General features: G+C 36.9%; 8 protein-coding genes and 3 long non-coding RNA genes across 13 annotated transcripts in view; 7 read left to right on the forward strand and 4 right to left on the reverse strand.

Annotated features, from left to right (window-relative positions):
- Nucleotides 1-4693, reverse strand: part of LOC127983367 (homeobox protein SIX4-like) — a 6518-nt gene extending 1825 nt beyond the window's left edge. The window contains exons 1-2 of the mRNA XM_052585548.1: nucleotides 3960-4693; nucleotides 1567-2204 (exon numbers count right to left, since the gene is read on the reverse strand). Of these exons, the coding sequence (XP_052441508.1) occupies nucleotides 1567-2204; nucleotides 3960-4693 (1372 nt within the window). The remainder of the gene's footprint in view (nucleotides 1-1566; nucleotides 2205-3959) is intronic.
- Nucleotides 4694-23268: 18575 nt separating this feature from the next.
- LOC127984422 (uncharacterized) lies at nucleotides 23269-27943 on the reverse strand. Its single transcript, XR_008160599.1, has 4 exons — nucleotides 27671-27943; nucleotides 27453-27571; nucleotides 23545-23625; nucleotides 23269-23459 (listed from the first exon to the last, which is right to left on the reverse strand). It is a non-coding gene; the product is annotated as an uncharacterized LOC127984422 (long non-coding RNA).
- LOC127984420 (uncharacterized) lies at nucleotides 25451-28068 on the forward strand. 2 transcript variants are annotated; one of them, XR_008160598.1, is made up of 5 exons: nucleotides 25451-25498; nucleotides 26080-26200; nucleotides 27107-27151; nucleotides 27424-27767; nucleotides 27927-28068. It is a non-coding gene; the product is annotated as an uncharacterized LOC127984420 (long non-coding RNA). The 2 variants fall into 2 exon arrangements; XR_008160597.1 differs by having other exon boundaries at nucleotides 27424-28068.
- Nucleotides 28069-32929: 4861 nt separating this feature from the next.
- Nucleotides 32930-51258, forward strand: prkchb (protein kinase C, eta, b). Its single transcript, XM_052587061.1, has 14 exons — nucleotides 32930-33523; nucleotides 37145-37208; nucleotides 37593-37749; nucleotides 37859-37893; nucleotides 38000-38079; nucleotides 38153-38282; nucleotides 38372-38502; nucleotides 38595-38741; nucleotides 40575-40748; nucleotides 43778-43932; nucleotides 47701-47839; nucleotides 47926-48114; nucleotides 49457-49603; nucleotides 50219-51258. The coding sequence occupies exons 1-14, from the start codon at nucleotides 33182-33184 to the stop codon at nucleotides 50363-50365; spliced, it is 2037 nt and encodes a 678-aa protein (XP_052443021.1). The 5' UTR covers nucleotides 32930-33181; the 3' UTR covers nucleotides 50366-51258.
- Nucleotides 51259-55719: 4461 nt separating this feature from the next.
- LOC127984423 (hypoxia-inducible factor 1-alpha) lies at nucleotides 55720-71468 on the forward strand. Its single transcript, XM_052587060.1, has 15 exons — nucleotides 55720-56091; nucleotides 61067-61257; nucleotides 62026-62171; nucleotides 62257-62341; nucleotides 62424-62533; nucleotides 62791-62993; nucleotides 64723-64829; nucleotides 66681-66828; nucleotides 66959-67215; nucleotides 68404-68630; nucleotides 68749-68871; nucleotides 68955-69286; nucleotides 69461-69551; nucleotides 69765-69882; nucleotides 70094-71468. Exons 1-15 carry the CDS (start codon nucleotides 56060-56062, stop codon nucleotides 70246-70248), a joined length of 2325 nt encoding a protein of 774 aa, XP_052443020.1. The 5' UTR covers nucleotides 55720-56059; the 3' UTR covers nucleotides 70249-71468.
- Nucleotides 71469-74094: 2626 nt separating this feature from the next.
- Nucleotides 74095-77269, forward strand: snapc1a (small nuclear RNA activating complex, polypeptide 1a). 2 transcript variants are annotated; one of them, XM_052587064.1, is made up of 11 exons: nucleotides 74095-74264; nucleotides 74345-74483; nucleotides 75070-75229; nucleotides 75347-75487; nucleotides 75567-75671; nucleotides 75786-75926; nucleotides 76024-76071; nucleotides 76385-76447; nucleotides 76676-76808; nucleotides 76927-76986; nucleotides 77076-77269. In XM_052587064.1, the coding sequence occupies exons 1-11, from the start codon at nucleotides 74255-74257 to the stop codon at nucleotides 77108-77110; spliced, it is 1035 nt and encodes a 344-aa protein (XP_052443024.1). In that variant the 5' UTR covers nucleotides 74095-74254; the 3' UTR covers nucleotides 77111-77269. The 2 variants fall into 2 exon arrangements, with proteins under 2 accessions (XP_052443024.1, XP_052443023.1); XM_052587063.1 differs by having other exon boundaries at nucleotides 74102-74264; nucleotides 75067-75229.
- Nucleotides 77270-78657: 1388 nt separating this feature from the next.
- On the forward strand, nucleotides 78658-89931 carry LOC127984425 (sphingosine-1-phosphate phosphatase 1). Its single transcript, XM_052587062.1, has 3 exons — nucleotides 78658-79606; nucleotides 83678-83767; nucleotides 87349-89931. The coding sequence occupies exons 1-3, from the start codon at nucleotides 78926-78928 to the stop codon at nucleotides 87898-87900; spliced, it is 1323 nt and encodes a 440-aa protein (XP_052443022.1). The 5' UTR covers nucleotides 78658-78925; the 3' UTR covers nucleotides 87901-89931.
- Nucleotides 89932-91490: 1559 nt separating this feature from the next.
- Nucleotides 91491-103990, forward strand: ppp2r5ea (protein phosphatase 2, regulatory subunit B', epsilon isoform a). The gene is made up of 14 exons (XM_052586314.1): nucleotides 91491-91984; nucleotides 97049-97209; nucleotides 97874-98070; nucleotides 98171-98272; nucleotides 99116-99208; nucleotides 99539-99669; nucleotides 99782-99841; nucleotides 100085-100193; nucleotides 100351-100404; nucleotides 100508-100558; nucleotides 100683-100802; nucleotides 101194-101321; nucleotides 102179-102280; nucleotides 102362-103990. Exons 2-14 carry the CDS (start codon nucleotides 97053-97055, stop codon nucleotides 102462-102464), a joined length of 1407 nt encoding a protein of 468 aa, XP_052442274.1. The 5' UTR covers nucleotides 91491-91984; nucleotides 97049-97052; the 3' UTR covers nucleotides 102465-103990.
- A 1576-nt stretch (nucleotides 103991-105566) lies between these two features.
- Nucleotides 105567-124186, reverse strand: rhoj (ras homolog family member J). The gene is made up of 5 exons (XM_052586315.1): nucleotides 123507-124186; nucleotides 113536-113594; nucleotides 108929-109093; nucleotides 108601-108696; nucleotides 105567-108151 (listed from the first exon to the last, which is right to left on the reverse strand). The coding sequence occupies exons 1-5, from the start codon at nucleotides 123718-123720 to the stop codon at nucleotides 108005-108007; spliced, it is 681 nt and encodes a 226-aa protein (XP_052442275.1). The 5' UTR covers nucleotides 123721-124186; the 3' UTR covers nucleotides 105567-108004.
- A 427-nt stretch (nucleotides 124187-124613) lies between these two features.
- On the forward strand, nucleotides 124614-200497 carry kcnh5a (potassium voltage-gated channel, subfamily H (eag-related), member 5a). Its single transcript, XM_052585677.1, has 12 exons — nucleotides 124614-125129; nucleotides 136367-136490; nucleotides 138706-138812; nucleotides 140534-140662; nucleotides 146047-146162; nucleotides 146948-147340; nucleotides 154117-154209; nucleotides 157327-157756; nucleotides 173957-174156; nucleotides 176431-176683; nucleotides 178752-178948; nucleotides 194444-200497. The coding sequence occupies exons 1-12, from the start codon at nucleotides 125057-125059 to the stop codon at nucleotides 195605-195607; spliced, it is 3279 nt and encodes a 1092-aa protein (XP_052441637.1). The 5' UTR covers nucleotides 124614-125056; the 3' UTR covers nucleotides 195608-200497.
- Nucleotides 200498-204764: 4267 nt separating this feature from the next.
- On the reverse strand, nucleotides 204765-208057 carry LOC127984405 (uncharacterized). The gene is made up of 2 exons (XR_008160588.1): nucleotides 207027-208057; nucleotides 204765-205011 (listed from the first exon to the last, which is right to left on the reverse strand). It is a non-coding gene; the product is annotated as an uncharacterized LOC127984405 (long non-coding RNA).
- Nucleotides 208058-234147: the final 26090 nt, after the last annotated feature.

The raw sequence follows: 234147 nt of genomic DNA on the forward strand, positions 1-234147 counted from the left end.
TGTTTATCCAAATAGGACTTCTTCATTGTTATCTCAAGAGGTTTGCTTCTGTCCCTCTCCGTTTCTTTTATTTCATTCTTTTGGTCAATATCTCTTTGTACCTCTCTTGCTTTCTTTTCTTCACAACTTTTCTCGTGAACTGTTAAATGAAACACCTTTTTCATTTTCTGTTTGCGGTTGGACTTGCTATGATTTCCTTGTAACTCTAGAATGTGGTTCTTGGCACATGTCTCTTGCAGTGACAGCTTTTGGCTTTCGGCCAGCCACTTTTCTTCCATTAGGCTTGCACAAATGTCTGATAAATAATCACAGTGCCCAAACCCCTTCGCCCCCACTTCATACTGGCTCACTTTCTGAAACTAGAACCAAGTTTTCTACAAGTCTTCTTTAGCTTCCCGCAGACATTGCTTGTGGGAGGGGGTTGTTGTATAGAGGGGGTCAGGATTATATTTTCTTTCCATCTGACTTATAAGGTTTACTCAGTCCTGTTTTGTCATTTGGACGACTATGCAGAAGAATAATCTGAAACCATATCTCACAAGTTTTGACTTCATAGACAAAGTGGTGCTGCAAGGAAATTTCTATTGTTTCTTTGTATTTGTGAGGCACTGGAGATCAAACTTTGTGTTTTTATGAAGACATGTTTTATTGAAATGCCTTGAAAATTATGGGCACAAGGAAACAGGGTTTTTGGCTAAACAATTTTAATAACATCTTTTTCTTGCTGGATCGTTTGGGCTCAACTGTTTTCCTTCTAAATCAAAAGTTCAGCCAGGGGTGGGTTTGTTTTTATGTGGCTCGTAAACTGCATATTAAAGGATAAAACAGACGAGAGAGAGAGGAGCAGAATGCAGCTAGCCTTGCTGTTATTGATGTGGCCATAAAATATTCATGGAAAGAACCATTAGTGAGTTGTTAGGGCCATGGAGGGGAGGTGGGGACCGTGTTGAGAGACTGTGTTTGGTATGATCCTCTAGCTAGTTGACCTGGACCCCCACATGCCTCTCACAACTTCACCCACAATGCACTCAACTGCCCGTGACCCACAAGGCTTTCTTGCAAAACCTCTGCTCTTTTGCACTGAGCTCTGCGGTCACTTTTGGCAAGCTTAACCACATAAATGTTCAGTGACAGTATTCTCCAAAGTGATGATGTAATTACTCTGGCTCTCATGAGCTCACTAGAAGTGCTCGGACTACTTTAGATATTGGTGTTATTGTATCTTCAAAAACATATGCTTGCGACAAAGAGGCTCAAACCAGCCATTTTGAACTGGAAGTGTAAGGAAAACATTATGAATATACCCAATTTACAGAAAGAAATAACCCAAAAATGAAAAAAAATGTGGTCAGTAATTACCCACTCTCATGTTGTTCCAAATCTGTAAGTTAAAGGCATCCAAAACAACACTAAACCCCAAAGACATGTATTACATACACAAAATATCTTTTCTTTTGTGTTCTGAAGAAGAAAGTAGTCATACAGGTTTGGAAGAACATGAAAGTTAGTGAATTCTGACAGACTTTTGGTGAACTGTCTCAATATATCTAATAAATGGCCTCCTACCGTGAGTGGATGATGTTGTGGATGGGGGCATCATTAAGGGAGGAAGCCCCATGGTGGTTTCACTTCCAGGGAGACTGACCACACTGTAACTGCTGAGATGAAGGCCTCCTGAGGTAGTGGATGGAGTGGAGGGGGCTGAAGCGAAGGAGACCACTGAAGAAATGACTCCATCTTCAGCATTGGAAACCAGAGTCTGCATGGCCTCCAGCTTTCCAGAGGCAGTTTCAGAAACCCCCATTGAGAACGGAGCATAAGACACAGAAGACCCACTTAACAGCCTCTCCTGACCGTGATGGGAGACCCTCTGGGGATCAAAGGTCAAGAAATGGCCACTCGTGGTGCCAAGTCCATTCAGGAGAGCATTGCTACTGTGTGACTGAACGTAGGCTCCACCGTTAATGTAGTGAGCATTCACATTCGCTAGATCGCCATTAAAATTCATTCCTCCAGCCACATGTGAAGGCATTTTGACATCTCCAATTTGTTGGATGACTGTGGTTCCTCCATCCAAGTAAACTGTAGGGGGGGCTGTTCCGTGTGTGACTAAACTAGAAGAGCCGCTAGAGAGGGGACGTGGTGACAAGTCCTCCTGGCCTTTACTGCACTCATCTTCTGTACTATGATTGCCATCTGACTCACTGAAAAAAAGAACAAGTTTAAAAAAAAAAATACAATAGGTTTATTTATTTATATGCTAAAATTATGTTTGGCATGAGAGCTTGCTTTTTTCTGCAAATCCATCAATTATTTGCAGTCTTATGAGTTTAGTTTGTGCATTTTGAATGGTTGCACTATGCTACATATTAATTGAAAAACTTTCACTAAATTTATTAACAGTAAATAATATTAAAATGTCCATAATCATTTGAAAATCTATCTGGTAAACTGGTAAACCCATGTCCTGTGAAAAAGAAGAAGAAGAAGAAAAAAAGAAGTAGGCCTAATTTTCCAATTGATTTCTCTATTTATTTGTTTCTCTCATAATCAGAAAATTAAAACTACTTCAGAATTTCACGGTAAAGAAAGTGTGAACTGAAGTATACCCCTAACTGCATTATCAGTAGCGTTATATGCACTTGTGTTGAAACACTTTAGTGAAAAAAGATTATAAACCAGCTTACCAACTTTAAAGCACATTGCAATAACAAATACTACTAAGTCGACCTCGTGCGCGCTTTTAAAAGCAGACCGCTAAAATTAAAATTATTTTCTGTAAATATCTCAGCCATCATTTCTAAAGTGGACCTCTTGCCCCCGGGGGTCAAAAATCAGATAAAAGGATCTGAGCTCTTGGAGGCATTTGGTCTCTTTACAGACTATGACAGCTGCGGGTGCATCGTTCAGAGTGACTCGAGCAGCCAAGCCACATCTAAACAAAGATCTTATTGACCCGACAAGCCGTTTGTCTTTTCTCGTCCAAAAACCTTCCATAAAGAGTTCATGGACATCTTCGTTCAAACAATGAGTAATTATCTTTGTCAGGGTTTGACAGTGAAACATCAAAGCAGCGCTTACTCTTTGACGCATACGGAAAGACTGACCTGCCTTATTTACAAGTCTCAAGATTTATTATTTATGATAAAAGCAGCATTTTGCGAGCATAAAGTTATTTCCACGGCAGTTTGAAACTCTGAACAATCTACAAGCAAAAGTTAACAAACACTTAGCTGCTTCTTATCTGCCTCAGATGCCTCAAGCTGCGAAGAGGATTTTGGTCAGGTCAGGAGATTGAGTGCAGATCTCTCTGACTGATTATCAGGGCGGGACAATGGCTTTAAAATCCAGAAACAAACATAGACAATGGCTATGGTAATGTAATGGCTGATCATATCTAAAGTAAACATAAGGTCTGTTGGGGTTGTATTTGAAAGCAGCAACATGTCTGTTAAAATGTTTGTCAGGTCTTTGTTTTGCTTCTCCAATTAATGTGGCCCTTTTAATTAAATGTGCCGATTTATGAAATGCATGTCTACATCATTAAAAGAGGCTTGAGCTGAACTAACAACTCAAAATGTGAAAAAGAAGGACTTTTAAACAATTCTTCAAATAGCGTTTTCTACTTAAAAATGTACTTTTTGTAAAAATTGTCTAGACTCATCTGAAAAATCCAGTGCGTAATGCACATTTTAAATTTTAAAGTACTATTAAGAAGCCCAAATGGCTTTAAATAAGAATAATAATATTTGATGAACCGAGAACCAGTGAAGAAGCCTCGTTTTTAAGAGTAATCGCGTCACGCTCTCCACGTTCTTCCAAACTGCACCTCACCGAAGCGCTCAAAGCTTCGTATTTCAAAACATTGGTGAAACGTGTCCTCCGTTCTCTCGCGCGCATTCCACAATAGCCTACGCTTTCCGCTCTCGATAAACGACTTAAATATAACTGCGGCTTACCTTTTTGACTGCGCCTCGGATGGATTTCTGTCTCTCTGCCTCCTGTTTTTGAACCAGTTGCTGACCTGCGTCAGAGAAAGTCCTGTCATTTTGGCCAGATTTCGTTTCTCGGCTGGGGATGGGTACCGGTTCCGCTTGTACATCTCCTTCAGCGCGTTCCTAGACCTCTCTTTGAAACAATACACGGTCTCCTCTCCGTCCCAGATAGTCCGAGGAAGCGGATATTTCCTGCGTAAGCGATACTTGTCCACGGCACCCAGCGGTCTGCCCCGCGCCTTCTCCGCTTCGATGTAGCGCGCCTTGTACCACATATCCTGCAGAGACGAGTGGTTTGGCTGACTGAAACTGTGGTTTTCCAGAATGCAGTAGAGCTCTTGGTAGCGCGCCTGGTGGAACGCGACTATCGCTTGCGCTTTCAGGATGCTCTCGTTCCCCCGCAGCAGGTCACTCTGCGGCAGTGACCAGAGGAATCTGGCCAGGCGCTCCACGTTCCCACCCTGCAGCAGCGCTTCGCAGACGCATGCGACCTGCTCGGGGGAGAAGGCCAGGGAAGCCGGTGAGCAGTCCAAAAGTTCGGCATTCTCCATCGGCATCTCCGCGGGGTCCAGCACTGACAGTTTGACACCCCCACGAGTCTCCCTCTTGATCTCATCGGCACTTATGACCTCGCTTGAGGAAGAAGACATTTTGAGCGCGTCCTGATAAGTCACTCCTCTGGGTTTCAGGCAGCACATCAGGCGATCGGGTTTCGCCCCTCCATCCAAGCACGATCAGGTATCTGGCCGAGTGTGTGGTGTGGATAAGATCTGGCGTCCCCCGTTCCACCACAAGTTTAACTCCACAGCCCACGTTGGAAAGGAGTCCAAACCCTGAGCGCATTTTGATTCGCCGCTCTGCCCCGGCGGGGAGGAGCGACTGGGATGTGTAGACAAATGTTTGCGCTGGGAACGTCCATCAAGCGTGCAGTGGGAACGCGGGTACCTGCGAAAGGTAATGCAGGCTTCACTACGTCCACACGTCCACAATACAGGCACGAGATTTCATATTTGCAGGTGTACAAAATAGTTTCTCTCCCTGTGTCATCACTCAAGAACATGCCTTCTTTTTTTCTACTTTTTAAAATTACTAATTATACCTATGGTAAATGATGAGATGATTGCATGACCATCACATCCCAGATGTTATTGACTAAGGCGCTATGTAAAATATAAAGGATTTACAGTTGATACGAAAGAGTAAAATTCATGTCATGAAGATTAAATGACATCTGAATTAGCAGATTGTCTTGTTTAGAGATATAAAGCATCCAGCTTTTACTAGCTTTCATCCATATGTTTAAAATACAAATATCATGAGCAGATGGGGAGGGTTGGGACATTTTCCATTTTGCTTGTCTATTTGCCACAGCCCTATAAGTAACTCAGACACACACACACACACAATGTAATGTTTTTACATTTTTAGCATTTTTTAATTTTTATATTTAACATTATTTTTCCAAAATACTTCAATTTATAGCAGATGCATATGGGAATAGTATATCAAAGTTTGAGATGTATATAGCAAAAAAAAAAAAAAAAAAAAAAAAAGAAGTTTCAGTGACTGGAACAAAATGTGCTGCAACAATTCTATTTGCCATTTCGACTGAGCTAATTCATTGCTTAATTTCATCATGTGTGTTTACATACATTTTTGGAGAGATTAACCATTGTTGTCTAGAACGCTTCACCTTCAACAAAGAAATAATCGCTAAATGCAAAGCTGTTTAGTCATCTATTGTTTTGCAGGTTGTAAAAGAAGCAGATTTCCTGAATCTCAAATGTAGCCCAGCGACTCTTCCAACTGTTTATGTCTGTCCATTTGTCACACAGGCACTGACAATCTGCCTCTTGATTGCACTCTTTTTTTCAGTTTGTCATGCTGTTTACTGGAAACCAAAGGTCTGAATGGGAGCCAGCAACCACAACAGCTGAGAGGAGGCCCCAGAAGCCTCTCACAAAAGCAGAGGGAAGTTTGACTTGATTGCATCCCTAAAATTAAACCCAGCACAAACAGAATACCTGGCAGCGGCTCTGGGCACAGCCCTGCATTCACATGCTCTTTGGTATGATGGTGGCATGTTGGTATGTAGGTATCAGACTTTATACTGGTTAGTGATTGTAGAAGCCCATGACTGTCCCGGGGGAAATGCAGTAAACGATGTCTCTCTTCAGGACTATCAGGAATGGACTATGTAATGATGAAAGCTGTCATGAAGCTGTGTTATTGTATGTTACAAAAATCAGGATAAGACCTCTATTATGCAATCTTGGGAGGAGTACACAGCTGTAAAATGGCCAAATTATTGTCTTTATCCCTTAGATTCACATGTTTAGATTAGGTGAAGTGTTGCCTGTTGTTCTGGGAATGGCTTTTGTTAGCAGATAAACGGTCTAAATTGCCTGTTAGAAACCATTAGTGACACTAAATTAGTGTTTGTTTTTGTTTTTGTCCTGCCTAATATTTTTAAGCATCATCATTCGCACTTTGTCCAAATTTGTTGTATGCAAACTTAAATTTTCCTAATTTCTTTTTAAAATTATATTATCTCTAATCAAGGTATGATGAAATGTTGTGATATTAAGCGTTTCATTACAATCAATCATTGTCACCAGAGCTGCACAAATGTGCACACTCCTAAATTTTTACATGATTTATGTTTTACATGCTTTTCAATGCTTTTGAACGCTCCTATTGTTAGTTTCTGGACACTGGCTTCTTGGGTGGCTTGTGAAGATTTTCCTGGTTGAATCCTTGTGTAAGAGCAGGATGATAAGTTTGTCATAGGGGGCTGGGTGTTGGAATTCAGCTGAGAATATCCTGCCAATTTAAATACTTAATATACCTTGAGCTTCAGCAGATGATCCAAAACACATGCAACCAAATCCATCACAAAGCTTCATTCAGTTGGCCAAAATACACCAACCAGAGAGAGACAGACAAAAGGAACACCCAAAATCTTTTCTCTAAAATGTTTGATCATTCATTAATTTGTTCATTCATTCATTCATTTTAATACATATTTGTATTGCAATTTTTACTTTATATTTATCATATATTTATTTACTTACATTGGTAATACTATTATTTTGTATATATATTTCTTATTATTGCATTTATTAATTTTATTCATTTTTTATATATATCAGATTGATCAAAATGTGTAGTTGGTTTATTTTATTTAATTTTTTTATTTATTATTTGCTTTCATTTAAATTATTTATACCAGACTAATCAAAATGTCCAAGCTCTTTAGGGGGTTTAGATAATTAGTTTCATCATCAGATTAATAACTTTTTATGTGCTTGATGTCAAGGTATAAAGAGTGGATCCCTATTTCTCTAAAATATGTTCACCACACGCTGTCTGTTTCATTGCTTGTGGCATCTCCACATGTGTGACACTAAGGCCATGAATGAATCCTTTGTGGCACTGCAACTGCACAGAAGCAACCCACCCCAACCTCTTTGCAACCTCCACCCTTCCCTCCATATGTTCCCAATACATCTAAACCTGTGGCCTGGGGGGTTCCCACTAAGCACCTGCCCCTGCCCAAGCTACAATGGGGGCTATTCTTCAGGAAGGATGGACAGTCTAACATTGACCACATGAGGGAGAGGGATAGGTGTCCTTTTATAGTTTTTCTGAAGGTGATGGCCTGTGAGAGAGCTGTCTGTGTGCATTTGTATGAGCGGGTGTTTGCCTATGTTCTTTGTGCATCTGTTTGTGCACGTCTTTTAGTTTCCCCCATGTCTGGTTTTACTAGTCTTTCAAAGGGGATTTTTTTTTCAGTTTGTTCGCACCACGCAGTGAGCTGTTATCTTTTAGATCAATGCAAGCTAAACGTAGGATAAAATGCCCTTGATTCGACTGTAATGCTGAGTTTAGAATGGAATGTAAGCAAAACGAGCCAGCGCAGGCATTTTTTATTTCTTCTGACAGAGGTTTGGCGCAGCATCTTCAGATATGCTTGTCTTTAAAAATGATCAATTTAACTTGCTTCACAGTTTGAACAGAGTTCAGCTTCCTCACTTCACTAGAAATGATTAAAGCTTCCTCACTTCACTTAAAAAGAACTGAGCGTCCTGATGGTTACGAAGGTTAAATGAGAATGCCATGGTCAACAGACACTTTGATATGGTCGTTGGATATTCACTAGTATAAGCTAGTTCACACAAAAGAAGGTAAGTTTTAATTATGTTTCTAATTTTATTATAGTAGGGAAGTCCACACCACAGTTAAGGTGAAAATGACGGAACAATATCGTTAAAATCAGGGTACATTTCCATGACAACACCACTAAAACAGAAAAATTCTCTTTTGCATTTTTGAAACATTTCATACAGATGATTACATTGTATGTACACAGTCCCCGTTTATGCATATTCATGAAAATGACAAAAGAATTACGCTGTATAATGCATGCCAGGCCAGTAGATGGCGATGTCACTTTCTAAAAGAAACAATACGCACCTGTGTACATACAAAGATCTATAGCGTGAACAGGTAATCAATTAGCATGACAATACCATTTTCACAAATTTGAATTTTCGTAGCTTACATGGAGACGGTAACAGTATCGGTTTGAAAAACGTTCACTTTACAACCTATTTTCAAAAGTTTGTGTCTTCAGGCTGCTTATAACACAGTTTGTCTTTTAAAGTTCTTGCCTTTGTTTAAGAACTATTTTTCCAGCTGATGAATAATAAAAACATTAAAAGGCCAATCAGAATTCACCCCACATTTCAATTGGCAGATGTCGTAATTGCACTCTCACTTATAATAAACAGAGCATTTTCACTTAGTTTTTGTGCATGCTAATATTGTTATTGTTACATTTTAGTTATTATATTACATTATCATGATGTATACGCTTATATAGTTGTCTTTTTGGTCATCGTTCTTGGTGTGAACATGCTTGAATTCTATGATTTTTGGCAATCCCATGGCCATAATGGTAGGGACACAGTTGCAATATCATTGGAACAATTTTTTTTTCAGCTGATAAACAATAAATACATTGACAGCCAATCAGAATCCAGCTCGAGCTTTTAAAGTGGCAGACTACAAAACTGCGGCACACTTATAATAAATAGAAAGATATTGTCCGTTATTACGGATGCTAATATAGTTATCATCCATGGTGTGAATGGGTTTAAGGGTGTGCGTGGTATGTGCATTAACACGATCATGTTTGCATTAGTGTGTGTGTCTCTGTGAGCTCAGGACCTGTTCAATGGGTAGTTCTGACAGACAAGGAAATAAACAGAAACTTGGAATGCCACAAGGGTAAACACACTCATTTAAGGTCAACGGAACCTGTCTCTCAGAGGCTTCCTTCACCTTTATCATGTTGTCAAGGTAATGATGACCACCGTGGCTGACAGATTGGTATCAAATATATTGCGTAGGCGCTTTGTAGGCGTTACATTTTCCACCACTTAAATGCATTTCTAAAGAAATAAGTGTCTTGTCAAATACTGCAGGAAACCTCTATCAGTAAATACCATCAGATTAATGTTCTTACCTCTAGGCCTTTGCGGCAGGCATACATGTGTTTAATCTAGTTGTCACTTTTTGCTGGAGGGTAAAAACTGCCTTCAGTCTTCTAAGAATGATTGACAGTGGAACAAATCATAGCCCTGAAGAATGTGCTTTTTGTTTTTTGTTTCAGTCATATTGCCTTTTAGGTTGTTGCAGCTAATCATCAACAGCTAATCTTGCACTCCGTATGTCAAGTTAAGAGCCTTGCTAACATTTGGCAAGGGTCCTGTCATCTGTCATCACTTATTGTCTCTTAATAAAGATAATTAAATGCAATTTCAACTGTCTTATCTGCAAACAGAAAGGTGTGAATTTAGAGGTCACACAAAAAGTACTGTTGTGAGTCAGTGAAAGGGAAAATCACCTAATCAGTCCTATAGTGTTCAGCCATATCAGATTCCACCAATGAATATGAACAGCCGCAGATAAGATGTTAAGATTATACCTGTGAACACTGTAATGATATATGACATAAATTCACTGTCTAATACAATGACGTAACTAATAGCAACAAATATAGCTAAAACGTTAACATGTCAAATATGTCACTTGTGTTTTGTTGGGTGTCATCTGTGATGACTGTGCAGTATTTTGTATTGCCAACAAAACTCCCATTCCCAGGCCTCTCTGTCCAGGGTGTGTCTTAACCTTGTGTACTGTCAACAACAGAGGAGGGTCACACACACACACACACACACACACACACACACACACACACACACATACTTACACTCAGACGTTTACGGCTGAAAAAATCAATACCCAAATACCGACCACAGTCTTACTTACATGACTTATAGCCAATTTTTTGCTCTACAGTGCTGTTTATTAATTAAATGTATTAATTATATATTAATTATATTATGTTATAGTTAATAGTATTTATTTTAAGTTATGCTTTCTCTGAATTGTTCTGGAAAAAAACATTAGTGAATGATATTATTATGAATAGTATTACTGCTTCTAGTAGTAATAAAGTAATAATAATAATAACGAAGAGAATTAATTAGATACTTCATTTTACATTTTTGATTAGATACTTTACTTCATGGTCATTGTTATTGGATATGTGAATAAATGTCAAGTTTGCTACCACTCACACACACACAAAAACAAAGTCTGTGCACATACAGCCTCACAATGGATAACAGCCACTCTGAGTTTTTTTATTATTATTATTTCTGAACAGTGTTGCTCAGTGAGGGAGCTTAAGCAGTGGACTTTGTCTTAGGGGTTGTTTGAAGATATAATGCTTTGCTGAAATCCAGTCTTTAAAAAATAAAAAAGATAAAGTGAACGAAGTGGAAGCAACAAAAGTGAATAGTTCAGTATATTGATGAGGGACGACCTGTCAATATTATTAACCATCTGATAACCTCACACAGTAGCTTTCTTTCTTGCCCCATCATTGTGGGAAATGGCTTGTTGTCTTATCTTATCAGCTGTTGACTATCTCATTCTCCCTGAGCTTGCAGGGTTTGCATAGGGGCTGCTGCGGAGCGCTTGCAGGTGTGAAGTCTGCTCCGTCAGGGTTTTAGCTCTTGGCATAGTTGGCTCCCTTCACTGAATTGTTGATATATCTCACCCTCTGGCATCTTTCCACCTTTCACAGGTATTTAATCCTCCATCTCCCCATCAAGCATGTAATTATCAGCCATTATTGTTAAAGAAATGCTTGAGAAAATGTGTTTTTCTTGGCTTCCGTCTTCTCACTTGGAGAAAAGAACTCAAATTTGAAATAATCCATGCCTCTCATTTTGCAAATGAGGTATTTGGTTGTTATGATGTGGGAAAAAGATGAATAAGATTATTTTAATCCTATTAAACAGGCACATCATCATAAATAGCTTTAAATAACGTCACATATCAGACTTGTATTTCAGGTTGATCTTTGAAGGGACGACAAACACATCTGTCTTAAATCCCTGTCCATCACATAATGATCAAACCCACATTAAAGGTAGATATGGATGAGTGCCTGCTCCCCATGAAGATGCGTACTCTTCACCTGTCTGCTACATGTTTACATAAGCAAAGCAGGCGTGCTGTTTGACAGAACCTCCTACGGTGATAATATTGACTAAAGGAGAGTTCTGCTTCATTTGACTTTTGGTACCATCTGTGAATTCAGCCATTGTTAACAACAAATCAGCAGCTGATGATTCATTTAAAGAGAATGTAGGCTATATCGTTTCATTTGAAGGTTTAGGGTTGGTAGATTAAAAAACAAATTTTTGTTTTTTTAAAGTAGTCTCCAATTTTCTTGTGACGTATCAATGTTGAAAACTGTTGCGCTGATTAATATTTTTGTGGGAACCATGATTTTTTTCAACTGTGGTTGGTTTGAACCATTTGAACCGTACCGTTAACAAAACGCGACGTGTAAACTCTGCTGATCACTGATTGGCCAAAGAGAATCATCACAACCTGCATCATTGAACTTGTGGCACAGGACACAAAAGACACACAGCACAGCCAGCGAAGATCGAACGCAACTGTTATGAACGAGCGCACCTTTTTTTTAACAAACAAAAAATGTTGTCTGTTGAGGAAGTAAAGACGTTCCTCTCGTTAACAGCAGGAGGGCGATATGAGTCTAGCAAGAGCTCGATGGGCAAATACGGAATTATAAAGTTTTTAAGGAGACACAGCAGTAGGGGTGGCACAACTAACGACATATGAATAATCCCACTCACTCTAAAACGATACTAAACTGCAGTGGAAATGCAAACCGAGCCGAGCCATGCCATATCATGTCATACTGAGCCATGATGAGCCGAGTTGTACCACGCAGTGGAAAAGCGACATTAGAAATGGCTTTATAATCCTTTCCAGACTGATACAACTATTGTGTTTCTCATCTGTTCGTAAATTTCTTTCAATCGCAGCATGATGTGTTGCTCTTTAAGCATGCTTCACTTTGTCAGACAGGTTCTATTTAAGTGATCTCTTGATTCAACAGGTCTGGCAGTGATCATGCCTTGGTATGGCTAGTGAAATTTAACTCAGCTTTCTAAAATAATGTGGTTAATCACAGTTCTTTCATGATTTAACAGGAGGGGGCAAATCATTTTTCACATTGTGTCAGGTAGGTTTGGACAGTGTTTTTCCCTTAAAGGAGTCCTATTATGCTTTTTCACTTTTTCAACTGTAGTTAGTCTGTAATTTTGCTGTTTAAGCATAAAAAGAGCTGCAAAGTTACAAAGCTCAAAGTCCACTTCAAAAATGAGATATTTTACTGAACAGAAATCACTTTTCAAAAATTAAAACGAATGACTCGTTTTCCAGGATTTGTGATGTCACAAATATCCACGAATGGGACGAGACTTGGTTGAGCTGCACTAGAGAAGGCAGCTAGTGTTATCACTATGTTGGAGAAACATGAAAACTGTTCTAGTACACCCCCAAAACAAAATCAAGACTTTGTAAAAGAGCATAATAGGACCCCTTTAGCAAACGAAATCATCAGTGTAACTGCTTATAAATATTTAGGGATATGGCTTGATGAGAAGTTGGCATTTGATGTTCATACTGATTGTTTGGTGAAAAAAAAAAAGAACTTTACACTTTATGTTGTTGTTGTTTACTGTAAAGGCATTGCGGGGTATGCTTCCAAAGTATATTACTAGTCTTTTATGCTTGCGTAGAAATAATTATTCAAATAGATCTTCAATTGGGATGAAATTATAAGTGCCTGCTATGTATTCAGAACATAGAAAATCAACTTTTTTGTACATTGCTCCTTGGTTGTTGAATGATTTTCAGATTAATATTCAATAAGAAGCAATTCCTTCTTTGAAAAAATAAAAAAATAAAATGATTCTTTAGCTCCGCCCACACGTCACGCCTCCAGCCGGTCGTGTTTTTCCGGGAAAAATCAGTACAGACTATCTTTCTCTTATAAATATAATAAAACTAAAGACTTTTTGGTGTTATGAAGGATGCAGTACTTCTCTATAGGTACTCAAGATTAACAGGAGATTGAGTGAAAATGAGCATTTCATCCCCCCCCCCCCCTTTAAAGAGCCAGTAAGATGAAAATTCTAAGCTTCCTATCACTGTTTTTAAGTCCTGTACAATAGGTTTAAATCCATCCAAGGTTAAAAAACATTGTCATTTTGTCAAAATATCATTTTAAAATTACCTCAATTCTCAGAGATCCCCAAACGGTTCCCGCAAAGCTGTTCAAAAGATTCAGTTTCCTTAAACCCCACCTTTCGGTAGAATACTGTGTTCTGATTGATTAACTGACATAGTTAGTTTTGATTGGTTGTTCCGCACACAACTTCATGGTAAACAATGCGTTAGCATCTTTTCATAATCTTCATAATCATACTTCGCGTTGTGATTCGGAGATGCTTGTTGGTCTAAATAAAGTTGGTAATGAGCCCTCTTTTATGGCCAAACGCTTTGTAAATCCCGCCTTGTACCGAGATTAGAAAAGCAGTCATGAGTGAAATTTTGTGAACACAACAAAAGGGATTTGTTGTACTGCTCTGGTATTGTGGTAAAAATGAATTTTAGCCATTGGTTCTTCTGATCTTCATTCTTTGGCAGTGAAAATAAAACAAACTTGCCTTTTACAATTAAAAACACACTGTCTCTTCGACGTGATGCTCTCACACCAACCAGAGCGTCTGTGTGGGGGGTGGGGCAGGTCAGAGTTCCGTTTCTCCCAACACGGTAGGCGGAGATTATTATGTAAAGTGTTCCTAGTGACGTACATAGAGATGGACAAAAGATTTGAAATCTATAACGACTCGTTTCAGCGATTCAGAGTCGACTCCTTACTTTAGAAGCCAATAACTTTATAAATCTTTATAAATCTTTTTGGTTTAATTATTTGCACATTGTTTACACTGATGGACAGCTACATCATACACTTTAATACAGGTAATTTTTGATTTCCCATCTGTGTGGCTCTTTAATTTATTCTCAAAGGTGGGTTGGGAGCTGGGTCGAGCTATGATGACTTTCACTTTGATATTTTATATAACCGACTGGCTGAGGCGAGCCTAAAAAGATGCTCAGGACAGTTGACGGGCCACTGTTGCCCATCGTCACAAAAGCTTATCTTTTTCACATGTTTTTACGCCTTACCGCTTGTCGATTTAAACATTAAAGCATCCAAACACAAGACGTGGAAAAGCTGAACAGAGTAGCTGGTTACTCGCGCGCTGTGTTCGGTGCGGAGAGAGAGACAGAGAGCTGCGTATCATGGACAGCGACACTGAACCGAGCTCTCTTCTGCAAAGAGAAAGGCGTCTCAAAACACTTGAACATTGAATTTGCTTATTTTTGTTCTTGTGCCGACAAATACATACAAAATATGTCAAAATATCCACCTTGGAAATTATGCTCGAAAAAAACGTCAGTTATTTCTTAAGTGAAAGTAAACAATTGAGGGAAAAAATGGGATGTGTATTATATTGGATGCATTCGTCGTCTCTTAAAGTGGCAGCGCCTAATTTAGCGACTGGCTGCTGTAATGTTAATCCAAGAAAATGAAAATGAAAATCTCTCACTGTTCTTTTCACTGAATTACTTTGTAGTTTTAACAGTCAAACCAAAAATTATTCAGACACCAGATATAATTTTTGATATATATAGCAAAACTGTAATAATGTGAGAAATGTTAAAGGTGTCTGAATAAATGTAGGTTTGATTGTATAATTTTTTTAAATTGTATAATTTTTACACCGAAGACTATCCAGTGCTATTTTACATTTAATTATTTGCTTTCTGTACCTTGACACCTACACACCTGAAAAAAACTTAAAAATTGGTGTAAAACAGGCGTTTAATCTAGATTAATTTCAAGATCACAGTGAGATTAATCTAGATTAAAAAAATTAATCTATGCCCACCACTAATATATATATATATATATATATATATATATATATATAATTGCAGAATGTAATGAATGGACCTTGTGGCTGTTTTTATGATTATTGTTTTGCTTTGTTTGTAATTCTGTTCTGTGTATTGTAACCTTTTAAATGTGAAACTCTTTATTTGTACTATCATCTTGGCCAGGACTCCCTGGAAAAAGAGAAAAAAAATTATTTTATTCTCAATGGGACATTTCTGGAAAAATAAAGATAAATAAATTGAATACTATTAATCATACTTTTGGAGTTACCCTGTTACATAAAACTAATTCATCCTACTATTTTAAGTGTTTGTACAAATTTTGCCTGAAACACCCACAAAAACACCAAGCCATAACTCTCCCATAACACCCTGACAGTGCCTTTGGCATGACTTGCATTTTCTTTAGAAAATATGCAAAGTTATTAGTTATTTTCACAATGCCATTTGGTATTGGTCATGTTGTGGAAATTAGAAAATGCACCTTTAAGATTTTTTTCTACAGGTGTATGTGCCATTTTTTGGGGTAAAAATAGTTGCTGCAGCATTTAACGGCTAATGCAGTCAACCCCAAATACATGACCGAACATGACTTACACAACAATGTGCTCAAAGAATTTCTCTTGTAAAGTCATTGTTCCTCATGCATTCTATTTTTTCCAACTATGTCCTCATGACAACCTTAATCTGGCCTGCTCATTTGTCTGTGATCAATATTAATCTCTAGAAGTATGAGAAATGGTCATCAGAGATCTGGGGACTGAGTGTGCTCTTGCCATTATTTGCCATTATCTCTGCTGTTACTACTTTAGCCTCTCTCATTCTCTCTCCCTCTCTCTCACACACTCTCTCTCTCACACACACACACACACACACACACACACACAAACACACACACACATTCACAGACTCACTCTTTACTTTACTTCGGCATGTTTTTTTGCTGTGAGGTTTTATAAGCCAGCTGCAGGAGACCTACATCGGCTCATCATAAATCACCCAGCATATTACAGTATGAATATGGAACTTGAACCGTGGATGTGGCCAGGCCAGCTGCCATTACTCAACTTTTTGTTTATTATAGAGGGACAACACTTGTCCTTCAAGCAGTCAAAAAGTAAAAAGTTTGTGCTTAGTTTAATATATATATATATATATATATATATATATATATATATATATATATATATATATATATATATATATATATATATATATATATTATTAACTTGCTTGTACCTCCTAAAATTAGAATCAACAGTACAACAGTGTTGACGTTTCCTATTGGAAGAGTCACATTTTTGTTTCTCTTTTACAACACTTATGCATGCACTACTGTTCAAACATTTTGGGTTGATAATATTAATGTAATATTAATAATAATATTAATAATATTATAACAATAATAAATATTAATAATAATAATTAATAACATGAATGCTACCTAAATTTACCTTTAATGTTACCTACCTAGCCTTTTTCAGAATTATTTGATGAATACAAGGTTGAAACTATAAAAATATATAAATTTTATCTGATATTTGGCAACAATATTACTAATACCTTAACTAAAATTTAAATTAAAACATACAATATAAGAAATATAAAAGAAAACCGTGTGATTCTGGAGACAGACCTTAGTTTCAGTAGTATTGTCAAAGTAATAATATCAGCATACTATCATCTCAAAGACATTGCAAGAATTAGATGTTTTATTCCCAGTCAAGACTTGGGGAAACTAGTTCATGCTTTTATCACCAGCATAATGGACTATTGTAATGGGCTCCTCACCGGCCTTCCCAAGAAAACAAAGGGAATCTGCTTTTAGCCATTTAGCTGCCCGCAGTTGGAAACATCTTCCAGAAGAGATCAGATGTGCTAAAACATTAGTCACATTCAAATGTAGACTCAAAACTCATCTGTTTAGCTGTTCATTTATTGAATGAGCACTGTGCGATGTCCGACCTGATTGCACTGTATTTTATGTATGTATAATCATTCTTTATTTTAACTATCTTAAATTCATTTTAAATCAAATTTTAAATCATCTTCAAATGTTTTATTTTCTTTGTTTTATTTAAGTTATTATTATTATTTTTTCTTTTATTTTATGTAAAGCACTTTGAATTACCATTGTATACAAAATGTGGATTATAAATAAACTTGCCTTGCCTTTTAATCAATTTAATGTTTTCTTCCTGAATAGATGCAAATGATAAAGGTAATCTAAATGTAAAATGTCAATCAGATCAGTTCAAATAATAATAGTCAATAGATGAGTCACTGCTGAAGATCAGGATTGATCCTCATAGTTTTGAGCCTACCTTAGAAGTGGAAAGCCATTATGTTTATATAGTCATATGCAATTTATTCACATTGATAAATGGTGCAAAATGTATCTAAGTGCTCTCTGACTCATATATTCTGATTTGCTGAGATCTGATTTTCGCAGCGTGAGTGAATGTTTTCCTAACACATATCTTGGCAGTAGGCACCATGCGGTGTATTAAGGGAGAAACAAAAAAAAAACACACAGGGGGATTGTGAGAGTTTGTGCAGTTCCTCAAACCCGAATTAAACCTCAAGCACTGACAGCCAGTGAGTAATTGAGAAAGAGAGGGAGAAAGAAAGAAAAAAGAAACAGCAAGCGATCTTGGTGTTGTTGCTGTTGGCATAGCATAAGAAACTGACTTCATCTCAGGGAAATGCAGATTTCTCTGCACTAACTGTCAATCAGGAAAACATTCCAAAGACATTTTCCCCTTTTGGGTTTAATTGGTGTGATACACAGATTTCCTGTTCATTTATTTTTACCAAGGAGCAGTTGTCGGGAAATCATCTGTCATCGTCAGAGGAAGAAGAGAAGGACAGCAGTGATGAGTGCTTAGTGCACACCCACCCTCTCTCCAAGCAGCATGATGACAAAACAGGAAGTTTAGCCTCCGTCCAGCCTCCTTATAGACCTTTGGGAATCTGAGTGGCTAGAAAAGGTCATGATTAATAATTTAATGTTTATTAGTTTAGCTAACGCCCTTGCTTCACTAACAGAGGGAGCCTCAAGTAGCTCAACTCTCTCTTTAGGACCCATAGGATATATAAGTCACATGATTAGACCATGTTTTCTTTCGTGAGGCTTCTTAATATTAACAAAACGCGATCTCAGTCTACTGGGTTGTAAATGTTCATAGAACATTGTGTATGGAGACGCCAAGTGTTGGAACAGAAATCATACAAATTTATTGCACCTTTTTTGCCTGTTCAGACCCTCTTTTCCTATTTTTGCCGACCATTGAGTAAAGTAACCTCAATGCTTTCATCCGTTTCCCTCTAGAATAAAGTCCCTTTCAGTTTTTTTTCCCTCCCAGCACTCAACACAGCTGGGAACTCCTAGATCAAGTTTCACACCAAAGCATCACAAGCTCAAAGCTACTGATTCTTAAAGAGTAGGTGTTCGCATTGACAGCAATTTGTCTTGAAAAAGCAACAGGAATTATTTATTTTTCGATGAGAGCCAGCTACCAGTGAAGTCAGTGATCATGTGATCTCCTTTTAGCCATTACTTGCTCTATATGATATGGCTTTGGTAACATTCAGTGATATAATAAAGAAAACTATCAGTAGAAAACCATGTCTGAAAGCCCCTCCTTTATAAATGCCCTCATAAAATATAATTGGTCCAATCTCCTGATCTGCATAACTGCATATTAAAAAACAATGTTTCATATTTTTTGATTTGCATGCCTGGAAACATCACATTATGCTAGGTTAGGGAACATTATTTATCTATATTATTTATAAGCCAGAGACAGTTATTTCAGTTGTACTGTCAGGTACCACGTTTAAGTTACAAAATCCAAGGTAGTTCCAGCACAGCTGCTGGGTTTTGAATTTGTCTTGATGTAAAGACGATTATTCTCTCCATCTACCAGTTGTCAAGTCAGTGCCTATAGGCACAGCAAACTTGAGTCGACATGCAGTCCTTTAGGATAAGGGTTTCATTCACCTTGTATGTCTCTGCCAAACATATCACATCACACTATGATTAATGTTTATATATATATATATATACATTTCACTGCCTCCACATAAATATTAAGCAGCACAACTGTTTCAACATTTATAATGATAACAAATGTTTATTGAGCAGCAAATCAGCATATTAGAATGATTTTTGAAGGATCGTGTGACAATGAAGATTTCATCACAAGAATAAATTATATTAAAAAATATTTTAAAAAGAAAACATTTTTAAAAAGTGATAATATTGCTGTATTTAACAATATTATTGTATTTTTATCAGATACATTTTCTTCTTTACTTTTTCTACAATTATTATGTTGGTTTTATACCCATATATGTATTGTCTTTATGTCAGCTCTCACTTTAAGTCCCTAATCTAAACTCAACATGGCCACATAAACAACAGCATACTCTTGTGTTGTGACACACATACACACACACAAACACACGTACACAGAGTGGTCTGAAAGCAGAGCTGTGTGAGGAATGTTGGGGGTGTTCAGGGGTGGGCAGAGGAGAAGATGATTGGTGTGGGCAGCTGAGATTTGTCCCCCAGCTGTAATGACAGATTACTCAGCAGGTGTGCCACTCATCCTTCACAGTGGAGCCAACACAGCTCTCAGATACTTTTCTGGTTCTGCATGCAGTATAAATAAAAAATACATATAGTGTCATGAAAAGGTTTTTGCCCCCTTCCGTTTTTTTGTTTTTTGTTTTTGATTTTTCATATTTGTTATATTTAAAAGATTCAGATCATCAAAACAATTTTACTATTACACTGACAAAGATAATGCAAGTAAATTAAAAAGGCAAGGCTTGGAACTTGAGAGTTCTGAGCCAAAAGCCATTGCTGACCAAAGAGAACACAAAGGCTCATCTCACATTTGCCAAAAAATATCTTGATTATCTTGATTAGTTGGACTTTTTGGAATGTGTATCCTGTTACATCTCCCGTAAAACCAACATAGCATTTCATAAAAAGATCATACCAACAGTTAAACATGGTGGTGGTAGTTTGATGGACTGCAGCTGTTTTGCAGCTTCAGGACCTGGGTGACTTGCCATAATTGATGGACCCATGAATTCTGCACTCTATCAGAAAATCCTGAAGGAGAGTGTCCGGCCATCAGTTTGTGACCTCAAGCTCACTTGGGCTATGCAGCAGGCCAGTGATCCAAAACACACCAACAAGTCCACCTCTGAATGCCTCAAGAAAATCTAAATTAAAGTTTTGGAGTGGCCAAGTCAAAGTCCAGACTTAAATCCAACTGAGATGCTGTGGCATGACCTTAAACAGTACATGCATGCTCAAACTCTCCAATGTGGCTAAATTAAAACAATTGTGACGTGAAAAAACTGTGACGTGAAAGACTCTCTTCCAGTTATAGTAAATGCTTGATTGCAGTTGTTGCTGCAAAGGGTGGCACAACCAGTTATTAGATTTAGCAATTACTTTTTCATATAGTGCCAGGCAGGTTTGGACAGCTTTTTTCTCTTAATAAATGAAAATATTATTTGAAAACTGCATTTTGTATTTACTTATATTTTTAGAATGTATTCATTTCAGATTTTTCTGTGACTTTTTCTGTGCATCATTACACCAGTAGGTGGTGACAAACTGAGTCACTGACTCAACTGATTCCTTCAGGAATTAAACGAGTCTAGCTCTGTCCCAAATAGCAATAAGAGCCTTAGTGGACATTAGTTTACATGTTTAAGACAATACTCTGATTAAAAATCTACCATATAAAAAGATTTTTGATTACCATAATCTTGCCTAAGTCATACTTGAATTAAACAAAAATCAAATTAAGACGTGGAGTATTCCTATTTTTTAAGTGCAGTATAGACATAAATCACACTTTTACCATCGTGTATTGTGACATTTTGTGTCCGGATACACACACGGCAGTGACAGTGACATCAAACAAAAGAAGATGGCTTCAACAACGCTGTCTGTAAGTGCACATGAATTGTGGGACAGGGCCTCTGTGTTTATCACTGAGTCGTTGAATCATTCATCTATTTATATTGCTCAGAGTCACTTTTTATTAATTCATTTTTTTTACAACTTTTGGTATGGGTGGAGCACAAATACAAAATGTAACTGACAAATATGAATCTAAATAGTAAGTCAATTCAAATCTGCAGAATCTCTGACTTGCGGCAACTAAGGTCACCTTAACCAAACTGTAAATCAGCCAAAAATCGAGCCTATATACAGTCAAGCACATTGATTGATCTTTCAAAAGCACAACAAATAATAGGTCAGTCAGTCTTTTTCTCATTTAGATGTGTGCCTGCATGAGACACAGTGACTATAATAAAGGAAAAACACTAGTTTATGTATTCATGCAGACCTGCATTTGTGTATATGTGTCTGGACTCTTTCCAGGCCCTCATATACCCATTACAGCCCTTCAGTCTGTCACACTTTCATTTGCTGGCTCTTTACAGCAGGGCGGGCTTGTGCCGCAGGGGGGACTCAGCCTTTGATAGTCTTTATGCAGAACACATGTGGGACAGAACCTGAAGCAGCCTTGCTGGGAAGGCCTGGCCATCAAAAGTCACTATCATGTTCATCACTTCCCATCAGTCACCTCAGCTCTTTCTTTTCAGTCACAACCTAAATTTCCCTCTCATGAATTGTATTTGATTTTTTTTTTTATGTGTTTGGAAAACAAACTTTTGTGGATTATACTGGCGGCTAGTGGTACTCTTGAGCTGTGAAACGCTAATTATCTCAGCGAGAGATCTGTATTCCCTCAGCACGGCATTCCAGCAGGACTCAGTCTCACTGCAGCGGGATTATGGGGATGAGTGGGAGGGAATGTCTCCACAATAGGATTAGATTGATTTGTATCTTCATTATGTCCCTAATGGAGCTTGAGAGAGTGTGTGCTAATGTGAGGCTGGCCTACGTACATACTCTCTTTGTTAGAGTAAGACGGCTTCTTATAGAGATGTTTCGACTCACAGTCAACGTAACACATTTTAAATTACTCTTGGATAAAGTATATGAATAGTTACCAACCAGTTGGGCTGTAAAAAGATCCTAAAAAGCTATTCAAACTAGATCTGTGCTATCCTCGAATCCTCTCTCCTCTAGCGCCCCCTGTGGAACAGATTGGTCATGGCAAGAGACCCTGTATTTATCCAATAACAAGACTCTGCTTGAGGGCTCAGATCAAGTTGCATCTAATGCTTTAGCAAGGACCTGCTGCTGAGTGACGTTGCTATTTGAAACAGCTAAGGTTTCAAGGTGCCTAACAAAGGAAATTATACAGAGGGAGACTTGGGAAATAAAAAGCGAGGGCAAATGTGGGGAGGGGCAAAAGAATATGAAAGACACTTGAGCCGAATGGATAGGGAGGTAAAATTATGGTGCATGAAATAGTCTGAAGAGTGGGTGGAAGAAGAATTGAATTTCATGAAGATTGTGGAAACTAAGAAAAATCAAGCATATTCATTTGACAATGGCAGTAATCCAATGTTAAATGTTTGTGGATTATATGGTTGTAAATATGGCTGAGTTGGTGTATGTTATACTATAAAGAATTAAATTAACATGATTCTGATTAATTTATGAAAATAATTCCTTTATATATAATTATACAAAAATCATATATATATATATATATATATATATATATATATATATGTGTGTGTGTGTGTGTGTGTGTGTGTGTGTGTGTGTGCGTGTGTGTGTGTTATATATTTAAATGTTAAATACTGTGTAATGATTTAAAAAAAAAACATAAATACCATTCATTTATGATTACTGATCAATGCTAAGCATAACAGTGTAAGATTCTGGTATTAAAAAACTTTCTTTCCCCTTTTCAACCATAATGTCCACCTACTCACACACACGCAGACACACTGTTTTTTTTTTCTGAGGCCCCTGTTGGTGTTTGGTTACATCGCTCTCCATTTTCTGGAAGGAATGACCACATCGGTTGCCTTGGGGATCAAACCAGGAAGGACAGCCGCCCGCAATGAGCTGGAAATAGCCTTGAATCTCTGACAGAGGAAAAAAACAACAACTTCTGAGCCAATCAATACGCTGATGGCCTCTCTAAGATAATCTCCTTTTAAGTTTTCTTACCTTCACGGCAGCATCTCGATCGTATGTGTTCAGTGTCCTCTGGCAGTAATTCCCTCACATCAGTCTGTGCTAGGAGATATGCTGGAACGAACACAGGAAGTATTAGTGTCATTTGAGGTCAAAGGTCAGTTGTTTGGCAGTTATATTGGTGTCTGGTTTGGATGAGGTGAACCCCCGGTTTCACATGAAGCATACAGGGTCTAATTCACCCTTAGGGGGTTTAATTCACCCTTTGTTTGATGCATTAGGTATTCTGATAAAAATGAGTAATAATTTTACCGCATTAAATAATCTTGGTTATTTTTTTTACTTATTTTTTTATATTTAAATTATTTATTTAGAAATTAGCAATTAACAATAGTATATTTTAATTGTAAATTAACATCAAATTTATTGTGAAATGTTACACTGTTTTTATAGTTCTTGTCTGGGAACTCTTGTTGTCTGGTAAAGCTAAAATATTCAACCCCACTTCCAAGAAAATACTTCTTAGATTTATTTAAACAATTAAACCCAGATTTCATATCCTGCTGAAGCTATTTCTTCTGTACTTTGTTTGCTTGTTGAGTCATAACCGAAGCATGTTTATTTCCCAAGAGACATAGGCCTACTTGCCTTATCCGTTGTCTATTTTCTTTTAATGCACTCACAAATCATTTTATTCATCATTTGTCACTAAAACACATTTGGACATCAAAAACTCTCTAGTATGAGATAACTGATATTCATCAAGTAAGAAAATAGATATTAGTTTCTCAAATAACAATACAAGCTTTTTTCCTAATATTTAATTACATTTTAAATAATGTTTATATTTAAATTAACGCTGAATTCTCAGATCACATTTAACACATGTCAGGATGTTTATTTGAGATTTTCAGCATGTATTTAAGCTGCTCTGGATGCTTTAATCCATGACTACTGACTAAACAAGTGCCAGCTAGTTGGTACTGTGAATCTCTTTGCTCTCTCAGTACAGTGCCAACTCCATTTACACCGTGCCATGCTGTTCTCGTCTTACTGCATCACCCTGTCAACATTTTCTTCCCCCTCTCTCCAAACTCTTTCAGTTGTCCTTCAGAAGGGCAGTATGGTAGCCCCTCTCTTCCCACATGTCAATGATAGTAAGCTCCAGAGGGCAATCCTTATGAATGCTCTAAACACATACTTCCTCAAACTTGGCAAGGGTCGAATCCCAAAAAAGCCATTGCTAAGCCTCTTACTCCCTTGCGAATGGTAGCCATACAGAATACCTGTCTGTCAACGAGACTAATAACATACATCCTCCAAGGAGAGGTTGTGATCGAGGTTCTTTGATTGTACATCCGCAATAGCCAATTGCCAATGACATTTCAGACACCGCCGACAAACTCATTGATTACATCTAAAAATCTTTACTATCATTTTCACAACTTTTCATTGCAACAAATAATAAAAAAATATAAATAAAAAAAGTGCTTTGGAGCTAAATTAAAGCATATTGACTGTACTTTGTACTTTGTCGAACCCAACAGAAGCCTATGGCCACAAGCTTTACAGTCCATTCTGCTGACTCTACATAAAGATGTCACCTAGCCAAAGCTAGCCCTTCTTCTAGTAGATAATGAAACATGGAGATGAATCAGCTCAGTTAGGTCAATGAAAAAGACGGAAAAGAAATCCAATGACCAAAGAGCCTTCAAAGTCAATTCCTTTGGGCCTTTGAAATAAGGGAGGGAAAAAAGACACTGGTTGGATAGTATGCAGTCATCAGAATTTATAATATGATTCATTTGCTGACTAACAGAAACAGAAAAATACTGAACATTGCAAATTCAGGAGCACAGAGGGCATTCTAACTTATTGTTCTCTCCACTCCCAGAATCCCTTATCCTTCTCTTTTTGCTTTTTCCTTATAACTCTGCCTGAAGAATCCTTCATCTGTGGTTCCTGTTTGAACGACGCACAGATAAAGGTAATCAGATGTAATGTCTCGTAAAGCACAGGGCACAACAACCAGCCTGTCCTGTGGAATTATTGCACAATAAGGTTGGCCTGACTATGCTTTGCCAGAAAGAGCAGGTGTTGTGCTGGTCCGGATCTGTCCAGTTAGAGGAGGACCACTGAGTCATTCCACCCCAGACTCACAAGACAGCTGCAGGGGACCTCGGACCCACTGTTGGCCCCACAGCTGTCACTGTTCCCTGGATAGAAAAAGAGCAACCCTGCTACCCTTAACCAACCACAGTGACACTGAAATGCAGTTTACCAATGACGCCATGAGAGAACTTAATATCCTTTATATCTGTGTTTTTTATACAAAAAAAAATATTTAATTATATTTTTTATGATATTATATTATTTAATATTTAAAAATGTCTTATATTTATATTATTTTAGGATAATTTTAATAAAACAGTTTATATATCTTTTGTTAGATTTATATAAAATATTATTTAAAAAATATACCAAATTACATGTTATTACTGTTATTAATTGGTATATATACATTTATTATATAAATAATTGTATAAAATTGTGAATTTCTCTCTCTAGTCATTGTTAGAGCGCTCTCAAAAGGAAGAGACCGCGAAGCCCCCTGCCGATTGTATGGGGTGGGTTCTGGATTCTCAACCCTCACATCCCCTCAGGGCCGTCGGGACCGCCATCAGCCCAGGTAATCCCTAATAGCTTAACTGCAGACCTGTCCCAAACTATCCAATAACAAACCCACCCCTACACTTCCATCTACCAAGCTTACCATATGCCACACAACTAGCCCATGTTGAGTAAACATCACTTAACCTGCTTTAAAGCTGATGAGCTAATTGAGTTTAATTACAGTCCCACTGTTATTGCAAGAATGCCTGGAGGGAAGGAATTTGTTCTAATTAAGAGGCTGCTGTTTGAGCTCCTGGCGTGTCATGAATTCCATGCTGGGATGAAGACCTGTACTTCACAGAGTTTTATAAATTTGATATCACTTCAGGACATTGCTGTCATTTAGAGGAATCAGAAATACCAGAAATGAGATATTTTTGTATGCACATTACTTTGGTTCATAAACTCAAATAATCACATCCAAGGAAGGAAATATAGCTTGCTGTGTTCATAGATGAAAATAACTAAAGGGATTGTTCACCCAAAAATGAGAATTCATCATTTACTCACCCTAAATGATAAATACACACTAGATATTTGTAACAACATGGTGAGTGAATGATGACATTTTTTTTTTTTTTGGATGAACTATCTGTTTATTGTGCTACAGTCAGAGTTAGAAAGCATTAAAAATATCAATAATGTCAAAATTAAAACATTTTTAAAATATTACAGTTGTCATAGACAATAGTTGTAACATATATCTCTAGAAATATATAAAAAATAAATGCATATCCAAAAATATACAATTAAAAACTTTTTGCCCTCTACAACAGTAAAGAAAGCTTTCGTCATGAACACAGTATGCATCATTTTTACTTTCATGCTTATCAATAATAGAAAAAAAGGCATAATCCATTCGAGCACTAATACTAAAGCATTCTGGAAAATGATTTTTTGTGTGTGTGTCTGTCATTTTCAGTGTGCACTGCCATTGATCCATATTGAAAGGCCATCTTCTAGTCATGTAAGTAAGTTTTGAAATAAATTTCTGATAAGAAATGTCCTTGTGGGTCGTGTTCATGTTTTTGCTTACGATTATTGAGCCAATGTCTGTATTTTTAATTTACTCTACATCTAATCTGAGAGACAATATTAAGTTTTGTTTAAAATTTAGGCAAATTTTTTTTTTGTTAAACTTAATTTATTTAAAAATGCATATATGCATTGGGTTTCAACACACAAGTCTATGTTTTTTTGACCCATTTCCACCACAAGTGTGTTATTGATGTCATTTAGGTCATTTTGAATGGCACTGAAACACAAACCAGGTCCAGATTGTCTGAGCTGCATGGTCCCGTGGCTGATAAGATCCCAAGGCGGCAGCTGGGCAGAGGCTGAGCTGTTCGCGAGGGTCCACCCGGCTCAGTTTACAGTGACAGCTGGCCTGCCAATGGTGGGGAAAAAGGGAGAGGCCAGGGCGTGAGGGCTGTTTCTGAATGGGACCGTGTAAGAGGACTACTTGTTGTCTAAGGCCGGGGATTACCTTTGCTGAGACCTGGAGTAAAATATCCCTGAGGGACGCTGTGCTGTGTTGTGAAAGCTTTAGGCTCATGGATGATACTTAGAGTGGGATTTGCCATGTAAATATGAAAATATGTGTATGGTCTCGAAAACAGAAAACAAAGTGAATTTTAAACAATATAACAATGCAAAAGAAATGCTGGGAGATTTAGGTTTTATATTTACTGACTCTGTCTTGCATCATATATTGTTTTCTTTCTCTTCCCGTCGATCTTCAGCTCTGGGAGAGGGAAAACGGGATGAAGCTTGAACCCTGAGCTCCGGGGCATCCGGTCAAGGCCTGGATACTAATACTCATGGCTTTCTGAGAGATTTCCTGAACCTGCTGGCCCACGCTGTGAATAAAGATGCGGAAAATTAGTCTTGTTTATATTGTTTATTTTTATTTATTTATTTGTATTTTTTGGATTATGTGTTCTCATTAGGTCTCAGAATAATATTAATTTTGGAGCAAGCTCGTAGATTATTTTAGACATGTCCCTCAACTGTAGGTCTCAGTCTTCCCAGAAATAGCCATTCACCCTCAGGCTTGCACTCCTGGCCAAATTTACTGACCACAAATCAACAGGCACCTTGCTTACCTGCCTTAATAGTGACTAATTTGTCACTGGAATGCACCTTTCCATGGGGTTCATAGTAAAAAGCTGTTACTTTGTGAAGTTGATATGTATCTTGAAACCTGGTAGTATAAATTGTGACTAAAGATGACAGTGATTAGATGTGTTTGTTTTCCCAGAGAATTTGGTTTTGCTGGATCAAAGGCGAACTGACCAGGTTTAAAGTTGGTTAGTGCATATACAGCAATACAAATCCACATAACTTTCGTATCGGGATTAGATTTTACAAGAAAATAATTTTAAGAATTAAATAATATACTTGCTCCTGCTCCTTTGCTAGTAATTCTGCTTGTCTGTGCACCAGTCACTATCTATCAGTTTGCGGTTTATTAGTATGGATTTTTCTGTTTCTTTCTACAGGTGTCGTTGTAACACCAATAGGTGGCGACCGAGTGAATCATTTGAATCATTAATTGAGTCGATTCGTTTAAAAACACTGATTCATTCAGGATTCAGGAATGCGCCACTCAGATATTCAGCAGTTCATCTGTGGCTTTGTTTGTAATCAGTATTGTGCTTAAAATGTGTTATTCAATATTAACTTTTAGTTCATTTAACTGTTTTGTTCACCATATTTTTAACGAGTGTGCACAGACATTTTGGTGTGGGCCACTTCCAGTTATTTCAACTGTACAAAAAAAGTATTTTGTGCTGCTTTATATTGCAAACAGGTATTTGTTATCGTAGTATTTTTAATCTATTTTTGTAATCTTTAGCTATTTTAATTAATTGGTTTGCAGCAACAACAAAAAAAAAAAGAAAAGAAAGAAAAGTTTTTCAGTTTACTGCACTTTGTTAGGCCTATATTTTAGTTATTTACTATGTTTCTGGTCACACTGCTCTTGCGATATTCAATACAGCAGTCCTGCTTGTCGTGAGATAATGTTTAATTAGCTATGGCATTAACTAACCTTATTATAAAGCATGTATTGTATATTTCACATATTAACTATGCAGTACTGCAGCAACCTGCAGTTCGATTAATAACAAACCAATGCAGAACACTAAACCAAGCTCCAACTCTCACTGCAAGGCCAGACTAAGATTAGCACTGCTTGTGGGATGGGGGATCCACTGGAAAGGCTTATTATTGAGACCCAGGTTTAGAAAATTACGTTTGGCTCTCTGGTGAGAATCAATTCAGCAGTGGCTGAAGCTTCATCCTCAGTCACAGCTGGGCTGAATTAGAGCTTAGTGGGCAAATGTTTCCCACGTGTTCCCCAGTCACAGGCATATGGCTTCATCTCACAAGCGTGGAAATTGTAGCTAACGGTAAAGACTTTAAAAAATAGGTCTGTCATCCTGCAGACCTTGCGTATCCCAAGCTTTACATTCCTGCAAAGAGTGTCCACATCAGTTATTATGGTAAATAATACGGAGGATTTGAGTTTTTCAGTTATACATTGTTCTAGGCTGTGTGCTAACACAGGATATAAAGCATACATTTAATCGAGTTAAACACTTGCTTTAGAAGTTGGATATTGATACTGAATTCACTACTAAAATACTGGTTTCCATTTCCAGCATACTTACTGTACGTGCATGTGTTTGTATGTGTGGGTCCTAAAAGCAGAAGTCCATAAGACATGAACCTCTTTCCTGGATTCTGCAAAATATATATACTGATTGAACAAAAAAATCTCATAATAATTTCAAATTTTCTGCCTCTCTCTCTCTCTCTCTCTCTCTCTCTCACACACACACACACACACACACACACACACACACACACACATACAGTACACTTGCACAGGCTTATTTGCCCTTGAAGGAATAACCGAAGAAATAGACGAAGCTTTTATTGGCCACTCTCAATCATCTGAATGAACAACAGGGAGCTTGGGTTACACGTGTCCGCATTATTTTCTAAATCGGATCCTTAACAAGCTGTTTTTCTCCCTTCAAAGATGAATTGTGGTGACCTTGTGAAGAGCTTATAGAAGAGGTCGATAACTTTAAAATGGGACCACTTTGTATTAGAAGCTCGCTATTAATGTGATATGCTGCGAGTCATTGCCTAAAGGTTGTGGTGTGACAGAAATTACTGTCATGCTGCTCAAACAAATTGAAGGTGGTGAGTGTAAGCAGCATTGTCCACATAAGAATGACATGCAGGGCTAATTACAGGCCTGTTGCAATAAAACGGACAGAGTGTTAACAATGCTACAAGTTTTTACATGTAGTATTAATTATTTCGGCCCACTAGACACACTCAGCTATCTTGTCAGTTATGTTGTAGACATGTAATTGTAATGTGCTGTCATTGTAGTTGAATGACAATTAAAGAAAAGAACAAAACATGCATGAGCGTCTGAACGGTCTGCACTTATGCCACTTAAGACACCTGTAGTTGATTCCTTAGATCAATATGCCCGGATGTGTATATGAAAGTGTTTGAGAGAGGCTTTTTAAATCTGCAGTGTCTATTTTTATGCGCGTGGTTATGGTGCACGTGTTCCCTGGGGTTCTTTATGGAGCATGATGAATGAGGTGCTATTCACAGTTTGAGGCCTAACTCGTTCAGCTGCCAATATAGAAACTCAGTAGCACCACTTGCTGACATTCACATTGCAGGGCTGTGATGGCAAAGCAGGTGTTGTGCTTTCATATTTTTTGTTTGTTAGTTTAATGTCATATCTTTCACACGGTCTTTTCCTCCAATGCATCAGCAGGTATTTTTCTGTGGTGTCTCTGAAAAAAATGACACTTCATAGCTTTCAAAATGTCATTAAGTTTGATTTATTTTTTCTTATTGATTTAAATGTTTGAAATTGCACTGTAAACACACATGCTTATTGAGCATTATATGATAAAAATGTCTAGTTTAGGTTCTAAGCACAATTTACATGTGCACATTTGAAGATTCGGTGTCATATTTTTAAACTGACGGCACTTCTTGAGCTGCAGTGACATCTAGTGCTCTTTGTGTATGGACTAGATCTATACATGCACCATCCACTGTTTGATAAACACATCAGCTATTGTTTCAGTAACCACAAGAGTAGTAATTTCACAAGGAGGGCTGGATGGTTGGGGAAGAGTTAGGGAGGTGGTTGCCAGACTGGGCCAGACCCACCCCACCCGGCCACCCTGTGGAGCTGGGCCTGCTGTAGTAATTGTTATAATTCTCTTGACAATTATTTTAAAAATGCAATAATAGCTGTGATTTGATAATGGCGACAATATAATTTTAAAAGGTCATATTTTGAAGATTGCTGGTAATCAAACAGTTGGTGGTCATCGACTTCCATACAACCACCAACTGTTTGATTACCAGCAATCTTCAAAATATCTAATTTTATGTTCAACATAAGAAAGCAACTTATAAAGGTTTGGAACAGCAAAAGGGTGAGTAAATGATGACAGAATTTTCATTTTTGGGCGAACTTTCCCTTTAAGATTCTGTGTCTTAATACAAGTCTGGCCAGCTAGCAGTTAACCAAAGTGTAATCAATTTATTTTTGTTTTGGATTTAGCTTAGACTAATCTACGTTTCTATGTAACCAAATTAAAGATTATTAGTCTTGTAACACTAGTCCGAAACATTTTATGAAACTATCCCCTAATGCATGATACCAATTCAGCGTTACGCAACACTGCCCTCTTGTGGACAACTGTACATAGCACTACTACTTTTGTTTTGTTGATGCTGAAATATTCGATGAAAACTTTAACTTAGAAAGACCTTAAGATTTGGCCTTGACAACTAACTAAAATAAATCAATTTAAGTTGAAGTAAATTAATTAAATTTTAAATAAGCATTAAAGAGATAAATAGAAATATTTAAACAAAAATAATAACATTAAAATGACAAAAGATAAATATAAACTCAAATTAAAATGAAATCTTAAAATACAAGCTTATTTAATATATATATATATATATATATATATATATATATATATATATATATATATATATATATATATATATATATATGGTCACAAGAAGTGGTCACACAAATTGAAAACACTTATATTTAGCAGTTCAAAGTAATAGTGCCTTTCTTCATAACAACCCTATTTCAATCAAATTATTGAATTATTGTCTTTCCCGTGCATCAGTTTGGTCTTGAAAATATATTACATACAATAATATACCTTTTAAAAATAGGCTACATAATAATATAGATTATTTATTATGCATGGCTGGTGGCAAAACAGGTGCTATGTTTTAATATTTTTTGTGGCATAATTTCTTTCTTTCACTTTCACATTTCCCCCCAGTTCTAGCGGACATCACACGATTTTCTCAGCTCTGTTATCTTGGGAGAGATAATCTCGGTGGAAATATCTCACACGCACAGTAATGCACCTGTTACATAGTTCGTGTTATGAAGCATCATAGCCTATTCGGTTTTGATTGACAGTATTTAAACTAGTAGCTGTGTACAGTAAAAGACAGAAAAAACATGCTGCAGTCTAGCCCTAATAGTGATTAATTCAATATGAATGGATTCCCATGTCTTCTGTTGGTAAGGGAAGGACAGAGTCAGGTGTGTCCAAGCACTGGCTTTGTCTTTGTTATGCTGGCATTGTCTGCATAGTTTCTGTACTAGATGACGGCACACACACGGAATGAGGCATGAAAGCTTGTCACAGTACTTCACACACATCAACAGAGAGAGAGACAGAATACGATTTCCTGCAGAGGACAGCTTAGCTCTCTGTGGTTTGCTCTTTTAGTTTTTAGCCTACTAAACTATGTTGAGAAAAGACTTGCTTTGTTTCTACGTTTCCTGGAACGTGTTGTTTTGTTCTTTATTATGAGTTCGTGTTAGCTAAACATTTTTTTATTAGTCTATATGACTGCATAGAAGGTTTTTACATTGAATATTAAATTCTGGAGCTCCAATATGAAATTCAACGGATATATGAGGCTTCGTATCAGGGAGGCGGTGGATTTAAAACCAACAACTTTTTCAACTCGTCACACTTTTCATAAGAAAACCGTCCTGGATCCTTATATCGTTGTTAAAGTTGATAATCTGAAAGTTGGACAGACCGCCACAAAAACGAAGACCAACAAACCGACCTTCAATGATGAATTCTGTCCATACATCACAAATGCCAAAGAGCTGGAACTGGCTGTTTTCCATAACACTCCTATAGGATACGACGATTTTGTCGCCAATTACACAATCCAGCTTGAGGAGTTGATAACGTCGTCCAACACAAGACAAACGTTTGAAGGATGGGTGAGTTTCTACTGTGTAGGCTACACAAACCGACTGCTTAGACTAGTAAAAAATAGACTGGTATAATTTTAAATCAGAATAGTAAGATTTAATATCCCTTGGCTAACTGCTAATTGGTCAAACTAATTTTTAAGAGACCGTCTTAAAGAGATAGTACACCCATTAATGACAGTTCTGCTGATCAGTTGACGGTAGCCATTGACTTCCATTGATTAGGGGGGAAACACTATGGAAGTCGATGGCTACGGTCAACTCTCGGGTTAGCAACATTCTTCAAAATAGCCTACCACATTTTGTGTTCAACAGAAGAAACAAACTTGTACATGATTGGAGCAACTTGAGGTTGAGAAATTTAAATGATGACAGAATTTACATTTTTGGACAACTATCCCATTGACGTAGTGGCTATTTAAGCAGCTGGCCAATAGATTAGAGGGCTTTTATAATAATTAATCTGAGGCGGAAATGTTGATATGATAAACAGTTGGTGATAATATGTTTGTGGTATATTGATTTATGCATTTATAATAACATAATTGTAAAGTGCAAAACAGCGAGCTAGGGTTAATCCCCCCAACTACCCTCACCCCAAATTTCACATCCTTTACTTTTGATATAAATACTTTGATATAGCTACAAAATACACAAAATACAAAGTAAGAGAGATGTGAAAAACAATTGGCCTCTTTTCTTTGCACTTTTAGTCTTTCCTGACTACAGGCATACCAGGGTTCTTGTAAAAAGGTCCTGTCGCTTTCATTTGTGCAATAACTATGCTCTGCTCAAAACCACATGTTGCACTCCACCATGCATCATGGAAACTTTCAAAGCGTTACATTCTCTTGCATCTATAGGGTTACCGGTGATGTGTGGTTTGATACACTCGTGTTGTGCTTTTCCTAATGCCCATGCGATAAAATCAGATCAAATGAGTCCTTGTGAAGGTTTTTTTTTAAGTCTCGAAATCTGATGGTGAAGGTGTTTGCGATTAATATGTTTCATGCTAAAACATGTTTAAAAATTACACATAACTATTTGAACATTAAGCACGATACCATTATTTTTAGTATTTTCTTTATGCCTCATTTGGATGGCTATTATAGTTTTATAATATTCCTCATGGTCACCGTTTCATTACAGACAGTTTCATCGGGGGCACGCACCTCTGGCCCTAAGTTATCTTCTGGTCTGTGTTAGTGATGAGAAGTTCAGATCATTTTACATACTAGTACCTTTGAGTCTCGCTCAGCCAAGTGAACAAATCTTATCTGACAAGTCTTCGGGTTTGAGATAACCTATGCAGTCTGAGCCAGAAAGAGAATTGATTAGTTCATCTCATGATTCTTCAGATTTTTCAAGTTGTTCTTTGATCACCCATGAGCTTTGACCAAAGACTGTATAAAATGACTTACCCTGGCAACATTCTTTTTTTAACCTTTTTTTTTTTTTTACTTTATGATTTTAAGTGTACTGCTTAATGTTTTAATGTTTGTATTGTTTAATAATAAAAAATAAAAAAAGACTGTATTAAAACCTTTTGTCAAGTGACGTGACAGCATTGGAAGGAGAAATTATTTTCCAAGTTTCCTTACAAACGTGTGCATATTCATTATTATTATACTGCATTGGTAACGCTTATTGGTCTGTCACGTTATGAGCGAATGACTTGAAAAAGCCGAAGAGTCAAGAGAGGAGCTAATCAATTCTCTTTCCGGCTCAGACTGCATTGACTGAAACAGGTGAACTAGACTAATTACAGTTCAGAACCTATAGAATTTTCGCATGCGTGACTGAACAAATCACTACCCGAGACAACTCGTTCTTCGGGAGTCAAATTAAAAATTCATTCAAAATTAAAGAACGACCCATAACTAGTCTGTGTTTGTTTATCAGTCTGGCTATAGTTAAGGTGATGAGTAGCCTGAAGTTGGGCTCAGGTGGTTGTGCTGTGGAATGTGTTTCCCATGCATTTATTCTTTTTTTGGCGCTCCCAATATCAAAACTGACCGGTTTTCCAAAAGGCTTCATTGAATAAACATGAGCACGTAGGTCTACTGCACATTAAAATATCAAAACGAGGCATGGGTGTTTTTATATCACTGTAATTAGTCTATAAAATTTTTGATGTAATTTTCATTTGATCTTGCATGTTATATGCCTGAAAAAGCAGCATTTGTGAGCTCAGTGCTTCTTTGTGTACAGCAGTTACTGGGGAAACCTCTGTTTCTCCTGCTTTAAAGTACCTCCTGCTGGCAGAGAATGAATTAGCATTTTCAGTAAATCTGATTTACGCAGCAAACCTATTTTGCTTGTTATGAAAAATAATTTACTCTAAAGGGACAACTTAGCTGTTGTTATTGATTCTATTTGGAAGTCTACCATAAGTGAAGTTAGGGCCACAAAAGGGTGCATGGGCAGTAATGTTTGTTTATGTTGTTGCTGTTGAAAGCATCTATAGGTTGCAGAAAATGTGCTGGTTATTTTGCAAATGTGGTTCTCTCACTCTGTTTGTGGGGCACCTGCTTCCAAACTCACATACCACCAGTGCAGACATGCTGCTCAACCAAACAAGCTGGATTCCTCTCTTCGCCCCTTATTACCTGTCCTGTGTTTTACATCTTACTTTCCCCACATGAATGAATTGCACTAGTTATCTGAACTTAAACTGACATTTTGTTATGATTTCCATTTTGTTGCGTGGTCTGAAGTGTAATTATAAAGCCAGCTGCCAAACGTATTTGCTGGTTTGTGGGTAAACCCCTGCTTTGGCTTCACAGCTATTTTTACATCTCTCATGGTGGTTTACTGGCAACCTACAGTAGTTATAGTGTTTTATTTTTATTTTTTTTATGTTTCTTATCAGATGATGGGTTGGTCTCTTTAAATGTTGTGTTTTTTAAATACTATTGAAGTGGTTGGGTCAATGTTTAAACCTTCCGATATCTCTGAAGCGCCTGTTGTGTTTGGTGGTGCATGCTGTGGACCTTACTCCCTGAACCAGCTCGTCCTGCTTTCCTCGTCTTGCCTCGTGTTACAGGAATTCCTCCCACATTGCAGGGCAAGCTAAATGATAATAAGTGAGAGAATGACTTAGATGGCAAGATAGAATGACTAAGACTGTCCTAGAAGATTAGTGTGACAAGCTAGAGATACTACTCTGATAATATGCTGCAGTTAAATATGGTTATGTCATGTTATGTTATACATGAAACCAAACAAGCGTTCACTCATAGTGATAAGAGCTCACATCATTTTTATTTTATGCTTAGTGATGACCACATCACAAAGTAGCCACATCCTGCACTCTAAAAACATTTTCATGAATCTAAATGTGTCAGCTTCACAGTAATGTCAGGGTCACCAGCTGAGGTCAAAAGTCTAGTGCTTTTTTTTTTTTTTTTTTAAATGTACATTTTTAATTTAAAATGTTAAATATTTATGTGTTCAGGCTAAAACTATATTTGTGATATAATTGCATTGTGAAATAAGCATTTTAAAATGTTTATTTATATTTTAAACATATATATACAATAATAATTGATATTTTATCATATTGTCAGCACCTAGAGTACTTTTAAAGAGCTTTTAAAGTGTTATCTCACTGAGTATCTCTTCTTCCAGGTGAAACTGGAACCCGAGGGGAGTGTGTATATCACCATCACTCTCACCGGCTCCTTTACAGATGGTTAGCTGTTTTTTGATAACTATAGATATTTTTATTTTATTCTCATTTTTTTAAACATATATGTTTATTATAATTATTATTGTATAAAAATAATTTATTTTCTGTGTAATTATGGTTATTTGATTTTAATATAATTATGCTGATTATGTGTTTCTGTCTGCTGTAAAGGTTTACTAATTAATTTACTAATTCATTAGAACATTTATGGTAGTCAGTTAAGCTATGAATGAAACCTGATGTGCCATTTTTCTTTTAGTTTGGTTAAGGGAATATTTGCTTCTATTTTTGTCTTTCAACATGATACACAAGCTCTCTTTTAAGTTAAAAGTGTTTCATTTTGTAAGAAATTTAATTGTGCTTAGTAAGTGTTGCCATGAATTTCAGAAGAAGCTGTGAATGGACTGAGACCTCATAAAAAGTTTACAAGAAAAAGGCAAAAAGCTTTGAAGAAAAGAAAGGTCCACCAAGTATATGGACATAAGTTTATGGCAACCTTCCTTCCCCAGCCTACTTTTTGCTGCCATTGCAAAAACTTCATCTGGTGAGACTTGCACTAAAAGCACACCTTCATGCTTATAAAACAATCAACAGATCAGACTCACATAATATGTGTTATGCCAAGCCATTAAAAGTATATAATCATTCCCCAGGGGTGTTATTGGAAAGCAAGGTTATCAGTGTCAAGGTAAGTGTGTTTACCAATATTAGTGGAATAATAATTTCCCCACGTGTTTTAACATACTTCATGCACGAGGATTAACAACATTCACTTTTATGCCTCATTATTCTAGTGTGTGCGTGTGTGGTTCACAAGAGGTGTCATGATTTGGTTGTTAGTGAATGTACACGTATGAAGAAAGATTCAAATGAGGTAAGAGTCAGTGTTTTTAAATGCATATTGTCTTGTGGATCAATTTCCCACATACATATTATTTTGTGTACAGGGCCAAAGACAGGGCTTTAGCATCAATCTACCACACCAGTTTAGAGAGCACAACTATAAAGTTCCCACATACTGTAACCACTGCGGATCATTACTTTACGGCCTGACTAAACAAGGACTCCATTGCTCTTGTAAGCACATATTTACTCGACTTGAAATGCATTGAAATACAATAGGGGCAAGATTGTTGTTGTCATCTGTGTGGTGTGTTTTCATCCAGGTTGCAAGATGAACATCCACAAACGCTGTGAACAGAATGTTGCACTTAACTGTGGGGTGAACAGTGCTGAACTTGCTAGCAAATTGTCAGAGATTGGATTGCTTGATACACTTCCTAAAAGAAAGTCTAAGGTAATGTCATAACAAATGTCTCAGAAAGACTCCTTTTTATCAGAGAATTTCTCCACATTTGTGTTTGCTTACATATCTGCTTACTTTTTCAGAGTTCTCTGCACATGACAGGAGTAAAGCATCAGAACTCCATTATAACCGTACAGCAAATGGTTAAAGAGTCAGAGGAAGATACTGTTAAAGTTGGCCTGGAAGACTTCAGTTTCTTGCAGGTTTTGGGGAAAGGCAGCTTTGGCAAGGTGAGACGTACTGGCAGGGCTGTTAACTCTCGTGCACTCAGAGTGAAACTCATGCAAATGCCACTGTTCTCACTCTCTGATGCAACATGATTATTTTCTCACACAGTTGAATGGCACCCTCAAATGAAAACAAGAGCAATTCAGTTAAGACTTTGATAATAAGATATTGGCAACCTCTCCCATGCATTTTTGTGCTTGTGCTCTGGCAGCATTAAAAGTTTTGTTTACAACATGCTTTTGTTGTGTTGAGCAGTGTAGCCAATCAAATATATAGTTGTTGTACACCACTGATTGGCCATTGCGTTTATATTAGTCAGAATTTACTCACCGCTCAAACTCTGGATTTGAGACTCCATTGTTCTGCATGCTCGCGCATCCTCTCATCTACTTTAAAAATTGCAATAATTGACATATTGCTAACCATAGCAACAGACAGTAGATAATATAATTCAGCAAATGTAAGCAATGTAAATGCAGACTAATAAATTCATTGAAAAATTATAAACAATTTTGGTCACACTTTATTTTAAGGTCCAGTTCTCGCCATTAACAAACCATTAACTATGACTTTTTGCCTTCATTAAAAGGGGTGCTTTTATGCTTTTTCCATTTTTCAACTTGAGTTAGTCTGTAATTTTGCTGTTTGAGCATAAAAAGAGCTGCAAAGTTACAAAGCTCAAAGTCCAATTCAAAAGAAGATATTTTATTTAACAGAAATCACTTTTCAAACTATACAACGAATGACTCGTTTGGACTACAATGCATATTTTTCGGGATTTGTGTTGTCACAAATATCGACGAATGGGACGAACCTTGGTTGAGCTGCACTAGAGAAGGCAGCAAGTGTTATCACTATGTTGGAGATACTTTCTTTCCCAAGACAGACGAATTTAGAGTGGTTACAATCATCGGATTTAAATCGTGCTCAAATTGACTTGATTTTGATGGAGTATATACACTGAAGCTCGCAGCGGGGGACTATGGTAAGGGGCATGACATTTCCCGACCAGGCGCTGAGTGCTGTCAATCACAACACACACTGGCCCAGCTAACCAATCACAGCACATTTTGTATTTCAGAAGGCAGGCCTACATTTGATGCAGAAACTATTCGAGCCGTTCATTCCAGACTGGGGAGAGAGGTGTTGTAATAATGTAAAATATGTGAAAAATTATGTTTTTCGAACAACATCGTATGAGAGCCTGTTCTAGTACACCCCCAAAGCAAAATCTAGACCTTGTAAAATAGCATAATAGGACCCCTTTAATTAATAGTTATTAATAGTTAGTAAGAAAGTTGTTAGGTTTAGGTATTAGGCAGAATTAGGGATGTAGAATATGGTCATGCAGAATATGTGCTTTATAAGCTCTAATAAACAGCTAATATGTTAATAATAGGCATGCTAATAAGCAACTAATTAATAGTGAGAATTGGTCCCTATACTAAAGTTTACCATTGACTTGTAAATCTTGAAATTTGCTCACTGTGCATTACTATTCTTGCTTTGGTGAAAAGTGATTTGTTTTGCAGCATTGTAACAGTAATTTGACAGATTTTTATGATAAAAACACAGTACCATTTATGCCATTTGATTCTTATCAAGTCTCACTATGTCAATTTCAGCACCAGTTCAGCTGTACACTCTTAAAAATAAATGTGATGGTTCCATGAAGAACCATCCATGGAACCTTTTTATAATGCAAAAGAGAAGAAAATTTTTCTGTGGCATTGCTGACAAAACCCCACTTTAAACCTGTATTTAATGCAAAAAATGTACTTGTAAAACAGACACTCACATTTAACCCACAGAAATCTATAATTGTATGTATGTAGGTGATGTTGGCTCGTCTAAAAAGTGACCACAGGGTGTTTGCTGTAAAAATGCTGAAGAAGGATGTCATACTGCAAGAAGATGATGTAGAAGCAACCATGATTGAGAAGAGAGTGCTGACTCTGGCTCACCAGCATCCATTTCTTACACAGCTCTACTACTGCTTTCAGACCGCGGTAAGAGGCCACAAATAGTTTCAAGGTGCTAATATTGAGCTCTGGACATTACAACTTCTGTGTACAGTGTATTGTGTTAATATGTAGGATTATTTTACAGGTGTGTTACCAATATTCTGAATTACTCATTTCATTGGGTTGCGTTTTAGGGTTAAAATTAATTGAACAGATAATGTATGAGCAGAAAATTACTACAGATTATTTTCTACAGATAGATTTTTTCTTATAGGGCACTTTAAACGTGATTCCTAATTATACAAGTTAATTCTTAGAAAGGCACATTCTTTGACAATAGAAGAATCTAGAATTGTGTCTCAAACAGCCTTCAGCTGAAACAGCCCGAGCAAATGCCGATCATATTAGGTTAGGGGTGAACACAATGCAGTGTTAGATGTGTTTACATATTATCGCGTAGGTAATCTGTAATGTGAGCCGAGATGAAATCACGCTAGACGTAGAGACTGATTTCTATTACGGTGATTTCCATGTTGACTGACAAACTGGGAAAAAGGTTTTGTTGAATGTAAACACTTCATGTCCTTCACTCAACCAGGAAACACAATGCTGTTTGACAAAAACCCCTTGGCATCATATCAACAAAATGTGTTTAAATTCCTGAAATGCCTCGGATTTTACCTATAGTGTACTGAAACCCGATTGCATTTTTCTTGAGAATGTTACCTGACGGTAAAAATCTGACAGCTGAATAGCAGTCAGTTCAGTAACAAAAAAGTTGCAGAAAGTGATGTCAGATGTTACTTATTAATTAATATATACACTGTAGTTTGTTTTAATTAAGATTCCTGCCTTTTCTGGAAGGGTAATTTAAAACAAAATCCTATCTTTTAAAAATAATCAAAATGAGTGATGACTATTGCGATATTAAATGTAAACAGTAGATGGAGCCTCTTGTTTGGAGCGACATTGTGCGGAACAGTATTCACTTCCTGCTGAGGAGAAGTAGCCTGTCTTTTGCAATAGCAGAGCAACTCAGTGAAAGTGTGGGAGGATACTAGCTAAAGGGAAGTGATGCAATCTTTCTGCTGACTTACACATTTTTATGCCTCTTGACCTCAAACACTCCAACACTGCATCTCTCTCCCTCTCTTTCTCTCTCCTTTTTTTCTTTCTCTTCTCAATTCTTCTTTTTTCCTTCATGTGTTCATGATGTTAATTAATGTATTATGGGTTTATACTTTGGTAATTAGTGGCTTGCAAGGTCTCTCTCTCTCTCTCTCTCTCTCTCTCTCTTTCACACACACACACACACACACACACACACACACACACACACACACTCATACATCTTTGTATGTGGTTTACAGGATTCTACACAGGCGTAATAGCTTTTTTACTGTACAAACTGTATTTTTATCCCCTTACACTAAACCTACCCTTCACACAAAACATACAAACTTACAAAAAAACATATAAACAAACAAACAAAAAAGCACACTGTTTTGTATGTTTTTTTTTAAGTGATTTGGTTTACCAGGACGCAGGAAGTGTTTGCATAAACCATGGTCACAGTCAGTGTAATACCTGTCATTATACACATTTTAAGAAATCATATAAATCTCTACACAGAGAATAATACTTCTGTTCAGCAAGGACATATTAAATTGATCAGAAGTAACAGTAAAGAGATTTGTTAAAGGACATTTTTTTTACTGTATCAAACAAATGGAAACTCAGTGAGAAAACAAAGACAAAATACTATTTAAAAAAAAAAAATCTTGAAATCTAGAATTTTTTGTAAGGCAGTGTAGTTTACATGATGTATTATATATATTTCAAATAAAATAGATACATACAGACATATGTACACTTCCATTCAAAAATTTGGGATCAGTAAGATATGTTTTTAATGGAGTTTCTTCTTCTCATTAAGGCTGTAAATATCTGATGAAAAATACAGAAAAAGAAATTTTGAAAAAATATTAATGCAATTTCTAATATTGTTTTCCTATTTAAATATACTTTAAAACATTATTTATTTCTGTGACACAGCACTGAATTTTCATCAGCATTATCACTCCAGTCTTCAGTCGTATGATCCTTCAGAAATGATTCTAATATCCTGATGTATTATTGGTTTGTGTTGTGCTGCTTAATATTTTTAGAACCAGTGATACTTTTTTCTTTGATTCCTTGATGAATACAATTTTTAAAAGCATTTATTCAAAATAGAAATATTTTCTTACAATATTAGTCTTTGCTATCACTTTTTATTCATTTAACACATTTTTAACACTTTTTATCCGTATAACACATATATTTTGAATAAACACTGTTCTTTTTCATTTTTTATTAATCAAAGAATCCTTAAAAAAGTATCACAGGTCCTAAGACAAATATTAAGCGCACAACTGTTTCCAACATTCATTTTAAATCAGCATATTAGAATGATTTCTGAAGGATCATTTGTGACCCTGGAGCACAAAAGCAGTCTTAAGTCGCTGGGGTATATTTTTAGCAATAGCCAAAAAACATTGCTAGTGTCAAAATTCAAAATTATTGATTTTTCTTTTATGTCGAAAATCCTGTCCTATCATAACAAACCATAACATAACAAAAATAATTTAATCAGCTTTCAGATGATGTGTAAATCTCAGTTTTGGAAAATTTAAGACTTAAGTTTTTGTGGTCCAGGGTCACATATGACATTTAAGACTGAAGTAATCATGATGAAAAACTCAGCTTTGCTTCACAGGAATACATTATATTTTAAAGTATATTAAAATAAATAAAAATAAGTATTTTTATACAGTCGCAACCATATTTCACAAAATAATTTTTTTCTTCTTTCTTTCTGTATTTTTGATCAAATAGAACATTAAAAACCTTACTATTCCCAAACTTTTAAATGGCAGTATTTTGTACTGCATCACTGTGTTTTAGTACACAAGAACACATACTGTAGTTAAAAATACTGGAAGGAGTACAATAATATATTCCCTTACTTTTATAAAATGTTTTTCCAAGTTATTTTTCCATGTGTATGCTAACCTGTTCTATTCATTTCTCAGGAGCGGTTATTCTTTGTCATGGAGTTTGTGAATGGTGGTGACCTCATGTTCCACATCCAGAAGTGCAGGCGTTTTGACGAGCCACGAGCACGGTTTTATGCTGCCGAGATCATTTCAGCTCTTATGTTCCTTCACTCCAAAGGCATCATTTACAGGTGAGGAATACTGAGGATTCTTTTTTAACATTGCACATTTCCTGTCATTACATTACTTTTGAGCTAGCTCTGGATGTAATAGTTTCCTCACTAGTTCAATGCTCAAAACATTTAATTCCCTAATTTAAAAAGAAAGTGTATTAGAAGTTCATAATGTTCATCTAAAAATACTGCAAATGTTCACACTCCAGTGCCACTGCCCTCAGTTATTTGCTTTGACATGCCTGTGAAATCTTGTCTGCGCATGTCCTAAAGCACTTAGTCAGATTTTACAGACAGTCTCCGCACCTGGCTAAGTCTTCCTTATCCATGGCGGGATAATGTGCCCTTCCTGGCTGTAATCACGTGACCTTTGCCTTCCTGAGTAAGCTTTCTGATCACCCCTGTAATAGAGCCAAGCCCAAATATAAACACATCTGACAAACTGCTTTCCCATTCAAATAAGGCTTGTGGCATTTACGAGCTTCCCTGCGGGACCTTTAGAGGAACGCTGGCTGAACCCCTGTCATCTATACAGTCGTATGGCCCCTTTTTATGGCCACTTTCACATTCCCTTTTGTTTTTGTTGGGCTTTAAAGCTAATTATTTTATGGTAATCATAACGCTTCTGTGAAGTGAAGCTTTAAGGGGGGAATGATAAAGAGTCTTGGGAAAGATGGCTGTGTAATAGTGCAAGAGGACTGTGGGGACATTTTTGAGTGAAGACCAGATCTGATATTACAGCCCTGCCCAGCATGCAATGGAGCTATAATTACATAAGCTGTTTACTCAGGGAGCATGAAGGAGGGAGAGAGAGAGAGTTTATCACATGATTTTGTTTGTTACGTAGTGCAATATAGTATGCACAGAGATATTCCAAATATATATTCAAATATTTTCATCATGGCCATTACAACATGATTTTACGGGACCACCTGTAACACAGCTTTTATAATCAGCAGCACACACCGATTCTTTGACCTCTGAGTCAAGCTGTTCCTCTCCTCTTTACCTTACTTACCCTCGATTCTATATTAGTGGCTGCTAATGCCATGTAATCTGGCTCTTCTCTAATCTGAGGACTGGACTATACCGGACAGTTCATGACTGAAACGAGGAGTGCATTAATGACTTTAGTGTTTTAGTCTCACTTCAGCAGGTTCTACACGGAGGCTTGAAGAAACTGCAAATGCAGAGTTTTTATTGATCTCTCAAACTGTTTCAGAGTTGCTAAGTAACATGTGCTTTCCAAAAGGGAATCAAAGAAGCTCTTTCTGTTGTTGGTTTGTTTTTTGTTTTTGTTTTTGTTTTTAAATGAAAGGTGTAGTTCACACTAAAATTCAAATTTGCTAAAAATGTACTCCTCTTTAGGCCTTCCAAGATGTACATGTAGATGAGTTTGTATCTTCATCTCAACAGATTTTGGGAAATCTAGCATAACTTGCTCATGAATGGATAGCCTCTGCAGTGAATGGGTGCCGTCAGAATGAGAGTTAAAAAACATCACAATACTAACTCAAGTCAATTAACATCTTGTGAAGTGAAAAGCTGTTATGTTTACAATAAACAAATGTTTTTTTAAGAGTCCTCCTGTATCTATAACATACACTGCTTTCTCCAGTGAAACCATTTGAATCCGGAATGAAATATGAAAAGATCAAGCACAGTCCAATTTTCTGAACAAATATGTTAGTGGATTTTTTTTTGTGAGAGGACAACAGGTTATGTACTTTTTCTCTGGAAGAAGTGTTATTATGGATTATGGGCTTGTAATTGAGCCAGACATTATTTAATGGACTGGAATTGTGTGAATTACTTGTGGATTATTGTAATGTTTTTATCAGCTGTTTTGACTTTCATTCTGATGGCACCCATTCACTATAGAGGATTTACTGGTGAGCAAATAATGTAAAGCTATACATTTCTCCTAATCCAATGAAGAAACAAACTCATCTAATTCTAGGATGGCCGGAGGTTGAGTAAATTAGTACATTTTCGTTTTTTGGTGAACTATTCCTTTCATTGATAAAATATATATATTTTTAAGTTATATTTATGGGCTTTTTCCTTTATTTGACAGAACAGTAGGGAGCAGACAGGGAAGCACTGGGTGAAGTGAGGGGGGTGGGATGGGAACCAAACTGTGAGCACACTAACCACAATGCTATCATCCCCAGAAAAGCATTTATTTTTTATTATAATAGCTGGTGCTTGAAGACTTTTGTTGCAACATTGCAAGAGACCTTACGTAGAGAAGAAAGTATGTGGTTACGTCACTGATGGTTGGGCAGAAGTGAGACTTGTCCATTTTTACAGGGCTTGAAATAGTTCTGCCAGCTCTCTGTGGTTGATGGCCAGGCTGGTGAGTCTGCCACGCTGTTACTTTTGCCTGCGCCAACTCTCCGACACTGCGAGCGTGACGCTCCGCATGTCTCTGTTCTTGTTCATTAGGCCTGAAATTACAGCAAGTTAAGATATCTTTTTAATTTTCTTGACATTATCCCTCTCTTCCATTTGTGACATTTACTTCATTCATAAAACAAGAATAACCTTTTTTACAAATTGTTTGAGATGAAACAAGAAGACACAAATATTTTAAAATATAATTTATTTAGCTGGATTTCCATCATCCTTCAGAAATCACCCTAATATGCTGATTTGCCATTCAAGAGACTTTTTTTATAATCAATGTTGAAAGCAAATGTGCTTCTTAATATGACCAAAACACAATGTATATTGATTTTCTTTCCAAGCTATGGTAATACCCTGAGTGAATGAAGTAGTGAGTGATGGAATCAGAGTGTTTGGTTTAAAATACTCTGTTCTTTGTTGTTTACTAGGTAATGTGGCACGCGCTTTTAACAGCATAGTAAAGAGGTCACCTCTCAGTGTCTCCTCTGTTAATTGTGTTCTACTGAAATCAGACCGAATTTCCTTGGGAAACTTTAACCACTACAGGCTGTTAGTCCAGTTTATGTTCCGTCACTGTCTTTTCCACGGGATCAGTATGCTTCTCCGTATCTGATGACAGGAGACTGAATCCTGCTTCTTGTGCTGATTACTCTTCACCCTTGTGCAAATGCTATGCAAGCATGCAAGCATTTGCACCACACGCTCATTTTGTCATTGTTTGTCAGACAGTACTATTTGAACTCTGTGAACCCCGTTTGTTATTTACCATGATGTGTTTGCAATATTCTGTTTACATTTTTGTGCTACTACCGGCTGTTCCACATGTTATTGATGACTTAATGCGTAGGCACACGAGTTGTAATACTGTACCTGCCATTCATAAAATTAAACAAATCTTTCAGTCCATTTATTCAACATTAATCAAATATTTTGGCTATTTGAAGTATTTAATAATTGATTTTAGCTACAATTAAGACTGTCATCTGCTGCATAGAATGCATTTTTACATGTTTAAATAAATTCAGAGTAATTACACAGATTAAATATGTATTTATGGATGAATAATAGTTGATTTTTTAAATAAATAAATAATAAAATATAATATATTTAATACCTGTACTCTTGTGTGTCCAAGGTGCAAGGAAAATATGTCAAATTATTATCAAATATTTTATTTGATGGGTACACCCAGTGTTATTTTATTCATATCATTGTAGTATTTCAAATTAGTTTTATATTATTATATTTCCAGTTTTCATTTCCATTTCAGTTTTTCGTTTCAGTAATCTTACTTTAGTTTGATTTAAAATAGTACATTTTGTAGAAATGTAAGATCACTTACTAAAAATGTCATTCTGTTTTGTTTTTCTATCAAAGGGACCTCAAACTGGACAACATTCTCCTAGACAGAGATGGCCACTGTAAACTGGCAGATTTTGGCATGTGCAAAGAGGATATACGTGAAGGCAAACTCACTAATACCTTCTGTGGGACTCCCGATTATATTGCACCTGAGGTGAGCATCACTAAAAGATCATTTAAAAGAAGATGGTGAGTGTGTTCTCTTCCTGTACAGCTTGTTTTATGTTGTGTCTCCCTCAGATCATCCTGGAGGAGCCGTATGGTGTTTCAGTGGACTGGTGGGCTCTGGGGGTGCTGCTTTACGAGATGCTGTCAGGTCATGCTCCATTTGAAGCAGAGACTGAGGACGAGCTGTTTGAGTGCATTCTCAAAGATGAGATCATTTATTCATCTTGGCTCAGCAACGAGGCAGAGGACATACTTAGAGGAGTGAGTCTAGATCTACAGTCAAAATATCAGACAGATTAAGCAAAGGTTGTTTACATGCACTTTAAAAGTTTAATTTGTTTAATCAGTCAGATTAAGACAGTTTGGCTCAACAAAATGTCTTAAAAAAGTAATTGCAGCTCGGCTTCATCCAGCATTGGATTTTAAAAGACAGAGGTATCTGTCATGTATTTAGCCTTATCATTTTATATCCTACATTATGTCTCCACAGAAATAAAATAATCTCCTCATCTTGTAGTCTATGACTACATGTCATTAACTGTGTGTGAAGCTGTATGGACCACGACTGTTTGGCAAAGTGCAAATGCAAAATTAAAATAAAACCAGAGCAATGAAGACTGCAGCTCAGCACAGACAAAAAAGACTTGTAGCTAGATTATAACTTCATATGTAAAACACTCACTGATGTCCCTTTAATGAAATCCATTGTTTTGCATAGCAAGTACATTTGTCTGACTTTTACTAGACAAACTGCTTTACTTTAACACTAAGGACACAACCCCAGTGTTTCGTTGGGAAATCTGTGACTTTCCTGGCAGTGACGTCTCATTTAACAACTCTCTTCCTCTTCTGTTTTGATCACTCATTGCCAAAACATTTAAATCAAAACTACTCAATGGTCTTCATGCCGAAACATGACTTTCTCAGCTTTTCTCACAAGAAAACAAACTCAAAACTAGCTTCATTTAAGAGCTCCAAGTGAACATGTTTCTTGGCTAATGCAGCCGAGAGTCTTTTCTGTGGGTTTTGGCCAACTGTTCCTATATAAGCACCAGTAAACATGAGACTAATCTGCTGCGGGGAGCAAACCCCGTGGGCTGCCGATTCATCCCTCCAAAGACCCAGGATGTCAGGATCACAGACTGTCCCTGTCCTTTGTGCGTCATTACATAAGCTCCATTGTGCCCCATGAAGGGTTAAAGAGCTGTGTCATGGTAGAAGGATTAACGTCACGTGACTGAGTAGAGGTCTTCTTGCATTAGAGGAGTGAAATCCCTAATAACTCTGGGAATGTTTCCAAGAGCTTAAGTCAGTGATCTGTGCAGTATTGTGGCCAGTAAACTTTCTAGACTATTGTGAAAGTGTAAAAAGGCAAAGTTGTATTTTCCCAGTGATTCTTAAAAAAATATCACTTCTCATTTCAAATTTCGTATTTGTCATGTTGTTAAAGGTACTCAGACTTATTGGAGTTAAAATATAGTCATATAGTTCTTGCATAAAAAAAAAACAGTTGACATTTATTTAAACGATACTTTAGTTCAAGTGCACTTTTCAAACACACTGCGTTCAGGATGATGAAGATGTCTGTTCACTCTCTACTCAGTTACTCAGCAGAGACCCAGCGTGTCGGCTGGGCTGCATGGATAGAGATGGAGGAGAAGAGGCCATCACCTCACACCCGTTCTTCGCAGGACTGGACTGGGAGAAGCTGAACAGACGAGAGATCACACCACCTTTCACTCCTCGAATAGTAAGCCTCCATCACCACTTCTGTTTTATACTGTGTGCATTGTGCGATATTTGTATTGTGCCATTTATGATTAATACTGATAGAGATTGTATTTATATTGAATATGCAGGACCTTTTTTTATTTACTGATTGCTTTTATATAATTTCATTTTAATTTACTGGATAAAATAATGTATTCTCATTCAACTACTACAATTAAACACAGTATAAATTACAATTAGTTCAATATTATTCATAACAATAGACTAAGTTATCTTTTATTATTAATATTAATGTTGTTATTGTTGTTGTTGTTGTAAATTTTATTATTTACTTTATTATTTATTATTACATTTTATTTAAGCAAACATTTAGGAATTTTTCATGTATTTCATATATATATATATATATATATATATATATATATATATATATATATATGTTTGTGTGTGTGTGTGTGTAGAAAATGTTAAATAAATTATATAACAAATAAATAAATGTATAAATAAAAAGTGAACTCTATTCTTTATAGATCCTCCAAATGGTGGCATTTATCAGTACACTGATAAACATAAAAGAACTGATAACTGATTAATTAAATATTGGTCCAAAATAATGTTTTGTTTTGTTTTGTAGGATTCTATTGAGGATGTGAAAAATTTTGACCCTGACTTCACTCAAGAGGAACCCTGTCTTACACCCATCGAGGACAGTTTCTTTCCTGTCCACCAGGACGATTTTAAAGACTTCACCTACACAGCTCCAGAGCTGCGACGGCACTAACATCAGCTGTGATTTATTTATGTTACATACATAGATTATATGTTACTTTCCCTAATGAACTCCTTCTAGCGAACTAGTGAACTTTTTGCCAAGTCTGTCAAGAAATATGGAAAAGATTCAGACTCGAAGAAAGCAATACAATATACTCCACAGGACCACCCAGACTAAAGGATTATTTGTAAAGACAATGACAGGAAGACAATAACAATCTCCTGAACTGATGCGTTTTGAAATGTTTTTATCTGCATAAATGTATACAAAGTCTGTCACATTTTTTACAAGCATATGTTGGCAAGTGCTTTGTCTTCCAGCTTTAGTAAGCATGGACACAAATTGATGTAACTTACATTGAGCTGTTATTACAGTGTAATGTGTTGTTAAGTTATGTGATGTGTTGTGTTGTAAAGTAATTCTAACTAAAGTCTAAATTATGAACTTGGAGAATCCTTTTGTAACAGGCTATAAGAGACAATTTCGGTTTACCTAAAGCACATGTGACAACACACATCACCTGTCCAGTTCATTGAATAATGAAAATTGGGACTTGTGGCGTGAGATAGAATCATAAAACTTTCATGAGAAAAGAAAAACAAAAAAACATATCCTTTACACCTCAAAGGACAAACAGAGCTGCGGTCATGTCACATTTCTCTGTAGATGTGGAAATCCTCCATGAATAATTTATTACCCTTGATTCATTTGTTGTTCTCACGAACTTACCCAGTATTTGAAGCAGCCTTTATACACTGATAGTACTCCATCAACTACTGCTGCACACTGTTAATGGGGTTAAGACGCTTTTATGAGCATAAAATATTTAACTTGAGGTCTTAGCCAGCTCACCTCTTAAGCTTAATCAGTTGGAATAAAAAACAGTCTTTTTTTATTTTCTATTGATTTGTTTTGTGCTTGAATTACATGTCTGGAAATTTGGTTGTAGTGCTTATTGTTTTCTATTCAAGCATTCTCTTGTTTTAAAAGTGGCATTACCCAATAAGGGTTTTTTACACACTTGCCCCAAACCAGTTGTAATCTCAGTTGGCATTTTTCTGGCAGACAATTAGCAGTAATAGAGAGATAAATAATGACAAAGTTGTTTTAGAGATGATGAAGAATGATCTGCTTATTTATTATCAAGTAACTGATTTTTGGTATTAGTAAAAAATACTTACACCTGATTCAGGGACTATTGTGGGTTTAATACACGTTAGAATCAATAGACAGAATTTGAGGCATAATACCAGGAAAAAAATGCTTTCTATTCATTTTCTTAAAACAGAAAGAAAAAATTCTTGGAGGCACTTAAAATATCATTTACTCATATTTTATAAAAGCATGTTAATTCCTCTTTTAAAACTGAGCAGAAAAGCTGTTCTATTAAATTGTATGATAATTGTAAGTTGTAAAATTGAACTAAAAACAACTTCACATAGAAAAGATGATTTCTGAAGACTAAAATCATGTTAACGTGCATATTTACTTCTTGCGGCTAAACTTGTGACATATTGATATTTTCACATTTACAGATTGGCCGCTTTTACTTGTAGTTTCTCACCATTACAGAATATTTTGATATTGTTTCCAGAAGAAGTTGATAAAATGATGAAATACTCTCCCTTCTGAATCCTCAGTGATGTTGTGTTCTCAGGTGCTCTGGTGATTTTCCCAGTTAGGTTTGTGGTGTTAAACTGCCAAAAACCAGCCATGTCTGGTTGGGAGGTGTCTTCATGACTCAAACCATTCATTGAGTCAGCACTGCTGAGAAGTTCATTGGGTTCCTTCAAAAATGTGCCAAAGGTGCTGCATTTATTTTAGCGGTTCAAATTCAAAAATAATGGTCTTGGCAAGCAAAGTAAGCACTTACTGGAATTGATGTGTTTCTGAGTCTCTTCTAATTATATTTAGGTGCTTTTCTGTATCCTACACTCTTCCAGGAGAGTTTGTCTGTTCACTTTTCCACCATCAGTAGTAGTGGTCACATTATTAACTATTAAAAAGAAACATTTTGGACCCAGTGGCTTGTTGGGAACATGTGAGTTTGGAGTTGAAATTAGCAGATGTCCTGCTCTGCGGTGCTCCATGGAAAAACACTCCTGATGAATCATGATATCAGCTGTGGACTCTTCAGTCCCAACTGGGAAAGAAATTATTCTTTTTGATTTGCTTGATCTCAGAGATGGACGTACTTTGATGATATTTTTAGAACAGGATGGTTCATATATGGCATTATATCATTCATTATTTCCTCAGTTTCCTCCCTTGCCATATTTGACTCAGACCCTGATAGTCTGTAATTTGGGTCTTGGGCTGCAAGCAACTGCCTATTTTTGGAGCCTTTAAAATCTTCCCTTTCATATCTGGATTAAGAACATTTATCATTCTTTATACAGTAAGGCTCTTGTATGACACCATAGCAAGTATATTGTACAAGTCTATTTCCTTAAACTTCTAACCTCCATGGAAGTCAACTGACTGACAGGGAACAACTGTTTTCTATTGTTTGGTTGCTGTTAGTTTCATCAGTCTGATTTTTTTTTTCTTCAAAGAACTTCTCCATGGATATTAACTATTTGTTTCCAGTCATGTGCTTTCCACTTTACAAATTTGTAAGTTTAATTTGTTTCAACCTTGTCCATCTATTTGGAGTTATATCTGTCAGTGGTCACCATGAGTCAATGACAATCACTGCCTCCACATCAGCAGAAACCTTAAATATGGCCTTGGCTGCATCTGACAGTTAACCCTAATGTTGCTGTATCCATTGGCACATGGCTTATAAACAACAGCTTACAACTTATAGGTTGTTTATTTTTTATAGAATACTGGAGCAATTTTATCTTGAAGAGAATTTTACTGATTTGTGGGTTAAATATGTGCATTTACATATGTGTATAAAAACCTACTGAAACCTGAATATATAATTTAGCTTTATGGTGCTGAAAAAAAAATATCTGTTAAGGGCAAACGAGGTCATACCAGCAGGAAGGAACAGAAAACCAATACTGCTGAAATTCTGCTGAAAATGTCAGCAACACCAGCCACTTCCCTATTCAACCATAAAATTGGCCAAAGTTAAGACACACTAAGACCAATAAATACAGTGCCCTCCAATAATATTGGCACGCTTAAATATGATCAAAGGCAGCTATGAAAATAAATCTGCATTGTTGATCTTTTTGATCTTTCAGTCCAAAAATGTACAAAATTCTAAGCCAGTACTGAAGTAAAACAATTGAAAGTGTGGTGAAAATCTCATTGTGAAATAAATGCTTTCTCTAGTTCATATTGGCCACAATTATTGGTACCAAATTACTGCAACATCCTTTTCCCATTAAAACAGTTCCTAGTTTTCTCCTATAATGCCTGATGAGTTTGGAGAACACTTGACAGGAGATCAGTGTTGTTACATCCTGTCTGCATCTGAGTTCATCCCAACCCCTCCACATAACAATCAGAGACCATTCCTTCATGCAAAATGGATCCTTCAAATTCACAGCTCCATGTTTGTGCTTCTTCTCTTCAGTTCACCCCTCTCATTTTCTATAGGGTTCAGGTCAGAGGACTGGGAAAGCCATGGAAAAAGCTTCAATTTGTGCTCAGTAACCCATTTTTTGTGTTGATTTGGATGTTTGTTTTGGATTATTGTCTTGATGGAAGATCAAACCACTGTCTATTATAAGATGCCTATGGTGTCAGGTTTAGAGTTTTACTTTGTTGGTATTTGATTGAATCCATGATGCCGTGTATCTGAACAAGATGTCCAGGACCTCCAGCAGAAAAACAGGCCCACAATATTATAGATCCAGCAGAATATTTAGCCGTGGGCAATGGGTACTTTTTATCCCTGTTTGTACTAAACCCATCTGGTCAGTATCGTCTGACCATAGAAGCCAGCACCACTAGTTCCAGTCGTGTTTGAAAACTGAATATGCTGGAGATTGTTTTTGGATGAGCAAGGATAATTTTTGGTGAAACTCTCCCGACCAACATGTGGTGATGTTGTTGATGTTGTTGTTTTTTTTTAAAGGTATCTGATGCCAAATTTCAACTAACCTCTACAGTTCTCCAGCTGTAGTCCTTGGAGAGTATTTGGCCATTCAAACTCTCTTCCTCATCGTGCATTAGAATGAAAAAGACACATGTCCTCTTCCAGGCAGATTTATAACATCTTTAGTTGATTGGAACTTATCTATTATTGTTCTGATGGTGGAAATGGGCATTTTCAATGCTTTAACTCTTTTTTACAGCCACTTTCTATTTTGTGAAGCTCAACAATCTTGTTCTACACATCAGAACTATATTATTTGGTTTTACTCCTTGTGATGGATGATTATCTGAATTTGCTCTTTGTGTTCCTCATATTTACAATCATATTGAACAGGAAGTCATGGCTTGCCAATTTCATGGTCCTAGTCACCCTGGTGTGCTAATTTTTTTTTTTTAAATATGAATGGTAATATACTTCAGAGATATTTTACTTATTACATTTTCTAGGGGTGCCAATAACTGTAGCCTATTAATTGGAGAAAACATTTATTTCATCATGAGATTTTCTCCACACTTTCAATTGTTTTACTTCAATGAAAGATGAGAATTTTTGTAAACAATTTTAAGTGAAAGATCAAATAAGATAAATAATGCAAATTTGTTTTCACAGCCGCCTTAGATTTTTAGACTAAATAAGTCTAAGGTTTACTGAGACGGTTTTTGATGATGGCTTGACAGAGTTTGATCTAACTTTTTTAAATAGGTAATTTTAAAGTGTTAAGTTTTTACACACTGCAGATAGACTACCATGGCCATTGCTTGGTGGTTGCAGAGTGTGTTGCTGGTTGGTTACCCGGATGTGGTTAAACAAATAGGGTTGTTTGATGGTTGGTATGGGGTTTTGGTGAGTTGCTAGGTTATTTTCACCGGCTGCTAAGAAGCTCTGGCTAGTTGCTAGGAGTTTGGGTGCTCTGGTTGCTGGTTGATTCTAGTGTGTTCTGGAAGGTTGCTAGTAAATGCTAAAGGTCTTCTTTCTGATTAGGAGTTGCTCTTGTTTGACAAGGTGGCTGGTGAAATTATTTTGTAAAATAATTGTCCTCAATTACCTAATCCTTATTATAATTTAAATAATACGAATAATGAAATAACAGGCTTTATATTTTTAACTCCAATTACTGGTACACAGTATTCACCAAATGAGAATAAAAAAGCTTAGATAATAAAGGATAGATGGTAGTGGGACAGGCAAGTAATTTGAATTGACTGCATCTGTAGTGAGATCAATAGTGCTGGTTACACCACACCGTGCTGTTTGGACTGGTTCGGTGAATGTCTTTTTTTGAGTGCGACACCGCTTTCTGTGTTCATATGACTATGCTCGCTCCCGTCAGCTCCTCGTGAGCGCGCGGGCCACAGAGAGAGTAGTATAGCGCAGAGCAGACTCGGTTAACTCTTTGTACCGACTAGAAGCTGCACCGACCCGTGCCGGACAAATGATCTGACCTTCAGCGAACCGGAGGCTTGATCTCTACCATTCAGACGTTTCAACACACCACACCGGACAAATATCGCATCGTTTTTAGCGCGTCTGCTCGTTTTTTTTCGTAAACACATTTTTATTTGTTAGCGAGAGGTGGCCACGTCCTTGATTTTTCTGGCCTCGCGGTTTGGAAAAACCTAACACATTCTGAGTGGTTTCACCCAGGAATGGATACTGGAGTTGTCACTGAAAAGAAAAGGTAGGGAGCCCAGGGTCTCTGTCAAAGAAGGTGGTCTGCGGAGCGGAATTTGTTATGTTTAGTTTAGTAATCAGGCCGAAAGATATTCCTCCACCGTCACACAAAACGTGTCGCCATTTTGTGCTGGATGGCTATCTAAACAACTAAGAGCAAGTTTAAAGCGCTCATGCCGGCTATTTGTCTCCAAATAACCATTAAATGTTATTTTTAAAAATTTAAAGACTCATATTTGTTGCTTTGTAACGCATTATTTGTGTTTTTTTGAGGTAACAGATTGTCTAGTCTCTGTCTGTGGAAGGAAGCTAACAAAACTACGTTAGCTGCATGCTCACTTAAACTTCCCCTGATTTATTACTTTAACGGTTATAAACAGTTTATAATAGTGTAGACATAATTAAGTTCTCATAAGAAGGTGTGAACACGGTGTTTATATAGGCACATATATTTGAGCGTGAATGTCAAATGCTTATATTAAACATAAATAAATGCTTTTTGTATACTGCTCAAACAGATGCAAGTCTATTACAACAGAGGAGAAAGTAAATGGCATAATCTCTGCTCAGTGGATACTAATTGTGTACTTTTTATTCTGATATTTTGCACTGTATTCGTTCCTGAATGTTTTATGCAGTTTATTTTCTAAGATAAAAAGAGCCATGAGCTGGTCATAGGGTCCCTTCTTTACCCCTCAGACCACTTGACCCCACAATTTACTTTAACTCAGCCAGTCTGGCATATTTTGTGGATAATGGACTGGAAGCAGGAATTCATTTTTGGATTTTGCTGACAGTGGGTTATTCTTTGTCAGACCTGTCATCAGTGTGGGCTCAGATGAGATGAGATGGAAATAAGTGTTGGTATTGCTAAGACTGAAAAATGTTGCCTGGTTTTTCTGTACTAGTGAATTTACAAGAAGGATTGCACAGGCATAAGATCCAGTGTGTCACCATTTAGGCCTGTATGTTAGCTACAGGTCATTTTGGCACATTTCGTTGTTGGAATTGCTGCTTAACCTATCATGTTTTTCTTGAATATTTTGTGAGTTCTCATTTGGGGTTGTGAACATGCAAAGTCTTGTGGAATTTGCAGGACAGTTGGCCTTTTGGATTTAGTAAAAGCACAAGAACTGGTGACACAGACCTGAAATAAAAACTTTTTGGATAGGATTTATTTAATAGTTTCTTAACTACTCTCTGATGGTAATTACATTTAAGCTTTTGGCGCAGAGACCTTTATCCAAAGAAGCTTACGCTGCATTGAAAGTGGACATGTTTATTAGTTTTAGCTTGTTCATTTCTATTGTTTGAGCTTCAGGGAAGCATGCAGAGGAAGTACCTTTCCAAGTTCTAAAGTTTAAAATGTTTTTAAAAATGGTTTGCTGTTTTAACAGATTTTTTAAATTTATTTAGTGTGTTCTTTGGTTGAATTGAATCCAAGGTCAGTTTTGACCCTGGACTATAATAATCCTACCTAGATTTTAATCTCATTTTTTATTTGTAGTTATACCAATACTGTGTGATAGGATTTCAGTTTAGAACCTGTTTAAAGTAAGTAATACCTTGTTTTCAGTGGCAATATTTTCCTCTGACATTATTTTGGTTGGCATCCAAGTTCAAGCTGCTACATGCTTTTTGCATCTCTTCTCTCAAGTCTTAATCACTCTAAGCATTGACGTCAAAGCAACTTCCTTCCCAGTCTTGTGGCAAAAACCTAAATGAGTTTGAATGCTGAAATGTGGCCCTCTTGTTATGTTTTCCTCTTTAGAGGTGTTATCATAAGCCTTGTGTCAAAAGGAAGTCTATTGATACTGTCATTGTGTTTCAGGGTCTTGCGTGTGTCCTATATGAATCCAGTTACATTGGGTATCATGTTGTGAAACAGGCCTACTTTTAGACCTGTGTCGATTTTAGTTATCAATATTATTGAGTTATAAATAGTCAACCAATTAATTTTTTAGTGGTTTAAAAGCCTTCTTAGGTGGAAGGATTAGACACTATGACAAATCTTACATCATGGCGTGAGTACTTCTGAATAACAAATATAACAGTATATCATAATGTTTGACTGTAATTATTCTCGAAATTAGCTGGAAAAATATTTAATGTTCAAAGTGTAAATAATGTGCAAATGTATTAACTTTGATATAAATATCAACCATTAGATAATTCGCTACATTTTGCCTTTGCGCATTATATATCATATATGCATATCAAGCAGTCAGCGCATGCAAAAATATATATCTTCAGTGTCGAATAATAGTCTGGGGTTTGCTTTTTGGCTTCCTCTCATCCCAATTGGATGCATTTATGTTTGTTAAATGCATTTTTGCATTTAAATGTAACAGATTGGAATAGAACCAAAGTGTTTTAAAAAGTTGGACTAATTTGTTACTTTTGATGCTTTCCTAAAATGCATCAATTTGTGGAAAGATGTTCAAAAACAGCGAGAGAAAAATAAACAAAAAAGTTAAATGCACCACCACTATAAATGTCACTAACATCTATGTAACAATACATTTAGATAAATGAATGGCCTCACAAATTCACACATGCACTGCCTTTTTTTTGTTATGAAACAATTTTCAACTAGACATTGCTGGCAAATTTCAAAAATTACAAAGAAACTGCAAGTAACACTTTTAATTAAAATTTAAATTTTGAAATTGAAAGACTGGAATAGAATAGTAGGGGAGTTGGAAAATGAGCCTATTTTCAAAAAAGTGGAGTGTTCCTGTAAGAATTTAAGTAAAAAGTTCCCCTTAGCTAAAGGGGCCTTCCAGCTACCCTGAATAGAGTCAATAATGTAGACATATATTATTGAGCAGTCCATATATGGAGCTTACATAAGATGACAATGTACCGGCATGCACAGACTCAAACAAGCTGAAATCCACAATGAAATGCGTGTGTTAACATTCCCTGTGCACAAGGGTTTTCCTCTCTTTCTGGCCAAATGATTTCCGCTTTGCTTCAGAAAATACTTTGATGGGGAGGGTGGGCGCATTTAGGACGCCGTCTGTCTGAAGATGCTGTTTTTTCCTGCTAGGGCACTAGGCTGTCTTAACCGTTTTCCCTTCTTTGTGTTGCTTTGGCGTTGGCGGTTGACACAATGCCTACTCATTGTTTCTCGTTGCTGCTTTGACCTTGGAGATCCTAGATGGGGAATATATAGATTTGTTGCCAGTTGCATGGAGATCTCATTGGTCATTTAAATTATGAAGGACGAAAGTATGTAGGCCTAAATCTGCATCACTTTGTGCATTAGTTGTGTGTTTGTATCTGTAGGTATTCAGTTTAATTCAGAAGCCATTTTTGATTCAGAATTTTTTTTAAAGCTTATTATAAATGCATTTATCTGCTTCCCCTAATGCGTTTTAGTATAGAAAAGAAAAATGACACTGCTGTTTATTGCAGTAAAATACATAATCATTAACGGAATCCAACTAACATGACATAAAAGTAACAGTCTGTCTGCGTTGTATAACTTTTTTTATCACCTCTAGGCCACATATGTAAATAAAGGAAAGAGAAATAAAACATCAACCAGGTGACATTATAGTTGTATGCATGCCAGAAAAATGGCACTGTTTTAACTTTGAGAAAAGTGGGAACGTTTCAATGCGTTGAAAGCATTATATTTCATAGGGAGCTGTTAACTGTATAAATAGTTTGAGACGAGTGGTGTTTACACTGTGTTATTGTTGCTTGGCCATTAATGGTTTATAATTGAAAATGGAAAGAGTTATTTTGCCTCTTTTGATGACAATGCACGTAGATGAACTAACACTACAATGAAGCTCTGATGGATCTTGACCCCCAGCTGCCCAAGATGCATTAGGAAATTTCATATTGTGTAACTGTAAATGTAACCGTCCAATGCAACACAATGTAACTGTCCAATGCAACATTAATTCTCAGATGCTTCTGAACAAATTTAACAGAAGAACACCTTTGACTCCCTCCACACGGACTGCTGTTTTTCAGACAATGACGTGTTTGCGCTTTTATTGCAAACGTTGTCTAAATCCAGTTCCTTGATGCTTCCATGTCTAGTTTCAAGCTTGTTTGAGGCTTAACATCTTCTGTCAGCTGACCTGATGAACGTATAAAAAGATGTGCGTTTTTGTTGAATTATCTTTTGAGGATTTCTGATGGTTTTTTAACGTTCTGCTTAAAGCCACTTCAAGATAGTTTTCTGTGAAATCCTAGAATTAGGAAAAGACAAGTTTATCAGCATTTTAATCCATTTCCCTGAAGTGTCAGCTTTTGTAAACAATGAGCATTTTTCCACATCGGTAAACCGTGAACAAACACCTGAAGGTGGTGGCTTTTGTTACAGAGGGCGCTTTACTTTGTTGCTCTTTGTTGCCAGGAGCTTTGCTTGTTTTTGCAGACCGCCGTTATTTCAGTGAACTGAAACATTTGTTAAATGTGTGGGAGTTGAACTTGGCAGTGCCAGAATAGGCAGCGGTCCCAAGGGCAATAGATAGGCTGCTTTAGAAATTATGATGAGGTAGAGGCTCATTTTAGCAAAAAGCTTTTTCATGATGACCTATTTATCGGGAAAGAGGCTTTTTTCTGCCCAAGAGCTGTTTATTGTCCAGATCCTGGCCTTGCTTGCTTGTAAGAACAGTTACGGTGCTTTATGGCTTGTTTGTGTAGTTTTGTTCCTTGTAGTGTGCCGAAAAGTTTATGTTGGGAAATCTGAAAACTGTCTAACACCACAACATTTATCACCGTTGGCTGGAATCCAAGGGTTGTAACTGTGTCTGTCACAGCATGTCTACACCCCTTTTACCAGCCAGTCAGATTGTAACTATCTTTCTGGCCTCTGACGTTGCATGTTTTGACGCAATTCAAATGAGAGATTTAAAGTATGTTGACCTTTCTGCTACCCTCAAGCACTAGCGCAGGAGGTCTCTCTTGTCAAACACCTAGTCAAAGTAACAAAACACGGTCCTTCCTTATCTTTTCAGGGTGAGCTCGGAGCGCAGGAAGGAGAAGTCCAGGGATGCAGCGCGATCTCGCAGGGGAAAGGAGTCTGAGGTGTTCTACGAGTTAGCACACCAGCTCCCCCTGCCACACAATGTCACCTCCCACCTGGACAAAGCCTCCATCATGAGGCTGACCATCAGCTATCTGCGCATGAGGAAGCTGCTCAGCTCTGGTCAGTACGCACACTTGAATATTTCCATCTACATATGCAAAATAGTTACATCTCATTCAAATGGGAATCAAAACATCGCCACCAGTAGATATAGTAAACATCATTCGTAAACACTGAGCTGATGAACGGAGGCAAAAATGTGCAATCTTTACTGTCACTAAAGCAGAATCCTCAAAGGGTGCATATTAGTACTAATATGTACTTTTTAGATACTCGTATGTACAGTACCATGGCTTCATAATTAACTGAAATTGCAATGGCTAAGTATGGTTATCAAATTGCAAAGTCTGTGATTTAATTAAGTTTTTGTTGACATGCAAGCAGCTCCTGATCCAATGTTTTCTTGGAACAGCTGTTTGCAGTAAATGCTGCTCCACTTGAACTCATCTCTACATCTGCTCTGACTTTGGGATGCTTATAACATGCATTTGAGACTTGAAATATGCAGTTATGAACTAACTGTTGTCAACAAAAGTAAAACTAGCTTTCCCTGCAGTTAAGACAGCTGTCAATATTAGTATTGTAATTTTACTTTTTTAAATAAAATACTTTTTTTATTAGTATTTACTTTACTAATATTACTTTTGGTACTAATATGTAGCTTATCTTTCCTTCAAGGTTGCATAATAATACTAGTATGTACTTTTTATGTAGTAATATGTACTGGCCTAGTGACAGGTATGTTTTCTGACAGTGTGGAAGAGGCTTAATGTGCTGCTATGACCATATGCTTAATAGATTGCTTAAGGATGTTGTTTGGCTTTGCAGATGAATCTGAGAAGGAGAATGAGGAGGAGAGTCAGCTGAACAGCTTTTATCTGAAGGCTCTGGAGGGTTTCCTCATGGTCCTGTCTGAAGATGGAGACATGGTTTATCTCTCTGAGAATGTCAGCAAGAGCATGGGCCTCTCACAGGTAGCTAAATGTTTCTCTTTTGGTCTTTGCTGTTTAGATGTAAAGCTTACGTTGTAGCTGACCATCTTTACCATATTTCTTTCAGTTTGATCTGACTGGTCACAGCATCTTTGAATTTTCACACCCATGTGACCATGAGGAGCTGAGAGAGATGCTGGTCTACAGGACAGGTAATTCACACATGCTACACTACAACATATTTCAGCAACAACAAAAAAAAAATAACAAATAATAAATTTTGTCCATGTTTAGGATCCAAAAAGACCAAGGAACAAAACACAGAGCGCAGCTTCTTCCTGCGCATGAAGTGCACACTCACTAGCAGAGGGCGCACTGTCAATATCAAGTCTGCCACGTGGAAGGTGAGATTTCTCAAACTATCACTATTTTTTTTGGTATCTACAGCCTATATAACATTTGTATTACCCTGATTTGTTGTTTTTAAATGGTTAATTCATTTTGTTGACAATGCATGTATACAGGAAATTTAACAAGGAAGAAGGAAATAAACTGGCTTGAGTCTTATTGTGCACAGAGCATCCTTATAGTAGTTTTTTATAACATACCTGCTATACAAAGAATTTGAGCAGACGTTTCCCCCTTGTCTCTCCTGTTAAAGGTTCTTCACTGCACTGGTCATGTGCGTGTGCAGGAGTGCGACGAGGGTTCGGGAGACTCTGGCTTTAAAGAGCCTCCTCTGACCTACCTTGTGCTCATCTGTGAGCCCATTCCTCATCCCTCGAACATCGAGGTGCCTTTGGACAGCAAGACCTTCCTTAGCCGCCACACTCTGGACATGAAGTTCTCCTACTGTGATGAAAGGTTAGCAGAAAGATGTAGGGATGTTCATTTCGGTTATTTTTCCTAACCGACGCTTGTTAACTGATTATTAATCGTTAACCGACAGGATTATTTTAATTTAGAATTGAATTAAATTAGAAAGGATAAGTGTCTGTGACCCGTTAATAATATTAACATTTGTTTCCCGGGAATTCATTTTACATGCGCAAAAAGCAGCAAACAACAGAACGTTGCACAAAAATTATTGTGAATGTACACAAATAAAGGCAAACCTTTTACAATTCCAATTATCTTTATAACTAAAAGGAGTGGTTGCTTCCACTGTTAGAGGGGAGAAAAGAAATTTAGTGACTGCATCAGCGCTGCATGCATGCACACTGTTAAGCATTGCTACCTTGACAATGCAGCCTGTTTATTATCATAACAAAATACACTCAGTCAAACATGGAAACAAAACTGCACACTGCTCAGTTTAAATATGTAGTAAAATCTGTGCAGTTAAGTGCTATCATCGTATCGCTGTGATGTTATGCAAAAGATTTTGGTCTACATGGATATTGGAACACGAGTAAAGTATATAATACATAATAATTTGGCATTCAGATACATTGTGGGGGGAACTAAAATAGCCTAGCTGTGTTTACAGTGTTTATTATGATGTTTGGAAACATTTCGCATTGCCATTAAGGCCTAATTCTGAAATAAATATTAAAACGCGACTTATGGTTTTTTTTCTCTCTAAAAAGACTTACACATAATAGATTAAAATAACATAAAAAATACAAGTTTTCAGTATAAAGCAGCGTAACTGACTTTTTATAACATAACTGAAAGATGAAAATGACTGATAGCGAATGAATCCGGAACCCTTGTACATTAAAATATACAAATGACCATTCCTCCTTTAATGTTAAAAATAACATGCATACACCAAACAGAAAAAAACAAATGATTATGTAGACAGATTGGCACATAGCTCCTTTTCTTTCTTCCTTTTGTTTTGTTGATGTGTAAATGGTTAGGCCTGCCCTACTTTATTTCCCTATTTTGTTTTGTTTTATGTATATGGGTTTGCCTTGATGGTATCTGTACCTAGCAATGAATACTGTGCGTGCCAACCAGTTGTTGACATTTCTTTGAATAAAAGCAATGCTGCAGAACGAGTTCAGTAGGCCAAAGCACAAAAGCCTGTTCTGTACTTTTACAAATGTTATTATCACCACCTAGTGGCAAAAGCCAGTAGTATTTTTAAGCCTTTTCTGAAGGCATAACTATGCAGATAAGGTTGTTTTTTTTCACTGCCCTTTTGTACATGTATGTTGTATGTAAATAATACAATATCTTGTTACTATCCCAGAGCTAAACTATAATATAAAAAAACTAAAACAAACAAACAAAAAATCTGAAATAAACACAATTGAAAGCTATATACTAATAATTAATAATTCTATAAAAAACTAAAACTAATAAAAATGGCTAAAGCAGACAACAGAATTACTAAAACCTTAAACTGAAATTAAAATAATAATAATTAAAAAAAATAGTCACCAGGAGTGACACAAGATTTTTCATTTTTTCATTTTAAGTTAAATATAATATTTGGTCTTATGATAACTAAAATGGGTTCAAGAACATAGAAGATTGAGACCACTGCATTTGACTTCTCACATCCAGATCATGTTGAAGTGGCAGTTGTTTCAGCATGTAGCTACACAATTGCAAACTCAAACCTCTCACTCTTTTTCCAAAGAATCACAGAGCTGATGGGATATGAGCCAGATGATCTGCTGAACAAGTCTGTGTATGAATACTATCATGCCCTGGATTCAGATCACCTTACCAAGACACATCACAACTGTGAGTACCTCGACAGAACGTATACCTTAAAGAGCTGTGAATCTTTGGGAACCATAGGGTTTTGATTCGATTCAAGAACGATTTTTGCTAATTCAGAACGATTCAATTCGAGACAATTCACAGTTAAATTTGATGTAATTCAGTTTACAATTAGATTCTACGTTCTTTAAGTGCAATAACAGGATTAATATAATGATTCTGCTAATTCTTTATATGCTTATAGTCGAGGGCAAATTATATAGGCAGCCCAAAGGCCCAAATTACAAAGAGTAGGGGTGTGCCTGAAGCCAAATACCTTATTCGAAAAAGCACGGATAATGGCTTCAAAAACAAATAACTAATAATTCTGCCTGAATATTCGGCTGAGGCCACAGCACAGTCTGGTGTTTGCTAGATTCACAGGTGAGACGGGGGATCAACACAACATTTTACACAAACCTGTAAATTCATGCAATAATGAGTGTGTGAAGTGAATGAATGTAAACTTTATGGATGAAAAAAAGTCCGCTATTCGAATTAAACACAGCATTGCTGTTGCCACTCCGTGCATCTCTCAGAAATCAGAGCTTAAACTTTAAACCTTATAGGCTATGTGATGATGCACGAATTAATGGTATAATCACAGTCTGATTGTCAATAAAACAGCCATGTTTCAGTCTCTCAAAAACCTAACCAGCTCTCTGTCAAGAGTTGGCTAATCATCAACTTAAATACAGATACATTTCCTCTTTTGCTGGTTTGCATGGCACACGCACATTTGAATTCATTCAGTCGTGTTCAGGTGATCACTAAATGTTTGTCATGAAATTATTTTTACTTGTATGATCAATTTATTTTTAGAAATTAGTAATTTTATATTTTTGAACTGAAAATAGGGCAAATAGTCAAAACATTTTTCCATAATTTCATTTATTTTTTTTCTTCATAGGCTACTTTTCCAAACCTGCAAATTAAGTCTACTTAAGTGAAATACTTTTTTAAACTGCGCAGGAACTGGTGAGCCAAAGGAAATGTTGTTGTTTTACATAAACCTCTAAAATTACAGTGCAGTAGCAAGTGTGTTAAATGAGTTCATGAATGAAATAGTAAGTTGCCTTTTTCCATGCATTTCCCGGAAATTACTTAAATCAATTTCCATATTTCCAAACTGCATAGGAACTTTTATTGTTTTAATTTAGATATTTAAATATTTATTTATTGGATCACGAAAGGTCCCCAAGCTGGGACTTGAACTCTCGTTGGCCGAAGCACAACCGCACTACATCTCGAAGCACTGCCTATACAAGGATATCAGCTATGACTGTTAGAAGATCTTTAAATATTATTTTGGTTAAACATCACATATTTGTTCAGTAATAACTAACTGCTTTTAACTGCTCAGGTAATGTCAATGTTATGACCGAAAGCCATTAACAATCTACTCTCAGAAAATGTGTCTGTGAGAGCTACAAATGGAGCGCAAGCCCAATCTTGTGACAGGTGGTGAATGGTGGAGCACATGAAGGAGAGATGTGAGGCACGAACAAGGCGCTGTTTAAGGTCTCCATTAATTTGTGCTTGTAGTAATTTAATGTCTATATATTTTAAAGCACTGAATGGCTATAGAAAACCCAATTCATTCGATTCTAAGCGTTCTAAATTGATTAATGTCCCAAATCAACCATTCTAAAATCCATGTTTCAAAATTGATGCATATGCATCATCAGGGTTTGTAATCGATGCATCGAGAAAATGAGTGATTCGTTACACCCCTATAACCTTATCATGGTAAAGGTTTCACTTTAACGTGCAAAACTGTTACAAAAGATGTCTTGTTGAATACTTCTGATTGGAGTGTGTTGTTTTTCCCAGTGTTCGCAAAGGGCCAGGCCACCACAGGCCAGTACCGCATGCTGGCTAAGAAAGGTGGTTTTGTGTGGGTGGAGACTCAGGCCACTGTTATCTACAATCCCAAGAATTCTCAGCCACAGTGCATTGTGTGCGTCAACTACGTTCTCAGGTACGGATCCAGATTACAGATCTTCAGTAGACCAGTGGATTTATAGAAGCAAAATATTGTGAGAAGTGCTTTGGTGTGGATACAATTGTGTCTGTGATCATAATTCAACTTACCATTCTGTCCCGTCCAGTGGCATTGTGGAGGGGGATGTTGTCCTGTCCTTGCAGCAGACCATGACCGAGCCCAAGGCTGAGGAGAAAGAGAACCAGGAGATGGAAGAGGAGGCCTCTGAGGTGGACATACTCAAACTCTTCAAGCCAGAAAGCCTCAAGTGTCCCGTGAAGAGCTCTGAACTTTACGAGAAGCTGAAAGAGGAGCCTGAGGCTCTCAATGTCTTGGCACCTTCTGCAGGAGACACCATCATCTCTCTGGACTTCAACAATTCAGGTGCTTCCTGAAGGATGGTAACATATTAAATGGAACAGATTAAGATTTGCTCACTGTGACCGTGACTTGGCAGCAAATGAAATGAGAGCTGACAGTCAGAGGTGGCATGAGCAAAGAGCATTATTCTCATTCTTATTATTCTCATCTTGTTTAATCATAGATGATATTCCTGCAACTTAAATGAATGCTTCCCCTCCACAGTGTTCATTTTTATTAGCGAAAAAGTGTAATTGTCAAAATAAAATGACATTTTTAACAGCAGCAAAGTTCAATAGCTGTGGCTGGTTGCGCAGCCCACCAGTAATGTAAAGCAACCAGAAGTTGAAGAAGAACATCTACTAGCGACTGACAGCTCATTCACTTCCATTCAAAAGTTTGGGGTTGGTAAGATTTTTGTCATGTTTATCCAAAAAATATATATCTTATGCTCACCAAGGCTGCATGCATTTATTCAAAAATAGAGTCAAATCAGTAATGTTGTGAAATATTGTTTCAATTTAGAATGGTTTAGTTTTCTATTTTAATATGTTTAAAAAGTAATTCATTTTTGTGATGATAAAGCTGAATTTCAGCAGCTCTTCCTCCAGTCCTTAGTGTCATATGATCCTTTAGAAATTATTTGAGTTTAGGTTTCTTTGTATATTAAGTTCAGATGAACAGCATTTATTTGAAATATAATCTTTAGTAACTTTTGTCACATTTGATCTATACAATGCATCCTTGCTAAATCCCTCAAAAAAGAAATTCTTACTGGCCCCAAAACTTTTGAGTGTACTCTTGTATAGACTTAAAACATATTCAAGGTATTCACTATTTCTTCTGTATATGGATTCATAATCTTTGTTTTAGATATAAAAATTATAAATATACTAGTGCTGTTATATGATTAGTCCTGATTAATCGCATCCAAAATTAAAGTTTTTGTTCACATAATGTATGTGTGTGTATTGTATTATGTATATATCAATACAAACACATGCATGTATACATTTAAGAAAAATATGTTATGTTTATATAAGATATATATTTATATATTTAATATAAATTATATGAATATAAATAAATACATGTAAATAATTTCAAAATATATGCTGTATTTATGTGTGTATTTATATATGAATAATAAATATACACACAATACCTTGATGTGCTATCAATGATAACTTAACAGAATTGAATTTCCTCCAGACTCTGATATGCAGCTGCTGAAGGAGGTGCCCCTCTACAATGACGTCATGCTGCCCTCCAGCAGCGAGAAGCTGCCCATCAGTCTGTCTCCTCTGACGCCCAGCGACTCCACCCCTGTTCTGACCAAATTAGACACCGGAGCGGAGGACTTCCCTTTCAGCTCTGCCTCTGATCGTGGTCCAGACTCTGCAAACACACCTTCCACATCTGGACTGGGCTCCCCGGGGGTAAAGACTCAATAAACACTTGCTTTTTTTAGCTGCTATTCTTAGTCATTTAAAAGGGTCGCTCGTTTTTAATGATTAATGAGATCCTGTGTGTCTTCAAGTGTGTGTTTTTTCTTAGCCCAACAGCCCCATGGATTACTGTTTCCAAGTAGACTCCGACATCAATTCTGAATTCAAACTGGACCTGGTTGAGAAACTGTTTGCTATTGATACTGAGGCAAAGACCCCTTTTAGCTCCCAGGTAACCTTTTTTCTGAAATATCTCTCTCTGTGGTCATTATTGCATTGCATAAACTTCACATGGCAAATATCTGTGACTTCTAGGCCATGGAGGATCTCGACCTAGAGATGCTGGCTCCATACATCCCAATGGATGATGACTTCCAGCTGCGCATTCCCTCTCCGCTGGATCCGCTCCCGTCTGGCCCTCACTCTGTGTCAACCATGAGCTCCCTGTTCCAGCCCTTGTCCTCCCCTGTGTCTCCAGCCTCTTCCTCCAGCAGCACAGTGAAACAGGAGCCGTCATCTCAGGCCCCTTCACCCCTGCACCTGCTGCAGGAGGTGTGCAATGCTCCTGTCTCACCCTTCAGTGGCAGTCGGGACGTTTCCCCTGCCCGGTCCCCCACCCCAAAGAGCAGCAATCAGCTCAACAACAGGTAAAGCTCTCACTGGCATGACTTCCTGCTGGCAGCCTCAGTATTAAACTGCAAGTAGATTACGATCAAACCAAAAACAGTCCTATCATGACCATAGAGCTGCGATTTGGATTTCTCTTAGATGTCACTACTAGTAGATTATCTGATTTTGTGTTCATTGCTCCAATTTTCCAGAGAGCTGTCTCCAAAGATGTTAGCTGTCCAGAACGCCCAGCGTAAGAGGAAGCTGGCGGAAGTGACATCACTTTCTGAGGCTGTTGGATTGGTCAGTATGGAAATAGATTTATTGCAAAGATTAAGTAATAGTGCATAAACTATGACCAAATTTATGTTAGTATTATACATAAATTTGTTTTGAAAACATGGCTCATTTAAAAAAATTAAAAATAAACCTTGAGAAACATCATGTAAAGTGATTCTTAAATATTTGTTTTCCTTGTAACTCTAAGACTAATGGCCACTCTCCAATTTCCTGCAGAGTGCTTTGCTTCAGAGTGTGGACAGTGCTATAGAGCCTGGAAAGAGGGCAAAGGTTTTAGAGCTTAAAGGATCAAGTGTGCTTGGAGGAAACAAAACCATTCTCATACTGCCCTCTGGTGAGTGACAAGACCATCATCACCACTATACCATATATTTCATCCATTTTTAAATGCAAACCATTGTTAGAAATGCAGGAAACCCAAATTAAAACTTCATTACTTAATTATTTTTTGTACTCTTTACCTGATGGCAACACCACTTGGCATTTTTTAGAGTTCTATTCTAAGCATGTGTAATTCAGTTAGTCTTTTCCCTCTGATTCTGCAGATGTGGCCAGTCGTCTGTTGTGCAGTTCTTTAGAGAGCAGCCATGGGCTGCCTCAGCTAACACGTTACGACTGCGAAGTCAACGCTCCTGTGCAGGACCGCCATCATCTGCTGCAGGGAGAGGAGCTCCTGCGTGCTCTGGACCAAGTCAACTGAGCTTTGCTTTGTTTAGCAATCCCGGACACTGCATCTCTCTCTCTCTCACCCCTTGACCCCCAGCCGCCCGCCCGCCTGTCCGATCCCTGAAATCTGCCTCCACTTGTCTGCTTTTATTCCAAGCCCTAATATTCTCTATAAACCCCAGTATTTAAAAAATGTACTAGATGACCTGCACCTTCCATTGATCTCACCTTTGAGCCCAGAGGGAGTCCATCCTCCATCCCAGTGCGTAGAGGGCCTGGAGACAGACGAGTGTAATGTAACTTAACAGTGGTATCAACCAGACAAGAGTTAAGAGCCTTAATGTGAAATGCACATTGACGCACAGATGCTGATGCGTATAATCTCCCACACTCCCTCTGGATTCCCAACTTTTATCTAAAAACCCTCCATTGTGTTTTATGCCCCTCCCCAAAGTGTGTGTATTGTAGCTACAGTCGCACAATAATCTATTTTCTTAAGACAGAATACCAGCAGTCCATGCAATATACGAAACCATTTTTACAAATATGTACCTTTAATGAAAGATTGAAACATTTATTTTTTCTCTTCTCTCTGCTGAGTTTTGTTGTGTAGCGGTGCACTCATAAGCTCAACATCTGTTCGATGTTTGTGCGTGTTGCTTTCTTATTTGCTTACATCACTTTTAAGTTTTCTTTTGAACATCACAGATGAATTGTAAAAGAGCCATCGATAGTAATGGAGATAAAAAAAATTGTGCAAAAAAGGGAATTCAAAATCATGCTGTGGTGTTCTCAAGATGGTTTTTGTCTGAAAGAGATTAAAACAGATTTATAGTTTAATTATGCAATAGATTTTATATTTTTAGTGGTCATTTTTGTCTGTTTAGTTCTCTTTGTGGTGCTTAGGGTAATTCATGCTTGTGCGATATCATAGCTGGTAACCATTTTCTTTTTCTGCTTCATGAGCAAAGATGATGTATCATTTACATCCCAGTTTTATAAGTATTTATAATGGCATTAGAACATGAATGCTTAGTTAAAGTAAGACAATACTTATTTTCATCATGCTTTCAAATGAATGTCAGCCTGTTGACAAAGTCCTGCAAGTATTTTATGACCTTTTATCCCATTTTTCAATATTCTTTAACGTTACAGTAATTCTCATTCATCTGCAGTCTCCAGTCTTCTCCTTTATTCTTAACACTAAATGTTTTGTTTATTGCATAATCAGTAAAAGACAATTGTGGACCAGAATTTTGTGTAGTATGGTTTAATTGACCTGAAACTTTATTTTTTTATCTGGATCTATTAAGTTATTCAGGAATACATTCAGTTGCATTTCAAACATAGTGACAATAGACTTCCATGGTGAACTTTCTTTTAATATCTGAATTAATGTTACAGGTTCAACTGTCTGGACATTGTAAAGAAAGGCTGAAATTGTTGGTGGAAAAGTTATTGGCAACGTAGTTTGGTGTAATTCTAATTAAAATTTCATTAAAAAATAAGGACTGAAGGAGCTTTGTTTTAAAATAAAAACTTGTTTGTTTTTTTATTGTGTTTTTTAAAAGAACGAAAAAGGTTTTATTTAATTATAAAATATAATTTTATAATGTTGTAAAAAATACAAATAAAAAAACACAGGAAACCCCAAGAAAAGCATTTATATTCATGACTTAAATATCATGAAATGTTTATTTAGAGTTGTCAGTCAATTTTGGTCATTGATGATATAAATGTTTTTCAAATACTCAAACTCAACATTAATATAGAGAATGCTTTTCTAAGACTTGTGTTTTAACTTGATTTTCATTTTTTTACGGTTCGTTTCAGTGAACCGGTTAAAAACACATTACACAAACACATTTAAGCACATTTTTTTTTAGAATATAATAATAAGGGTGGTTTCTTGCCTTTACACTGAATGACTTTCTGGCACAATTAATACATTCTGATCCGTGATTAATTCTATAGTTTTGCACCTTCAGCACCCAAAACAAACGTATGTTTGCTCAGTAGAACTATCCTGCTTATAACAAACCTAAAATAATTTTCATGCACAAATTGAAAGAAGGTTTGGAGATGGCCCTCTACCCCCTTTTTGGAGAAGAGCTGTGGTGGGAGGACAAGCTGAGTGAAGTTTTGGCTCTGTGTATAAAGGGATTTCGCTAAAAGGATGTTCTTGAGGTTTGTTATCAGTATTATTATTATTATTGTTAACAACTCATACTGAAAAAAAAATGGTTTACCTGTTTTTAAATTCCTGCTTGGAATTTAAGTTCACAAAACTTCTGTTCAGGATTCAGGGCTGGAACGAAATCATAATATAATATATAGACAGGTGCATCTAAAAAAATGAATATCGTACAGCTCTTTAAAAAAAAAAAACTTTATATTCTATATTCATTACATGTAAAGTAAAACATAAAAAAGTTTTAATTTTGCTGATTATGAAAGTCAGAAATCCATTATCAAAAAAGAATGTTTTCTAAAGTTCTTTATATGTTCATCTATGCACTCAATACTTGGTTGGGACTCCTTCAGCACAAACTCCAGCATCAGTGAGGTGTGGCATGGAAGCGATCAGCCTGTGGCTCTATGGAGGCACTATTGGGTCTTCAGCTCGCCTGGTTTTTTTTTTCTTTTTTTTTTTGGATCAACTGTTTCTCATCTTTCTCTTGAAAATACCCCATAAATTCTGTGCGGGGTTCAGGTCAGGCATGTTGGCTGGCCAATCAACCACAGAAATACCATGGTCAGCAAACCACTTGGAAGTGGTTTTGGCAGCTGCTAACTCCTGCTGGAAAAAGGAAATAAGCATCTCCATAAAGCTTGTCAGCAGAGTGAAGCATAAAGTGCTCCAAAATCTCCTGCTAGACGGCTGCATTGACTTTGGACTTGATAAAACACAATGGACCAACACCAGCAGACGTCACAGCACCCAAATCATCACAGACATCAGAAACTTCAAACTGGACTTCAAGCAGTTTGGATTCTGTGCATCTCCAGGCTTCCTCCTGAATCCAGACCTTTGATTTCCAAGTTAAATGCAAAATTTACTTTTATCTGAAAAGAGGACTTTGGACCACTGTGCAGCAGTCCAGTTCTTTTTATCCTTAGCTCATGTAAGATTCTTCTGACGTTGTTTCTGTTTCAGAAGTGGCTTGGCAGCCCTTTTCCTGAAGAAGTCTGAGTGTAGTGACTCTTAATGCACTGACTCCAGCTTCAGTTCACTCCTTGTGAAGCTCTCATAAGTGTTTGAATCTGCTTTGCTTGACAGTTTTCTCAAGCTTGCTGTCATCCATGTTGCTTGTGCACCTTTTCCTACCCAATTTGTTTCTTACAGTCAACTTTGCATTTAATATGCTTTGATACAGCACTCTGTGAACAGCCACCCCTTTTGGTAATGATCTTCTGTCAATGTCTTCTGGACCACTGCTAAATCAGTGGTTTTCCCCATTATTGTGGTTGCAAAGAACAAGAGATACCCGCAAGTTTTTACAAACTCAAAAGTAAATATTCTAATATTTTAAGATGACTTTCTAATTGACATGTAATGAATCTAGAATATATGAAAGTATCACTTTTTGTACTATTATATAATATATAGATTATAATACATATGCTGTTTTCTATTTCAGTGCTGACAACAGGTGGAACCTCCATACAAGCGCGCGCGCGCGCACACACACACACACACACATTTGCATTCATAAGCCTTCTGAACACACAATTTTATTTTCATTCACATCTTTATTTCATCAACTACTTCAATCTTCAACAGGCCTACAACAGTGAACATTTTAATTATCAGTATGCATAATGCAACACTGCTAATGTTTAATTCAATGAGTGTCTTTTTATACGAATGTTTTTATATAATATATTTTTGCAGATACAGTTTTTGGGCACGTTACACGCGCGCTCACGCACACAACACCTGCTAGTTCGTTTAATCACCACGCGCACCGGTGCACAGGCAATTAGCATTCAAGGTGCGATAGAGGACTGTAAACAGAAAAGATCGAGGCATCGATGTGATGTCGCGGAGTAAGTTACTGTAAATATTATTTCAGATATGGTTGCTTGACATCAGTGCTGTGCTCTCATGTGAGTGTGTTGTCGGATAGAGAAGCTGTGCGAATATTACGGGGCTCCGTTCAAAAGCGACTGTGAGGAGCTTCTGGGCCGCTTCCAGCAAACCGAGTCGGTTCGGTATGAGGCGTTTTCTGCTATCTGGAGGAAGATGGACTTCTCTAGTGTGTTTTAGTAAGTAACAGTTTTACAGGGTTGCACTACTACTGTAATAGTTGGGGGAATTTTAAAAGAGTTTATTGCTTATAAATAGGCTTTTCAGACGTGCAACTTTTCCCCCCCCTCCACAAAGGAGAATTTAGCATATAATAACTGAAACCAAAAAACCAAACCAAAAAAATGGTAATTCTGTCATCATTTACTAACCCTCACATCATTTCAAACCCGTATAGCTGTCTTTCTCCTGTTAAAACACAATTGAAGATATTTAGAAGAATTCTGGAATGTTGATCACTCATTTAAATAAAATAAAACACTGAGGTAGTTCTCAAAATATCTTTTTATGTTCCACAAAGGAAGGAAAGACATAAAGGTTTGGAACGACATGAGGGCGAGCTATAGTCAGTAAAACTAGATCAGGCTGATTCTGTCTGCAGTACTTGAGTTTAGTTACTCTTACCGATGTGGCATAAGTGAAGTCTCTTGTCACTGGAATATTTTGGGCAGCTTTTTTCATTTTTGGAGCTTGAAAGTCACAGTTCCCATTCAATTTAATATGAAAATTAGTATTTCAATCACTCTCATTTCTTTTTCCCAGCAGTGGAACTCAGTCTGACCATGAGAAGAGATCCTTCACACGGCTTACATTCACCATAGCCTACAGATACATTCTTCCCCCATACAGTTTCCAAATTCGGGTGGGAGGCCTGTATATGATCTATGGTTTTTACAATACACAGAGTATTTGGCCTAAGGAAAAGGTGATCCGTTTCTCTATTCTCACTCACTTTTCAATCAAGACCAATGATTCAGCTTTTCCCACAATCTGTTTCTAAATATGACAAACATAAAGTTGAGTATATATCTGATTTACTCAGATCAGGATTGCTCTGAAGGACTGGTATGATGTGAAGAAGCTTATTGCGGATGCAAAAAGTTGCCAGCATTTGGATGTTGTTTACGTCTTTAAAAGGCTTTTGTCATCTAAGGCCTTTTGTTTCACCGCCATGCCCCAAAAGGTCAGCAGACTGTGTTTTGAGGTGAAGGGCTATATCTTTCAAAAGCATGTAAAAGGCTCCTAATGTGACTGACTTGCAGCTGACCTTTGAATCAAGTGAACGCATCATTCAGCATAATGTGAATGAAGAGTTTCGGGACCACAAGAACAGAGTGGCCGAACTCGTTTCCACTGAAATGCTAGAAGTGAGTATTTACTATAGTGAAATGTATTACCTGTTTAAACGGTTCTCACTGCATAATGTCTCTTGAAATATAAATCATTTGAAATTTAATGGATGCATTTTTTTTTTTATGCAGGAGGTTGCAAATGTGCATGATCATTATGAGAGGCTGAAGAAATCATCAATGCCATCATCATCGGGAGTGACACTGCTTAACCTGACATATTTAGTTCAGAAATGTGCTTTTGAGTACCAACAGTGGCAGGACAAGATTGCAGTAAGTTGATGAACTGCAGTACTATGCATCGGCTCTTTCCAGTTTGTATGACTTTGTCTTACTAGTGTGCATTATTTATAATTACATTTGTGCTCAGGCTGAAAAAGAGAAAAACTCAAAGAAGGAACCCACTCAGAAATCGGAGGTGCGTTAAACCCCACCAGAAAAATATGAAACCTTGTTTCCACCATGGGATGAAAAAATAAAAACTGTGACTCTTTTCACAATTTTGAACTTTTTATCTCAGATTTGAACTTTTATCTAGCAATTTGGCCATTTTTTTTTATCAGAAAAAGTTTATATCCCACAGGTGCTTTTTTGTTTCTGGTACAGAATAAAAAAGACAACTATGACTTTGTTCCCCACTTGAAACAAGCTTTCATAGTAAAGGAATTTCATATGGTTATTAAATTTGTAGCATCTGAATTTAATAAAAACTACTGCCATTGTTTCTGCAGTCCTCCAGTAGAGCTGACATGCTTGCTGCCATCAAGTCCAAATCATATGGTCACGTGTCAAAGGTTTGAAATTTTCTTGCAACAAATGCTGCTATGCTTGTTGCTTAAGTTCTGTAAACATGGTTTACTTAGTGGGTTCAGTATTTATTGAAGATGGTACTTAAAGTAATTGCTCTGTTTAAGATCATTTTTAGGATGCAGATGTTTATCATCTGCATACATTTTATACCTATATACAGTTACCCCTTTTTTTTTTTTCCCCTTCACATGGCTTCGGGACATGGTGTTAAGGGAATTAAATCTAGGCGCCACAGACAAGTTGAGATGGTCACGTCAGGCTCTGGGATCGATCAAGCCCTGTTTGGTTCGAAAAGGAGACCCCCATCCCTCAGGACCAGAACCTGGCAAAACTTTGGCAAACCAAGTGAGAATTGGCTAAACCCCTCTTTTAGACATAAAGCAACTTTTGAGAGAATGCCAGTTCAAATTATGGGTCAGAGGTTGGTGCTGGTCTTATGTTGTTTCACTTTTGTCTTTAAAAGGCAAGCCAGAACAAACACAGGAATGGCTTCTGAGTGTGATGGAGGAAGACAAGAACGCATGTAAGTGTATAGTTCAATTAATCATAATAAAAAATGTTTATTACTACATAAATACTAAGATAAATAAAATATATATTTTTTCCTTTCAGTGAAACGTAAAGACATTAGAAGATTCAAATGGTGAAATAAATTATACAGCTCTGAACAGAATCATTAATTTGTGTCAGTTGACATTGCGTTATGTATTCCACAGTGCTTTATTTAATAATATGAGCCTGTGAATGTGAAAAGCATTGGTTATGTTTTGGTTTGGATAAAAATAAAATTAGATCCTCCAATCCTGCTTTTGGGTTTGTGGTTTGATTTCTGCTTTTAGGCTGTTACATTTTTCATATAGGGAATGCTTAGATTTGGGTTAAAAAAAAAATCCCCACATTTAGGTTAAGGGTTTTTATGTTTTCAATAAGCCATAGTGGTACATTGCACTTATTAAATGTTTGGCCAAAGCAATGTCTCCCTCTGGTGGAGAAATTTTGCAATGTCACTGCTTTTTATTTTCTTTTTTTGTAGAGCACTGATCCCACTCTTTCCCACAATAGCTACAACTATGACATAACCTATGATAGCCCCAAAGTTTAAATGAAGTCCTGTAGTGAGGGGAACCCCTTTCATCCGACCACAAAGCTGCCTCTGTGTCTTTCGGTGTGCTCCACATTGTCATAGCACTGTTGTAATCTCCATGAGAAAGCCCTGATTCCAGTCTTGATATAGTGTTCCTTTTTGTGGACTTTGTCACGTCTATCTAAATCCCATGAGATTCAGTTTTACCAATGTCATCCTATCCTCGACAACTGTGTATTCAAAAATGTTGGAAATTAAACAAATTCTGCATATAAATAATTTTTAGGTTATGTTGTCTTCCCCCCACATTTTACTGTCCCTTAAGTAATTTTCCTTTTATATTGATTTTCTGTCCATACATAAGTTACATGCTTTAAGATACTTGTGAAGTTTCAATTTTATACTGCTAGACATACGTTCAAATATAGAATGACGTATTAAGTGAGCCATGAAGTTGACGTCATATGTTTATCATTTTGATTTATGAAGGTTTTTTTCTTTTTCTTTTTTTTTTTTTTTTATTTTTATAAAATTGTGCAACATTTTTACAATAATCACCAAAATATTTTGTTTACCTTTTGGGGGCGCTCAACTGCTTACTCAACTGAAAACTCGCATAAATCTCGTGAGGTTTATCTTGAAAACATCAAACGTATGATTTAACTTGGTTATTTCCGAACATTTGTGCATTTTCTTTTCGCACAAACATAAATACGTAGCAATCCCTTTGAAATAATTTTTATTTATATAAATTCCCATCCACTACTTTAAAATGACTGTGATTGGGGAAGCCTAACCAGCGCGGAGAAAAGTAACAAGAACCACGTGAAATCGACATCAACAAGCTGCTTCAGACGTGTCCTGTATAATCATTTACACTTGAAAATAACATCAAAAACGCTAACAGCCATTGGATATATTATGCAGAGTAAGTAAGTTAACTAATTAAGCTTTATTTTTCAAACTCCTCATTCTCGATAAAGCGCTAAGCTCCGCCCATTTTCTGATCCTCTTGTTTCATGCTTGTTACTATAACGTTATTTCATAAGTGAATATTAACAAATATTCCCAGCAGACCATAGTTTAGAAAGAGTCGGACCTACTGTGCGTCACTGCCAGTGCGCGTCCCCGCCTTCAGCTACGTACATACTACCTCATCTGTCGCCCTTCCTTGCTTAATAACGGAAGGGTACTTCCTAGCTCCCGGTCAAACAGCCACTCTGTTTTACAACTGTCTCCTGTGCGTTGAAGACTCGAGGATTGTATAGCTATGCGCCGTGCAATATAACCAGCCATTGTTCAGTGCAGCTTTGCACGCGCTTGTTGACAGCCTCTCGAGCAGCGCGTGGGATACTGATTCAGCCCTTTCGCTTTCACCATGGCAAGTGACGCGCTCCACAGATTCGTCTGCCTTTGTCGGTACCTACAGGATCCTTGCCATGTCGCCAGATTCCAGCAATTTTGCGGCGTCCGCGGGACGTTCCCTAAAAAACAAGCCGAGTCTGGCGAGACGCTCGGGGTCAACGGTGCTTGCGTGGGGCAATGCGCGGCTGGTGGAGACTCAGCACACGGACTTCCGGGCCAAAGGCTGAGAAAGAGTTTGAATGCCGTTGAAAATGTTGAAGAGGACGAATGTCCCGCTCACAGACCCTCGGGGCAAGACACGAAGAGGGACTCCAAAGGCAAGGTGAAGCCGTTACGCAGGAACTCATTGACCGGTGATGTTGGTCAGGAGTTCATCATCGAGAACCGGTTTCTCTTCTATCTCTTCACCGTCGGTACCGAGCTGGGCAACGAGATGTTCTTCATTTTGTTCTTCCCCTTCTTGATGTGGAACGTCGACCCCTATGTGAGCCGGCAGCTGATCGTGGTGTGGGCCTGGGTGCTGTTCCTCGGGCAGTCCACCAAAGATCTGGTCCGCTGGACCCGTCCCGCCTCTCCCCCTGTGGTCAAAGTGGAGGTGTTCTACAACACGGAGTACAGCATGCCCTCCACACACGCCATGACCGGCACCGCGATGCCCTTCTCTCTGTTCCTGCTCACGTGCAGCCGGTGGCAGGTATGATGCACCCCTGAGCTGCTTCACACACAAAACCAATCGATAATCGTACACACGTGAGACAAGTGGACAGTGTTCCTTCTGTCTGTTTTTAGCAGTCTGTCTCTCCCTGAACTAACAAGCATCTGTTTTTATATTACGAGCTATGCATTAGCACTTATTGATTAGTATATTTTCAATTAGCCAGTTGCACTTATAATTTAACTATTAGTCACTGTTCAAAGAGTGAGAAGTAACAAAGTTAGTTGATGCCTTAACCTACATGAGCTACATTTGTTGCAGAGTTTATCAATCTATGTTAGATTTGTTGAAAATAGTTTACAACTGTTTATAGGGTTACACTTTATATTAAGGTACCCTTGTTACAGTGCAATTATACATTTAAGTATGGAGTGATATTATTTAACTACAGTACATGTACTTGCTATATGGTTAAGATTGGGTTACTTGCATGTAATTATGCATAATTTATTTTTTACCATTTATTGTCCTGGTCCCTTAAGTTATATTAATGAATACAACTACTAATAATGTATAAGAAAATACATTATTCAAATTTTGATCATTAACTAATGTAGTTAACAAATGGATCCTAATTGTAAAATTTTACAAAATTGAATTTTGTGGATCTGTCGATTATCATCAAGCTGTATTCCAGTTGCTACTGTATAACCTATTCCTGTTCGAGTACTCAATTAGACTCCTTTTTAGTTACTAGTATAGTTCAACTAAAATGTAATATTTGTAAGCAAACTAATATAATTTGATTAAATTATGTAGTAGCCATTCTTGTTTTTAAAAATATTTATATTTGCTCCTTTTTTGCCTTTATTATTATAGGACAGTATAGATGAGACCGGAAGCAAAGTGGGGGAGAGAGACGGGTACAGGATCAGGAAAGGTCCTTGAGTCAGGGTTCGAACTCGGGACACCCCTTAGCACAACAGTACTTTTAAGTTGGTGTGAAAAAAAAAGAAGCAATTTCAGTAACTAACTGAATGGTTACTTCAGTAGCGGAAAGGGCTATTATATGCTTTCAATTTTGCTGTACTAAATGAAGTAAGGGGTAGTATTGTAGAAAAAGATACAAGTCTAACATGTTAAGACATGCTGTGCTGTATTGGGCGTGCTGTATTCATTATGAACATCTGTCCTTATCAAAACAACCTTCCTTTAGCATTTCGGTTATTATGCAGAAGCAAGCTAATAACATCCTGATGCCCAGCCTTTGAGAGTTCATTGTTTACCTAGATGTTTCATTTATTCAAAGCAAATTTTCTTTACAAAGTTTTGCTCAAGAATGACAGAAATGCTACAAAAATGCACTGATGGTTAAATAATTTTGTTGTTTGTTAATTAGTTGTGAATTTGTCAGTTTAAGTACAGGGGGGTGGGATGAGGATGTGTTCTGGCATCATGCTTCACCTGCTCATAGCAGAAGAGTTGTTTAATGATCTCATTCATTGAAAATAAAGTGTAACAGAACTTTCTTCATTAGGACATTAAAACAAAGAAACAACAGAATACTTTACCTGAGTCAAGATCCCACTGATTACATCAACTACCCTTAAGATTTAAAAGGCAAGAATGTAAAGGATTTGTATTCTCTATATACATACAGTAAGTAAGTAATGTTGTTTAGCTATTTAAACAGTTCATAGATTAAGGTATCTTTAGTCTCTCCATTATGAAGCACTGTCTACTTGTATGCATATGTAATTAAACATAATATTTGAGGCTTATTCCTAATGCTTTGTTCTCAAAAACTTACTTGAAAGATGACTACGACTTGAGCATCAAAAAGTACTGTAGTAAGCTGTTTCTCTTTAGGGGAAGTGCTATGTTTTTAGTTTCTGTACTAATTCACTTCATTTGCCTGTACTGTGTGAAGTTCATCCAATTCAATGTTGACCTGTTAGAATGATTGCCCTTCCTTTAAAATTCCATACACTGATGCTCAAATATTGATTTTCAGATCTCAAATGTCATCTGTCCTCAGTAGTCTGTTGCATCCATTGGAAAAATAGTTTTACTTTTCCATGTTATTGTAGAACTAACTCATCTGGAAATCAAGGTTCCTAGTAAAAACATTCCCAGACAGGACATTAATCTCAATAAAAAGTATTTATTTTATTTTATTTTGTGTGCAAAATATATAGGATTTGTTGTTTAATCACTAATGGTTTATACAGTGCAGTGTATTCATAAATATGGATTTCTCTGCAGGTTTATCTGTATCATATGCTTGTTGGAGCCAAAAACTATTACTTTTGACAACAATTAGCATATAGTTAGAAGTTGTTGTATTGCTTATTATGATAACTGATACACCCAATTTGATACACCCATTATATAAAACAGGGATCTGATCTAGTTCTATAGAAAGCTTTTAGTGTTCGGTTTTTGACAGGTTCTCATAGAAAAACTGCTGAGAACAAATGAATAAGAAGTCAGTTCTAGTTCATTTTTTCCCTTGCAGTTTTTTTGTTTTGTTTTGAAGTCAGCAGAAACTGACCGTAATGTGCCATGTACCTGTTTAAGACTGAAAGTCTTATCCAGCTGTTTGTGTAGAAAACCGAACTCAGTCCCTATATTTTTTTTTTCTTGCTCTCATATCCTCTTTAATTTAGCAGGAAACTAGGAACAATAGCCTCAAACATATTTCCTCTTCTTTAACCATAGCTCTTTATAAAAAAAAAAAAAAGGAAAATGGAAAATTTGCATTAATGATTTATTTTGGAAGCTGCTGGCGAACCAGTGAGGTCAAGTCAGCTCAAATTTTTAACTTGCACACAGAGTCGTCAATGTAGATGGGATTGTGGGAGGTACTGGTATATTGCTCAGACTACTGGAGTGAATAAATACATGAGCACAGGAAAATTCAACTGAATGCCAAAAACGAACAGATCTGTTGTCTGAATGAGAAATCCAGAGGCATTTCTGCAGATCAGCAGCTACTTCGATCCACGACTCTTGCAGCTGCTCTTGGTCTGCCTCTTAAAGTATTAGAGTATGTTCAGGAATTCATCAAACATATGAATTTACATTAACAGCCTGGTGGTCTCAATCCTTGATGGACTCGTAAGGCATTTCTGGTCCACTCTGTCCTGATTCTGTTGCTTAACTTGTGGTTGATCATTATGTGAATTGTAAGTTGTTTGGTATGGTTTTGACCCCTGTTGTAAGCAGTTTGTTCAGCCTTCTCTTTGGCATGGAAAAAGTTTTGGGTTGGTAAGATTTTGAAATTATGCTCACCAACACTCTTTAAAATATAGGTGCTTCAAAAGGTTCTTCAAGCGAAGCCATAGAAGAACCACTTTTGGTTCCACAAAGAACCATTCAGTCAAAGGTTCTTTATAGAACCATCTTTCTTACCTTTTTGTAATCTGAAGAACCTTTCACCACAAAGAACCTTTTGTCAAACAGAACGGTTCTTCAGATGTTGAAGGTTCTTTAATGGAACCATTTAGACAAAAAGCAATGGCATCGTGAAGCACCTTGATTTTTAAGAGTGAAGGCTGCATTTGTTTTTTTGTTTTTAAAACAGTAGAAACTAATGTATTATTGTGAAGTATTACTACAGTTTAAATAGACTCATTCTTGATTTTATGTAATTTGCGGATGTCTAAGCTGAATTTTCAGCCTCATTACTCTACTCTAGCCTTCAGTGACGCATGATCTTTCAGAAATTATTCTAATATGATTATTTTCTGCTCAAGAGATTCATTAATGTTAAAAACAGCCGTGCTACTTAATATTTTCTTTCATCTTTGCTGAATTAAGGTATTTGTCTTTAAAACAACTTTTTGTTTTCAGTTTATTTTCCCTTGTAAATATGATTGTACAGAATTTAATAACATAATTGTATTTGTTATTTTAGTACATCAGGTTAAAAAAAATTATAACTTTTTTTTTAATGTAAAAATATCTATTTTACCAACAGTTTTCTTCATTTCTCTTTTATGGTGTTCGTTTTAGCTTATAACCCTGGTTTTGACTGATTTTAAGAATTGACTTTACTACCTATTGTACTCCAGGTCCTCACAAGTCTTTCCCTTCTGTGTTCAACAGTACCCGTTCATGTTTGGACTGAGCATCGCTCTGTTCTGGAGTGTCCTTGTGTGCATCAGCAGGATTTATATGGGCATGCACTCTGTCCTGGTGAGTAACATTCATCACATTTAATCATTCTTTCTCATTGCCTTTAACCAGTGCATCAACACCTTGAGGTGAGTAAATTATGACCGTTTTCGTTTGTGGATGTAAGAACCCATTAATAAGCTCAATCTTAAGTTTGTTGCACTAGTAGCTGTGTATAATGTTTATTCAGAGCATATTAATATGTTTTATGCAGTACAGGCACCTTCAGCTCTCCACAGCTTTCAGAGTTGAGGAACTGTATTTCTCACTTTGCAGCTTTGTGACTAAGGATTTTGGAGCAGTTCAAGAAAAAGTCTAATATATGCTGCTTTAGTCTTTTGCAACCCTCTCCTGTCAGTAAAGAAACAAACCAGTGAGAGACATCACAGCTGCCTCTGTATCCTCTGATCTTCTAATGCTCATCTGTTTTGCTTTTCCTCACAGAAGATCCCTGATTGGATAACTGCTTCCGCTGGGCTTGTATGAGCCAGTGGTGATCATTTACATTTTTATGTGTTGAGCAGACCGAGGCCGATATACAATTTGAAACACAAGCTGTGCATTAGTCATCAAGATTGACATGTTGTGTGTTAGTCATCAGTGCTGAAGGTTGCACATGAAGTAACAGTTACCGTTGACTTGTTATTTTTTTTGCAGAGGCTGTGTCTCTCTATCGGTTTAAATGCTGTTAGTGGGAGCAGACAGATTTAGAAAGCAGATGCTGGTTGCCTAGGTGATGGAAACCTTGTTAGTTTAAAGCTGTGCTCTCGATGAAGGTGGCTGAATCATCTTTGAGGAAATCTGCACACCCAATGATTTAGGTAGTCAAAGTGCTCTGTGTGAATGTCTGTGGACCAGGGCTCAATGTTGTATGGTCACTGGTCCTATCGGGCCAGTCCGCTTTCGCCACCATGTCTTAAGTGGTTCATTGACCACATGCATTTTTTTTTTAATGGATGTTATTGCAAATTGTGCAAATGTAAATATGTCAAGGTACAGTTATCCTGTCAAAATTGAGAGTGTATCTTGGAGACCGTTAAATTATTAACAAATCAGTCATTTGTGCGCTATTGTTTTTCAGCAAAAGTATGTTTATAAATGGCCGTCATAAAAATATTATAGCTCATGTCTAAAATGTTTAAAAACGGGCTGTCAATAAAAAAAAAAAAAAGTAAATTAATTTTAGTTGTTGGTGGTATACTCATGCAGAGGGAGGTCTTTGGTGATTGCATTATATCTCAGCATCTTTGTTTTTATGCAATTCCAAACCAATAATACTTTATCTTTAAAATACAAATTAAATATTTTAAATGAAACCTGAGATTTCTGTCCTTCTAGTGAAAGTCTTGCAACCAGAACTTTGACAGGTCAAAAGGTTCATATAACTCATTAAATATGATAAGCTCCGACTGTATGTGTTGCACAAGAACAAAACTCATCAGTTCTTGTGGAAGCTCAAAAATATGTTTGCCTGATAAGGGGGAGCCAATGAGGTTTATTAAACTATCCCTTTTTTAAGTCTACGTTTAAAATGTTATAGAGCGTGAATTCGGGTGAATTTAGACACGCTGGGAATTTTTTTTTTTCCAGTTATCCTGAATTAACCCTAAATAATAAAATATTTTATTATTAATATACTAAACGGTATGTTAGAAACTTGAAATTGAAAGTCCAAAAAATTTGCTAAAAATATTACTATTTGTGTGAATGTTGCCAAGGAATGTAAAAATCTGAAATCGAGGGAAGGACTAGAGCAGGTGTGCAGTGGGAATGTGTTAAAGAGACTTCTGGAAAGAGTCGGAGCACTTTGGCTTGCAGTACATGGAGCAGCGTGTGTACATGTATAAAATAGACATGGACCGGCCGAACAGGCTATACACATCTGTCAGATCTAACTGAAGAGACCGGCTTCTTGTCATGACTATGTGGATGGTTTATGATGAGGCATTTCCTACTGCAGACTCTGCAGGATTCTTTGACCTTTTACCTATTTTTAAGTGTATAAAAGCATGAGTGTATTTTATACAGACAATCAGATTGTAGTGTTCTCGTGAGATGTCCAAAGTCAGGCTCTAATCTTCTGTTAACCTTGTCCTTGAATGTGCCTCACACAAGATTAGATGACAAGGATCATTTACTGAACTGCCTCACGCCACTCCAGACGCGTGTGACTTACTTTCTTCAGTGGAACAATAAAACAGATGTGAAGAATATTCTAGCCACTCTATGATTCCTATATAATGAAACTGAGGCTGTCAAGCAAATATGAGGCACTCTAAAGGTGTCCACAAAGTGTTCCAAATGTGAAATTATATTACAGTTTAAAATAATTGTTTTTATATTTTAATGTAATTTTAAATGCAATTCCTTTTGTGTTGGCAAAGCTGAATTTCTAGCAGCCAATACTCAATTTTTCAGTGTCACACGATCCTCAAAAAACTTTATTTTTATTTTATTGAATGAAAACAATTCTTCTGCTTAATTGGGATGCAAACGAGATTTCCTGTAAATAATGAATGAATGATCAGTCTGTTCCTCACACAAAGCTATCGTATGACTTCAGATAGTCTGGAATACAACAGATGAGTTACATAGACCACTTTTGTGGTACCTTTGCATTATTTTTGAAGATTGTAAACCATTCGCTTTTATTGAAAAGAGTGAGCAGAAACTTCTTCACAAATTCACCTGTGTTCCATTGAAAAAAGGACATTATATGGGTTGGTAATGGTCATGAGTAATTTTTTTAAATATTTATTACATAAAGTTCTTAACAAATCAACATAAAATGTCCAAGAACTAAGTTTGAAGGAAGAATGTTACAAAACCAGTTCCTAATGTTCATCAAGGCTGCAGTGTTAGAAAAAGGTGAGCCGGAAGCTTAGACTTTGAACATCTGCTGTCTGTGAAATTTAACATAAATGGAGAGATCCCCTGAACAATATTTTTGTGCCACACACAAAGGCAGCTGAAGTATATGAAAACATACATTAATGACACCTCTTTATCAGGTCTATGTGCCATATTCTTCCAGCCTGTTCTCAGGTCAGTTCTGACATGGTAACCATGCCCTACATTAGTGGACTCACTGTACAGCTAATAAATGCATTGCAACGTTTTATTTCAGTGTGAATGTTTTTGTTATTTCTATACACAACTTGGCCCTGTTTCCATAATGACTCATACACTGTGAATACAGATCACTGATGCATGAACACCACCTTTCTTGTGCCAATCAACACCTGTTTTCAGTAAACTACATGTATTTGCCTGGCCAGTAGGGGATAAACCGATGAGAATTTAAATGCCAATTTGTCTGAAAACTGCTTGCTCCCAACCTTTAAGACTTTGGTTAATCTTTGAAACACAAATGAGGATATTCATTGAATATACTCTCTTCATTGAAAGTTGACAAACTTATGATGGTGGTATAAAATGAATCTATGTGAAACAAGAAGTTGCGGGACAGAAACTGTATCATTAAAAATGTCTTAATTTTGTATTTTGAAGGTCTTATGGGTTTGGAAATGACATGAAGGTACTCAATGATCACGGCATTCAGAATCTTTCAATCTAATAAGTTTGCTCCTTCATCTTCACAGGAGGTGATCACAGGCTTCCTCTACAGTGTGCTCATCCTGACGTTCCTTCAACCCATGCTGCATGACATCGACACGTTCTACCTGTCCCACAGCTACGCCCCTCTGGTTGTCCTGCTTGTGCATGTTGGCTTCAGCTTGGTGGCCTTCTCGCTGGACTCATGGAGCACCTCCCGTGGTGACACGGCCCAAGCGTTGGCCACAGCTGTTGGAGCTGCGTTGGCATCCCGCCTGAACCACCAAGTGGGTCTGCAGCCAGATCCCCCCGAAGAAGCTCTCCCGCTCACCCTGCCCCTGATCGACGGGGCCTTGCTGAGCCGCTCCATCTTGCGGCTCCTGGTAGGAGTGGCCGTGCTTCTAGCCGTCAGGGCTTCTATGAAGGCAGTGGCGATCCCGCTGGCCTGCAGGATCTTTGGCGTGCCTTCGGATGACGTGCGGCAGGCTAGACAACACGCACACGTGGAACTGGCGTACCGGTACATGGTCTACGGCACAGTGGCTTACTGCTGCGTTTTCCTGGTGCCACTTCTCTTTGGCTTCCTTGGCTTATCCTGAAGAAAATCTCTCCGTTCAGCCTTGCTATTATCCGGTTTTTATCCTAGCTTAACCTATACATTACCTGGACTAGTGAAGGTCTCCAGTTATAGTCAAAACCAACAAATATTTAGTTGCAAACACGTATGATGTTGATGATTTTGATAATTTCAACAGCTCCACTTCCATGCTAATTTATTTCACTTTTTTGTTTTTGTTTTGTTTACAGTTTTTATGGAACTGATAAATTTGAACAGGGTTTTTGTTGCCATCGGTGGGCTGTTTTTCTTGAAAGTGAGTGCGTGTGACGTCATGATCTTCAGAGGACCTGTTCTCTTGAACAGCAAGGTTTATAGCCATTCTCAAAAAGGTTTCCGATGTTTCCTACATTTGTCTTCAGTTATTTCCTTCAGCAGACTTACACCCACCCATCCTGGACCCTTGTGCTTTCTTTCACTCAACTAGATTTTGGCTCAGTCTGCGGTCCTTCCTGTGTGTTTTCATCTTTCTGAAGCAAACTAACCTGTGTGAACACCCTTGTCAGACATTTGTATCCTTGTCATGGTTTTCCCTCAAGGGCTCGTTCTCATAACATTTTGTAATTCTGTGTTCTTCCTAAGGCTTGTTTCTCTTCTCAGAGGGTCCACTCCAGATCAGTGCTGTGGCCCTAATGGTTCATTCAGTGGTTCAGGAACGACACTCTTAAATCTGAGAGGTGTAGAAAGTTGTTCTTATCTATAAACCGGTTGAGTTCACGCCTAACAATAAGCAGCAATGCATTGAGAGAATGAGGGGAGGGAACTTTCTGTCAGTATGAATGCTGTATACATGGGTTTCAGAGTAACACATCTTCAGGAAATTCAAGCCAGAAAAAGGCCGCTCTGAATATGAATGCAGCATATCTTTAACATTGTCTTTATCAATGTATTATTTATATGCGTCAGATATGTTTTTAAAAATGATTACAGAGGGTAAAATTTATGCAGCGAGTGAATAGCTCAAGTGTTTTTTTTTATATTTCTGTTTCTCATTTTTTTTTAAAGGGACAGTTCACCCAAAAATCGAAATTCAGAATTTACTTACCTTCATGTTTCAAACCTGTTTGTCTAAAAATAAAATGGATTTTAATTATACTGTTAAAGACAGTTAAAACTTTTTTTTATATAATCTTTGTGTATATCAGATTTGGAATGACATGAGGGTGAATAATTTTTTTTTTTTAAGAGAACAATCACTTTTTTTTAAAACCGTTAACTACATTTTAATAGTCTAATAAAGATGTGTTTAAATCTTTCTCCAGGAACTCACTCAGTGTGACTTTATTTAATGGAATGACTGAACTTCCTTGCTTTGTCCAATTGTCTGAATTCACTGTTCTTCAATTTTCTGATTGTCAGTATTAAGCTAGGTAGTTGATGTTGTATCTTTAAACTAGTACTCTGTTTTTGTTGGTGTGTTTAGGTTCACAAGGAAATGTTGTGAAGCCAGATCTCTGATAAACATTAATTGCTCAGAAACCCCAGTGCCTTGCATCCTTATTTTTCAGGGCAACTATATCCTCCAACTAGACACAAGACGCCACAGCTGTCTCTCTGTAAACCATTTTGATGGTGCAAATATTATCATGCATCTACAGTGTTTATTTGTTCATAGTTTATGCAATTGAAGGCTTTTCTTTTAACTTTTTTTCCACCTTACATGCATGTGTATTTACGGATTGGTTTAATGTACTAAAAGTGGAATTTATTAAATTTATCTGTGCACCAGTGTAAAGAAAGGAAACGGTTGTGCATATTCAGTTGTGCATATAGTAAATGTGCCATAACTGAATAAGCTGCTTTATTTGACAGTGCTCTGAGCTGAAGTGGCAGACGGCTGGATGGTGTTTTAGGGTTTCCTGCAAGGAAATGCATTATAAATGAAGCTTGTACAGCTTACCTGTGCTGAACTTTGAGCCTTTCATGGTCATCTAAACTCACACATGTAGTGTATCTGTAATGTTCTTGCCATTTTTCTGTTCTTATTACCGTGAATAAAAAAAAAAACTATGAATTACCACTGTATTTGTGTTCTTGTCCTGTGGAATTATTATTTTTTTATTAAAATGACTACATTACAAAGCGATCACTAGTGAGTATGACATTTTGTATTACAGCATTATGTTTGTAAAAATAACTTTGTTTACGACTAACTAAATGCTTGGCTTGCAGTGTTTCCTCTTATCAGTGCAAGTGTGTGCTCGTGATCTCTTGATCCAGCAAGATTCAGAGGCACACATACTCATTTCTCAATTTGTCAGCTCTTTGGACAAAGGTCTACTTTCTGCATGATGTAATGATTTTAACCCACTGTGTAAGTGCAAGAGGCCCTTGCTTATTTCCTACTATTCAGATTTTACCACACAAAAGCTAATTGTACATAACACATATTTCGGCTCTGTGTACTGCCTTATATTAGCTTAACTGTTTTTTTTTCTTCCCACATTCACTGCAGAATAAAAAAATCTATTCGGAGGATAGCTGACATAAAAGCTGGACATCAGTGTCTAGTAGTGGTACATGTTGTGCTTGCTCTAAAACTACTTTAAGTGACTCTTTCCCCAAATCTAAAAAAAAAATGTATGCAGTTTTATGACCTAACAATAATTTATGGACTACATGGAACATTTATACTTTTAAAACAGTAGTAGGCCTACCTGAATAAAATGATAAAAGACATTTTATTAGTCATTTCCCCGGGAATAATGTTGAACTGTGTTCGTATTTTATCAAACATATAATACTTGATCATCTCGCACTGAGAAGGAATCTTCGCTGAGAATGGCAGGAACAAAGATAAGGTACTCTATCGCCATCATGTGATTGAACATACAAAGTACACCGCGGAGAACAGTGGAATGGATTCTCCGTGAACTCTCAAGTACTGAAAATTGACACGTTAATGCACTTACATTGAAATGGTGTAGTTCACTGCAAAATCTTTTAAGAACTGATATTTATAGAAGATGATCTACAAAAGTCCTTAGTGATGCAATTTTGAATCAGTTACTCGAACCCGTACCCTTCCATATATATAATTTATGTTGAAATGTGTTATTTTTTATTTTTATCTGGTCAATTTTGATCAAGTAAAATGCACTGTGGCTTTAATAGCAGCAAAACTAGAGCACACTTATGCGCGCAGTGTAAATGCTCCGTACTAATCTGTTAACATGCCCGAAAAAAAAAACGCTGTTTACGCGTGGGGTGTGAACCCGAATAGGAAACGTTAGTGGAATCGTTCGTCTAGCAGTCTACAGCGTTAAAAAAAAGTTGAATTACTTTGTTGTAATGCGAGTCATTTGAGGGAAACAGAGCCGGCGGAGACCGAGCGGACCACAGCTAGGGTGACATTTCTAGCCACACGGGCTTTTCTGCTCCTTGTCTTCATCCAATCTCCATCTCAGACATTTACGCCGCAACCTACCACCATAGCTCATCGACATCAATGACGTTTTTACTTTCGAGGCGTGCCTAAACAGTTTTTGATTGACAGTCCACCGACCAATCCACGCGTTCGTTGTGCAGCGGGTAACCAATCATTGGCCTAACAGCATAAACCAGTGTGTCATCAAGCTAGGTTTAGCGGTCTGTTTTGAGCCAGGAAAAAATAGGCACACAGCACTAGCACAGTTTGCTAACATATATTTGTGATAACAGGTTAGCAATTAGTCGCCATTTGAGTGAGTTTAGCAGTAAGGAGAAGGACATTCTTACCTTAGTGACCAACTTCTGGGTATGTAGTCGGTCAGTAAATGTGTATGAATGTGGCTTTTGGTGAAGGCTGGGACGGCAGCTACAGGGATTAGCTGTACGGGGAGCTCCTGCTAGCTGTGCGATGCTGACATACCTTCAGACGGCTTGCTAATTATCTCATAACAGGAATTTTGGTGTGACTTCAGTCGGAAAAATCGTCACCATTCATACACGGACTGTTTTCCAAAGCCGAGACCGGTCTAAATAGTCCGCTAGTGAAGCGCTTGAGTTAGCTGGCTAGCTGGGTCGCCTGCAAGTACAAGGTTAGCTGCTTAAAACGAGCCACCTGGACCCGATAACCATAGAAAGAGGTAAGAAAATACAATTAAACACTGTGTTGCTAAGTTAATGGTGATTTTAGAGTGATATTTAACAAGGGTCCTGTTATTTAAAGCAGACTGACCAGCCAATTATTTATAACTAGAGAACTATGCACTCTATAAGATCAAAACCACTGAGGTCGATTTGTGTTTATTGGCAGTTAAACACGATGGTGCTTTGGTTAAAATCTTGTCGTTTGGTTTCTGACATATTTGCTGATTTGAGGTAACGTATTCGGAAACGCCTTCTTCATATCGGTATGGGATAATGCTGTGAAATGAGCCCCGGTAGTTCATTGTGCAGGGATGATTATTATATTTCCTTCATAAATGTTGAGCTATATTCTTAGGCTCCTGTGTAGGCAGTCTGATCAGCATTTAATGGGATGAGAACATCAACTCACTTTCCAAATCTGAGTACATGCTAATTATCAGTGTTGAGTATGTCACCTTCAGGTTTTCTTTGGCTTTTGCCGGCTTTACCAAGTCAACAGTCTTGTTTATTGGCCTAGTCTTTCAGGCTCTTGGGAATGCAATATACTCCACACCTGTTTTTTTTTTCCTCAGCAGCAGTCATGCGTTTCACAGACCGACAATTGAGACTTTTCAGGCACACTGATTTGAACTCTCCTGGTTTCCTGTCTGGCAGTGTTTATATTGAGACAGGACATACTTTTATCTGTCAAGGACATGCATTTCATCAGAAAGTGAAATGCAAGATCATACCAGTCACTTTTTGTTAAAACAAAAAAGTAGTTAAACCTTGGGCAACGAGAGTGACTTGCTGTCTGTAGTCTGCATAAAAATGTTTTGGATAAAGCATATTGGAGTATGTAGAAGGAAAGTTTGATGTCTTTATAAACTCAGATCCAGTGTTCGCTTGGTCAAAAACATTGTGTCAATGTAAAGAACAACCATCTGTATAGTGGTTGTAATTTGAGTTAGGTATTTTAATCAATGAGAGGAGTCAATTGTATGTTACAGGGCCCTTCCTTATAAAACAAACACGGACACAAGCTGTTGTCTCGCAGTATGTTCCTTTAATTCAAAGCTTGTGGTGTCTGAGATGCATTATTTAAAGTGGTTTCTTTTGGGCAAAAACATTTTGGCTACTCATGAAAGCGTTGGAAAAGCATTACGATACAGTCAGGTGTGTCGCAGCAGATTTTTAAACAGTTTGACTTTGAAACAAAATAGTATCTTCGCTAATGTAATTGCATGAATGATGCCTGTCAAAATTTAGTCAGTCCAGTGAGAACTGTTGAACTGTCATGTTTTATACTGCCTCTCTCCACTTTCTCTGACTTTGATGTGATTATCACTTTTTGTCTGCACTCGGTGGCATTTTTTTGTGTGTGTGTGTCGAGTCATGTTTTAATTCAACTTAGAACATAAAGTGGAAGAGAACTGCCTCTAGTTCCCTCAAAAAATAGGTGTATGTTTATGGTCAGGCATAGAAATATAGATTTTTTTTTTGTTTGTTTGACCCATCTAAACGAACTCCAAGAGAGAGGTTGCTAATTTTTAGGTTACAAAAACCCAGCAGGACACTTCAGGATATGTAAGCACATCAGTTTCTTTAGTGAATAAACCATCTAGAACAAGCTCTTTGCACTGCTGTTGTCTGGAGAAAAATATAATCAGCAGTGTCCATGTCCTGTTTGTGATGTAAGGGGGGTGTAATATTTTGGAGCTCTCTTGCCGCCTCTAAAACAAAAACGAATTCTGTATTTTGCCAGGGTGTTTTACTGGAGTTTGTGAGGACGTCAGGGTGTCCGTTTTTGAGCCGAAGCTTAACTAAATGTGGGTCATGTTGTACAGCAATGATCCTACACTCTTAAGTAAATGTATAACCGAACCGCTTCAATAGATGACATTTCACGCTTTAGAACAGGCAAGTCAAAGTCCGGACTGTCCAGTTGCTATTTTGTCGCCTGACATGGCTTGAGACATTTTACAGTTCAGTCTATGAAGAAGCTGAGCCTACATTTTATGTTCAGATAATGGACTTAAACATTATCACAGTCTTTCTCTTACCGATGTCTGCGAAAGGCCTTGTGTATGAAACCTTGAACGTCCAGTAAACAACTTGGTATCTTGAGCATTGATTTATAATACTGTTTGATGAATGGGGAATAAATCCTGGACTGTGGTTAAGTGTGCAGTGCTTTGTTTCTCAGCACTTTAAATCCCAGGCTCGTACTGGCAGGCCGTCTAGGGCCATATTAGAGCCACCATAATATAAACACATCTGCAGAATGGAAAAGCAGTGGGCTGTTCTTCAACGCTCACTTTTACATAAGGCTCTCGTGGTCTTAATTTCGTTTCTGTTTTGGTAAGGCATTCATAGGCTACATCTGGTTCATCATATGATCACTTAAAACTTATTAGTATCTAAAGTTGAGTTGATGTTCTGAATAATTTCAGATTAGTGACCTTTTATATTACCGTTTGGGTTGACATTAATGTTAAATGTAACTTACTTCACTTAAACGATGTGTTCTTGTTTTTAAATTCACAAGCAGCAGTAAGGATGGCAGAAACACTTCCCTACATGGCGTGGCTTTGCCTCCAAAGTCCTTTTATTTTATGACTGGTGTTATGGCAGCCTCACATTTATCCGCCTGATAACTGACAGTTACACTCAGTTGTGAAATTTATTAGCTAAGAGTGTTTATTAGGCGTAAGATCTTGCTTAATATCATGGCCTTTCGTTTTGGAGGCTGTTCCCTTTTGCTTTTTACATTACACAATTTTTATGTAGACGCCAAGGGCATTTGTCTTATTTAAAATGATTTAAGTCTACATTGGGTTGCACGAGTAGTGTTTGACTGCATGAAATGAATGCATTTAATTGTGTTATTGCACATTGAAAGTCTAATGTTTTTTAAGTAAACATTTTTAAGCTAAGCTATACCAAGTAATTTTTAAGTTAAGCTTCATCTAGTTTCCTACCAGTTGTTTTATTAGACTCGTGAAAATACTCAGTGGCAATTGCTTATCATAGCCACTGGATATGCCAAAAACCTGTTTTTATGCAATTAGTCATTTTATTTTGACAACTTTAAAGAAGGCAAATCTGGAGTTTCGCCCTAGGAAGGTGAGAAACGCCATCAATATCATGTCAGGGCAGAGCAGCAGATGAACCAGCGAACTTTCAACCTACCAGATAAGTAGACTTAAGGGAATATTTTGTCTTTATTACACAACTTTCAGACAAGTTGTCGTCTTCCTTGTCAGCAGATAAGAGGTTTTTAATTGGTAGATGTTTGCTTGTCATAGTTGGAGGACTCGGGTGATAATGATGTGAGTTGTCATAATGACAGCACTTGGATTTGCACAGCAACCATAACTGTGAGGTCTCTGTTAGCCAACGCCCCTTGCAGGAAGCCAGAAGAAAGCCAAAGGCCCTAGATCATTATCGTTGAGCAAGTAAAAATTCAGGTCGGTAATACAGTAATATATTGCACAGTCATTAAAATAAGTAAAAAGCCTTTGCATTGTAATGCATATGTTTCCATTGTAGCGATGATTAAAAAAGTGTTATTGGTTGGTAATTTTATTCTTAATAGTGTTAATATCTAATCCATTATGATAATTTATAAACGGATGATACACTAATTGCCCCCTTTTTTTCTGGTCTTCAGTTTGGTTTCTTTTTGGTAAGCTGGAGCTGAAATTGATGTGTATCCAAATGTAGGACACAGGGCAGAACAGAAGGTCACATCCATAGACCCCTGTAGATACTCTCTGGAGAACAAAGTATCTGCTCCTGCTGTGACATTAATCACCTTTCTGTTACTCTCATCCGGCTTCTACCATAGCAAAGTGTCAGGATGTTAACATTTTAGCTGAAAAGATGGTGGGTTGGGGGAAAAAAACTGTTCTTATTCAGGATGAATGGTTTTCATTACATTCTTCATTGCAGTCTTTTTAAGCATTTAAAAACATGGCATGGTAGAACCTGTGTAATTTTTTTTTTTTTTAGTTTTGGTATTGTTTTTTCTCCCTTGTTTTATGGTTTGGGTTTTGTTCTTGTTTAGTTTTTTATTGTTTATGATTTTTGTTTGTTTTTGTTCTTTGCGTGTTTATCTTTATTTCTTTTTTTGTTTTTGATATTTATTTTAATATTTATTTATTGGTTTATTTAGTGTTTTATTTTGTTTTGTTCAGTTTTGGTATTGTTTCTTCTTTTTTTTGCTTTTATGATTTGGGTTTTGTTCTTGTTTTTTGTTTTGCTTTTTTTAATGAATTTTGTTTGCTTTTATTGTTTCCATGTTTTTAATTTTGTATTGCTTTATTTTTGCTTGTTTTATGATTTGAGTTCATTTTTTTTGTGTGTGTAAATTTGTTTTGCTTTTGTTTTTGATATTTATTTGAATATTTTTTTTTCCTTTTTTGTTGTTGTTGTTGTTTATTTTTTGTCGCTTATCATTTTGTCCAACGTTACACACTACTCTTCATTCTAGTGGAGATATTACCTTGCTGAACACGTGAACAATGTAAGTCCCCACTCCTGCCACTCCTCCACTTCCTGTTCTGCCTGAGAGGAGTATTAAAGCCTCATCACTTCCTGTCCCATGCGTCCCATGGTAATCCCAGTGCATGGTATTCCTGTGGGTGTGTTTTTAGCCCTTATGTAAGGCTGAGAAGCCTCAGGGACACCAGCCTAAGTACAATTTAACCTGTAATGGCCCACCACTGTTTACAAACTTTGAATTTGAAAGGCCAAAGCAGGTAGAGTTTGAGGGCTTGAGTGCATGTCTGTCTTGATCATGACTGGATGAGGATTTTGATTCGTAACAGACTTTTCATCATGATGCCTTAAAATGCCTCCTCCAGGGAAGCTCATTTGCTTTTGTCATTTAGCTGCTCAGTAAATCCAAGCATCTAAATATGTCTTCACTGCCATTCACAACTCCTCTTCTGTTGCCTCATGGGATAGTTAACTGCCCATTGGATGCACACTTCAAAATCTCAGTGGTTTTCTGCACATTATCTCTGACTGTTCTGTTTTCCTCTTTCACTGTTGCCCATGAACTCTCTCTGGAACAGGGCTATGTCTTCAGCAGCCACCACAGCCCCGTCGGTGGACAAGGTGGACGGCTTCTCCAGGAAGTCTGTCAGGAAAACCAGGCAGAGGCGAGCACAGAGCTCGTCCCAGTTCAGATCTCAGGACAAGCCCATAGAGCTGGTGCAGCTGCCTCTGCTGAAAGGTAAGCTGTGTTTACGTGGTCAGAGGAAGTTAATGGTTTGTGATGGCAGAGTGTTTTGCTGGTTTTATTTGTCTGATAGAGCTGATATGGTTGGTTGTACTATAACAACAAAACAGCAAAGAGAAAAACTGAATGCAGACAAACTGTCGCTGTGTGACCAAATGAAAGAAAAGTCTCAATTTTCAAGATACGATTGTTCTGTTAAGTCTGTCATGCTTACCAAGGCTGTTATTTATTTGAAGATAACCACAGTAATATTGTGAAATAATATAAACAAAATTAAAGAACTGTTTTCTATTTATACACAAGTCGTTTAAAAAAAATATATTTATTTTAAAATTAAATTCCTCTGACAGAATCATTTTTTTGCATTATTACTTCAGTCATCCGTTACACATGATTCTTAAGAAATCCTTCTAATGTGCTTATTTGGTGCTCAAGAAACATTTCTTATTATCAGTGATGAAAAGTGTTGATTAATAATTTTGTTTAAACGGTGCTGCATTTTATCAGGATTCTTTGAGTAATAGAAAACATTGTAAATCAGTTGTTTTGAGACATAAAACTTAACAAACATCAATGTTTTCCTTAAAAAGTAAAACATTTGTGGAATCTTAGTATCCACGGATTATTTAGCATGAACTCTTTCTTTCTGTCTGTCAAGATGTTTCTGCGCAGGAGCAACCAGAGCTGTTTCTCAAGAAACTGCAGCAGTGCTGTACTCTGTTTGACTTCCTTGACACACTGTCTGACCTCAAAATGAAAGAGTATAAGCGGTCCACCCTCAATGAACTGGTGGACTATGTCACCCTCAGCAGGGGCTACCTGACTGAGCAGACCTACCCCGAGGTGGTCAAAATGGTGAGATTAGTAGCACACTATGTGACTGAAAAGTTTCTGTGGTTGTCTAATTTATATGCCTATATAATTCAGAGATACCTGAAGTGTTCATTTGTCACAGGTGTCATACAATATTTTTCGGACTCTACCGCCTAGTGACAGCAATGAGTTTGACCCAGAGGAAGATGAGCCCACGCTGGAGGCTTCATGGCCACACTTACAGGTATTGAGTCGCAGCCAGCAGCAAATAAATAGGAATTGAAGGGTTAGTTCACCCAAAAATTAACATTAATATAGATTTTTTTTTGTTGATTGATAATGAAAATCAAGAATAAGAATGAGGGTAGGCGGGTGCTTTTGTTCAACAGTCAAAAAGTAGTTCAATAAAGTGCAACCATCCATAATAAAACATGCATTACACGGCTCCGGGGGATGAATAAAGGCCTCCTGTAGTGAATCTGCCAACTGTCATATGCACGTTCACGAAAGACTTCCTTTCTGGCAAATGACGTAGGCATAGCGTAATGTGCGTGTGAGTCTCATTGAAACCAACATTTGTTTACAAGAGCAAAGGAAGCAAAAGTTTCCTTACTTAACCAAAGTAAAACCAGTGTCCTCCTTGCTTATATTGAAATCCTCCCACATATTTTGTTATAAATCCTCATTTTGTGCTTCTAATTCGTGACCGGAGTTTTGTTTTGTTCTCTCTCCATCGCGCTTCGTGTTCATCACTAATCACAGCGACGTGCTCTACGCATATGTCTTATGTCATCCACCCCTAACAGCATCCACCTATGACAGTTTGGAGAAGTGAGAAAAAGGTGTTTACATCATTTTAAATAGTTAAGTTTCTTACAAAAATGCATCGATACGCTACAGGAGGCCTTTATTCACATTGAAGGGTCAGGAAAACATGGACAAATTTTTGGGTGAACTAACCCTTTAATCACCTTTAATCAGAAAATCAAGCTATATGGGCTTTAAAAAATCTTAAGGTTGAAATAATTGTAAGGTTTCATTTCAAGGATAAGATGTCTGATCTCTCTCTTTTCCTTTTCCACTTAAGCTCATTTATGAGTTCTTCATTCGCTTCTTGGAAAGTCAGGAATTTCAGCCCAGCGTTGCCAAAAAATACATCGACCAGAAATTTGTATTACAGGTGAGTGACTTGTCTGTGCAGTGTTCTGACTTCTCATCCTAGTATCAATCAAATAAAGCTAGTATTGCCAGTAAAACAGCACAGATATAGCTGTCTGAATACTTAATTCTGATTGGTCAGTTGTGGCATTTTTCTGTCAAATATTTTTCAAATAATTACCTCTAAACTGTAATATTGAATTTTGTCAGTGATGACCAGTTCCATATTTTTTTATTTTTATTTTTTTATTTTTTATTTCAGTAGCTGTGTATTAAGAAAGGTAATATGTCTATTTTAGAGTTGGACACATTGCTAGTATGTTTAATACAACTCCTCTTGTGGATTTTCTAGCTCTTGGAGTTGTTTGATAGCGAGGATCCACGAGAGAGGGACTGCTTGAAGACAGTTCTGCACAGAATCTATGGAAAGTTCCTCGGCCTCAGGGCCTTCATCCGCAAACAAATCAACAACATTTTTCTTTGGTAAATAACTGTCAAGTGTTTTTGTTGCGAATATACTAGATGAAATATTGTTATTCTGATGTATCTTTTTTTTTTTTTCTCTCTACTCTCCTCTCCTCTCCTCCCCTGACAGTTTTGTATACGAGACCGAGCACTTCAGTGGCGTAGCTGAACTGCTGGAGATTTTGGGAAGGTAAGTCATATTTTAGGACCTATTCTTTGGTTGGCAGTGATGTGGAGAAATTGAAATCAGGAAATAAAGAGTTTGGAAAGACATGAAGGGTGACCCACAGAAGTCATATTCCTGTTTTATTTTACTCCACCCTGTCTCCTCAGCCCCGAGACATTTAGAAGTTTGTGTCTTCTGCATATTATCAGTTTTTTTTCATTGTTATCAGTGTCAGATCAGAAGTCTCACACATCTCTGGTTTTACAGCATCATCAATGGTTTTGCGCTTCCTCTCAAAGCTGAGCACAAGCAGTTCCTGGTGAAAGTGCTGCTGCCTCTGCACTCAGTGAAGAGCTTGTCTCTCTTCCATGCCCAGGTACAGACACTCCGCTGCTTGTTACTCGTACACATGTCTGTGCTTGCTCACTTACATTTCAGGGGCAGAAGAAACCTATTCCCTGTTTACATGCTTGTTTATGAATCTCAACATTTGAAATGCATGTATTTTAATCTGAAGTAATCTCTTTTTCTAGCTGGCCTATTGTATTGTACAGTTCCTAGAGAAAGATCCAACGTTAACAGAACCTGTAAGTGTTCATTGTCACTGTTATCTTCCTCATTCTTAATCAAGTTTCAGCTTGTTTCTAAAGCATTTTTACAAGTTGGATAATTTTTTTTTTTTTTTTGTAGGTTATCAGAGGCTTGTTGAAGTTTTGGCCAAAAACATGCAGTCAAAAAGAGGTGATGCCTTATTATTATTATTATTATTAATATTATCTAAAAAATTATCTTTTTTCAGGAGAAATGCTTTACACGCTTTTCCTAAATGTTTTTGTACCCTCGACCGCATTGTCTTCTTTTGTAGGTTATGTTTCTTGGAGAGTTGGAGGAGATTCTAGACGTGATCGAGCCGACTCAGTTTGTTAAGATCCAAGAGCTGCTCTTCAAACAGATTGCTAGATGTGTGTCCAGCCCCCATTTTCAGGTAAACACACCCCACCCTAAATCTTCCTCACAAAGCCTGTGATGTCTTGTAATAGCCAAGAAACTTAAAAATGAAGATTTTCGAAAAGCAAGTTCCCATCGCTGTACCATCACAGGTTCACAGAGGAACCATTCCCCTTATTTGATCGCATTACTAGTCCATTGTAAAGATCAGGAAGCATGTATGATCATTAATATCACAACATTTTGGGTATAAAATCTATTAAATATAAATCAAGAATAAGATCCATTGCTCAAGCTAAATCAACTATGCTTCCACTAATAGTTTTCAACTAAAGTTTTTAGGTTAAATCAGGTTCTGCAGTTTAAAATCCATATGTAGAACACTACTGATTTTACAATATTTAAAATGTAGGGTGATATTGTTTCAGGTGGCAGAACGAGCCTTGTACTACTGGAACAATGAGTATATCATGAGTCTGATTGAGGAGAACTCTAGTGTGATCCTGCCTATCATGTTTGCCAGCCTCTACAGGATCTCCAAAGAGCACTGGAACCCGTAAGTTTTATATTGTCATTTATTTATATGTATTATTTTAATTTGAAATAAAAACAATTCATATATACCATTCAAGATTTTTGTCAATAAGATTTTTTAAATCTTTATGCTCACAAAATCTGCATTTATTTGATCAAATGCAGTGAAAACAGCATCATTGTGAAATATTACTATACTACTACTAAAAGAATGTAATTTATTTCTGTGATGCAATGCTGAATTTTCAACATTATTACTCCAGTCACATGATCCTTCAGAAATCATACTAATATGCTGATTTAATCAGCATTTCTTCTTAACCTTAGTTAAACGAGGCAAGTCACTTAAGAACAAATTCTCATTTACAACAGCATGTAAATGTTCATTACAGCATGTAATGTTCATTTACAACAGCATGATCCTGGCAGGAGAATATGTCATATATATCTTAATTGTACACATACAGTTCACCAATACACACACAAAAATGTAAACATTATCACTGATGAAAACAGTTAAAAAAGGACCTTATACAAAAAAAGAAAATGTTTAAATACAGACTAGTGGCTCTAAATTTCTTTCTATAAATTCACCATTTGTAAACTGATGTTTAATGTTCATTTTTTTTAAATATCAATAGCATTTGTATTAAAACTATATTCACTGAATGTATATATAAAAAAAAAAACAAGAATCGAATCGAGAGCTTATCGAATTGGGACATCTGAATCTATACCCAGCCCTTTTAACCTTGATCAGAAGGTGTTCTCCATAATAAGCATGATCTAGTTGTAACTGATATTGAGTCTTTGCACACATTCCTGCTCTTTTGACAAAGTGGTTTGATGTTCATCGTGTTTGCTTTCCTCCACCATCAGGGCAATATCAGCTTTGATCTACAATGTGCTCAAAGCCTTCATGGAGATGAACAGCGCCTTGTTTGATGAACTCGCCGCCAATTACAAATCAGACAGGCAAAGGTAAGAATCAAACAATGCATTGTTATAAACTCCTACAGTTAACAGCGCGGCTCAGATAACTTCTACCTCTCTTTCCTTCAGGGAAAGGAAGAAGGACAAGGAGCGCGAGGACCTATGGAGGAAGCTGGAGGATCTGGAGCTCAGACGGGGCATCCAGAACAGTGATGGCGTCATTCCCACCTAACACGGACCTCGTCTCCGCCCTTCTGTGTGGTCCCAACCAATCCCTTTCTACTCTGCCACAGGGACCCCGTCCCCCTATTTGCTTCTCATCCTGCGTACTCTACCGCACACTCCCTCGTTCATTTCCTCCCTTTCAACAGCACTGTAAATAATCCTCTCCCTCTTTCCTGTATCATACTACTACACTGAAAGGAAGAAGAAAAAACATAAAATTTGAAGAGAGACTTGATGTGCACTCCTTGTTGTAAAAAAAAAATATATATGGTAAAATGATAATCAACTATGGTCAAAGGATATATTTTAAAAAAAACCTTTTCAGTTCAGAAATTGTTCAGCGTCTCCATGTCAGTATATTGTTCTCAAGGAAGGAATTGCCCTGGGACTTTGGGATCTGTACTCACCCTGCAATTAAAGATGTCTTATTTTTTTGGTCCCTTATGAAGAGCGACTTTTCCATCTAGACATAATTCGACTCCCCTGACTCAAGGGACGCAAACCAGAAACCCATGACGTGAATATAAGGAAAACAGGAGTGGAGAGGAAAAAAACAAACATTGAACAATCCTCTCTGTGGTTTGCATTTTTGTTCTTTTACAGGATGATCGGCCCAGTCCTTTACTGTACAGTGTGGACAGGTGTCCATAACTTAATGTGCGAGATGGGCCACAGTCGGCTACAGTGGTTACCTTCGCTCAATAAAGAGGACAAACCTCTCTGAGGACCTTTTATTTTTTTAACTTGTGAACCAGGTAATGATCTGGTCATAGTTTCATGCTGTCTGCTGTGGAGACTCTTGGGAATTCCAATGTGGAAATTCAGTAGTTACCAAGAGTACATCAAGCTCGGTTTCTCCGACACTAGCAGGGACTCGTGGAATTTCAGCGGCGCACCGTGTTCAGAGCTCATCCAGTGTTTTTAAAACCGTTAGGTGACATATTTTTCATAAGGAATATTCTGAACTGCTTTTCGTGAGCCTCCCAGATTTCCACTGCTCGGCTCTGTTCGTTTTGTTTTTAGGGTGGGTGGATGTCGTCTACACGACCGAGCTGAGCGAAACAAGGTTTTTCTTTCTTTTCATTGAGTGTTTGAAATGAAATCCTGCTTATGGTGGGGTTTTTAGGGCCTAACTCTGATCCGGTAGGTCATAATCTCTCTTCTGAAATACCAGCCGCCAGGGCAGGTTAGTAAAAAAACTAAAAAGCACTTTGAGTTATAGCTCATTAGTTGTTCTCCTGGGACTTCAGCCCCTTCTCTTCTCTTTTATTTGAAGTCTCAACAATCGTGGTTGTGGATTTTACATGTGAGGAGGATGTATTTTATTATATTTTATTTTTTTTGGCTTAATCACGTGTCTCTCTTTCTCTCTTCCTTGTTTTAACTCTCCCAAGCTCATAGTGTGCTTTATGATGGCCCAAGTTTGATATGTGTAAAAAAAAAATCAAAAGAAAGGGTTTGATGAATAGAATAAATCTAATTATTTTAAAAAGAAAGAGATATTAAATAAACCTGTTTTTCTTTTGTGGTAAACTTGGCTGCTTTGTTTTTAATTGCTTTTGTAGGTTTCAGTGTAATATATTTTTTTTTCACAACTACACCTGTATCAGTTTGATCTGATTAACCCATGAGGCTTAGTGTTATCTGTCTATTATTATTAGAGTATACAAGCATACAGTTTGATCTGAGAAAATAGGTTTAGATTAAATCAATAAAAGCATTAATGTGGAGTTTAAATCCAGTAGATGGCAGAAGGCGTATTCCAGATGAATGATACAGAGGAATTTATTTATTAAAGCAAGGAGAGTATGGTAGTTGGTAGTCTTGGTAATAATTAGACTTAAAGATTTGATATTTTATGTATTTTCTGTTGTCATTTACTCACCCTCATGTCATTCCAAACCTGACCGATATTTGGGGTAGTCAAACAGTTGATGGTAGGCATTAATTGTCATAGGATTTTTTTTTCCCCATACTATGAAAGTCAATGGCTACCGACCACTTTGATTACCCGAAACATCTTATTTAGTGTTAAAACAGAGAAAGAAAGAAATTCATACGGGTTTGAAATTACATTTTACGGTCAGTAAAATGTCAAAATCATGCTTGATTTTACAGAATCAAAATACAGAAACCGTACACCATGCATATGTAAGAAATCTTAAACTTAGGCATAGATTTGTTGGATGTGAGGGACCCATTTATAATTTTAATGCTTTCATCTTGCGCTTGTGGCTAAGCTCAGTCTGAAAATGCCAGTGATTTACATTAGGGTGACCAGATGCCCTGGTTTTTGGTGTCCTGTCTCAACGTTTTACAGCAAGTTTAAAATGGAAAAGAACACTGCAAGTCTGCAACAAGCGAACGCGTAGTGATTATTTTCACAAACAGAGGGCGCTGAAAGCTACGCTGATGATTACTTGCTTGGTCTCGCAGCTTCTTCAGCCTGGAGGAGAGCAGAGCACTATTATCATCATTTATCAAAAGAAACACTGTTATCGCTTTCAGAGTAGTCACATACTATTACTAGCTAGAACTAACTGTTCCCAGTGAATTTTAGTACTGTTTGTATGTAATGTATATTGGGGTAGGGCACTGTTTTGCACACAATTTTAAAAGGTTAACGTTACCAAAGCTTCACAAACATACCTGTTAAGTAGCCATGAAGACCAAAGATGTTCTTATTATGTGGAGATGTCAACTTCCGCACTTCAATTTGCTTCACAGAAGTAAGCTATTTTATTGAAATGTGTGAGATTTCCTATTCATTAGCTGCTATAGATTACTAGAAGTGGATTAAACGGTAAGACTATCTGCGCTACCAAGCAGTGTGTTTATGATTACAATAATACATTAAAATAATATTACAACAAGCACAACAGACTGTTTTGTACAGGTAAGATAACAGGACGTGGATGTCACCGGAACATTTCACCTTTTAGTTGCAAATAGCCTTAACATCATTGAAAAAGTATATAAATCCACAACGAACATTTAACGGCAAGCAATATAAGATGATAGGATGTTGCTTCACAAAAGCAAGTTTTTGTCATGACAGTGGACCGCAGGTATAAAACTTGAGTACTTCCAGGAAAGATTTCAAAAACGATTCTAAAGTTTTACCACAAGCTTTAATCACTCTGTGTATATTTACAACACATTTTTAGTTTTGGCATAAAGCTGTCATGTTTCTTAAGCATATAAATCAATACACGAAAGACTTAAAAATATTAGATATAAGTTTACAGTTCAAGTTATAGCTTTCAACCAGTGACTGAATACTGGTCTTCTCATTAGCATTACAGTATATAAACTATTGCATGGGACAATGCAAGGCACAGTGTCTTAAGTGCACTTAATTAAACTGAGTGAAAAAACAAACTATGCTACATTTAAAGGCAAGTGAATGACGGCTCATTCTTCGTCTCTGTGGAGCAGGCTTGATTCCTCTGCCAGAGGATGGTCTCTAGCACCTTGCGGGCTCCGATCCCTGAGGTCAAACTAAGGAACGACTGATGTGAAGAGCAATCAGAAGTAATCAGTACCAGTTCTGGTGTCCATAACATGGTGGTCTGAGAACTACAAGTACTCACAGGACATTGTTTGGTATGTGACTATGGAAGCTTAAACTGTTGGTTTACCTATACATTGTTCAACACATGTCCAATACAAAAATTTAAGGGTTACACATATTATTTTCCATATTATTTGACACTTGTACCAAAAACACAGTAGGGACTTTGAAAAGGCCACATATTTAGGGTGGGACTGCTGAGAGTCCATGATCAGCTGTGCAGTTTACAGCATGACCACACTACATGCCTGAGGAAAAAAAACAAGTCCGAAGGACAAAGCCATTTGTGTCTGAGCTGATCTTTAAAAGGGAAAATGAGGGGGCTGCTTCAGCCACAGGCAAAACTGAGCCGTTAGACAATGTATAAGCCTGGTCCAAAGTAAATACACTAGTACGTCAGCTGAAATAGAGAGTGATAGGGTGATATAATGTTTTTTTTTTTTCACAGAATCAGATCACTTAAGAGGACTGAGTGCCACTTAAAAAAAAATTATATATATATATATATATATATAATATATATATAAATGATAAGATCTTTTACATTTAATGTTTAAAATGTTAACTGTAAATCATCACAGTAATACAGTGCTGCAGGGATGATGTGTTTTTGTAGGCAAATGTTGAACAGTTTTTTTGTTTTAATGCCTCATATAAGGTCTGCGGTGGACACAAGCTCAAAATATTTTCCCATGTTATTCTACAACATGCAATACACCAACAATATCCCCTCGTGACATTTTTACAGCTTTTATTTGTCTTGTAAATGGTTTTGTTTCCAGATGGACCATTAAATGTGGAAATCCTGCAGAATTTAACCAATCGGATGTCGACTTTCCCTTTTTGTGAGCCTTATTCAGGTCCACAGTTTCATGAATGTGATGTCTGAGGCTGAGACTAGTAATGTTAACTTCGAGGTTATATTGCATTCAAAATTATTAAGTTTTTGAATGAATACATTGGTGATTGATTTCTTCATTTTATTTTAAGTGGCACATACACTCCTCTGTACTTTTAGTCCACCATCGGCTCATTTTTAATAGAGGAATTTTAAATGTGTGTAGGCAGAATCATTTGAGAAGACAAAATACAGGCCCCTTCAAAAATCATAATGTAATGCTTAGGAAAAATATAACAATTACAGCACCATTTTATGGCATCATTGTTCTACACCTACACTGTATAAAGGTCTGATGGCTCACAGAAATCTGACTAAGTAAACTTCAGGGCATCTCAGTTTGAAAACCCAAGGAAATATAAATGAATCATGGGATAATGTTGTCACGAGATACATTTCCCTTTATCCTAATTTCAGTCTCCACACAGTGTGCTTGATTGTCACTCTTTTTGATGAATAACATTATTTTATGTTTCTTTGACTGTCTAGTACCATAGCGGTTTATCAGTATTGTTAATTTTAAATGACCCAAAGATGCATTCCTCTCTCTTTTTGTGTCTGCTCTACCTCTATTGATAAGTTGGCCATCCCTTATTAACTAGCTCAAACTGATGAAGCACTGACTCTAGAAAGAGTGCAATATTGATTTGAGGTGACCGAGAGAAATCCAGCTTGTTCGGAGGAATGGATTTTCGTTTTTTCATAAACCTCGAGAAACCATATTATATATACATATATATATATATATATATATATATATATATATATATATATATAAAAATCCAATGGCTCAGAGCTGAATCTGAAATGTTGGATTGGAGATTGGCGATGTCGCGCCACGTTGGTTCAAGAAACCGCTGTCCCGTCTGAGACTTCTTTGGCTTGAGAAGCGGATCCTGTAAGGCAATGCGGGGGGGAAGTTTAGGCACTTGTTTTGGACAGTGTAGCTCTCCACAAGACATACAAACCGAGGGCAAAGGAAGGATGTACAGCAGACTGGAGGCGGGTTAGGGTCTGTTACTCTGCTCAAAGCTTTGAAGGAGAGTGGGTGTTCACAGTTGGAGATGTTTTATCCTCACATGATAGCACAACAGCCCCTGCAGGCCGCACAGCCCCGTTTTTGTTTCTTTGGGCTGAAGATTGTCAGGATGGCCTCATCAAATACTGTCTTTAGTCCCTTCTGAGTCAGTGCCGAACATTCCAGATAGCACTGGGCTCCAATCTGTGGACATCAATATACAATTTTGAAACAAAAAATGTAGGAAATTTAGTTCCATAGAACACAAAAGGAGAGGTCTATCAGAATGCAGAGCTGCTAGTTTCCATATGAAGAAAACTGATAGTGAGCACAGATTGTTTAGACTCTACAAAAGGAAATTGAAAATTCGCTGAAAATCTACCTTGGAAATCATGCTTGACAGTTGTGGTCAGCATTCATTCTCATTGAATGGAAAAGAGTAGCTCAAACACCCTTTTAAACATCTTTCTTTGTGTTCCACAGAAGAAAGTCAGTAATATGGGATGACATACTTGGAACAAAATGAGGATCAATCCTTTCAGTGCTGTGCAACAGTGGGGAAAGTTTAGGAATCATTCTTCTATTTTTTGAAGCCTGGATTTATAAAGAATAAAACAACTGAAAATTAAGCCAAACGTGTGAACATCCATCACCTCTCTGGCTAGTTTGAGGCCTTGCTCATAGGTCAGTGGCTTCTCCTTCATCTGGAGCAGACGTGCCAGTGTCTTTGGGTCATCTCGCAAGTCAATCTTAAATAGAAAAAACAATCCAATATTTTCCATAAATATTCATATTTTGACTTTGATCTGTTTGAGCTTCATCTGATAATAGGCAATAATAATAACTATTATTATTACTAACATTACTAATATTAATGCTTTATCTGATTATAAAATACAGCAACAATAAATTATTATGTATAGTTAATATTATTATTATTATGAAATCACATTTACTGTCTAAACCAAAAAGCTCCTGCACCTGTGTCCCGATGAGGATGTAGGGCACATGAGGCATGCAGGATTTGAGCTCAGGAACCCATTCCTCCTGCACATTGTGATAGGAAGCTGGATTCACGACAGAGAAGCAGATAAGAAAGACATCTGTGTTGGGGTAAGAGAGGGGCCGCAGCTGGTTGTAATCCTCCTATATGACGACAAGAAAAGTAAGGCCCACTTTAGACTCAATTCATGTCTCTTACAATTGAAATATGATGCAAAAGATCTTTTTGAAAAACTAAATATAAGTGAAAGAGTGCAGATGATTCATTTAAAGGTCAAAGATTCATTTAAAGCTTTTTTGTCTAACATACCCCCATCAGTTGTGCTCAGTTTACATAATTGGAGAAAAGTACACATTTGCAAATCAGCAGACTCTGAATTAACTAACAGACTTTGAATTAGATGTTCTCTAAAGTGTGCATATTCATTGTGATATAATAATAAAAATATGTCTTGGGATATATAGCTGTGGAAAGCACAGTTTGAGCTGTAATAAGAAATATTTTAATTGTTGATTAGTGTTATTTTCAGGTATTAAGATACTTCAACAACAGAGGCCAATTTGATTGTTCCTTTAATGAGACACGTTCGCTTGACAGTTCAGGAGGATATAATGGAGAAGTGTTCTCGAAAAATATCATTCAATTTAGAATCATGCTATACCATTCAAAAATGTGGGTTATATATATATATATATATATATATATATATATATATATATATATATATATATATATATATATATATTTAGACGATATGTGACCCTAGACCCCAAAACCAGTCATAAGTTGTTGTTTTTTTAAATGTATACATTTTTATATATCCTAAAAGCTGAATAAATTAGCTTTCCATTTATGTATGGTTTGTTAGGATAGGACAATATTTGGCAGGGATACAACAATTTGAAAATCTGGAATCGGAGGGTACAAAAAATGTAAAAAAATCAAATTATTGAGAAAATCGATAAGAAATTTATAAAACATCTTCATGGAATATGATATTATAATATTAAACAATAATAATAGTTAATGTTTCTTGAACACAAAATTAGCTTATTAGAATGATTTCCGAAGAATTTTACGATATCGTTTTTATGCCATTATTTCCTAAATAAATGCAGCCTTGGTGTGCATAGGAGACTTTTAAAAATGTTAAACATATACTGAGTCAATAAATGTAATGTTCTGGTAAAATTTTACATGTAGGGCATCATTATTATTCATGACTTTATTCTATCACTTATTATGAAACGCAAATGAACATAAATAATTAACATCAGGCCTTTAAAACGTCAGTGCCAAATGACAGCTCCGCACCAGCACTGGTATCTTGTAAAAGTCAGTTCTTCTTGAGTGCCATTGATCTCATAGTGAGCGATCAATAAAAGAGAAGGACCAGACATCACACAGATGCTTTTCTGTATCAGTGAACTGCTTATGGGTGCAGATGTACTGGATTATATAACTTTCATTTATACAGCAATGTGTGGCTCACTACATTAGTCTGTCTTTTCAATTCTGAAACGCAGCAGATATTCTTCATTACAGCTCATACTGTGCTTGCTACAGCTATATGTCCTAAGAAACATTTACATAATTCTATCAAGCTGAACAGTAATACACTTTAGCTTTATTACTTCAAGCAGAAACAGTCATAGAAACAAAAAAAAAAGTGAACCTCAATGCATAGTTAGTAAAAGTTGGTAAATATTTATTCTGTTATGCAAATCAGTACCCTATAGCGCTTTTCAGCAGTATGGTACAGTATCTGAGACATGCAATGTAAAATATGAATATAATGCATTTTTTTTTTTTGCATATAAAAGAATAGTTTATTTCCTCATAATTTATTCAAATGTATATACTGTTAGAAAATACATCTTGTTTAATGGATGCCACCCCACAGTGCAATGTCAGCAACTGCCAAAGTCCTTATAAGAGAATATTCCTCATGCAAATAAGAGAATTCCTTCTAAAAGCCAATACAACGGATGCTGGAAATGTTAAACTGATGAGTGGAAGTTACAGTAATGATCAATAATAAAAGAAAATAATTATGTGACTATTATTTTTTCCAACTGATTTAAGTTACGACACAAATATGTTGCAATATATTCTAGGATTAAAACATGAATAACTGGCACCCCATAAGAGGTGTATTACAGAGCCGGGTGATTATGTGATGCCTTTAGACACACAAGGAAAATAAACAGCTGGGCTTTGGTTCAGATGCATCTATATATCTTCAGGCTGTGTATGAATAGTCATGTGAGTTTCCTTTTGAACCACTTTAATAAGCCAAAATCAAAGTCATTATGGTGGGCTGACAGTGACAAAAACAACCCAGCCTGTGGTTTGTTGTAATTTCAATTCAGTGCTTGCAGCTTTATTTATAACATTATTCAAAACAGGCTGTGCAGTCTACCATTAAATGTGGCTGTGATGCAAAAGGAGTTTACATTCAGAGTGATCTGACGCATGTCCACAATGACATTTATTAATGTTTTTAAGAGTTTCAAATTCAATTGATGAAATCAGACTACAAATTGGACTACTGCCATGTTTACCACTGTGTGGCATCCCCTCTTCTTTTTATAACAGTCTGCAAACGTCTGGGGACTGAGGAGACAAGTTGCTCAAGTTTAGGAATAGGAATGTTGTCCCATTCTTGTCTTATATAGGCTTCTAGATCCTTCTTATACACAGCTATGGTGTAATTGATGCAGTCTGGCATTGTCATGTTGGAAAATGCAAGGTCTTCCCTAAAATAGACGACGTCTGGTTGGGAGCATATGTTGTTCTAGAACTTGGATATACCTATCAGCATTGATGGTGCCTTTCCAGATGTGTAAGCTGCCCATGCCACACACACTCATGTAACCACATACCATCAGAGATGCAAGCTTCTGAACGGAGCGCTGATAACAACTTGGGTTGTCCTTGTCCTCTTAAGTCCGGATGACATGGTGTCCCAGTTTTCCAAAAAGAATTTCAAATTTTGATTCGTCTGACCACAGAACAGTTTTCCACTTTGCCACCGTCCATTTTAAATGAGGTTTGACCCAGAGAAAACACATTGGATTCTGGATCATGTTTAGATATGGCTTCTTTTTTGACCTCTAGAGTTTTAGCTGGCAACAGTGAATGGCACGGTGGATTGTGTTCATGACAATGTTTTGGAAGTATTCCTGAGCCCATGTTGTGATTTCCATTACAGTATCATTCCTGTATGTGATGCAGTGCCATCTAAGGGCCCGAAGATCACGGGCATACAGTATGGGTTTCCGGCCTTGACCCTTTCGTACAGAGATTGTTCCAGATTCTCTGAATCTTTGGATGATATTATGCACTGTAGATGATGATAAATTCAAACTCTTTGCAATTTTTCTCTGAGAAACTCCTTTCTGATATTGCTCCACTATTTTTCACCACATAATTGGTGATCCTCTGCCCATCTTGACTTCTGAGAGACACTGCCACTCTGAGAGGCTCTTTTTATACCCAATCATGCTGCCAGTTGACCTAATAAGTTGCAAATTGGTCCTCCAGCTGTTCCTTATATGTACATTTAACTTTTCCAGCCTCTTATTGCTAACTGTCCCAACTTTTTTGGAATGTGTCCCTTACGAAAGGAAAATGTATTTACCAATATATTTCTTAAAATATATTGTGATATATTGGAAAAAATATATATATATAAGAATATATGCCTAATATATTACATGATATTTTCCAATATACTGCAATATATTTTTGTTTCATATGGGGTAGCTCTCATGAAATCCAAAATGAGCCAATATTTGGCATGACATTTAAAAATATCTCACTTTCAACATTTGATGTCATCTATATTCTATTGTGAATAAAATATAGGTTTATGAGATTTGTAAATTATTCCATTCGTTTTTTACTCACAATTTGTACAAGGTCCCAACTTTTTTGTAATTGGGTTTGCATTTAGTAGGGGAAAGACATTAAACAAGTGATACAAATTATTTTTGTGTTATGTCTGGTTTTATTCGGCTGTATATTCATTGGTATTTGGAAACAATAGTGAAATTGTAACAGAATTTTAATGCATTTGAGAGCAGTCAGACTTTTGGAGGATTTGTTATTGTGTGAATAAGGTTTAAAGTCGGCATGAAAAAAAAAAACTGAAATGCATTTTATTGTGAATGATTCAGCTATACATAATGTTTAATTTGTCAATTTTTTTTTACCTTGTATGTCGTAACTCGATCTTCCAGTAAAACATCAAACTGCTATCTGGTGACATTTGTTTGACTTTTCCAATATTTTTTTCTGCTTAAACCCACCCCTTTCTTACAGTATTGGTAATGTTCCTATTGTACAATAGTGTTCCTGTGGCTCAGTGGTAAAGCATTGCGTAAAAGGTGGCCAGTTTAATTCCGTGGGAATACACATACTGCCATTTAAGTTGCTTTGGATAAATGTGTCTGCTAAATCCATAAATGTAAATGCTATATATTGCAAGCTCTCACTTAAGTCTTGAATGTACATCACAGTATAGAAGGAAACATCCGCTTCTGTTATTGTGACTATATAGACTTCAGAAGCATTAACTCACTTGTCCAGCAGTATCGTACAGTCCCAGTAAGTGCTGCCTCCCAGATACTGTTACATTCACTGAAAAAAAATGAAAACAACAGCAAAAAAGGTTTGTTACATTCATTATGCATATCAAACAGAAATAATCCTGTGCTGAATATGCCTATAAAATGTGTGTTTGTCCAGCAGTGTTTCTGCTCCTGCTGTATCACATCCCTCTGATGTACTTCCAGAACTCTGGACCTGCTGTTTGGTTGTGGGTGGGAACGGAGGTTGATTTGGAACAGGACAGCTGTCAACAGCAAGGGGTGACCAGTTTTGGAAAACAGGGAGGGAAGAACGGAGTGTGTGCTTGCATACATATTTGATTCTGTATTGCGGGTGATGAGGGGGAGAGAACGGCTGTGTTGACACAACCAAAAGGAAAAAAACCCAAGACAAGTCAATCTTTAGTCATCAAGCGACACGCAATAAAAGACCACTGCTGAGAACAGGAGAACAGCTGGTCTCAACATTTCACAGAGGTTTCAAACAAACTGCAGATACTTAGTCCGCTGTGTGTCCACACTCTTTTCAAACTCAGTGCTCTGGTAGTGGTTTGATAAGACTGATTAAAGGAATGTGTCTGTGAGAAAAAAAGAGGCTGTTGTTTGAAAGGTTCTTCCTCACCAGATTCTTCAGTCCTCAAGCACCTTCTGAGACACCCTGAACTGAATTCAATCTTCTCAACTACATGATGGCCTGGAATATTGATGACTGGGACCATAAAAAGATTTTACCAAATATTTCATAACCCATCAACTGAACTGAGCCAGATACCCATGGATGCTTCCAAAATGACCAATAAACTTCCTGTCAGAACCAAAGCACTTCCTGCAAACTATAGATCTGGGATCCTTAATGAGCAGAAAAGCTTCTGGAAAAGGAGAAGACAGCCTCTCTAACATCCCTTGAAAATAAGCCCAGCAAAATGTTCGGACCAAATTCACCACAATATAATTGCAATAAAAATATGGCAATGCAATTGCATTTTGAGTACAGATGAATACCACTGATTATACAAATAATCTGATCTTTAAAATCTAGGCTCTCCAAGAGGGTTCACCTTTTATCCTGATACTTTCAATCTTCACAAATAACAAAAAAAGCACCATAAAAGACAAAAGGGTTCATACAAGTTGTGTGCAAGATTCCGGTCCACTGAGGTCATATTATAGCTATGTTTGAATATAATATGTGTCGACGAGCCAGTTGAAGGCTAGATTTTCATGGAACATGAAGTAATTTATTTTTATTCTCACCATCATATGATTTCAAAACGCTAAGAATATACCACAAGTCACATGGATCACTTTTATGATAATTTTATAGTGTTCTGTTGACTTTTTAAATATCTTTTTTGATAATATTTATTCAACAACAACATTTTAAACTATACTGAAAGCATAATTAGAATAGTTCTAGGTAGTCATAAAAATAAAACCCTAAAAGACACTGAAAACCCTAAAGCAGTTCTTACGCTAGCTTAACTGTTTCACTTGAGAAGCCATGATGTTTGTTTCATAAGTTATGATTGCAAAAAGGGTCTGTGTGGCCCTTTTAAAATTCAAATGAAATTTTCAGTCTAATCTCAATGCTAATTTTAACAATCATGTGCTCAACACTGGGGACAAGAGACAAATACAAAGCAGCAGCTCTAATGCCCCTAACTTAGCCTCGTGAAGGTACAGGGAGCCATTGAGGAGCCGCGTGAACTGTGGTGTGTTGCAGCTGTAGCTAACCAGCCAAGCGGTGTTATGATTAGATGTGCTTAGAAGTTCTTTCCCTGTAGACTATGAAGATGGACCAGAAACAGTGGCCTTGAGTCTGGGCTAAATAAGGAGTCTAATCTTTTCCTTTTATTGATTCTCTGACTCTTTATTTGCCTATAAATACAAAGCCACTAGTACAAAAAACAAGGCTGGGGTGATGTGAGGTGAAAGTTTGAGAGAAGTAGAGGAATTCAAGTCAGTAGGGATGGAGAAGGTTTGGGGGCTGTGAATCAGGCTCTCAGCTGTTCTCTCACGTCAGCTGCTTTTCCCAATGAGGCTCGAGCCTTCTGTAAACCCCAACCCCCATTCTGTGACCTGGACAGAAATCAATGTTGTGTTACAGTCTTACTCAGGCAAGCCTGACCCACTGTTGTGAAACATGATTTGGGGCATCAGAAGCCCACACACCCCTCCAGACCTCAACATTCTTCATTCCTCTTTTCTCTTTCACAGACTGGCCTGTGACATTAAGTCATCCAATACATCTGCATTCAGTGAGCTTTAGCCTATAAGAACAGTATAGCGAATTGTACAAATACTCATATGGCAATAGCAAGAGACTGCATATTTAATTTAGACACTTTCCATTCCATCACTAGGGCATTAAGTCTCAAGCGATAAGAAAGCATTTACTGTAGACGCTTTAACTGCTCTCTCACAATTTACACCCATTTTTCATGGGTGGACTATTATCCACCATCCATTCCCATAATATATTTTTTTAGCAATAAATATATTGGCATCTTAGATCTGGTACTAGTAACGGTGCATTGTTCACCATTCAGAGTGCAACTGTCATAACTGTTTAATTTCTGTAAATTGGCCAATGCCACCACTCAATTCAACCTTTACATCAACATGCCAAATATATACCAAATATATAGCTCAACCACTCCACTAATTATACATTTTCATTTAATTGCTTATTATGAAACTCTTTCTAGGTTTCTATAAGCCACTTCTCTTTAAGGTCTTACTCAAAAATATTTACATTTATTATATTACTTGAAGGGACAGTTCACCCAAAAATGGAAATTCTATCATAATTTACTCCCTCATGTTAGTACTATTATGTTTTGGACCTAGATTATCTAGAACAAATTCAAGTGAACTTTAGATGTAACGACTCATGTTTACCACAGGCTTTTTTATGTTTACCAGCAACTTTTACTCATAGTTCAAATGAAGGTTTACTTCCTTCAACCACTCCATTAGACACAACTTTTATTTATTTTTATTTATTGTTTCCACCAACCAACCACTAACCAAATCTGGCGTGTTGATACCACAAACCATCAAACCACATGCACAGGATAACAGGATATATAATAATATATAATTATTGTTCATATCATTGTTAATAAACCATCTAACTGATAGGCTATTGTTTTATTATAGCTCAGAATATTATTGCTCATGGTAATCTTTCAAAACCCTATGCTTTACAGATCTGCCAAATCAAGGAGAGATCAAATCAAATGGAAAATGTAGTGTTAAGATAATGAAAAAAAAAACAATTGGTGTTAAATTAGCGATCTGTGCTGATACAACACCAGCTGTGGTGAATGGAGCACTGCAGCACAAAGAGTTACCATTAGCTATGGCATAGATGAGTGTTTAACATTGAAAAGTGCTGTTCCCAGCCTGTCCTTATTACTTAAACGAACTAGCTTTTCAGCTGTAGGTATTTTAAAGAGAGGTCATATGTTGTTGTTTTGTTTTAATATCTTATTTGCAGTTTATAACGTAGATATGCTTAAATGAAAACAATCTGCAAAGTTGTTAATCCAAAAAACTGCAAGATAAATAAAGATATTGTCTCTCAAAAGAGAGAGTCGACTCAGAGTCGCCTTAAGGAGTCTTTTGCATGTTAACCGGTACACGTCACTGGGTAACACATTTGCATAATCTAAGCCTGCCCACGAAATACGAACAGAGTCTGACCTGCCCACAAACACTTCCGCTATTAGTGTGTTTACATCATGCTGAGAAGACGCTGTGTTCAAGGATACCACAGAAATACATTTCAAACCTTTTGTTGTGTGCCTGTCATTTTATCAAGGACTGCTCCTCTAATCTTGGCTTTTATCTTCATTGGCTTCTAATCTTCTTTATTTGGACTAACAAACTATCCGAACCACAGCCTGTAAGTACGATTTATATGTTTTGTGTACATTTTCAATTGAGTGCTCAAAATATACATTTTTTGTGCTAATATGTGATTAGGTTTCCAGGTAAGGCATATTATGCCGCATTTCCACTGAAATTACCCAGAACATTTGTACCAGGAACTTTTTTCCCCCCACACCTGTTGCTTTCTGCGTTTCCACCATGGTGTAAAGTACCGGGAAGATTAGGCAAATAGACTGGTGACGTAGGTCCGCGCGCGTTTCTCAATACAAAGTACGCTGATTTTGGACGTGCATCCTCGGTAGTTCAGACTCTGCTCAAAAATTCTGGAGTGTGATCTCCGTGACGACGCAAATTCGGTAATTCTGCAAACAGCAGTGTACTTGATAACATCAGTCAGCTCGCCTTGGCTACTGCAATTTTTCCCACTGTGCATTTACAATAAAACGAATTATGATATCAAATACCACTGCCTCCTTTCATTTTCATTTAAACATAATAATAGCTGCAGGAATGTACTTAGTTCAGGGATATGTGTATATATACAGCCATTACAATAAAACTAAATATTATATAAATGTATCTTTTTATTTTCATTTTAAATTATAGATAAATTTAATACAGACCAAAGATTACCTGTCAGATTTACCCAAAACTAATTATATTCTATGTTTAACCACTAAAGATACATCAGAGCCAGCTGCACATATCAGAGGTCTAGCCGAGGTGAGGCTGCTCTCGGCGGATACATGATTACTGAGCTCCTGCTGATCGCATGGAGCTCACGTCTCCGAAATCGGCGAAAAACATTTTTAAATAGGCGCTGTCTTTATAAATAAACCACAGATTCGAGTTTTAAACAACTACATTCTCGCCTGAAATACTTTTAAAATTACATTTCATGACACAATAACAGTAATATTTAGAAAATGATCCGAATAAATGGTGGTTGAAGTCCTAATGGTGCGTGAAGTCAACCAATCAGCATGTTTAGCGCCCAAGTCCCGCCCCCAAGAGTTTCGGAACTTTGAAAAAGTACTACCTCACCAGCAGGGACTTTCTTAGGAGCATTTTTTTACCCGGAACTTTAATTAGTTCCTGGTTCCCACGGTAGAAACACACCGAAGTCCCTGGTTCCTGGGTAAAGTTCATGCGGTGGAAACGCGGCTTTACTGTCTTATACTGAAGTAGATCTGATAATTCGCTGTTTACCCACTATTTCCTAAGAATGTGTCAATTAATGCAGACTGTCGTTGGCTCTAATTCCTTCATTTAAAAATAAAGAATGTAGTGTAGCTCACAGATTTGTGAAATTGCTATTTATTTTGCTGCACCGGCAGTTATAGGGTTAATGTGGGAGAAATGCGTGAGTTAGTTAAGGCTGGTGCACCTGTGATACAGCTGTTCTGCATTCTGATTAAAAGTTAAGACAGCGTCTTTTGTCTGTCATTCTTCAAACATTACAGTAATGTTAGACATATTTTGGTTTACAAACAATCCTTTCATCAGTGAGTCAAGTGAACACTTGGCTAACATACCAACCATTAAAGTGTTCACAGTTAAGCAGCTAAACTTTAGCTGTGGGCATGATTTGCTTGCATAAGTGTTTATGTATTTTATGTCATTATTATAAGAACGGCTGGAACACTATATTGTTTTATGTAAAGGTGCTTTGTCAATGGTAGCACTCGTTAACTGGCTCAAGGACTCCTCTCTGTGCCAATCACAACAGGCTTGGCTAGCTGACCAATCAGAGCAGAGTAGGCTTATGGAAGGGAGCGGTTTGCGCCAAACTAGCTTGGAATGAATCGTTTCCTAATCATGGGCAAATTACTCTAATATTAAATGTATATTCTGAGAAAATTACAATGATTTCTGACCATTGGCACATTACTCTAATATTAAATGTACATTCTGAGAAAATTAAAAAGTTTTCTGACCTTAGATGCATTTAAACCTGTTGTAGGGGACTCCAAAACAATATTAGGACACTTTAAAATATCATGTGACCTGTTCTTTAATATTGACCACGTGGTAATATCCACAATGTGGTATCACTGGTGGATTAGTTGGATTTGTTAGGAGTGTAGTGGGAGCCACACTAGACGATGACTCAACTCAAACGCTTAAACAGGCACTGTGTCATGGACTGGGAATGTCACTGGTTTGTTTTGGACAAGAAGATTCAGATCCTGTAGGATTTATGGATGGAAACCATAGTGTTGGGTTGAGCTCTAGTTCTCTAGATTGCAATCACAATGGTTCTAGTGAAAATAAATTTTAGTTCAATAACTCGTATTATATTTGGCCTTATTTACCTGAGTTATGTCTTGTAAAGTAGTCTGTATGTGTTACAGTTAGGGATGTAATGATTCACTTAACTCACAGTTCGATTCATGATCTTTTTTAACAAAAAAACACTTTGGATAAAAGGGTCTGCTAAATGACAAAATTTAACATAATGTAAATGTAAATAATAAAACTAAATTAAAATTTTAAAACAAGCCCCAAATCAAATAAAGGAACTCTCTTCATATAAACAAAATAAGGCTTTGTCTATGCTCTTTCCATTTAAAATTAGAGACAACAACTGCATTGTAATCGTGATCCAAACAAAGAGGCTGCAAACATGCAACATGAGCAGTTTTCAATCAAAATTAAATTGTAAATTTTCGAAATTTAAAGCTAAAACAGAATGGTTTGACTTCAGCTTTGCGAAATTATACATTAAAAATATCTGCATGAAACAGAAATAGCGGACAAGCTAAATGTGACGCAGATTCACTCTCTGCCAGCAGGTGGCGCTTAAAGATTTTCCTTGGTTACCACTGTAAACAAAGCAGCTCTGCACTTATGAACTTTAATATGCATTATATAGAGGCAAGATGAAAAGAAAAAAAATACCATCTAAACATTTCTAAAGGCGTTAAGTTCCCCTCAGACATACATTCATATAAACTAATTGAATCGCGATTTGTTTAGCATCTAAACTGATTTAAATCGTCACATATTTGAATCGATTTTCAGCCAGCTCACGGTTAATCCTTACATCCCTAGTTTACAATTAATATAAAATACTAGGTTGTTTAACAGACATAATCGGAAAAGTTAAATTATATGATATTAACTTTTCTAATGTACAGTACTAAAGTTCTGAGTCAGTAGTATTTTAGTCTATTAAACAACATAAATATATCTCCAAATAGCTGCTGCTTGGATTGCTCAGTTAACCATTTAACAATACATTTTGAAAAAAGCTGCTTGTTTATTAATTATATGTTCACTTATAATTCAATTACCATATTATCAGTGTTTCCTATGTTGCAAACTGTTCCATTACTGCTGAGGCATGAATGAATATCATGGTTTTCATTTAAGACCAATTCTAGTATAGCAACACAGTAAAGCTTTCAGTGGCCTACAATGGGAGCTCTGTGGTCTTTATCCTGCACATTAAGCCACTATGTAACAATTCGCTACTTTATTATGATGCTCTGTCAAGGCCTCTCTCCAGGGGCCTAATATGAATGTAAATGATTGATTGGCCCTGGAAGAATATTGTCTCTCTTCTCTCTCAATTTTTCATTCTGTACTACTGTCTTTCATGCCATGTACTGTAGATGACAGCAGTCAACCTCTAAATGGTGCTTATAGGCACTTCTAACTTTTACATAATTTGAATTTACATCTGTTTGCCAGCAAACCATTATTCTTTATGAGCACGGTTTCATTTCCTTAAAGGTGAAGTGTGTTGTTTATGCACAACTAATGTAACCAAAATCGATTGTAACAATTGAAACCGGTTTCCCAAACACTCTCACTGTTGGCTTCTGGTTAGGATTCTTAAAAGTTCTGTGGCAAACTTAAAGTTGTCTTGGCAGGACAAAGTATTTAAACATTAAAAATAAAATCATAAAACCACCACAAGGTTAAAGCCTGCTCAATCATGCTTCTAATTGTTTTTTTTTTTTTGGGGGGGGGGGGGGGGGGGGGGTTAATACCCAAAAAGTGCCTGCATTCAAACTTTTGTTCTGTGACATCATCCATTTAGTGTCCTTTGGATGGCCTCACTCATCAGCTTTATTCAACTGCAAGAGTTGAATCACACTCCCTGAAGATCTTTCCATCTCATTCAACTCCCAAGAGTTTAAAAGTTTTACTCACTCCTTGAATGACTTCAGTCTGTTCAGCCTGCACTGGCTGGAGAAAATTACAACACAGGATACTAATAATATCTCATAAAAAGGAAAAGAGCTTTACTTTCTGGCACAGCCCAGATACACATGCCTTATTTGATCATATGGCACATTAGAATGAAATGTGTAATAGAAAATCCGTTGACAATAATTGCTTTATGGTTCTTAAGCTATCAAAAACACTTTCACAAATGAAAGCCAAAAAGGGGGCTGAACTGATTTTTTTTTTTTTTTCAGTGGTTGAATTACTCAGTCATTGTGGTATCATAAATCATCTAAAGATGCTGAATAAGAGATCTTGCTTCAAAATGTAAACAGAGTAAATATGAAATGACAGCAACTCACTCCACTGCTTTTCAAACTTTTCCACCACTAATAACGTCAATGTAAAAGATCTGTTTTCCATTTGGAAGATTGCATTAGATTAGAATGATTGCAGACATCTACTTTTGAAGCACTTTTTAGATTAGTGTCATTCTGAATTTTTCATTTTAGAATTTTTTATAGTTAGGAAAACTTATAATAAGAGATCTTAGCTATCCAAAATCACATACTGTCTAGTAGGTGATATATTTGGTTTGAAAAATACTTTAATTTTGACTCTTAAAAGCTGTGTTTTTATATGGTTTGAATATGGGAGTTATGAATGAACGTATCATTCTCTATGTTGTTATTGTCACGTGACCTACCAGTGTCAGTTGCGTCCCTTCACTGCCACTTAAAAATCCTCTTCTGTGGCCTCATGGGAAAGTAAATTGTATCTGAGGATGTTATAAGTCGGGTACTTTTTGCCTCCTTTTCTCTCTTCAGATACACTGCTTTGTTCATGTAGCCTACTGTCTTTCACCTACAATAGTCATATGGACAAGGGCTTGTTTGTAATTTTTAAGTTCTTTTAAGAAGGTTCTTTATTTATATTTGTAAGGAAAGTGCCCTGCTGTTTACAGAGGATGCTGAAGCAGACCTGTCTGCCACTGTGTAATTAGGACTTGACCCTCATATGATTCTGGGAGCATGCATGTGTCATAGGGGGCTTTCCCCTGATGAGAAACCAAATCCTTTATGCATTCATAACCTACATATGCGTTTGAGTCAGAGAGAAAAAGAAAAAAACTTAATGGATGGCAACAAATTTGTAACCATAAGCCACCGTGGTCCTACAAAGCTATAATGCCTACAGTACAGTAGACTACTGACAACGCGTTGAGATCGCATTTGTTCCTGTGATCAACAGGTTGCGGCTCTCGCGAGCTCTGACTCTCACTGATGCGCAGCTTGTTGCTATTTACATTGTTTAACATTTACAACATAAACTGTCTTTTGACGTCCCTAGAACAGTAAGATAGCTTAATGGCCAACGACCTTAAAGCCGTTTTAAACACTTGTTACAGTATTTTTGTTCAACTATTGTTGAATAATAAAACTGACACAGATTCGGAAGCAAAGCTTTCGGTAGCCTACGTTATTGCTATGGTTACATATTTAGTCCAAGCAACAACCTCTGTTTACAAAGCGATTTAAATGTTGAAAACATTGATGGAATGTGCAGCTTATAATAGCGACACCCTTTTGAGATTCATTAAGTAGGCCTACAATATGTATATTTTATTAACCCTTATTTAGAGGGCTCTGATCCCTAAACTATAGCCTAATTCGTACTCTGTTTCTACTTTTTATTATGTCGGCCCTCAGTCCTCGCTCTGGCAGTTGATATCTCCTCTTTCAGGTGCTATTCTTGGGACCCCCTACCCGAGTGTAGTGGGGGGCGGTACACAAGGATTAGGTAGATACTGTAAACTGCACTTCATAAATAGGGAATTGTATTTCATGCTTTGAGATGGAAACCGTCTTACCTGCATAGTGATCGAAAACAGTTGGTAAATATTCCTCGGGAAAAGCATCGTTGGCGTAACTCATCAGCAAACAGGTTTTTCCCACAGCTCCATCGCCGACCACAACACATTTCAACATCTTTTTGGCCGAGGTGTCGAGAGGATCGCTGTTACTGCCTCCCTCCTCAACCGCTCCCGCTGCGTTCTGTCTACTTTTCGAGCTGAGAGTAGGCATGATAGTTGGACAAGTCCAGAAACTATATCCTCCACAGGTAATCAAGTATTCGGTCGACTAGAAATACCAGTTTTTAAGACGTCAGTCTTCGTCTGACCAGTTGAAACACGAGTTAGCGTGTCGTACGCGGCGCAGGCAAGTCCGTCTAGTAGGTGACCCACGCTTTAGCTCGCGCTTCCAAAACAATCCCTCGCCATCGACAGCAGTTTCAAGAAAACTCACTATAACTCCTACAACTTGCATTCCGATATTTTACATTTTCCTGATCCGACTACAAAACCGTTTCAAAAACAGTGGCTGGGACTCCGGTTTAATTCCTTCATACTCCGAACAGCTTTCCACATTCGCCCCTACGCGGCTACTCATCGTCAGTGTCAGGAAATCATTGGTTTCCTTGCGAATTCCATATTAGGCAGGAGTGGGCTGGGAACAATAGGGGCTCTGTCCACAGCCTCCTCAGACAGGGGACTCCAGCGGCACAGGAGGGGCGGGTAGGAGGACGTCCCAAATCTAACTGCGTTTCTTAAAATATGGCGCCACAGGGAATTGGCTGGAGGTGGATTTCCATTCATTCATTCATTCATTCATTCATTCATTCATTCATTCATTCATTCATTCATTCATTCATTCATTCATTCACTTTCTTTTTTATTAACTCTTCTGATTGATAATTCAATCATTTTATCTAGCCTGTTGTTTCTTTCATATTAATGTATCCAGTGTTCATTTATTCATATTTTCCCCGAAGGCTTTATTATGAAATACACTCAGGTTTAATCTGAAATGTGTTGAATAAACATAAAAAGTTTTATGAAGAAATATGAATACTGACGTGATCCTATCATATTGACGTAATTAGCTACAAGGACTCTGCATCCCGATGTAATCAAGATTGCGCATAAACCTTCCGTAAACTCATGGATTATAGCCCTATCCCTTAGTGAGTGACTTACTTGAACTGTTACATTAAATTTTTTTGCTCACATAAGATGACATCCCTATCATCTACAACAACTCTTGAGTATCCATGCAACTAATTTGCGCGCAAAAGGCACCATCTGTTGCATCTCCATGGCACCGGGCATCGCGCTCGAGATTCCTGTGCCAGTCAATTTTTATTGTTTCAGTTCGCCAGTGCGCAGGCGCAGAACAGGGGAGCGCAGAGCCTGCAGAACTGCGAGCGCTCCGTGGTACAAAGGACCCATACCAGCCAGGCACGGCGCAGCGTTACCATGATCTTCTCCATCCCACCGATAGATTCCCATCCCACCTGCATCACTTTAACGACCAGCTTCCAGCAAGTCCGTAAGCCTGACCGACGCTGCCCGGCCGCAGAATGCACGGGGGAAAAAGAGGACTGGTGGCACCACAGAACACTTTTTTGGAAAATATTGTCCGTCGCTCAAGTGGTAAGATGATCGCTTTCTTCAGATTGCAGTAGGCTATGACCCGATAAAGCAAAGGGGAAAGTATTATGATGTCTTAAGATGTTTAAATTCTCTCTCTTTTGCTTCTTTCTAACTTTAATAATGCGTAGAATTATGCGTAAAAGTGAAGCTCCCGAGTTTCTTTCCATAAAAATGGAAACCCACATTTCTTTTTACTAATCAAAGTAAGATTAAATATTTAGATCTGACGTGCCTCAAGTCATTTTTATAAAGTCTTCTTCATTGATTGCTAAATAAAACATTAAAACCGAGAGCTACAAAACTGAAAAAAAAAAACATCCGTGATCTAAACACGACCGTACCATTACCATAATAATAGTAATTCAAAACAGTTAACAAAACATCGCTCGATCGCTTCCCAAAACATTGCCTTTAATATTGCTAAACATTATCAGCATTAATGTAGTAATGCATCAGTGAGACTAGATTATTATATGGCATCAACAGCCTACACTTGGGATGAATCTTACGCGGGGAAATATTTATTTCCGTCAATTGACGCTTGTAAAAAATGCGTTTTTTTATTTTTTGCTTTAGAGCAACAAAAGCAACCATTTCCTCACATAACCCACCTCTTTGCTTACTTGAGTTAAACTTTAAACCAAACATTAAATCTGATAATTTATTGCGGTTTAACTGTTTTGTATATATATATATATATATATATATATATATATATATATATATATATATATATATATATATATATATATATATATTATATTATATTATTATTATTATTATTAGTAGTAGTAGTAGTAGTAGTAGCTAGTAGTAGCAGTAGCAATAGTAATATTATTAGTATTATTTGTATGAACCAAACAGTCAAAGAGGCTCTACAATCATCAGCTTATCTGCATGTTCAATTCTCAGTTGTTTGTATCCTTAAATTATTTTTGATCATAGCAAAAGTTAATTTAAAGGTGATGCAGTTTTTCTCGGCTGTTTTGCTATGGATCTTCTCAGTGTGGAATGCTTGTTGCCTGTGGCATGAATTGCAGAGTCATTTTGTGTCACATACAGTTTCCGTGTGAATCTGCCACAGGTTCTCTCTGAGTTTGTGTTAAAGGACCTCACCAGCAGAGGTCACACATGATTACTGCAACAAAAGCTGTTAATATCTCTTCACTCTATTTCACATAACACAAATGTAAAAGTTAAATACATAGATTTGGGTGTTTTTGTGTATACATTAAGACCAAACAGTTATTTCTATTGGACTGTGTGTGTGTGTGTTTTAATGTGGTACCCTCTCAGCTCATAATACCATGCCCTGACATTTGCCGTGGGCAGCTCTCTGACCTCCGAGGGTCTCTGAATCTTCCACACACTCTTTACTAAGTCTGACGCAGAGCTTGCTTCTTTTGAGAAGAAGGCTCCACATAATTTTTTATAAATCCTAATCACAGTCATTGTAGTAAAGAGATGCTGATATTTGTATTGCGTGAGCTCTTCTGTCACTGTGATCATTGTTCAATGTTTAAGCGAGTGAGTGAGTGGAGGCATTTCGAATTCTAGTGCAGATAAAGTTGTTCAGACCTCATATTGTTTCTGGTCATCCTCCCCTCATCACATTAGAAATTAAAATATGCTGACTGAATCTGAAGGGGCTGGATAATTGATTATTGCATTTAAATTTACATTTTTTCCCTTGTTGGCTTTTAAAATAACCAATTTACAAGGAAGTTCATGCATTCTGTGTTTGGATGAATGAACACTCTTACAGCCGTCAGTACAAGGCACAAGTCAAAGACAAAGTCAGGAAGAGTCAGTTTTGCCTGTCGAGAATAAAAATGAGAGGTTTCCTGTAATCAAAAGGCAAGGTTTGTGTCTTCTTCCTCACCACAGTTTCACCAAGGTACATTTAAAAATGTATCTAAAGCCTGTGCCGATATGCTGCCAATGAGCTGCCAGCTCCAGCTGAGGCTGCATGCTGATGGTGATGCAAATTTATATTTGGGAGTGAAAAATAGAGAACGTATTGATGATGAACATGCCAAAACTGTCCTTGTGGAACATTTTAGAGTTGTAGAGCTGATAATTAGTTACAATCTGATTATGCAGATACAATAAGCAAATAGTGTGCAGGTGGTAAATAAAGGATGGGAGAACTGTGTGATTTATGGGATAAATTGGAGAGAGTTAGGAATGATCTCAGTTGGATTCTAGAAGGGCAGTTGAGGCCTTTTTTGTTGTCTTTATGAAGTTAGTAGGATAGTAAGGTATCAAAAGAATATTTTCAGGAAGATGAGACATGGTTTGGTTTGACTTCAAAAAAAGAAAAGAAAAAAACACCACTAACTTCGTCATTTTAGTTGAAACCCCAAAAACACAATGCACTTGGCAGCAAAGTTAAACCGGGTGTAATAAGCCAAGCTATCAAAACTCTGAATTATTGTCAATTATGTAATAGCCAATAATTATCCAATCTCTGAGCATAATTCCAGCAAGAATTTAAATTGTTCAAGCAATTTGTTTTTCATATACCTCTTATATTGTCATACGCAGCATGTCCACCTCAAAATAATGAAGCCTTTCATGAGTGCAGCTGTCAAAATGATGTAGGTGTTTCTGAGGCTTTGTGTCTCTGTCCCTCATTTACAACCCAACACCTCTCTGTAGGTCTTCTGCTTTGTTTGCAGACAGCAGAGTTTGTTTGAGTTTTTCCAGCCCACTTAGGGGAATCGAAACAAACAGCTGGGGGGTAAACAAAGTCAACTTTCATAAAGCATTTTACCTTTACATATCATTGTTAGAACAGCAAAAGCACTGCACATTTCCGGCCAATTTTCTTATGTAAGTAGAGAAACAACTGGGCTGAGTTTTAATGTGCTGAAGAAGCTCTTTGTAGCTAGCTTGATGTTTGGCTAATCAATGACAGCAGGGTTCTCACTGCCTGGGAAATTAAATTATTTCAAAAGCTCTTTTTGATATTGAGGACAGCTATACTGTAACTGCATTTAAGTATGAGAGTTCTGAGTATAAAATTTATAAAGTAGAGTTTGTGTGGTAAAATGAAACTTTTGAAAGAAACACGCATCACAATAGCACAAATAGCATTAAGGAGATCATAAGACTAGTGCCAGAGGAACAAAAAAATAAAAATAAGAAGAAAGAAAAGCATGTGAGGAGATATGAATGCAGATTAGAAAGCCACTAATGTAATGAAAGTGCTATCTTACGTTCACCACAGTTTACGAGAACAGAGAGCTGGTTGTGTTTTGTGTTCACTATCAAAGGGAATTGGTATCTGTTATCTAAGATGAAAATAGTCTGTTTTTTTAACATGCTTAGGATCGTAATGGCCAACAGAAAACTGTTTTCACAAAGATCACAGGCATGAAGAATGGTGCACTCGGTGTAAATATAGGTTTATCTTAATAGGATCTGTTTCTTCTTCCACTTTCCCTGTAGTCATCCTTTCACCGAGAAGCAGGTGCACCAACATACTTCCACATAGACAGTGCAAAAACACATACAATGCAATAGCATCACATACACAGAAAAAAAATGAATGCATTATGTTAATGGTTCCAAAAATAGAATGTTTGTGCTTGTTCAATGTCATTACTTCTCACTGCAGCGACCGCCAGAAGTAACATGCAGATGAGTGCAGGAAAGACACTTCGTACCTCCTAATGGCACCAGACCTACTGAAGGGAGCGTTTACATTGGGGATTTGTTTGTAACAGGCTCCAGTTGCACCTCCATCTTCTTTTCTAACCTAGAAGATTTGTAGAACGTCTCTGACTTCCTCCTCAGAAAGTTTAGGCTTCTCTGGTCTTTCTGCTACATACAGCATTGCTGTGTTGTCAGTCCAGTCCAGTCTGCTGTTTTATAGATTTCCATGTATTTGTGGGTCTGTACCATCTCTGTGTTTTCATAGCTGTATGAAAATGTTTTGATTGCTGATGGAGACTACAGTGAATTAGCATGCATCTAAAACTAAAAAAGGTTAAAAAAAAAGGCCATTCCAAATATTGACCTGAGGAAGACAAAATGAGATTTACAATAACTGTTTAGAATATACCCAGTAAATTATATGGGGATTAAATATACTGAGAACCAAAAAAGCAGCATAAAGTATTATAAAATGCTCTATTTAAAAGCTATATAAAAATACTCATTTGCGGTCACTTCCAATTCGACTTTTTTTTTTCTCAACAAGATTTTAGTGATTATTTTTTATAATACTGTGAAATATAATTGCAATTTTAAACAACTGTTTTTAGTGTGAATATATATTGTAAAATGCCTGTAATGACATTGTTCCAGTCTTCAGTGTAACATGATCCTTAAAAAATTCTTACAATATGCGGATTAGATGCTCAAGAAACATTTACTTGTTGAAAGTTGTTCTGAAACCAGTTGTGCTGCTTAATATTTTTGTGGAAACTATAGAACTATTTTTCAGAAAATAGAAAGCTTTTGGACTATAAATGTCTTTACTGTCACTTTTAATAAATTTAAGGCATCTTTTCTGAAAAAAGTATAAATTAAAGGAAAAAAATAAAAATTGGTAAAGCAATGAAAGAGTCACGAGATTGGGGTTTCCTACCTGAATAGCCTTTGGACATGATCCAGCAAGGCAGCAAGATGTCAGCATGGCAAGATGTTTTCACAGCATTTAATAATAATAAAATTAGCAATTTTGAATCTGAAGCAAACCTTTGACAGTTTGGACAACTGTGTTTTATTAAAGGTGACATATTGGCCCTCAGGAAATCTCAAAGTTTGTTTGCCCCTGTCTGAACCTTCTCTATTGGAATTTCGAAATTGTGTGCTTGAGACTGAATCGACAACTATCCTCAAAGCTGTTTGCTTAAGGCAGGACCTTCAGCCGGAGATTGGCAGTGGTTATTTCCTAATGCACATGCTGTGGACATCTCTCCTCTTGCTGGAAGTAATGGAGTCAAATGCTGACACACACAAAGTGTCACGCAGTAATTGAATAGAGAATTATAGAGAGATAAAGAAAGACAGCGAGAGGCGATGGAGCCAGAGAAAAGGTCACAAATTGTCTGACAGCAGAGACTCCTCCGCACAGGGTTTAATAATCAGCGATTTATAAATCTACTTCTCTCTTTTGTCAAACCTGAAAATTTTGAATCGAATCATGGCCTGTCTCTCTGTGTTGCAAATGCAAAGGAATATAATTTTTTCCAGCCTTTTAAGAAATTTGAATGACTTTGAATACATAAAAACCATAGACTGTATAAAAACTTGGACATAGTGTCTGTGACGTCACCCATAGTTACCAAAGAGCGTTTTTGAAGCCAAAAGTGGGCGGAGCAGCCGTCGTCATCTTGGCAGCGCATCACCGAGCGTCACTTCTGGATAATCGAAAATGGGCAAAGAGGTGGGAGCTGGTCGCTGAAACCACGCCCACTTAGTTTGACAGCGGTAACAGCAGCTGCAATCCACCTGTGACTCAAGTGGCCGCGCCCTTAATTATTCAGATATTTAAGGCTTAATACAATTTTTTATCCCCCTCACGGTTGTCATGAAGGGCAAAATATGCTAAATAGACCAAAATAATTTTTTGACCCAGGCTGTAAACATGTTTTTCTGTTGTAAAGTTGGGGATTTTAAAGGGATAGTTCATCCAAAAGTGAAAATTATGACATTAATAACTCTCATGTCGTTTCCAAACCCGTAAGACCTCCGTTCATCTTCAGTACACATTTTAATCTATTTTAGATTTAGTCCGAGAGCTTTCTATCCCTCCATTAAAAGTGTGTGTACGGTGTACTGTCCATGGTTTAATAAAAACATCTTCACAGTAGTCCATGTGACATCAGAGGGTCAGCATCGATAATACATTTTGGTCCAAAAATAGCAAAAACTATGACTTAATTCAGCATTGTCTTCTCTTCCGTGTTTGTTGTGAGCGAGTTCAAAAAACTACAGTTTAGTGATATCCGGTTTGCGAACAAATCATTCGATGTAACCGGATCTTCCTGAACCAGTTCACCAAATTGAACTGAATCATTTGAAACGGTTCGCGTCTCGGTTCGAGAAATTCATTTATTCAAACAGTAATGCAAACTGCTGTGAAGAAAGAACTGAAGATGAACACATAGTCGAGCCAGATAACGAACAAAATATTGACTCATTCTTGAGTCAAGAACCGGTTGCATTGGTTTTCAGATCACCAGTAGTGATGGGAAGTTCGGTTCTTTTCCGCGAACCGTTTCTTCTGGAAAGTTCGATTCAATAAACCGGTAGAAAAAAACGGTTCACCGGTTCTTTTGCGCTCAAAGTAATGCCATCATTTGCGATGATTGCCCTTGATTCAAGCCTTCGGTTTACCTGGGCTCATAACATTAGCGCAGAATCAGTTCAGAATCAGTCACCAAAAGAATCAGTTCGGTTCAGGCGCTCTGTGTGACGATCTGCTTCACACTGAATCACACATGCGCAGTATCATCAGCTCCTTGGTTCTCGAATCAGACTCCGACAGAAACGGTTCTTTTGTTCGTTATCTGGCTCGGCTCAGTGTTCATCTTCAGTTCTCTCTTCACAGCAGTTCAGTCAGTGTACTGTTTGAGTAAATGAATTACTCCGGGATATTGGTTTGTTTTAACTCAGAGGGAGTGTCAGCCACGTTAAAAAAAGTTAACAGCTTAAGTCATTTGTGGATTAATGCGTATTGGAGACGTGAACCGTTTCAAACGATTCAGTTCGATTTGGTGAACTGGTTCAAGAAGATCCGGTTACATCGAGTGATTCGTTCGCAAACCAGATATCACTAAACTGCTGTGTTTTGAACTCACAACAGACCCGGAAGAGAAGACAATGTTGAATAAAGTCGTAGTTTTTGCTATTTTTGGACCAAAAATTATTTTCGATGCTTCAAAAATTTCTAACTGACCCTCTGATGTCACATGGACTACTTTGATGATGTTTTTATTACCTTTCTAACCATGGACAGTATACCGTACACACAGTTTCAATGGAGGGACAGAAAGCTCTCTGACTAAATTTAAAATATCTTAAACTGTGTTCCAAATATGAACGGAGGTCTTACAGGTTTGGAACGACACGAGGGTGAGTCAATAATGATATAATTTTCATATTTCGGTGAACTAACCCTTTAACATGGGGAGTCTATGGGATTGATTCCCATAGCGGCCAGTCGATGACTTACAGTTTAAGTCACTTCTGTATGGGCTTCTTGAGAGCAGGAGGTTTCCGACTGATAAAAACACAGGCAAGACCAATAATTCTCCCCCTGAATGTTTTCGCTACTAGCCTGAGAGAGTCGTCAGAACAAACAGATTTATATTGAACAATGTTGCTGACTTACAAGCTCCCATCATGCATTGCAGCATGGATAAAATGTTTGGATAGTGTATTGTTTTGGGCTTTGCTGTCTTTGACAATTTTTTGGGGAAACGGAACCCTCAATACATCATGTTGGCTTGATTTTTAACTTTCATAATTTCTTTAATAGTGCATTTTATTATGTTCCTTTGACGTGTTTTACAACATACAAAAAAGATGCAGCTATTTCATGGGTTTGTGTGAGTGGGAAAGTAAAGGGACAAGAAAGCAATGTGTATATATGTAAAGGTGTTCATGTGAGTGCTTATGTGAGATGTTTTTTCAGTAAACACGCTGCTGTGGAATTGAGGAGAGCAGCCTAGCAGCTGTCTGCTGGCCTCCCATGTGGGGTTGGCACGCACATCACTAAGTCTTTCATCGCTGTCAATATGCCTCTTATTCACCATTTACACAATAAGCTTTCGGCAGCATCCCATAATACACATGAAGTGCTGACGGACTGCCTTAGGCTTCACGTGGATCTGGAAGTGTGATCAATGTGCATGTTACAACCACTTGAGCTATTTAAAGTCTGCATCAGCTGACATGAGCTGCTCTTAAAAACAACAAGAGCAATTCAAGAGAGACACAGGTAAGCCCGAGTGTTAATTTGCCTCAAGTGAGATTATAAAGATTAAAGTCTTTCTAGTCTCAATATTCCATTGATTTTACATGCTGCCAGACAAAACAGCTGTGTCCTCTTCTGGCCTCTGAAATGGAAGCTCTTTTTGCCTTGAGGTGGATCTGCTGTCTGTGTATTGCTTTGCTTTATAAAGCAGGCTTTGAATTCTGAAAGGTGTTGCTAAAAAAATATTTTGAAGAATGTTTCACCAATTTTTGTTCATATAAGTTCTAAATTCTAAATAAATATTTTATCTCATTATTGCTGCTAGTGTTCTTTTAACTGAAATAAAAACATAACTGGGAAGAACTGCATTAAAATAAATTTTCATGGCCTAAACTGTAAATGCAAAAAAATAAAAAGGCCACAAATTACTGTTAAGTTTATATATACATATAGCTTAAAGCCTTTAAAACATGCCCACATGCTACTATTGAGAACAATACCATAAGACCGTGCTGGGAAATTTATTCATACACTTATGAAATTCTACCAGTTAATGAATTAACTTTGACAGGCCTTTAACAAATAAAAATCTGAAACGCTAAACCTAGTAATAACAGATTGAAAACTTGATGGAAAAGCAAAAATGTTTATGCTTTTGTGATCCAGCGTTATTTTAGGATCACTCATATACTAATAACTTTTATTAATGTTTTGAGATAGTTTTATTTTTCATATTTTCCATTTCCAATTAAATTTTAGTTTAGGTTGTATTAAAATATTGCGTTTTGGTTTATAAATATATGATTAGTCAGTATTTTAATGAGTTTTGCCTTTAATTTTTGTCTATAGTGTATAGTTTCAAATTTTTATTTCAGCTTAAGTTTTAATAATTTTAGTACAACAAATTACTATTTGTATATGTATATATCTGTGTATATAATTTATTATTTTAGTACAACAAATTACTATTTGTATATGTATTTATCTGTGTATATAATCTGTGTATGTAATTTTATTTCGGTTAAAACAAAACAAAATTGTTCAAGTAACATTTTATTCATATAGTTTTGGTTTTATTTTTATTTTTATTAACTGTAATAGCCCTGTTACAAGCAAACACAAAGCATGGAAATACAACCCTCCCCCCCATCACTATGTTGCTTTAGGTGCTCCATTAAAAATAATGAAAACTGAAGAAAAAATGAAATTTTTTCTATAATCGTATAGAAATATTTTTCTATAATCTATCTTCGTTCCTCGCATAGATTCTCCTGTATTGTGGTTATGCTGTGGATGTGACTGTACACAGTCCTACTCCACTCGCCTGAACTCTTTTTCCATATTAGTTATTAATGCTTGACTTCTTAGCAGAGACTTTATTAGTCTGAACGTGCTGTCTTGGCTAAGAATGCGATATATCATCAGTGACAGAGCATTGCATGATTATGATATCATCGAGCCCCGATCTTCGAACAGGATCTAGGTCTTTTGCATCCTCAGGGAGCACTTCCTCGCAATTGGCCCCTGATCCGAGGGCAGGGGCCATGGCATGGAGACCGCTGTAATGAGTCTCAACTCTCCTTCCTCAAGGGGACAAGACTTCACTTTATCCTTTACGCTTCTCCTTTCAGCCAGTCCTGTGGAGGCAAACTGAAAGAGGAGGAGGAGAAATAATGGAGACTATTCAATGAAGGGGAGAAGTGGCCACCTTTTTTAATGGTTGTGTCAAATGCCACATTGTCTCTCTCTCTCCCTTTCTCTTTCCTCAGGGGGGACTGCATGTGTCCAGAGAAAACTGGAGCTCTGTCGCATTATAAATGTGTGTGTGAGAGAGCAAAGATGATTCAGGTTGTGTAAGGTTTTGTATTGCCACAGACATTTCTGTAACAATTTGTGCCTTGATTTGTTTCCGGTGCTGTAATGTTCTCTTTGCCTTGCTATTTTTATACCTGCGTCGAGAGGCTGAAGTCAGCTGGCTTTAGCCTCACTTTAACACTAATGAAGACTAGAAAGGATGGCTTAATCTTTTTAATGGCAGGAAAAACGTTCAGGTCTTTAACCCACCTCCTATGGCTAGACCACTGTGTATCAATTACATTGATGTAAAGACTGCATTGGAATTTAATTTGTCAAATGGAAGAATGAACTTATTAAGGCAGTTTCCACAAATGGAGTACAAATTAGGGCTTGAAACTTGAGTCTTTTTTCTTTTCAACAAATTGCCACTGCAAGGGAAGTGTTTAACCTTTGGAAAAAAGGTATCTGATCATTTAAGATGATCAGACTAAATGCAATATGTGCTGTTTAATTTTATAGTTATATTATTATTTAATTCATTATTTTATTTTGCAGTCACACAAATTACAGAAACTAATGCAGTTTATTTGTAAGCATAAATAGTTGATTTGCAGATTTAGTCATGCACCACATATTGTTTTGTAGTTAGTATATTTAGCAAATGTATTGATAAATAAGATGTATATATACACTGCTGTTCAAAAGCTTGGGGCTATATATATATATGTTTTAATACTTTTATTCCGCAAAGGTGCATTGTATTAAAAGTAACAATATCAGCAAAGACTTTTATAATGTTACAAAATATTTAGATTCCAAATAAAAGTATCATGGTTTAACCTAACAGAAATATTAAGCAGCACAAAGTTTTCAACATATATAATAAAAAATAATGTTAGCAAATCAACATATGAGAATGATTTCTGAAGGACTCTAGAAAATTCTATTCATTTTATAAAAAAAGAATACATTTAATTTTAAAATAGGCTGAAATAGAAAAAAAAGTTATTTTAATTGCAATAATATTTCACAATGTTTCTTGATTTACTGTATTTTTTATCAAATAAACACAGCCAAGATTACTTAAAAAAAACTTACCAAACCTGAACTTTTGATGAATGGTGTGTATATATAAACAGAAGAGGAATGTCTTGACTTAGAAAATATTTTAATGTTGCTTGCAAACATTTCGAAAAGCATCAATGGAGAAAATGCTGTACTGGGTAATGTTACTATAGCATGTGATTGCCTCTCTTTCTTCCCTACAGCGGTTCTGTTTGTTCTCATAAATTATGCTTCTGAGAGCTTAGGCTTCCAAGAAAACATCTACATAAATGCCTATTTTAAGGTCTGATAAGCCAAAGAAAGTGTTTCTTTGATTCCATACTAGTGGGTTAAACTGATGTGCCAGACAATAATGTGAACACTAAATATGTACACTACTTATCATGAACATTTATGGTTATAATGAACATTTATGAAAGTGTTCTCTTATTTTTGATTGCAGAGACAAGTTTCTTGTTGGGGAACGCTCAAATCGTGGAGTGGCCTATAGTTTACAGTAATGACGGATTCTGCAAGCTGTCTGGATACCACAGGGCAGAGGTCATGCAGAAGAGCAGCACCTGCAGGTGAGTGGCTCTCCATCTGTCTTTTTCACCCTGTCCTCATTCAGTACTCAGGGACAGGCAGTGATGTGATTTAAATTTATATTAACAACTTTTCTGGCTAAGGCATGCAGGATCCAAAAACGCATTAGTGTGCATCATAACTAAATTACGTGTTTTCACAGAATTACATTATTTTGGATCTGAAAACGAAGCCTCACAAACATTTCCAGAGGGATTATGCTCAGATAACAGAAGCTGAATCTATTAAACTGATGCAATGCAGAATATGAAGTAGAGGAAGGACAGATTTTGATCGTTTAATTTTGTTTTCTATGTTTCTCAAGTGAGAACTGACCGCTATTCATTCAAGTTTCAACCATCAGACAAGTGAGGATGTTTCGCTAATGATTTGGTTAAGTGTTAGGGACAGAAGTGTCATTTTCTCACTCTGCTTGAGTTGGCAATGATGCTAAAGCACACTTCTCACATCAGTTCAGCTGTGTTGAGCCATAGTAGAATCTGCATGCGCTATTTAGCCAATCAGAAAGTGCATTTCTCCTGAGCCATCACTGAACACCTTGTTAGTGCTAAATGCGCTCAGTGAGGTGCCAGTCATTAGAGTAGAAACAGAAATACCAACTGCAGCGATTTGGCTCTACCTACATGCATTGATATGGATCTACCTACGGACTGTAATATGACTCCAGATTGATTCAGGCCTTTGTCAGGTAAAGCAATAAGGATGAGGATTTGATACTAAAAATCTCTGAGTAGCTTAGGGCCACAAAACTCAAATGCACCATAATTACCCAGTGTATTTTTAGTTTTATGGAAGTGATAGTAAGATGCAAAACAAATAAAATCTTTAAAAGGAAACTGGGGGATTTAACACAATGCTAAAGAGATTGCAAAGTCACCCAGTCCTAGTAATTTGCTAAAATTGCTACATTACAAGACTTACGTGTGGAGCATTGTCCTCCAGTGTCCACTTAAGAAAGAAATGGACAATAGATGAGAAAGATAGAGAAAGGAAAAAGTTTGAGAACTCTGTAACGTATAACCTCCTTTGGTTTTAACATGATTTGAAATGATGGAAAAAAGAGCTAAATTAAAGAAATATGAAAACACTTTAGTATAGGGACTAGTTGCTTATTATTAGTGTGCATAATACTAGCATATTGGCTCTTTGCTAGATATTCTGCATGACCATATTCTACATCTCAAATCCTGCCCAATACTTAAACATAACAAATACCTCACTAACTATTAATTAGCAGCAAATTAGGACTTTAGAATTAATGCAAAAGTTCTAGTTAATAGTTAGTTAATAGTGGGTATTGGACCTTAAAATAAAGTGTGACCAGAAAAAATAAAATAAAATAAAAAATAATAAATTATATATATATATATATATATATATATATATATATATATATATATATATATATATATATACCACATTTAGATTGTAATATTGTCATGAAATTGAAAAAATGGGAATATATACTGCATAAAAGGTCCACCTCACTCATCCTACGTCTTACCTCTTCCTTGTGTCTATTCTAAAATCTGCAGCTTAGTCATTATGTAATAAACATTTTTGTCTTTCATTTTTTTTAAATCAAATTTTTATTTTATAAAATGTTAAAGAATTTAATGAATATCTTGTCTGTTATCATTATTAAATTGTATTATCCAAAAGTCTGAAACCAATTTGTCATTTTTTTTTATATGATGCACGTTTATTTTCCAAATTTGTACAATGTGGTCTTAGACGTTTGAATCCCAGTGTCGCTACCTTATTTGCAAACATTTACGAGAACTTCAGTTGCTAAAAACACAAGAATATCTTGTCTTTTGCTGCTCTCCTAAACTGTTTCAAATGTGATATTTCCTTCCTTTTACATAACCTTAAGGGCAGAGCATATCGGAACTGTGGTTGAGTGTCTACTGTTTGTCCAGCCTCCGCATGTTAAATAGAGCGGCTGCAGTAACTGACAGCCCGTGTCATCAGCCACTCCCCCTTGTGCACACTCTGTGAATTAACTGACAGTGAAAGACAAGCTAGAGTTTGCTGGGCAGATGTGTGTGCCACACAGGTGTGCGCTCTCCTCTAACTCTCTTTTTCTGCTCTCTTTGTCTTGCTCATTTTCATCACCTGTTTCTCCCTTTTCCACCCACTTCTCTCACAACCTTTTTTGACTTTTCATCCTTTGTCTCTCTGTCCCCCCGGCAGTTTCATGTACGGCGAACTGACAGACAAGAAGACAATAGACAAAGTCAGACAGACCTTTGATAACTATGAGTCCAATTGCTTTGAAGTGCTGCTCTATAAGAAGAATAGTGAGTATTCCCAGCTACGATTGTTTAGCTGTGCCTGTTGCATCAAGCAGGAAAGTGAAAGTACAGAGATGCAATTGTGTCCATTTCCTGAAATTAATGAAAATGATTTTTAAAAACTGTTGTTCCATTTTTCTGTCTGATACACAGTTGAGGACAAATGTTTACATCCCCCTTTCAGAATCTGCAAAATGTTAATTATTTGACCGAAGTAAGAGGGGTCATTCAAAATGCATGTTGATTTTTATTAAGTAACCGGCCTGAATAAGATATTTCACATAAAATATGTTTGCATATAGTCCACAAGAGAAAATAATATTTGAATTCATAAAAATCAAATAGTTCGAATGTTTACATCCCCTTGATTCTTAATACTGTGTACTAACCTCAATGATCCACAGCTGTAATAAATATGTTATATTGTGTTGTTAATCAATATAAAACTGGTTAAAAAAATATAGACCCCTTTTTTATTGGTATTCAGAGAATATAGGCTTATTTGGAAACTTTTGTCTTTTAAATACAGTCACTGTATAAAGCAGCACATGCTCATTGAAAAGTGTGTCTGGTTGTAACATTAAAAATTCACTTATCCACTTCATTTGCAAACCGCATGACAGTCAATACAGCCAGCAGAAAGTGTCCGTTTTTATGACTCATTTAGACCATTGCGATCAACTTTTAAGTACCAATAAGAGCACAGAATCTGATGAGCGACAACAACTAAACACCATTTGCTCCTCACAAATCATCTTCATTTATTTCTATTTTCTTTTCAATACAAGCCATTATCAAAATTAACACTGAAGATTGTTTTCTTTGCTAGTCACTAATTCAATTCCGCATGTAAATGCAGCTCACCATCACAAAACGCATTACAGATTGATGATGGGAAATTCCAGACAGATCTTCTTATGTATGTCTTGGCTGTTCATACAGTCTGACGTTAATGACAATTAAGATCAACAGTGTGACAATACACTTTAATGAGTTAAAAACTGTTATTTCAGAAAGTCTGGAAAAACCTGTGTTCTGTTCCATTCAGTTGCACTCGGTTTAGCTGATGAGTCGTGTCTGTGTGTGTGTGCACACGCTCTCTTCTTATTCCCTTACTCTCCTTATCCAGATTCTGTTAACAGTCACGTAATTCATGATCATGTCTTATCATCGGCTACTCATTCCCATCCCAGAAAAATACCTTCTTTGATGAGTTATTTGATTATTTACACCTCAAGGCATCTTGCATTTCGGACACAATTGCATCCTGTCTGCTCTTGAATTTTTCTAATGCAGCTACTATAAAGATAAATCTCCTCATGTAGCCTCTGTAAGATAAAGCTGTACTGTTAAGCTCAGATGTAATGACCCATTAGGCACACGGGTTACACAGTATATTTATCATATGGGTGAAGCGAGAACCTTGGTCTCAGTGATCTTCCTGTCTCCCTCTTTTTTCTCAATTCCCATCTTTCTCCTGCAATCTTTATTCGCCACCATAATCTCATTATCATGTATTCTACTGCTCCCCTTCCTTTAACCTCTCTGTCACTTTCCCTTTCCCTCATCATTCTCATCTTTTTCATCCATGTCTTTTATCCTCCTGGTCATGACTTCTTTTGAATCCCTAATTCGCTTCTTTTTACGTACCATTTTTCATACTTTCCTTTCCTTTCCTTTCATCCCGCCCTCTCTCCTCTCTCGTTGTGTTCATCTGGTGCTGTCAGGAACCCCTGTGTGGCTCTACATGCAGGTGGCCCCCATCAGGAATGAGAACGACAAGGTGGTCCTGTTCCTCTGCACTTTTAAGGACATCACTGTCTTCAAGCAGCCCATTGAAGATGAGACCACCAGAGGTAAGAATTCTTGCGTGTTGCATTTATCAGCCTTGTGGTAAAAAATGAGATTAACTCACATACACACAAACTTGAATTACAGGTGCATTTTTTTATGTGGATATAGCGCATGTGAATAAATCCAATCAGATTTATTCATTAACAGAATAACTTTATACTGGGGATGCTTGTGTGTTGCAGCCTGCTTGGCCCAATAGCACATGCTAGTATACTGAGAGCGACAAGCTGTCACTTTATGTTGGAGAGTGTTGCTTATGGGCATCACTGCAGTTAGTCGTGGAGGTTACTTGTATAGACTATATGTGCATTTATGATTGATGGGCATTGTCAGATCCTACTTTTCCCACCATTTACTCTCCGTTTCTACTTTTCTCTCTCTCTCGTTCTCATATAAACCAGTGGCTATTTTCCTTGTCAGCTTGTGCCACTGCTAAACTGAAGCACTTGTCCTTTGACAGTGATCCTTGCCCACACCGGAGCTTTTTAAAGACACACACACACACACACACACACACACACACACACACACACACACACACACACACACACACACACATTTGAAATTTCCCCTCAGAGACTTGATGGCAGCTGCTGTCACTTTGTGGCATGGCACCTGTGCCCAACTGAGACTCTTGTCAGTGGGTGTGTGCTGAGCGACAGGAAGTGAGTTCAGGGAGTATCACTCTCTAGCAGATAAAACAGCCTATCAGATGGAAAGACTATCAGATGAACTGGTAGTTTTGAAATTAAACCATTCTGCATTTAGTGGCAGCTGTGGTAGCAAATGCTATTGAAGGTAAAGGTTTCAAAAGGTGGATTTTTACAACAGTGCCATAGAAAAAACATTTTTTAAACACTTTATTTTAGTGTCATTGTTACATGTTACATGTACTTACTATTATAATAACAAAAAATTATGCTTAATTTCATGCAAGTAACCCTAAGCCAAACCCTAATCCTAACCCTAACCATACAGAAAGTAATATTACTCAGCACTTAAATGTATAAATACACTGTAACAAGGACACCTTAAAATAAAGTGTAACTAATAGTTCTTAAAATAAGTAATATAAAAGTTTTGATAAGCATTTTGATAATCCAAAGAACCTTTTCTCACTAAAAACAACATTTTGTGGCTCTTAAAATAAAATAGTATGTTCTTCATGAAGAACCTTTAACATTCATGGAACCTTTTCACAAATGGTTCTTTATAGTGGAAAAACTTCTGTAGATTTGTAAAATGTTATTCGCACTAAAATGTTTCTTTTAAGAAATGTTAGCTGAAACGTTGTTGGGGGAACCAAAAATGATTCTTCTGTGGCATCACAGTGAAAACACCCTCTTAGAACCTTCACTTTTAGAAGTGCATGGATGTGAAAGGTTCTTCAAGGAACCGTTGATGCCAATAACGAACCCGAAATATAACTTTAGTGCTTGAATAGTTATCTCCATTCTTTGGCAGTTACAGTCACATGGTATTTGGTATGAAAATGTCAATGAAAACACAGCGATTTTCTCGCTGTTGAATAGCCAAAATTCTACTGGCTATACTTATCCATATAACTTTTGTTAAATATTTATGAATATAAAAAATTATGCATCACAGGTGCTCACATTTTGACATAGATGAGCCTTAGTAATGCCCGTGTTGAGAATATAAGCTGCTCATCGCCACACACTGAACCACAAACTTTCTTAAGCATCTATCAGGCATTCAAATCACTTACAGTGACTACTTTCTAAATGAAGGACTATTTGCCTCATCAAAATGTTAATCTATGCTTCTGACCCTTGATGCACTAATAAATATTAACAGCACAATCCGATTATTTATAGCTTGACAAGTCGCTTGAGCTTGTTGTTAGGTAAATATGATATCTGTTGTTCTAAAGGGGCATTTGTTAAACGTCACGCGCCAGGTGTGTATTCAGTATTGCTTCATGAATAGCTCCTTTGCATTTACTGATGAGAGAGTGCAGAATCAGGTATGGAATGCCTGCATTGAGATCTTTGAACTTTGACCTCAGCTGTATTGGCAATAAATTAGAAGATGTACTTTATAAGGTTCCTCCAGTAGTGAAAGTATGTATTTAAATCATGATTGATGACCTTACCCTGGAAAGAGAATGATGGGCTATACAGCATCTGCTATATGATTTAAGAGATTGTATAAGTGGGCTCTTTCCTAGGGTCGAAGAGTCAGTATCATGTAAGCATATTAAAATGATTTCTGAAGGTTCATGTGACACTGAAGACTGGAGTAATGGCTGCTGAAAATGCAGCTTTTTCATCACATGAATAAATTGCATTTTTAAACTATATTCAGTTAAACAAATGTATTTTAAATTGTAATACTATTTCACAATATTACTGTTTTTGATTAAAACAGTTTTATCGGACGGTTCCTTTTATACCAGGCTTTGGCTTCTACTATTGTTTTTAAGGTAAAGCATTGCATGCATTGTGCGTAGCTAGTGAAGCTTTTAATGTTATTTGCATCACAGGTATTTTGTAATTAGTTGTATAATCGAGATCTTCCCCAGAACTTCATTCCATGTGACTGCTGCCCCTGGGGAGAAGGTAGAGCTAAAAGCAAGAGTACAGTGTGTATGAGTGTGTGTGTGTGTGTGTGCGTCCATGTACGTTTCCACGTATGTGGCCTCAAAATCCCACTGGAATAGTGTTCCTGTCGGTAATGCCCTGCTCTGCACTGGTGGTCCAATGAAATATGCAAAGCATCTGCATAGAAATAATAAAGCACTGTAAGGCATAAGTGCTCCTAGTGGACAGAGGGTTACTTTGTGTTTACTGTGCATTAGTCCCCAGCAAGTATCTGTGCACACATTTAAACCACAGGTGAGTTTTTCAGTTCTTTCACTGAGGACCTCTGGCCTATCAGTGCGATCTCATTGATGGTGGCATACCCAGAGGGGAACAAACTTCAAATCATAGCAAATACGGAAGAAAAACGAGGAATGAATATTGGCTCCATGGCAACAGTGAAATCCTTTGAGATCCTTCCAGATCTTTCTGTACGCATCAGATAGTTACCTGGAGAGGATTTTCAGCTCATCAGGCGTATACTTTAGGACCTCTGCATTGACACCAGTGTAAATTGAGAGCTAGCCAGCAGAAGTTCAAAGGAATGTAGTTAGCAGCTTTCATAAAGGAAGAAGCTGTGGTTATGTATAGTCATATACTGGATTCAGAGGAATAATATCAGGAGTATCATTTTAATAATTTAATTTATTTTTTGGTCATGTCAATATCAGCACCTGCACTAAATTACAGATTTTTTTTTACAATTTTGTCTAATGTTTCAACTATTTAAAAAAAAAATAATTATTGTACAGACTATTTATTCATATATTAAGCTTTACAGGGTTAAAGAATGTGGCTTGAGCACAGTAGTGGAGCAATACTGTACAATCCCAATAGAAAGTGTGCAATTGTCACAGTAGTGTGCTGTATTCTCCACGGTCAGGCTCAGATCCAGCCCCGAAGATTATTTTATTCAGAATTTGTTTGTTCATCTGTATCAATACCTGATTTGCTTAATTCCTTTAGTGAACTGGGCGGCAAAATGATGCAAATGGCATGCGCAAATAAACACTTTTATCAGTGGGTGTGATCCTTAGTGAAATCTCCCCTTAGTCTGTTCCTTCACTGCTGCAGTCTGTTGCAGTCTTGCAGACATAGTTTGCCACTGTTCTGCCAGATGTGGTGCATTTGGGCAAACATATGCTCCATTGTAGCTTAGGTCTGATAGGGTTCTATGAGGCTGCAATGGCCAAACTGAGATTTCTCTGAGGCTTTCTTTGCCTTATGGCTGCTCAACACGGCTACCTAGAATCGTTTTGCCCTGTAGAAGGACTATATCTGGAAGACGCCTTAGGGGTCCAGTGCAGTGTTGTGACTATTTGCCCTAAAACAACCAGATGGCCTGCACCATCCATTGTTTTCTCATTTTCCTCCTTCTATCTGTTACATGGTTCTTGTTTGCTCTGTCATATTTTGTATCTTGCAGACTTGCATTTAAACTTTATCGATACTTCTGTCATAATCTTAAAAAAAGTAAGAGGAAATAGCTTTCTGTGTAAATTTATAGCCAATTTTATGACTTTGTCACTGACAAGATAACACTATAATATCTCAAATACCATAAACCATATGTTGACATGATTAAAAATGTTTGTACATAATTAAGTCAATTCACAGTATATTTGATTGTACAACTTTTGTCAACATGGCATAATAATGCTATAAACCTTAAACGGCCTTAGAAATTGCAATTTAAACAATTTTGCTTTGTGAACTATTTAAATTTTACATTTTACCATAAATGCTTAACTTGTATTGAGTGAGTTTAACTTGAAATGAACCCAGAAAGTTCCTTTACTTAAATGTAGCCAGTTGGCCTTTCTGACATAAAGCTGTCCACCGCTGAATGGGCTTGAACAGACCAGTGTGCTATTTTCATACATCCTACCAATAAGTGCACACGGCTGATTTCCCCTCCTTATCCCTTCACTGAGTTCATTGTTCTTGTGGCCATGCAGAAAGACTTCCCCTCTATGTCCCTGCTGTAATGAGAGAGAGTGGCTCCAACAGACCCAAATGTGCTCCAGTACTGTATTGTTGTGTTTGAACATTCATGAGATGTGACTTAAATGGGAGAGCTGCAATGTTATTAATGTTTTACACCTTTTCCCACACTGTAAGCTTTTGAAAACCTCCTCCCTGAGGGTAAAAAGAGAATGGATGAGATTACCAGAAAAAAAAAAAATAGCATTCACATTGGCACGTGCACATTGTACAATCACTTGGTGAAGATCTTACTTTGTAGGCTCAACTGACCCAACTGAGTTTAGGGTTATTGAGATCAAAAGAAAATCTTCCCATCTGTCTTTATTAATGAGATAGCAATGACTTCAAACGAGGCTCCCCGTTGGACGCAACATCTTCCTTCATGTCTCCACCATGTCTTAATGCTTTCATTTTAAAGTCATAAAGAAACATTATGCCTTTGCATAATGCCCTCAAGAGTTTATAATAGTTTCTGTTTTTACAAAGGAAGGAAGGAGTAGGCTGGAACATGTTGATGGCACAGACTTTATAAATGGGGCATGGGCACACAAAAATATGTGATTTTTTTGGAAGGAAGTGATGGGGAAGAACAGTTTTCACTAGTGTCAGCATTTGTAGGAGCCTCGGTGGAAATCAGCGTGGGCCATTGCTTTTTGGCTGAGGAGCGTGATGCCAGCAGTGCAACTAGTTCTGTGGAAAAGTGTGTTTGTGAGTAAAGTAAGTAGGAAGAAATGTAGAAAGGAGGCAAAGAAGTGTTTCCTGTTGCTAATACACCATTTTGTTGCTCTGTGTGGCAGGATGGACCAAGTTTGCCAGGCTGACCAGGGCATTAACCAATAGCCGGAGTACACTTCAGCAGCTCACACCTATGAACAAGACTGAGGTCAGCCACAAGCATTCACGACTGGCAGAGGTGAGCGTCACACACACACATTTTTGTTTTTGACCATACTTCTGACCTTCATATAAGCCTTTTTGCATTTTCACTAAATCTATATTCAGCTTTTTTTTCATTGCAAAGACCTTTGACTGGTCAGGTTTTGTAGCTGAGTCTTTTTGGGGTCATTTGGACCTCACTGTGAAGGCAAAACCTGATCCACACACATATATATGCACATATAAAAAGGTCAGCTGCCTTTGTCTTCAGTCCCACATGGAAGAAATAAAATTTGACTTCAATTCCAGACAAATGATAGTTGACTCAGCTGTCCAGTGACTGCTGACATAAGCTTTATGCCTCTAAAACTTTTCACTATATTATATTTTATGGTGCCCTTTCATGAAGTATATATTCCTTACAGTGCATCAGTTTTACAGGGCAATAGACCAGCTTAGACCAGGATGATTTGTCATGGTGGTCTTGTTGCGCTGCAATTTCATAATCAGTATTTCGTCTTAAAACAGTTAAAGCATCCTTAAAATCTCACTGTATTTTGTAAGATAAGATATTTTTAGAGAATACCAAGAACTATAAAGATTAATAATCGTTTACACCAGTGGACAATAATGTTCTGTATTTGAAGCAAATGCTGTATTTTTGTCGTCTATCGCTTTAAATGCTTGAGCTCTTTAAAGTCAAACATAAAGGGGGAATTCGGATTAGATGTGAGTGTTATATCATTCATTAGCTGGAAAAATCATTCTGAAAGTGATTCCAGCAATATTGTTTTAATTAACTGTATTTTCTGTCTTTCCAAGGCTCTTCAGCTGGGCTCGGACATCCTCCCTCAATATAAGCAAGAGGCTCCTAAAACTCCACCTCACATTATATTGCACTACTGCACCTTCAAGACCACTTGGGACTGGGTCATCCTCATCCTCACCTTCTACACGGCCATCATGGTGCCCTACAATGTGTCCTTTAAGACCAAACAGAACAACCTGGTGTGGTTGGTACTGGACAGCGTGGTGGATGTCATCTTCCTTGTGGATATTGTGTTGAACTTTCATACAACTTTTGTGGGACCTGGAGGAGAGGTCATATCTGACCCGAAGCTCATACGCATGAACTACTTGAAGACCTGGTTTGTCATAGACCTGCTCTCTTGCCTGCCCTATGACATCATTAATGCCTTTGAAAACGTGGATGAGGTAAGCACAGCGTTGAAGAAAGACATTTATTTGAACAATATCAATGTAGCTACAATGTGTATATATACTGAATAAAAGTACTGACCCCAAACTTTTAAAACATAGCATAGCATGAATATATATATATATATATATATATATATATATATATATATATATATATATATATATATATACATATATATATATATATATACATATATATATACATATATACATATATACATATATATATATATATATATATATATATATATATATATATATATATATATATATATGCTACGCTATGTTTAAAAAATTTGGGGTCAGTACTTTTATTCAATAAGAACACATTAAATTATTAAAAAGTGACAGTAAGGACATTTATTATGTTACAGAAGAGATCTGTTTCAAATGCATACATGCTGTTCTTTTGAACTTTCTAGTCTTTAAAATGTCAATATTTACACAGAAAGATGAAGCAGTACACCTGCTTTCAACATAGATAACAGTCAAAATAATTGTAATAAATGTTTGTTGATCTGCAAATCAGCATAGTCAAATGAATTCTGGAGGATCATTGTGACAGTGAAGACTGGAGAAATGACTGCTGGTAATTCAGCTTTACCATCACAGGAATACATTGCATTTTAAAAAATATCAAAACAGAAAACAGATATTTTTAATTTGAATAATATTTTAATATTGAATTAATATATTACTCTACTGGATTTTTGATTCCTGAGTGAACGACTCTTTTGAGCCAGTCCTTTTTAATGAATCGCAGATATAAATGAATCACTTGGAACAGTTTTTTATTTTTATTTTTTATTAATCTGACTTACTTGATTCTCTCAGTGGTATTTTATGAACAAATAAGGGAATTAATTACATTTGTTACCACAATACTCTTCTTTTCCCCCAAATATTTCTTCCTCAAAATTAAAAGAATCATTAATGGAACAGTTATTCAATCAGAATCTTTAAGAGGAATCTGAATCGTTGCCAGAATGGTTAAATTCCATCCCGAGCCATAGTTTACATCCTCTGATAAACAGACTTGTGATGAATAATGATGAATGATGTGGTCATCATGGTTTATCATTATAGATTTGCTTTTATTTGTTGGACTCTGCTGTCATAATGATTTAACTAAATACTTTCATTCCTTAAGTGATGATTTAACTGCAGAAGACTTTGAAACTATTTACTCTGTGCATTATTTCTTTAATCCAAATCACTGCCAAGCTAAAATCTTTTTGTTTACAGTTTATTTGATCAAATATAACATATCTGATTGTTCTCCAATGACCAATCATAGGCAAAAAGCACAAATCAATAAACCTTCATCTTCTTAAATTGTATTACTTTTGGTGTTATGTTTATGGAGTATTCCAATCAATTTTTCTGTACTCAGCTCTTGCATTATAATTGATCCTCCTCCATGTTTCTAAAGTTGGTGATTATTCATCTGTGCATCATGTTTGCAGTAATAACTGTTTGCACAGGATTTCTCCAGCATACATTTCCATCTGAGAAGAAGCGAATGCAGCTTGTGCTGTTGTCTTTGACTTGCACGAGTGGTGTTGCATGCACGTTTTTGTACACGTCAGGAATGCTTTATTTTTCTCGAGAGAAAGTAGCGGGATTGAGTGGTCTCTTTCCCTCCAACATTTCTTGAGGCTGAAAATCTGACGTGAAAACTATATCCATTATCGCCATCTCTTTCCATATCAGTGGCTGCCTCACGGTACTGGGCATTAGCCTAAATGGTCTCAGCCCAGCCAGACAGTTCAGTGATAAGTGGGCTGCGTGATTTCTGGAGTCTGTGTAGATGTGTGTTGAAGGAGAGGCTAGGATGGACTGAGATGGTTGTGTTCAGGGCAGGAATTAGTGGGGCGGGGGCCCTGGGCTTGAGGTTGTGTTTGGGACCTATACACATAACAAATGCCCTCAAACAGAACATCATTGTGGAGTAACACGAAATACACAAACATATGCTTTAGGTCAGCGGTTTTCAACTCCAGTCCTCGCACCCACCGTGCTCTGCATACTTTATATGTTTCTATTATTACATCAGACATTTGTTCTGTTTGACCATAAGTGTCCTGCGGAGTGGACATCACCAGATATTTACCATGATTCCAGTTCGAAGCGAGCGTGTATTCCATTCAAAGGGCATTAAGATAAGGATTTAAATTGGCTTTATTTACAGAGGTATATTATGTCACACTTCTCTAGTAAGTTATGTCTGTATGAGAAGACGCTGCAGGCAGCAGCACAGTGCAATTCCATGAATTAATTTTCCGAAGTGAAGTAAACTTCAACGGATTTCCCCTGCTCGGGGCGTAGGGAGCAGTGAACACTTTATAGGGATCATGTCAATTGAAACTCTGTTCATTCATGTAGCTCTCTTCTAACAAGCTGGTTGTCTGAATCAGGTGTGTAAGATAAGAGAAACATGCTAAATATGCAGAGCTGGGGGTGGGAGGGCAGGAATTGTATACCGCTGCTTTAGGTAAATAGTACAATTAATACGCAACATGTTTAGGCTATAGTCATGAGAGAGCATTCAAAACTCATCAGATGATCGCATAATTTAGTGGAACATTAATATAGTAATATAGAATCATCCTCTGTAAAGAAATGAGGTGTGAACATTTGAGAATGTATCATTATCTTTCTAAATGTGTGCTCTTTGGCTAAAGGCTTAAAAGAGCTGTTTAAAGTAGCCATGTGATAAACCAGCTGTGCAGACGCAATTCAATACATGTGTCATTATTCTATGTGAAATAATCATAAATACCAGTTTATGCTTTTTGATTGTGACCTCGAAAGTCGTAGTTGTAAGGCCGGGCATCAAGGTACCATACTGTACAAGCAAATCACATGTGATGTAAAGTCAAAGCTCACAATTTATGTGCTCACACTGTTCGTGTGAAATACATGAGTCGTGCAGACGATGACACTGTACATGGACGATATCCAGAAAAAAAGCATCATCTTAGCTTACTCCTCATTATAAATGATTTGAACATTTAGATATATTATACAATAAATAGGCCTATAATTAAAAGTCAGTCTAAAGTGGCATATGTCCGAACACTGTAATAATCATTAATTAAATGATTGAATGATGAATAGGTTAATGAAAATGTGAAATTTGTTTAACACAAAATACTTGTTCACTATGTAGGCCCTATATCAGCCATAAGAGATTATTATTATTATTTTTTATAAATGAAGGCTTATACCCAATGTCTCTCATCTCCTCTAAGAATATGTGCCGTTAAGTGTTAGATGCAGATGTCAGTCAGTTTTTACTTTCACTTTCTGTAGCTTAATGAATTGATTGGAGTTTAAAACTTCTTCATGGGCATAACGCTCATGCAGTTTGAACATTGTTTGTGTGGCATGCAATGGTTTGCTTTCATGGTTTAAAACTGAAATATTTATAATTTTGCTTCATAATTATCTTTATCACTAATTGCAAAATAATGGACAATGGTTCACATTGTGATAACATTATTTTATAAAAATATCTCCCTATTAAAAATTAAATAGTTAAAGTTCTATTTTCATGCAGGCACAGTGAGGGGGAAAAGCACTGAGTTTTGGGCAGTTGATGATTAAACTGTGCGATATCCTCACGAGGGGCAACCAAAATTTCTGACATGACAAAATCGAACGAAAATCGCATAGTGTATGCCCAGCTTAAGCTGTAGCCCGGCTGGCCTGTTTAGATCTTACGTGCGCAGTGGAAATGCAGATTATAATTTCTGAATTCTGACTGGCATATAACGAGCAAATTAAATAAATGTAAATTGGGCAAAGGTGGAGCCTCCTACAAGGGCAGGGCCCATGGGCTGCGGCCCACTCAAGCCTTGGTTGTGTGATATCAATTGTGTGTTAGACTTTTCCTTGTTTAGAGCTGCTTTGGTATATATTTGGCGCAGGAGGCAGTATTTGCCAAATGAGAAGGTTTCTGTGACTCAAAGTTTAATATAAACATAAAAGAAGATATATTGAGAAGTCACTTTTGTGTACTTCAAGTTCTTCTGGAGGATCAGTGGGAGATTTTACTTGCCAATATATATATTTTTTTTTATCTGTCTGAAGGATCTAATATAGAGAGCTGCATGGAAGTGATCATCCAAAAAAACTTTAAATGGGCACAGGCGTCCTAATGGCTGTAGGTTAAATTGGGCGACTGTGGACATTCAGAATGAAATATGATTCTGCTTTGAGCTTCTTTACATTATTAATCTCCATATGCATAGTATGATATATTCATCCAATAAAATAACTCTTCTGATTCCTATTGCTGCTGTAAGTTCACGGTTGCCCAGGCAACAGGCATCCTTTCCCATTGTGGTGATGTTGTTGGAATGCATTAGTCTCTGCATCACTGGAACACAATGAAGTCCCAAATCTGCAGTGTGCCCAGATCTCAATAAAGTGTTCCGGTGGCATGTGGGACCGTGTGCCACTGCTGTATCACTCCTGCTGTGGTTGAAATCTGCAAGTTCAGTTAAGGTTATGTCTCAAATAGATGGTCTGTATAGACGAAAAAGGAGAGAAGTAATGCTTGTTTGTGCAGCTACTTCATTTCTTTATACTAAGTGATCATTTTGTGATTAAACACAATTTATGTTGTATTTTTAGTTATATTAGATATATATATGTATATACTGTAGATATTGATATACATAATATAAAGTTTTTTTCATTTTCATAGAGCAATATACAGTAGCAATAAAAAATTAAAATCTATAAATTAATCTATAAACTTTAGAGAAACATTTATGAAACTTTATTAAGATGACTGACATCTTTAAGACAGCCGTAGATACTAATAAAGCTGTAGTACTAATAAAGAAGGAATCAGATATAGTTATAGAATTATGCATGTGTTTTTGGAATGTGCATACATGCCAATGTGCATGTTTATATTGTGCGTACTGTATATGTTTATCAGCAGAGAGTGTTTTTATGAAAGCTGATGGCCTCTGACACCGCTGCTGTTGAAATGTCACACTCAGCTGGCCCCCAGTGAATTGTCTCCCGAACCTGACACAAACCACAACCTTAGCAAGACACTTGTTGAGTTGGCAGGTGTTAATGACAGTGTGCAATGTGTTAGACCCCCACTGAGATCCGGAAACCAAGGGCATTTATCAAGATGACAGTGCAAATGATCAACACTAATAATAAGAATAATAATAAGAATCTTTATAAATTATAATATATAAAAATATTTTCATAATTTTAAATTGTTTTACTATACAATTATCAAACAGTTTTATTGTTATAAGCAACAATGCTGATTGTTAGATTTAAAATTGGCAAACAAATGATAAAAAAAAAAAAAAAAAAAAAAAGAAAATTATTTTGCAGTTTTTATGTACATTTGAAAGAAAAACAAACTGAAACATAGTGATGTCACAAAAAAAAAAAAAAGTTTGCTCCTTCTAAAATGCTCCAGTGTGAGAAATTGAATGGATTGATGTGCAGCTGTCAGATGTTTTTCTATGAACTGGAGACTGTTCTGTCTTTGTGTCCCCTGTGGGCCACATGTCCCTGTTTATTGGTTATTCTGGTCTCTTGACTTGTGTTGTGTAATACCTGCTCTTTCTGGCATGTAGTGATGGGATATATAAATACAAATTCTGTCTTCATTTAGTCCTTCACCTATCGTTCCAAACTTGTATTACTTTTTTTTTTTCCAAAATGAAATTATTAAGAAATCCTTTACCATACAGTTTCCCAATTTCACAGTGACCAAGGCAACTCGTATTGCTTATATGCCTATTGAATATATACATATTTAATAATTGTAAATGCGTATGGAATTTTGGTAACCAGTGCCCTATACCACCTGTACAAGGATATACTTTTCTTAATTCATATTTTTGTCTTTATTCCTTTTAAAATTAATACATTTAAATGAAAAATACATTTATTTGAGAATTACAATTGAATAAGATATTAAGACTTCATATCTTAAAGTTTTTTTCCCACCAGCAAATAGTAATTGCATAAACCTCAATAGAAAATGATTCAGTTTATTTATTACTATCTATAGTGTGGTTAAAAGATACTGTAGATGAATTAATGAAATATACATTCACTGAAAAGCTAAACTGCATGATATTAAGTATTAAGAATGAACACTTAAAAAATAAAAAAATAAATAAAAACAAACACAAAAACTGTAAACCTATATACTTAAAATATAAAAATAGAGTTTTAAAAAAACTCAACTAAAATCTTTTTCAAGATATGTTTTCTGCAAGACATATTGTGTGGTTGTGTTTGTTCCTCACTAAAAGCTATCTTGTTTTAAAATTATTTTTGAAAGCTTGAAAGCCATTTGGACACTGTATAGTTTTTGTTGTGTGTAAAACATCAATATGAATATACTGATGTATAGCTTTTGAATGAGTGATGACAGAGATTTCAAGTGAACTATTCCTTTAATCATTTCACACAGTCATTTCACACAGGTTTTTTTCTGGAAGTGCATATAAGGACATGTCAGATGTTGTTATAGAACACTGGTTGTATAACGCTTTTGTTTTTTGTTTTTAGCATCTTGATATGACATTCTTCCCGCATACATCTGCTGTTCCATTCAAACTAATTAGTTTGACGCGTTCAGTGTGATGCTGTTCAGATCTAATATCTGTAAATGGGTCTCTTGAATCCTAAAGTCCATCTCTGTGCTATTTATATGCATGCGCGAGCGTAGTTTGGCATGAAGTGAAACGTCTGCCTCTGTCTTTCTGACTTAGGATCCCATTGCAGACTCTTCTGCAGTGGGCCACTTGCCAGCTGCGGCCCACTCTCAACGAAATGCCACACGTGCGGAGGACTCGATGTTGCCTGTAAGTTCGCATAACTTTCTTGGGTTGTTTAAGGCTCTTCTGTCCCATTTTCTCATTTGTACAGCAGTTCAGTAACCTCTCTCCTATTCAATGTTGAGCGGAGATGCACTAATGGCTCTCTAATTTATGCTAATGTTACTCTGAATGCTGCACCCCTTAGTGTGTTTGTTTATCTAAAGTGTTTTTAGATGCGAGTCAATTCAAATTAGACTGCACAAGCTTCATTCCCCATACCCTGACACACACAGCCACACGCAGCATGTTTCACCAATTAATGTTTCTCTTTTCCATTATCCCATGATACAACTGTGGGGTCGTCACATCAAACTGAACATTTATGAGCACTCATAACCTCTGATGTTCACACCCGAAAGCTATTCATCTGTTTGGCCTCAAAGACAAAGACAAAAAAACTTTATGGTTTACTAAATGCTACATAAGCACAGCTGCAAATTAGATATAGGCCCTCAAAATGATAAATTACTTGGAAAAGTATCCATTAGGAGCTGCTTCGCCTGGGAGGTTGACTGTGTTGCCAAAATTAGCATGGCTTTTTTTTTTTTGCTAGTGTAATAAAAGCGTTAGGATTTCATGCAATATTGCAGAATGAACACATCTATTTTTACCTTCCTTCCTCCGTGTCAGTGTCTAGGGAAAATTGCTCCTTTCAGGAACATAAAGCATGTTTGAGAAATTAGCCTTTTGATTATGTGACGGCTGGAACAAAAAAGCAGAAATCCTCGGTGGAGCAAATGCTAATTAAACCTGTGAGGTGCACATCACGGACACTATTTATAAACAGTTCTGGGCTGACAGTCCAAAGCTGTTGAGGATGCAACAATTAGGTATACTTACTTCTCACCCCCTCATTTTCGCTCTACCAGCTTAAAAAGTGAATTCCATCAAGTGTCTGCACAGAAGGCATTATTCCATTTTGTCCTCCAGATAACCTCTCAGCTGTTCTCTATAAGATAAGAAACTTTCAGCTGTGAAACCTGCAGGTTGAATCACAGAAAATGCATTAAATAGGCTTTTTTTGTCTTAAATTCAATAAGAAATTGCTGATTTTTTAGTTTAGGTATTTCATTGATATTTATTTATGCTTAATTTCCTGTGTGGATGCATTATCAGCTGATATTAGAGCTTTGTTAATTTATTTGTATCAATTGTTATACTCATTTCCTCTAATTTTACAATTATTATCCAATGCTCATTTAAAGTCAGTGTTAAAAACACTAATGATTTTAATACTGTTAATTCAGTATTACTGATTTATAGTATTATACTTTTAATTCAGCTATTGATCATAATAAATGTTGAACATTAAAATTAAATTTTCAAATATCCATAAAAAAATAAATTAACTTTTTCATATTTCATCATTTAATTCTTTTTTAAATGCTTAATTTTTTTTTAAATTTAGGTACTATAATTTGGGAATTTAATGTTAGCAATTTGTCATTTTAAAAAGTATATTGTAAATGTATATTGGCTCATGCCACTTGTAGTGCACACATTTGGGTCATGTGATCTGATTCCGTTTCAGTTGGATATTGCATTTGTGTAGAAACGCCTTTTAGCAAGCAAACTCCAGCGATTAAACCTATTTAACTGTGAACTTAAGTGAACCCTTAGATTGTAGTATAACACCATATTAAGTCTACAGACCTCCCCCTACAATGCGTGCAGAAAATGTCTTCATATTCTTCATTTGCCTACCAATGAGTTAATGCTGTATTTGTGTACGTTAAGCAAACTTTTTACAAATATATGTTAATCAGAGTGGGCTTTTTCTTTAAAGACCTATAATCTGCATTGGCCTGAAGCTGACAAGTAATGTTTAAGCTTTTGTTTAAAGGGATAAAGTGCAAGCGTGGGCGTAGCTGAGTGAAAGCATCCTCTTTATTTTGCTTTCAGAGCCATAAAGACCACATTTATTCCACACTTTAATGATACAGTCTCCACAACATACAGTACATCCACACTATTAGCTGTAATCTTTCATAAACTCAAAAGAATTCGCCTGATCAATAAAACAACTTTGTTCACTCATGAGATCTTAGATTCTCTTTGGATATGGCGGATGGAGTGGTAGGATCAGTCGAGGAATCCCAGCTTTCCATCCTCTCCTCCTCTGACATGAAAGCTGTCAGATCAAAGTGGTTATAGGCTGAAAGACCAGGTCTCTGGAGCTATATGACACCCATCAACCTGGAATTATTCATGTTCAAGTGAACATAGATGATCTCACCTTGAAATCCACACCTGACTTTTTTTAAAAGTCATGAACTATGTTAACTAAGCCTTTCAAGTGCACCTTATCAATATAAGATGGCACATGCCAAGATGAATATGTCTTTATTTTTCTAAGCCTTTTCTTACCCTATTGTTTTCTTTCCAGCTCGTTTACATTGCACACAGAAAAGCATGTCACCAACCAACACTAGGCAATAATATGCTGCATGAAAGTAAAATGTAAAAAGTTATTCATTTATTTGTTTTGTCTGGATTTCTTTTAAAATACAGAAATGTATTTTGTATTTTTGATACAATGACTTGAATATAAAGAATATAAATAAATTCTAAATAAAAAAACTTTGATCTTTTCTTAGACATACTGTAAAGTGACAACTGATTTCAGTCTCATTAAAAACTCTCATTGAAAGATTCAGTTCTCCAAAATAAAATCTTATAATCTAGTTTTTGCAACAGTTTTTTGAAAATATTGTAAAAATATTGTTTTGTTAAGATATACGTTCACACCATAAAATGATAATGACAATATAGTTGCAATCATTTGTTGGAAGGTTTCCAACTGATAAATGATAAAAAAAAATAAAAAAAACATTAAATGAAATCACGCCATAGTAGAACTATAAAGGTGGAGCTGGGGAAGGTGAAGGGTTTCTGAAGCGTGCTGCAACTGCTACAGCAAGCTCTATCTGAGTATTTGAATATTGAGCAACAAGCTCCTTGGCTGCTGATCAGTTGTGCCATGAGAATTTTTATAGATTTTTTTCCCCATATATGTTTATAACATGATTTGTGATGGAGTTCAGCTGTAGTGTTAACATGTTGTTACCATCTCTGATGATACATTCTCTGTTTCTTCGCCAGGGTCTCAGCAGCCTGTTCAGCTCATTAAAAGTGGTGCGTTTACTCCGTCTGGGTCGAGTGGCACGCAAACTGGACCACTATCTGGAATATGGTGCTGCTGTGTTAGTTTTACTGGTGTGTGTCTTTGGCCTGGTGGCACATTGGCTGGCCTGCATCTGGTACAGCATTGGTGATTACGAGATCATCGATGAGGGCACCAACAACCTCAAGAGGGAGAGCTGGCTTTATCAGTTGGCTATCAGCATTGGCACACCATACCGCTACAATGCCAGTGGCTCTGGCCAGTGGGAAGGCGGTCCCAGTAAGCACACACTCTACATATCATCTCTCTATTTCACCATGACAAGTCTCACCACCATTGGCTTTGGGAACATTGCACCTACTACAGACGGGGAGAAGATCTTCTCGGTGGCCATGATGATGGTGGGCTGTAAGTATCACTAAATGGTTTCCTTGCTTTGTGGATGCTTTAATAGATAGATTGAGCTCTAGGTGGTTGGTAAATGTATGGAGATTAGGGAGGCACAATATATCCATGGCATTACTTTTGTTGACTGATATTAGTCTTTATATTGGTAGCGCTACTTAATATATATTTAAAGGAATAGTTCACCCCAAATTTTAAATATTTTAAAAATATACACACACTAAGGCCATTCAAGCTATAGATGAGTTTGTTTCTTCATCAGAACAGGAGAAATTTAGCATTACATAACTTGCTCACCAATGGAGTGAATGGGTGCCGTCAGAATGAGAGTCCAAACAGCTGGTAAAAACATTACAATAATTCATAAGTAATACACAGGAATGCAGTCCATCAATTAAAATCTTGTGAAGTGAAAAGCTGCGTGTTTGTAAGAAACAAATCCATCATTAAGACATTTTAGCTTCAAACCATTGCTTCTGGCTAAAATTTGAATCCTATATCCAGAATATTGCTTTTTGGGTGAACTATTCCTTTAATTTTATATATATATATATATATATATATATATATATATACATATATATATATATACATATATATATATATATATATATATATATATATATATATATATATATATATATATATATATATATATATATATAACTTGTTTTTGCAGTCATCTAACATAATCCTTTACAGTTTTTTTTTTTTCAACTTACATTTTCAAAACTTTGCCTCTTTTTTTCAAAGATTTCAAAACACACCAGTCCAAGAATTGCACACACAAAATGCGAAATGCCTCACATCTCTTGGAAAATGAATCACTGCATTCAAAACATTTGCAAACAAATGTTAATTCCTGTTTGATTTGTGTGTGTGTTACATAGAGAATTGTGTGTTGTGTTTTGTTAAACTGAAAACTGAGTCAAATGCGAAGAATTAGTGTATGGTTTGCAGATCTGGAGAGTGCTTCTAGTGTTTGACAGTTACGTTTCAGAAATTGTGACAAGTAAAGATTTTGTGTAAGCAGTTGAGAAAACTGTCAAACAGGGTTATATGTCTTTAGCAATAAATATATTATACATTATAATGAATGTAGTAATGCCAAAATTCACTTGTAGCATTTAAAATAATTGATTTACATTTCTATCTTTTTTTTTGTTGTTGTTGAAAAAATACTGTAGAAATTCGATGAATTTTCACATTATTATCATTATCATCCAAAATATGAAAAGAATTAGCAGCTTTTGGTATCGTCCAGAATTTTAATATCAGTGTATCCTTTATCGTTTAAGCTGAACTTCAAGGTAGGGAATGCACTTAAAATTGCATCAGAGTGTTTATTAAATTCTCACCAATCAGGGCATATCAGCAAACTTTAAGTGCTATATAAAAGCATTGCAGACACATTAATAGTATCACATAACATCACATAATGTAATATAAAACTATTTTCTGCCTTTGCAGGATTTCTGTTTAGAAAAACATTTGCATCATGTTCTAATAACACCTGCAATGCGCCTTTGAAAACATTATAAACTTGTGCTTTAAACCTCCTGAACCCATAATGTCACTGTTTGCTCTTCATCCCCTAATCACTTGCTGTTTCTCTGATGTTCAGAAGTACTGCAGCAGCCCAGGAGTAGTGCAGGTCAGCTTTTGAGTTACTGAACAGTTCCATCAGTAATCCTCTACAGATCCACAGGGCTAGCGATAGAATAAACTACAGTAAACTGTAAGCTGTTGGTTGAAACGTAAAGTGAGCCACCCAGGAGGCTGTAAAACAGTGTCAGTGAGTAAACTGGTAACAGTGGCACAGCTAAACACACAGTTTTGGAAGAGATAGAGATATATATAGGGCAATACATTGGTAAAATTTAAATAGCAGTTAGATTGTTGTACAAGGTGTAGTACAGTAATTTTGTGATGCTAAAATACTGCTTTATATTCTAGTTTAATATGCAGAGACTACTATGAGTCAGCCATTTGTAGGTCAACTTCGTGACGAGTATAAAAACACTGTGCTTTTCAAACAGTAGTGCAAAAAAAATTTTCTTATTTTTCTCTTGCTTTTCAGTAAAGTATCTAAACATCCTTACAAGATCCATCTATCCAAACCAAACCAGCATTTATTTATTTACTAATGTTCTTTAGATCAATTTTTTGTTCAGCTGGATTTCTGTTTATTTTACAGTGTGACACTTGTGACTCAATCAGTGGTGTGATTTTTCTTTTTCACACTTTCAATGAGTGCCACTAGTAGCACAGAAGTGACACACTTCAGCTTTCAAGTTTTAATTGGAAAGCTGACTAAAGGTAGTTTCATTTGGCATACTCCACCTTATTTCAGGTCAGTTTTAGTGGTAGTGAGTCGCAGTGCTGATCATTTCCTGATGTGGAGCAGCGCAGTGCTTGCCGTTGGTTTATTGCTTGGTTGTTCTGAATCGATTCTGTCACACTTCTCTCTGTCTGCACAAATGACAGCAGATGGAGAGAAAGTCTTGTGTTGCTTGTGGATTTATCTCACAGTGCTACAGTATGGTGCATTGTGTGGTATTCTGTTGTACTGCATTAGCCAAATCCAGCTAATACTAGATTATTATGAAGCAGACATTTAGAATTAATGAACCATATGAATTCATAAAGACGAGCTGATTTACACAAACCGAGTTCAATTGGCTGTTCTTAGAGTCATATGTGTGCTAATCACGGATCTGTGGATGTACTTTTTGTGTGGTGATGCTGAATCAGTGTTTAATGCATTGTATGAATGGGACTGGATTTATATTATCTGTGGAATTAGCATTAGGTTAATCACCATGTTAAAGCCAGCTGTGCTGTTTTAGTGAAACAGAGCTACAGTTTAGACTCTTGTTCTTCTTGCCGGTGCATAAATTTGCTTTGTACTTCTTTTTTTAAACATAAATCCTGGGCTTGTTAAGGTTCAGTGTATCTTTGTTGGATTGAGAGAGGAGAGAGAGCAGGTTCTGCTGCTTCTGGGGCCCTTAAAGAGACAGTTGATCCAGAAATAAAAAACTTAAGTGGAATATGAAATAAGATATTTTCAAGAAGCTTCACATATATATGTTATTTATAAGTTAATTATATAATATTGTTCTTACCAACCAGACATATATAAAACCTGTTTGATTTATATACTTTTTTTAGTATTTATTAATATTGTGAATTAGCCTTTTTAGTTTAAGTTTTAGTTATATTTAAAAATAATTCAACTTACATTTAATTTATTTTAATTTCAGATTTAGCTATTTTAGTACTTTAGCCAACACTGATTTTACTTTTATTTGCCAAGGCAACATTACTAATGTTTGTTTATATTTTGTACATTCATGTTTTTGATATCATATTTATACTTAATTTTATTTCAGATTCATTCTCATTTTTAGTTTTAGTGGACAATAACAATATACCTGAAAGAATCAGATCAAGCAGTTATTTAAAAAGAATTAGCTAAAAAGAAGCATTCATTTACTGGTCCAGTTCTCAGGTCGTTTTTCTCTCTTTAACTGTGCTTTGTGAAAAAGAGTGCTTTGTATTTCCAACATGATCCTTTCATGTCCCTAAGCAAAACATCAAATGGTTTTGGAACCACATGAGAATGAGAAAATTACAGGATTTTCATTTTTGGGAGAACTATTCCTGTAAGAGCTGCCTGGACTGATTAATAAAACATACATACACTTACATTACATAACAAATTGCCCACATTGTCCACATCTCCCTCTCTTTGTCTCGCTCATTCTCTTGAGTAGGGTGTAAGACAAATGCGAGGCTGTAGTTCAGAAGACTCCGAGCAACATCACATTTTAATACTGTCGAGGTTAAGACTTATAGTGTATGCTGAGTAAGGGAACTGATGCTCTGTGCATCAGGACTCCTCGGGGCCAAGCGGTCATGTGACCACAGTCTCATAGGGCTTGACTCTACCGATAAACCTTGTCCATTCTTTGGCAGTGACCAGAGTGCTGCTGCAGTACAGTTCAGTCAGCAGTAATGGTCTCACCCAAAGGGTTTTCCAAAGGTTTATGTGTTCCTGGTACACCGATATGATAGTTTCTTCATCTCATAGAGCTCGGCAGTAGCCGTAATGACCCTCCGCGGCTCGTTTTGAGCTATCTTTGAGCATCAACTGTTATAGGGGACTGTTACAGTCAGCACAGGGGAGACATTTTCCTTCAGTGAGGCACACATTATCAGAAGAACCAGATCTATGTCTAATGGAATCACATCTCATAAAGTGGCATTATAGTCTTCAAGTGTCTGTGCATTTTCTGCATGTCAACAAACAAAAGTTACATTACTTGTCTTGTTCAGTTTATGAGTATACATAAAGATTCAGAAATTTCAGTATGTTTGTAATTTGAATACAAGAAAGTGCTACATGTTTATTGTTCTTAAGTATTAAAGATAAAACAAACAAAAACTTTTATATATGAAATTTAGTTCAATAAAGAGTAAGACATTATGCTTTGGAAAGTAGTGAAGTAAGGTTTTCTGAAGAAAAACACTATAAAAAAACTATAGATACTTTTTTAATTTACTTGAGTTAAGTAAAAAATACTTCACTACTGTTCTCCTCTGTTTAAACCATACTACATTTTCATTCAATTGTAATTAGCATGCAGTTAAGTGTTAGAAAACATTTCATTCAGCTATTAAGTATATTATTGTTATTCCCATAGTAGTGTTATTTCCATAGTAAGTACTTTTTTTAAAAGTATGCTAAAGTGTACTTGTTTTGAGGGAATTTATAAGTAATAAAGACAGTAAGAGTTAGATTTGTAAGATTTGTTTCAACAGCTATAATTTCAAGGAGACTTACATCAGTCTATGACGGCTATGTTATTAGACATGTTGAATGTGTTGCGTATGACAAGACATCTGAAACACCCCGATGGGAAAGTCATTTCCACTCGCACTCCAGTCGCACAGTGTTGTTCTGGATGTCTTTTCTTCATGCTTCATATGTCGATAAGCAGCAGTATTCACAAAGAAATCTGATGTGTTAACTTGTTCAGTCAGTGCAATACACTGATGCATTCCTGCATTTGTGAAGTTATTGATCTGCCATCTCTGACTAAATACTGACTGTGCCTGAGCTCATGGCTGTCCAGATGCTGTTTTCACCATCTCTCCTTTTCATGTTCTTCATAATAGCATGTGATGTAATATAATTTCATGATAATAGCAGTGCTTTAAGTGATTCATTTTTTTAATCAAATAAATAAGCATTTCATAAATTATTATGGAATTAATTACAGTTTTTCTTTACATTTATTATGTAATTGTACAATAATATTAAGTTGTATTTATAGCCCTGCTCTCAGTGCACCTCAGGTATAGCAAAAGGCTCATTCTTCTATTTGAAGGACAGTCAAACCCGAAGATGTTGTATCCTGGTGTATAATTACTCTAATGAGTCTTCTCTCTCATATGCACACCTCTGACAATCATCTGCTGTTTTCTCTGCCAAGACATTTTGGGTTTGCACCTATTCAAATGTAAATCAAATCATTTTCCTCCTGCTCCAGTCTTGGGAAAGAGAAACTAGATCGCCCATAATGTCTTACAGCAAACAGGGACAGTGGCTGAAATATATTATGCAATGCATCATTATGTGCATCTTTTTAAGTAGGGGGTAGAAAGTGTCAGGAGTTTAAGGTCCAGAGGGTTTATTGATCTCCCAGTCCATTCAAATGACAGGTATACTGAACCTACAATCAATGCTGTACAGAACGGGTATAAATAGCTGAATTTGTTGTCAAACTGTGTCTAATTTAAGATCAGCATAATGCATGTATAACTGCATTAATTTGAGATAAATTCTCTGACACACAATTTTTTTGAGCTCTTGGTGTTTTGCCAGACACCTTTATTGGTCAATATTCCAGCATATTATCAAGCCTGACTCGCATTTGGCAGGAGACTCATAATTCCCTGGGTTAGGTCAGTTAATATTGTGAACTATTAAGGGTGTAGGCGTCAAGAGATTTCTTGCCTGTTTACTGCCTAATGGAGTTGGAAAATGTTTGCACTTAAACTGGGGTTGAAAATGAACACAAACCAGCATGCACTGCTGGGAGACAGATGTGGAAAATGTAAGTGATAGAGACTGTTGTGGTGCATCTCCAGCTTTAGGGCACTGAGTGCCTCTCTGAGGTGCTGTATTGACTGTAGCGATGTGGAGAGAGGAGGAGGTTACTTAATGCAGTAGGTGAAGGAGGGTTAGTTTCGGGAAGATAGACAACATGATGTAAATCCCTCTGTTGTTGTAAGCTTGGAGAGATCTCTGACCTCACTACTGAGAAGGAGAGAGAGTGCACTCTGATAAATGCATTCTGGAAATGTCAAGTGACCAAAATTAACTTTATGATTCTAAATGCCATTTTTTCTAATATAGTTTTTTATATATATATTTTTTCTTAAAATAGTAGCTGACAAAAATATGTACAAGGACAAGAATGAATATATATAGGGGCGTGCGATAATGACAAAAAGTGATATGTTGATATTTTATTTTGAATTTTGTTGATAACGATAATTAGACCATATTTTGCTAATTATTTTGTGCTGGTACTTGGACAGGTTTTAATACTGCCTTTAACGAACCGTCATGTTTTTATTTCCTTAGATTGAGCTATTTCAATCTACAAACACCGCGGGTCCCCTTACATGGAAATCACCACCATGTTTCTACAGTAGCCCTAAACGGACAAACTGCTCTACACAGCATGTTTCGTCTCTTTGTTGCTTTTGCGAATAAAACACTGACACAATGATGAACAAGTACATTAACATTTGCAATAACATTGATTTATTGAATAATTAAATAAATATAATTCCTTGATTTACCTTTGTAAAGAAATCTCATTGCTCTCTGCTGTCTTTACCGACGGCATCTTTAGTGTCGGCCACCATAGCTTCTCTAAAAGGAAGGATTGAGCGGGGGACTGAGCAGTTGGTTGCAACAAACTGCTAGATGCTGCTAAAAATTACACAGTGCACCTTTAAATATCTTCATATTCTGTGATGGTGGTTAGTTTTCAGGGCTAACAGAAATTAACTTTTCCAATACGTTTAAATCGATTTTTACCTTTATAAAGCCCAATTTTTTCTAACCTAATTAAATGTATGCATCATCTTTTGTGTCAAATTCTTAATTAAATTGAATCAATACATTTAAATAGTAAGACACTATAGGGCTGTTGCAGGTAATAGAAATACTGGAAATTATTTCGGGGAAAAGGGGAAAAAATTACTTAAAGTCACCTTGAAATCTAAATGGAAAATTCTTATTTTTTTATGGAATACTGTAGTGTTTATTGTACCTTCGTTGAATTCATTCTATTGTATACTTCATTCTTTTTTTTATTTTTTATTCATGTTCCCTTGTAATCTTTAATCATAAATGGTAACCTCCTCTCCCCCTCAAAACGATTCCTCTTCTCTTCTGGTTATGAGCTATGGCGCAAAGGCGGAGCTAGTGATGTGAGGGGTAAACGCTGGGATAAACAACAGGTGGAAAAACTGAAGCTGATACTTCCATTATAGAAATCAATGCATTGACAAAGTACTGATGCAAACTGAAGCAATGCCTTCATTCGCATTATGATTGGACATGAATGGTTATGACTGGATGTGAGTGGTCCATGCGATAAATCTCACCTCTTGTGTTTATGTGCATTCTGAGTTTGTGTATCAGTCTGAAAATGGGAGTTTTTAGTGAGCAATCAGCTTGGTAAAAATTTTAAGTAAAATTAACTAAAGTAAAATTAAATGTGTATGTATAATACTAGTCAGAAAAAAAATGCCACTCAGAATCAACTCTATATATTTCATTTCAGACACTTGTATTTACATAGACACTCACCGGCCACTTTATTAGTGTAAGTTGTGTGTACAAAAATGCCTTGTTGATGTCAAAGGTCAGAGGAGAATGGACAGACTGGTTAGAGATGATAGAAAGGCAACAGTAACTCAAATGACCACTTGTTACAACCAATGTATGCAGAATACCATATCTGAATGCACAACAGGTTGAACTCTGAAGTAGATGGGCTACAGCAGCAGAAGACCACACCGGGTGCTGCTACTCTCAGCTGAGAACAGGAAACGGAGGCTACAATTCACACAGGCTCACCAAAATTGGACGATAGAAGATTGTAAAAATATTGCCTGGTCTGATGAGTCTCAGTTTCTGCTGTGACATTCAGATGATAGGGTCAGAATTCGGTGTAAAGAACATGGATCATGGAAAAGCATGGATCCATCCTGCCTTGTCTCAATGGTTCAGGCTGGTGGTGGTGGTGTAATGGTGTGGGGGATATTTTCTTGGCACACTTTGGCCCCTTAGTACCAATTGAGAATGGTTTAAACACCACAGTCTACCTGAGTATTGTTGCTGACCTTCTCCATGTCTTTATGACTACAGTGTACCCATCTTCTGATGGCTACTTCCAGCAGGATAATGCACCATGTCACAAATCTGAGGAATGTTTCCAACACCTTGTTGAATCTATGCCATGAAGAATTAAGGCATTTCTGAAGGTAAACCGGTACTAGCAAGGTGTACCTTATAAAGTGGCCAGTGAGTGTATGTTTGAAATTTGGGTCACTTTGGAGTGTGGCATTAATTCAGGAGTCCAAGTTAATTTCTGACCCTGTTGTGGACCTTATAAATCTTCATCTTAAGTGACACATTACAGATTGACTGTGAATGTGGCACTCGCTCAAGAGCAAATCCCGGACATCTCCAGCAGGTTGACAGCACACAGGAGTCACAGGCTGCATGCTGCATGACAGCTGTGAAGAAATGTACCGTCAAACACCCTCTGCTTTTTTGACTCTAATATCATAGCCAGATGCCAACAACTTGCAGGGTAATGACCATAGTATGACTACGCAGTTGAGATTGTTGGTATTACTTATTACAATCTATAACTAATACTATTTAAGAACAAAATGTGTTTGTCCTGCTCTATAGTAATATTCAAAGAGCAGAGGTGAGATATTAAATGATATGGGAGAGAAGCACAACACAGGGAGAGAGAAATAGAGTGATGGACAGAAATGGTGTCTGCCTTCAGGCACTGTAGTAATTGCTGAAGCTGACCGCGTGTGTTAAGGCATCTATCCCTGTTGGGCTGATGCTGGAACTGAGCCGAGTTTATTCCTCCAAGCACTAGAGCATTACATTAACTTACAATTACAGGCTCATCTGGGTCATCGCCTCATAAGGGCTGAAAAATGACTGAATTGTATCAGAAAGATGGTTGGGATAATTCACTAAACACTTGCATCAATTTATTGGTGTATTTCAGCACAAAAACATGGATTTTATTCACTAACTACTCAAAGTCCGACTTAATTAGGCGGCAGTGTTACCCATGAGGTAATTTTTCATGCATGCATATATGTACAGTAAATCAATATCAGTCAAACCAATGAAATATTGCAGCATGGTGGGTTTTATCGCATTGTTTTTGCTGGAAGTTATGCTAGCATACACACATTTCCTTTTTTCAATATTTTGAAGTAATCTTGATAATTAACAGCTCCTTGTAATCTCTCGCCAACCCAACATTTGTAACTACAGTAAACAAAAGGAGCAATGTGTACAGTAATGGAACACCATCCTCCACTCATGATTGTGGCAGATTTATAAATGATCCTGTCATTCAGTCTTTCTCGTTTTGTTATGTGATTTGCATAATTCCTTTACGGAGCTACTGTATTCTTCACCTATAAAGTAAATAAAGCGTATATGACATTCATTTATTAACACAGAAATATGGAACTGAAAGTGACAAGCCTGTATGATGACCCGACTGTGAACGTGCATTAAATACGTAAGCTTAGTACATGGCTCAAAACTGTTATGTAATACAGAGAAATCATGTTTTCTTGGTTTTCTTTGTCCTTTGGGGAAAAATTATTATGTGATTCTAGCGATATTTATGTATGTATCTATATATATATATGACTTGTTCAAATCTCTGTTAACCTCTGCCTTCCGGGCGGACCTTTTGTCCCCCTCATACTGATCATTACTGCAGAAGTGTGAGGAACAACTCTATCTCCTCTTGAATAAATCATGCTCAGGGAGATCTCTGGATGATGACTCATCAATCTGAAAGAATGCTAATATAATCCTTGTTAGCAATGAGTCACGTTATTCAGACGTCTTTACCCATCACTAGATCAGCAGTCTTACATCTGTACATCTAGCGAAAGGAGTGCTGCACATTTCAATCAGTCACTCAGAGTTTTGCTTCCATGCTCACATAATGCCAAACAGTTTCTCAATGATGATTTTTAAACAGAAGTGGAAGTGAGTGAAATGTTGTAAAAAATCTCATCACATGCATCTTTTCTTTAAAGACAGCATGTTTTAATATCATTTTTTAAGAATTTGTTTGAATATCTTCATTAAGTGGGAGGGTTTGATCTGAGAGCGCTCTTTTTGCTCGCCCCTTGGTATTTCTTCTTTTAATTTCCATCTATGTCTGGTGGGGTTTTACAGATACATATAGTTGCACTATATAGTTGTATGGTGGTTATCTATATACAGATAGTGATCAAAGGAGCTCACTCAGCTGCATTAGTAATGTCAGAAGGCTTATTTCATAGTTCTTTCTTTCATTCGGCCTTGTGTATCGTGCTAGACGCAGCTTTAAATAAATGTAATGTTTGGCTTTCTGTACTTTTAAGGCCCTAAATAAGCCCTATAGAATAATATCGAATCAGTCAAGTCTTTTTCTTTCTTTCTTTTTTCTGAGATGGGGCATAGATTTATAGAGGTGTTTCAGGGAGCACAATTTTTGGAAGTTGCAGAACAGATAGAAACTACAATTAAGTAAACAGATTGGTTAGTAGGTAAGTAGATAGATACTGTAAATAGATAAACAGAAACATAGGTAGGTAGCTAGGTAGGTAGATACTAGAGATACGACGCCTTTTAGTAAAGTGATGCTTTTCTGATGCTTTTGATTGGTTTCGTTTGTTAGAAATTTAGCAAAGTAATCAAATCAGTAATCAGTTGCATTACTTTAGGGAGTGATGTGTCATCAAAAACACATTCACTTGTGCTAAAAAAAATATGAACATGGACTTTAGCTCTTTATATCTGAACATACAGTATACTGGACGTACAAGTCAACATAAATGTACACCACTGTAGCTGTATGAACGAATAGCATGTCAGCCATCATCTCTCCTCTATAGAACCCCTCTCATAGGAAGTAGCACTGAGGGATAAAACTAAAGACTACGCAAGAGGGTTCTGCTCAAATTGTGGATTTAATTGGTCTCCTTTGGTCAAAATGACATGCTCGTAACTGCCTAAAGTGCAGCACATGGCCCTATTACCATTGTGCCCCTGAGCAAAGTGCTTAACCCCAGGTTGCCCCAGAGGGACTGTCCCTGCTTTTGTTATACTTTCAATCCATTACTTCTGAAAAGAAAAAGCTTTTGAAGGACGACATGTTAAATTTGACCTATAATCTATGTCCATTAAGGTTACCCTAACATCATCAAATTAGTGTTAATCATTGATAGAGAGTGAAAATGTTTTCTTTTTAGCTGAGTTACTGTTTGATATATTGCTGTTGATTGTACTGAAGGAATATTTTACACAAAAATCTGAAAATGTGCATCCTCAGGCCATTTAAAAACACATAACTTGCTCACTAAATGGATCCTCTGGAGTGAATGGGTGTCGTCAGAATGAGAGAAAAATGTTAATGTAGATGCATGATAATTGACGCATTATTGTGATGTTTGTGTCATCTGTTTAGACTCTAGTTCACTCTCCTGCTATAGAACCATTGGAGAGCAAGTGATGTAATGCTGAATTTCTTAAATTTTTCATTTTTGGGCAAACTATTCCTTTAATACTTGATGGTGAAGCTCTGCCAGGAGCATACTAAACAAACAAACGATTTGCAAAAGTCAGAGAAATGCGTTGAGTTCTAAGAAACTAGAATGGTTAAACCAGTTATTTTAATGCTAATAAAGTTTATTCTTCATGAAGTTACAGTAAGATCTTGAATTTGATGTCAGTATGGTGACTGTGCAAACACCTGGCCTTCAGCATCTGCTCGCTGAGTTCAGTTCTACCTGATCAAGCTGAGCTAGAGGTGAGGTTCCCACAGCCTTCACACTTCTGAAGCAGACTATGCTGATGAAGGACATCACACCTTGTTCCTGTTCAGCACTTCAATAGAAAATAAGCAGAGGCCTTAAAAGCACACAATTGTGCACTAAAACATGATCTTTTGAATAAATTATATACTGTATTTAATTTTTAAGTGGCATACATAATCCATAATCTTTCACATGCAAAACACACTTTAAGTCACATTATTTGTGCCATGGTGGATGCTGGTAAATAGAATCTGAACAGCACTAGTGTTTAGATTTTATTTGTCCTAGTGCTAAATACTACATTGTGTTATATATCCAAATAGGATAGCCTCATTACCAACAGTAAATTACAGTCTCTCAATACATCACAGACAGCGCGCAGACAATGTTTTCCTGTGTGAAACTTTTGGCCAGAGGAGGAATTGAATAGCAAGCTTGACTACACAGTACATTTGCATTCCTCCACATGCGTCTCAGAGCTCACAGGCCCACTTCTCACGCGTAACAAAATCAAGTCGCTGTGGAGCTCTGGGACTCAGCCTTACATGTATTAAGTCATTGCCTTCCTAATCTTGTTAATATTGTCCTACATTGCTGCGCTTATTATTTTGGGATGTGTTCAACACAATTACGCGTGCAGGGCTTGTGTGGACTCTGCGGGGTTGCATCTCACGACTTCGTGCCACCGGGCAGCACAGCTCACTGGAGCAGCGCATGAGTCAGCCCTGTAAATATTTAATAAGAGCTTGGATATTGAGCAGTGGAGCTTTTACAAGGGATTCGCTTTGTAGTGCTGTCATCGCTCTTAATATCACTGTCACATCCTAGAGATCGTAACCTCTTCAATGCTGCGATGCAATGCATCATTCCTTTGATGCTCGGAGTAAAGGCGCTCTGAGGGATTGTTCTGAGACTTTTTGCAAAGCTGAGTGTAAAGATACAGATTAGAATGGATCAAAACTGTTGCTATTAACACCTGCCTGAACAGTCTGTTAATTTGACCCAGATGCCTTTGGGAATCGCTGTGCCTAGTGTAGATCCTTTACTGGGCTCGTTATTCAAAAAGACAGTAATTGTGATTCAACATTGAAAAAAAAAATCATGTTCTTACTCAGTATTTTTGACTTGCTGGCCATTGAAACATCCTTAAAGGAAAGTAGTTCACCCAAAAATGAACATTTACGGAAAACGTTCAGCAAACTTAAATTTTTAGGACTATTCCATTGAAAACAAGATATTTGGACTCGAATGACGTTAGGTCTGGTTTTCAAAGAAATCTAAAAATACTGATTGAGGTTAATGCTTATGCAAAATAGGAAAAATAAACTTATTTTAAAGGTGCCGTTAATATTTTATATCATAAGCTTTAGTATATTTTATCCTTCCTTTTGGTGAAGAGAATTAATTAAAAAGCAAGACACGTTTTTGTTTTTAAATTAAGCACACGTGATCCCTATCATTTAATATTTTCTTGTGAAGTACACATATGAATTTCATGTAAAGTACTTGAAGTACACCTGAAATCTGAGATATGCACTAAAATGTAAATATCTTTGTATAATGACCACTAAACTTGATATTTTATAAAAATTTTAGGTACTTTATTTAAAAAGTTTAATTTTTTAAATTGCCATTTATTTCACAATCTCACAAAACCCTGCAATTCCATCATCGACCTCTGGTGGCTGTGACCTTTTGTTTGGGAAACACTTCCTTCGAATATTTTTAACAATAAACAGTATTTTCTAATCTGGGCTGCTCCAGGCCTGGGACGACATTTTTATAGGTGAACCTTCTACATGCACTCAGAATACAGAATCTGTCTGAATACAGTAAAACAGCTCAAGGCAAGCTTCCTCCACAGAGCATGAATCATTTTACTGTAATTGCAAAGGGTAAGGGTGACTATTTCCTCCTCCTCTTTGCAGCGCATGAAAGATCAAGTCCAATCGAAAATCCTCTCCAGTCCGGTACCACTCTTTCTTATTTCATTAGCCATCATCAAAAGTGCATCTGCAAGGCCTTTGTTATTCCCATTACCGCCCCATAAAAAGGCATCAAATTGGCTATTACCCTGACCTAATGAGAAAATGTCTGCTTCAGTGGAGGAGAGAAGACATTTATGAAAACGATGGTGCCAGAAATGACGATGAGAAATGATGTCTGGCTAACACGCAACCATTCTTTGCCTCCATCAATCAACATTTATCCAACACCCATAGGAATATAATATTCCCTTCTCAAGAGGGGACCACCCACTATCATGTCTCCAGTAGATTTGATTAGGCCATGAATGTGAAGTAATGCAGAACTGATGGAGCTTGACGCTCATGGAGATCAAGTAAGACTACAGAGGCAGTGCTAAAAGCTGAAGAGATAATTTCATAATTTCGCATGCATCCTCTCAACTCCAAATCATATCATCTTTGCTTATGGACACTTTTCCACATCCGTGGTTACCATCCACTTTTACTGTGGGAAAAAATAAAAATAAAAAAAACAGTTTGGATATTCTGCTTAATGTCATCTTTTCTGTTTCATGCCAGAAAATATCAACAAAGGGCATCATCAAAAGAACAATTTCTTAAAAATTACATATTTATATTTGTAAAATTAAACATGTATTCTCAGTCACTTCTGACCAATTAAATGCATTCTTGCAAGATTGAGTAAAAAATATCAAATAAATAAACTTACTGATCCCAAACTTTTGAATGGTAGAGTTTTTTTAAAGACCCCCCCCCACCCCCAGTTATGTTTACATTTCTTTACATCATCCTTTCCCATTTTCTCTCTTTCTGAATTTTTTTCTTCTTTAGTTTCCCCTAAATTTGCTATTTCCACATAGTCTGTGTAATGCAGTGAGACTCTCGATTCTGTTAGCTCAGCTTCTTCTAGTTTATCGTTTGCTTGCATGACCTTTAAACCATTGTGAACTCAGTCATTGAAAAATGAACCTAATCGATTACCTATAAACTCGGACTTATCCTTTAATTACTCACTAAACACATGTCTCATGTGCATCATGTCGAATTGAATTGTATTTGTAATTGTGTTGCAATTAGCTCTATGAAACTGTTTAAATGACCCTGTTGGTTTTCATTCTGGTGTTTGTAATCGTGTGGGTTGGCACGTAATCGCCTTATGTGCATACATTTCTAGACTACCAGACAAGTTTAAAATATGTCTCAGTTGATGACTCTTTATTGCACTCGTTCATATTGATAACACTAGTAAAAACAGGCAGACGACTGACACACGGATGAATCATTGGCCCAAAATTGATCTGCGTCGCTGGTGTCTCGGCTAGAAATGAATTGCTGCATCAGAGTGCAGACGGTACTATCATCACTCTGCCTCCGTTCACTCACATGTGCAGTTAATTAATGCTTTGGTTTGCATAGACCGTTAATGTTGATCAAGCTCCTGCTGGTCTTTGGCATGCGTGTCAAAAGCGGGTGAATGTGAGGATGATTGGTGCACAGACCCTGCTCTGTTCTCTGAAGGACTGGGCTCTTGTCAGTCACTGATGTGATTTGAAGTGCCTCTCGCTTTCCACTGGAACCTTACCTCTCTGCTGATGCTGTTCATCCTTTCTGTCTGAGCCATTTTTTCCTGTCCGCCCTCTCAGAACATACTGGTAACAAAATAACAATAGATTTCAGAAACTATTTTGGTCTGCGTTTCCATGGAAACGCTCGGGTGTAAGTTGGGATAGGATTAGGGGGATATTGCCAATGTTTTCTGGCAAAGATATATTAGCAGACTAAAAAGCTACATAGCTGGCTGTGGCGTTGAATAGAATTTCTGTGTATACTTGAAACATTCTTTGACATTTGGCAGATTTTATTAGTTCTTAATATATTAATCCTAACATTACTAATGTTTTTGACAATAATAATAGTTATAATATAGTAATAAAAATAAAATCACAACCCACATTTCTCTCCAGATACTTCTAGACACTCTCACTTGAGTCTAGCCCTTGATTTTTATATATAGCAGCTTTCTAAAGTGCCCTTCTGTGATCTGCAGCTCTTCTGTACGCCACCATCTTTGGAAACGTGACCACCATCTTTCAGCAGATGTACACGAACACCAATCGCTACCATGAGATGCTGAACAATGTGAGAGACTTCCTGAAGCTCTATCAGGTGCCTAAAGGACTGAGCGAGAGAGTTATGGACTACATTGTGTCCACATGGGCCATGACCAAAGGCATAGACACAGAGAAGGTGGGTAACCTGCTCCTCTTTCTGATGTATTTAGCAAATACCTCATTAGCCCTAATGAGGGAAATTATAATTTTTCTTCTTATTGAATATATTAATATATTAATATATATTAAGAAACATATTTTGTTGGAAATAAATTGGGGTATTTTAATTTTGATCTAATAAAAAGATTGGAGGGATATTTGAAAAACCCTTATATACAATAGTGGCATTATTTATGCAGGTTTATTCTCTGCAAACATGGGCCATCGTGGCTGTTTTCATCAGTGTTTTTTGTGAAAGACACATTTGGAAAACTTATTTTAATTTAGCTAAGCAAGGCTAAGAATGTGGTTTTGATCGTGGATTACAGTTTCCTCATCTCTCTTTCTGATGAAGACATTTGGATGTAAGCAGTGCAATCCCAAATACTGAACTAAAGAGAAATGCTGTCATGCTGTGAGAAATGTCAAACTTAAAATAAGGGAGGTGGAGAAAAGCGGGCCATCTTTTTTGTGTAAGTGTCTCTCCATCAAGACCTCCTTTTGTATTTCATTCTAAAAGAGGAATGGAAATTGCATAATATCCCAGGAGACATCAACCCTCAGGGAATGTAGTAGATCTATTCAACCTCTAGCTCAAATTTAGACTTCTCTGATTTTCATGCAGTGTGGGGTGAGAAATCTTTTCCATTTATTTATGTATGGCACTGGACATAAGAGACAAATTTAAACATTTTCAAAAAGACAGCAGAGATGGACATGTGCAAAGCAATAAATGTACATGTTGTGACTTTTCATTTAGCAGAACATGTTCCAAAAGCCTAGATATTTGTTATACATGTGTATAACAGTGTTCATTTGCATTGTTTATCATGACCTGAGTAGTAGATCAGAATTTGAATATAGATTAATAGGCCTTGTACAGGTAATGGAGGCACAAAGTGTAATTTGTTTCTGCATTTGTAATTGCATTCTTGTGAAGTCAGGTCAAGTGTATTAGATCTTTTCCATGCACAGAACAGCCTTCATGCGTGTGCATCTCCACATAATGGAAACATTAGTTTGTAAAAGCATCCAGAACATGCCTAATTTTTTATGGGCACTTGATGTAATATTAATGCCATTCTGCAGGAGATTTATTAACAACGTACATACAGTACAATACGTACAACAATAATTGCAGCCATTTCAAGTGCAAAAAAGCTTAATACATGCTTCTTTCGGCCATTAAATAATACCAACACAAATACCTGTAATTTGATGAGTGCAAAAGTTAGGGAAATCGCATTGCGAGATTCATTTGACCACTTTCCTCCCATAAATTTTGCGTCTGAAAAGAAACACAGAGACTTGATTCCTGTACTGTAATCAATACTGAGGCCCTCAGCTAAATGAGACACTTAGGCTCATTAATGAGCCACTGTATTTGGGTCCTTATTGGAATCAATAAACAGTTAAAAAAAACTATGATTTACAGACAGAAACAGTTCTAATCATCTTTTGTTATTATACATAAAAGTTAATTTGTTAAACGCTTGTGTCAAAGGCAGCTGATCATGGTATGCTAATAGCATTACAGTATAAACATTATTGAATATTTTTAGAACCTCAGGTTCTTCAACTCGGTGTTAACTGTAGACTGCACGCAAGTGAAATATTCAGAAATTGACATTTCCAAATATCACCAGCAACTGAACATGTTTCTGTTTGACTTCTTTTTTCTCTCTAGACCTAAGTAATGAAGCGCAGTAAGGCAAAATAAACTCATTGCTTACAAATGGATTTCTGTGCTCTAGCCTATCATTTTAATTACTGACGTACTCCACGTTATTATCTGACTCTCTGTAATACTTGATTCTGATTGGTTAATCAAGATGTTCTGCAGTAAAATATCACATATCACTCATATCGCTCCATTGTCTTTTTTCTCACAAATTTAAAACATTTTAAGTTTGAATAAATTTTCAGTCTTTGTTTGTTTGTTCTTTTATTTATTTATTAATTTATTCACTGTATGATTTTATAATTTTTTATCCAGATTATTTTACATATTTGACCTTACATTTTATATATATTATTATAATTTTTAATTTACATAAGTAGCTGTATATATATATATATATATATATATATATATATATATATATATATATATATAAAGGGGCATCCTTATGTATGTAGCCAAAAATTCTATAATATGAAATTGCAGCTCCAAAAAACAACAAATTCAGGTTTTATACCAAGTTAAGAGAATATGTCATTAAGACATGACTTTTCTTGCTTTACTCGCTAGGTTCTGTCCATCTGTCCTAAGGACATGCGTGCAGACATCTGTGTGCACCTCAACCGCCAGGTGTTCAACGAGCACCCCGCCTTCCGGCTGGCCAGTGACGGCTGTCTGCGCTCTTTGGCGGTGGAGTTCCAGACCACACACTGCGCTCCAGGAGATCTCATCTTCCACGCAGGGGAGAGTGTGGACACCCTTTGCTTTGTGGTTTCTGGATCGCTGGAGGTCATTCAGGATGATGAGGTTATTGCCATTTTAGGTGAGTTAAGTCATTCTTTTAGATTTTTGTGTTGTTATGCTATTTTAGTATCCATTAACTAATATAACATTATTAATATTAGTTTTTACTTTAAGATTTTCATTTTCATTCTTTAATTTCAGTTTACTTTAGTAATCTTAGTAATGTGCATTTATTTTTATTTTTTGTGTAATTTCAGCACTTAATTTTGATGAATTGCCTAGAAAATATTTCTATTATATGTATATATATATTCAGGTTCCAAAGCTTTTCAGTTTGTGTTTTTATTTTATTGTATTTTATTTAATTTTTCTTCAATCAATGAAAATCTTAGATTTAAATAATAGCAAGACTGGCAAAGTTGCCATTGTGACAACTTACCCCATATATAGTGACAACATTCCCCATTGTGGTCACAAGAAATCAACTGTGTGTTCAATAAACTGTATCTGTTTTCTTAGCCAATAATGTTGAAAAAACATTATGATGCTTAAAATTTTAAGCAGCCTGAATATTCTTGAAAACAAATACAAAACACTGTTTTATTGTAATATATACTTTACTACTGCTGTTAATATTTTCTGCACAACATCCCATATTCTCATTAAACTCAAGAAAGCCCAACGCTGCACAATTAGCCAGTTTGTTTTACAGTAATACTTCAGAGCTCTACAGGTTTTTCCTGAGGGCACACACCGCAGCTCCAAAACATATCAAGCTTTGGATAATTGCCCGGAAAAGATCAAACTTATAAAGTGCAGAATACTAATGCAGTGGGTCCTAAAAGATGGTTTTCACACAGGATCTGGCAAAGTGAACTTGCTAGAGTTAATTCTCCGAAGTAACATAAAAGCCCACAGTCTGCTCCTTGCGTTATATGTGGCATTTGTTACTCTGTCCACGCTGTCTCCTTATCCTGCAGTAATGGAACTGTGGGGACCGATTCTCCGTCCATTGATTGTTGAGTCTTTTGTTTCACAGGGATGTGCACTGATAGTTCACACAGTCTCCAGTGCAGCCAGTGCTCTAACAATGACCAGATTTGTTGTCAACAGAAAAAGGCATATTTTTAGGCATGCAAACCGTTCTTGTAAAAGATGAGTAAGTCCTGGCTCGTAAACCTCTTATTAAAAATGGACTAAACAATAACTATCCAGACATTGTTGATTTGTCCAATTGTGTACAGCTTTATTTTTGTCTCTGAAACAAAAGGACAGTTACTAGCTCTGTATTTAACTCTGAGCCAGGAACCAATTCCACTATGAACAATAAAAACAACACGTGCGCATACAGGCACATTTGAAAACTTTTCTCTTTCTTCGAATGGAGAATTTCTTGATCTCTTCATCTCTCTAGTCTTGTTGATGTACCGCTGCCACAAGAATGTGACGTGCCCTTCACTGACTTAACTGCAAACGACATGACATTAGACCTTATGAGACACTGTAGAGAGGACGTTAACATCCCTTCTCTCTAATGGGGATTTGGATCAGATGCTCTTTTGCTTTAATGATTATGAAATGAAATAAGAATCAAACACTGTGAGTTAATTAGCCCCAAGGCATTTACTTGAACCCACCAGACTAAACCTGCTGGGCTCCTAATGATGCCCCTCATCAAAAGCACTGAACACTGGGTACTTTGTACAGATTCTCTCCTGAGTGTGGTGTGTGAACTTAGAAGATCCTGCACCTATGCCAATGTAAGAGCTATGGAAGCTTGTGTCTGCAATGGAATAAAATTAATTATTATTAGATATTTGGGTCTATTTATCACACAAGTCTGAACTGTAGAATACACATTTTTATACAGTTTTATTGTATTTTCTTCGCTTAGTTTGCATGTCATAATTCTGTTTTGTTTTGTTTTTTGCTATGGAATAACACATGTTCCTTTTCTTGTAATTTTGAGTTAGCATCTTGCAATTGCAGAAAAATGAAATGTTGTCAAGTCTTGATTGAACACATTGTGTAAATTCACAGTGCATGGTGGGAAAAGCATCCAGGCAAATTGAAAGGGTTTGCATACTTTTTCCTGCAACTTTATTTCTGATGTCATTTCAAACTAGACTGCCTGTCTCCTGTCCTAGGTAAGGGTGATGTGTTTGGTGATGTGTTCTGGAAGGAATCCACACTGGCGCATGCCTGTGCTAACGTGAGGGCTCTGACATACTGCGACCTGCATGTCATCCGGAGGGACGCGTTACTCAAAGTGCTGGAGTTCTACACGGCCTTTGCCAACTCCTTCTCCCGAAACCTCATCCTCACCTGCAACCTCCGCAAGCGGGTAAATATCACATACTAATGGCAACAGACTTTTGCTGAATCCCTTCTAAAAAGCCTTGGAAAATAGAACCTTAACATGATCGCCCACTTTTTCTCAAGTCTTGGTTTTTTTCCTGCATTGGCATTTGACATAAAACATCTAGACATTAGAAAACTTTAATAAAACCAACCAGCTCTAAGATGAATTACATGATGATAATCTTCAATTTAAAGCAAAAAGGTACAGTAGACAAAAACTAAATACAAAGAAAAAAGACAAGAATGTTCACTGCTTTATGAGTGAAATAAAGCACTTATTTTTTTATATTTCTTTCTTCCTTTGCCATATCAGTCAGATTGTTTTTGTTTTCGAGATTCAAGCACATCCTTGTGCACTTTGACCTGAATGTGTGTTGAGAAGTCCTGCTGTGTGCTGTGTTGGAACGAGTTCAGAGCTCTGTTGTGGCTTTCAGACCTGACCTCACATTCCTTAAATACATAAATGATTCATTCTGACAGACCGCCCATGGAGAACTTTGGGTCTCTTGACAAAAGAAAGATCCTGTGCTCTCACAACACAATTAGAAGACATTAGCTGTGCACCTTACTGCCACTGAGTTACATAATTAGTGAGCATTGTGTAAAACTATATTTAGATCCAAAATGTCCTCTATAGCTGCATCTAATCCATATTATTGAGGAAACGATGCACTGAAATGAGGTATGTTAATGTCATTTTTAAATAACGAGGGAAGGGAGATCCTTCTTGTATGTTTTCAAGTAAACAAAATAAATGACTACATTCTTTCATAGAACTGCTGGGCTTTTTGGACACAGACAAGAATTCCTCTGGCCATAGCTAAAAAGGACCTGTCTAATGAGAGGAAACTTTGCTAAGGGCACAAATTAATTGATTTAAAGGCTTATGGTTCTTCAAGGTCTCTGAGTAAATTTGAGTTCATGAATTTTGCATGCAGTTGATTTGTAGAGCTTGGGATATGGCTTTCCTTACTAGACTACATGCTTTCACTCCTAATGAAAAATTCTTGTCGTATTAATACTTTTGGTTTTTAATGTACAGTACATACAGTGATTTTACTGTTGAATATTATTTAGACTATAGATCCATTGTTTATATTAGACTTAATTAAGAAGCATCATTTATAGTGATCAGGCTGAGGTGAAAATAGTGTGAGGTGTTATAAGGGCAGACTGTTGGTTCTTTGTTGGTGGAGTGAGAGAGGTGCCCCATCGCCCCGCTGCGCTCAGTCGACTGGGTAACGCTGCTGATGGGCTGGCTTTATTGAGGAGAAATGCCCCCCCACAGCGCACACTCTGAATAAAGCATGAGTCAAATCAGCAGGAATACACACACACACACCAACTAACACACACCACACACTTTTATCATGCATGATAATAAAAAGAGGCTTGGCCTCCTACTAATATTATTATGTTATTGTCATCTCACTTGCAGGTCAGAAACTTAAATTTGTAGTTAAAGCATATGAAATATTTGATTGTATATTATATAAGTAATTACTGGACTATTTAATCATATCTGAATAATAATATATTATATTCATATTAATGCAAACACAAAAATACAGAAAAATGTATAATAATTTAAATAACTGTATATACTATGTGTGTGTGTGTGTGTGTGTGTGTATTTATATATATATATAACTTTAAAAAAATATTTCTGTGTGGCAAAGCTGAATTTTCTTCAGTGTTACATGATTATTATTATTAACATTTATTATTATAAAAAAATATTGTTATAAAAAAAATGATTAGACTTTTATTATTCATTTTCTTGGATGAGTAGAAAGTAAAAAAAGAACATGTATTTGAAAATGTATTTTTATTTTTTTATTATTTGTTTTCTGTCACTTTGGATCACGTTTAATGCATCCTTACTGAATAAAGTGATTAATTACAAAATCGTATTCACCCTAAAAATCCTGGATTTTTTTTTTTCACTGAACTTAACACAGTGCATTCTGGGGATGGGCGAAAGATATTTGTGATGATGCCTTAGAATTTGGCTAAAAAGAGGTGTTTTAGGAGGCGGCATTATTATAAAAATAAAAGATTCACAGCCCAAGTTCTCACACTTTCTTTAAAGGTTTCTTCAGCTGTCCTTCAGACTCCCTCATTATCGCTTATCTCTGCTGGTCAATGTCTGAACGGCTCACTGAGGTCCTGATTGTAAGGAGAAAAGCTCATTGAAAGCCCTGTAAATATCTCTGAAGCAAAGGTCACTCTAAAAGAGCCACAGAGCCCCAGGCCTTTTGCCACTAGTGTGTTAGTGAGTGAATTTTTCCACAGCTTTATATCCAGTCATGGATTAGCTGTGCGGTGTGCTTTGTAAAGAACTGTTCTTGTGAACTCTCTCTTTTTTAGTTAAAGTAACTCCTGTGGTTCATGATGGTCAGAGTAGATCGCATTAAGCTTTGTGGAGCTGACGAGCTTTGATGGTTTGATATTGACAGACATAGTTCGGCAGTTTTAAAGGAAATGTCTGAATATATCAATCCCGTTTCGAGGCCGTTGTTCAGTAGACCAGTGGTTCTCAAACTTTTTACAGCCGGGTACCCCCTAGGGCATTTAACATTCTTCTACTCACCCCCTCTCTCCCACTTTGACTGCAGTCACACCTTTTCTATTAAAGGACAATATTTGCCCCCTTAAATTTATTTACAGGTGCAATTTTTTTTTTTTATAGAGGCAAAGATTTTCTATCCTTATTAATTGTGTTTAATGCCATTTTCTTAACATTCCATTGTGTATTATTAATATAATAAATAAAGCAATAATTATGGCAAATGGAAGTGGTACTTGTAGGTGTAAAAATAAATCCGCCAATAGGTGGTGGCAAGTCAGTGTCTTAATGAGAATCATTCTTTCTTTCATTCATGCATTCATTCATTCATTCAGTATTGAAGAGAAATGCTGTAGTTGTGAATGGATTATTAATCACTGACTCTTGGAATCATTAAAAGCCGCAGATTCATTCACTAACGAAATTCCTGCTTGGAGACGCACACCAGACAATAGGATTTCGTTGGAACTATTATTATTTGTTTCAAATTATATAACAAACACGATGTTAAATATTCATGAAATATTACCTATTTTGTTGAACTGATGTAAAAATGTATGTCACGTTTGCTATCGTTCGGATATTTAGGGAAATGTGTATTCTTGCTCGTATTAACATGAAAAAAATTACATGTCTTTTAAAGAGAGTTTAAATTGATCTTAATGTACAGTCCATGTAAATATTTGCTCTACTTTAAAGATACATTGAACAGCAGTGTGATTTGCTAAAGCAGCATATTCAGCGGGCATCCAGCTTGTGTAAATGGCGTCAGTTTTGACCGCAGAAGATGAGTTAGGCTGATTGGACATCATGTATTTGAGAGTTTACGTGGCACTCCCATTTTCCTGTTTTTACATTAGAAGCAGCATTTTGCTTGTCAGAAATACATCTGACAATACATATGTTCTGTTTTAATGTTAACTTTAAGTTGGGGTAGAATGAATGCCAAAAAATTGGTTTGCGTTCCACCTCCGTCACCTCACGTACCCTAGTTTGAGAACCACTGCAGTAGACGATCCTTTTGCTAGATCAGCAGACAATACAAGCCAGTCTCAAACGAACTGTTGTCTTTGGCTGCTGATTAGTGTCAGATCGGAGTCTTTTTTTGCCCGAGCTGATTCATCTAGACAGCAAACGCAAAGAGGAAGCAGAATCCTCCACACCTGCCACGCTTTCCTCCTAACAAGATTTACAAGGCCTTTGGAAAGCTGCAAACCCCTGCCAATAAGGTGGGCGAAGCAACTTTATCATCCCCTCCATTACCAACAGGACAGGCAGAGAGATGCTCTCTCAGCAACAAGAGTAAGATTCATAAATTCAGAAATCCTCAGAACACAGTGCATCCAGAAAATAAGCCGTGCTTAATAGAACAGCTCACTTGTTTGGTGCATTGGTGCATTGACCAGCAGTGTCCCACAGTGAATCCTTTTAAGAATTTTACATTCATGGATCTTTTACATCTATTTTTAATGCCTTGCAAACATGAACGTTTGGATTTCTGTGATGCACTCTACATTGTTGTTGCAAATTCTGAGGATTTGTCACCAAGGTAATGTTATCTAGCTGGATGACATGGATAGGGTTTTTTCAGATTCTTCCCAAAATTGCATGCTAGTCTCGGAGGCATCCGTATGAATGTGTATGTACTGTTTTGTTCTGTTCAAAAGTTTGGTATTAGTAAAATTCTTTAAATGTGACAAGGCAAGCAGTATAGCAAGGGCACATACTGTAAGGGCACAAACTGCTGTTAGGGTGCTGTCACATACCGTACATAGGCATCTAAAAACCTGACGGAGAATATGCAAGTATTAGCTCATTTTGAGAGATTTTGTGGAAGAAAAGTGGTCAGTTGTATCCCAGAGGAGGCAAGACACATTTTTTCCATTTGTCTTTAGTAAATAATGAATAGAAACAATTACAGCTGCTCCGTCTCATTGCCAGAAGGCAGTACTGAGGTATCTGTACAAATTTTTCCTGTAATCTGGGCAGGACATGTTCAGAATTGTTATGTAAATAATGAGACTGGCTGATCTTATGCTGCAGGCTGGTTCAGTTTTCTTAAATCTTTGTTGATAAGTTTGAAAAGCAAAGCAAGTAGATCACTATAATATTTTCTGTGGCCACTGTGGATATTATCGATAAAAATAGTAACTCTAATGGGCCATATACCTTCTCTTACAGAATTACTTCAGGGATACATCTTAACTTCAAAGGCAATATCTCAGTGCACCAAAATTACTTTAGAAGGATCCATGAAGCTACCTTTGTCCTGATCTCCAGTCTATATTACATTCTTGAAACTTTGTGGCGACATTAAATAAGTTTAATAATAATGGAAATTAAGTATAGTTAAGTAGATTATATCTGAAACTTGATATAGCAAACATGAAAAGCAGTGGAAAAGTTCTTTTCACTTTAGAAATGAATCATAAATGTGCATTTTTCACCAAAATGTTCATAATCAAACTCACACTTGAGAAAATAATAATATAATAAATTTTAGACAATTCTTTTATGATTTTCTCCTTTGTTATTGTCTTGAGACACTGACTTTATTCCACTTGATTGTCATTAAATCTGTGCTGATCCAGAAATGATCCTTTTAGACTAGTTGAGGTTGGCTTGGAGGTTTGTGGGAGGAGACATGAATTGATTAAATGCAGCTTTTTGGCTCCAGGAGTAAAGGCCAAGATAGGTATTGATCCCCAAAGAGAGACTCTAATTTTATGGCTTACAAAATGGCACAGGCTCTCTGTAGCTGATGTATTCTTGACAGGAAGCATTATAGGTGAGTGAAAAGTGGCACTTGAATGTCTGAATGCAGAAAAATGGACGCGATCGTCTGAAAGGGACTATCTTAGTCCTTACTTTGAAGTAGTGGGCAAAAATCTGCTGATTGGCTGGCCGTGATTGGAAAGTGCTGAGCGGGCGTTCCTGGGCTGGTGATTCCTTAACATTGGGATGGGATGGGGGGTGGACCCTGTCTCTGGCAGATCTTCAGCTCTTGCTATAGTTAAAGCAGCAAAGCGGAGGAGTGTTGAATGGGAGGGGGGATGCAAAGGAAGGATAAATGCCTGCCAGATCCCATTAATCTTCACTGTTGGATTTTGCTGTGTTTGGAATACTCAATGCACTTTTGTTTCAATTCCCTCTGCTTTTTGCCTTTACATCCATTTGCACTGCAGAAAATCATCTGATTCTTTCAAAACTCAGGGACACATTTCAGATCTCCTACAGTGATTATCGCTGAGTTGTTTTACACCCAAACATATGTAATAGAGCAACATCAACCATCAAAACAACTACCCTTGTGGGTCTCAGTCTTCACAGTTTATTTGCCCCTTTATTTCTACGCAATGTGTGACTTATTTTCTACCATTACACAGTAATATACTTTTTGTGTTTGTTGTGCTTAAAGCAAAAGTGCTCAGTCTAAAAAATATTTCCATTCCTGCTTTAACACCAACAAAGGCGTGTTAGAAATACATGACTGCCTACATTTCTGCAAAACTTACCCATACACACATTTCAGTTTCCACGTGAAATGAATATGGCAATAAAAACACCCACAGTTTTTGCTCCTTTTCACACAAATTATGGTTATGATATTGATACAGGAGTCAAAAGAGCTCAAAGCCTTGTATAAGGAAGTTAAAACAGCACGGTAGCTTCAGCAAACGAGTTTTCAACTCACGTTTGCTTTTGTTAACATTGTCAGTTAGGTTTAGGTTTCAGTGTAGGTGGAATGTTCATTTTAAATGCAATAGAGGACATCTCGTTTCTAAACTGCCGAGATACGTACAACAAACAACATGCAGTAAAACGCTGCCAGAGATTTTTTTGTTTGTTTGTTTGTTTTATATACTGTATATGAAAGTGACGTGAAATACAGCCAAGTATGGTGACCCATACTCATAATTTGTGCTCTGCATTTAACCCATCCAAAGTGCACACATACAGCAGTGAACACTCACACACACTGTGAACAGACACCCGGAGCATCCGTGGAGCAGTTGGGGGTTCGGTGTCTTGCTCAAGAGCACCTCAGGCGTGGTGTTGAAGGAGGAGAGAGGGCTGTACATTCACTCCCCCACATACAATTTCAGCCGGCCAGAGACTCGAACTCACAACCTTTGTGTTAAGAGTCCAATCTCTAACCATTAGGCCATGATAGACATTTCAGTGGGACTGTTCAGAAATGTTAACTAAATGAGAACCAGAATCAGTAAGTTACCATGTTATTTCATTCTGCTCATGGGATAGCAGATTAAAATTAGGGCTTTAGACCACTTTCCTCGACTTGCATCCCAGTCCACAGATACTTAATTTATCTTCAGCTGCAAATAGATGTAGTTTCAACAGTTTCTAACAAAACTAAAGCATCAACAGCTGTACAAAAGACCGCAGAGACTCAAAAACTTTCAACAGCTGCTGTTACTACACCTCAGCGGGGCTAATGTGAGTAATTTGAATAATTTCAAACCAGGCACAGAAATAAACCTTGTGAGTTGATTATCATATAATATACAAAAAAAAAAAGATCTCTGCACCTGGGTATAATATGACTCATAACCTTTTCAAACCATGTCACAATGCAAACCAGAACAAAGACGAATGTTTTTATGCTTCTCAAGAAAAACTATAAGTGTCAGCAGTCATGCTGTGCATTGGACTTTGATTAATTTTCCAATGCTGGTTGTGCTTATTGCTTAATATAGAATGATAAACACCAAACTAGTGCAGGGTAATTCGGCTACTTATGAAATATGAATTTCTCTTACAGTACATACACATACACACATTTTATACAGTTTACCACTTTTTTTCTTGAATTGAAATACACAAAATAACACGGTTTTAATTAAAAAAGGTGTGTTAAAGTGTTCAAAGACGTCTATAACTCATGTTATTTGCCTGGCTTTTGGAGAGGTTTTATGAATTTATATTTTTAATAAAGAACAGCCTTCAGTTTATTTATTTATTTTGGTGGTTCAATCTTCAATAACCAATTTAAATAAAAGTAAATAATGTAAATCTAATCAATAGGCAAAAAGAGGATTAATTTTATGTGCTTTATCTTAATGCATTGTATATATTTTTTGAAAAGTAAGAGGCATTCATAAAACCTGAGTGAAAAGAAAGAAATGGATTTTTGTATGTCATGGCCTTTTCCCTCATAATCTACCTCATCCCAAGGGATACAGTACATCGGGGCAGTATAACTGTCACCGTTCCCGCTGTCTGTCACTCAGTCTCTGTCAGGGCATGTTATGTTCCATGTGGCTCTTGTCATGAGTGATGAAAGTGTCTCTCATTACTTTCATGTATTTATCAAAGTCAGGCAACGTCCAAGGGAAATAAACAAGACTGAGAATGTTTTCTTTAGAAAATGGGCCTTTTTTTCTTATTTAACTACAGTAAATGCATCTATTAAAGAAACAGGTATTTGAGAGTGTTACTTAATTGACAGCATCGCCTGGATTATTCCTAAAATACGTATCGCATGAGAACCAATTGGTAAAATAAAAAATAAAAAATAATATATATATATATATATATATATATATATATATATATATATATATATATATATATATATATATATATATATATATATATATATATATATATATATATATATATATAATTAAAAAAAAGAAAATGTAAAACATTAAAATACTCCCAAATACTCACTTGATTTCATAAGTTTATATCCCAGACATTTACTTAATTTACAATGAAAAAATACTATCCCTACTATCCTACAGAGCTGAACTCTATTGTTTGTTTGATTAAATGCTATTATGAGTTTCTTACCGTATTTCCAAGTGCACACATTTTAGGCATATACTGTAAATGAGTAATTGTACCATTTAAGTTGGACATCTCTTGAGAGCATTTCCTGAATGGTTCAGTTAAATAATTGCTTTGTTCAAAAGTATTGCACATCAAGTTAACCAAACATTGTTTAATAGTACTCTAGCTTACCTTTATTTATGTCACAATGCTTCTGAAGCAAAGCAACCAAAACTAATATACTGCACTTGTAAAATGTCTCAATTCCTCTCTATAGAGAGGTTTATTAATATGCTCACTTTGCTATTTAATCTTTTTGTTAATCTTGGCCTAAACAGCTTGGTCATGTGCTTTAATTCCAAATAGGGGAAGTGAGATAAAGCACATTTTCTAGGTCCAATAAATCATTCATGTTGTCTTTTTTCCTCTGTAACCACGTGGCCTGGTTTCTGAGCTCATGCATCCTGCTCTACTTCTGTCTCAATCAGCCACACATAGTGTAAAATGTTGGTCTTTATATGTTACACTGACTATTTCTTCCAGTAAACTTAACCACATTGACAAATCTTGTGATAATGTAATTATATTCTCATTCTAATGTTGTTCCTGACCTGAATGACTTACTTTCATCTGTAAAACACACAATAATATATTAGTTGGAGTATTTTTTGAAGTTTGTTTGTCCATGATTTTTGTCAATGGGGTCTGAAACAAGTCATTTAACCCCTTAAAGGCCATGTTGCAGGTTAACCACCACTTTTGATTAATGGGTACATAAATCTTTCAAGATATGTATATCATTTTTAAAATGTCTCAAAAATGGTCTTAAAGACCAGTTTTTTACGTTTTTGGTATTAAAGTTTTTTTTAACGCATCTCGGTGATGACGTAATGTTGGGGAGAAGTGGAGGAAAGGTAACCTCAGCCTAGTATGATGCTGCGTTCCAGGCAGCCCATAACCTGTGTTTTTCCAACCTTAAACCCGTGAAAGTGTACTGGAACGGGAGTCGAACCCGTGACTTCCCACCCGCGAACTCGTGTCTCGCACTAGATCGATGTACTGAGTTCAGAAGTCACACAGCGCGCGAAACAACGATGGCAGCCCCTATGAATAATTCTGCCTATGGATGCAGTGTTTATGCAAGTGGTACAGGTTGAAAAAACTATTTTAGGTCAATGTAACGTTGCAATAAAATAAATAATCTAGCTACAATTCCTTGTGCTCAGAAAGTTTGGCGTAACTTGCCTGGAACAGTACAAAGTCGTTAGTCGTGGTATGAAATAGTGATTTCGAGCTCAAAAACCTGCCTGAAACGCAGCATCAGAACTATAGCGATTGACTGGGATGAGGAAGAGGTGGCAAGAGCCAACATGTATGATGGCCCGCAGCCGTGTAATTTCGAACCTGCCAGACGTGAGAAAGGGCAAATGAAGAATTGCCAAGAAATGATGTCCGTCAAAGCTAATTAAATGCATGGTCCGAGGAGAATGAGTGGAGAGTTGGTGAAGTGTCCTGGTGAGTTGCTATCATTTAGCATTGCAGCAATGAGCACTGGAGCTAGTCTACGAGCAGCAGTGCACAATAACGACACATATATTTTTTTACTGTCATTGAATAGCACAGAGTGAAAAATCTACGTTTTCTCTCTAACTATTGGCAGTGATCATGACGTTAGTTCAGATAAGTTCCGGTAACCTTTGTCATAGTGTCGTAGAACTGGAAAACTTTGTCTTTGTCATCTAGAAATAGAAAGCATCATGCTAGCTATATGGGTGTTTCTAAGCGTTTATCTCTTCCTCCGGTGAAAATGTTGCAATCGTAGCCGTGTATCTGTCGCTGTGTTTGGCAGGTGCTTGTGTGGGCGGTGCCGTCCCATGGAAACTTACATACTTATATGTGTTGGAAAGCTTGTGTTGTAGGGAAGTGAGTGGGTTTGGGTCGCTGTTGGACGATATCTCTCTATCTATCTGTCTGTCTATCTATCTATATATCTAGTCTATCTATCTATATATATTTGTGTATTTATCTATTTATCTATAATCTGAATACTCTCGTCTGCTACTCGTCTCTCTAGTCACTCTCAATGCTCTCAGGCAGCTTTGGGAAATTCTCTCCCCAACGTGACGTGATGCAATGCACTGTGGGAGAAAGGAGACAGCTGTAAGATAGTACCTACCTTTTCGTATTATATTCCGTTTTGTGATACCCACCAACATAAAATACAATGGATAACAGTTTAAATGTTTATTACCAACAAGCAAATTGCACAAACTCATAAAAAAATTAACCCTGCAACACGGCCTTTAAACTTTCATTGTATTGACAAATAATGCCAGTTTTCAAACAGGTTTCTTGCTTCACAGTATTCTGAAACAGTCCAGCACTATTGCCTGAGTTGCTGTTGCTGTGTGGGGCTGATGCTATCTCAAGAAATTTAGAAGAAATGCTGTGTAGATTTGTCCCTAATGCTCCTACTGTGACAGTTCTGTTGCAGGCTGGACAGCTTTGGTGTTCAAACATGCAGCCATACTAGTCTAATACTACAGCTCATTAGTTTGAGTTTCTGTCCAGGAGTGAACGCACAGCTGTGTTAAATAAAACAAGACTGACCCGGCATGCCTGTGCAATTATTCCAATTATAAAATCCATCTTTGTTGGAAGAGGAAAAAAGTCTCTTCACACAGGTGAAGAATGTTAGAATAATAACGCTTGCTCTTGAGAGTTTAAATGAAATATTGGATTCTTCATTAAAATTCCCCATGGATGCTAACAGATCATTATAACTCTCTAATCAGTTTTCCTCTGCCACAGAGATACGTTGTTTCTTTCTGTCTCTGCTTTTTATTCAGCAGATAGCTTGAGCATTGTGATAATTGTCATTATCCAATAAGAGGTTGCACAAAGGGAATAATTAAACAGCGTGCATAACTGGGTCCAAAGAGTAAATTCTGTATATTATTATTCGGGCATAATGGCACTTCACTTAATTGACAGCTCTTTTTTTATTCCAAGGGCACATAACATTGGATCTATATATTATAAACATCACTTACACTGCATTTTTACATTCATATACAATGTGTAATGGTGTATAATGGTAGACAGAGATTACGGTACTATATTTAGCTATAATAAGCAGTCTTACTGTATCCTTTACCCTCTGAAGGATGTGGCTTGTTTTAAGTGTTTGTTTAGATACATGTATGGCTGTTTAAATTACTGATGCATTATACAGTGTATTGGTTAATGCCAATAGTATTCATATTTTAATTTGTATATTTTAAATTTATTCTCGTTTTTACATTTAGATTGCCTTCATTGTCATCTAACACTTAAAGTTGACCTTTAAAAACTCTAATAATTTAATAACGTGATCTTTAGCAAATCTCAAAATGAATATATTTTCCACAATGTATATTATAATGTTATAGTTTGATTATTATAATTTTTTTGACAAAGTAGCATTGATTTACAGTGTGATTTTTACCATTTATGAGTTATGTTTTTTTATGTTAACATTAAAAATAATTAACAGCTGTTTAGTATTGGCCAGAATTTTAATACTGTTTTAGTGAAACCCTAATTTGAACTGTTCTGAAAAGTGACAAAGTAGAAGTTCAAAATACAAATTTAATGCCACAACTGTTAATAGCAGTTATGTGATGACTATTATTTCTAACAAGTGTTTTTAGGACCGTTTCCTGTCACTTCCCAAACATAATTAGTGTCCATCACTGCACACACCTTTGTTTCTTTTGTTGCATTCTCACTCTGCACCTTAGCACTTAATTTGTATTTGGCTACACACTGTTCCTAGGCCCCTCTTTCTTTTTCTTTGTAGTTGACTCTGTCACTCCCATCGCATTCTGTTCGCATTAAGCGACATTTAAATAATACGAAGAGGCAGAAGGGGGCTGGATTCATTATTTACCAGAGTCCTCCTGGGAGATGAGAACTGACATGCGACGCAGCACTTCAGGGTGCCGAAAGACTGCACAGGGATAACTAAAGGGCACGTGACACGCTCTGTTCTATTTTTAACACTACAGACCAATGTTTGCCTGGAGGAAGTCAGCACGGTCGCGGTTACATTATCTCACATGACACTGATAGTGATGTAAAAGAATGCAGTAATTTTCAAGAAGTTCTTGTAAAAAAAAAAATTCTACTGTAATGTGTAAGTGATACAAATGTTGGACAACTATTACAAGTGAGAGTTTTACACAAAACAAAATGTTATTTCAGGCTCGTCTTTGAACGTGTGATGAAATTAGATTAAAAATAACAAGCTGCATGTGTTGCTGCATGTCCTGCTCTGTATGTCAGGTGGGGCCATGCAGAACTCCCTAGGGTGCTCAGCTAGGGGGCTTGGGTGGCTAATTAACAATCTAATTAAAACGTATGTGATCAAAGCTACTGCCATGCATATACCCACAGCTGAAAGAGATCTGATGAGGGGGGAAAGAAGAGAGGCATGCTATTTCTGCAAGGTGCTGTGTTGCTGTTAGAGGAAAGCTCTGAATCACTGTACAGGTCTCTGTTAACCTCGAAGTAATGGTAGTTTAAATGGTACAAGTTCCTGAACCTAACTGTTGACCTACTTGGCACAGCACCAGTCTTGTTCATTTGTGTGCTCTACTTTCCTGCTCAATACTGTCCTTCCTCAGGAACCACGCCAATGGCACTTGACTGGATAGCTGGCCGCAAGCATGAGAGCAAATACTTCATCTTCATCTTTTACAGTGATATGTAAATCAGTAAGGGCTCTTTCTGAAACAGAAACCAGACAGTGGTTCCCATTTCAGCATTTAGTTTGAGTAATAAATAAAATAAGTTATTTTTAAATATAAAAATATGTCACTGTTATACAAATAGCATACATTAAATTACCCATAGTGGATCTAGATAGGTGGAGGGTTTCATAGGAACTCTTATTTTTGATATATGCCCATTTATAGATGGATTGGGGTTACAACTTTGCTTCTCATAGTTATGACTTTATATCACACAGTGTAACTTAACATCTCACAAACACACTTGTCCATGGCCGCTGCTGGTCAAATGGATGCCCTAAGCAGGGTTGCATTGTTATGCCCCCCTTCCTCAAATATGATGATGGAAAAACAACACCAAAATAGAACTTTAATCAAATAAAAAACTAAATGAATAAATTTTATTATTTACAAATTACAATTGTAGCTCTCGACATTTACCTATGGATATATCTTTATTATGACTCTAATTTATTTTATAGTCTCAAGCATTCGGAAATCATGCAGAAGGAAATTAAGCAGTTTTACTGTGATAAAACCATGTTTTTTTTTTTTTTTAAGGTATCAAAAAGATGTCCAAAAATGAAAGATGAACTGAATATTTGAAATAAATGTTTGGTCAGTAGCCTAAACAAGGATGTGATTGTCCTGTAAGTGTAACAAAAGCAATTACATGGCATTTGGCTCCCTTTGCAGGCATTTGTAATAACATGTCCATAAATCTTTTAGTTTATTTTGTATTTGCCTACATTATGTATTTTAACAGTGTTATTATTAACCAAACATTATAGCCTCATTGTTTTTGTATATAATGCATTTTAAGTCATTTTAAAGGCTATTGATGGCATAGGTCTGTTTTTATAGCAACAACAACAACAAAAACATATTACAATATATTAATGCTTCTTTGTACATTTTTATTTGAAGTAACAAAACCATGGTTAATTTGCAGTTACCATGGATACAAGAACGATGATTTGTGGTGTTATTGTTAAAACCATGGGTAATTTTTGTAAGGGAACCTGAAAAAAAAATTATATTCCTAAAAGTGATAAACGGGCCTTGTTTTTACCTAAATGATTCATAATTTATATTAATATTTATTAAAAATGTAAAAGGTGTGCATTGTAGCTGACACCTAAATGAACACATTACAGTTGTTTTATGACTGCAAGTCTTTCTCCTCAAATGCTTTTGAGCTTCAAATTTGCGTTTGAGCCCATGTGAAAAAGTAGCATAATTTACAGTTTATTTTGATAAATATCAAACATTCAATTCAATTGTGCATTATAGCTGACACCTAAATGAACAATTACAGTTGTTTTTATGACTGTAAGTCGTTCTCCCCAAATGCTACTGATGTTAGAAAAGTGTATACCATTATCGCATGTAATTTTAAAGACGGTCCCCTAAATTTTAGACAATCGAATGTCCAACGTCAAGCCAAATTTATCCCTTTTTTTTGTTTGTTTTCTTTTCTCTGCACCGGATTGCTGATGTCCTTTACCCGGGCATAGATGTCCACCCATCAATTATGAACATTCAGCTGCAAACGTGAGGTTCGAGCAGTCACGAGCGTGGATGGGAGAATGGCACATGTTTTTTTGTTTGTTTTTTTTGATCAACTGGGATGGTGCCCCCTCTGGGAGTTGGTGCATTACGCAGACTGCGTACTCTTCGTATAGGGAGCGGCGGTACTGCACTTGTCAGAAGAAAAAGTGCAGAATAGTACATTTAGGAATGCAACATATTGTCACTGGGGCAGTAACTTTAAAGGGACATCTTTTTACCTTATCTACTTCTAAAAGGTATTATATATTATAACCTCATAGTACTAATATTGACCCTTAAGGTACTGCATTGAACCTTTAAGGGGTACGTGAATTATAAACATGTTGCTTTGAGACTACTGCCCCAGTAACATGCTTGCAATTCTTGCACATTTCAAAAAAGTCACTTTATTTCTGATTTTAAACTTAATTTGACACTTTCAAACTTTTTATTAATTTAATCTGAGGTGGAAACTAGTTTCCATAGCTATGGGATTTGAAGTATTATCAGGAGTTAAATATGGTGACCTATTCCCCTCTGCTTTGGATGTAAAGGTCACGAGTGAAGAATAGTTGAGGAATCGTAAATCTATTCAACCCTAATCATGACAAATATGCTCTTACTCTGATGTAATTAGCCAGTGGATGATATAACCAATATAAAAGTTCTTCTTTCCCTTCTTAGTAACTAGTGCCTCTTTAGAACTTGAATCAGTTCTTTATTTCATTCATTCAAAGCAGACATGGATTCCAAACATACAGGTTTCTTACATATTGTTATGTCTCCACAGATTGTTTTCCGTAAGATTGTCGATGTCAAGAAGGAGGAAGAGGAGAGGAGGCACCAGAAAAATGAGGTGACGTTGTCAATCCCTGTAGACCATCCTGTCCGCAAGCTATTCCAAAAGTTCAAGCAACAGAAGGAGATGCGCACACAAGGTTCATCCCAGCACGACCTGGAGAGGAACCAATTTCAGGTGGAACACCACCTCCATCCGTTGTCCCATCAGATTCATCAGCAGCAATATCAGCCCCAGTACCAGGGCCACCATCCTCTTCAACACCAACACTTGGCCCCGATGCAAAATGGGGCGCCCAGCTCGGGAAATGGGAACAATGGTTCTAGCGTTGTCACCGTCTCGCAGATAACCCCAATCCAGAATACCCTAGCCTACGTTCAGACTGAGGAACCGAACGGGAGTGAAGACCATGAGGCTATGGAGCTCAAGCCCAGCTTTGGCGTAGAGGACTCAAATTGTCTGAAGGTAACAAGTCCGGTGAGACCAAGAGGAAGAGGACGAGGCTGGATGCGTTTTCAAAACATTGCATCAGGGTCGTCTCCTATGCTTCCACTGGAACTTGAGAAGCAGCCGCAGCAGAAGGAAGAGGAATGGGGGGATGTATCCCAGCCACTAAATGTGATCTCTAAAAATGGGAAGAGCCAGGAAGCAGAGGGTAGGCATTCTAACGAAAGGCCTCCCGGCGGAAACGGTAACAGTAGAGATGAGACTGATGAGAATAGTGCTCTACACAAGACTGATTCTTGTGACAGCGGAATCACAAAAAGTGACTTGCGTATTGACTGGGTTGGTGATTCACGGAGCCCAAATGAGAGATGTTCAATGGAAAGGAGCCCATATGAGCAGCCCAGCCCTGGAGTGGGCGACATTACCCTTCGGGGGATTCACTTTCAGCCTGTCCCTGAACAGACTGTGCTTCAAAACAGTCTGTACGAGGCAAAGCTGGAGCTAAAAGGTGACATCCAGACATTAAATAGCCGGCTAGCGGCTCTGGAGAACCAGGTGGGGGAGATTCTGAGACTTCTGTCAGAGAAGAGGAAACCTTCCCCACCTCCTCAGACCTCCTCACCAAAAACCCCACTTCAGTGCCAGGACATCTTTGCCGTTTCTCAGCCTGTCACTCCAGAAACAGAGGGGGACAATGGACCCCTTTGAATTAGGATAAATATATTTAGATATTGATATGCTGTTTTTATCACTTCCCTTCCTCACACTCAGGAAGGAAAGGTGAATACTAATGATTAGAGAACGGATCCCTGCTGTTGTAAATATATACTTGCATGTCCAGCTGGAATCTGGCCTGCCAATGAAATCTTCTCTATGGATAATAGTTGCTTGTACACAGAGTCGGGTGCATGCAGAGATGATTTTATTCTGACCTTGCACATGGGATCTTCTAACCAGGTGATATTTCAGGGCATTTTCTCTTCCCTAGACGTGGATTCTTGGGTTGCTGTAAGACAGGATCAGGCTTGGTTTAATGCTGTCATCAGTCATTCTTCATAGTGAAATGGTTATTAATAGCTACAGTCATTTAAATTGGATAGGTACTCAAAAAATTATGATTCCGTCATCATTTACTGATGTCGTTCCAAATCCCAAAACTTAGTTTCTTCTGTAGAGCATAAAAGAAGATATTTTGAAGAATGTATTACCTGTTTTTTTTCTGTACAAAAACTGGTAATACAGTGGGATCCAACATAGCATTAGACCCTATAATGTTTCATTGTATGGACAAAAAAAAAATACAGAGACATTTTGCATGATTTTGTTTTCAACACTGAGAAAGTAATACAGGTTTGAAATGACACAAGGCTGAGTAATTGATGACAGATCTTAAATTTTTAGGCGAACAATCCCTTTTGCACAATTTGCATAAATATTATTTCCCCTATATGCAGTTTCTCCTTTATAAGCATAATGATTGGAAGTTTGCAGGATTGATGATTTCTTGGATGTGATTAAGCTGATAATCAAATAACTAAAGTTTTTTTTTTTTTGATATTCGAAACACATTTCATTACAAACACTGTTTCAACATTCCACTATCATTATCGCCTTTTCTGTATTTATTTTGTGGAACGTTATGATAGATAAAAGAGTAATGCCCCATTTTTTAGGGGCTTTTTTTACATGTTTTAGAGAGATATATCTGCATGCTGGATGGATTTAGCTCTGGCATGGTAGGACTAGGGACTAATTGTTTTTTCCTGATAAATTATGCAAACATAGAAAGTGCAAGTCACAAAGGGAGGCCTGCATTTTGGGAAAGCATGAACACATTTAAGTCATTTGGAAATTATACAAGCATGCACTGAATTCTTTGCATGGCTTCAACATTGCGTGTTACCTATAAAAGGTTATGAAGGTTAAGAATATATAAAAAGGTTCCTAGTATTGTTTCCCAAGAGATATCAATGTATACTACCCACATATAACTTCATTCCAGATGCATATTTCAAAACCTTTATATTTTAATCCAATACCTAAAACTACAAACTAAAGCCACACTAAACTGCCCACTAAGGAATTGGTTTTGAATGAACCTTTCAGCTGTTCATTTGAAAATGCTGTTGGGAACTTTCTAAATATTTTGTTAATATAGCCACAGGCGGTGACTCACTGCGTATCAGCATACTCATGGGTGCTTTAGATAGTTTATAGCGTAATGACTAATGCCCCTTCACCTCTTATTTCCCATCAGTTCTATTGTATGTTATTAGTCCATTCTGGTGATGTTCAAACCAAACACAAGGGATTTTGAAATGGGTTCAGAAGAGAGACTATTAAGATTAATATAAAAACAACAGGACTGTGGTTCTATAAATTTTCCTGTTATTTCAAATACATCCTTTAACATAAAAATGTTCTATCATAAAGCAATCCAAAATCAAGCAACAGTGCGTCAAAGCAAAAGGCTTTATCGTATATCCCTTCAGTTATTCCCCAATTTGGTTCCCTCTTTGATAAACACTTGCTCATCACTGTAAGTGCTCAGATAATAATATTAGTTCACTACTAATCGTTTGGTTTAATCATCGTTTCAGAGTTTATGATGTTTACTGGGACCAAAGACATTAGATCTTTTGTACTAATCGCATTAATTCAGTGCCCTGCTCAAATTCTCAGCCCCATTATTAGCTGTCACCAGTGGATGGTGTTAAAAGCCTTATTGGGTTTTCTGTTTTGGTACTTGAGCAAAATAAACATAAGAAAGATGCCAGTATTCAGAGAATTTAATATTTCCAAACCACATGATTTTATGTTGAGAAAAGGGATAGTTAACTAAAACATGACAATTCTGTCATCATTTACCCATGTTAATCTTTCTTCAATGTAACACAAAATGAAAAACATTTATATTGTACTGACCAAATTTTCGTAGGTTATTTTATAACTTGATTTGGATTTCCATTAACTTAAATTATATGGCAAAAAGAAACTCTAAACTAGGTTAAAATAAAAGGACAGCAAATAAATTGAACAGAATTTTCATCTTTTGACGAACTATCTCTTTCAAGCTGACTTCAACTTTATGAATCATGAAAATAATAATAACAGTAATAATATCCTCCAATAATAACACATTTGGAGCATCATAAAAAATAAAATACTCTTGATTTTGTTTTGTTTTCATTCAATGGTTTCATGCCTTGAGATTTCAGTGTCCCGTGCTCCTTCATTCTGTTTGAGTTATTTTTCCTGTCATTTAACCCAGCGGAGAGGAGCACAGACAGTGAAAGGATTATTCTTTGAGTCTCCCATGAAATTGAAGAGATGGATATAATAGATGCTAAAAGCTGTAATAGTGTGGCAGACGACGTGAGTCTCTGTAATGGAATGGAGCTGAATCGCTGCATGAACCCCAGGGTGCCTGTTTCGAGGATTACACACAGTTTTCGGAAAGCTATGATGGTATTCAGCTCCACTGGGTATTGAAACCTTTCAAAATGGGAAGGGTTTTTAGATGACATGCCTGATCCTTACACACGCTGGAGCCAACGGTGAGCACCACAGGCCCAGTGAGGTGTTGGACTCTGGCATCTGATTGCATGCTGCATTTTTTAACTGTATAAAACTTAATGCCAATGAGAATGATATTTGCCTGCCAAAGTAGTGTTTTGCTGCCACTATTCATGAACACACATATAATGGGCAGAGGCCTGGGCACCTAAAAACACATCACAAAATACAGTGTTACTTTATGAATGAAGACTCACAAGCCAATTCAGAAAATGTCTATTCATAAATGCTAGCCATTGCACCACAATCATCTAACATAGCAACTGACATTAAATTGCCATTTATTATTTCTCCAGTCTCTATAAAGAGAGATAAAACCAAAATGTGGATGTTAAAATCAAATAGTATCCTTTAGTAATGAATTAAAGTATTTTTATTTAATTTTTTGTCTACAGTAGTTAAATAACATTTTTTTTTTTTTTTCTTTGAAAATATTAGCTTAATATTAGTGCCTTTATAAGGGATTCATGCTGTTGGAAATTTTCTTCACACAGGACATATTTAGGCTGTTTTGACACTAATCTTTTTTTTGCCAAATTACTATTGGCCAAAACTTAGTTATAATAATTAGTTATTAAACAAGTATTGCTTGGCACCAATTTTGCCCTAGTATGTATTTCTACTCAAGCTCTCTCAGGTTGCATGAGAATCTTGAGAAGATGGGCCTTTGTAAGGTACCTATAAATAGTCAGTTGGACTGAAATCAGGATTTGTTAAATGGATAGGTCACCCAAAACTTCTTGTTTCTGTCAGTTCTGTCAGAATGTTGGTAACCAAACTGTTGATGGTAGTCATTGACTTCCAAAATATTGAAGAAGAAAAAAATTACTGTGGAAATCAATGGCTAAAACTGTCACATATATTTATTTATCTTTGTAATTTGGTTCTGTCTTCCTCATTGACCTAGTTTCTCAGTCTGTTTGATTATTATTCTGTTACCATATTAATTAGCTAATTAGTTCCTTAATATTTTGTTAGTTAAGTTCCTTTTTCTGGTGTCGTCCATGTTATGGCCTGTGACGAGAGAGGCGGGGCCAAGAGCCGTGGCAACAGAGCGAAGCCGTTAGAGTTAATGAGAATGCACAACACCTGCGCCACTCACCGGTCTCGAGTCCCACGGGGGAGCTACGGAAGGATAAAAGGAGGAGTGTCAACAGTGTTGGATGAGAGAGGACGATGCAAGGATTTTATTTTGTGTTTTGGTTATGTTTGTGCGCGACAGCCTTCCGTGAGAGCCAAACTCCCTGGTTTGTGTTTATTTTGCAATTAAAATTTTATTTAAATGTTCGCCGTATCCCGCCTCCTTCTTTCCCTGATTATGATCTTTGATACATTGGTGCCAAAACCCAGGGGGAAGGAGGCAGGAACTGGTGAACATTTGAATAAAATTTTGATAACAAAATATTATTTATCCAAATATTATCACACATTCTTACTAACTCCGCCAGCCTCGCTCCGTTCCCATGGCTCTGGGCCCTGCTTCTCTCATCACATGGCCTATTTTGGAACATTATCTTCGGTCACACTTTATTTTAAGGTCCAGTTCTTGCCATTAACAAACCATTAACTATGACTTTTGATTTGATAAACTCCTATTTTGCTGTTTATTAATAGCTTGTAAGGTAGTTGGGTAGTTTAGGTTTCCTTGATGCACAGGTTACATGTACTTACTATTATAATAACATTTATTTTTGACGCTCTGCCAAATTATTACCCCTCTCATTGAAAAAACTATCTGATTGCCTAATCCTGACCCCAACCCTTAATCCTTAACCCCTCCCCCACACCTAAGCCTAAACCTACCAATACTAGGAGTAAAAGTCTGATAGGGGTCAGAATTGTGCACAACACTGGTTTAGTTTTTTAGAAAACATGGAAACACCAAAGACGCATTAATATGTTACGCGTTTTATTACACAGGGGATGATACCACAAAGAGTATCATTATAACAGAACTTTCAAACATATCTAATATGATAAAACAGTGAACCCCCCACCCCCACCCCACCCCACATAAGCACAACCAGAAAGATCGGAAGAGGTCGACTGTGGCGTACATGTGATAAAAGCTCTGCTGCTTTTGAGCGGTGTGTCACACTCCTTCAGCGGCCTCATTTCGCCTCAACGGCTTTCAGCTTCACACTACTTCACACTTTGACATTAATAAATCATTAGCTCATCCATGAACATGATTTCTGCCTGAGTCCCATCGGATTGCATCAGCTGTGGGGATGAAGACGACAACTCCCATGATTCCACACTCAGTCACGGCGTCATCAAACTACGCCTTTGTTTTGTTTGTTTGTTTTGAATACGTACCCTCTAGCAGTGAAAACTTACATATTTTGCCTTTGAATTTGTAATTACACTGTAACAAGGACACCTTAAAATAAAGTGAAACCTACTAACCGGTAGTTTTTAAGTTTAGGTATTGGGTATGATTAGGGATGTAAAATTTGTTAATGCAGTATGTGTACATTATAAGCACTAATAAACAGCCAGTCTATTAATAATACTGAAGGGCATGCTAATTAACAACTAGTTAATAGTGAGAAATGGTTATTATACTAAAGTGGGTAACACTTTATTTTAAGCTTTCCTTGTTACACGTTACGTGTACTTACTATCATAATAACAATAAATAATGCATAATTACATGTGAGTAACCTTAAGCCAAACCCTAATCCTAACCCTAACTATATCTAGTAAGAACATGTAGTTAAGTAATGAATATTCCTCGGTACATAAATGTATAATTACACTGTAACACACTTTAAAATAAAGTGTAACCCTAAAGTGTTACCTTATCTTCTTCATTAATCTTACCTTTGCAACATTGAATGACAACCGTCAACTGTTTGGTTACCATCATTAAAAAAAAAATCTACTTCTGGTTCATCAGCAGAAGGAAACTCATACAGGTTGGGACTTAACTGTAAGATAAGTAAATGATGACAGAATTTTCATTTTTGGGAACTATCGCTGTAATACTAAGCTTTGTCTTTATGCTTAAGGTCACCATTTTGCTTGAAAACAGATTCTCCGTCAGGGCTTCTATGTTTTCCTGCATTCAATTTTACCTTATGCCCTTACAAACCTGCCAGGGAAAAAAGCATCCTCACAACATGATGGTGTGTTTCTGATCATGTGAAGTTTGGCTTACAGCAAACATGGCATTTAGTCTAATGTCCAGAAAGCTAAATTTTCATTTCATCAGACAAATTCTTCCAATTGGCTTCTTCTGGCAAACTGTCAACGAGATGTCATATGCCAATTTCTAACAGTGGCCTCTCTTTGTCATTCTCCCATAAAGCTGTGACTGCAAAGCATTTCCATTTCTTAATTACTGGTTTAACTTCTAGAGATATTCAGTGCCACGTCCATCTCCTGGCTTGTGCTTTTCTATAACTCTTTTCAGAGTTGCTAGTTTTTCCTCATGGTTTATGTTCTGCCGCAGATCTGACTCACCAAAACTTGGACCTCGCAGATAGAAGAATTTATAATCATCGGAGAATGAACACAAGTCCATTTAATTATTCATTTAACATTAAGCATTTATGACAAACCATTTGGCCGCACAAGTGTTTTGGTGAGTCACATATAAGGGTGAAAACTGATTATAGGCTAATCATAATCACTTTTTTTTTAGAGATCAGTTTTCATTTTTAAAATTAAAGTATTTTTTGTTGATCAGTGTCAAAAAGGCAAAGTAATTCCAATGTGATTCAGTGCTGTTCAACAATGAAACAAAAAAGAGAATACATGTATGTTATAGGCACTGTGAAGGTGAAGATTTTTCAGGCATTTACCTCAAAGTTATCACAAGAACTGGACAGGAATTGGTGTCAGATAAACCATCTATTCAAGCTGATCTGCAGTTCACTCACTGTAGGAGGACTTCTCTTTCTTTCAGACCTGCATGTCTCAGACCTCAGCAGAATGTCATTGCTCTCATCTGTTCTCGTAGCTGAAGTGCTGCCCAGGCTCCTCTTAACCCTTTTGGAAGCAGTGACCACTGAGTTTATTAAGCTCTTTTTCCACGGTAAATGAGACTGCCTTTTTATCAGTGTAAAAAAATGTTATCATAATATTTCTGAGGGAGGTGGGGAAAAGTGTTTATTTTTACCACACTGGCATGAGTATTAAGAATTTGTTATATACAGTGTAATACACTGATGCTATAAAATAAAAATTTAATTGTGCTAATTTACTTATCTTGTCATTCTTCCAATTTTAAATGCATTAAAATGCAGTTTTTGTACCAAGTTGTCGCATTACACTTCATTAATAATTAAAATATTGTCCTGTTTCAACTATCCAGTTGCTGTCTGGTAATCTAGAATGTCTAAAACAAATAGTTAACTGTATCTAAATGATTTGACACACAAACTCAATTCCAGCAGAACCTTCAGTATTTGTCTTTGTTGTGATACAGTGACTCTGTTTCCTTGACAACTTAGACACTAATCTCCATTTACATTGCCAACAGTGTTAACCTGAAGACTTTTGAATCTGTTCCCTATAATCAGATCCCTCAAGATGGACTGCAGAGTTACTCTGTAAGATCATTCACTGAAAACATCCAGGCAAATTTCAGTTGAATAATACAAAGCCACCCTGACACTAGATAGATATGGTTCTCAAAGTCTCAAAAGAAGTACAGTACTTATCTGTTATGTTATCTCAGCATTAATGATATGCACTAGAATCAAAGATTTGTAACATTTACACTGTATATGGTTTTATGTGTAACAGGTTACACAAATTAGTGGTGAGTGATATATTTTTATTTTCCTTTCTGATACCAAGTAAAGTACTATGAGTACTTTAGTGAGTACTATAGTACTAGCAAGACCAACGTCAGTGTTATTTTAGTACTACAGTTGCTTCTCAATAAATTTGAATGTTGTGTAAAAGTTCATTTATTTCAGTAATTCAAATCAAATTGTGGAACTCGTGTATTAAATCAATTAAATGCACAAAGACTGAAGTAGTTTAAGCCTTTGGTTCTTTTAATTGTAAAAATTTTGATCACATTTAACAAAAACCCACCAATTCTCAACAAATTAGAATATGGTGACATGCCAATCAGCTAATCAACTCAAAACACCTGCAAGGATTTCCTTAGCCTTCAAAATGGTCTCTCAGTTTGGTTCTCTAGGCTACACAATCATGGGGAAGACTGCTGATCTGACAGTTGTCCTGAATACAATCATTGACACCCTTCACAAGGAGGATAAGCCACAAACAGAGTAGCTCATAGCCCAAGCTGCTTGAAGTCCAGTGTTAAGTTTCCACAGTCTGTGATGATTTGGGGTGCAATCTGATGGTGTTGGTCCATTGTGTTTTTTGAAAACCAAAGTCACTGCACATGTTTACCAATACATTTTGGAGCACTTCATGCTTCCTTCTGGTGACCAGCTTTTTGAAGATGCTCATTTCATTTTCCAGCAGGTTTTGGCACCTGCCCACACTGCCAAAAGCACCAAAAGTTGGTTAAAGGACCATGTTGTTGGTGTGCTTGACTGGCCAGCAAACTCACCAGACCTGAACCCCATAGAGAATCTATGGGTTATTGTTAAGAGGAAAATGAGAAACAAGTCCAAAAAATGCAGATGAGCTGAAGGCAACTGTCAAAGAAACCTGGGCTTCCATATCACCTCAGCAGTGCCACAAACTGATTACTATTATAATGCCATGTCGGATTGATGCAGTAATTAAAGCAAAAGGAGTCCCTACCAATTATTGAGTACATGTACAGTAAATGAACATACTTTCCAGAAGGCCAAAAATTCACTAACTTTTTTTTTTTGGGGTCTTATGAAGTATTTGTAATTTGTTGAGAGCCAAAATCATTAAAAAAAAAAACAAAGACTTAAACTACTTCAGTCAGTGTGCATTGTTGTTTATTTAGTACAGAAGTTTCACAATTTGAGATGAATTACTGAAATAAATGAACTATTCCAGGACATTCAATCTTATTGAGAAGCACCTGTATTTATATACTTTTACAGTTTTTATTAATATTTTGAATTAGGATTTATTTTTATATTTTCAGCTTTTTTTGTTTTATGTGCTTTTTTCATTTGTGAATGTATTATTTAGCTTTATTTTTACAGTTTTATTTTGACTAAATGTTATTATTTCAAATGACAAATTACTTAAATATTTTTATAAATGCCCAAATCCACTATGATTAAAAAAAAACAAAACAATGTTTTTGTGTCACAGTATGTAGTTTTAACAGTTTTTAGGCAAGAATGTAGTTCTACCAGAAAGACTCGGGAGATAGAGGAATGTACGAAGCATACATTTATTGACAGCTCAGCGAGCACAATTATAAATTTCTTTGGCGGAAGGCCCCGTCCATGGTTCGTAATCCGAGGGTAGCGAATCTGCATTTCCTGCCTGAAGACGAAGGCAGGGGCGCAGCAGACCCCCAAAATTAGGTGGATTATGAGACCTCCAGACGGGGCCAGCCTTCCCCCCCAAAAAAGTAGATGAAGTATACCCACCAGTTGTGAATCCTAAGGTTCCTGGAAGAAATAGAAAGAGTTAGCATGACCAGTATAAATGACGTTAGATTAAACTTAAGTTTTTTACAGAAATAGCCGCAATAGGCCAGACACAGACAGCAACGATAGGCAGTCACAGACAGCCACTATAGGCAGCACAAACAGGCCTCGATAGACCAACAGAAATAGCCATGATAGGCAGACACAGACAGGCCTCGATAGACCAACAGAAATAGCCATGATAGGCAGACACAGAAAGCCACGATAGGCAGGCACAAACAGGCCTCGATAGACCAACAGAAATAGCCACGATAGGCAGACACAGACAGGCCTCGATAGACCAACAGAAATAGCCACGATAGGCCGACACAGACAGGCCTCGATAGACCAACAGAAATAGCCACGATAGGCCGACACAGACAGGCCTCGATAGACCAACAGAAATAGCCACGATAGGCCGACACAGACAGGCCTCGATAGACCAACAGAAATAGCCATGATAGGCAGACACAGACAGGCCTCGATAGACCAACAGAAATAGCCATGATAGGCAGACACAGACAGCCACGATAGGCAGGCACAAACAGGCCTCGATAGACCAACAGAAATAGCCACGATAGGCAGACACAGACAGGCCTCGATAGACCAACAGAAATAGCCACGATAGGCAGACACGGACAGGCCTCGATAGACCAACAGAAATAGCCACGATAGGCAGACACAGACAGGCCCCGATAGGCCGAACATAAATAGCCACGATAGGCCAGACGCAGACAGCCACGATAGGCAAACGCGGACAGGCCCCAATTGGCCGAACATAAATAGCCCGATAGGCCAGACGCAGACAGCCACGATAGGCAGACACAGACAGGCCCCAATAGACCGTACATAAATAGCCACGATAGGCCAGACGCAGACAGCCACGATAGGCAGACACAGACAGGCCCCGATAGACCAACAGAAATAGCCACGATAGGCCAGACGCAGACAGCCACGATAGGCAGACGCAGACAGGCCTCGATAGACCAAACAGAATAGCCATGATAGGCAGAACACAGACAGCCTCGATAGACCGTACAGAAAAATAGCCATGATAGCCAGACACGGACAGGCCTCGATAGACCAATGGAAATAGCCACAATAGGCCAGACGCAGACAGCCACAATAGGCAGACACGGACAGGCCTCAATAGACCGTACATAAATAGCCATGATAGCCACACAGACAGGCCTCGATAGACCGTACATAAATAGCCACAATAGGCCAGACGCAGACAGCCACGATAGGCAGACGCAAGACAGGCCTCGATAGACCATGATTAGCCACGATAGGCAGACGCAGACAGGCCTCGATAGACCGTACATAAATAGCCACGATAGGCCAGACGCAGACAGCCACAATGGCAGACGCAGACAGGCCTTAATAGGCCATACAGAAATAGCCACAATAGGCAGACACAGGACAGGCCTCAATAGACCGTACAGAAAAATAGCCATGATGGCCGGACACAGACAGGCCTTGATAGGCCGTACAGAAATAGCCACGATAGGCCAGACACAGACAGCCACGATAGGCAGACATGGGACAGGCCTTGATAGACCATACAGAAAAATAGCCATGATAGCCGGACACGGACAGGCCTCGATAGACCGTACAGAAATAGCCACGATAGGCCAGACACAGATAGCCACAATAGGCAGACATGGGACAGGCCTTGATAGACCATACAGAAAAATAGCCATGATAGCCGGACACGGACAGGTCTCGATAGACCGTGCAGAAATAGCCACGATAGGCAGACACAGACAGCCACAATAGGCAGACATGGGACAGGCCTCGATAGACCATACAGAAAAATAGCCATGATAGCCGGACACAGACAGGTCTCGATAGACCGTGCAGAAATAGCCACTATAGGCAGACACAGACAGGCCTCGAAAGACCATACAGAAATAGCCACAAAGGCCAGACATGTACAGGCCTTGATAGACCATACAGATATAGTAACACCACCACCAGTAATTGCATGAATTTACCTGATTAGTTACAGGAGAGCTTGCTGAGCTTCAATAATGGTTTTGAATCAGGTCTGATGTATGATTCAAATGCTTAGGAAGACCATCTGCCCATGATCTTAACAGCTGATGTAGAGATCCCTCATTCAGCTGCCCCAATTCTGAATGAATGGCCAGTAGATAGACTGCAGCTTTGAGAACAGTGGTTAAGCGAGTTCTAAACAGCCTTGGAAAGGGGGCTCCGTTAGAAAAAATAGAGCTGGTGCGTTTTAGAAATTCTAGGTCGGATTTTTAAGAAATTTCACCATGCAGAGAAGAGACAGGATTATTGATTTTAGAATTGTTAAGGTGACACCAGAACCTTGCACATCGGTTTTTGAGTGCTTGAGGAGAGTGTGAAGAATTTTTGGTCCGAATCATAGATCTGAAGGAAATGCCGAGAGCAGGATCAAATGGATTGGTTTGAAGTGAATTCCCCTGGAAGCATAACCTGTAGAAGGCAGATAAACACTGCCTCCAGAAGAATATTGAGGTACTTCGAAGGAAGGCCGTAGCAGATGGAAGTAATTAATTTTGCAATATGGGCAGGGTAATAGGCAGACATTTGTCTTTAATTTGTTGGAAGATTTAGCTAACCCCTCAAGTAGTAATAGAACTGAATAACCAAAAGGCTTGAAAATTAGATTATACAATTTAGCGTGGATTAGATGCTGGCAAGGAGTCTGCGAATAGAGAAATTAAGATTGCGATTTTTTTTTTTATTTTTTTATTTTTATAAAAACAAGGAGCAACGGTTGAAATTAGAATAGGAACGCAAAAATTGGAAGGAAAAACATTAGAAGCGGAACATGCAAACGTGTAGGCTTGATTGTAGAGGGAGCAACGCCTTAGAAATGTGATTTCCAGCTGACGTAAGCACTTCGTTTAGTATTATGTCTGCTAACGGAGGGCAGACTGAAGAATCCGGGTTGGCTGAGGGCACAGCTGTCTGAAAGTTTAAAAGTGTAAAGTGAAAGCCGCGACAGCCGAGTAAGAGTGATGAACCAACACCAGTAGATGCGCGAATATAAACAAGCCTTGATTGTAGCTTAATCCCTTAACTGTCACTCCCCAATTTATTTATTTTTTTATTATTATTATTTTTTTTTTTATAATATTAAGTTGAGGTATCGGAGGTTAAGTTTAAAATACGCATAAATCGAAGTGACTTAAGCTTACTAGCACACATTGCTAATCTTGATGTAAACAATTAAACATTGTTTGTCTTAGCAATCTTATCAAATTCTGAATATTTCCACCCTGTAACGAATAATTTTTCTGATGACGTCAGTTTGACAGCATGAGCAGAACCTACTTAACGCGCCCCTCCAGCCGTTAGTTAGTTATGAGTGATGGGCGGTCACACTGCACTTTTCTCTCCATTGACTTCCATTCATACGCATGCGAATGCGTCGGACCGGAAACGCAAGCTTATGCGAAAAATTTGCATTTCGCTGCGTTCCAAAGTTCAAGTTTGGTGAACTCTGACCAGGGAATTTGCATAACGTGAGGATGTGGACCAGTAGAAGAGCGATACATTGCTGCATGACCTCTCTGTACAAAAATTAAAAAAGGAAGCGCTATATAACTTTAGCTGTTGCGCAGCGTCCTATTTTATAATACATTAAAAGATTTATAAAAGAAAGAAGCTGCATGGTTTGTAGTGTCGACGGGAACAGGTGATACATTGGAATGACAACGTTTTATTTTATTTTTCTCTCTCTCTCTCTTCTCCCCCTCCTCCCCTTAGGGTGTATATATTTATAGAGAGATACAGAGTAACGTTACAATATAAAACGCTTTCGACGCCGTTGCAAAAGACACAGTGCTAGAAACATAATAATCCATCTTGTGAAAATTGAGGGGAGACTGTTTTATCTTGCTCCCGCCCATATTCGCAGTGGCGTTCGAAATAATTTCTCATGTTTAAAGTCTAGTGTGACCGCGCCTTGAGACGGAGACCAGGAGTGCAAACAAACCATGCCTGCTAATTAATATTCGGTTTAAACTGGAGATATGTCACTACTCTGAAATAAGGTCAGCAGCAACTCGTGTCACGTGGAGTAATATATGCCTGCTGACTGAGCATTGAGCCGAATCTTACCTACGACTCAAAAGAAGGGTCCATACGCATCAGCTTGGTAGATCCAGTGTTCATAATTCGCTAGCCCAAGAGTAAGCCATGTAAAGATGAGGTGAGAGCAGCGGTTCCCTGCATCTGCAACCATAGAATCCCATTAGAGTATGAACTTTTCAGGAATAACGCAAATGAAAGACTGAATAAACAAATATTAAAGCATAGGATTAAAACAGCGAATCTCAAGTGTGCTAGACGGAGCTTTTTTTTTTTTTTTTTTTTTTTTTTTTTTTTAAGAAATGCGAAAAATCTTTATCAGTATAAAGATTGTAGCGTTTATGATGAGCCTTAAAGTGCCTCATTACGAAGAAGTTATTCAGAAAATTGCATGCACTATGATCAACATCTTAATTATGCTGTGCAAGTCTTCTAGATAAACAAGCACGAAACGCCCAGTGCTTTATTTGAACGTGTAAGTATAAATCCTTGCAGAGAATAAATTAATGCCCAGGCGCCGCAAGTGCATAGAACGAAATGATACTTATAATGCTGTAGACTTGTGAAGTGATGGAGGCGAGATGCCGAAGAGACCAGCAGCCTTAATTCTGTCTGCTGGTCCGGAGAGACTTCATTCGTGCAGGTTCACGTGAGCGTACAGATGAATATTTGTTGATTGAGACCAAAGTCTTTTCAGGTGTTGAGACCCAAGCAGCACTGACGCGACATAACGGAAAGCACCAGCGTTGCCAAGACCGTATTTTTTTTTTTTTTTTTTTGTGGTATGCCTTTTCTGTCCTGGGTTTGAGGTGACCCCAATAGTGTTATATATAGCCCCTAGAATGTGAATTCTACCGATAAATCCCTTTTGAACGCGATTGGGCTATTATTATTATTATTATTATTTTTTTTTTTTTTAAATAGTAGTAACTGGCGGTTTTGAGAACCTGGCAACCCTGGCCTGGAAGCACACGGAACTCCGTCAATGTTCACATCCTCTGCCGAGAAAAGCTTGTAAATCATCCAACACAAACGACTGCAGATAATCACCACGACACGGAGCTAAGCCAACGATCCCGTGTGCATCTTAAAGAAACGTCAAACTCTAGATAGTTTGCGGGGCACGAACTTAATTACAGCAAGTAGATGAATAAACACAACAGCTTGAGCAAGTACAATCGCTTCGGAATCTGCGGTTGTTGTTGCGTTGGCATCTGCGAACTCAAACATGTGTAAGTACGATCTTTTATACAGGAGTATAAAGACGTGATTGGATAATGATGAAGGTAATTAATGACGAAGTGATTGAGTCTTCCTGGCAGAACTTAGGCTAAAGCTTCCATTTCCTTACTTCAAATATTGATATATATTCAGATAAAGTCTATTTAAAAATTTGCTTCAGTGTGTTCGGAGATGTGAGCTTCAGGGCGTCATTGGCTGTTCAGCGCTTATAAACCTGACAAAAGAAGCCTTACCTTGGCTAGATCTTCTGGAATTTGCCGCTGGCTCTGATGTCTCTATATTGGTTAAACATGAGATATAAATTGTTTTGGGTAAATATCATGGGCAGTCTTTGGTCTCATTAATTTATTGTTTGTTCCAGATCAAATAGTTTTAGCTGAGGGCACAATCTCATCAGTTAAATTTTATGTAGTATTAATGCTGTATACAAGAATGCTGCATTTCATACTTTTGACTGTATTTCCTAGCAACTTTTATGATGGCTGCTCTTGTTGTTTATTAAATATTATTATTTAATAAATAATATTTGATATAGTATAATTATTGTTTCATGATGGTGATTTTAGTTACTTTATTCTGCCATTAGATGGTGACAAGGGACTGTTTTTATGAGTGAGTCAGCAGTAAAGACTGAAAGAGACTGACACTGTTGTAAACAAGGAAGTTATTTTTACTTTCAACAACACCTTGTAAGATGCAGCCAACAAATGCACCGAGCAGTGCTGTCATCGGAAAATAACCCTTAACAGATGAAAGGATTGTACAACAAAGATATCGCTTTCCTCAGCAGACATTCAAACTCATGTTTTATTGTGAATATAAGATTGAGCTGAAGAATGATGCAGGTAATCACATTAGCTCAGTCAATCTCTCTCATAATACTCTACAGCAGCGGTTCTTAATTCCAGTCCTCGCGACCCCCTGCTCTGCACATTTTGTATGTCTCTCTTTGTTTACAAACCTGATTCAGATAATCAGCTCGTTAGAAGTGAGCTCCGTGCATGAACTGTGTTCCGATTGACACGGTCTCTACACAGTGTTCATTGCTCCCTACTCCCTGAGCAGGGGAAATCTGATGTTTACTTCACTTCGGAACATTCATTCACGGATTTGCGCAGTGCAATGTCTTCACACACGGACAAGTGTGACATCATATACCTCTGTAAATAAATAACATTTAAATTCACATCTCGCAATCATGGCAGAATATCCTGTGATGACCATTTCTCAGGGCACTTATGTTCGAACAGACCAAACATCTGAAGCAAAGAGAGCAGGGGATTGTGAGGACCGACAACAGATGCTAGTTGGTTAACAGTGTTTTTAGGAAATACACCCCTGGTAATATGCTCAAACAAACATTACCTAGCTAGTTGTAGCTTATTTCTGAAATCATACACCTGTCATTTAAATCATGTTTATTTAACAATACAGGAAACACTAAAATATATTAATTAATTAATTAATTGATTAAAATCACCCACAACCCATTGTACATTGAAGGAGGATTTGATTAGAACTACAAACACATAAAAAGGGTTAAAAGCACAAACAAGGCAAATATGCCATGTTTAAATGGTGACAGAATGCAGATAACTTGGCGGCAAAGTGGTCCATTAAAGATTTAGTTATGACGAAGTAGTATCTTCCAAAGCTCATACTGTATACTGTATAAAGTATAAGTAGGTGAATCCAATTGCATCATATATGCTTCTAACCACAGACCAAGAGCGGCAGCCTAAACCAATTCGAACAGTGATGCTGTTTGCAAATGTTTGTCAAAATGCTTAACTATGTTGATAACAAAGGGACTTGTAACCATAGTTAGCAAATAATGCTTTCGTGAAAATCAATGTATGCTAATGGGTTACTTACTTTAAATACAGTACCTGCAGATACCTCAAAATTGATATCCAAAATCACACAGCACAAGAGAACTCAGTTTTAAATGCCAAAATAAAACATGTACTATTTGTGCAACACAGCTATACTTAGCACACAGCCTTCTTGAAGAGCTCAGGCTGCCACCCACACAATTCTATTCACTTCATATAATAGTGTAAAAATAATATCAGGATGAGATGTGTGTTTTTGATATTTAATTATATTTTTATTCTTTCTGGAGAAAGCTATTTCTCAGAATACCATCATCTGTCCGTGTGTTCAACACTGTGTGATATCTTGCCAAAAAACACCATCTTTGCAAGAAGATGCTCGGCTTCTCTCTAAATACTGACTGGACTGATATCAAAGTCTTGCTGCCAGCTTTTCAGAGGCAGGCAGCCAATGTCATATTTTAATCTAATTAGAACATCAAACATTCAATGCATTTTTACAACATTTGGTAATGTTTCTCAAATCAACATATTGCTGTTGATATTGGTGAGAATGGCAAAAAAAATTTTATTGTTAGTGTATGTTTGCCTGATGTTTCATTGCCTTATTATTTCAAGCACATTGTGATAGTTATTGTCTATATTATTTCAGTTAAAGGTGGTGCGTGTCATTACTGCAAAACTATAGTATCACCAAATGGAATTGCAAAAACTGTTTTCAAACTTTTGATGTTGATTGCAAATGTTTGCTGCTCTTGGAAAACACAAAATTGCTGAACTATGAACAACAGACACTAGTTGGTTAACAGTGTTTTGGGCAAATGCATCCCTGGTAAGATGCTCAAACAAACATGACCTAGCTAGTTGCAGCTGTTTTCTGAAATTGTAACATCGATTTGAACCATGTTTGTTTAACAATACAGGAAACATATAATTATATGTTTTTATTACAAATAAACATATCATATTTTGATTAATTTATTGATTAATATTGCCCACAACCCATTGAACATTGAAGGAGGATTTGATTAGAACTACAAACTCAAAAAAGGGGTTAAAAAGCACAAACAAGGCAAATATGCCATGTTTAAATGGTGACAGAATGCAGATAACTTGGCGGCAGAGTAGTCCATTAAAGATGTAGTTAAGATGAAGTAGTATGTCCCAAATCTTATATACTGTATAAAGTATTAGTAGGTGAATCCAATTGCAGCATATACAGTATGCTTCTAACCACAGGCAAATTGCTGCAGCCTAAACCAATTCGAAAGCAGTGATGCTGTTTGCAAATGTTTGCTAAAATGCTGAACTATGTTGGAAACAAAGGAACTTGTGACCATAGTTAGCAAAGAATGCTTTTGTGAAGATCAATGTATGCTAATGGGTTACTTACTTTAAATACAGTACCTGCAAATTCCACCAGTTTTGCCACATCAGACATTTATAATAGCCAGAGATAATGAGCACAACATGCACATATGGGCACATATTCCGTTCCAGTGCCACAGCAGAGACAGAGCTACAGCAGAATAGCTGTTCCCTTGGGTCAGTCTTAATGATGACAGTCTGCGTGCGTAGACTGACAGACAGCTCCCCATCAGTGCCATGCACGAGGAGATATGCAGGATTACATTCGTACCAGCGCAACAGATCCATGCCAATCATGTGTCCCCGTAAACCCTGATGTGACGTTTGTTTTTAAAACAATGTAGTTATATTTACTTAAATACTACATGTTTTCAAACAAGTAACATGCATTATATTATGTACAGCAATGTATGTGCTGAACGGTTTCAGCAAAGTAAGTTAGCATCTTTGTTAGCATCTTTGTCAAACTTGTTCAGTAATGTCACAAAATTAGCTTTTGTTAAAGTGAAACTTTTGAAACAATAATAAAAAAACTACTACAACATCACTGTGTTGTACCATTAAGGATAATGTGGCACAGGTTTTAGTTATGAAGTGAGGACTCATTCCTTAATCTGAGATAGGTGGAAGTTAAAGCCAGTGATTAAGTGTTCATACTCTGTATTCCCTGGAATTACCACAGTCCTGAACCACAGCAATCATTCTTGATACCGCATCTCCATGGCAACGGTAGCCAAGTCCTGTGGCACCAGCATTTAACCTTATAAGACAAGAAATGTGATTGAGTTTGCAGTGTGTGTTACTGTAAACAGGATCTGAACTGCTTCAACTGAACCAGAGGGTTGAGTACTTTACCTTAACCCTAATCTATGTGTGTATGCATTTATTTGTTTATATTCCGGTTAAAAGTTTGGGCTGTGTAAGATTGAACAAATTTTTTTTTAAGTCTTATGATCACCAATTTAAAAAAAATACAGTAATACTGTAAAAAGATATAAATATATGATATACATTTCAGCATCATTGCTCTAGTCTTCAGTGTCACATGATCCTTCAGAAATCATACTATTTGCTGCTTAATATTTTTGTTGAAACTGTGATACATTTTTTCAGGATTCTTTGATGTATAGCAAGTTCAAAAGAACAGCATTTATTAAAAAAGGGGGTTTTCATATTTAATAAATACGTTACTTTGGTAACGTTTTAAATGCATTCCCTGTCACAATTAATCACATCCTTGCTAAGTATTAATTTTAAAGTACATTTTCTGTTGCCTGTAATAAGTAAATATATTTCAAGAATTTTTTTTTTTTTTTTTTTTAATAGGTAGGCCAGTTATATAAAAATAGATAGATGACAACTGGCAAAACAGCAGCATGTCTTAACACACACAACACAACACATAGCTTCATAATTATCAGCATATGGAGGGTGTCACTTGGAGGACCGTTAATGATTGAAGATTTTTGTTTTGCTAAACAAGCCTCAGTAGCAGCCACTGCAAGACATATTCTGTTCATTTTCAGAGGATACATTCGAGGATTAATTTAAAGCCCTATTTTTAGCAACACCCTGTGTTAGCATTTCTTGTTTCTGTCTTGTGGTTTAGAGGATGCCTGACATTTTAAACTAGTTCGGAACCAGCACTCATGATTGTTCATGTTTCAGCAATCATCTTGTCCTCTGAAAGGCAGTCTTAGTTCTAGTCAGTTTGTGAAACCAATGAGCGTGGTGCTGCTGCTGTTCTTCAGCTGTATGACACAGTGTCATACTGTTGAAGCCTGTCGTAGCTTGGCACAGTACAGTCTTATGTAAGGAGAATGACATCTGAAGCGTACAGCACCATCCATTTATATACCAGCACAAAGAACAGATTACCCTCCAGTATTAAAGAATCTGACATGTCATTTCTATTTACAAGCATGCAAATGCAGAATTTTTTTTTTTCTAAATAATTTTCGTCATGATATAATATATTTTATGAAAAACTCTGTATCTTTTACAAGTTGTAAACTTTATAACATCATGCATTTTGTCGCATCAAGGTTTCACCTGGTGCTGATATTAAATATTGTTTTCACCACTGACTGAACATCACCTAAAATCATCCTGTTTCTTGGCTAACTGCATTAAAAAAGCCTTGTTTCCCCTCTTCTCTCTCTGTAACTCATTGTTCAGAAGAAACACAGGAAGACATGAATTAAGCATGTGAGTATCCCTACGGAGCTCTTTTTTTTTTTTTACTCTCTATAGTGCCCCATAGTGTGTATTTTTTACTTTTAAAGAGATGCTTTCCTTTGTCAGCAAAGCTATAAAACATCCATTAAGTCACAGTTTCCATGTAAAATGATGTTTTAACCATGTTCGGGTTGAATATCAAAGGAGCTTTCTTTTCTTTTTTTTCTCTCCTTAAAACTACTGTATATGCTAGTATAAGTTGATTAAAAGCTGTGGCTGTTAATGTAACAAAATAATCAGTCAGTTTATCTCATGTTTACAATGATTATCAAATAATAATCGGAATATATCAGATTGGCAAATGTGATTAATAATTGTTTAAACTCCCAAGCACCCCCTGGAATCAGTTTGAGGTCAAATATTATTGATCAGAATATTAACAGAATTTTTAAAAGCAAAGTTACTGTTCAATATCCATAACAAGATGATACATTTACTTCAAGTCAAGTCAAAATCTTAGGTAGGTATGTGCTGTAATGGGTATTTAGTACAGTTAAAACTTTGTATAGTCTGGCTGGCTAAAAAATACCTTTCCTCATACAGTATAGGCCCCTTGAATGCCTTTACCTGCAAGACTGACTTAATTATGCCCCGAGGGAAATGTGGCAGCTCTTGAGGACGGCCTTCGCAGCTTGACTTCTGACAAGCTAGAGAAAGAATTCATCCCTCCACTTCTAAAGCCATTCGAGCATGTCTTGTCTTTTTTTCACTGTGCTGAGATACGTAGGAAATCTGGAGGTGATCTGGAGGGGAATATGAAATTGTGGGATACAGATAAGTATACATCGACAGATGAGGCATGGTGGGTCTGTTGGTTTCATTTTCATTCCTGTGGGCTGTTACCTTCTCTGCCTTATTACCCTCTGGGCAAAAAAAAAATCCAATAATAAACCCTCTGCCAGCGCACAAAGAAGCTTCTCTAGCAGAAGAGCTGAATTCATCCATGCAGGTATTCACTTTTTTAATACAGTACGATTGTGGATGTATCAATGTTCTGCTCTTGTTATATTCAGGAACAATGATTCTACTTGCTTTTTTTTTTTTTTTAGGTCTGAAGAGCAGAAGTGACTGAATCAAAAGGAACACAGACAGAATAAATTTTTTCCAGGTCCAACATGGACTGAAAGATAAAAACAAAAGGAAAGTGGGTGGCATTTGTTCAAAATGAAAAAAATTAATAATTGTAACAATATAATTTAGGATGTTACTGTTCAAGGACCAGATTTACTAAACAAGGCAAATTAGTGCGGGAGCGCAATTCCTAAAAAATCTCGATGGGAGTGGAAAGTTGACGGGAAGTCTCATTTCCATAATGATCAATGCAATCTACCAAGAGCAGCACACATTAGCCTAAGGATGTTTTTGGATAATGTCTTCCTGTGGCCTTCCAAATAAATTGATACGAGTGGAAAAATTAACTCCATTCTATTGCACACGCTGTTTTCTGCTGTGCCTCCTACTGGCAGCAACAATCGCAGTCATGTCAAGCGCAAAGACATGCTATTCTGGGGTAAATTCACTACCGCAAACCTTAATAAATCATGTTCCATGATTTATTTAAATACTCTCCTCCCATAACTTTTGGTCAGCCACAAAACTAACTCTGTCCACACCTTTCAGTGCTAATTTTTCACTGTGCGTATTTTAGTAAACCCTGACAGTAGTTTATGACACCAAAAAAGGGTTTGCACTGTTCAAAAAGTATAAATTATTATGGAATAGCTTATAATTAATATTTAAGAGGATCTATTCACAGAAATGCAATATACAAAACTATGCTAAGACCTTACATAATGAACTGTTATGTTTTTGTTACCTTGAGAATGAGCATTTCTGTCTACAACAGTTTATGTGTTGTAGAACTGAATGTTATCTGGCTCGGCTCAGTGTTCATCTTCAGTTCTCTCTTCACAGCAGTTCAGTCAGTGTACTGTTTGAGTAAATGAATTACTCCGGGATATTGGTTTGTTTGAACTCAGAGGGAGTGTCAGCCACGTTAAAAAAGTTAACAGCTTAAGTCATTTGTGGAATAATGCGTATTGGAGACGCGAACCGTTTCGAACGATTCTCTCACAACAGACATGGAAGAGAAGACAATGCTGAATAAAGTCATAGTTTTTGACCGTACACACAGCTTCAATGGAGGGACTGAGAGCTCTCGGACTAAATCTAAAATATCCTAAACTTAAAAGGTCTTACGAGTTTGGAACAACATGAGGGTTATATGGAATTACATTTAGTTCAATAATAATGAACTTTACTTTATAAAACTGAACGTAAATTTTTCAGAAACTATCAAACATATGCCATTAAAAAAAAAAAACACACAATGAAAATGAAAAAAATTAACTCAGTCGCACAAATGTAACAGGCTCTTCAAATATGCTTCATTTTTGTTAATGTTTTTCAAAGATTCGTTTTCGCTGATCGTGGATTCTGAATGCATTGCCACAGATTTCACTTTTTCTTCGCAGTTTTTCGGTTGGAGTTTTGACACAAACTTCTCGTGGGGGCGGGGTTAACAGTGATCTACTCTGATTGGATAGTGAGCTTTTGATGGACAGGTGCTCTCTGACTGGGAAGTACAGACGTCATTCAGTGGCGCGCGCCGTGCATATTGAAAGCTCTTGTGGTGATTAAATCTGGTCTCTACCGCAAAAAAATATTTTTTCACAGACAAAGTGAAAGAAATTTATTTTAAGCTCATACACAGGTTCTACCCTGTAAAGAAGTTTATACAAAGATTTAAATCTGACATTGATCTTACACTCTCTTTTTGTTCGAGTTCTGAAGAAACTGTACACTATTTTGGTCATGTCACTACACTCAGAAACTTTGGGATGACGGTGTGTTTGTCAAGTGTACGATTTTGCCAGACTTCTCAGTACATATGAAAAACATTATATTTGGGTATTATGACCCCACAAACGAAAATATCAGTTTTGTTATTAATTTAATTTTTTTCCTAAACAAATTTCACATTCACAAATGCAAATTCTCCAACTGTAAACCTGTCTTCTCTGTTTTTCTAAAATAAATGGAAAACTATTTGAATGTAATCTCAGTATCTAATAAGAAAGGACTGTTAGAATTTGTTCCGCCTTTGAACATGTCTGATTTCGTTTAGAATTTGGCGCTCTTTTCATTAGTTTGATTTTATTCTTTATTGTTTTTTTTTGTGGTTGAAATTATGTGATGTATGTTTATACTTTTGTATGTTTTTGTTCTCTGCATTAATAAAAACAGAAAAAGAAAAAAAAAGCTCTTGCTGTGATTTGTATGCAATAGGTTGTGCCCTGTATTACTAAATATGTAAATAGTATTTGACCTTCGATCATCTCAGTCTGTAAAGATGAGCTCTCAGGTGACATGGAGCGGCATCATCTTCCTCCTCTGCTTGTCCTTCAAGGCAGCTTGAATCACTGTTAACCCCGCCCCCACGAGAAGTTTGTGTCAAAACTCCAAACGAAAAACTGCGAAGCAAAAGTGAAATCTGTGGCAATGCATTCAGAATCCATGATCATCGAAAACTAATCTTTGGAATACATTAACAAAGTCGGTTACATTTGTGCAACTGTGCAACTGTGTAAATTTTTTTCCTTTTCATTGTGTTTTTTTTCTTTTGTAATGGCATATTTTTGATAGTTTCTGAAAAAGTTATATTCAGTTTTATAAAGTTTCGTTCATTTTTATTGAAGCAAATGTAATTCCATAAAGTTATTAAAGGGTTAGTTCGCCCAAAAATGAAAATTATGTCATTAATAACTCACCCTTATGCTGTTCCAAACATGTAAGACCTCCTTTTATCTTCGGAACACAGTTTAAGATATTTTAGATTTAGTCAGAGAGCTCTCAGTCCCTCCATTGAAGCTGTGTGTACGGTATACTGTCCATGTCCAGAAAGGTAAGAAAAACATCATCAAAGTAGTCCATGCGACATCAGAGGGTCCGTTGGAATTTTTTGAAGCATCGAAAATAAATTTTGGTCCAAAAATAGCAAAAACTACGACTTTATTCAGCATTGTCTTCTCTTCTGTGTCTGTTGTGAGAGAGAGTTCAAATCAAAGCAGGATATCCGGTTCGTGAACGAATCATTCATTTCACCAAATCGAACTGAATCATTTTAAACGATTCGCGTCTCTATTACACATTAATCCACAAATGACTTAAGCTGTTCACTTTTTTTAATGTGGCTGACACTCCCTCTGAGTTCAAACAAACCAATATCCCGGAGTAATGCATGCACTCAAACAGTACACTGACTGAACTGCTGTGATGAACACCGAGCCGAGCCAGATAACGAACAATAGACTGACTCGTTCACGAGTGAAGAACCGTTTGCATCGGTGTTCGGATCACCAGTAGTTCTTTCGGACAGTTTGATTCAATAAACCGGTTGAAGAAAACAGTTCACTGGTTCTTTTGCGCTCGACGTAATGGCGTCATTTGCGATGATTGCCCTTGATTCAAGCCTTCGGTTTACCCGCACCCATAACACTAGCACAGAATCAGTTCAGAATCAATCACCAAAAGAATCAGTTCAGTTCAGACGCTCTGTGTGTCGGTCTGCTTCACACTGAATCACACATGTGCAGTATCATCAGCTCCTCGGTTCACGAATCGGACGCGTCTGACAGAAACGGTTCTTGACTAATGAACGAGTCAATGTTTTGTTCGTTATCTGGCTCGGCTCGGCTCGGTGTTCATCTTCAGTTCTCTCTTCACAGCAGTTCAGTCAATGTACCGTTTGAGTACATGAATTACTCCGGGATATTGGTTTGTTTGAACTCAGAGGGAGTGTCAGCCACATAAAAAAAGTTAACAGCTTAATTCATTTGTGGATTAATGCGCATTAGAGACGCGAACCGTTTAAAATGATTCAGTTCGATTTGGTGAACTGAATGAATCGTTCGCGAACCGGATATCCAGACTGCTTTGATTTGAACTATCTCTCACACAGACACGGAAGAGGAGACAATGTTGAATAAAGTCATCTTTTTTGCAATTTTTGGACCAAAATGTATTTTCGATGCTTCAAAAAATTCTAACCGACCCTCTGATGTCACATGGACTACTTTGATGATGTTTTTCTTACCTTTCTGGACATGGACAGTATACCGTACACAGCTTCAATGGAGGGACTGAGAGCTCTCGGACCAAATCTAAAATATCTTAAACTGTGTTCCGAAGATAAAAGGAGGTCTTACATGTTTGGAACAGCATAAGGGTGCATTATTAATGACATAATTTTCATTTTTGGGTGAACTAACCCTTTAATGACATCATTTTAATATTTGGCTGAACTAACCCTTTAAGTTTTTCCTCTGTCAAAGAAAATGGTGTTTTGACAGTGGTGTTTGGTTTCCTGAATTAATAATATTGTTTAACAAATCAGTAGATTGAATAATTCAGTGACTCACATGAAGGAGTCAGCATTTGTGGATGAATCAGTTTATTTGTTGATTCAGTGACTTGCTTAAGTTGTTGCCACCTACTGGCATAACCATCTAACCTGTGGAAACTGGAGGGAAAGAAATACCCACCGCTAATGCACAATAGTTTCAAATAATTCATCTTAAAGGCAATTTTGCTTAGTCCCCCTAGTGAGCCCCATCCCTCTGCTTGAGAATCACTGCTATAAGTTATTCTGCAATCAGTTAAGACTACTCACCATAAAAGCAGACTGATTGTTCTGTATTCATTTTTTCCCCAAAGCATTTCTAATACACATACTCTCATGAGCTCTTGTTCAAATTAAACAAATTTAAAAACTCTTTAGTAATTAGGTGCCTTTGGACCTCAAACAGGAAACGCTTGATTGGTTTTAAAAGCCATTACATTGCTTATAGACAGCTGAGAAGCCAGCTCTTTGAGAGTATACCATCTGTTCATGTGAATTAAAATAACATTCTCCATTATTGGCTTTTATGTACTGTGTAGTGTAATTGTTCACAATGTGAAACTTATTTATTTTGTACATTTTTTACATTTAAATATATTTTTCTGCGCTCTTTAGTGCTGGTATACCTCTATTCATTTGACTGGCAGCTCTAAAAATGCCTGGGGCATTAGTACAAGAAATTTTGCTAAATTCTTGCTAAAAATTTCATGGCAGTTTTATTGGTGTGTGGCACTTTTTGTTTCTGCTGAAATGGCCACTAGATGAGGAGGATTGGAAAAAGAGATTTAGATGTGAGTTCCCCAGATTCCCCATCACAGAAAGTGGAGCTGTCAGGAGTCATCACTTTACTAGACTCTGTGTGTGTGTGTGTGCATGGATGCATCTGTGTGTAGGAATGTGCCTGCAGTATTGGAAGAGGGCTGTTTTTTTTTGTGTGCAAGGGTTTTCAAATGTTACAGACTTGGTCCCCAGAGGGTTTCTGTGGTGCCCCCAGTATCAACAATGTTTTAATTCTTGGACAACAGAGTGTTCTCCTAAACCCATAAGGATAGCTGAACAGGCCTATATTGTATTTATTCTGTTTGCTTTTTCCAGGTTTATGACTTACTTTAAGACACACTGCAACACTGGTCATACTTGTCTATACTAGATGGGGGTAAATTTTTGTCTAGTAAGCCTGACCCTGTTGGTAGATGTAAAAACTGCAGCATTTCTCTTAATATTCTTCAAATATTTCCTTAAGGAATGGATGAGTAGCTGTACTGGTATGTGCATGTGTTTGCTGGGATGCTCCTGGTGCTAACAGCTCTATGGTCTGATTGATGAGCCTTGACTGTGTGGATCCTCTCTATTTACCTGCTTCAGTAAACAGAGTTCCATCTTTATGGAGCCACTCACCCAGATACAGAAAGGGCTTGTGTGTTCAGCTCCATTAAACGGACTCATCCCTTGAGTCAGGTTTATCTGGTCCAGCACAGGAAGGGCACATGAGTAAACCTCAGTTGTAATGTATGCGCTTGACTTGGAACATATCTGACACCCTCTGGATAAGTCAGCAACTACTGTATGAACCAGCTAAAGAGCCATTAGTTTTTGGAATCAGTACACACTGGTCAAGCATTTGTACAATGGGCTTCAGGACTGTTTTATGTTGTTAAATCAACTTTTATGCAAATATATTTACAGTAATACTGTTTGTGGTTGATTCACCAAAAATAACCAGCTGTTAAGAGTTATTTCATTGAGAAATCTGAATATTGTGATTCTATTCCACAAGGGGCAACATCAGATTCAAGCTCCTTTAGTCAAATTTGTTAAAGGGATAGTAGACCAAAAAAAAAAAAAAAAAAAAAATTCATTAATTACTTACCCTTATGTTGTTCCAAATCCGTAAAATAAATTAAGACATTTTTGATGAAATCCAAGAGCTTTCTGACTTTGCATGTAACTGAAAGATTGGCCCAGCGAGATAAGGACAACAGTAAAATAGTCCATGCAGCATCCGTGGTTCAACTGTAATGTTATAAAGCTACAAGAATACTTTTTGTGCACAAAGCAAACAAAAATAACAACTTTATTCAAAGATTTTATCTTTTCCGGGTTAGTCTCCACTGCCATTCATGAGAATGCCATGATACATGTGTCTATTTTAAAAATGGACTATTTTAATTATGTCTCCACTTTCTTGCTGGGAAAGGGTTCTTGGGTTTCATCAAAAACCCCTCAATTGGTGTTCTGAAGATGAACAAAGGTCTTAGGGGATTGAAACCACATGAGGATGAGAAAATAATGACAGCATTTTAATTTTGGTTGAACTATCTTGTGCTGTCAAATGATTCATTGCGATTTATCGCATCCAAAATAAAAGTTTTTGTTTAAATAAATTGTGTGTGTGTATATTTATTATTTAAATATAAATACACATGCTATATATTTGTTAAAAATTGGTTATGTTTATATATAAATTATCTGTTTGGTTTTGATTCACTAAAATATGTGTCATTTCATTCTGAAATCTGAATTTCCCAGTGCAAGTCTTGTTGGGGGGTCTCAGCCTCAGATGTCACACCCGTGGACCTCTGGCTAAATGTCTGATGCATATGAGACACAAAAGCGTAAAAAATTCAGGAGTGTTGAAGTCATCATCGGATTGGTTGAATTCTACAGGATTTCCGGGAGACGTGTGTATCACATTCTTTAACGTTCTGCCTGGAAACAAAGATGCTGTGATGCCAAACTCTCTCACAAAAGAAAAAAGCCGTTGTTTTTACAACTGTGACAATGAGCACTTATCAGGATCAACAAAACACTGGGTTTTCAAAAGTATGTGAAATATTTAAAGTTTGTGGCATAGAATCTTTTTATACACCGGTCTGTTAATGTGGTGACATTTCCAAGCCCCGAAACATGACACTGAATGAAATGAACTGTGATTGGTTGTTTGACATGTCAGTCAAATGGCCTCATGGGCGGGTCTTGGCCAAAGAAAGCTGCCTTGGATTCCAGACCTTCAGTCAGTCTGAAGGTCTCGCTGCGCAAGACTAGGGGCAACAATGAAATCAAGTCCTCCTTGAAGTAATACAAATTTAATGCTGCATTCACGCCATATCGTAATTACTATAATTTTGACATGATAACACATGACATTCTACTTGGAGTATTTCAAACCTTTGAACTTGGACCCGGAACTATCGCACTATCAAGTATAGCGCCTTATGAATCTGAGGTGGTCAGATATTACAAGTTGTAATTATGAGTTCTTTGAGGTCGTGAATGTTTTTTACAAATCAATATCTCGTAATAACAGTAATTACGATATGGCTTGAATGCACCTTAAGGTTAAATTAGTTAAATCTGATTATATCACCTATCAAACGTGCTTTGAGAGAAAGGTGTTTTAAAATCAGCTTAACTATGTGCAATCAGGGAGCCCCATGCTTAATGCAGATTTAATGCCACTGAACAATTAACTCGTCTCCTCCAACCTGATGAAAGTTTGATATGCTCAGCTAGCATTAATGAGGAACCACAATCCACTGTACCACATTTTAAAGATCAACACATTTACACTCAACCCATTTTCTGATGACACCGTGTGAGTCACTTAGAGGCATTTGATGAATTATGAACATCAGCCAGGCACAATATGTTTCTAGGATAGTGTTGAATAGCATGATGAATCCTCTAGAAACAATGGTGACATCTTAAAGGTAAACAGAATGAAGACAGATGGCTCATTACCTGCTGTTCCTTCGGATTTTCATTCATCTCCAGTCATTATTTTGTTTGAAGTTGCTTACTAAGTTGCTTAGTTTTGAGTTGGCAGCTATTTGTAAAATTTTTGGTTATGCTCAATTCAACTTCTCAAATTAAATGATCTGCATTTGCTACATTTGTTTTAAATTAATTTGTTTGGCCCTGCAGAGATATTCAAGCAATGAAACAATACTTTACAAGATCTAAAGTGGCCATAACATTTATAAGAGATGTTTAGGGACTGTTATTTAAAGTAAAACTTTTTTTCTTCAGAAATAAAACTATAACTTTCCAATACTATGTCAAAATGCTATACAGTACATTTCTTTCAGATATTCTACATTTCCGGATTAGAATATCTGAGTATATCTGTATACAAATGTTAACTCAAAACTAATAAGGCACTTACCTACATGATCCAGAGGTTGCATGCATGTGAAAGCAAAATAAGGATAGAGCTTCTAACCTCTGATTATAGTTATGCTATCCCATAGATTTACTGTACACAGTTTATTGGAGTCAGTTTTATTGGAGTTGTTACTGCAAACAGACTGCTATAACATATTAAAAGGTCTCAGTCTTTCAGTAACTTTATTATTTTACGCTTTATGAAATCACGCATGCTGACTGGTTGCCCTGGCAACAGGGCACCTCATGCCAACCAACAGTGCTGCATTTCTAACTAACTTCTATAACCTCAGTTTCCCAAGGGAATAAGTGACGGACCCCGGGCTCAAAACATTTGTTGCAGCTATTTTAAGACTATTTGTGGGAAAGAGCTTCATCAATAAAAAGAAAGGAAAAGAAAAAGGCAGTAGTCAGTTTTGACTTTTATCACTTTTAAATCAAGAACATGCATCGGCAAGCCGATTCCAATTTCCTTAGGTGTCAAGACTTCATAGGGAACATGCAAAGACAGCATGAAAAAGTGGGTAAATTCAAATGAACACACAGGCTGACAGTATTGCATGAGTAAGTGCTGAGGAAAGTACATTAAAGACTGAAATATTAAATGGCCTTTGCCAGTGTTTGTGCAGGGAGAAATGTTTGTGTGGTCATAATGTTGATTTACATGACAACTTGTGAAATTTTGCAAAGCTTGCAGCAAAATGCATGAGACCCGGGTAAAATGTAGGTGTGTGTTTGCATATGTGTGCTGGACCAAGAAGAATCTGAGGTGTTGCAAATAAACAATATTCACTGACACATTGGAAGGAGAATATTTCCAGTGTCTTATCTGTCAGATAAACAAACTAATTGCCCAGTTATCCCAAGACAACATGCAATAGCATTCTTCCCTTTAACAAAAAAACAAATTAACTGTGTGAGCAGTCTCCAGTTTTACCAAACAACCTATCCAGCCGAAATGGACACTGTTTTTGTTCTCAGCATAACTTGCCGAGGTTCATGCTTTTTAGCCAATTTATACTACGTCCTTTCAATAAATAATAATGGTGTATGCTTACTGTTTGCAAAAAAATAAAGTATTTGCATAATTTATCAGTAAAGCATAAAATGTCTGTTTGTGTGTGTGTGGGCAGTTCCAATTTTTAACTGTTAATTTTATTTATTTATTTATTTTTCAGAGTCTAAATGTTATTTATGATCACTCACAGTAACATTTGCTCATTACTCACCAAAGTCCACAAGGATAAAGCTTTTTTTTCTCTCACAGATACAGTCATACTGGACAATTGCATATCAATATTGTTTTCTCCTTAATTTTTTAAAGATGTCAGTTCACCTTAAAACTTTAATGTTGTTTAATTGCAATGGGTGAGTCTGGAAACAGTCATCTGTGAAAGTAATCATTCTGTTTTGAGTGCTTTCCATCTGTTTACCCCTGAGAGTGCAAACAGAAGGCTGGGAAAGGTCAGGGACCATAGCTGAGATCTCCACTAGACCCCGACTGTGTTTTGAATGAATGGAACAGTAGATAAAAGAAAGATAGAAAGAGCAGAATGACGGAAAGTACTGTAAATTTTAGTGATTTTAGAGAATGAGCAGGGCTCAGTTTGGCTTAGCTTTTGGGTTTGATCCAAATACTGTCCCCCTTCTCTTGGCTCTCCCTCGCTCTTATAGCTGCAGTGAAAGAGAAGCTAAAGAAGAAAAAACAAGGATGATGTTAAAAGAGACTCCTGAGAGATAAATAACAGACAGAAGAAGACCAGAGGTGAATCAGCTTTGTTAGCATATATTATGCAATAATTTACAGTTCGAAGGTTTGAGGAGCTCAACATTTTAAAGACATTTCGGAAGGAAGAAACTTGTTTATCGCAGTTAATCAAACTCCAACTAAAGTAATTTTTCAACAACTTAAAAACAAAACAGAATTAAAAAAAACAAAATTGGCAAAATTCTTGGTGATTATTTTTTTACAGTAGCGATGTATAAAAACAAAGTTCAAAGTTACTTTCAAACTAAGTAGCTTTCTTTAATTTGGTCAGTGTGGTGAATTCGCTTAAACCAATTCATAATACAAATTCACAGGAATGACGACAAAAATATTTGGATCTAACACTACATTTCCAATCACGTGGATTCCAGCTGGATTTGGTCCAAGGAAATTCTCTGAAGAGTGGTAAATGTGACCACACCTTAATGTTTTGTTGTATAGTATTTAATATTTAATAATGCAGTAATAAAGTCAGAGTTTGTCTTGTTAATGTTCTGTCTGCTTATAATCCGAAACTCTTGAAACCTGATGTGCATGTGCTCAGAATAACATAATCATCCACCGATATCATCTTTAGTTATTTTTGTAGTTACTGTATCTTCATAATTATAGTTTTTGGTGTGAATGGCCATTTATGCATCCTGCTGTTGTTAAGGTTACACAACCTGAGTTGTGCTCCTTTCCCATTAACTAAAATGTGTGAAGCCTCAATTAAAAAATACTTTGCATGAATTTACTTTTAAACCATCTCAAATAGTTTGACTTCTTTTCCTTTTAAAAAATTATTTTTAATAATACAGAAAAGAAAGAAAGTGGCACAATGGGGCTAAAAAAAAAGTTGATGTCTGAAACTTGTCTAAGCTTGATGTAATTACCTTGCGTAATTGCCATGGTGTTGTTATGGTGAATGTCGAGGCAACAAGGAATGAAAGAGATGAACAGACATGCTGTCCTCATTATCAAGTGATTCAAATTCATCATCATCTTTAGAAATGAATGAACAGCTGTCATATCAGAGGTTTGACATCCTTAAACAAAGACATGATACACAGATATTTGAATGTCACAAAAAAAATTCAAAGTATAAAATCTGTGAAACTGTGATAGTACTTCAACAGGGAAGCAAAATGGCACTTTGTTTCAGTAACAAAAGTGAGAGTTAGAAGAAATTTTCAATGATTGGTCTTATTATAGATGTATGCTTCCCTGCCTTTGATATCCCACAATCCTGTGTGTTCCATTCTGTGACTGTTGAGCTAAAAAATAAAGATGGCATCTGAAAGTTGCATTTGGCGGTCAGTTTGTGAGTAAATTTACATTTCTGATTTTTTTTTTTTTTTTTTTTGCACATTTGATGTTATTTCTAGTGAGAAATCAGTATTATAGTAATTTAATATTTGTTTAGTTATCACCGAAAATATGTTCTTTTGTTGTAGATCATTAAACTGTTATGCTGCCTCAGAACGTTGTCCAAAATCAGTTTCATGAGGTGCCTTCTTGCAAAAACGCTGCCTGCAAAGTCATTGCCTCATACGGCAGCAAGTCAGCCTAGGCTTTCAGACTCAGCCATAGTGAAAGCTCAACTCGATCTCACAGCAATCCGTGAGGTGTTTTATGAGGTGGCTAATTCGTACAAATTAGTAAAACCAAATATATAAATTTTTTGCTAAATCATATATTTTACGAGTTGCACAATTTGTATGAATTTGTATGACTGACCTACACCCAACCCTGCACCTAAACCCACCCAACACTGGGGTCCAGACAAAACGTACAAGTGAGGTCATGCAAATTTATACAAATTAGCCACCTCTTAAGAAGACCTCGTAAAATATGTATGAATTCATCACAGAGCAAATACTGATAACACACCAACAGATGAGACAGAGAAGGATACTTCTGGTATGAAACAAGGTATTAACTTTCAAATTTTGTCTTTTTGTAATAAATTAAAATAATAAATAAATACCATTTTGTGGCTCTTGGATGTGTCGTGAGACATCGCTGTAGTCCCTCAATTCAAGTGACATGTGAACCAGTCGTCTGTTTGTATTTACTTAATGCACAAAATAAACATCAGAACATATTTTACCCAACCACAGAAAGATGTCAACAAGCACAATTTTCAAGTTTAAGTCCACCAAATCGGTCTGTTTTGTTTGTCATCAGACAAAATGGCAAATTATGATGGCATTATGATTGGTCAGATTGTCTGTCAATTAAGCTCTTTGCAAAGGGTCAATTTTAACAAGCAGCCCTGTGTATTGATTTAAATTACAATGTTCTCAAAAAAAAAAAAACGAGTAAGATAACATTCTATTGCTTAAACAGTGAAGTAATTTCTTTTGGAATTTGTTAAAGAACTGTGCAACTAATTAAGTATAATATTACACAATATAATTTTTTTTAAAAATGTTTATAGCATCCTGTTGGAATAATCTCAATTAATAATACAATTCTGTCAACATTTATGAACAACAACACAGAAACAGATTGTTAGTTAACATGTGTTAGAAAAGAAACAGTGAAAAAAGTCACATGCTCTCACAATATAAGGTAAACTTTGGTGAATTGCACCTATAGACATTCACACACGTGGGCCCTTTTGTTTTGGAGGGAGGGGCATTCTAAGCTGATACACATCAGTGTGTTTCCAGTCCCCTGTGTATGTGTCTGTGTGTGTCTCAAGTAGGGATGGGTACCGAAACCCGGTATTAAACTGGCCCCGGGGCTAAATTATGAAAGACCGTAGTATCAGTAAGATCTGACGGTATCGGTTCTGCTTTCGGTACTGGAGGAAAAAAATAATGTACTATGTATTTTTGCTTAATAATGTTGTCGTGCACATTTAATCTCGCCAAACAGGTCCTGTTACTCTTCGGGCACGTTAGACCAATTCACTGCCTTCTCCTGGAACACAGAAACAGGCACAGATGAACAAGCAGACACAAGACAAGACTGGGATTGTGCAGAGTGAGCCAGGGGTGACCAAGAACTACGGGTGCCAGTGGTAAGTCCATGAGGAGGGGTGGAGGAGTGGTAAGGCTTACGGAGTGGTTGCCAGAAGTAATGAGGGTTACGGGTCCGGTAACATGAGAAATGTAAGTTGCTGTCCATTTAAAGCATTAATGGGTATCTTGTGAGTGAGGGGAAGTATGGGGATGTGGAGTTGTGCCAGTCTAAAATCCAAAAAGTTACTTTCTGCCCCAGAGTCCAGTAGTGCCTTTGTGTCGTGCGTGTGGGTTGCCCACGGTGGAGATCTCACCAAATCATAGCCTTATAGTTACTACCGGGCCTGATCTTTTACCGGGCAGGCGATCGGAGACGGGACTGACCTTGTCCTCTCTGTCCGTGTGAGACTCCTCTGGGCTGCGAAACTGATGTCTCTCTTGAAATCGGCCCATACGACTCAAGCGAGCGTCTGGATGGAGTACTCCGAAACCAAGTGCTCCCACTGGCGGTGATCGGCAAGTAGTCTGGCCGCCTCCCTACCTGCCACCGCACGATCGAAAACCCTCCTCATCTCCTCTGAGAGTACCTGGAACAGGGTGCGGCATGAATCCTAATTTCCCCACACCGCTGTTCCCCAAAGTGCCGGCTTGCTCGACAGAAGGGTGAGGACAAACACCACCTTGGTTTGCTCTTGACGAAACGTCTGTGGCTGCAATGAGAAATACATTGAGCAACGGGTAAGGAATGCTCTGCAATACTCGGGCTCACCTGAGTATCCCTCTGGTGTGGGTAAACAGGGCTCGTGTTGATGAGGCGGCTCGGGGGAAACTGGTAGAACTGGATGTGGGGGTGGCGCAGTGGGGCTTCTCAGATGTTGGAGTTGTTGGGTGAGCTTGGATACCTGCGCTATAAACTATCCTATTTAAGTGTGAACTGTGTGTCCATAGGCATCATTAATTATGGCTACCTGTCAACACCTCTTTTTACCATGACTGGTTTTGCCTCCACACTTATGGCAAATAGAAGAAACTGTTGAGCAGAGTTTTTCTGTTTTGTTTGTGGGTGGTGTAATGGTGAACATGTGCTGAAATTCCAGAAACCCAGAAGCACTCATACTGGAAGATACTGGAAGAGTTGCCACATACTTGTTAATAAATGCATTCATCCATTGACCTACAAAATCCCAGGACTAATATTTAAATATGTTAATAGAATTCTTCCCATGACCAAGCAATTATTTGTTAAAAAAACAGTAAAATTAGTAATAATATGAAATAGTACAACAAATAACTGTTTCCTGTTTGATTCATATATTTCAAAATCTAATTTATCCATGTGAAGTCAAAGCTAAATTTTCAACAGTCATTACTTCAGTCTTCAGTGTCAAATGATCCCTTAGAAATCATTCCAATATGCTGATTAGGTGCTCAAAAAACATTAATTTTTAATATCAAATAATATCAATTGTGTGCTGCATAATGAAAACAAACTGTGATACACAACTATTACACAAGGTTTGGGGTAAGTATATATTATGTATACTTGTTGAAAAACATATATATATATGATATATATGTTATATATATATATTTTATTGTGAAAGGAGCTTTATAGAAATCGAAATAGACTGTATATATATATATATATATATATATATATATATATATATATATATATATATATATATATATATATATATATATATATATATATACTTGTCTTATTATATATATATATATATATATATATATATATATATATAATTCTTTTTATTTTATTTTGCATATAAAGATAAAGATAGGGTTTTACATACATGTCAGATTTTCTTCTGGAAATTCTATAGACGTGACCTCGTTTTCAGTACATCACATAAAGAATTTAAAAAAGAATAATAATAATAACCTCTTAAAAAACATTTTAACTAATATGATCTAATTAATATTATACATAATTATGAATATTAACCATCTATATTTTAGGGAGGTTTATACATAACAACACAGATGGCAGATGTGATTGTACAGCTCTCATTATTCCTTTGATGCTCGACATTTACTTGCACGTGTACAGTATTTGTGTGTTTGCTCACAAACTCAGTGTGACTGTAATAATTTAATTATGACATAAAAGACCCAGCACAGCACACTTTGCCCTCATTGTACAGTGGGAAGCAGCAGTAATAGCTGGCCTGCACTCTGATAAGCAGCAAAGCAGTGACTGGGGTGTCATGAACCATAGGTCTGATGTCCTCCCACATGATTCTCTGAGAAGAGCTACTTGACTAAATTAAACAAACCATTAAGGAAGAGCTCATTAGTACATTTACTACTTTTACACATACAGTATCTAATGTACAGTCATGTGTCAAGTGTCAATATGTCTTTGTTCAACATTTTATGTTCTTGATCACAAAAATGGTTATTATACTGAACTAAAACTAAAACCATTAAAAATGTTTTTATTATTCTAAATGAAATGTTTAAACTTTTTAAATCCACCTATAGTTGCAACATTTTTTTATTATCTAGTTAAGTTCAGTTCACATAGCTTAACTTGATATAAAATAAAACAAATAAAAACTTTATAAACATTTAAAATAATAATAATAATAATATAATTATGACACACAATTAAATTGCTATTCTATTTTACTAAAAATACTACTATACTAGCAATAAAAACTCTCAAAATGCTATACACACGCACAGACAAATTTAATTGAAAAAGCCAATAGTATTGGTAATTTTCTGCTGGACATCTGCTAATTTTACGGACATTTCCTTTAACTTTAAAACACAACACAATGCAACTCATAATTCAAAACACCTGTAAAAAACAATGCAGAATGCTTTAACATTAACACTCTGGTCCCTACTTGTTAGATTATTTTTCTAAAAGTGTGTTCACTATGACGTTACTATGCAGCTGCCTGTAGTAAACTGTAGAAGTACTATAATACTAAAAATATATTTCAAAGGTTTATACTGTAAATCCATGTCATAATTTTTTACAATGTGCCACCTTGAGAAAGAGAGTGTTTGCACAGTTAAATGACTTCTAGACCCTTTTCTGTCAATGTGGTGACAGAATGACAGCAAAAAGAGCAAAAGGTGTGACCATCAATATAATGAGCATTTAAACGTGTCCCATTAAAGTCCAACAGTTGGAATTCTTCTTGGCTGAGTTACCTTAGAACAGAACAGGCACAACCTCTGATGCAGGAACAGCTCTAGTAATTTCATATTCATTATATAGTCGGACACAAATCAAAGATCCAAGAATGAAACTGTCAGATGATAGCCTATAATTTTATATGTGTAGGACAAAAAAAATAATGTTCTTGTGGAATATAGAATCTAGACTGAAGCAGTAACCTCTGCAATATGAGACTGCTCTTGATGTGAGTGTCTACATTGTGATTCTTCTGGAAATTAAACAGTCTGATTATTAATAATGACTGATCAGTGTGACTTCAATCTGCGCACAGCACTGGAGTCCCTCACACATGCTTTGTTCATCCTGAAGGCGTCAAGCTGTCAGAAATAAGTTTAAGGTCCATGCAATGTCTGTGTCCAGGAAATCAACCATATTGTCATTTTTTTGAAAGTGCACAAAGAATTACATTTAGGTTTTTTTTTTTTTTTTTTTTTTATCACAGAGGATAAAGGGCTGTTTTTCCAATGTGGTTGTGAATATACTGCCATCTACAGAGGTAGACTGTTTATGGTTCAATTACGATTTCAAATTTGTTGCAGAACTTTTGTGGTGTTCTTCACAGACTTTAGACAGTAATAAACTAACATGTGACCCATAACAGTTCCGGTGCTTTAACCCGTTCTTTAATCTAAGAATAATGCTAATATAGAGCAGGACCATGGCAGTGCTGTTTTAGTATTATAAACTATGTATTAATATTTTGAATTAGCTTTCATTTTTTAGCTTTCATTTTTGTTTTATTTTTGCTAATTTTATTATGTGCTTATGTGTTATGTCATTTTGTTTAATTTTAACTTTCATTTTAAGTTTAATTAACTTTGGTGAATTCTTGGTACTTAATCTTA

This window comes from Carassius gibelio, chromosome B20 (genome assembly GCF_023724105.1).
Source record: "Carassius gibelio isolate Cgi1373 ecotype wild population from Czech Republic chromosome B20, carGib1.2-hapl.c, whole genome shotgun sequence".
Taxonomy (NCBI): domain Eukaryota; kingdom Metazoa; phylum Chordata; class Actinopteri; order Cypriniformes; family Cyprinidae; genus Carassius; species Carassius gibelio.

What these genes read in the sequence shown, in the direction of transcription:
- snapc1a (XM_052587063.1), top strand. An exon ending in AGTGGCAGGACAAGATTGCA is followed by an intron (nt 75,927 to 76,023) that starts GTAAGTTGATGA and finishes ATTTGTGCTCAG; the next exon opens with GCTGAAAAAGAGAAAAACTC. An exon ending in AACCCACTCAGAAATCGGAG is followed by an intron (nt 76,072 to 76,384) that starts GTGCGTTAAACC and finishes TTGTTTCTGCAG; the next exon opens with TCCTCCAGTAGAGCTGACAT.
- prkchb (XM_052587061.1), top strand. Translation starts at nt 33,182, where the DNA reads ATGAAATTCAACGGATATATGAGGCTTCGTATCAGGGAGGCGGTGGAT. An exon ending in GGAAAGGCAGCTTTGGCAAG is followed by an intron (nt 38,742 to 40,574) that starts GTGAGACGTACT and finishes GTATGTATGTAG; the next exon opens with GTGATGTTGGCTCGTCTAAA. An exon ending in CCGATTATATTGCACCTGAG is followed by an intron (nt 47,840 to 47,925) that starts GTGAGCATCACT and finishes TGTCTCCCTCAG; the next exon opens with ATCATCCTGGAGGAGCCGTA.
- rhoj (XM_052586315.1), bottom strand. Translation starts at nt 123,720, where the DNA reads ATGCCTACTCTCAGCTCGAAAAGTAGACAGAACGCAGCGGGAGCGGTT. An exon ending in TGTTTTCGATCACTATGCAG is followed by an intron (nt 113,595 to 123,506) that starts GTAAGACGGTTT and finishes ATTTTTTTTCAG; the next exon opens with TGAATGTAACAGTATCTGGG. An exon ending in GCCTCAAACTAGCCAGAGAG is followed by an intron (nt 108,152 to 108,600) that starts GTGATGGATGTT and finishes TGATGTCCACAG; the next exon opens with ATTGGAGCCCAGTGCTATCT.
- ppp2r5ea (XM_052586314.1), top strand. Translation starts at nt 97,053, where the DNA reads ATGTCTTCAGCAGCCACCACAGCCCCGTCGGTGGACAAGGTGGACGGC. An exon ending in ATCAACAACATTTTTCTTTG is followed by an intron (nt 99,670 to 99,781) that starts GTAAATAACTGT and finishes CTCCCCTGACAG; the next exon opens with TTTTGTATACGAGACCGAGC. An exon ending in ATCCAACGTTAACAGAACCT is followed by an intron (nt 100,405 to 100,507) that starts GTAAGTGTTCAT and finishes TTTTTTTTGTAG; the next exon opens with GTTATCAGAGGCTTGTTGAA.
- LOC127984425 (XM_052587062.1), top strand. Translation starts at nt 78,926, where the DNA reads ATGGCAAGTGACGCGCTCCACAGATTCGTCTGCCTTTGTCGGTACCTA. An exon ending in TCACGTGCAGCCGGTGGCAG is followed by an intron (nt 79,607 to 83,677) that starts GTATGATGCACC and finishes TGTGTTCAACAG; the next exon opens with TACCCGTTCATGTTTGGACT. An exon ending in TGGGCATGCACTCTGTCCTG is followed by an intron (nt 83,768 to 87,348) that starts GTGAGTAACATT and finishes TCATCTTCACAG; the next exon opens with GAGGTGATCACAGGCTTCCT.
- LOC127984423 (XM_052587060.1), top strand. Translation starts at nt 56,060, where the DNA reads ATGGATACTGGAGTTGTCACTGAAAAGAAAAG. An exon ending in TTCTCCTACTGTGATGAAAG is followed by an intron (nt 62,994 to 64,722) that starts GTTAGCAGAAAG and finishes CTTTTTCCAAAG; the next exon opens with AATCACAGAGCTGATGGGAT. An exon ending in CTGGACTGGGCTCCCCGGGG is followed by an intron (nt 68,631 to 68,748) that starts GTAAAGACTCAA and finishes GTTTTTTCTTAG; the next exon opens with CCCAACAGCCCCATGGATTA.
- kcnh5a (XM_052585677.1), top strand. Translation starts at nt 125,057, where the DNA reads ATGCACGGGGGAAAAAGAGGACTGGTGGCACCACAGAACACTTTTTTG. An exon ending in CGGAGGACTCGATGTTGCCT is followed by an intron (nt 154,210 to 157,326) that starts GTAAGTTCGCAT and finishes TTTCTTCGCCAG; the next exon opens with GGTCTCAGCAGCCTGTTCAG. An exon ending in GGCCATGATGATGGTGGGCT is followed by an intron (nt 157,757 to 173,956) that starts GTAAGTATCACT and finishes TGTGATCTGCAG; the next exon opens with CTCTTCTGTACGCCACCATC.